Here is a 223,097-nt window from a genome sequence, read left to right on the forward strand (position 1 = left end):
CAGGGCTCGTCGGTGCTGCCACAATCGCTGCAACATGTGCAGAGTTAAATGCCACCGTGTGGGCACATCGCATTTCAGCCAGTGAACTGGCAGGCCCAACGACTTCTGTAGAGATGTAAGTCTTTGAGCTGCGGGATGCGAACGACGCAAGTGAGCACACAGTGACCGTGCCCTCTGCAGAAACCCATCTAGTCTGGGATAGTGGAATAAAAATTGCTGGACAACCAGGTTCAAAATGTGAGCCATACAAGGCACGTGTGTGACATTGCCCCGGCGAAGGGTCACACCCAGGTTTGCAGCATTGTCGCACACGGCCTTCCCTGGCTGCAGGTTCAGTGGAGACAACCATTGATCGAACTCGGTCTCCAGAGCTGACCACAACTCCTCAGCTGTGTGACTCACATTTCCCAGATATTTCAAGGTAAACACCGCCTGATGCCGTTGAGCCCTTGTGACAGCATAGTAAGGAGGTGTGCAGGATTCCTTCTGCACAGTTAGAACATGGGTGGCATTACCAGACAGGCTTTGGGTGCAAGTGGAGGACCGAGAGGAGGTTGAGGAGGCAGAAGCAGTAGAGAAACTTATAGATACAGAGCATCGACGCGCAACTCGTGGGGACAGCAAGACTTGGACAGCAGCCCCTTCTCCTGCTGTCACCATAGTTACCCAGTGCCCAGTTACCGATATGTAACACCCCTGTCCATGTCTACTCGTCCAAGTGTCTGAGGTGAAATGCACCCTGTCACACACAGTGTTTCTCAAGGAAGCGGTGATGTGTGCGACATGCTGGTGTAGCGCAGGCACAGCTTTCTTTGAGAAGTAGTGGCAACTGGGCATCTGGTACTGGTGCACTGCGATGGACATTAGGTCTCGAATATCCTCTGTGTCCACCAGGCGGAAAGGCAGCATTTCTGTAGCCAACAGCTTGCAGATGGTGAAATTCAACCTCTTAGCTTTGTCATGGCTAGGAGGAAATAGTCTTTTGCTTGTCCACATCTGAGGGACAGAGGACTGGCTGCCGTGCTTAGATGGGGTTGAGTAGGGTGTCCCCGGCAAACTGCTGGTCTGTGACGAAGGTGCAGGTAGAGTTATTAATTTGCCTTGATCAAAATGTGGTGGTCTCGATGTTGGAGAGCGTTCAAAACCAGCAGGTGTTTCCACTTGCAAATGTACTGACGACCTGCCAATCACACTGGCTGTTGCGGGTAAAGAAGTGGAAGGTCCATGTGCGACTGCTGTCCCCACAGTCACAGAGGATGAAGAGGCTGCGGATGCACTTGATAGGGCAGACGGTGGTTGGCCCGGCCCACTAGGCCGCATTGTAGCACAGTGAGCTTCCCACTGCAACTTATGCCTCATATCCATGTGACCTTTCAGGCATGACTCAAACTATTCATTTTTTGGCCTCTACTAAGATTTTGGTGAAAAATCTTACAGACAACATGAGTTGGGTCATCCTTTGCGATCTCAAAAAATGCACAGGCCATGCAAGGCTTAGAGCCCATGCGAACTGAAGAGCCACCACGACTTGTGCCCAGAGGCACAGTTGTGGTTGAGGATGCAGTTGTTGACGTGCTTCCAGTACTCCGTCTCTGTCCAGGAAGGCGCAACCTAACCTCATTGTCACTAGCATCCTCCTCCACCTCCTCTGCTGACCTCATGGACTGGCGGACTGTGGGTTGACAGTAAGTGGGGTCTCCAACCTCGTCATCATCACCATGTGTGTTCTTACACCCGTCGTCCTCAGAGCCAACCTCTTCCTGCTCTGACCGAAAAGTCAAGTTTTCGTTCCAATCAGGTATCTCAGTCTCATCATCATCTTCCTCATTGTCTCCACCAACAGGAGTTACAGTTTAGGAACGAGGGTCTACATTATGCTCAGAACCTTCTTCATCTGGGCCTGGATCCGACTCACAAAGATTCTGGGCATCAGTGTAGATCATTTCCTCGTATGGATTCACAGAAGCTCTGGAGCAGACCTCTGATTCCCAGGCTATAGTATGAGTAAACAGCTCTGCAGACTCAACCATCTGTGTTACCCCATACTCAGACGGGCGGCTGGAGACTTGGGAGCTGTGAAGAAGAAAGTGCAATTGGGGTGACACCTCTGAGGACTGGAGTATTTGTGATGTTGAAGTTGAGGTGGAGGAGAGCCCACTTGAAGGAGCACTTGATATCCGTTCAAGCACCTACTCTTTTTGTGCCTCATCAGGAATTTGTAGCGATGCTCGTAGCGATAGTCTTAAGAAAGGGATCATATCAGATTGTCCACGAAAAGAAGTAGACATCTTACTTTGGCTGGAAGATGGTCTTTCTTCTGCAGATGTTACTGTTGCTTTACCACCTACCCCACGGACACAACCTTCCTTCCACCAGCAGCAGGCCTTTTGCCACTCATTTTGGTGCTTAACTAATTGGCAACTCTGTAGTTGTTGGCACAAAAAACGATGGATAGAAACCGAGCAGAGCTGAATGGCAAAACTGTGGTACTAGCCCAAAACGATTAACTGGGCTAGATGCAGTAAAAAATTATTAGACACACAGCTACTCCGCTGACGTGCAGACACTGCTACTAGGCCCAAAACGATTTACTGGGTTAGATGCAGTAAAAAATTATTAGATACACAGGCGGTGTAGCTTGCTTCACAGGCGGGCTACTCCGCTCACTTACAGACACTGCTACTAAGCCCAAAATGAATTACTGGGTTAGATGCAGTAAAAAATTATTAGACACACAGGCGGTGTAGCTAGCTTCACAGGCAAGCTACTCCGCTGACGTGCAGACACTGCTACTAAGCCCAAAAAGATTTACTGGTTTTGATGCAGTAAAAAATTATTAGATACACAGGCGGTGTAGCTTGCTTCACAGGCGGGCTACTCCGCTGACTTACAGACACTGCTACTAAGCCCAAAATGAATTACTGGGTTAGATGCAGTAAAAAATTATTAGACACACAGGCGATGTAACTAGCTTCACAGGCGGGCTACTCAGATGACTACCAGACAATGCTACTAGCCCAAAAGGATTGGCTGAGCTAGATTTTACCAAATGTTGTGACAAACACTTGCACAGCACTGGCACAGACATGCCTGGCAAAAAGTGCTATGAACTGCTGTAACCTGCCCTCAAAAAGGGCTGATATTAGAACTAGTCTCGACTCCCTAAACCTATCTCTCTCTATCTAACTGCAAATTCGCTCGCAATTCACACTCTTATAATGTATAGTGCCCACAGCAGCAGTGGTGCCGTCTAACACTAAGCTGCAGCAGTGAGGAAATGGTGGCGACGGGGAAAATGGCTGGTTCTTATAGGGCAAGGACATGTGACATACACAGCCAATGACACATGCCCTTGCTTGTGTGCATCACATGCACTTTGCTGTGTGCGTGTGCACTGCTGATAGGCTGAGAAACTGCACCGCCCCACTGTAAATGCAAGAAAGAAAAAAAAATGGAGATCGGCATTATTTCAGCACAGATCTATTCCCTGTTTTCCCCCCTGCACACTATATACTGAAACAGTCTATTAACATTGATAAACAGTTTTAATGTGAAAATCAAGTTAGGCTTTTGGTAAACGAATAGTTGTCAAACAGAAACTCGAACAGCAGAATTTTAAGCAAATTGTTCGAGTTCGTCGAACGACTCAAACACCGCCCAAAACAGCTCGAATTTGAAATTGGTGAACAGTTCGACTCGAACACCGCTCATCTCTAGTTGACAGTTTTCTTAGAGAAGTAATGGCAACTGGGCAACTGGTACTGAGGTACTGCGACGGCCTTCAGCTTTCGGAAACTGTCTGTATCCAACAGGCGGAAAGGCAGCATTTCCATGGCGAACAGATTGGAGATGGTAGAGTTCAAGCTCTTAGCTTTGGCATGTGTAGAAGCATTCTTTTACGTGACCACAACTGTGTGACTGAGGGATGGCTGCTGTGCTGATAAAGGGTGTAGTAGGGTGAACATGACAAACTGCTCGATTGTGAGTGCGGTGCAGGCAGAGATGTTATGGTGGATTGAGAAAGATGTGGTGTGCTCAATGAAGCATAAACAGCAGGCATCTCCACTTCCGCATCAGCTGACGGGCTCTCACTCACCCCAACTGTAAGGGGTAAACAAGTGGAGGTTCTGCAGCTGGAGACCTGTGTGAGAACACTTGCCATGGTGACGGAGGAGGAAGCAGCTGCAGATGCAATTGATGGGACTGCTGCTGGCTGGCGGAACTCGCTAGTTCGCATTTTTGCAAGGGGAAATTCCCAGTCAAATTATTGCACTTTTTGCCTCTACAGAGTCATTTTTTTGCAAAGTTGGCAGATAACATAAGTTGTCATCCTTTGTGGTCTCAAAATAGGCCTAGGCTAGGCAACCTTTTCCATCCTTGCAAACTGCAGACTCACGACTGCTGCTGGCCATGGTCAGAGTTGTGGGTGAGGATGCAGTGCTTGTTGTGGTTGCATCACTGTGTGTTTGTGCAGGATGACGCACTGTAACCTCCTCATCTCTCATCTTCCTCCTCTTCCATCTCCTCTGCTGAGCTCATCAGCTGTGTGCTTCTACGTTCACACCAAGTGGGATCTTCAACCTCATCGTCAACCTCTCTGTTCTCCCACTCCTCTCCCTGAGAGTCGCCCTTCTCAGCTTCCTGCCCTGACCGAACAGTACAGTCCGCGTGTGCTTCAGGTATCTGAGTCTCATCAGGATTACGTCTACCCCTGGGGTTAACATCTGGTGATGAGGGTCTGGATTGTGCTCGGACCCTACTTTGTCAGACTGCAGATCCAGCAGGAAAAAATTTGGCCATCTGTGAATTTGAATCCTCCTCTGGATTCTGTGAATGTTTGGAGCAGACCTTTGATTCCTTTGGAATAGAATGTGTGAACATCTCTGCAGACTCACCCATCTGTGGTTCACCACAGTCAGTTGGTCAGTTGGAGACTTGTAATGATATTTGACTTTGACAAAACTTTATTAATACAGTTATATGTGGATTACCTGCGGTTTTAGTGCATTTCTGCAGTGGAATTGCACTGAAAACTTGTTTGAGTTTTTACCCTCATCTTTTCCATGTATAATGCCATTCTATATGCAAAATCTGAGAGTTAGAATGTTTTTGAATGAAAGCACTTCTGTACAGAAAAATAAGATATTTCATCAGTCTTTAAAAAACTGCTATCAAATTTTAGGGTGCTGGCAATATTTGCTGCTTGCAGTCATTTAACCAGAAAAAAAATATATAGCTAAGTTACATTATCACTCATCTTATAAGTCTCACTGGTCACAAGATACCACCACAGCCAGTAATTTGACAACCAACATCATTGCCTGAGTCAGGTAAATAGAGACAGGGAAAAACCAGGGTATCAGCTCAAGACTCAAGTGAAACGGGATATAGGCAATTTCAGCATTCAACCTTTTTTTATTTTAACCATTGCCAATTTTATTAAGGATTTAATGGGACTGGAAAAGCCCTTTAAATGGACTTCAGTTACAACTATGGCTGGCTGATATATTGAAATATTTCAGAAATTCATGCTGACTCAACATCTGAATGGAGTTTGCTTTGGTGACTTGCATTTTGGGAAGTATCATATTGACATCAGACATTGTGCATTAATCTGATTAAATGCATTTGAGTGCATTGCATTGAGCTATTACTAATGGGGATACAGCAGGCAGAGACTGCAGGGAAAATTTGCATTAAACAGAGCACATTTGTGTATAAAGAAAGCACTGCACTCCTTGATTATGTTGAGTCTTCTCTTTATTATAAAGGAGATTTTAAATGGCCGACCCACTCTATATTGTCTAGTAACAGGTTATACAGTATCTAGTGATATTACTATAATTGGTGCAGGAGTTGCAATCATACTTGGGCCTAGAGCCAGGTAGGACTAAAAGGTCCCTTTGGCCCATATTAGAAGACTAAGGCTGCCGTCACACTAGCAGTATTTGGTCAGTATTTTACATCAGGATCTGTAAGCCAAAACCAGGAGTGGAACAATTAGAGGAAAAGTATAATAGAAACATATGCACCACTTCTGCATTTATCACCCACTCCTGGTTTTGGCTTACAAATACTGATGTAAAATACTGACCAAATACTGCTAGTGTGACGGCAGCCTAATACTACCAAAGACTCATGATTTGAATAGGAGGCGTATGTGCAGTACACTGCTGTGGCCACTATCAGAAGATGGAGCAGCTCCGCAATTGAGCAGTATCGGCTGGCTGCCGCTGACGCCGAGACCAGCAGATCGGCGGGATTGCCTGGTTTCGGAACCCTACCGATCAGACATTGCTGACCTATGATAAAATAATAATATACAAATTATCATTTTCTTGATATTACACCTTGTCTTGCTAACCCCGTAAATAGTAAATCAATAGCTTGTTTTAGCACTGAGTCTGCGTTCTCTGTGTGGCTGCATTCTCGCACCTATGGACACTATCAAACAAAGGCCCTATGCCAACATGCACATTGGCCTATCAAGATGTTTTTGGTTGAAAAAGCTTTTGATTTCAATGTGACCTCTTAGTGCTCCAAATTCAACAAATAACCATTTAAAATTCTTTACAACCTCTAAAATGTTTGGAAACTCTGAGGTGCATAATCATTTGGCGCATTTTAAGTTTTAAAAATATTGTTATCATTGGGAGATTTGTGTAAAATAGGATTTATACTCCAAAGGTTGACATTATTCTGACTCATTTGCATCAACCATTTAGGAAAATCACAGAAAAATAGCATTTGCATAATAATTTGGATCATATCCTCCATTTTCTTCAAGACAAATCTGATAAGCGTCTCAAACTAAATACATTAAAGGCTCATTTTCACATGTTAAAGGGAACTTGCCTGTTATGAGAAATTCGAAGGGCTCACTGGTTGAGGTGGATTCACTAAGACCAAGGTACAGGTGGGCACAAGGGCCACAGATGTCGGTGCAGCAGGTTGGTGAGTAAAAGGAATGGAAACCAGGTACGGCCTGGGGCTGAAATTCAGCTCTGGCATTTGAAATCACACAGGCCCATGTTGTCCCCGTCCCCAAGAACTAGATGGGATATATTACTAATATTACCCTGGATGTAGGAAAGCAAGATTTACTACAAGACCAATATTTCTAATGATACCTCCGTCACAACTCTTAACAGTATGCGTATCTTAAGAACACAGATTCTGTTAATAACGTAGCAGACAAAGTGGCCAATCACCAGACAGGCCCTTCTTGCGTTTGCCAGAATTGCCAGATGGCCAGTCCAGCCCTGCTGGAAACTGTAGATGGAAAGGTGAAGTGTAGGAAACCATAGGCAGGCGGAGAACGTCAGTAAACCACAGCCTGGTAGTGCTATGATGGAAACCTCAGGCAGGTAGCAGATAACACTCCAGAGTAATGAGGAAGTCTGCAACCAAAGAAGTCGCACACAGCCAGGAAAACGTCCTGAAAAAACCACAGTCAAATACAGAGACGAGGTCCAGAAGACCAGGGGAGAGATAGCCAACAAAACTCTGGAGTCACTAGATACCACAGACAATTAAGAACAGGCACTAGAAGCTGCTGGTCTACAGGAGATGTCCTGCAGCCCGGCTGCTGTGCACATACAAACTGCAAGTCTAGTCTCAGATTCAATACCAAGGCCGGGTGTGTGTCTTAGAAGCCCTTAAATAGGCCCAGGCAGTTCATCACATGGAAGCACGCCAGGCCACCTGCAAAAGAAAGTGTAACGGACCAGGGCAGATGGAACAGAGCAAAGACCGGGGACGGGTGTGTAACATTGTTAATAGGTTAATAGCGTTTCAAAGCTGCCCAGAAACTGAACTGACGGAGGAAATTAACTTTATACTTCCCGGCAGCCATGATCTTTCAGGCACAGATGTGTGGCCAGCACAGCTAAAGTCACTGTTCAGTACATAATGAGTGGCATGCCCCGGCACTGGCTGACAGCTGATTCTGCATCTTTGGAATGCTATTAACTTGCAGATTAACTCCATATCTACTGGTTCATGGCATTTTGGTACATTATAGATTTCCTTTCATGCTTTATTTGGTAAGTTGGTTGTTATATCATCCATCCTCTAATACATTTATACGCACCTTCTTCAGGGCTGCTAATATCTAACTTGTATCTTCTTGTTATTTATCTCTCATCCTAAGAAGTTATGTCTCCACAGTTTGAACTGGCTGAACAAACGCCCATCACATATTTAAGGCTCAAAACTCGGAGATCTTCAAACGTTATCCTCTAAAGAACCATTATTTGAAAAACTCTTCTGAGCACTTATTTAATAGTTGATGCCTGGTTTCCTGATCAAGGTCAATTTATCCGTCAATGTTAATCAAGATATTTGTTTTCTTGTATTCAGTCCCAATGTGCAGTTTAAAGAGCAAGAAAACTTATATCTGGATGTTAGAAGAATAGTTCAAACCGGTAACTTAGCTACTGTGCGGTCAGGTGGTGTGGTCACCCCAAGCCCCGCACTCATAGAGGTCTACCCAGAGCTACGCTACAGTTAACTGTTAATCTGAACTAATTATCTTTCCTCCATCTCGCATACTCTCCCTACCTAATCTATCTATCACAATAAATAAATTCACACTTTCCCCTGTCCCGGTAATCTGCTGCCTTGGAGTAACCCTTGACTCTGCCCTGTCCTTCAAACTGCACATTCAAGCTGTCGCCACCTCCTGTCACCTCCAGTTCAAAAATATTTCCAGAATCCGTCCTTTCCTCAACCCTCATTCTACCAAAATGCTTGTGCATGCCCTAATGATCTCCCGCCTCGACTATTGCAACATCCTCCTCTGTGGCTTACCTTTTAACACTCTCGCACCTCTCCAGTTCATCCTTAACTCTGCTGCCCGACTAATTTATCTCCTCGCTACGCTCCTGCTTCCCCTCTTTATAAATGCCTTCACTGGCTCCCATTTTCCCAGCGTATCCTGTTTAAACTACTAACACTGACCTACAAAGCCACCCATAACCTTTTTCCTCGGTACATTTCCGAACTAATCTCTTAATACCTTCCTTCACGTAATCTCCGGTCCTCCCAAGATGTCCTCCTCTCCTCCATGCTTATTCGCTCCTCACCCAATCGCCTCCAAGACTTCTCCCAAATATCCCACATCATCTGGAATTCTGTGCCCCAACATGTTCGGTTATCCACCACATTTGGGTCCTTCAAACGGAACCTGAAAAAACATCTCTTCAAAGAAGCTTACAACCTGTAAAGACCACATGGCCACCTCAACACCATTGGAGCTACTGTAGCCCCCAACCTACTGTCTCCTTTCCCATAATCTTGTAGAATGTAAGCCTGCAAAGGCAGGGTCCCCTTCCCTCTGTATCAGTATCCCATTGTTACTTTTGTTTACTGTAAGTGATATTTGTATTTTGATGTAACCCTGTCTAATGTACAGCACCATTGAATTAATGGTGTTATATAAATAAATAATAATATTAATATCAGGGTGTGCAGCATGCCGATACTTTTAAGCTCTGTGGTAGAGTGGGGAGAGACAATCTCCCTGCGCTACTATTCTCAGACACAACAGGATAATACAATGGCTGATGCAGGCACTGGAAGGTCAGATGTCACCACGCTGGGTCAGGACTCTGATGTCCTGTGAGTATGCTGGGGCCTCGGCCATTGTATTATCCTGCTGTGACTAACAGCAGTAGTGTAGGGACATCAATGCGTTGGTCTTCCAGGTGGACTTGTCAGGATTCTGGATTAGGAGAGTGTATGACGTTTTTATTTTGAAACTTTTTGTGTGACTGTGGGTGCATAATACATTAAGGGAGACCCTCATATACTGGGGAGGGGTGGCTTTCATACATTTTAGGGGTTTCTGTGGGGTGCCCCTTCAGTGAACATCGTAGAAAAAAAAATAAAAGACGTGGCAAAAAACTATGGTTTTTCCCCATACCAACAAAATAAAGTGGAATAAAACGCGATCAAAATGGTGAATGTAAATAAAAAGGGCATAGCTAACAACGCCATCTTGTCCTACAAAAAATCAAGCAGCCAACAGCTCCATCAGTGGTGAAATAAAAAGTTATAGTTCTCAGAATATAGCTATGTAAAAACAATTCTTTTTCCTGTAAAATAGTTTTTATTGTGTGAAAACGGCAAAACATAAAAAATTTGATAAACGTGGTATCGCTGTAATCACATTGATTTGAATAGAGCAGCCTTATCACTTTCAAAACATGTGACTGGCATACAAAAAAAAGAAAATTCCTCAATTGCTGTTTTTTTGTTTATTCTGCCTCCCAAAAATCGGAATAAAAAGTGATCAAAAAGATATTATGGGCATTTGCACTAGACAAGACCAAATTTTTCAATACATCTCCTAACACTGATCATATTCTCACAACCTTCATAAATTGTGATACAGAATATGTAGTATATTGCATTAAATGTTTTTCATATGAGGTGGTAAACATCGGTTGCACGATCCGTAAACTAAAACATGTGTCTAACATAAATAGCTTGAACGGCTCCTATTCAGGATCATGTAAGCACTTTGCGAATATTCACAAAGGTGAATTGACACATTTTTCTTTTTTTTTTTACTTGGAAAAGGTCTGTTGCCCTGAACAAGGTGGAAATCGGCATAAACTCCTTACTATCAGAAAAGCATTTTGGATATTGAAATTAGATACAAAACACATTAAGTGGATGAACTTCAGAAATGATTTATTTTGTATTTATTGATTGAGTTTCTAGTCCCATTTATTTTTGCTTGTCTTGTATTCCTTTTTCTGCCCATGTCTACAGGTCTATTTATATGTATTTTTTTTTCCTTTTTCCCTTCCCCCTTTCCCCTTCTTTTTTCCATTTCATTTTCCTTTTTCTTCTATTGTATAATTAATTTGGTTTGTCTGTGTGTTGCACACATGGTGCATGGATAATCTTATCATCACATGTCCTTTTGATTGGACAGCAAATACTAACCTACATGTCCTATCGATATGCCTATGACTAAGGGTGCAATTCTGCAACAGAAATGCGTCAGGTGTTTTTAATCCACTTCCCTGGCTTTACTTGGCACTTCATGCCTGAATAAAGTATATTTTCACTCACTTTGTTGGTGTGCCAGAGAGATCCCTTTTTTCTTCAACTGTTCACGGCTGTGTTCACCAGCAGGATCGGCGCCCACCTGGTCTCATTACTTTCAGCCTCAGTCTACAGCATTCAACGCCACGGTGAAGCTCCGTGACCCCCACAAATGCATGTAATTATTCTATGTTCACCACTCAATGTTAAAAAAATTCTGTGAGGCACATGTGTTGTCAACATACTCACTGCACCCCTAGATTAATTCATTAGGGGTGTAGTTTGCAAAATTGGGTAATTTATAGAGGGGTTCTGCTGTTCTAACACTTCAGGGACTCTGCCATGTGACATGGCACCCTCAAATCCGAACTCCAATATGGCACTCCTTCACTTCTGAGCTTCCCTCAAAAGTAGATTTCAACCATATATGTGGTATTTGTGCACTCAGGACAAATTGTGTAACAAATTGTACAGTTCATTTTCTCCTTTTACCCCTTTTGCAAATTAAAAACTTGGGACCAAAACAACATTTTAGGGAAAACAATTGTAATTTACTCAGCCAAATGTTATACATTTCTGTGATTCACCTGAGGGTGAAAAAATCTTACTACACACCTAAGAGAATTCCTCCAGAGATGTAGTTTCCAAAATGGGGTCACTTGTGGGGGTTTCTGTTGTTTTGGCATGTCAGTGGCTCTTCAAAGTTGACAAGGCATCTGCAATCTATTCCAGCCAAAATTTCTCTTTGCACTCCAGAATTCAACTGGAGCTCCTTCCCTTTGAAGCCCTGCCATGTGCCCAAACAGTAGATTTCTACCACATATGAATGAAATGAACATCAAAAAATCAAAACTTTTGAAAACAAGTATATACAATTAGTTTGCAACAGGAGCAAAGATATCAATCCAAGATATCCTAAAGTTGGATTAATAGTAGGGATTTATAGGGCATTATTTGAGCATATCACAAATGGATAAAGGAGGGCAGGGCAGAATAATACATACAGTTAGGGCCAGAAATATTTGGACAGTGACACAAGTTTTGTTATTTTAGCTGTTTACAAAAACATGTTCAGAAATACAATTATATATATAATATGGGCTGAAAGTGCACACTCCCAGCTGCAATATGATAGTTTCCACATCCAAATCGGAGAAAGGGTTTAGGAATCATAGCTCTGTAATGCATAGCGTCCTCTTTTTCAAGGGACCAAAAGTAATTGGACAATGGACTCTAAGGGCTGCAATTAACTCTGAAGGCGTCTCCATCGTTAACCTGTAATCAATGAAGTAGTTAAAAGGTCAGGGGTGGATTCCAGGTGTGTCGTTTTGCATTTGGAAGCTGTTGCTGTGAGCAGACAACATGCGGTCAAAGGAACTCTCAATTGAGGTGAAGCAGAACATCCTGAGGCTGAAAAAAAAGAAAAAATCCATCAGAGAGATAGCAGACATGCTTGGAGTAGCAAAATCAACAGTTGGGTACATTCTGAGAAAAAAGGAATTGACTGGTGAGCTTGGGAACTCAAAAAGGCCTGGGCGTCCACGGATGACAGCAGTGGTGGATGATCGCCGAATACTTAATTTGGTGAAGAAGAACCCGTTCACAACATCAACTGAAGTCCAGAACACTCTCAGTGAAGTAGGTGTATCTGTCTCTAAGTCAACAGTAAAGAGAAGACTCCATGACAGTAAATACAAAGGGTTCACATCTAGATGCAAACCATTCATCAATACCAAAAATAGACAGGCCAGAGTTAAATTTGCAGAAAAACACCTCAAGAAGCCAGCTCAGTTCTGGAAAAGTATTCTATGGACAGATGAGACAAAGATCAACCTGTACCAGAATGATGGGAAGAAAAAAGTTTGGAGAAGAAAGGGAACGGCACATGATCCAAGGCACACCACATCCTCTGTAAAACATGGTGGAGGCAACGTGATGGCATGGGCATGCATGGCTTTCAATGGCACTGGGTCACTTGTGTTTATTGATGACATAAGAGCAGACAAGAGTAGCCGGATGAATTCTGAAGTGTACCGGGATATACTTTCAGCCCAGATTCAGCCAAATGCTGCAAAGTTGATTGGACGGCGCTTCATAGTACAGATGGACAATGACCCCAAGCATACAGCCAAAGCTACCCAGGAGTTCATGAGTGCCAAAAAGTGGAACATTCTGCAATGGCCAAGTCAATCTCCAGATCTAAACCCAATTGAGCATGCATTTCACTTGCTCAAATCCAGACTTAAGACGGAAAGACCCACAAACAAGCAAGACCTGAAGGCTGCGGCTGTAAAGGCCTGGCAAAGCATTAAGAAGGAGGAAACCCAGCGTTTGGTGATGTCCATGGGTTCCAGACTTAAGGCAGTGATTGCCTCCAAAGGATTTGCAACAAAATATTGAAAATAAAAATATTTTGTTTGGGTTATGTTTATTTGTCCAATTACTTTTGACCTCCTAAAATGTGGAGTGTTTGTAAAGAAATGTGTACAATTCCTACATTTTCTATCAGATATTTTTGTTCAACCCTTCAAATTAAACGTTACAATCTGCACTTGAATTCTGTTGTAGAGGTTTCATTTCAAATCCAATGTGGTGGCATGCAGAGCCCAACTCGCGAAAATTGTGTCACTGTCCAAATATTTCTGGCCCTAACTGTAGTGAGATTATGATTTTCAAAAGTTTTGATGTTCATTTTGTTTTGTTGAAACATTTCTTTGTTCTGTGTGATCACTATGCAGATAGTATTTGAAAAAGGCTATAAAGGAGCAAAACATTGGAGATTTCTGCAATTGAGAAATAAATCATTTTGTTTAAACATTACTGCCGTAAGTGTGCCAAAGATTTTTTATGGCTTTCTTAAACTTGGTCTGAGATACAACTACCCTAGGTGGAAACCTAAATACACACCTAAATACTCAAGTATTCAATTCGTGTGGGTAATGCCTAAATTGAAGAAAATCATTCAAATATTTGAAAAAGGAATACATGAATGAATCAAATTCATGTTGGTATGTAAAATAACATTAATATATATGATTAAAAATATTCAAATAGATGGTATAGAGTTCAGTGAATTCACAAATATAATATTCTTCTTAATTTCAGAATCAGTGAGTTGTTGTAGTTGAGAAAAAGTACAGCCTTTAAATGTATACAATGGGGTAAAAAAGTGATCATACCAAATAGGAAATTGAAGGGGTCAGGCCATTTATCTGGCTCAGATATTTATGATGGTGGTTGTATTACATGGTAAGTATTACCCACAAATGAGACCGGATACAGCAGCATGTTTTATTTTATTGGGGAGTTCCAAGGTCAAGGGCATGCGGGTAAAGAAGATTCCAGTTGATACAAAGACATAATGCATACAAACACTACATATATTAATGCATTTCCTTTGCATTTCATTACTTTTTGATTTGTTGTTTAGATGCTGTCACCAAATAAGTAAACACATGCACATCAGTTCTTCACCTATTACAAAACTTACAACGTAAGTGTCTGTAAACTGATTCATTTGTGGTAAGATCAGGAAGGGATTTTAAAATTAGTTGGAAAGTCTACATATAACAGTCCAGAGCTCTTCAGTCAAGTCAAAACCTTGTAATATTGGATAAATAAATGTTCATTGAACAGGCAGCATGTACACAAATAGCAATTACACAGCATATGCACAATACAGGGATATTTGGAACCTGCCAAACAGACATGGAACCACGACTGAACATCCGACCCTAAGCTATGACAACACTACAGAACGTGTGACTAGTACATTGGCAAAAGCAATGTGTAAAAAAAATGAAAGACTGGAACAGCAAAACATATAAAAATGGAGGGTGATTAAAAAAAGGAGAAATGTAAAGCAGTTACCAGGGATTAAAAAAATAGGGTCTAATATCTTTCCAGAAACAGAGCCGCTCATCGTCACAGTCTTTTGCTGCAACATCGGATGCAAACCATGGGGAAGAGTGCCGCTATTTTTCAAAAGAAAGCAAACCCTATTTTTCTAAATCAAACCCTTGACAACCCCTATACTGATATCAATTTACTAATTCATATTGCCAGATATCTACAATAATTGTATGCAAGAGGACTGATAGAATTATTTGCTGGGTACTATTACTTATATACATACAACTAGTTATAAAATATTTCATTCACCTAAATAATTGAAATTATTTCATTGCCTAACATTTAACATTTCTAATTTCTCTACTAATCCCCCTATATATGTAATGTTTCCCTCTAGTTCTATAATATGGGTTAAGAAACTGCTATCATCAGCACGGTTTTGCATCACAAAACTCAGTCTTTGGTCTACAACGTTTTTGTCCAACTTGACCACATGAAACGGCAAGGCCCTGATTCTCGGCTCCATGCAGCTTTCCTTCTCAGTAATCTCATTCTTCGTCTTCTCGATTTCAATGTGCACGATAAAAAGGAGCCCCATCTTTTCTTTTTCTACAAATCTAATTGACAAAGTCCATACAGTACGGTCCATTTTCACATTATTATTCTTATTAAGAGGTTAGTGTTCTTTGAAAACAAGACAAATCAGAGTAGGTTGGGTTTTCATAATTACAGTTGGCAGAAAAAAAAACCTAAAAAAGTTTGATTTCCACATTTTCCACATATAACAGTGCCAAGTCGAGGTAATGTTGTCTTATTAACAAAATATTCCCAAAGAGTGAAATTTGCTGTCCCAGCAGTTTGTCCTATAAGTGATTTTCCTGTGAACAAGCTTTGCTGGCGAGTATTGTTTGGCATGGCCTATTAAGACAGGATGCAGTGGTCCAATTTCTTCCAGTCAAACATAATTGTAACGATTCTTAAGAAGCAATCAGCAGCAGATCATTCCTTCACTCAGGCTTTAAGTTTAGCATTTTGCTCAGTCTCATTGAATTTCTTGTCCGATAGCACCTGACTTATGGGTGACACCGTGAATCATTCTATCTTTCCATTTCTTTCTCATGTGAAATATCGACATTGTGTAGAGTCAATGTAGCAATAAGTTGTGCATCGTAGTTGTCCATACGATCTATTGAAAAGGGAAAAGAAAAAAAAATCAGATATGGCTCAGTACTGGATATACTATAGTTGTCCTGCCTCTGCTGTGGTTCAGTACACTGACCATACTGCCTTCTGAACTGTGGGTGTCTGATACTGCCTGATACCATAAGCCACAAAGCTTGCCAATGCCTCATAAACAACATTTATCACCTATCGAAATATTGAGCGTGTGTGACTACAATTCATTTACACACCTGCTATTGCTACATTCACACAGGGCATCAGTAGGGGTCTCAGCATCCAGCCCCCCCAGCACTTGTACATTTATCACCTATCCTATACATACGTAAGTGTGACATCCCAGGAATCCGGATGTCACAGTGGTATTGCCTTCCTCACGGGGAGGGTGATGCCATGCCTGGAAGCGAGAAGGCTCCCCTTAACAGGTAACACATACATACAACACTGTTCTGACTCCAGGCCAGAAGGGGGAGCTCTAGACCCGGTTTGAGGGGAGCTTTCTTAGATATTCTGGCTGGAGGAGGAGTTAGCAGTCAGTCTGTAGGAGACATTGAGGGGAGAAGGAGCACAGGAGGAGAGAGAAACTGGAGTGGAGCTGTGACTGGGCTCCCTCCAGGTTCAAGCACAAGAAACCGGAGGCCGGAAGTCTGAGGTTGTGAGGGAACTGTATGCCCCACAGCAGAAAATGGCGGGCAGGAGATTCCAAGTCTCCTGGCCACAATTACACCCAAAGACACAGCAGCAGATTAGAGCCCGGAGTCACCACGAGAAGGGACACCTGTAAAAAGGCTCGAGTTGCCTGCCATGCGGGTAGTGTCCATCTAAGAGGACAGATTGAGAGAGGACCTTGTGTGAAGCCTCAGGCAGCAAGGGAATGAGATTACAGTGCAGTAAGGAAGGCTTCAAACCCACCTGGCTAGGGGGACTCCAAATCGCTTCCAGGCTGCCCGGATTCCAAAGACCACCTGTAATCTGTGTACCTGAATGTCATCAGTAAAAGGTAAAGAGACTGCAACCTTGTGTCCTCCAATTCTTTCCTTCACGACACCATCTATCAACCTTACCAACTGCACCGGGAGCCCTGGGGACTAAGCTCTACCTGTGGGAAGCCATACCACCTCTGCTGCAATACCATCATCCCCAGTGGACCCCTTTAAGCAGCGTCGGCCATCCCTGGCCGAGTACCACAGGTGGCGTCACGAACACTACTACATTAGACTTTAATTCCACTTCTATTCAATCCCTTTAAATGTATTTATATCGCACCATTGATTCCACGAACCGGGTCACTGGTGCCGTGACACATCCTTTTACGAATCGGCCCGGTTCGGAGTACCCCATGGTCCTAGCTGACGCTCCATAAGGCCATACTTACACGTTGCAGAACATTTCCATTGTAGATTTGATCACTAATCCACAAAGTCAACATGTGATACATTGTTGTGGATTTCACCCTACTCCATTACTAACCATGGAATAGGGTGAAATTCGCAAAGAACATTCACATAAGAATCGGCATGTTGCAGATTTGAAATCTGCACCAAACTTTCACTTTCGTGTTCATTTTTTTCCGTTATGGGTGAATAGGATTTTGAAAAACCCATTTACTGGTATTGTATTGTAAATTGCTGCAGTGTCCGCAACGTTTGAACTTGGCCTAAATGTTGTTTCAGATCTGGCCTCTTTAGGTGCCCAATTTTAGCCAATAAACTAGTTTCATTTCTGATTCTAACATTTCGATTTTCATGCCTTAGGTGAAAGCTACAAGGAGACCTCTCTGACCTTCAACCCAACTGGCATTACTGCTAAAGCAGGTCATGCTGATAAAGCAGCAAGAACCTAGTGCTAACTTGAATTCCCTTTTGTTTTTCACTAATACTTATACAGTGGGTGAAATATGTAATGGACATGTCACCAATTTTCTAAGTAAATATGTTTCTAAAGGTGCTATTGAGATGAAATTCTCACCAGATGTACCGTATATACTCGAGTATAAGCCGACCCCCCTAATTTTGCCACAAAAAAACTGGGAAAACTTAATTACTCGAGTATAAGCCTAGGGTGGGAAATGCAGCAGCTACCGGTAAATGTAAAAAGTAAAAATAGATACCAATAAAATTAAAATTAATTGAGACATCAGTGGGTCAAGTGTTTTTGAATATCCATATTGAATCAGGAGCCCCATATAATGCTCCATAAAGTTTATGATGGCCCCATAAGATGCTCAATATTAAAATATGCCCCATATAATCCTGCACAAATGTTGATTATGGCCCCATAAGATGCTCCATAAAGATATTTGCCCCATATAGTGCTGCATAAACGTTATGGCTCCATAAGAAACTCCATACAGACATTTGCCCCATACAATGCTGCACAAACGTTGATTATGGCCCAATAAGATGCTCCATACAGACACTTGCCCCATATAGTACTGCACAAACGTTGATTATGGCTCCATACAGACACTTGCCCCATATACAGTCATGGCCAAAATTTTTGAGAATGACACCAAAATTATATTTTCACATGATCTGCTGCCCTCTGGTTTTTATTAGTGTTTGTCTGATGTTTATATCACATACAGAAATATAACTGCAATCATATTATGAGTACCAATAGGTTATATTGACAGTTAGAATGAGTTAATGCAGCAAGTCAATATTTGCAGTGTTGACCCTTCTTCTTCAAGACCTCTGCAATTCTCCCTGGCATGCTCTCAGTCAACTTCTGGACCAAATCCTGACTGATAGCAGTCCATTCTTGCATAATCAATGCTTGCATTTTGCCAGAATTTGTTGGTTTTTGTTTGTCCACCCGTCTCTTGATGATTAACCACAAGTTCTCAATGGGATTAAGATCTGGGGAGTTTCCAGGCCATGGATCCAAAATCTCTATGTTTTGTTCCATGAGCCATTTAGTCATCACCTTTGCTTTATGGCAAGGTGCTCCATCATGCTGGAAAAGGCATTGTTGGGCGCCAAACTGCTCTTGGACGGTTGGGAGAAGTTGCTCTTGGAGGACATTCTGGTACCATTCTTTATTCATGGCTGTGTTTTTAGGCAAGACTGTGAGTGAGCCGATTCCCTTGGCTGAGAAGCAACCCCACACATGAATGGTTTCAGGATGCTTTACAGTTGGCATGAGACAAGACTGGTGGTAGCGCTCACCTCTTCTTCTCCGAATAAGCTGTTTTCCAGATGTCCCAAACAATCGAAAAGGGGATTCATCAGAGAAAATGACTTTGCCCCAGTCTTCAGCAGTCCACTCCCTGTACCTTTTGCAGAATATCAGTCGGTCCCTGATGTTTTTTCTGGAGAGAAGTGGCTTCTTTGCTGCCCTCCTTGAAACCAGGTCTTTGCTGCCATTCCTGAGCAAGCTCGGCACTGCTGGTAGTCCGATCCCGCAGCCGAAACAGTTTTAAGATACGGTCCTGGCGCTTGCTGGTCTTTCTTGGGCACCCTGGAGCAATTTTGACAACAATGGAAGCTCTCTCCTTGAAGTTCTTGATGATGCGATAGATTGTTGACTGAGGTGCAATCTTTGTAGCTGCGATACTCTTCCCTGTTAGGCCATTTTTGTGCAGTGCAATGATGGCTGCACGTGTTTCTTTAGAGATAACCATGGTTAACTGAAGAGAAACAATGATACCAAGCACCAGCCTCATTTTAAAGTGTCCAGTGATGTCATTCTTACTTATTCATGACTGATTGATCGCCAGCCCTGTCCTCATCAACACCCACGCCTGTGTTAATGGATCAATCACTAAAACGATGTTAGCTGCTCCTTTTAAGGCAGGGCTGCAATGATGTTGAAATGTGTTTTGGGGGTTAATGTTCATTTTCTGGGCAAATATTGACTTTGCAAGTACAGTAATTGCTGTTAAGCTGATCACTCTGACATTCAGGAGCATATGCAAATTGCCATTAGAAAAAATGAAGCAGTAGACTTTGGAAAAATTAATATTTGTCTCATTCTCAAAATTTTTGTCCATGACTGTAGTGCTGCACAAAAGTTGATTATGGCCCCATAAGATGCTCCATACAGACACTTGCCCCGTATAGTGCTGCACAAACATTGATTATGGCCCCATACAGACACTTGCCCCATATAGTGCTGCACAAACGTTATGGCCCCATAAGATGCTCAATACAGACACTTGCCCTATATGCTGTTGCTGCAATAAAAAAAATAAAAAATCACATACCTCTCCGTCGCTCAGGCCCCCGGCACTTTCAACATTCACCTGACTTCGTTTCGGTGCTGCTCCATCTTCAGCATCTTCAGCACTGACTTTCAGGCAGAGGGCACGCACTATCCACGTCATCGCGCCCTCTGATCTGAGCGTCACTGCAGAAGACGCTGAAGACGGCAGGTGAATATCACGCAGCGCTCCCCCTCCTCATTATACTCACCTGCTCCTGGCGCTGTGCAGTCCCTGCTTCCCCGGCGCCGCTGCTTCTTCCTGTACTGAGCGTTCACCGTTACCACTCATTACAGTAATGAATATTCGGCTCCACCCCTATGGGAGGGGGAGTCGCATATTCATTACTGTAATGAGCGGTACCATGTGACCACTCAGTACAGGAAGAAGCTGGGGCACCGGGGAGCCAGGGACCTGCAGGGACTGCGCCAGGAGCAGGTGAGCATAATTAGACAGGCCCCGCTCCCCCTCCCCTCCGACCCCTGGGTATGACTCGAATATAAGCCGGGAGGGGGATTTTCAGCCCAAAAAAATGGGCTGAAAATTTCAGCTTGTACTCGAGTATATACGGTAAGTAAGAACCCATCCAGTCCACACGGCAGAAAAGTCAAATCATAGATGTCCATAAATTAAGTTATATTTAAAAATGAGAAATTGCACAGGGAAAAAGTATTGAACACATGAAGAAAAAGAGGTGCAAAAAGCCATGGAAAGTGCTGGAACTAGCTCAAATCTACCAGTAATTAGAAAGCAATCCTGCCACTTAGTGAAAACGAATAACGTCTGGCTCAACTGATGGCCTATAAAATGGTGGCTCATTACCAAGATGCCACACAAGAATCTGATGATGGGTAAAAGCAGTGAACTGTGTGAAGACCCTTACAACCTTATTATTGTTGCAAAGCATACTGATGAAATTGATTACAGAAGAATTTGTAAACTACTGAAGATTCCAGTGAGCACCGTTTGGGATATAATCCGGAAGTGGAAAGAACATCAGTTTACCATAACCAGCCATAACCAGGTGCTCCCTGCAATATTTCAGACAGAGGAGTTAAAAGATCAGAAGAGTTGTCCAAGAGCCAAAGAGCTACAGAAAAACCTGGAATAAGCAGGTACAATTGTTTCAAAGAAAACTATGAGTAATGCACTCAACCTCCATGGCACGTGCGCACGCTCACCACGCAAGACTCCATTGCTGAACAAAAAGCATTTTCAAGGGTGTTTAAAGTTTGCTCAACAACCTTTAGACAAGCTTGTGAAATACTGGGCGAATATAGTCTCGTCAGACCAAAATTGAACTCTTTGGATGCCATAATACACACCATGTTTGGAAGCTAAAGGGCACTGCATGTCAAACCAAAAATACCATACGAACAGTGATGCTTGGAGGTGGGATCATCATGGTATGGGGCTATTTTCCAGCATACAGCACTGGCAAACTTCATATCATTGAAGGAAGGATGAATGGACAAATGTACTGAGACATTCTTGATATAAAAATCTACTGCCATTGACCAGAATGATGAAGATGAAACGAGGGTGTACATTTCAGCAAGATAATGATCTCAAACACACAGCCAAAGAAACTTTCAATTAGGGTAGTTTCAGAAAAAGAAAATAAAGCTGCTAGAATGGCCCAGCCAATAACCTGACCTGAATCCAATCAAAAATATATGGAAGGAACTAATGCTCAGAGTTCATAGAAGGTGCCCACGGGACTTTCAGGATTTGAAGAGTATTTGTGTGGAAGAATGGGCCAATATTCATACCTGAGCAATGCATGCAACTAATTTGTCCATACAGGAAGTGTCTGGAAGCTATCAGCACCAACAAAGACTTTTGTACAAAGTATTAATTACTGTATTTTCTGGCGTATAAGACTACTTTTTAATCCCTGAAAATCTTCTCAAAAGTCGGGTGTCGTCTTATACGCCAGGTGTCGTCTTATAGGGCAGATGCGGAGTAATCTGCGGTCGCCGCATATTGTGGGGGGAGCGGTCCCAATGACGAGGTGAGGGGGCGCCTCACCGGGAAGGTGTAAGTGAAGCAGAGGCAGAGAAGGAGATACTAGGATACAAGGGCGAGCCAGATGAGTGAAAGAGGAGTGTTTTTCTAGGCACGGCACCGCTCTCTCTCTTTTTTTGCATACCCCTGGCATCCCAGACGCTGACAGTTTGCTTCACTTACACCTTCCTGGTGAGGCGCTCCCTCACCTCGTCATCGGGACCACTCTCCCCCACTATATACGTCGACCGCAGATTGCTTTGCACCCACCCTATAAGACTACACCCGGCATATAAGACAACCCCTGACTTTTGAGAAGATTTTATATTTTAACTGGAAAAGTTGGGGGTCGTCTTATACGCCCAGTCGTCTTATACGCCGGAAAATACGGTATATGTCAGTAAACGTGTTCACTACTTGTTCCCTGTGTAATTTCTCCTCTGTGGATTGGATGGGTTGTTACTGACATCTCATGATAATTTCATGTCAAAAGCACCTTTAGAAAATATATTTAAGCATCTGATGATGGGTAAAATCAGTGTGACGTCTAAAGCATCAATCCAGATTAGCATAACATAGAGATCATAAAGTAGGGACTCTAAGAGGCTTGTCTCAAGTCAAATAGAATTCTTTTGCGATAGACATCAATTCAAATCACATAGGACTGCAACTTGACTGTGATTTGGCAGTTTGTTTTGTTGATTTTTACAGCAAAATCAAAGCTCTGAAACAGACATGTGACAGCAAGCTGTGCAAATCTTTATGGTTGCACAATTTGTGGACACAACATGTGGAAGTTTGGTTCTACATACCCTGGGAGATATGTTCTGCATGCTTGGTAGCCAAAATCTTTACCATCGCATTCCTCCACTCCTTCCTGCCGATAGCCATCCCCGCAGTATGCACGTTTACATTCTAGGAAGAAGAAACACATTATCATCACTACTCGTATTATCAGCAGATTGTTCAAGATCTGTAGTATAAAGTCTCAATTGACAAAAAATCGCTAAAGTTACATCCAGAAGTGCAGCCATATTACTGTTAGTTTCCGAGAAGTTAATTTATGCCATTATGACTGCATTTCTTAAAGTTATTTTTTCAAATATGGTCATCTAACAAAAAAAAGTCCATATTTCTGTAAGAATAATACTGTACAAGTCCAGCAAATTGCTTATTGCTTTAAAAGGAATCTGTCAGTAGGATAAACCCTCCTAATCCATCTATATGGGCATGTAGGTCATAGGAAGATGAATATAAAGATACCTTGATATCTGTGATCCGATGACTTATTTTAGAAAAATCCATGTTTTTCTTACAAGTAAACAATCTGTTAAGAACTATGGGTCGGACACTGATCTGCATGAGAATCTGCCAACAGAGCTCATTTTAAATGAAATGGGAATTTACCAGTGTGATATGCAATGGCCGCTCTTTGCTCTCTGATTTGCTAACATATAGGAAACTTTATTTTTTCATGGAAGTATTCATTAAAATGCACTTTTAGCTTCAAAAGAACAAGATGGATAATGAGCTGCAAGATATCTACAGTACCACTTATCGCCAATCCTAAAATGATCACCATTTACTTATGATTCCCTTGTGTCACTGGTGTCAGATGAGGAACTTCCAGACTTTATAGATAGTTGATTGCTGGATCAAACAAACTTAAATCAATTATCAAAGTCAATGAGGAATTCCTACTGTATGATAAAAATTTGAGAGTGGATGTATAAAGTTCAGAGTACGTTATAAGCCAAGAGTCTCTGCAGTGACACTTACATGTGATTGCAGTAATATATCACGCTGAGGGACAGTGTCGTTTGCAAATGTCATACGTATATAATTTCCTTGGTGACACCGATATCATACAGCTGGTTATTCATGGGTTGGTTATGGCTGATATCATTGCAAAGTTGTTCTAAGAGCTTTATTTTAGCAATAATCACTCCACTCACGCTTTATCTATTAACATTAACTAACGTTCATGACTAAACATGGCTGAGGGTTCTGTCTGTCGGTACCACCATGTCTCATATGGTGGACTTTCTGTAAAGTAGAACATAGAAGGCAAGAATGACTCCAAACCTTAACCCCTTAAGCCCCGAGGGTGGTTTGCACGTTAATGACCGGGCCAATTTTTACAATTCTGACCACTGTCCCTTTATGAGGTTATAACTCTGGAACGCTTCAACGGATCTTGGCGATTCTGACACTGTTTTCTCGTGACATATTGTACTTCATTTTAGTGGTAACATTTATTCGATATAACTTGCGTTTATTTGTGAAAAAAACGGAAATTTGGCGAAAATTTAGAAAATTTCGCAATTTTCCAACTTTAAATTTTTATGCCCTTAAATCACAGAGATATGTCACACAAAATACTTAATAAGTAACATTTCCCACATGTCTACTTTACATCAGCACAATTTTGGAACCAAAATGTTTTTTTGTTAGGGAGTTATAAGGGTTAAAAGTTGACCAGCAATTTCTCATTTTTACAACACCATTTTTTTTTAGGGACCACATCTCATTTGAAGTCATTTTGAGGGGTCTATATGATAGAAAATACCCAAGTGTGACACCATTCTAAAAACTGCACCCCTCAAGGTGCTCAAAACCACATTCAAGAAGTTTATTAACCCTTCAGGGGTTTCACAGGAATTTTTGGAATGTTTAAATAAAAATGAATATTTAACTTTTTTTCACACAAAATTTATTTCAGCTCCAATTTGTTTTATTTTACCAAGGGTAACAGGATAAAATGGATGCCAAACGTTGTTGTACAATCTGTACTGAGTATGCTGATACCCCATATGTGGGGGTAAACCACTGTTTGGGCGCATGGCAGAGCTCGGAAGGAAAGGAGCGCCATTTGACTTTTCAATGCAAAATTGACAGGAATTGAGATGGGACGCCATGTTGCGTTTGGAGAGCCCCTCATGTGCCTAAACATTGAAACCCCCCACAAGTGACACCATTTTGGAAAGTAGACACCCTAAGGAACTTATCTAGATGTGTGGTGACCACTTTGACCCACCAATTGCTTCACAGAAGTTTATAATGCAGAGCCGTAAAAATAAAAAATCATATTTTTTCACAAAAATGATCTTTTCGCCACCAATTTTTTATTTTCCCAAGGGTAAGAGAAGAAATTAGACCTCAAAAATTGTTGTCCAATTTGTCCTGAGTATGCTGATACCCCATATATGGGTGTAAACCATTTATTTGGGCGTATGGCAGAGCTCGGAAGGGAAGGAGCGCCATTTTACTTTTCAATGCAAAATTGACTGGAATTGAGATGGGATGCCATGTTGCGTTTGGAGAGCCCCTGATGTGCCTAAACATTGAAATTCCCACAAGTGACACCATTTTGGAAAGTAGACCCCTTAACGAACTTATCTAGAGGTGTGGTGAGCACTTTGACCCAACAAGTGCTTCACAGAAGTTTATAATGCAGAGCCGTAAAAATAAAAAATCATATTTTTTCACAAAAATGATCTTTTCGCCACCAATTTTTTATTTTCCCAAGGGTAAGAGAAGAAATTAGACCACAAAAGTTGTTGTGCAATTTGTCCTGAGTGCGACGATACCCCATATGTGGGGGTAAACCACTTTTTGGGCACATAGCAGAGCTCGGAAGGGAAGGAGCGCCATTTGACTTTTCAATGCAAAATTGACTGGAATTAAGATGGGACGCCATGTTGGTTTGGAGAGCCCCTGATGTGCCTAAACATTAAAACCCCCCACAAGTGACACGATTTTGGAAACTAGACCCCCTAAGGAACTTACCTAGATGTGTTTTGAGAGCTTTGAACCCCCAAGTGTTTCACTACAGTTTATAACGCAGAGCCGTTAAAATAATTTTTTTTTTTTTGGCAAAAATTATTTTTTAGCCCCCAGTTTTGTATTTTCACAAGGGTAACAGAATAAATTGGACCCCAAAAGTTGTTGTCCAATTTGTCCTGAGTACGCTGATACCCCATATGTGGGGAAGAACCACTGTTTGGGCGCATGGCAGAGCGCGGGAGGGAAGGATCGCCATTTGGAATGCAGACTTAGATGGATTGGTCTGCAGGCATCACGTTGCATTTGCAGAGCCCCTGATGTACCCAAACAGTACAAACCCCCCACAAGTGACCTCATATTGGAAACTAGACCTCCCACGGAACTTATCTAGATGTGTTGTGAAAACTTTGAACCCCCAAGTGTTTCACTACAGTTTACAACGCAGAGCCGTGAAAATAAAAAAATCCTTTTTTTTTCCCCACAAAAATGATTTTTAGCCCCCCAAATTTTTATTTTCCCAAGGATAACAAGAGAACTTGGACCCAAAAAGTTGTTGTCCAATTTGTCTCGAGTACGATGATACCCCATATGTTGGGGTAAACCCCTGTTTGGGCGCACGGGAGAGCTCGGAAGTGAAGGAGCACTGTTTTACTTTTTCAATGCAGAATTGGCTGGAATTGAGATCGGACGCCATGTCGCGTTTGGAGAGCCCCTGATGTGCCTAAACAGGGGAAACCCCCCAATTATAAATGAAACCCTAATCCAAACGCACCCCTAACCCTAATCCCAACTGTAACCCTAACCACACACCTAACCCTGACACACCCCTAATTCTAATCCCAACCCTAATCCCAACCGTAAATGTAATCCAAACCCTAACCCTAGCCCTAACCCTAGCTCTAACCCTAGCCCTAACCCTAACCCTAGCCCTAATGGGAAAATGGAAATAAATACTTTTTTTTTAATTTTATTATTTTTCCCTAAGGCTAGGTTCACATTGCGTTAGGGAAATCCGTTTAGCGCTAGCGGATTGCGCTAACGCAATGTCTTTTTAGGTGTCGTGTTTAGTGGTCGCATTAACGTCCCCGCTCTGGAAGATCGGGGATCAGGCCTCGGGCGCGCCGCGGACGCTGCAAGCAGCGTCCGAGGCGCGCCACAAAAGAACAGCACCTTGCTAGCGCGAGCTGAAAATGGCACGCTCTAGCGATGCACTACACCCAAAAATCACATTGCTGTCAATGGGTGTGCTAACGGACCCGTTGCACGGCGTTAATTGTGACATTTTCGCCGTGCAATGCTGTCCGTTAGCGTTAACCCATTAACGCAATGTGAACCTAGCCTAACTAAGGGGGTGATGAAGGGGGGTTTGATTTACTTTTATAGCGTTTTTATATCGGATTTTTATGATTGGCAGCCGTCACACACTAAAAGACGCTTTTTATAGCAAAAAAGTTTTTGCGTCTCCACATTTTGAGACCTATAATTTTTTCATATTTTGGTCCACAGAGTCATGTGAGGTCTTGTTTTTTGCGGGACGAGTTGACATTTTTATCGGTAACATTTTCGGACACGTGACAGTTTTTGATCGCTTTTTATTCCGATTTTTTGTGAGGCAGAATGACCAAAAACCAGCTATTCATGAATTTCTTTTGGGGTAGGCGTTTATACCGTTCCGCGTTTGGTAAAATTGATGAAGCAGTTTTATTCTTCGGGTCAGTACGATTACAGCGATACCTCATTTATATCATTGTTTTTATGTTTTGGCGCTTTTATACGATAAAAGCTATTTTATAGAAAAAATAATTATTTTGGCATCGCTTTATTCTGAGGACTATAACTTTTTTATTTTTTTGGTTATGATGCTATATGGCGGCTCCTTTTTTGCGGGACAAGATGACGTTTTCAGTAGTACCATGGTTATTTATATCCGTCTTTTTGATCGCGTGTTATTCCACTTTTTGTTCAGCGTTATGATAATAAAGCGTTGTTTTTTGGCTCTTTTTTTTTCTTTTTTTTCTTACGGTGTTCACTGAAGGGGTTAACTAGTGGGCCAGTTTTATAGGTCGGGTTGTTACGGACGCGGCGATACTAAATATGTGTACTTTTATTGTTTTTTGTTTTTTTTTTTAGATAAAGAAATGTATTTATGGGAATAATATTTTTTTTTTTTCTTCTTTATTTAGGAATTTTTTTTTTTATTTTTTTTTACACGTGTGGAAATTTTTTTTTTTTACTTTTTCACTTTGTCCCAGGGGGGGACATCACAGATCACCGATCTGACAGTTTGCACAGCACTCTGTCAGATCGGTAATCTGACATACAGCCGGGCAGGATTAGAGCTGCAGCTGCAGCCTGATCCTGACCCAGAAGTGCTCCCTGCAGGACCCGGATGCAGCCCCGACGCCATTTTGGATCCGGGGACTGCAGGGAGAAGACGCTCGGTACACGGTGAGCACATCACCTTGTACCGATCGTCTCAGGGAAGCCCGCAGGGAGCCCCCTCCTTGCGCGATGCTTCCCTGCACCGCCGGCACACCGCGATTATCTTTGATCGCGGTGTGCCGGGGGTTAATGTGCCGGGAGCAGTCCGTGACCGCTCCTGGTACATAGTGCCGGATATCAGCTGCGATAGACAGCTGACACCCGGCCGCGATCGGCCCCGCTCCCCCCGTGAGCGCGGTCGATCGCATATGATGTACTATCCCGTCACTGGGAATTAAGTCCCAGGTCACCTGGACGGGATAGTACGTCATATGGGATTAAGGGGTTAATATTTTTAATATCCATAAATTCACCAAGCAAACACTTACAAAAACATCTCATTACTATGTAATAGTAGGATCTGAATGTAAGGACAGGCAATCTATAGATTAATGCTATTCTTAGCACTTGCTACAAAAAGCCAATATTAAAGTGGAATTACCAATACATCACCTATAAATACATATAATGCCAAGTAGAAATGGCATTCCTATTGGAGCTGAATTTAACTACCACAATTCAAATGATCACTCAAATTTGGCTGGGAAATTCAGTTTGCATCAAATTTAATTGATTTGAATCAAATAAGCCCAAATGACATAATAATGTTAATTGTGCTCTGAGATCTTCCTATCATGCCAGTTTCACTCGTCCTGATATTTCCGGTACCGGCAAAGACGGTACCGGAGATGTCCGTGTGATATATCAGTGTGGCACACATGTGGCAAATGTGTGCCGCCCGTGTGCCGCATCAGAACCACACGGACGGCCGCCGGGAAGCAGCGCTACAGTAAGCGCTGTTCCCCTGCTTGTGGTGCTGAAGCCGGCTGTTATCCGTTCTCTCCTGTTCGGCGGGCAGCATCGCGAGCAGAGGAGAATGAATGAAAGAAAAACTCGGTGTGGGGTCCCACCTGTATTTTACAACCAACCTGGCAAAACTCACAGGTGCAGGCTGCTATTCTTAGGCTGGTAAGGGGCCATGGATATGGGCCCCCCAGCCTAAAAAAGCAGCCCGCAGCTGCCCACAAAAAGCGCATCTATTAGATGTGCCAATTCTGGACCTTTTCCCAGTTCTATCCACTTGCCCTGTAGTGTTGGCAAGTGGAGTAATAAGGGGTTAATGTTACCTTACTATTGTAAGGTGACATTAAGCCAGCTTAGCAATGGAGAGGTGCCAATAAGACATCTATCCTTTACTAATCCTATAGCTGTTAAAGGGTTAATCAAACACACCACACAGTTAGAAAAAAGTCTTTTAATGAAATAAAACAATATACACATTTTTTCCATCTTTGTTACTGTGCCATTCCAAGCAAAGCAATCGCTCTCCTGGAAAAAAAAGTAAAAAAAAAAAAAGTAAAAAAAAAAAAACAACAATACACCATACCTGTTCGTTGTACAGTCAGTCCCACGCAGTAATCCATATCTAGGGGAAATTACAGTTTACAACCGGCAGCGCTGGTAATGCCACCTTTCCTGGCTGTAAACTACTGGTGAATGAATGAAACGCTGGGAGCTGAGCTTTGGTGAATAGCGGTGACGTCACCGAAGCCATGCTCCCTGCCGGCCTGAACTAAAATGAACTCATCAGCGTGGGAAAAATCAGCTGGCACAGCAGGAGACAATGGATGAAAGCCAGGTTAAGCACTACATGCAGGGGAACAGCGGCTTACAGTAGCGCTGCTTCCCCCGCGGCCATCCGTGCGCACGGAGGATAGTGTACACTGTTCTCCGAGTGCACATGTGCGGGACGTTTGGCAGGAGGTTTGGCAGGCCGTGTGTCCAGGTAAAAATGGACACGCCTGCGTGTTTTGCACACGGACACACGGTATGTCAAAACATGCTGACATCTGCATAGACCCAATCATTTGAATGGGACTACGTGTATCAGTGTCTCTGGTATGTGAGAAAACTGTCACCAAACGTACCGGAGGCACTGATGTGTGAAACCGGCCCCACAAAGTATAATAAGGTAATGGGCCATGAAGGTGCTAAAAAACAATAATTTATCATACACTTCTACCCTTCACCTATCTTTGATTCTGTATCCGATCCTCCGTTGTGGCGCTCGTCTCTTCTTTACTCTTCACTGGTGCCAGCAACGCCCTTTCGATTTTGGCTAGTCCTCGATGCACATTGTAACATCATGATGTGCACCATGCCATGGGACTGTTTCACTGGCAGCGAAGAGGAGACTGGCACTTGAGTACATAGCAAAGCCCTAAGGAAGCTAGAGGAGAGCCGCTGAGAAGCTGTAGTAGCAGGAACAGGTGAGGTGCTCAGTGAGTATGATAATGTACTGTTTATTCACCCTGTTCCAGCTGACATGAATCCAGCAAAATTTGTACAAATCAAATATCCAATTCATTTTGAACCAACTCGATTATTTCAAATTATTATACATAATAGTTTCTCAAAACATTTTTTTTACATGGCCAAAGCAATGTGTTACCTTTGCTTTACCAGCTGTGGTTCAAGTCCAAAAAAACCTAAAAATTTTGTTTAACTTACGTCTCCTTTGTCTCCTGAAAATACTAAAACATTATAAAAGAAGCCCAAACCAGAAATTGGCGAGGTCAAAGATACATCTCATGGTAATTATCATCAAAACTGCCTCCTCAGAGGAACCTCACCAATAACTAAGGGGTTTCACTCTTTAACAGGCACTTATAAACACCATCTAATATAAACTGCTCAACAATGAAAAGTCATGGAATGATATAAATTGCAGGATGGACAGACATGTTAAAGATATGGAAATGATAGAAAAATGGAAACAACATTTTCAAAACCTTTTGATTTATTCAGTTATCAAGTATGAGCACCATGTGCAGAAATACATGCACTTACACACCATCACATAACATTAATCAGGTTATTATTCGCTGTCTGAGACATGTTCCACCACACTAAATGCATTCGGACACGTAAATCATCAAGATCTGCTGATGGCAGCTCCCTTTGCAATTGCCGACCAATGGCAGCCCAGATGAACTTGACAAGACACAAGTCTGAATAAGTTGCAAACCATTGTAGTGCATGTAGGCCATAATGTATACTCACAGTAGCATAAACAACATGGTGACTGATGTTGAGTTCAGAAACAGCTCCTGGGACACTTTTAAGAAGTCGTTGTACCACTAGTTCCACAAATGATCAAATGATCAATTCTATCTTGCACGCGAAATTGGATGTCACATACCTAAGGCATCAAACAATATCTACATCAATTATCAGAAGATGCTTGCATAATATTGGGTTATGAGCCAGATTACCATCTACAGGTGTTCCATTGACCTCATTGACAGCAACTAAGGTGTGTAAGAGTGTATATTTCTATGCATGCCTCAGATGCTGAATACATTGAGATGTTTTGAAAATTTTGTGTCCATTTTTCATCATTTACATATCATTAATGTGTATATCCATCCATTGATTTCCATAACTCCATGACTTTTCCTTCTTGGTCTTGCAATTTCAATGTTGGGTATTTTTTATGTATTTTAGACAGGTTTTTCATCACTTCCTTTTTAACCTATATGTGGCCCATGCATGCAGTAAAAAAAAAAAAGCATATACACACTTATGGATTCTCCGCCACTCCACCATCCTGATGATTTGATTGGTCCCTCTCCGATCTCATCTCTTATTCCAGCATTGTTAGCACATTACCATTTCAGCCAATCAGAGGCTGCAGTGTGCAACCAACATGTCTCCATGTGTCAATTGATTGATTGATTGATTGAGAGATCATGCACCGACATCAGAAGAAAAGTACAAACAAGCTTAGGACTTTGAATCTTTCTGTAGCTCTAGATGATTGGGAGCTGGCCATGTCCTTGACTTATTCTGCCACCATGTCCATGGCTCTTCATGAGTCTTATTTTAAGCTTATCTCTAGGTGGTATTATTCACCGTCTCACTTAGCATTTATTAATCCTTCCAATTCCCCTCTCTGCTGGAGGGCTTATGGACATTATGGTAGCCTTTCTTATTTGTTTTGGTTTTGTCCACATATTAGACCTTTTGGGATGAAATCTCTTCTCTTATTTCTATTATAGTAAAACGTTCGGATTATTCTCTGTCTCCTCAGTTGGCCCTGCTCTCGTTGAATGCAGATCAATTGACTCCACCTTTTAGGAAACTTGTTATACATCTGCTTTTAGTTTCTAAGAATGCTATTGCTTTTATTTGTAAATCTTCTAAAGTACCCTCTTCACAAGAAATTATTGACAAACTGGCTTTGCATAAATCCTATGAACAAAAATTGGTGTTACTGAATGTGTGAACGTGGCCTAAAAGTCATATCGAGTTGTTATACGAGTCCCCCACCTAGGACTTACCCTTGCGATAATTTTCCAGGCGGGGAAATGTACAGCTCTCCAATGTGATCATCATTGAAGCAACATCCTTAAAATAAGTGGTCTTTACTGGGAAATATTTTTATAGATTTGTCTCTGTATCATCGACCTACTGCCTTTTTGTCTGATGACATTTTTGTGGATGTTTGTTATACAAGGTATAATTACAATTAAAAATAGAGCAACCAAATCCATATTCTGTCTTAGCTTACTCAATGCATTTACCTATACAGCTGTCAGTGACGATCCTATTGCCATCATCACATTCCTCTCCTGGCTGGATGGTACCATCCCCACACGTGCCACTGGCATCTGATAGCGTAGACGTTAGCTGAAAATACATTGCAAATACAGGACAATAACCAGAAATTCCTATTACATTACAACCTATTAAGGCTTTACAGCTGTACAGTTCAACAATATACCATAATGAAAATATAAAAACGTTAATTTATTGTAAATAAAAAAATATAACTTCATTTAAGAATTAGTTAGGACTTTTATCTTTTGCTGAGAAGTATAATTTCACTCTAAAGTGAAGTATATGGTTCAGCGGCGCTAGTAGTTAAAAGATTTTTAGATGCAGCAAATCTGGACAATAACCACAGGTTTGTCAAGTGGGTATGTATAGGAAGATTTGAGAAAAAAATATGGAAATCCAGCTCCGGGATGTAAAATATAAAAAAATTCTTTATTCAAACATTTAAAAATTGGAACAAGGGCTTGCAAATGACCAGCAGAATAGTTAGGGAGCATCCATAGATGACTAAACGCGTTTCGAACAACTGTTGTGTCCTTAGTCTTCAGTACAAAAGTGAGAGATCCACGCCTTCTTTAACCCCTTAGTGACAGAGCCAATTTGGTGCTTAATGACCGGGCCAATTTTTACAATTCTGACCACTGTCACTTTATGAGGTTATAACTCTGGAACACTTTAACGGATCCTGCTAATTCTGAGACTGTTTTTTCGTTACATATTGTACTTCATGTTAGTGGTAACATTTCTTCGATATTACTTGCGATTATTTATGAAAAAAACGGAAATATGGCAAAAAAATTTTAAATTTAGCAATTTTCAAACTTTGTATTTTTATGCCCTTAAATCAGAGAGCTATGTCATGAAAAATAGTTAATAAATAACATTTCCCACATGTCTACTTTACATTAGCACAATTTTGGAAACAACATTATTTTGTTAGGGAGTTATAAGAGTTGACCAGCAATTTCTCATTTTTACAACACCATTTTTTTTTAGGGACCACATCACATTTGAAGTCATTTTGAGGGGTGTATATGATAAAAAATAACCAAGTGTGACACCATTCTAAAAACTGCACCCCTCAAGGTGCTCAAAACCACATTCAAGAAGTTTATTAACCCTTTACGTGCTTCACAGGAACTGAAACAATGTGGAAGGAAAAAATGAACATTTAACATTTTTTTGCAAACATTTTACTTCAGAACCATTTTTTTTATTTTCACAAGTGTAAAAGCAGAAATTTAACCATAAATTTTGTTGTGCAATTTCTCCTGAATACGCCGATATGGGGGTAAACCACTGTTTGGGCGCACCGCAGAGCTTGGAAGTGAAGGAGCGCCGTTTGACTTTTTGAATGCAGAATTAGCTGGAATTGAGATCGGACGCCATGTCACGTTTAGAGAGCCCCTAATGTGCCTAAAAAGTGGAAACCCCCCACAAGTGACACCATTTTGGAAACTAGATCCCCCATGGAGCTTATCTAGATGTGTGGTGAGAACTTTGAATGCCCAAGTGCTTCACAGAAGTTTATAATTCAGAGTCGTGAAAATAAAAATAAAAAATTTTACACAAAAAAGATTTTTAGCCCCCAAGTTTTTATTTTCACAAGGGAACAAGAGAAATTGGACCCAAAAAGTTGTTGTCCAATTTGTCCTGAGTATGCTGATACCCCATATGTGGGGGTAAACCACTGTTTGTGTGCACGGCAGAGCTCGGAAGGGAAGAAGAGCCATTTTGGAATGCAGACTTTGATAGAATGGTCTGCGGGCGTTATGTTGCGTTTGCAGAGCCCCTGATGTACCTAAACAGTAGAAACCCCCCACAAGTGACCCCATTTTGGAAACTAGACCCCCCAAGGAACTTATCTAGATGTGTGGTGAGAACTTTGAAAGCCCAAGTGCTTCACAGAAGTTTGTAATGCAGAGTCTTGAAAATAAAAAATATATATATATATATATTTTTTTACGCAAAAAAGATTTTTAGCCCCCAAGTTTTTATTTTAACAAGGGTAACAGGAGAAATTGGACCCCAAAAGTTGTTGTCCAATTTGTCCTGAGTATGTTGGTACCCCATATATGGGGGTAAACCACTGTTTGGGCACACGGCAGAGCTTGGAAGGGAAGGAGCGCCGTTTTGGAATGCAGACTTTGATAGAATGGTCTGCGGGCGTTATGTTGCATTTGCAGAGCCCCTGATGTACCTAACCAGTAGAAACCCCCCACAAGTGACCCCATTTTGGAAACTAGACCCCCCAAGGAACTTATCTAGATGTGTGGTGAGAACTTTGAATGCCCAAGTGCTTCACAGAAGTTTATAATGCAGAGTCGTGAAAATAAAAAATAGAGAAATTGTACCCCAAAAGTTGTTGTCCAATTTATTCCGAGTACGCTGATGCCCCATATGTGAGGGTAAACCACTGTTTGGGCGCATGGCAGAGCTCAGAAGGGAGGGAGCACCATTTGACTTTTTGAGCGCAAAATTGGCTGTCGTGTTTGGAGACCCTATGATGTACCTAAACAGTGGAATCCCCCCAATTCTAACTCCAACCCTAACCTCAACACACTCCTAACCCTAATCCCAACCCGATCCATAATCCTAATCACAACCCTAACGATAATCACATCCCTAACCCCAAAACAACCCTAATCTCAACCCTAACCTCAAACCTAACCCTAATCCCAATACACCCCTAACTCTAATCCCAACCCTAACCTTAAACCTAATCCCAAACCTAACCATAATCCCAAACGTAACCCTAATGCCAACCCTAACCCTAATACCAACCCTAATCCAAACCCTAACCCTAATCCCAACTCTAACCCTAACTTTAACCGCAACCCTAGCCCTAACTTTAGCCCCAACCCTAGTCCTAACTTTAGCCCCAACCCTAACCCTAGCCCTAACCCTAACTTTAGCCCCAACCCTAACCCTAGCCCTAACTTTAGCCCCAACCCTAACCCTAGCTCTAACCCTAATTTTAGCCCCAACCCTAGCCCTAACCCTAACTTTAGCCCTAGCTCTAACCCTAACCCTAAATTTAGCCCCAACCCTACCCCTAAATTTGACCCTAACCCTAGCCCTAACTTTAGCCCCAACCCTAACCCTAAGGCTACTTTCACACTTGCGTCATGTGGTATCCGTCGCAATCCGTCATTTTGGACAAAAAACGGATCCTGCAAATGTGCCCGCAGGATGCCTTTTTTGCCCATAGACTTGTATTGCCGATGGATGGCCACACGTCGCGTCCGTCGTGCACTGGATCGGTTGTGTTTTGGCAGACTGTCGTCACAAAAAAAGAGTTCAATATAACCTTTTTTTGTACGTCGTGTCTGCCATTTCCGACCACGCATGCGTGGCCGTAACTCTGCCCCCTCCTCCCCAGGACATAGACTGGGCAGCGGATGCATTGAAAAACTGCATCCGCTGCCCACGTTGTGCATAATTTTCACAACGTGCATCGGTATGTCGGGCCGACGCATTGCAACGGCCCCTAACCGGCACAAGTGTGAAAGAAGCCTAACCCTAGCCCTAACCCTAAATTTAGCCCCAACCCTAACCCTAAATTTAGCACCAACCCTAACCCTAAATTTAGCCCCAACCCTAACCCTAAATTTAGCCCCAACCCTAACCCTAACCCTAATTTTAGCCCGAACTCCTCTCTCCTGCCGGTCGGCAGATGGTGGGCGCACTACGCATGCGCCCGCCATTTTCTTTCCCGATGAAGAAGTCGGAGGGGGCAGGAGGGGACGCAGGAGGACCCAGGAACACCGATAACTATGATAGGGTCCCCGAATCCCCCTATTTCTCTGTCCTCTGATGTGCAATCACATCAGAGGACAGAGAATGACAGATCGCTCTTTTATTTTTATTTTTTTTGCAACCGCCGGTAAACAGTTAATTACCAGCGATCGCAAAACAGGGGTCGGTAAAAACCGACCCCGATCATGTTCTTTGGGGTCTCGGGTACCCCCGGCAGCCGAGACCCCAAAGATCCTCCGAGTGCCGGCCAGTGGCGCCCGCCATTTTTTGGCTGGAAAAAGATGGCGGCGCCCATCGGGAGCCACGGGGAGCAGCGGGGGAGACAGGTGAGTATCGGGGGCTATCGGGGACCCCATTTATCTGTCCTCTGATGTGCGATCACATCGGAGGACAGAGAAATTAAAAGGGAAATCACGGTTTTGTTTTTTTTGCGAACGCCGGAAAACGGTTATTTACCGGCAATCGCAACCCGGGGGTCAGTAAAAAAAAAACCCCCGAATCATGTTCACTGGGGTCTCGGCTACCCCCCGAGACCCCAGAGAAAATCCGACTCTGTGGGGCGCTATTCACTTTTCCGTCACTTTTTAATTAACGGCGCTGTAGTTTAAGTACCCTTAACTGCCGCCAATAAAAGGCGTATCGGCGGTCGTTAAGGGGTTAAAGCTGTACCCAGCAGGTGGAAGATAATTAGCAGACCACATGTGAAAATTGCTAAAAAACAATTAGTCAAATAAACAAAAAATGTGAAAGAAACAATACAAACACAGATGGAATAAATCTACACATGAAGAAGGAAAATAGAAACAACAATATGATTATAATTAATAATATAACATCATTTCTTTTCTGAGATTCAGTCCCAAAGGTGCCCTGGTATTAAGAGAAATAATCCAAAAGGCTTCTCTGTCGCGCAATTTTCTCTCTCTATCCCCACCTCGTATGTTTTTATAAATTTGTCCTATTGCAAAAACTCTCAAAGATGAGGTTTGTCCATTATGAATTTTTATAAAATGATTAGATGCGTTAGACACATGCCGAATGGTGGGTTGTACAACATCATACAAATGCTAACGGAATCTGTCCTTAAGTTTTCTTATGGTAGAGCCAACATGAAGCAGTTCACAATCTACACATTCAATAATATAAACTACATAATCTGAATTTCAGTTTAAAAAACTTTTTATAAAAGCATTTTTTTGTTTTTTTGGCACAGAAAAAAGTTGCAGTTTTTTTTGTATAGGAACAGGTTTTGCAAGGATATGATCCATGGGTATAACCAAAGGACTGAAAAAAACCCAAAGGGTTTTTTTCAGTCCTTTGGTTATACCTATTAATTATACCATGTACGTATTATTTTTTGGTGATTACAAGGATATGATCCAGATTTTAAAAAAAACTTTTCTAGATAACCAATTTGAAAAACTCTTGGATGCATTGGATTGTAAAAAACTTGGAGAAAGTGAGTTACCCAAAGTGGGCGCTCTCCTAGAAACTATTTTCACACCATTTTCAAGAACTGAATCCATTACCAAGTCGTCTCGCAAAATATTTAGATTGCAGAGAATGATTTCCGATATGGATTTAAAATGAGTGCTGTAAGTACTAAAACATCTTGTTCACAATATGTATTTTTTACAATTTGTCGTGCTTTATTTGTAGTATTATCACAGCTGTGTGAAGTGTCAGATATGCTGCCTATAAGCTCTGATCCTTGTTTGTTACCAGCTATATTAAAGGCTCTTTCGATAGCCCATTTCGGATATCTTATGTTGGTAAGACGTCTGCGGATAATATATTTTTCCTGACTGAAAGCGGATTCTTCACTGCAATTTCTCCTTGCTCTAATTGCCTCACCTACAGGGATAGATTGAATAGTGTGAGGATGATGAAAGCTGTCTGCGTGTAAAATGGTGTTGCCTGCGGTTTGTTTGTGATAAGTGTGAGTTCTAATTGTTTCACATGGAATCCCCGAGAGACTTAAATCTAAAAAATTAATGCATTCATGGTTCCTCGTGTATGTGAATTTTAAATTAAAGGGATTATTGCTGATATAAAAACTAAATGCGTATATGGAGAAAAAATCTCCTTCCCAAACTAACAACAGATCACCTATAAACCTGGAATACCATTTAATATGGTTAAAAAATGGATTACCAACACTAAAAATATAATTTTCTTCCCACCATGACATAACCAAATTAGCTACTGAGGGGAAAATTTTGCCCGCATTGAAACTCCATTTGATTGTAAAAAAAAAACTTGTGATCTTGTGATCAAACAAAAAATTATTGTGAGAAAGTAAAAATGCAAGTACTGAAATAATGTATGATTGGAGATCATGAGAAGAATTGCTGTATTTACATAAGTGGAACTGTACCGCATGTAAGGCTGCTTTATGGGGTATAGACGTATAGAGAGCAATTAGGTCACAGGTGAGCCGTGACCATTGAGGATCCCATGTAACATCATGAAACATTCCAAGAACATCCCGCAAATCCTTGAGATAACCAGGTACTCGTTAGGGTAGTGGCTGTAAAATAGTATCAAGCCACTCCCCCAAATGTTCACTATACGAGCCTATACCAGAAATTATAAGGCGCATTGGAGGAGGAAAGCCTGTTTATGTGTTTTAGCTAAGGCATGCAAAATTGGGATTTTGGGGTTGTCTGTACAAATATATTCTGCCTGTTGTTTGGTGAAAAATCCCCAGCTAACACCATTATTCACAATGCATTTGATAAGTGATGAAAATTCCAAAGTTGGATCAGATTTCAAAAGAGTATATACATCGCTTTCAGATAACATATCATGAATAGCCTTGAAATCATCAGATCTATTTATTACGACCACTGAGCCACCTTTGTCTGACATTCTGATAACAATATCAGGATTATTTCTGATTTTTTCAAGAGATTCACGTTCTGACCTAGACAAATTAAATTTACGGGAACAAACATCTGATTTCAATGTAAGATTACGAATTTCTTTTTCTACAAATTCTTGAAAACGGTCCATGGCTTCAGTCCTAGTATGGACTGGATAGAATAGAGGATTTTTCGTTTTAAATAAAGAAACATTGTAGGTTTGTTCCTTTAAAACTAAGGTAAACTAAGAGCTTGGACTTCCCTATTTTTCTCAAAAAAATGTTTCTTAACAGTTATGTCCTGTACAAATTTGTTGATGTCTTTTAATGTTGAAAAAATGTCAAGTCCAGTATTGGTAGGATCAAAATTGAGACCTTTGGGTTAGAAGTTTTATTTCCACCTCAGAGAATACCACGGAATAAAGATTGACAACATCTAGTGAGGCGTCCTGTTTTTGCTTCTCAGACGATTCTGGGAAATCGAGGGAGTGCTTGTGGTGTTTTCTCCCACTCCTCCTGATGCGTTTTTTTGGAACGTTTTTTGAATAACCATAATTGTTTTGTTTAGTTTTATGATAATACCGCACTTGGGATTTAGAACCAGGTGTCACTTGATGAGTATCGGCATCATAATTAGATGAGCCTAAAGAAGCATCTGAGGATTCAGGATCCGAAGAAGAAAAGGTCACTTGGTTTCGACGTGTGGCAGAAAACGTGCGGTCACGTTTTTGTAAAATTGATCTAGGTGTTGTCGGATATTTCTCCCATCTGCCCCACTCGTAAACCTGGTTGTTTTTGTAATCAAAAACATCCCTATTGAATTTACGTTTCTTGATGGTTATAATAGACTCTTCCAAAGTATGTAATTATTTTTAGTAATTTTCACATGTGGTCTGCTAATTATCTTCCACCTGCTGGGTACAGCTTTAAAGAAGGCGTGGATCTCTGACTTTTGTACTGAAGACTAAGAAACACAACAGTTGTTCGAAATGCGTTTAGTCATCTATGGCTGCTCCTTAACTATTTTGCTGGTCATTTGCAAGCCCTTGATCCAATTTTTAAATGTTTGAATATAGAATTTTTTTATATTTTACATCCTGAAGCTGGATTTCCATATTTTTTTCTCAAATTTTCTACGTCCTGGCAGAGAGATAATTTCCGTGCTTGGATGATACCACCACAGCGATTCAACTTCTAATGGGTGAACTGAAATAACTTTTTCTGCATATGTATAGGAAGATAGTAGATTTGCACAAAAGAAAAAAACAGGAAAAAAAACTGGGGAAAGAATAGGATGTTTACTGCAAGTAGTCTGATGGGGTGCCACAATATCCAGGAGCAGTGGCGTATCTAGGGGGGGGCAGCCGGGGCATTTGCCCCGGGCGCAGCTGGCAGGGGGGCGCAGTCGGGCCACCTAACGTGGCGGTCCGTAGTGTCTCCCCCAGCAGCTGCATTCTGCCGTCCCCCGGACTGGGAGTCAGCTGTTCTCTGTGCCGACTGTCAAGCTGACAGCCGGCACAGAGAAGCTGCAGCGTGCCGGCTCCCAGTATTCAATTGTACTCGTATCTTAGACAAGAGTACAATTGAAGATCTGACTGCAGGGCAGCGTCTAAACTGGAGTTGATTTCTTGAGGGGGAGGAGTCGATTGCAGGAAGCTGCTGGTGGAGAAGAGAATCCGGAAATGAGGAGCTGCAGCATGGAGCCGTGCGAAGAGAGGACCAAGGGGCTGCAGCATGGAGCCATGTGAGGAGAGGAGCTGCATCATGGTGGACCCAGGGTACAAGGGAATGAGGACGCATTTGGAATAGGGGCTGATGAGACGCTGTGTGGGGAATGGGGGCTGATGAGACGCTGTGTGGGGAATGGGGGAATGATGAGGAGCTGTCTGGGGAATGGGGGCTGATGAGACGCTGTGTGGGGAATGGGGAGATGATGAGACGCTGTGTGGGGAATGGGGAGATGATGAGATGCTGTGTGGGGAATGGGGAGATGATGAGACGCTGTGTGGGGAATAGGGGAGATGATGAGACGCTGTGTGGGGAATGGGGAGATGATGAGATGCTGTGTGGGGAATGGGGAGATGATGAGACGCTGTGTGGGGAATGGGGAGATGATGAGACGCTGTGTGGGGAATGGGGAGATGATGAGATGCTGTGTGGGGAATAGGGGGATGATGAGACGCTATGTGGGGAATAGGGGGATGATGAGACGCTGTGTGGGGAATGGGGAGATGATGAGATGCTGTGTGGGGAATAGGGGGATGATGAGACCCTGTGTGGGGAATAGGGGGATGATGAGGAGTTGTCTGGGGAATGGGGGCTGATGAGACGCTGTGTGGGGAATGGGGGCTGATGAGACGCTGTGTGGGGAATAGGGGCTGATGAGACGCTGTGTGGGGAATAGGGGCTGATGAGACGCTGTGTGGGGAATAGGGGCTGATGAGACGCTGTGTGGGGAATAGGGGCTGATGAGATGCTGTGTGGGGAATGGGGGAATGATGAGGAGCTGTCTGGGGAATGGGGGCTGATGAGACGCTGTGTGGGAAATGGGGGCTGATGAGACGCTGTGTGGGGAATGGGGGCTGATGAGACGCTGTGTGGGAAATGGGGGATGATGAGGAGCTGTGTGGGGAATAGGGGGATGATGAGACCCTGTGTGGGGAATGGGGGAATGATGAGGAGCTGTGTGGGGAATGGGGGCTGATGAGACGCTGTGTGGGGAATAGGGGCTGATGAGACGCTGTGTGGGGAATAGGGGCTGATGAGACGCTGTGTGGGGAATAGGGGCTGATGAGACGCTGTGTGGGGAATAGGGGCTGATGAGATGCTGTGTGGGGAATGGGGGAATGATGAGGAGCTGTCTGGGGAATGGGGGCTGATGAGACGCTGTGTGGGAAATGGGGGCTGATGAGACGCTGTGTGGGGAATGGGGGCTGATGAGACGCTGTGTGGGAAATGGGGGATGATGAGGAGCTGTGTGGGGAATGGGGGCTGATGAGACGCTGTGTGGGGAATAGGGGCTGATGAGACCCTGTGTGGGGAATAGGGGCTGATGAGACGCTGTGTGGGGAATGGGGGAATGATGAGGAGCTGTCTGGGGAATGGGGGCTGATGAGACGCTGTGTGGGGAATGGGGAGATGATGAGACGCTATGTGGGGAATAGGGGGATGATGAGACCCTGTGTGGGGAATAGGGGGATGATGAGACGCTGTGTGGGGAATGGGGGCTGATGAGACGCTGTGTGGGGAATAGGGGCTGATGAGACGCTGTGTGGGGAATAGGGGCTGATGAGACGCTGTGTGGGGAATAGGGGCTGATGAGACGCTGTGTGGGGAATGGGAGCTGATGAGACACTGTGTGGGGAATGGGGAGATGATGAGACGCTATGTGGGGAATAGGGGGATGATGAGACCCTGTGTGGGGAATAGGGGGATGATGAGACGCTGTGTGGGGAATGGGGGCTGATGAGACGCTGTGTGTGGGGAATTGGGAGATGATGAGATGCTGTGTGGGGAATGAGGAGATGATGAGACGCTATGTGGGGAATAGGGGAGATGATGAGATGCTGTGTGGGGAATGAGGAGATGATGAGACGCTATGTGGGGAATAGGGGAGATGATGAGATGCTGTGTGGGGAATAGGGGGATGATGAAACCCTGTGTGGGGAATAGGGGGATGATGAGACGCTATGTGGGGAATGGGGAGATGATGAGATGCTGTGTGGGGAATAGGGGGATGATGAGACCCTGTGTGGGGAATAGGGGGATGATGAGGAGTTGTCTGGGGAATAGGGGAATGATGAGGAGCTGTCTGGGGAATAGGGGCTGATGAGACGCTGTGTGGGGAATGGGGGCTGATGAGACGCTGTGTGGGGAATTGGGAGATGATGAGACGCTATGTGGGGAATGGGGAGATGATGAGACGCTATGTGGGGAATGGGGAGATGATGAGACGCTATGTGGGGAATGGGGAGATGATGAGATGCTGTGTGGGGAATGGGGGGAATGATGTGGAGCTGTGTGGGGAATGGGGGACATATATGAGGAAACAGTACAGGGGAATGGGTTGGCATGTATGAGGAAACAGTATTTTAAGGACACAAAATGAAGAGCAAAGGGGGAGATGGGGGGCATATATGAGGAAACAGTACAGGGGAATGGGTTGGCATGTATGAGGAAACAGTATTGGGGAACGAGGGCAGACTTCTGAGTTCTCACAGTGCGCACTGCACACTGTCAGAATTCTCTCATGCTGGCGATTTACATACATGCGGTCACATGCTGACTAGACGTGTGTGGCCTCACTCAATGAAAATTAACTGAGCGAGGTCAGACACGTCTAGTCGGAATGTGGCCAGAAGTATACAAATCACATACTTGTGCTGACATGACTGTCCACAGGCAAGGGAGAATCCTAAAAATGTGCAGCACATTAGTTGTGAGAATTCAGAAGCCTGCGATGTCAGGATTCAGCTCTGCAGGTTCCAGTAGTCATCACATGGACACTTCTCTCATATGCGACTTTCATACTTACGGTCCTGTGACAACGAGCTTCTCTTCTGCTTCTCCGTTTTTCACTGAACATTGAGAGCATTAGGGAGAGGAGCTTGAAGGTACATGACTAAGTGTGAAAATCGCATATGTCCTGGGGGGGGGGGCGCCAAAATGAATTCTTGCCCTGGGTGCCAGAAGCCCTAGATACGCCTCTGTCCAGGAGAAATAAATTGGCACGCAATCTGGGTAATTATATTGCACCAACGGTGAAGAATATAATATGGAATATAATATGATAAGGTTTCTTTCCATGTCCTAAATGTACAATGTGCCTACAGACACGAACCAATAGAAAATCTGTAATTACTAAAGGTGGCACACACTATGCAATTAAACATTTTATTACCTGCTCCTCACAATATATGTTATCAAGTGCCCATGCAATAAACTTTATGTGGGTCGCACCAAACGACCACTTAAAACAAGAATAAGCAAACATATTCACAACATAAAACAAAAGTATATGGGTCACCCAATTTCTAAACACTTTGTGGAATATCACAATAGTGAAATACGCTCCATCGAGTTTCATAACTAACTTCCAACTCTTTTAAAATCAAATCGGTCATCAGGTTTTTGCCATGAAAAAATCCAGCAACCACAAAAGTAATAAAACATCAAATTTATTGATTACATTAACCCCTTTCTGACCTCGAACGGGATAGTACGTCCGAGGTCAGAAGCCCCTCTTTGGTGCGGGCTCCGGCGGTGAGCCCGCATCAAAGCCGGGACATGTCAGCTGTTTTGAACAGCTGACATGTGCCCGTAATAGGCGCGGGCAGAATCGCGATCTGCCCGCGCCTATTAACTAGTTAAATGCCGCTGTCAAACGCAGACAGCGGCATTTAACTACCGCATCCGGCCGGGCGGCCGGAAATGACGGCATCGCCGACCCCCGTCACATGATCGGGGTCGGCGATGCTTGTACATTGTAACCATAGAAGTCCTTGAGACCTCTATGGTTACTGTGGTCGGCGCTCACAGCACACCTGATTTTCTGCTACATAGCAACGAACAGCAGATCGCTGCTATGTAGCAGAGCCGATCGTGCTGTGCCAGCTTATAGCCTCCCATGTAGGCTATTGAAGCATGGCAAAAGTAAAAAAAAAAAAGGTAAAAAAATGTGAAAAAAATAAAAAAAATATAAAAGTTGAAATCACCCCCCTTTCGCCCCAATCAAAATAAATCAATTAAAAAAAATTCAAATCTACACATATTTGGTATCGCCGCGTTCAGAATCGCCCGATCTATCAATTAAAAAAAAGCATTAACCTGATCGCCAAATGGCGTAGCGAGAAAAAAATTTGAAACGCCAGAATTACGTTTTTTTGGTCGCTGCGACATTGCATTAAAATGCAATAATGGGCGATCAAAAGAACGTATCTGCACCAAAATGGTATCATTAAAAACGTCATCTCGGCACGCAAAAAATAAGCCCTCAACCGACCCCAGATCATGAAAAATGGAGATGCTACGAGTATCGGAAAATAGCGCAATTTTTTTTTTTTTTTTTTTTTTTCTTTTTAGCAAAGTTTGGAATTTTTTTTCACCACTTATATAAAAAATAACCTAGTCATGTTAGGTGTCTATGAACTCGTACTGACCTGGAGAATCATAATGTCAAGTCAGTTTTAGCATTTAGTGAACCTAGCAAAAAAGCCAAAAAAAAAACAAGTGTGGGACTGCACTTTTTTTGCAATTTCACCACACTTGGAATTTTTTTCTTGTTTTCTAGTACCTGACATGCTAAAACCAATGATGTCGTTCAAAAGTACAACTCGTCCCGCAAAAAATGAGCCCTCACATGGCCAAATTGACAGAAAAATAAAAAAGTTATGGCTCTGGGAAGGAGGGGAGTGAAAAACGAACACGGAAAAATGAAAAATCCCAAGGTCATGTAGGGGTTAATATCTCAACCCGGTGAGCTGGTGTTTCCTCCATTGTGTTGTTTCTCATCAGGTTTTTGCTACCTCATCTGATAACAGCATAATGTTGGGAAAGAGACCCTGGTTCCAGCCGCTGGGTGCTGCAGTTGTGATACAATCAGTTTTCTCTGCTGTAGATGTAGCAATGCTCAGATAGCTAACCTCACCAACACCAATGATTGGCAGCTTTCTGTGTACATTGTAGATTGACAGGAATGGGGGAATGGCTGGACTAGCACCTGGGCAGCTAGTCCGGTAGTGACAGCTGATAAATCTATGATAGTATTAAAACTACAGATGCAACCTAGAAAGTGATGCATCACTGAAATCAGTGTCTCAGCTCCAACCTCATGCTGCACTCAGATTACATAGCAAAAACCTGTTGACAGATTCCTTTTAACAGAACCCTTCAGCTACTATGCCTCACAGATTCTTAGCCTGCGATTCTAGTAATTACCGCTTCACTCATTAATAACCAGGCAGTTTGAGCCTTAATGATCAAGTAATTTTGTTTGTGCCTTTATAGCCTTTTTACTAGGCATTGCTCCTAATAGCCAGATTCCTACTCCACACTGATGAGGGGCAAAAACCCCGAAACAGCTGTCTGTGGATGGATACCATGCTTGGCATAGGTGGCTTTCCTTCATAGGATGCTGCCCTTCCCGTGGTTGTTCCTTCCCGGGGAAAGGCCTGGCTATTCACTGCTTGCGTCAAGAAACACGTGATGGTGTCTCCGCAGCTTCTTTACATGCATCTGCATATTTCCCATAAGGGATGGGGGCAGTGTTCTGGAATCACTGCGTTGAGAAACACGTGATGGTGTCTCCGCGGTGTTGGATGTTTTGGTCTCCCCGAGGCCAATCATCTGTGCCTTTATAGTATTAAAACTACAGACGCAACCTAGAAAGTGATGCATCACTGAAATCAGTGTCTCAGCTCCAACCTCATGCTGCACTCAGATTACATAGCAAAAACCTGTTGACAGATTCCTTTTAACAGAACCCTTCAGCTACTATGCCTCACAGATTCTTAGCCTGCGATTCTAGTAATTACCGCTTCACTCATTAATAACCAGGCAGTTTGAGCCTTAATGATCAAGTAATTTTGTGTTTTCACTCTTTCATCCTCACATAGACCCATACAATTAGAGAAAATAACGTGGCAATACCAAATATGTACAATATTTGTACAATATTTTTTTACATTTTAGTGCTCTTTTTACCATAGATGTAAAATTGTATTTATTGCTGAAAAATGTAATGGTACCATTTTGGGATACTGTAAGTGCAGAGTTACAAAATAGTTGTTTGTTTTTTTTCAGAAAATCTCCCATTTTATTTTGCAATGTGTCATACGCATATGGATGATAACATATCTTTATTCTGTGATTTGTCATAATCGTGACAGTACCAAACATGTATATTTGTTTACTCCGAATCATTGTTGGGGGGAGGTGACATTTTCTTTAAGAAATTAAGGGAATAGTTGAAGTACACCTCTTATGAGCAGTGCAAAAGTCAAGGGATGTTAACACTACAATAGGAAAGAACTTATCATATATCCAAAATATAATTCGCTTACCTGTATAGGGAAATATCCGTTTGTATCTCTGTAATAAAGGGATCTTCGGTCCTTACGGAAAACTAATGCATTCTCAATGTCGAACCTGTCTAGCTCCTCCTGACCATTGACTAGAAAAATCTATGATACATAAAAATGTAAATACAAAAAAAACCCACATTATTTTCTTACTGAAATTATCTATTTTTTTGGATAAAGGGAAAACATAAGGGGAAAAAATAGTCACACTAGTGTAACTTTAAAGTAACTTTAAACAAGGCAGAAAGGAACAGTGTCACATTCTGAACAGAAACTGTATGACAATGAATGGATCTGGCAATCTTATAACTTCTCCATACCAAAAATTCCTAACTGGTAAACTTATATGTATATAAATATGTGAACATTCTTGATACACTCATTCTATTCTGCTTTTTAGTAGTTTTCCCTAATCTCCAAGTGCGACCAATTATCACTAAAGTTTGGCATATCTATGTACACATACACAACATGCAACCCTGAGCTTCATTATATAAATTATCACATTATTACCTTGGCGTAGTTATAACCATTTAACGATTCATCTATCACAGACTGAGGATGTTTGCAATGACATCTCCCTGGAGGTCCAGGAAGCCCTCGCTCTCCTTTTGGTCCTACAACTAGTTGTCCTGAGAAAGAAAAAACATATATTTGCAAAAATAATAACAAAATATTAATTGTATCTTCTGTCTTAAGATTCAAAAAGACAGGAAAAGCATTTCAGAATGATGGACAGCAAGTTAGGTCAGTGCGGTTAGTGCACAGTATTAGAACTGACATGAGTCGAATAATATTTATGCCGACATTTTTCTTTCTTTTTTTTTTTTACTATGTGTCCATAAATACTTATGTATATTTTTTCCCTTTGTGGCAATATTTTACGTGCTTTCGCTATTATCTGTCTTATTGTCTTGTGGTTAAAGACAATAAAAATAGTAGTGATGATAATAATTATATTATATTCTTTGACCAGGTTGTGCTATTTTATAAGGGATTTATTGCACTGATCTACGTTAAAACAAAATTCTAGTGATCTACTTTTGTTGATCTTACAAAATTGGATGGTGTGAATTCCAAATATGAGTCAGAATTGATCAGATTAGAATTTTTTACAAGTTTGAAATGTTTGTTTACACATTGCTAAGTTTAATATGAAGAATTAACAAAAGTACTGAAGCACAGAATAACATTTTTTTTCATGCAAAACATTAGATTTATTTAGCACAGGGCCTAAAAGGTCCACGTTACTGTATGTAACAGTGTAGATTTGTGGCGTCACACATTCTAGGGTTAACCAAAAGATTCTTCTTAGTTGTGTATATTACTAATTCTTAGCCACAAATTTTCTGCAATCACTTTTATGTTCCATCTGCCTTTATATAGGTGTTCCATGGTCTTAATGTCCTTCTAGAAGCTTTCTCCTTGCTCTTCACTCATAGATCCAAGATTTCAGGGGAAGTAGTTCTAATGGCTTTGAAGCAAATGCAGCTTGACCCGATAGACACCAACAGATTCTTTTTATTCAGCCTTGAACTTAGTAGCTCTACTGAAGACTTTGGTAGATTCAGATCCCACACAAGATCATTTATCTCAGCTTGAGGGAATATCTGGCACTTTTCAGCATCGACTCCTGAGGCCAGAAAATCATTAGCTTCTTCAAACACATTATTATTATTATTTATTTATATAGCACCATTAATTCCATGGTGCTGTACATGAGAAGGGGTTACGTACAGGGTTATAGATATTGTTTACAGTAAACAAATTTACAGTGACAGACTGGTACAGAGGGGATAGGACCCTGTCCTTTATACCAAACACATGGAAGGATTGTCGTTCAAACTTTCTAATGTAGAGAAGGTTGGAATAAGGACTTCATCAAAAGTGAGCAACTGGTCTTAGCGCTGAGGTGAGATTTGGGTACTCAATGGAATGTCTTGTCTTTGTTGTAAAGACAGTGATCTTCATCAGGCAAAAATAGCAGTTATCAACATGGTTTTGATTTTCCGGCCAGATGATAGGAAATCCAAAGCTGAGACATTTTCTCTGACCTATTGTCCACAGTCTAAGATCCCACAACCAGCACACTTTATGTGGTGCCCATTTTGCCCTATAAAGCTGTAAGGGGTGTACCAGGATTGACGTGTACCCAACCCTTCTGTATTAATGTGCAATGTATATAATTGTATATACTGTTTTTACTCACGTGTTGTTGAATGTATACCGTTACTTAGGGGAAGTGCAGTACCTAAATTAGGACACTAGAAGGGGGTAAATTAGTGTACATAGTTTACATAGGAGGGGCCACTGTGGGTAAGCTAGGAACATTTCCTGATTGTGGGCAGTAGAGCCAGGGAGCCCAAACAGTCTGGATGGTCCTTAGAGCCCTGGGACAGCATAGTGACCCCGCAACGTTGTAAAGCTGGGAGCCCAGCCGTCCAGGGTCTATAGTGGCCAGAAGCTACAGGAGAAGGCTATCGCAGAAGTTACAGCAGAATAGAAACACAGGTTGCTCTAAGATGTGGCAGCTTTCTACGTGCACAGATGCCCTTATGTCAGTTGCGAAACGGACAGGGAAATTCCTGAAAGTTAAGCCGTAAAGGGAGGACCCTGTAGTAGTGAGCAAAACGGTACGACCTGGGAGCATACCCAGAGACGTGAAGAGGAGCACAGGGAGAGTGAAGCATGTGTACTGTGTGGAATACCATGTCAATACTGTAACTGATCTGGACGTGCTGTGTATGGAATCAAGTAAAGTTGTTCATTTAAAGTTGGAACTGGACTATCTCTTGATGCCCTAAAGTGAAGGAAGAAGTTTCTCTGTGATTCAGAGAGGACCCTGAGAACCAGGCATGAGAGACAGTGGGACTGTGTTTTTGTGGTGAGGGGTGGCCAGCGCGCGCTAAAGCAGACATCTGTGCGTGCCTGGCTGCCACTCACAAAGCTTTTCTTTTACACATTCAACACAAGCTGAATTGTGCCGTTACTTTAATGGGACACTGTCACCTCAATTTGGGGTGAACAATCTTCAGCCATGGACGCGGGGTTTTTGGGTGTTTGATTCACCCTTTCCTTACCCGCTGGCTGCATGCTGGCTGCAATATTGGATTGAAGTTCATTCTCTGTCCTCCATAGTACACGCCTGCGCAAGGCAAGATTGGCAAGAAAGGGTGAATCAAAAACCCAAAAGCCCCGCCTCCATGGCTGAAGATTGTTCCCTCCAAATTCAGGTGACAGTGTCCCTTTAAATAAGACCAGCAACTTGTGTGAAAACAGGATCTGATTGGAATAAACCGATCTCATGTTTAGATTCAGCGGACTAAAATTTACAAAGATCAGGTGTGATTCCACAGTCACCAAATTTAGAACAGCGATCCATTTTACCTGGTCCTGGTGGCCCAGGTTGACCTGTAGACCCTGGTCTTCCCGGGGGACCCATAAGGCCCATGGCACCAGTCATGCCCTTGTCTCCCTATAAAATAATAAAGAAGACAATATAATTATCTTGAATAATAATAATTTCTATACACAAAAAACACTGCATTTGACAAATGTTTAAAGGGGTTGTACACATCGTTCTGGCACATCCAGAGCTTGCGCGACAGTGGTCAATCAGCGCTGGCTTCACTCTCCTGCAGATGTATTAGACATCTGGAGAAGTGAGAGCTGCGGCTGCTCTCTCATTTTCACCGTATGTCCTGATTTGTCCCAAGGAGAGGAGAGTGAATCCAGCCCTGATTATTTAATTCTTCAAATAAAAGCAGTGATGAATGAATATCTGTCATGTGTTCACTTACAGCAGATTGGTTTCTGATTTGAAAACAGAAGTAATCAATATGGCAAATATGCTGGTGCATGGACATTGGTTGAACAGAGTAGTGGTTAACTACTGAACGTGAGAAATACACATTTTAGAAATCGTTATGTTAGTAAAGATGAATTTTCAGAATACTTAAACGATAGGCGACATTAAGTGGTCACCACAAGCTTGTACGTCTCTATTCTCTGCTGATATCATAGCAACTTGCTCCACTCTGTCCATTACTTATTAGGTAATTAAAGTTTGTCATCACCAAGATTTTGAGCAGGGATGAGCAGGGTAGAGTTTCAGCCTTGGATTAGATCATTGATGTTTTCCATTACAAACACTGAATGGTCTTAAAATACAAATATAAAGTGACTGCACATAAAAAAATGGAGAACTAAAACATCCATGTCATGTACAGTCATGGCCAAAAGTATTGACACCCCTGCAATTCTGTCAGATAATACTCATTTTCTTCCTGAAAATGATTGCAATCACAAATTCTTTGGTATTATTATCTTCATTTAATTTGTCTTAAATGAAAAAACACAAAAGAGAATGAAGCAAAAAGCAAAACATTGATCATTTCACACAAAACTCCAAAAATGGGCCAGACAAAAAGTATTGGCATCCTCAGCCTAATACTTTGTTGCACAACCTTTAGCCAAAATAACTGCGACCAACCGCTTCCGGTAACCATCAATGAGTTTCTTACAATGCTCTGCTGGAATTTTAGACCATTCTTCTTTGGCAAACTGCTCCAGGTCCCTGATATTTGAAGGGTGCCTTCTCCAAACTGCCATTTTTAGATCTCTCCACGGGTGTTCTATGGGATTCAGGTCTGGACTCAAAGCTGGCCACCTTAGAAGTCTCCAGTGCTTTCTCTCAAACCATTTTCTAGTGCTTTTTGAAGTGTGTTTTGGGTCATTGTCCTGCTGGAAGATCCATGACCTCTGAGGGAGACCCAGCTTTCTCACACTGGGCCCTACATTATGCTGCAAAATTTTTTGGTAGTCTTCAGACTTCATAATGCCATGCACATGGTCAAGCAGTCCAGTGCCAGAGGCAGCAAAGCAACCCCAAAACATCAGGGAGCCTCCGCCATGTTTGACTGTAGGGACCGTGTTCTTTTCTTTGAATGCCTCTTTTTTTTCTCCTGTAAACTCTATGTTGATGCCTTTGCCCAAAAAGCTCTACGTTTGTCTTATCTGACCAGAGAACATTCTTCCAAAACGTTTTAGGCTTTTTCAGGTAAGTTTTGGTAAACTCCAGCCTGGCTTTTTTATGTCTCGGTAAGAAGTGGGGTCTTCCTGGGTCTCCTACCATACAATCCCTTTTCATTCAGACGCCGACGGATAGTACGGGTTGACACTGTTGCACCCTCGGACTGCAGGGCAGCTTGAACTTGTTTGGATGTTAGTTGAGGTTCTTTATCCAACATCCGCACAATCTTGCGTTGAAATCTTTTGTCAATTTTTCTTTTTCGTCCACATCTAGGGAGGTTAGCCACAGTGCCATGGGCTTTAAACTTCTTGATGACACTGCGCACAGTAGACACAGGAACATTCAGGTCTTTGGAGATGAACTTGTAGCCTTGAGATTGCTCATGCTTCCTCACAATTTGGTTTCTCAAGTCCTCAGATAGTTCTTTGGTCTTCTTTCTTTTCTCCATGCTCAATGTGGTACACACAAGGACACAGGACAGAGGTTGAGTCAACTTTAATCCATGTCAACTGGCTGCAAGTGTGATTTAGTTATTGCCAACACCTGATAGGTGCCACAGGTAAGTTACAGGTGCTGTTAATTACACAAAGTAGAGAAGCATCACATGATTTTTCAAACAGTGCCAATACTTTTGTCCACCCCCTTTTTTATGTTTGGTGTGGAATTATATCCAATTTGGCTTTAGGACAATACTTTTTGTGTTTTTTAATTTAAGACAAATTAAATGAAGATAATACCACCAAATAATTTGTGTTTGCAATCATTTCAGGAACAAAATGAGTATTATCTGACAGAATTGCAGGGGTGTCAATACTTTTGGCCATGACTGTATGTATGAAAAACAACTGCCTCATGAAACTGAGTAACTGTTTTCATTAACTTTAGTAGAAAAAAAAGTAATGAAAGTGGAAATCAATATTTAACATTATTGTTGACTCCAGTCCTTACTATAAATTCAACCCAACTAGAGAGTGAATAAAAACCCCAATAATTGTATAGCTGTCAGCAGAACAATTGTAGTTCTCCTGACATCCTCATACACATGAACATTTGGCTCGGCAAACATAAATGTGTTTGTTTTCAAAGGAGAGAGCCTAGAAAGCAGCTGTCAAATAGCTCTGTTAGCAGCTTGTCTCTTTACAAAACTGAACATGAGGTTCTTAGTGTAACATTCTGATCATATTGCATGAAGCCCACTGCCACGTCATAGTGAACCTCTCAGTTGGTCCCTAACCTAAAAGGTGCTATGACGTGTGCAAACCACTTTCACAGTGACGGTGCACCAGCAGAGCGGGTGTCCTGGTGCCTCACAGCACCCATGTTACAAGGCTGAGTCCCCATAATTCCAGGCTGCACCACCCATAAGCACAGCAACAATGGCTGCCACACAGCACCAACACCAAGTGAATAAATGTAAAAAAAACATCATCCTCCACATGTTCAGACTGTGGACTGAGAGCAAAAATAGGCAGAACCTCTTTGGCAAGCCCCTTATGGAAGGTGAGATTTTTTTCATCTACAGTATTCACCTGGTGTTCGTGCTGTGTGGCGACCATTATTGTTGTGGTGTTGTGCTTGTGGGGTGGTGTGGCCTGGAGTCATGGGGACTCAGCCATGCAGCATGGGTGCTGTGAGGCACCAGATCGCCAGCTCTGGTGATGCATCGTTGCTGTGACCGTGGTTTGCACATGATACCATACCTTTCCGGCTAGTAACCCACTAAGAGGTTCACCATGATGTGGCAGTGGGCTTTATACAGTCTGACCAGAATGTAAACTAAGAACCTCATGTTCAGTTTTGTAAATTTTTGCCTAGTGGCATTATGCCATTGTATGATTCTTGGATGTGCGGGCTATATTATTTTTCTACAGTTCTGGTAATCTTATAAATGTGCCACAGCTGTGTACAGTACTGTGTCATGCTGTGTCTAACCATACAGGACCATGGTCTGAACGTACCACATCTCATGGGAAGGGGAGGACACAAAAGAGAGGACAACATGGGATCACAGCTGATTACGGATTTAAAAACAGTTTACAAACAGAGAAATTACACAGTTACATTAGACTAACATCGGCTGAAGTTGTTGTTATTGACGGGTTCAGCCAAAAGTCTAATGTGTCGGGGAAGATAAGGATCCAGCTTGTTCAATTTTGGATTGCCAACACTTTTGTTTTTTAAGAGATAAACCTCTTCCAGAGATGTCTGGGTCACTCATAGAGAACACATTAGAACTAGACTAAGCAAGCGCTCCTGAGTATGGGCAATAGCTACCAGCTGAATGATCAACCAAATTATTGTTCTGCCGACAGCTATCTAAAGTGCATGAGGGCTTAACTTACTAGAAACATATCACGATGCAGAAAATTAAAGTGGGTTCTCCGAGCTCATCATAAAAGTTTGCAGTAACTCTGTGACTGCAGACTTGTGAATCCTTGCAATCACACGCACTGCATGCTGTAAGGATTCTCCGATACCAGGATGGAGTGGTCATGTGATTGCAAGTATGCAATTTGCATAGTTCTAACCACATTCCGACTAGACATGCACAGCCTAGCTCAATACTAGTAAATTGAGCGAGACCATGCATGTGCAGTCGGAATGTGGCTGGGAGCAAGCATATTGAATACTTGTGGTCACATGACTGTTCGGGCTCGCACAATGTAAGGATTTACAGCATGAAAGCAGATTTTCATGATAATCCCAGGCAACACCTTTAACTCTTACAACTAAACACAACAAAATCCACTGAGTTTGTATAGTTACATGTCAAGTTACATTTTCTGCATCGAGATAACTTTTTACATCATGAAATCTGTGTAATTTTACTAAGGATTTAATCAGTAACACAAATTCACCATGTCACAACACTGACTTCAAGGACAAGCATTGGAATAAAAAAGAAGTATGATAGTTTAGAATAAGTTAATAAAAGAAATGACGGAATGATACATTGATTAGGATGTCACTCATCATTTAGTAAAAGAAAGTGTAGGGATGGTGGCATCTTAAGACGGCTCTTAAAATGGATGGGGAAGTAACACTTCTTATTTTAGATGAGTTTTCAGAAGGGATATTTATATAGAGATGTATGCTGGACATGCACACTGAAAACTAATGTGTACACTAGAAGAGGGCAAGCTCACCAGATGTCCCATCAACACGCTCATTAATCTTCAGCTGTAATGGACACTACATGCACGGTTACATTTTGTGCATTTACAGATTGACATTTCTATAAAGTGTTGCACATTGCATTCATATAAAAGTAGCCCTCTGCATGTGAATCTGGTCTCTCATGGCTCTGAACATTAGGACAAGAAGAGTTAATTTGATCTTTTGATTTGCATTCTACAGGGTCTATAACAATTCTGTTCCTCTGTGCTGGGCCACCGGTAATATTTTTGGGGCAACTGACAAAATAAAATGCCCCCTCCAACCCTTCTCCATCCAGGAGAAATTAATAAGTCTGGAAATTTGATCCAGCAAACCAGAAGTGTTATATAGGGAAGAGAAGATGTCCAGCGGATAGTGACCTACAGCAAATATTTCAGGTTTACTGTGCCATGAGAATCCATTGATGACACTTTAAAACTACTTATTGTTTATTGCTTAATATTTTGGGAGGTTAAGTGTGAGCTCTCAGTAAATGAAAAATGTCCCTTGCCATCTAGGGTGCTTGATTGATTAACCCTGTAAAAGCCATCCTTTTTGCAAGAAAGTGTGTATGGATCTTGGCATTCACCATACATGGTGAATATCAGCTGTATTATACAGCTGATACCCACTTGTAACTGCCACTTTAGAGACAGCTCCAGATATAGTGCATCACTAACATCCTTGGAGATTTGCGTGCTCAGATAACCTTGACCAAGGTTTTAGACCTTAATTAGCCAGTTAGGGTTATGACTTGTTCACTATCATCATTAGGAAAGGCCAGGTGATGCAAAATTCCCAGCTTTATAAAAACCCACCCTCCTCTAACCTTGTGCCAAAAAACAGCAGCCATGGGTGGTTCAAAGCAGCTGCCTAGCACTCTGAAAATGAAAATGGTGGAGGCCCACAAAGCAGGAGAAGACTATAAGAAGATAGAAAAATGGTTTCAAGTTGCTCTTTTCTCCGTTCGAAATGTAATTGTGGCAGTTAACAGGAACAGTGGAGGTCAAGATAAGTTCTGGAAGACCAAGCAAAATTTCAGTGAGAGCTGCTCATTGGATTGTTAGAGAGGCAAATCAAAACCCACACTTGACTGCAAAAGACCGTCAGAAACATTTAGCAGACTCCAGCACATTGTTATACTCTTCCAAGACACCTGCACAAATATGACCTTCATTTAAGAGTCATCAGAAGAAAACCTTTCCTGAGCGCTCACCATGAAATTCAGCGTCAGAAGTATGTAAATGAAGATCTAAACAAGCCTGATGCATCTTGGAAACAAGTCATGTGGACCTATGATGTTAAAATAGAATGCTTTGGCACCAATGATCAAAGGTATATGTGGAGAAAAAAAGGCACAGAATTTCAGGAAAAGAACATCTCACCAATTATTAAGCATGGGGGTGGATCATGCATGCTTTGGGGTTGTCTTGTAGCCAATGTCACGGGAAAATTTCATGGGTAGAGGGAAGAATAGATTCAATGAAATTTCAACAAATTCTTGATGGAAACATAACACCATCTGAAAAAAAGCTGAAATTGAAAAGAGGATGGCTTCTACAAATGGATGATAATCCTAAACACAAGTCAAAATCCACAGTAGACTACCTCAAAAAGAGCAAGCTGTAGGTTTTACAATGGCCCTCACAATCTTCTGATCTGAACATTATTGAAAATCAGTGATTACACCTTAAAATAGCAGTGCATGCAAGATGACCAAGAAATCTCACAAGACTGGAAAAATTTTCCAAGGAAGAACATTTTTCAAACAAGAATTGAAAGACTCTTGGCTGCAAAAAGCGTTTACAAGCTGTGATACTTTCAAAAGTGGGTGCTACTAGATACTAACCATTCAGGATGCCCAAACTTGCCACTCAACAACAATAACTACTGTTAAAAGGCCAAAAGGTTATGGAGGGTCTGAATCATATGCAGAAAGGTATTCTTTTTTTGAGTATGAAATATTTTTGCACTTAACTTTGGGCTGAAGTTCTAACATAAATCAATTGGTTGCTGCTACAATCACATTAATAATAGGGTGATAAATTCTACTTTTTGCTTTCTATGGCTGTTGTCACATTTGGATCCTTTAGCAAGTGGCATTGTAGGGTTCGTCCCAAGCCATCAGTGTGAATATGTTGAATTTCAGGCCCATATGCAGAGTCATGTTATAGCCCCATCATATGAAATATGTTTGTGAGTTTATTTTAAGGATTACAAAGTCACACTGCACCCCTTTTCTAGTACTATAGTGGTATGAATAATGCTGTCTCCTATGTGTATGCCTTTTAAGCACCACTCCAACGTTTTTTTTATATATTTTAGTGCTGGAGTGGTGCTACTAAACTAAGTTCTCTGCCCCTAGTATTATACTTACGAGCTTTTGTGATGGCAACTCCTGACTGACCAGAAAACAGAGGTAATGATCACAAGATATCCATGTAAGTGTATGAGAAACTCATTCTTGCCTCATTCTGGTCCTGTTCTGGCTCTCATAGACTTACATTCAGGTGTGACCTCCGGCTCGCCAAGAAAACACTGGAGCGATCTGGTCACAACCTGCAGAACATGACAGAGCAGCGTCGATAACAGAAGAAGACGGCAGCTGGTAAGTAGATTACTTAGGGCAAGAAACTTAGATTAGTGACACCACTGCAGCGGTAAAATAAAAAAAAAATGCTGGAGTGGTGCTTTAAGCCAGCAAACAATATCAGCATGGCGTGCAACAACAAGTGATTGGTGCACCTCATATAGACTGCGGTTGTAGTATAGAGTGCCAGAACTTAATGTCTTCAGGTCTAACTACATATAATTTAGTTTAATTGCTGTGCCTTTATATTGCTGCAAAAAAGCATGCATTATATTGTTTGTGTGATTCTTTATGTGATGTTAAAAAAGTTGTCCACTACTTGGATAACTTCTCATACTCCTCCCTTGAACCCCATAAAATAATAAAGCTTTACTCATCTTCCATGCCGGCACTGTTCCCGCAGTGTTGTCAGTCACTCTTACCGGGGCTCTCGAGCGGTGCTGTGACACATGACACCGGTGCCCAATCAGCGCTGGCATCACTCTCCCCGCCTTTGCAAAAATCGAACATGAAGCGGAAGTCTGGGATCAGCTGCAGTCCGGACTTCTCTTCATGTTCGATTTGTCCAAAGGCGGGGACAGTGATGCCAGTGCTAATTGGGTGCCAGGCTCATGTGTCACAACGCCGCACAACAACCCAGGGAGAGCGACTGCTGACACCGCGGGTACAGCACCGGTATGGGAAGCGAGTATAGGCTTTACTATTTTATGGCTGCCAAACATTTTGATCAAAAAGGGGTTGTCCTAGTAGTGGACAAACTAATGAATTAGTGATTACCTTATTTTGTATATAACTTATTGTGATATACCATGCGGGACACTGTGCCAGCGTAAGGTGGACTCATTTAGATGTTGTAGACCCATTTTCACACAGGGGAGGAGTCACAAGTCTGGCTAACTGGAAGCTGAGGAGTGGCTCACCCTCTACAGTATTGCAAGCTAAGCTACTCATAGATGGGCAACTGTCCCCCTCTCTGAAGTAAATGAAGAAATACTTGCTTGCTCATAGAAAGAGTGCTGGCACAGTGTTCTTATATTTAACACTGTATATACCATACTTCTACCTTGAAGCTGAAAATCAAGGTGTCCATATTTTGTAACCAATAATAGTATACTGTATGTCTGTAACCACCAAGTGTAACGCCTCTATGTAAAAAAAAAAAAGTTGTGTTATGGCAATTCATATTGGCTGTCTGTCATTTCCCTACTGTGCCCGTCCTCTGAGGAGTGGGCTATCACTAGATCTCTTACTTGCTACCCCAGACTCAAACTATCTTAGGGAATGTTCACACAGCTTTTTGAGGAGTTTTTGGAGCAGAAACTCAGTGTGTACATGCCCTTGCTGCAGCAAATCTGTCCGCAGACAACATGCTGTGATGTACTGCAATATAGCCTGGTAATGTCCTCCAGAGTACATCTTGCCTTAAAAACAGAAAAACAAGCACAGGGAATCAGTTCTATAAGACCTAAATAAAATATTTAAGAAAGTTTCTCACAATTAGAGATACAATATAAGCGCTTTAAAAGGATATTTTTTCAAACAGGTAACACAATACGAGGTCATTACTATTAATAAAAAATAAAATTCAAAAGCTATATATAACTGACAGCATGATGTCATGTGTCTTGTGCTGAACCAACAATAGCCAAAAATGAGTTAATCATTCAATTGATATAAGAAAGAACGCTTATAATATCTTATTACTAGAATCATTGGAAAAGAAGATTTAAAATTCATGCATTTTTTTTAATGGATCTGATAATTACACTCCAGGGAGTCATTCACTGCCAAACATTGACTTAGTAACATAATATGTCAGCCTTTCAGTATGTTACTCCACAGCAGTAACTAAAAAATAACTACAATAAGAATTTTTTTAGGAACTAGAAGAAATTGCAAAAATTATATATTGTTGGCATATTATTTTTTAAGTACACTGCATTTCAACTAATTTATAAATATTACTGTGCAAAAGTTTTAGGCAGGTGTAGAAAAATTCTGCAAAGTAGGAATGCGTTTGAAAATAGAAGTAATAGTTTATTTTTATCAATTAACAAAATACAAAGTGAATGAACAAAGATAAAGCTAAATCAAATCAATATGTGACACTGACCACCCTTTTCCTTCAAAACGGCATTAATTCTTCTAAGTACATTTTCACACTTTTTTTTAAGGAACTCGGCAGGGAAGTTGTTGCAAACATGTTGGAGAACTAAGGACACATCTTCTGTGAATGAAGGTTTGTGCAAATCCTTCTGTCTATTGATATAATTCTAGATAAACTTGATGCTGTGAACATAAGAGCTCTGTGGAGCCATATCATTATTTCCAGTACCTTGTTCTTTTTTCATGTCACGGAGCGTGCACCATGGCAAGGTTGAGCACAGCAATAAGACATAATGTACTGCATCGGCAAGTTCTCTCCTAGGCAAAGATCCCAAAGCAGCAATTTCAAGATGTGCTGTTCAAGTTCTTTTGAAAAAGCACCAAGAATTGGGCAACATTGAGGAACATAGACTTGGTGGTCAGCCAAGGAACATGCTTCCCTTCCTTTGAAATCGGAAGATTTCAGCTGGGCCATAAGCTAAGAACTGACAGCAACTAGTGGGATCCAGCTACACCAAATTCTTGCATGAAGTGGTGTTCATGGAAGAAATGTGGTAAAAAAAAATCATGCCTTTGACGTGGCAACAAGGCCAAGTGACATAACCAAGCACAAAAATATAGGAAACCAAGTGTAGAAAAATGACAGCAGATGCTTTGGAGTGATGTGTCAAAATGTGATATTTGGTTGTAACAGACAGAAGGGTTGGAGAGTGGTGTCAAAGTGGTAAGGAAAATGTCTGCAGGCAGCAGTGAAACATGGTGGAGGTTCCTTGCAATTTTGGGGCTGAATTTCAGCAAATGAAGTTGGGGATTTGGTCAGGATTAATGGTGTTTGTAATGCTGAGAAATACAGGCGGAAACTTATCCATTATGTAATATCATCAGAAAAGCATCTGATTGGCTCCAAATGTATTATACAGCAGAAAAACGACCCCAAATACAGCCAATGAAAATAGTCTCCTGGACATCACACATCTCCCTCTCATCCATTCTTCCTTCCTAAACTTCTAACCATAAATCCTTTTTCTTAACCCCTTAATGACAGCCAATACGTCTTTTAACTGACTTGACATATAAGAGAATAGCCTCCCCATACAGTTAACAATCTAGCATCTGTCGGTTGTGCACTATAGCTGACAACTTGCTGTATCAGCCACGATCAGTGTTTGCACCGTCCAAATCTGTTTAACCCCTTAGATGCTGCTGTAAATAGTGACTACATCATTATATATGGTTAACAGAGTGTGGGGGCTCCCTCTTTATCCCAATTGGTGCCCTCAGATCATGATTTTGTGGTCCTGATGTTTGCCGTGGCAATTCATGACCAAATAGTGGCCTTAGCGTCTGACGGCTGTAGTAATCTGTTCAGAAGTTAGAGGCATTTAGGTAATAAAAATACACATTTTCATTTCTGTCATACCACTTTGCATTAATTCCTGTAAAGCACCTGAAGGGTTAATAAACTATCGCACAGCAGTTTTCGATATGTCAGGGGGTGCTCTTTTTAAAATGGTATCACGTTTGGGAGTTTCCCAATATATGAGACTGGTTTGCTGTGGTATGACCATCTGGATTAAAGGGATAATCATTCAAATTTTGAAAATTGCAAATTTTTTAACATTTTTCTCAAATTTTTTATATTTTTTTTTATAAATAAACACAAAACATATTGACCTAAATTTACCATTATCATAAAGTATAATGTGTCATGAAAAAACAGTCTCAAAATCACTGGGATTTGTTGAAGCGTTGCAGAGTTATTACCACATAAAGTGACACTGGTCAGATTTCAAAAATTTGGCTCCGTCACTAAGGGGCTAAACTAATATACTGATATTTATTTTATGTAGACGTTACAGATATTTAAGGTGATATGTTAAGGTACCGTTACACTAAACCATTTACGACCTAGCCGTGATCGTTGGTAAGTCGTTGTGTGGTCGCTGGAGAGCTGTCACACATAACGATTTCGTTAACGATATCATTGCTACGTCACAAAAAGCAACGATATCGTTAAAGAAATCGTTATGTGTGACGGTACCTTTAGACCTCATTACAGTAATAGGATACTGGCATTGTCCAGTCTACTATGTGACGTTCACAATATAGAATAATAAACCCTGAAACACATTTACTTTTCCAAAACAGAAGAATACATAACGTTCTACAGTATTATCTGGTATAAAAGGAACGTGGATTAGGAGTATAATGTGTAATCTAAAAAGGGTTTCACAATGAACCTCCTCCAAGGACAAACGGTCTTAATCAGATACTTCTTTTACCTAAGTTCATTCACTAAAAATACCTTCTTACTGCCAATAAGGATCCAAAACTTCCACTTCTAATGTTGCTTACAGCTAAAAATAAAATCACAGAATGAAATCTTGTAGTCCTCTTGGTGCGCTAGTTTGTGCGTCAGGTTACCCTGCACATCTCTGTAAGGCTTGCTGCCGGAAGACTGACATTTTCGCTTAAAATAAAATCTTTACAGTGTGGGATTAGGGTTGAAGCCAAACGTCATTAATCCACCAAGGTAATTTGAGTGCAACAATGTATTCCATAAGAGAAAATAGTTCCATGAATAAGAAGAAGTTATTTAGAGTCAGTCAATACCTGTTTGCCCCGCTTTCCAGGTCTACCAGTGGGTCCTCTGTTTCCTGGAACTCCAGGTTCTCCTTTTGGGCCCATCTCTCCCTTTAGTTACAGAAAATGAATCAATGATTAGTTGAGTATAGCATGCAAATCCTGATCAGCAAATATTATAATATTCCTACAGTATCCTTGAGTAAACACTTTTGTATAAAATACTTTATTTACTAGTCAAGAAAAACCATTGCTGTACAAAACATAGTTGAAATAGAAAGTGAATCCAAAAATGTGAAAATGTAAATTAACCCTCAGAAAGTAAGACAGGCCTCACATATCCAATTTACACAGTCCTTGCATGGACAATGATTTCCAGACCAGCCGTGGGTCTCTTTACATGAAATCACCAGCCTCATAACCATAAATGAGGTTTTGTTTTAGGGCCAGGAGACTCGCTGCTGGTCTGTAGATCTCGGTCCGTACACTGGTTGTGAGTCTTGGATGTGTGAAGTTGGCCTGATTACAGATAGCACTGGTCACAGATATTTATTTAAGCAGCGGTCCCCAAACTGTGCCTCGTGGGCCCATAATGTCTGGCTTGAGGCTATTTGTCAGCTTGATGCATTAGCACCAGGTCTAGCAAACAGCTGTGAAATGAAGGTCTCTAGTTGGTGACTTTTTTGAGTAACTCTACACATATAGGATGATGAAATTATAGATTTCAAGGCAAAACTATGTGTGAGTAAATATCTGCAGGTTGGCCATGGAGATGCTCTGAATGCAGTGCCAGTGCACCTACTGTATGTTATTCCTCCAATGAATACATTGATAGCTTAGGCTGCTTTCACACTAGCGTCGGCACGGGGCCGTCGCTATGCGTCGGCTCGACGTGCCGACGCGCGTTGTGAAAATAATGCCCGACGTGGGCAGCAGAAGCAGTCTTACGATACTTCCACTGGCCCATTGTAAGGTCCAGGGAGGAGGGGGCGGAGTTTCGGCCGTGCACGCGCGGTCGAAAATTGCAGATACGACGCGCAAAAAAAATTACATGTAACTTTTTTTGTGCCGACGGTGCACCAAAACATGACGCAACCGTCGCACGACGGTTGCGACGTGTGGCCATACGTCGCAATGCGTCGGTAATGTTAGTCTATGGGGAAAAAACGCATCCTGCAGACAACTTTGCAAGATGCGTTTTTTCTCCTAAACGACGCATTGCAACGTGCAGCCAACAACGCTAGTGTGTAAGTAGCCTTAGTGTTACCATTCCTCAACAGTGATTGTGTCAGACTGCACAGAATAAACCTTTTCACTTCAGTAACACAGATCTAATGATAGAAGCCTATAGGCCATATTCACATGACATATTTTGGTCAGTATTTATAAGCCAATATTAGGAGCGGTTGTGAAATACACAAGCGATGTGACTCCTTAGTTTTTCTCTCTGTAGATTCCACTCCTGATTTTGGCTTTCAAGTACTGATGTGAAATACTGACCAAAATACTGACATGTGAATAAGACCCAGTCTGCAACATGTAAGACTGCAAGAAAAACAGATAAAAAGGAAAATAGCAGAATAATATCACCAGGGGATTTTGCATTTTACTACAGCAGGAGTCAGTGTGACAGGAGATAGGCTACTTTCACACTAGCATCGGAATTCGGCCCGTTGCATTGCGTCGGGCCGAGATTCCGACGCTAGCGTTGTTAGCACCGCACAACGGGTGCAGCGGATGCATTCTCCGGCACATCCGCTGCCCCATTGTGAGGTGCGGGGAGGTGGGGGCGGAGTTCCGGCCGCGCATGCGCGGTCGGAAAAAGCGGTCCGTCTGGAGCAAAAAACGTTACATTTAACATTTTTTGCTCCCAACGGTCTGCCACAACACGGCGCAACCGTCGCACGACGGTTGCGACGTGTGTCAATACGTCGCAATGCGTCGGTAATGTTACGCTATGGGGCAAAAACGCATCCTGCAAACAACTTTGCAGGATGCGTTTTTTTCCCTAAACGACGCATTGCGACGTATTAAAAAAAACGCCAGTGTGAAAGTACCCATACCTATGTTTTATTTCAGGATGTGTATGCAATAAATGAACACAATGTATCAGCTTTCAGCACATGCATCTATTTCTGTTCATCTCGCTGCCTGGGGAAGTTGAAGTTAATACACCTTAACATAAATTACCTTCTCCATTCTGTTTTCCAAAGACAACATGCACACAATTTAATTTCTACTTCTAGACTCAATTATGTTCATTATATCATTTTCTCTTGTTGGGTTCATCTTCAAGTTAGAGAAACAAAACACATTTCCTTAGCATGATCCTTATTTAGAAATTATATGATTACCACTGATAATCAGAGTTGCTGCCAGTAAGTAACGCTATATTTAGCTGGTTATTAAGAACGGTAATGTGGGTAATGCAATGCATTGCAGCTTCCTCACTGTCAAAGGTGCATGGAAAACAGACTGCGAGGTGACATAAGTCCATAAAGCAAAGGGTAAATGATTGTAACATGAGACGGTAAATGAAGTATGGAATCCCTCAAGAGCCACCAAGCATACTTACTTACTTACATCTCTTCCTGCAGTCAGCTGTGGTTATAATTTATTTAGGATAAACCACAACGGCATATCACTGATCATATAAAGCTCATATAAATGTTAGTGGTTACATTGCTCTGGTTATAGCATACCTAGCATGGGACAAGGTTAAATAGCATGTACCCATGAAAAATATATTACAGTTTATATATAGAATCTCTGTTCAGAAAAGGTAACATTTTTTAATTACATTTCTTTATTTGTTGAGTACAAATCCTAAATTATATACTGTATTATATTCCAAGGCTGCATCCACTATTCTGCAGGCTTTCAAAATTAAGAGGGATTCCTGGGACTTTGCTTAATTCTCTCTACGGGGCAAAGAACATACATACACAGCATACACTCAAGTTATGTGGACTCTTTGTTGTCAAAATTGTTCTGTCTGTCCGCACACCGTACACTTAGCAGCTTTGCCGGGTATTGCAGCGTTGGTTATTTAAGCACTTACTTTTTGCCCAAGCATTCCTGGAAGACCCATGAAGCCCTAGAAAGAAACACAGATATAAAGATAGATATATGAAGCATGTTCTTAATCCCTCAGCTATTTCAGCTCTCCTTGGCTATATTACATGTAGTCCAATTGTTGAACTGTGACACAGGCAGTAATCTGCCTTCATATTAATTTACACAATGCTGGATATCAAGTTTTGGGATTCAGAGATAATAATCACATGTTCAAGAAACGGTTCATTATCTTCCTAATTGTCAGAAATTGCTATGATCATCGTCTCGTTTGTCAGGAGAAGGTGACTAAAGATTTGTATGTGCCATCCAATATCATTAAGAACATCTACACCTATTCAATGAAGTATCCTACCTGTTCACCTTTGGGACCCATTTCTCCCATGTCTCCTTTCATACCCTGGATGTAAAGATATTATAAAATATATTCAATTTTATTGCAGTTCTATAGTATACATCAACCTGTAAACATGAAGCAATTATAGTCAGTAAAGTTACTTAGCTATTATACCAAAGGTATTATTCAGCTGAATCAGAATATTCTGATTGTGAAAGGTTCAATGCGATATAAACATGTAAAAAAGTGTATATGGTAATGAAAGATATATGTTTATTGTTCTGAAAATATGTAATTATGTAAAGGTATGTTTATACCATACAATATGTTCATGTCTTTTTTTTGCATCTTCCCAGTTGAATACAATTTCATTTTGGGTGCCTGGGCCTTGTAATCTCTGGTTTCTCCAGTGTGGACAGGAGGTCAGTCTCTGACTTCCTGACAACCACAGGATGACATCATCACTTATCAAGTTCCTCTTTGCAGCTTCTGACCCCTTCATACCAAGCTCAGCCCTCAGCTTTATATGTTTAGAGTGAAGTTGAAGATATCATTTCAGCCTTATTGATGAGAGCAGTGATTTCGTTAGTATGTTAAATATCTAGCTGCACAGTTATAAAACTCAGCTGACTCATACTGCTTGCCTATAGCTATAATTGATGTGTGAAGATTGTCTTGTGTATCATTTGAGATGCTGCGTCACTTTGTAAAATTTGCCTCCTCCTTGCGACATCTGACAGAGAGAAACCTATCACAAGCAGGAAGCAGGGGACACAATCTGAAGAACCATCCAATACAATGAGACTCTGCTGTGTTAGACAGGACAAAGCAGTTCTATATGTCACTGATATATCACTTGCTGCTCTTTAGATTTAACTCAAAGCAAAGTAAGTGCAACAATATGAGACTATAACTCCACTGAAAGGCAGAAGAGAAATGTAGCCTACAGTGAGAAAACCATATCAGAGAGGAAATAGAAATCAACAAGGCAACTAACCCAGAAATGGCATAAAAAGTAAAGCAGGTATACACAAGAGATAACATTATTTATTAATAGCATATTCTGCAATATCTAAACAAACAAAAAAAAGTTTAATAGCAAATCCAGCCTTCTTTTCTGTCTCTGCATCAACTATGCAGAAATGGGCTGGTGTCACGGGTTTAAAGAGACAGAGAGGAGCCAGAAGACTGCAGTGTCTGATTTTACGTACTACTGCACTAATTACAAGTACCTCTACTTCATATTAAATGGTGCAGCTTTCTGTTAGCAGTTCAGGGGTTAAACTGTTCAGCTTAGATCCGCTGAAGCTTTCCTGCTTAGATGATCTTAGCGTTTCAGTATTGACCACTCCCCTATCCTATATTTACTCCCCCTTCTGGCAATCTGGATTGCCAGTGTTAGTCTTGTACTGCCTGGTGTGGAGTGGAGGAGTCAGTTGTTGGTAGAGGCGTTTGGAGTGTTGATCTGCGATTGTTGCTTGGTGTTTCGGCTGTGTGCAATTCCTCATTCTTTCCTATTAGTTTACCTCCCTTTTATCTCCGGTGTTCCTTTCTGTTGTTTGTGAGTGCATATTTGCATGTTTGGTAATTTTATTTCTCCCTGTATGTTCATATGTCCTCCCTTGTTAGTCTGGTTTGTGTATATACATACACTATAATTCCACACTTCGCTGGTGGGTTAGGGGGGGCATATATAGGGTTAATTCAGGAACTCAGCAAGGTACATGGCTTCAGCATCTTCACCATCAGAAGTAATCTGGGGAGCATGGATAGCTAGGGCAACCCTAGCACTAGGGATAGGGAAAGAGGCCCTGGCCCGGGTATTCTGACAACAGAATTATTACAGCTGGCTTAGCTACTAAACTGAATGAGACAGACAGTCCCATACAAATGAGTCACTAGTCATGCCAACAGAGGAGAGGAGAACAAATTAATTACTAAATCAATAAACAGTCATACTATTCTATAGCTGTGTTAGATTGTCAAATTGTTATATTTATTACTGAATTCCAAATATCTCCTCATTAAAGTTCCAAAGAACGTATTGTGAGATTTCAAACACAGGAAGAAGAATTAATGTCAATAATTAGTGATGGCATAAACTATTGACATTATAAGGGTTGTAAGGAATAAAATTGAATCCCCAAAGTGTCAATGGTATATAAAACAATAAACTAAGAAGTTTCTTTCTCCAGGTCCAATGGTGCTTCTATGTTTCTATCATTATTGATTGGCTGCAGCACCAAAGCATCCAAGCTGAGTGTTTGGCTGCAGCAATCACATGCACTGTTGTCAATAAAAACCGAGTCAGTGATGAACAGATATTGTTGCAGCTGGGGAGGGTGAGTAACAGGTCAATTTATTATTTCATACATCTGCAAGCCTCTGGGAAAGTAAAATTTTATACCGCAAAACCATTTTCATGTTATTTTTTTTACTGATAATGTAGATAACAATTTATGACAGGAATGGAAAAACTTAATGGCAAATCAGTTATACTTGCGGTGTGAATGACACAGTGACTATACTGCATACAGGTTTGCATAATCACATCTTTCAACCAACAAAAATTGATAGAACTACGGAAAAATCACATTTTTACAAGGTTTTCTTTTAACTAAGTACCAACAAAAATGAATAAAGGGCCAACTTAGTCTCATAAAATATACAATTTATTGAAAATGTTAAAACAATACACAGTAAATAAAGATATGGAGTAAAGCAGAGTACCAAAAATGGGAGGTTAGGGGGGAATCACTATACAGAAATACATATGGGTGTTAATAAGAATATACCGAGTACACAGACAACAGTGTGTCAGCCTGAAGCTCTCGGCTATGACAAATAGAATGGTATGTACTGAAAACAGAGAGGTATTTAAGGAGCAGGCATAGTCCTTACATCAAACGATGCACCTTAGTCAGGTGGTTGTATAGTGTTGAACCCCCAGCCCCAACGCGCGCTTCACCCAAGCTTCGTCAGGGGGCATGTCTAGCTAAGGGCAAGGAGTGGGTATTTCTAGGGAAAGCAGTAAAGAGATGATCTATGGCAGGGCTGAATAAAAATATACTCACAGCCAGTAGAGGATGTGTATGTGTGTTGTGACATCTGAACCAATGGTATAAAATGTTACAAGAATCAAAAATATTTAGTGGAGCCTTTCAAAGGCTTTAAAGGCAGATCATGTGTCCGCAAAATGGAAGGGCCTTACATACTATGTGGCTGTATCAACAAGGAAACAAGTGAAAGCCATAGTCCATTGGGAGAACAGAGAGTATTGCCCACAGCAGAGACCACGTGGGAGGCGTATGCGTGGCAAAGATCAACGTGGGGAGCTTCTGCTCACCGGAACCATGGACTGACGCACGAATCACAGACAGGGAAACTATTTCCCTGGTGACAAACACACGCATCGCCGCAGGACGCTCAACCGGGCCAAAGCTCCAAGCAGGAGAAATCGACCAAGCGCACATGGTCAAAGCAGAGGGAAAAATAGGTTAAGGTTTTCTTTTAGAGGATGACAGTTATTTTGTTTTGCCATAAAACTATACTGAAACATTTGTAAATAATCTTAAAGTGAAAATAAACCAATGAATGAAAACTAAAGACATAAAACCATGCAGCTTGGAAATCATAATTATAGAATCAATTCCTACATCTGTATTACACAGAGCGACCCAGGGCACTAAACGACCACTGATAGGTTGCTTTATTGGTAGTTTAGTAGCCTGTTTCCAGAGGTGAAGCCCACTTCAAATGCGCACTGATTATCTGCAATAGATCATTAAGCTGCCATTATTCTCAGCAGCACAAGTCCTATGTGCACAGGACAATGAGCTGCCGAGAATGGCGATGTTTTGTGTAGCTCAAAGGTACATTCCATCCAACAAACAAGTATTTTGCTTGTGCCTGGGGTGACTGGCAACCTGTTTCGACAGCAAGATTATTGAGAAACAGTGTTTCTCGAAATCTACATTCACAATAATCTTGCAGTGTACATGGACCCTAACAAATCCGAGCTAAGCCAAGTTATCAGCTCCTAAATATTATTTTGTTCCAGGGGTTGTCCCACATAGGTTTTCAATATCAGATTGGTGGGGTCCAACATCCAGCACTTCAGCAGTTCAAGAGATGAAAGTATAGAAGATACTGTAACTCAGCTTCCAATTCCTTCAGTTGGAGCTGAGCAGTACATTGCAAACCAGTAATGACTTAGTACTAGAGTCTAAGAATTGGTATTCTTGTGTGTTTTATTTATTTGCAAAATATATATTCTGCATGGATTTAGTTGACTTGTAAGTCAAAGAAACTAGGAAGGAGTAGTTGTAGTAGTCAAACAAATACTAGTTGTATACAAATGTTTATTTTTACAATACTTCCCTCTATGCTTTTTTAGCATAGTTACAGTATTATTATTATTATTATTTATTTAGTATTTATTTAGTATCTTATGATATTATTTTCAATTTCATTTTTACAAGTGTCTTTTTTATGCAGTATCATCTATAAATTAATTTCCATTTTCCTTTAGGATTATTGCTTTATTTGCTAAGGCGTTGGATTGTTGCATGTTCCAGAAAGGAGTTGAAAAATATTAAAATATGGCAGTAACCATGATCTTTAAATTTAGTCAGTTTTAACAAACCTTGGGGCCAATTGGTCCTCTTGATCCTGCTCCCGCTATTGATGCAGAATCCCCTTTTTCACCCTGGAAACACAATTAATTAAACTTTCATGTCCAGTTGTAAGATGCTTCTTCATAGAGGAAGTGGACTTGAATTCTAGTGCCACCTATTGGAAGTACAGTAGCAAAGCTAAAAGGCAATATCGACCCTTTAACAAGCCTTGCCATACAATTTCTCTCCACAAAGAGAAACGATACCCCAGAAGGTCAGAGGCCTCTCAAACAGCCAAATCAGATCTCATGCTTTGCACTGATGAGAGCCAACACCTAGAAACACTGTGTCTGTAAATTGAGATTCTGGTTTGACTTTTATCCTAAGTCATATGGAAAGGCATGTTAAGGGGTCGATATCGACTTTTAGAAATGCAGCTTCAAATAGGTGGCAATTAAGTATTTCTCTCAGAAAATTATTACAATTACACAAAAAAACTGGAAAAATTGGACATAATTTCACACAAACTCCAGAAATAGGCCAGACAAAATGTTGGCACCCTCAACTTAATATTTGGTTGCACACCCTTTGGAATAAATAACTGCAATCAATCACTTCCCATAACCATCAACAAGCTCCTAAAACCTCTCAACTGTTTGGACCATTCTTAATTTGAAAACTGCTCGAGACCTCTCATACTTGAAGGGAGCCTTCTCACAACAGCAATTTTAAGATCTCTCAACAGGTGTTCAATGGGATTTAGATCCTGACTCATTGCTGGCTACTTCAGAACTCTCCAGCACTTTGTTTCTATCCATTTCTGGGTGCTTCTTGAGGCATGTTAGAGGTAATTGTCCTGCTGGAAGACCCATGACCCATGAACGCAAAAAATGCTTTCTGACACTGGGCACTCCATGGCAACCCAAAATCCTTTGGTAATCTTAAGATTTCATGATGCCTTGTTCACAGTGAAGGCTCCCAGTGCCAGAGGCAGCAAAACGGTCCCAAAACATCTTTGAGCCTCCACCATATTTGACTGTAGGTACTGTGTTCTTCTCTTTGTACGCCTCATTCCATTTTCGGTAAACAGTAGAATGATGTGCTTTACCAAACAGCTCTATCTTGGTCTCATCTGTCCACAAGTTACTTTTTCAGGATTTTGGCTTACTCATGTACATTTTGTCAAACTGCAGTCTAGCTTCTTTATGTCTCCTGTGTCTCCTGCCATAGCATTTCATTTCATTCAAATGTGGACAGATAGTTCGTGCTGACACTGATTCACCCTGAGCCTGCAGGACAGATTGAATTTCTTTGGAACTTGATTGGGGCTGCTTATTCATCATCCGGACTATCCTGCATTGTAACCTTTCATCAATTTCTCTGTATCCTGGTATATTAGCTACAGTGCCTTGGGTTGTAAACGCCTTGATTACCTTGAGCACAATGGACAAAGGAATATCAAGATCTCTGGGGATGGACTTATAACCTTGAGATTGCTGATTTTTGTTTACAAATTTGGTTCTCAAGTCCCTTTTCTGTATTCCATGCTTAGTGTGTCACACACAGACATACAATGCAAAGACTAAGTCAACTCCTACCCTTTTTACTTGCCACAGATGAATTTGAATGAGCATCACATATTTGTAACAAAGTTGTTTACCTACAATTTTTTGAAAGATGCCAACAATTTTGTCAGAACCATGTTTCCTATTTTGTGTGAAATGATGTTCAATTTTCCCGTTTTTTTTTTTGCTTTGTGTTCTTCTAAGACACACAAAGGCAATAAACATATAACAAAATGTGCAATTGCAATAATTTTCTGTGAGAAATACTTCACCATGACTGCAGTGTAGAGTATATTTTAGAATTTACACACTCAATTTTTGTCTTATATAATGAATTGTGAATAATAAATTAGAAATTAATACAGAGCAGAAATAATAAGATTTTTAAGCACAAAAAGACATGTGCATTGAAAAATAATTATTTTGCTACAATAAGTTTTATTAGTAATTATAGTTGATTTTGTGGTACAAACTTTTCACAAAATTATTTCTCTAGCAACACAGAACTAAATGATTACATATTATATTTGTAAAACACAAACCTTTTGTCCTAATGATCCTTGTGGTCCTATAGGGCCTGGCATACCTGGGATACCAGGAGGGCCAGTCCTGCCCTAGAAATTAAAAATCGCACATGTAAAAAATACCATTTGAACCAAGCACTCTACAAGTTAACATGTTGTTCTCCAGGATTTGACATGTCTGTTTTGTTGTTGTTGTTGTATTAAGACAAACATATATCACTAGTTTCAGTATTACATTTGCCCTGATATGTTCCCTTTAAAGACACTTTAAAATTGTTGGCCACTACTTTTTATTGATGGTCTATTCTTAGGATCGGCCAACAATATTTGATTGCTAGAATTACGAAACCCATCTCTCCCGCTGTTGCCAGCATCAGCAGTAAATTCTGAGATGCTGCTGGAACACAGTGATTCCATTATTTTCAAAGTGACTGCGGCTGGGTACTGCAATCCACTCCCCATTGAAATGAATATGGGGGTGAATCTGCAGTATCCTGTTACGGCCACTATTGTTTTGACGCAGCCGCTTAGTTCTGGAGTCAAGCTTGAGCTGCAGGTAGCAGCCAGGTACCACTCCTTGTCTGTTCCCGGTACTGCAGCTGTTGACCGCAGGGGCTATGTGCGCAGACACGGATACAGTCTCGGGTTCCGTTCAGACTACTAGGCTCTGGATCCTCTGCAAAATTGTTACTGACACTGAGTCTCAGACAGGGCTGATTCTGAGACTGGTTTTAGCAATCCTGATACACGGAATACTTGGATAGGCAAACGCTCAAGCCTCGGATACTGATTCAGTTACTGGGCGCAAACAGACCAGGGGACAGGGTTCAGGCACTGGCCACACACGAACCAGGAGATGAGGTTGAGGCACTAGCTACACTAACATAAGGGACTACTAGTTCAGGTCTTTGCCACGCAAGGACCAGGGACTATGAGTTCAGGACTGGCCATACAAGAACCAGGGACTCAGGTTCAGGACATGGCCACACCAGGACCAGGGGAACTAACAACTCACCAACTGCACCACTAACACACTAACGAAACTCGTTGCTTAGGCACCTCCCTATTGGGGAGAGTGCCTTTTAAACAAGATGCCTTCCAGCTATTGGCAGAGGGCATCTTAGCAGGTGCGCTAACTGCCCCTTTTAACAACAGGGCAATGTGCACTAGGCATGTTGCGGGCACACAGAGAAACACGCCGTCCTGTGAGGAGTGGAGTATGTCGGCGTCCCTACCATGCAGGAGCACTGGCATTAATGTTAAAAGCTTTTATTACTTTTCTTCTTTGAATCCAGATCTCTTATTTACTAAGATCTACATCTCTTTACACAGGTCAGATAAATATTTTTCTTCTGGCTCTTAATTGTGTTTTTTTATGCAACAATAACAAAGTTAGCCATACTTTTCCCTGCTGCTCCAGCGACGGCTCCCTGCTGCTGCCCCGCCTTTTGATGATATGACTGCAGCAGTGACATCAAAACTTCAGCGAATCACTGGGCTCTACACTGATGCCACATGAGACCACTGAGCTCAATGATTGGCCACAGCAGTCGCATCCTGTAGTCATGTGATGACCGCCACAGCTGTTGTGAATTCCGCTCTTGGGCTCCCTCCGGTGGTTGTAAGTGGCACTTTTGTGAGTTCTGCTCTTGGGCTCCCTCCGGTGGTTTTAAGTGGAATGGCTGCTCCTTGGATTTAGCAGTCTGCAGCTGCTTCCACTGATTGTCTTTCTGCTCGGCTATTTATGCCTGGCTCTTTCCTTCAGCCAGTGCCATTTGTCAATGGTTCCTGGTTGGATTCACATCTCTGCTTGGATTTCCCTGATATCCTGACCAGTTCAGCAAAGATAAGTCCTTGCTTTGCTCTTTTCTGTCCACATGTTGTGGACTTAATTGTTCTGTACTTTCTATGTTTTTTGTCCAGCTTGTCAGTATGGATTTATTCAGTTAAGCTGGAAGCTCTGGGAAGCAGATTTACCCTCCACACCTTTAGTCAGGTGTGGAGATTTTTGTCAACTCTGTGTGGATTTTTCTAGTTTTTTTAATACTGACCGCACAGTATTCTGTCCTGTTCTATCTATCTAGCTAGACTGGCCTCCTTTGCTACATCCTGGTTTCATTCTACGTATGTAATTTCCCTCTCCACTCACAGTCATTATTTGTGGGGGGCTGTCTATCCTTTGGGGATTTTCTCTGAGGCAAGATAGCTTTCCTGTTTCTATCTTTAGGGGTAGTTAGTTCTCCGGCTGTGACGAGGTGTCTAGGGAGTGACAGGAACATCCCACGGCTACTGCTAGTGTTGTGTTAAGCTTAGGAACTGCGGTCAGTACAGGTACCACCTCCTTCAGAGCTCGTTCCATGTTGCTCCTAAACCACCAGTTCATAACACACAGCTATATCAGCAAGCATTGGGGCAGCAGCAGAGAGCCAGTGCTGGAGTGGAAAGGGATAGGAATGAATTTAGTATTTTTACGAACAACAAGTCTCCATAATAAAAAAATAAAACCAGAAAAAACCCTTTAATTATATACCAATGATATTTGTGTTATTTTCCCCTTTCTGAAGATCAGCAGAGATCACATAGTGTTGTCCTATTCAGTGAAAGTAGTTACAGTCCAGTTTATAAATAACGCTTTCTTACTTCTGCTTCTAAATCTGAGCACTTCCGACAGAGAGAGGATGTATATGAAGTTGCAGACCATGTGAGGACCTAAGATATTTGTAGCTTGCTAGCATGGTATCTACTATGTGAGCATCCCAACTCCAGACTTGTATAGCCTGTACAAAGTATTTTTATGATGCACTCATCTGACTGCCAGCACATCCCACACTAAGTGTACTTAATAGAAATGGGGTAAATGATAGAATAAGAATAGCAGAGAGCTGATTTATTGTAAGAGACAAATAACAATTTTACTTCAAAAGCGCAGAAGATTTCCTGGAGATAAATATATCAACTCTATTTAAGAAAAAAGTGTATTATTTAAAATTAAATTTTTACACAGAATCTGGCTGCAGCGGTGACGTCATGAGCATCCTCAAGTGCCTTTCCTGTTACCCGCTGCACTATAATCTATCTAAAACTTCAATGCACAACAAATATGTATTATGAATCTGGAGAGAGGAGGCCGATGGGGCAATGTATGTGAAGGGAAGTCTGAACACAACTTAAAGGGAACCTGTCAAGTTTAAAATGATATCTGATCTGCAGGCAGGATGTTAAAGAGCATGATGAACTGATCAGATTCATATACATTTTGTATGGAAAATCTTTCAGTAAACCTTTAATTTTATTCACTAAAATCTCTTGTGACTACATGTATATAAGTCCAGTGGGCGGGCCTAATTAATGATTGACAGTTTTTCCTGTCTGACTTTACACACAGAGATAGAACTGGAATTCTATGCTTACAAACACCAGGGATTTCAAGGAATAAAATACAAGATATACAATGTGACACACTCACTCTAAGACTCGTGCAGATGATTATATTATTGGTCAGAGTGCACTCCGACAAAACATCAGATCGCTCTCAAATCAATGTTATGTTATGGGGCCGTGCACATGTCCAATTTTTTCATCGGGCAGAGTCAGTCCGAGGAAAAGAATTCGTTGGACGACCGAGTTTGTTCTGATATTCTGATCGCACTTGGCCATGCAAGTTAAGGAGCGGGTGGAAACCTTCGGACTGTACTCAGATGACATCGGAGTTTAGTCCAATTTCTACAGACTGAGAGAAAGGAGAAGACGGAAAAATATTTTTCTCCATCTTTTTCGCATCCAAGAGAAAGCATCACACTATGATCATACTCTGATCAAACTCTGATAAGAGTGTCATTAGCATAATTGATCCAATTTTCTTGGATGACAAAAAATATGCTTGTCTGCACCTGGCCACAGTATGAGCCATACCCTCCACTTCCAATCTAAACTTCAAAAATAGAAGCTAACTTTACCTTTCTTCCTGGCCTACCAATTTCACCCTGTAAAACGGAAAAGGCTTAGGATTAGTGACAATACATTATTATTATTATTATTATTATTATTATTTATTATTATAGCGCCATTTATTCCATGGCGCTTTACATGTGAGGAGGGGTATACATAATAAAACAAGTACAATAATCTTGAAAAATACAAGTCACAACTGGTACAGGAGGAGAGAGGACCCTGCCCGCGAGGGCTCACAATCTACAAGGGATGGGTGAGGATACAGTAGGTGAGGGTAGAGCTGGCCGTGCAGCGGTTTGGTCAATCGGTGGTTACTGCAGGTTGTAGGCTTGTCGGAAGAGGTGGGTCTTCAGGTTCTTTTTGAAGGTTCTTTTTGAATACATAAAAATGCTTTCAGATGCACATACTGTGGAAAATAAAAACCATACATCTTTGGGGGTTACACATCCCACTTCACCAGCACCTTGAACTACCCAACTGAGCGCACACCAATCTCTTCCCTGAAAAACTCATTTATACTGTAGATCTCGCCTTCATCCTACTTTACTAACAGGAGGTTATCATTGTCAGTCACATTACAGATATTGTGGAGCCCCAGTCCAACTACGTCGACCCAGGAGGAGCCTGACCTCTGTGCTACAACAGAGATAGGAGAGGAAGATCTTATAAAAGAGTAGTTTGGCCCCAAAAGAAAGAGAAATATGACAAATCAAGACACTTCTTTCACAATGTCATGATTTGAGATGAGTTGGACTACCGAATGAAAGCAAAGCAGCCAGGAAGTTCTCAGCACCTCAGGGAATTTCTTCACTACCATTGGGAAGACAGTGATGAAGCTACTTAAAATAATGCCAAGGAGGTGTTAAGCTGTCTTCAGAATAAAAGAGGTGCAAATTGAGTAATCGAAGGTTTAACACATATACTGGTTTATCTCACACGTGTTTCCTTTCTCCTTGTTTCCATATGTGTGACTCTGTGGTTTTGATGTCTTCACTTGGAATCTACAATGTGTACATTCCAAAAAGAACACGATAAACAATTACATGAACAGGTGTGTCCAAACTTTTGACTGTTACTGTGCCTATTTTGTACATCACCACCTCTAGAGTTTTTTGCACTCCCTCTGCCTCCAGTTCAAGGAGCTTGCAACCTTGAAAATGAACACAATACACATAGTTCCTAACAAAAATGTGCCCCAACGTTTCCGTTTCTATGTGCAAAGCCACACAGAATTTTAAAAGAGAAGAAATGTATTAAATATACTACCCCAAGTCACAAGTATACAACCACAACTTACACAAAAGACTTGCCTTAGTGCCAGTGATATAGATTTGATCCTAATGCTAAGGCTATGTTACATCCTTGGACACAATAGTATTAATATTTACCACCATAAGGGCTCCCAAGACACTGTTTATGGAGCACTGACCAAACGTATTACAGTTTTTTACCAGTTAGTACACTACCGATATGGAGATCATCTTAATATTGCTGGTGGAGTAAAGGAAGAGCCTACATTACATAAACACAAGTGAATTTCACCGCCACAGACTGTAGACTGGCACTGATACTTGGATTAAAGAGGTCGCACAGCATCAATAAATAAAAGAGCTGAATAATTCAGTACAGCAGCACATAGCTGACAGAAGAAAAGGCATGCAGCAACATACTTTTTCTCCTTTTGGTCCAGTCGTCCCTGGAGAACCTGGAAGCCCCTGTTAAAGAGAATAAGCATAAGTGTTATACGTATCCTCATATATCATATGTAGAAGATAATAAAGTCTGTTTTGAAGTTATGCCACAGTATAATTTAAAGTTGTTACCTTATGCACAGTTAATGACATTGGGGAGATCATAGAACTTAAAAGGACATACAATTTACAAAAAATAACACCTATCCCCTGCGTAATTGTTGATTGGTGTGGGTTCCACTGCTGGAGACCTGATTGACTATCCTCATCACTGACATAGAATTCACTTACTGAAGTGATCTCCTCCTGGCTTTCATCTCACCCCTATCTGTCCAAGGAGGGATTGGAGCTAGAAGTCTCCCTGCTCCGTGATCAATGGAGATCCCGGCAGTGGGACCCATACTCATCTAAGAATTCTTCCCTGCCCAATAAATAAGCAATACATTTTGGAGACTGGAATATCTGTTAATGTTTACATATTTATTTCATTAGTGACTATATGACCATTTCATCTGTTACTCCCTCCAGTTAAATGCCCAAATAGATACTCATAAGTACTCATAAATTAAGCAGCCCTGTAGGTACATCAGGTGTCTGCCACTCCTAGCACGGTGGCTCAGTGTTGCTTTGCAGCGTTGGGGTCCTGGGTTCAAATCCCACCAAGGACAACATCTGCAAGGAGTTTGTATGTTCTCCCTGTGTTTGCGTGGGTTTCCTCAGAGTTCTCTGGTTTCCTCCCACACTCCATAGACATACTGATAGGGAATTTAGAATGTGAGCCCCAATGGGGATGATGATGTCTGTAAAGTGCTGCAGAATATGATGGCACTGTATAAGCAAAGCATAATAAATAAATATGATGAAAGTTTAATTACAGCAGCAACTGTTTAGATGTCGCCCTTCTCTACAACACCGAATGTCAGACTTGTTATTTTATGGGAAGGTGAGCGCCATTCATTGAAATTTGGTCTACCCTTTACCATGGAGAATTGTAAAAGAACACTTTAATTTATTTTATTTATATTTTATTTTATTTATTTTACATTAGTTTATTTTAATTTAGTTTAAGAAATTCAGCACCATGGACAAGTCAGCTTAACTGTGAGAACAATGAAGATGTAACAAATGATAAGTAGGATAATATGCCTAATAATATAAACATTATGCATAAAACAAGCCTTTGCTATGAAAAACATCTAAAAGTCAATGTGTCACACCAAGAGAAGTCTCTCTCGCGGTACTTTGATTTCTACATTAAATATCCACACAAAAATAAAAAACAATAATAATGACATCATTAAAAATGTTCATATGAATTGGCAGATTTGTAAACAATGCTAATCATTTTGTTGGTAAGTGTCTTAGCTGTTACTAAGGAGATAACTAAAAAAAATCATTTGCATTTCAAATCCTGAAATATATATACCTGAGGTCCTGGAGGCCCTTCTGGCCCAGGTGGGCCTGGTACACATAAAGGTATTGTGGGATTTAATTCCAGAGGGGAGTTTGTGTAGTCCAGGTCATACATCTTGAAAAAAAACCATAAAATCATATATCTTAAACTGATTTTTTGTTAAATTTTACATTCAAAACAGATCATTTAATGTTTGGTCAAACAGTCAACACATCATATCTTCAAGGTGATACTCTCTACTTGTTTACTAAGATCCTCCTTATAATGCACAAATTCCCATGTCTTGAATTTCTGATGATCATACATAATCCCGATGACACCACCTGATTGCTCTCTTAGGGCAAGTTCCCACGCTCAGTCGGTCAGTAAAGGCTGCAGGTTGGACGCTGCGTACATCCACAGCGTCCAACCCGTGGCCAGATGTTACAACATAGTGGATGGGATTTCGAGAAATCCCATCTCCAATATGCGTTCTAAGACCCCGTGGATCGCCCGTGGAGATGGACATGTGGCGCGTCTTTCCAGACCTCAGCATGTTTGTTTATCTTGCGGAGACAAGAGTTTCCGCAAGATAACTCTCACCCATACAATGTATTGGGTGCGGTGATTGCGCATGGTTCAATGAACACATGCGGAGTCACCTGCGCTCAAAAGCCGGTAGCGCTTTGGATACAGCGGACATGTGCTGCGTTCAAGGAGCTGCCGATTACTGACTGCGGGGACATAGCCTTAGAGGCCCTTTACACGGACTGACCGGTGGCACGACACGACCAACAGACCAAAGTAAACAGTGTGCACTAAGCGATCTCTACTGATAACTCAGTGTGCACAGGCTGCCATGGTTCTCGGCTGTGCGATGTTTACACAGGACGATGCATCGCCAAGAACAATTACTTTTTGAACAGCGCAAAAGATCATTTCACAAGATACACAAGAATTTTGCTTATTCATCAGATATCAGCAGCCTGTGTACTACACCAAGATTGTTATGAAATGAGCATTTTTAACAGCTCTAATCATGATCATATCTCTAATCAAGATCTTATCTTGCAGTGTAAATGCAGCTTAAGCCCTTCTTTACAACACAACCATTACCTTATCTTGCACTGCTGATAACTAAAAAGTCAGGAACAGTTGTGTGTGAAGGGAATGGCTCTATAATGTTGTGGCATATCTGCTATAATTCTAACTAGCCATGAGCAATGATGTCAATGTCTATCTACCAGGGACAATGTCTTCTGAATACCGTGCTTTATTTGTTTCAAGAATCAAGGATTAACATTACTTTTGTAGAAACAAAAATTCTAGCAATAGGAGCCCAGGACTCTGCTATGGACTGTGAGAAATATATTCCCACTTTAATTCTATATTGTACATACAGTTTAAAATATTTTCTATAATCCATGTCCAAATCTGCATTAATAAAAGCCTGTTGATATTTTTTTTTTTAAAACGCCGTTTTTATTTTAGTTGCTAAACATAGAATTTTTTTTTAACTTTCCAATTTAAACCACTTGTTGAATTACATACATGTAACGACACATCATAATAGATCAAACCTGAGCACAGTGTGCACAGCATCCTATGACTAATGACACATGGATGATGAATGTTTTGTCAGGTTAATGATTACACAGGCTCATATACTGTTCTGGTGAACAGTGAAGCATAAAGTAACAGCCCAATGAGCCCTGGGGAGAGGTTGCATTTTACTGGAACGTCCTTCTGCAAGAGTAGCCTATACAGTAATCAGTAAAGGCTGCACACACAGCTAATGAAATTCACTAGGTTCTATTAGCTAGATTGGATGAAGCTTTCAGTGGCAGGTTTCACATGAGTAATTGTTTTCAAGGACAGAATAGAAAACCTACCAGATGAAGAATCACAGATTCCTGTAATCATAAATCGAAATAGGGAAATTTTTTTTTTTTCTTCACTGATATCTAATATATGAAGCTGAATGTGTGTGTATGTACAGGACATTGGTATTGTCGACCACCGTGTAATAAGTGCCTTCCCATGGGTCTCCGACCCTTCCCCCCAACCCAATATAACGACATGACTCCCAAATTGGATATAATTGGCCACAGCGGCCTTTATTATAAACAAACAAAACATATAACAGTAAAATAAGCTGGGAAGGGGTCCTTGAAGCTAAAAATCTGGTGTTAACCATAGGATAAACTAGTGGACAGAAAACCAATCATAGTTTACTCTCAGCCGTTACCCCATTGGCTCGAGAGCACCAAAAATACCCCGAAGGGTTACCATTGTCCACTTCCAACTTAGGAATCTGGCCCACCGTTGCCAAGATTCCCCCAAATCACCAGACCCGCAACAAAAACTTATACCAACTGAAGAATCCATATCCCGACGGATCCCCAGGCCAATTTAGCACCAACTCCAAGGACCCCTCCCACCGCCTACAGCCACTATGACCCAAAAGCATTGCACAAACCCGACTTTCCTAACAACAACAAAAAGAGGGCGGGTGGGCGGTACTGCTCAAATGCCTTCTGAGCGGGAAGTGACAGGCTCCACCCCCCCACCAATGCTATAGCCCCCTTTCTCCACAAATTCCCTCCCCTTATAGATATAACCCCCGCCTCCCCTATTCCTGGCTCCAAACCTCCTGTCATGACGGCTTCCACGTACGCCGCCCGAGGGAGGGGATGGGGCGGCTCGCTCCAGCCTGTTCTGTACAGACCAAAGTTTGGACACACCTTCTCATTTAAAGATTTTTCTGTATTTTCATGACTATGAAAATTGTAAATGCACACTGAAGGCATCAAAACTATGAATTAACACAGCGGCATGCTATTCCATCCGGTTTGCGTTTAGTTGGACCATCATTTATTTTTCAACAGGACAATGACCCCAAACACACCTCCAGGCTGTGTAAGGGCTATTTCACCAAGAAGGAGAGTGATGGGGTGCTACGTCAGATGACCTGGCCTCCACAGTCACCAGACCTGAACCCAATCGAGATGGTTTGGGGTGAGCTGGACCGCAGAGTGAAGGCAAAAGGGCCAACAAGTGCTAAGCATCGCTGGGAACTCCTTCAAAATTGTTGGAAGACCATTCCCGGTGACTACCTCTTGAAGCTCATCAAGAGAATGCCAAGAGTGTGCAAAGCAGTCATCAAAGCAAAAGGTAGGTACTTTGAAGAACCTAGAATATAAGACATAATTTCAGTTGTTTCACACTTTTTTGTTAAGTATATAATTCCACATGTGTTAATTCATAGTTTTGATGCCTTCAGTGTGAATTTACAATTTTCATAGTCATGAAAATACAGTAAAATCTTTAAATGAGAAGGTGTGTCCAAACTTTTGGTCTGTACTGTGTGTGTGTATGTCCGGGATTGGTATCTGCACCGTCTCAGCTACAGCCACAAAATTTTGCACAGTCACACGTCTGGACCCTGAGAGCATCATAGGCTATGTTGTGAGGCAAAATTTTAACCTCGCGCTTTCCAATTCACCAAACAATTTTGCCCCTATCTACATAATGGGGAAAAAGTGAAAGGAAAAGTGTTGGAGGCAAATTGACAGCTGCCAGATGTGAACAAGGGGGACTTAAAGAATGAAAGCGATGGCGCCAAAGAGTATATACCGTACAGTTGCTAAGGTGGGGCCCCGACATGGGATACTCAGCACACATGGGGATATGAACACACACACAAAATGCGCCACACACTACCACGTGCTTGAACACATATACCACCCTCAACACACATTTCACCACACATACACCAACCTCGCCACATAAAAGTCAAAACACAAAAGTCACCGCTCAAAATTCGCCACGCGCAAAATTCGTCACATGCAAAACTAGCCACACATGCAAAACTCACCTCATGGAAAACTCACCACATGCAAAACTTGCACACGTGGAAAAATTGCCACATGCACAAAAGTTGCCTCACACAAAACTTGCACATACTCAAAATGCACCACACATAAAACTCGCCACGTGCAAAACTCGCCATGCGCAAAACTTGCTGCACACAACTTGCTACACTAACCTGTCACATACAACTCGACACACAAAAAGTTTCTACACACATGTCACCACGCAAAACTCATCTCACAAAAGTCGCTACATGCATGTCACCACACGCAACTCAACACACACAACTTGACATATGAAACTCGTCCTAAAACACACACACAAGTCTGGTATTATCCTTCAAAAATAAAAATCTGATTAATAAGCAGACAAACTACAAGAGCAACAAATGTACCATATAGGAAATACGGTAGCTGTTAGTCACATGACCTGTCTATTATGTGTATTTGTGAGCTAATATATACTGCCAGGGGGAGGGCTTCATCAGACTGCCAATTTAGCTTACAAATACTGAGGTAAAAATACTGACCAAATAACATGTGAATGAGGTCTAATACAGGAGGAGATGACATACCAGTACATACTATATACAGGGGAGATGACACGCAGGTATATACTATATACAGGAGCAGATGACACACAGGTATATACTATATACAGGAGGAGATGACTTACAGGTATATACTATATACAGGGGGAGATGACATACAGGTATATACTATATACAGAAGGAGATGACTTACAGGTATATACTATATACAGGAGATGACATACAGGTATATACTATATACAGGAGGAGATGACATACAGGTATATAGTATATATAGGAGGAGATGACATACAGGTATATACTATATACAGGAGGAGATGACACACATATACTATATACAGGAGGAAATTACATACAGGTATTTACTATATATAGGAGGAGATGATATACAGGTATACACTATATACAGGAGATGACACATGTATATACTATATACAGGAGATGACATACAGGTATATACTATATAAAAGAGGAGATGACACATAGGTATATAGAGGAGGAGATGACATACAGCAGGTAAATACTATATACAAGGGAGATGACATACAGGTATATACTATAAACAGGAGATGACACAGGTATATACTATATAGTATACTATATAGGAGGAGATGACATACAGGTATATACTATATACAGAAGAGATGACATACAGGTATATACTATAAACAGGAGGAGATGACGCATAGGTATATACAATATACAGGAGGAGATGACATACAGCAGGTATATACTATTTACAGGGGATATGACATACAGGTATATACTATATACAGGGGAGATGACATACAGGTATATACTATATACAGGAGATGATACAGGTGTATACTAGATATAAGGGAGATGACAAACATTTATATACTGAGGGGAAAATGAGAGGTGTGAGGTGAAAATGAGAGGTGTGAGGTGAAAATGAGAGGTGTGAGGGAAAATAGTGGAGTGATCGGAAAATGACAGATGTGAGGTCGAAATGACAAGTGTTAGGGGGGAATGAGAGGAGTGTGGGGGAAATAAGAGGAGTGAGGGGGAAAATGAGAGGTGTGAGGGAGAAAATGAGAGATGTGAGGGGGAAAATGAAAGGCGTGAGGAGGAAAATGAGAGGCATGATAGAAAAATAAGAGAAGTGAGGTGCTATAACTAACCACAGATATTTACTATGCCCAGGCAACGCCGGGCTCTTCAGCTAGTAATATAATATAACCCTTTCCTCGGTAGTTCTATAACTGGTTGTCTTAAACCTATTGTACGTGTATTGAATAATTGCTATTTTTCTTGCATAGTACAGAGTCGAAGAGTATTAACAATTCACTACGTTCACGCTGTGTAAGACTGTTTTTTTTAAACTCATCACAGAAAATTATACTGATCCTCCATCCATACACAACATGTGCACATCAAGTGTAAAATGCTCCTTAGACATTGATGCTGAGATTGCATACACAGGACATGTTATCAGTAAGATCTCTTATGCCATTTGTGAAGCAACCCTTCATAAATAGACCCTCTTAGGCTGGGTTCACACTTGCGTATGGGGGCTTTGCGGATGGCTGCGTACTTCCTCCGTGAAGCTCCGCCCACTTCCACACTTCTGCCGTTTAAGTCCGCCTCCTTCTGCATGCATCCTGCATACCTATCTTTAACAATGGGTACACAGAACATGTGGATGTATGCGGATGCACCCGCATGCGGAGATTTCAGGTGTGCGGCGACCGCACGGAAACGCACAATTTTGCGTTTCCGTGCGGTCGTTGCACACCTCAAATCGCCGCATGCGGATGCATCCGCATACAACGTATGTCCCTGCATACCCAATGTTAAAGATAGATACACAGGACGCATGCAGAATAGGCAGAGCGTAGGCGGGGTTTCAAGGAGGAAGAAGGGTGGAAATACGCTGCCATTCGTAGCACTCGCAAATGCAAATTCTAGCCTTAGAAGGTGATTCACTCCAAATTCAGGTCCGATAGGTTTACCTTCAGTGTGTTGTTACCTGAAGGCCAGGCTTACTAAAAAAAAATTTGAAGCCCTAGTTGACCACCCCAACACTACCAAATGGGATTGCAAATTATACCTTTTTTAGTGTTTTTCTAAATTGCTTCTGTTGTTATATATTCAGTTCTGGCCATTAAATGAAGTCAAAGATTGCTTTTGTTTCCCATTACTATGTGCTGAGCTGACCTCCACTTATCTAGGTACTTACTGTGCTTCTGCGATCTCTGAAGAATGGTGGTGGTGGGAATATTGGGGGTGGTGGAGGCGTTAAGAGGCAACATTCTCCATTATTAGTTCGCTTCTTCTGATCTAAAGAAGGAAAAGCTGGAAAAAAGGAGTATTTAAAATGTATCACATGACAAACTTTTTACATTTTGTAAAGATAAGAATACAAATAAACTAGTTAACCCCGTCCAAATTTAAGACTCTTTTCACATAAATATGGAGCCTTTCATCAGAAGTATATGTCAAATTGATATCCCAATGATATACCACACTGTATAGGCACGGAGTGGCTTATGTCACCTACAGGCTTCCATGTTAGAATATGATATACCATGCATCATATGGTTTATTTTGCAGGATGCTGCTTCAGAGAGAAGTGTAGTTGCAAATGCTTTTGTATACATTTTTGTTAATTTATGTCCTTTTATTGTGTTTCATTTTTAGACACAGTTAAAAAAAAGTATAAAAATCTATAGATGCCTGAAAATTGGATACCTTTAGGCCTTGCATGAATAATGAGGCCCTGTGAATATGTTTGTATGAGTTAAAACCTTTCCCAAACGTAGAGTATAAATGCAACATAAACATAACCTAAGCTGTAAACATTATCAATTTCAATATCTCCGCATGGTTTATACAAATTTTAAATAAAAAAAAAAATTACTTTCAAACTATTTAAATTCTTTCCTTTTTTTTACAATGTCTCATTTTATTGGTACATTTGATTTCCCAGTTTTGACCTATGTGTTTATTATACTGTAACCTACTTTCTTATTTCATGCCTAAATTAATAAAAATAATCATGAAAAAAAGAAAATGTTCTAATCCACACGGACTAAATTACAGCATCTAGCAATCATGAAGCATGAAATAAAAGCAAGTGCAATGCTCAGTATCTCAGCTATATAGATATTACGTTAAGATATTGTGGGCAAAACTGTATCAGGATTCAGAATACACAATAATATGAAATTAAGGTAAGCTCTGTCCATCTCCCCTGTTTGGCCACATTCACACGTTCAGTGTTGGATCAGTATATTACCTCAGCATTTGTAAGGCTGGTTTCACATTTGCGATTTTGTCCGCAGCGTTTGTGCTGCAATTTTCCGCATGCTTCGTGTATTTCTATCTTTAACATTAGTGACGCAGGTGTCTGCGATTGGTTGCATTTTGCCGCATTTGACGACGCATGCGTCGTTTCGTTGTCTGCGGCTTATAGCAATTTTAGAGGCGTCAATTTGCCGCCTAGAAACGTATGCGGTTGTTAGCGGAAGGAATGCGGCAAGAAAAAACCCGAATTAATTACGGTCTATGTGAACGCATGCGTTCGCAAGCACATGCGTTTGCTTGCGTTGGTGAATGCATGCGTTGCACCACAGGAAAACATGTCTAGACACCGATTAGCCACCCCCATATACAACGTTGATAAAAGGAGGAAATGGGCATTTGCAGTCCACAACTCAGCAGACTGGGAACAAGACAAGACAGACACAGGAACATGGGAGGAATCAACACTCTGAACAATGTGAGAATCATAGCCAATGTCTTTATTTTCTATTTTCTGTCTCTATATGTCCTAATTTCTGCCATTTTTTTCTTTCTGCATGCATCAGAATGTCATCTTCTGAGGAGGAGGAGCAACGGCTTGGGCCTGCACAAGGGGAAAATGTCAGTGAAGTGAGTACTCACCTCTTCAGATTGGTAAGTATTCACTGTCACGTCTATACATGTGACAATTTTTTTTCCCTTTTTTTAGAGCAGTTCTTCCACTGTGGCAGAGGCTGAGCAGGAGCAGCGGGGACACGGTCAGGTGGCAAGGCGGCAGCGTGTACGTATACCTGGCTGACTGTTTATTGTATCCTGACTTTAAAATTCTTGAATGTTCATTTCTTTACTTTCCTCTTTCTTTACCTTTTTCTTCTTGACTCCTTATTTTTTCTTGACTTTCAATATTCATGCCAGTTTTCAGTCTCTGTTTTCTTTCTTTTCCTTATGTTAATGTCTCCAACATTAATGTCTTTATTTTTTAGGTTCCAGAACGGGATGAGGACCTCATTGAAAATGACCTCGTAATCTCCCTGGTCCATGAGCGAATCCAGTTGTGGGACACCCGGGTTCCGCAGCACTCGGACAACGTGACGATGCGGCAGCTATGGAATGAGGTGGCTAAAGCGATGTGGGATGGCTGGGACAATGCCCCGACTCAGGTCCGAAATGCATTTTGTAACTGTTGCAATGCGGTGTGCTGCAGCAGTGACCTTGGCCAGGATCACACAACTGTGTGTGATGAGAGAAACTCTCAGGAGTTTCTCTCATCACACACAGTTGTGTGATCACAGTCAAAAGTGCATTGTCTAACCATTATTTATATTTTTCAACAGTGCTCAAAGTCAAAACACGTTGGCATTCGATGAATGATCGCTTCAACAAGGACCTTCGTCAAGAGAGCCTGGTTCCTAGTGGTTCTGGAGCAAGGATCCGCAAATACAAATATCACCGCATCCTTGCATTTTTGAGACCGGTCCTTGCCCAGAGAACATAAGTATTTTTTGTGGTATAATTGGTTGTGTTGGATTGCCTAATCTGTATTTTTCTATTCCACAGGAGTTGGCACTTTACTATTGTAAATATTTTGTATTAATGTATTTTTTCTTCTTTTTTTCACAGCACATGGAGCAGCACCCTTGACCCTGGTTCTGGAGAGATCCTTCATTAAACAGCCACAGACCCGTCCCAGCTTTTCAGCAGCCTGCAGCAAGCGGGCCTGCCACACAGACTGGAGACCAGGAAGCTGGTCCATCAGGTGTTTCCCTGTCCCAGTCCTCTGCCTCTTTTTTGGGGGGCTCTTCCCGGCAGTGTCAGAGGGCCTTGGACAGGTCACTCATGCCCGAATATTTGCAATTGAGCTTGGTCTTTCATGATGGGCTCAAGGTAATGGGTGACCGACTGGATAGTGCCATATACCATATGAATACACTTATCCAGGAGGTCACCAAAAGCCTTGACCAAGTGAAAGCCGACCTCCAGAGGCCAGCACATCATTTTTTCAATCAAATAGAGAAGGGCATGTCAGAACACCTCACTCCTGATCTCCAGCTTAGTGTCATGGAGGCCTGCAATGCTGCTTACGTGCAGGCTATGCAGCACAGTCGGTATTTTCAGCAGACAGTGGCAGCATATCCACCTGTGCCTACACTGTCACGCTTGACGTCAATGCCGAGCTCTGCTGCATACCACTGCATGGCCACCTCCATTCCAAGCACTGCCGGACACCACTACAGCACCACCACCATGCCAAGTGCTGTTGGCCAGCCCACTGCCACCACCATGACAACTGCTGCTCCTGCTTGGACATCCTCCACTGCCACCGGCATGCAGCAACAGCACCCGGACCCTGGAATAGCTCTCCGCGCCACCACCATGCAGCAGCAGCCGGACCCTGGCATGGCCTTCCCCACCACCACCATGCAGTAGCAGCAGCAGCCAGCCCTGGCATGGCCTTCTCCACCACCACCATGCAGCAGCAGCCGGACCCTGGCATGGCCTTCCCCACCACCACCATGCAGCAGCAGCCGGCCCTGGCATGGCCTTCCCCACTACCACAAGCATACAGCAGCAGCGGCACATGGACCCTGACAGGTCGGCCACCATGACCAGGCCGCAAGAAATTAGCCCACCGAGGCTCCCCAGACTGCAGCGTCGATCCCAAAAAGGGAAAATAAAAAGCAGTGGACTATCTCGATTCCTCCCCCCTCACCTCCCAATGTGTCTGTAATGTCAGGTTTGTCTCAGCCTTCCAGTGTGTCTCTGGCCTCTCATGCGTCAAGCACCATCCCTGAACTGCCAGACCCCAGTACTTTAATTTCCCCTTCTCCTGCCACCCCTGCGTCGTCCACAGTTAGCCAGGCCTCACAGCTACACCCCCCCCTTTCCGGCACTCTACCACAAGAAAATTTGTTTGTTGTTCAAAATTAAATAATAATGTTTTTTTGCCCCCAATAATGTTTGGTTAATTGTGTATTTCGCTGCCGGCAACACACACCGTGTGCTTAATAAAACAATACGCCGCACACTATTTTTTTTGCCAACTGTGATGCAGTGACCCCTGTGACAGCTAGGGGGCGCTGTGAGTGCTCTTTGGGATGTGCATGGAGGCATATCTATTGTGATAATCGTGGTGAAACAGTGACTGGCTATGTTGTGAATGGCCGAGATGTGTCGCAGAGGGAGTCTGCGTAGTAAGTCTGATGCAATGTTGTTGTTCTGGGACCTGTAGTCCCTCAAGTGTGTATATGTATGGTGTAGCTGTAAGGGAGACTTACTAGGCTAGTTGTGTGAGATGGGTGGGACAAACTAGCCACACATCCACACTCCCATCCAGGGGAGTGGTTAAGGGTATATAATGTGACCAGGGTGTGGGTCACATGGGTCCCGTGTGGTTCCAGTGGAAGGTCCCGGAGAGCCTGTGTGTTGGGAGGTCCTGGGAGTAGGACCGGATCCCTGAATAGCACACTGAACCACCTGTGTTGGATTTCCTGGGAGTAGGAGTCCTGAATAGCACATGGTGGGGCTTTGGACCTGGTGAGCCTGGTGTGTTGGATTTTCCTGGGAGTAGGAGTCCTGAATAGCACACTGAACAACCTGTGTTGGATTTCCTGGGAGTAGGAGTTCTGAAGACCACATGGTGGGGCTTTGGACTTGCGGGTGGCCTGGGGTGTTGGACGAGGTCCTGAATAGCACCTGGACAGGTCACATGTGCAGTTCATGTGGGGAAGCTACCATCCTTCGGTGGGTCTGGACTGACTAAGATATGCCGCCCAGGCAAGTTGGTGATCCCTGTGAGGCAGCTTTCCCGGAGGAGTGGACTGACAAGGAGTCAGCAGGTGGAGCAGGAGCTCCCGTCAGGTACCTTTACAGACTGTTGGTGCTTGTGATGTTCTATGAACTGTGTGGTCTCCCACGGTGACTGAACGAAGTGAGGTTCGGCGTGTTTAGAGACCGTGACCCAGTGTCATATGCGCTGTATATGACTTGGGACATTGGTGAAGTGTACAGCGTACGGACACCCATGGGAACTGGACGAAGTGAGAGGTCCAGCATGTTAGTGTCCGTGAGTTAAAGCCGTAAATGAATTGTTAAGACAAAGCTGCAAGTTAATATCACCAGTTGGTGCCTATTGTGTTCTATGGAATGTAAATATGAACTGTGCATAACCCGGTTTATGACACTTTAATAAACCGCATGGACTGTTTTGTGTTCAAAAATCGTGCCTGACTACGTTAATCCCGTGCCAAGCGAGTGTCCCCCAATACACTTAGTGAGAGCAATCTTACACAACTCATAACTCCAGTAGTTATTAAGTAGAACACTGCACCTTTGTGTGTTTAATATAGAGCTATGAGGTGGCAAAAAAAATATATTGTATTTTCTCCATATCTCTTTAGTATGATTAATCTGTGTCGCACACAGAAGAGAAAATGGCGGTAATACAAAGCAGAACTATACTGAACAGGTCATGTTTAAAAATAATGAATTCATGAGGCTGTTATTTGTGCATTGTGAATTCGTTATTTATGACACCTGACTTGATGAGTATAGATTTGTTTTATATTAAACCCCATCGTCTCTTCAGTCTGCGTCCAATAGATACTGCAGAACAGAATCAGGACGCAATGACATCAACTACCTTATCACTAGCAACCTAAGTGGTTTTTAGAGGAAATGCATAGGAGACACGGTCAAGATATCAAAACACGTAGTTTATTAACAACAAATATTAGTAACATTTAAAACATAACTGGTACAGACGCAAACCCAACATGAAATTTTACACAATACAGTCTTGCCATGCCACACGTCCAATATCAGAATCAAAAAAGGCAGCAAATAGGTCCCACATGTGGCCAACTTCAACAGTTGATCGCAGCGGGTGATGCTGGTAATCTGGCAATGGGTTTGCAACTGGTTCAATGTTGGGTCGCTCCTTAGCCATTATGTAATTGTGGAGAACCACACAGGCTTTGACCAACTCATCGACTGTCTCCATTTTTAGATTAATGGCTGTTGCAAGAATGCGCCATTTTGAGACTAGAATCACAAAGGTACACTCCACTGTTCTTCTGGCCCTGGTCAGTCAGTAGTTATAGATCCTTTTAGTGTGGTTCAAGTCCTGCCTGGAATATGGCTTCAGTAGGTTTTCACACATCTGAAAGGCCTCATCCCCAACCATAACAAATGGCATCGGTGGGCCTTGAGTGTTGGGGAGAGGTCGTCACAGTGGAAAATTAAAATTTTTGCCATACACACGTCGGCCCATATCAGAGTTCTTGAAAGTCTGGGAGTCGTTGCCACGGCCAAAAGCTCCAATGTCCACGGCGATGAAGCGACAGTCCGCATCTGCTATTGCCATGAGCACAACAGAAAAATATTTCTTGTAATTAAAGTACTCCGATCCTGTTCTGGCGGGTTTGATAATGCGAATGTGCTTTCCATCCACCGCATCCAAACAGTTGGGGAAATCACACACACTCCAGAATTTCTCTGCAATTTCCATCCACATTTCCTCGGTGGCTATGGGTATAAATTCATCCCGGAGAAAATTCCACAAAGCCCGGCAGGTGTCCACAACTATTCTAGACAGGGTGGTAATTCCAAGCCGGGACTGAAAGTGGAGGGATGATAAGCTCTCTCCGGTTTCCAGAAATCTGAAATAAAAAAATAAAATGCAATCAATTCCATTTATGGTGGTGTTTTTCTAAAGACATAAAGGAAAATACAAATAATACATGGCAGACCAACAATAATTATAACTGGCATTTGTTTAGAATTATTACGTACTTTAGTGTGACCAAGAGATGTTCCTCTGCAGGAATCACTCAACGGAGCTGGGTGTCCTGTCTCCTGATGGCTCCTTAGACACGACCAAGCAAATCCCGGAAAGAGTCTTGAGACATCTTGGTAAATTCCGGGAATTTGTCTGGGTTGGCATTAAGCTTGCCATATAGCGTGTGATAGTCTCCACGGCTCTCGGTGAGTTCAATAATGGGGTGTCTCCAAAAACGTGTAAGCCGTGTCCTTCTCTGTCGTTCTCTATTTCTTTGTTGCTCCCAAGCAAACGCACAGGCAAGAAACACCTTGATGCTTAAATCCAGGTTGAAATAAAAGCTCTCCATGTGAAGATCCATCATGACGCAGGATACAGTAGCAAACTGTTAAGATATCAGCAGTCCTAGGGTCTATATATAGATACCCCGTAATACACGCCCACTGTAGCCCCATTGTCGGTGTCTGTTTATCTAGATTTTTCTCCAGTTAAATTTTCCACCATGCGCACAGAAAATGAAAACACATGCAAAACGCATAAAAAATGTGTAAACGCCACGTTTTTTTTAACCGCATGCGTTACCTTATGCGTCTAAAAAATGCTGCATTTGTACTTGTTTGCATGCGATTTTTCGTGCGTTTGAGGTTGCGGATTAAACCCTGCGGATTGTAACACAAATGTGAAACTAGCCTAAGCCAAAACCAGGAGTGGAAAAAGAAAAAGTATAATAGAAACACGTCACCACTTCTGTATTTATCACCCACTCCTGGTTTTGGCTTACAAATACTGAGGTAAAATACTGACCAAATACTGAACGTGTGAACGTTGCCTTAGAAGATGTCTTGCTAACTACACCCTCCCTGGCAAAATTCACAATACTCAATTAGACCACAATTTTGGTTGTTCTTCGCATTTGCCTAGATACTCTTTAAGACCGCCATCTAGTGGACACGGTTTAGTGCTTTTCTTGGAAGGAGAATCATGCGGTGTATAGTCAGAGAAGTTCAAATGTCTTCCAGTCATCAATAACTGAACTCTGTCACAAGAGTCAGTACTATATTTTTAAGCATCACATTTTAGCTGCTATGCAGAGAATTTTTCTAACATAGTTTCCTTGACTGTTTCAGCTTACAGTCAATTCTAGTGTCTAGACATGGGACAGACATGAGGTGCTCAGTCAATAATGCTGCTCACAGCAGGAGAACAAAACCTCTTTTCTGTGGCATTCACTGCTTAACTTTATTTCTTCTTAGGTTATTAGAGGACTGGGGGGTCTGCAATACCAAGATAGGTTATTACACTTGGGGCTATTTAGTTTGGAAAAGCGAAGGCTAAGGGGTGATCTTATTATAATGTATAAATATATGAAGGGACAGTACAAAAACCTTTCTGATGATCTTTTTAATCATAGACCTGAGACAGGGACAAGGGGGCATCCGATACGTCTGGAGGAAAGAAGGTTTAAGCATAACAACAGACGCAGATTCTTTACTGTAAGAGCAGTGAGACTATGGAACTCTCTGCCGTATGATGTTGTAATGAGTGATTCACTACTAAAATTTAACCCCTTAGTGACGGAGCCAAATTTTTGAAATCTGACCAGTGTCACTTTATGTGGTAATAACTCTGCAACGCTTCAACAAATCCCAGTGATTTTGAGATTGTTTTTTCGTGACACATTATACTTTATGATAATGGTAAATTTAGGTCAATATATTTTGTGTTTATTTTTAAAAAATATCAAAAATTTGAGAAAAATGTTAAAAAATTAGCAATTTTCAAACTTTGAATGATTATCCCTTTAATCCAGATAGTCATACCACAGCAAACCATTAATAAATAACATTTCCCACATGTCTGCTTTACATCAGCACCATTTGTAAAATGTTATTTTATTTTGTTGCATTTTAGGAGGATTAAAAATGTAGCAGCAATTTTTCTTTTTTTTCAAGGAAATTTACAAAATTTATTTTTTTAGGGACTTATCCATGTTTGAAGTGACTTTAGAGGTCTCATATATTGGGAAACCCCCAAACATGATACCATTTTAAAAACAGCACCCCCTGACATATTGAAAACTGCAGTCATGTAGTTTATTAACTCTTTAAGTGCTTTACAGGAATTAATGCAAAGTGGCATGATAGGAATGAAAATGTGCATTTCTACCACCTAAATGTCTCTAACTTCTGAACAGATTACTATAGCCGTCAGACTCTAAGGCCGTAATTTGGTCATGAATTGCCATGGCAAACATCAGGACCACAAAATCAAGATCTGAGGGCACCAATTTGGTTAAATAGGAAGCCCCCACACTCTGTTAACCATTTATAATGATGTAGTCACTATTGGCAGCAGCATCTAAGGGGTTAAACAGAGTTGGATGGTGCAAACACTGATCATGGCTGATGCAGCAAGTTGTCAGCTATAGTGGACAGCCGACAGCTTCTGGATTGTTACCTGTATGGGGAGGCTATTCTCTTATATCTCAGGTCAGTTAAAAGGCGTATTGGCGGTCATTAAGGGGTTAAGAGGGGTCTGGATGCCTTTCTTGAAAAGTATAATGTTACAGGGTATATATACTAGATTCCTTGTTAGGGTGTTGATCCAGGGAACTAGTCTGATTGCCGTATGTGGAGTCAGGAAGGAATTTTTTTCCCCAGTGTGGAGCTTACTCTTTGCCACATGGGTTTTTTTTTGCCTTCCTCTGGATCAACATGTTAGGGCATGTTAGGTAAGGCTAGGTTCACACTTGCGTTGTGCAGTCCGTTCAACAAATCCGTTAAACGGACTGCACTAACGCAAGTGCCAACTTTGGCACTGCGCTAGCGCAGATGGAGCATCTGCTAGCTCCATCTGCGCTAGCAGTGCGCTACTAGTGATGGACCCGGAAACGCTGCAGCCTGCGACTTGGGTCCGTCACTCAATGACGGCGCATCGCTAGCGCATGCCCATTGTGGGCGTGCGCAAGCGATGCATTTGCCATTGCCAGTAAAGGCGGCGTTAATGGACTACGTTACACTGCATTATGCCGCGGTGTAGCGTAGTCCATTAAACGGGTTCACACAACGCAGTGTGAACCCAGCCTTAGGCTATGGGTTGAACTAGATGGACTTAAAGGGACACTGTCACCTGAATTTGGAGGGAACAATCTTCAGCCATGGAGGCGGGGTTTTTGGGTTTTTGATTCACCCTTTCCTTACCCGCTGGCTGCATGCTGGCTGCAATATTGGATTGAAGTTCATTCTCTGTCCTCTGTAGTACACGCCTGCACAGTGCAATCTTGCCTTGCGCAGGCGTGTACTATGGAGGACAGAGAATGAACTTCAATCCCATATTGCAGCCAGCATGCAGCCAGCGGGTAAGGAAAGGGTGAATCAAACACCCGAAAACTCCGCCTATATGACCCAAAACCAGTCCCGCCAAATTCAAGTGACAGGTTCCCTTTAAAATGGCTGCTGTCCTGTTACACTGATATAAACCTGTTCTAGAATTTTAGGACAGGTGCCCATGAGCATGTGCAGTAGGAAGCTCCGTCCCTCTCCCTTCATGGGTAGGAAGATGTGCTCTACTAAAGAGAGAGATACCAGAGATCTGAGGTAAGAAGAGGCAGCTCGAACCTCTCAGCACCCTGCCTTTCTGAATGACTGTACAGTATACGGCTTAACTCCAGGTCCCAGCGGCGGAGCTCCCCCTGCACCTGCTCACAGGCTCCTGTCCTGGCATTCTAAGACAGACTTCACTCAGTGTAACAAGATGTATAGTAATTACCTCACTAGGCAAAACCTTACAATAACCTCTCCTTTTGTTTAGTTTTTTTCTATTCCTGGGGTACCCTTTTAAAGAGAATTCACTACTTAGTCATTTTAGACACAATGCTGGATTAATTGTTCTCCTCTTTGTTTATAGTAAGGGCCTGATACTTTTCACAGACATTCTCATTAAACACTTGCACATTCATGTGCCCTGCTCCAGCTGTCCTGAAGGCTTGTCTTCAATTCAAGTGACTCATTGGCTTCTATGAACATTGATTGACAGCCTAAACCGTTCCGAGGAGCGCTGCTGACATAACATCACAGGTGTCTTTCCTACTTGGGAGCAGATCAAAACTAATAATAAACAAGCTGGGTGATACACATTACGTACTTAATACTGACACGACTCTAGTGCCTCCATTCATTATTTTCCCACACTTCCTTGGACATCCTGCTTGTATTAATTTCCCTACGTGCTTACTGGAGAGAGTGACTTAGAATTCCAGATATAAAACAGTTGAGCAGGGCAGAGCTGCATGAAAACAAAGCTTCTATTTGGGCTATGTTCACACATTGCTTTTTTGCTGCTTTTTCTTCTGCAGCCAAAACCTTATCCATTGGCAGTAAAAAGCTGCAGACAAAAAGCAGGTTTGGCTGGATTTTTTGCTGCTTTTCGCTGCATTTTTGCTTCTCTTTTTTTTTTTTTGCTGTGTTTTCAGGATCCCAAAGTTCAGCTTTGCTTCCACGATACAAGCATGAACAATGCAATATGTAAGGCCATCAACACAAGACATGTGTGAACCCATAAAACATTTGTGGAAGAAAGGGCAAATTTATCAAATTATTTAGTGGAAAAAGATTTTTATGTCTGAAGAAATAGTGACTATTCTGAACAAAAATGTTCTTGAAAAATACATGATTACAAATGTAACAACAACTGGAGGGAGTTGAATTGGTCTGGAATAGCTTACCTTAGACATTGGCAGAGCATTGTGAGACTTTTTACTTTTAGGCTATGTGCACACTTTGCAGATTTGGGTGCAGAATTTTCTGCACAAAATCTGTATCTCCTGGCAGAAAATGCAGGTGCAGATTTGATGCGCTTTTCTTGCAGATTTTGTGCGTTTTTGTTGTGGATTTGCTGCGGATCTTGTGCGGATTTCATGCGTTTTTTACCCCTGCGGATTTCTATAATGGAAGGGTGTAGAAACGCTGCAGATCCGCACAAAAGAAGTGACACGCTCCTTCTTTCAATCCACTGCGTTTTCCATGTGGAATTTTCCGCACCATTAGCACAGCATTTTTTTTTCCTATTGATTTACTTGTACTGTAAATCACTTTGCGTTTCTGCACGGAAAAAAACGCTGTGGATCCGCAGTAAATCCGCATGGTATGCACATAGCCTTACACATTGGTCAGGGCCATTGAGTTGGTCAAGCATTGTTCAATTTCACACATTAGTCAAGCTTGTTTAGTTTTACATATTGGTTGGCCATTGAATTGCTTGGGTAATTGTTTACTTTAACACATCACTAATTTAAAGGGAACCTGTCACCTGAATTTGGCGGGACCGGTTTTCGGTCATATGGGCGGAGTTTTCGGGTGTTTTATTCACCCTTTCCTTACCCGCTGGCTGCATGCTGGCCGCAATATTGGATTGAAGTTCATTATATGTCCTCCGTAGTACACGCCTGGCAGGTCAAGTCGAAAATAAGAAAGGGTCGAATTCTAGAAATCTTTTTGAGGTGCAGATAACAAGAGCGAGTCAGTGATTAGATGTGGGGGGTGAATGAAAGCTCTGAATCGAGTATGACCCCAAGACAGCGGGCATGTTGCTGGGGAGTAATGGTGGAACCACACGCGGAATGACAATGTCGGGCATAGGTAGGTTAGTAAAGGGAGGAAACACAACAAGTTCAATTTTTGACAGGCTCAGTTTCAGATAGAGGGAGGACATGATGTTGGAGACAGCGGTAAGACGATCACTAGTGTACTCTAAAAAAGCAGGCGTAATGTTAGGAGAGGAGGTGTATAATTGGGTGTCATCAGCATAGAGATGGTATTGGAAACCAAATCTACTTATTGCTTGTCCAATAGGGGCAGTTTACAAAGAGGAGGGGGCCTAGGACTGATTCTTGAGGAACCCCAACAGTAAGGGGAAGGTGAGAGGAGGAGGAACCAGCAAAAGATACAGTGAAGGAGCAGTCAGAGAGATAGGAGAATTAGGAGAGAACAGTGTCCTTGAGGCCAATGTAGTGGAGCATAGTGAGGAGGAGCTGATGACCACAGTGTCGAATGCTGCAGAGAGATCCAGGAGAATTAGCATGGAGTAGTGACCATTAGATTTAGCTGTTAGTAGATCATTAGAGACTTTAGTGAGGGAAGTTTCAGTAGAGTGTAAAGAGCGGAAACAGGATTGAAGAGGGTTGAGAAGAGAGTTATCTGAGAGATAGCGGATAAGATGGGAGTGGACAAGGCGTTCGAGGAGTTTAGAGATGAAGGGAAGATTAAAGACAGGTCTATAGTTATCTGCACAGTTTTGGTCGAGGAATTTTTTTTACATAATGTATGATGGCATGCCTAAATGAGGAGTGAAAGATACCAGAAGAGAGAGAGGTTGAATATTTTTGTAAGGTGAGTGGTGACAGCAGGGGAAAGGGACTGGAGATGTGATGGAATAGGGTCACTGGTGCAAGTAGTGGGACAAGAAGATGCAAGGAGCCTGATCACTTCTTCTTCTGTGACTGGTTCAAAATCAGAGACTTGAGCTAGATGCAGTGGGGGAGGGAGGACAGTGCATGGTATGAGGGGATTGGGAGAAAATTTCCTGTCGGATATGGTCAATTTTTTTCTTTGAAATAATTGGCCAGATTGTCAGTACGGAGATCCGTGGTTGGGGCTTGCACTGTTGGGTTGAATAGGGAATGAGAAGTGTCAAAGAGACGTTTAGTGTTATTGGATAGTAAAGTGATGAGGGTGTTGAAATACAGTGGGGCAAAAAAGTATTTAGTCAGTCAGCAATAGTGCAAGTTCCACCACTTAAAAAGATGAGAGGCGTCTGTAATTTACATCATAGTTAGACCTCAACTATGGGAGACAAACTGAGAAAAAAAAATCTAGAACATCACATTGTCTGTTTTTTTATCATTTTTTTTGCATATTATGGTGGAAAATAAGTATTTGGTCAGAAACAATCAAGATTTCTGGCTCTCACAGACCTGTAACTTCTTCTTTAAGAGTCTCCTCTTTCCTCCACTCATTACCTGTAGTAATGGCACCTGTTTAAACTTGTTATCAGTATAAAAAGACACCTGTGCACACCCTCAAACAGTCTGACTCCAAACTCCGCTATGGTGAAGACCAAAGAGCTGTCAAAGGACACCAGAAACAAAATTGTAGCCCTGCACCAGGCTGGGAAGATTGAATCTGCAATAGCCAACCAGCTTGGAGTGAAGAAATCAACAGTGGGAGCAATAATTAGAAAATGGAAGACATACAAGACCAATGATAATCTCCCTCGATCTGGGGCTCCACGCAAAATCCCACCCCGTGGGGTCAGAATGATCACAAGAACGGTGAGCAAAAATCCCAGAACCACGCGGGGGGACCTAGTGAATGAACTGCAGAGAGCTGGGACCAATGTAACAAGGCCTACCATAAGTAACACACTACACCACCATGGACTCAGATCCTGCAGTGCCAGACGTGTCCCACTGCTTAAGCCAGTACATGTCCGGGCCCGTCTGAAGTTTGCTAGACAGCATTTGGATGATCCAGAGGAGTTTTGGGAGAATGTCCTATGGTCTGATGAAACCAAACTGGAACTGTTTGGTAGAAACACAATTTGTCGTGTTTGGAGGAAAAAGAATACTGAGTTGCATCCATCAAACACCATACCTACTGTAAAGCATGGTGGTGGAAACATCATGATTGGGGCTGTTTCTCTGCAAAGGGGCCAGGACGACTGATCCGGGTACATGAAAGAATGAATGGGGCCATGTATCGTGAGATTTTGAGTGCAAACCTCCTTCCATCAGCAAGGGCATTGAAGATGAAATGTGGCTGGGTCTTTCAACATGACAATGATCCAAAGCACACCGCCAGGGCAACGAAGGAGTGGCTTCGTAAGAAGCATTTCAAGGTCCTGGAGTGGCCTAGCCAGTCTCCAGATCTCAACCCTATAGAAAACCTTTGGAGGGAGTTGAAAGTCCGTGTTGCCAAGCGAAAAGCCAAAAACATCACTGCTCTAGAGGAGATCTGCATGGAGGAATGGGCCAACATACCAACAACAGTGTGTGGCAACCTTGTGAAGACTTACAGAAAACGTTTGACCTCTGTCATTGCCAACAAAGGATATATTACAAAGTATTGAGATGAAATTTTGTTTCTGACCAAATACTTATTTTCCACCATAGTATGCAAATAAAATGTTAAAAAAAACAGACAATGTGATTTTCTGGATTTTTTTTTCTCAGTTTGTCTCCCATAGTTGAGGTCTACCTATGATGTAAATTACAGACGCCTCTCATCTTTTTAAGTGGTGGAATTTGCACTATTGCTGACTGACTAAATACTTTTTTGCCCCACTGTAGATTTGTTTGGAGAGTAGAAGGGCCGTGTTTTATGTTTTAAGCATAAACTTATAATGGATGAAAACTTCGGGTAGATTGGATTTTCTCCACAGACGTTTGGCGTACTTGGAGCACCGCTGTAGGAAACGTGTTTGCAGTGTGTGCCAGGGTTGTCGCCGTCTGTGCCAAGTTGTTTTATGTATAGGAGGTGCGGTTTCATCCAGGGCACTTTACAGTGTTTCATTGTAATGCTTCAGTGCAGAATCAGGACATGAGTGGGAGGAGATAGGGGCCAATGATGACTGCAAGTTCTTCATAAATTTCTGGGAGTGAATGGCCTGTCCAAAGTTTCTTTTGTTCCCCCTTACAAGAGGCATGACTTCAACAAAAAGGACTCTATGTAAAGTCTTGTCTAAAGTCCACTTTAAGGGAGGATATTAGCGAAGGGAATGAGGATGTCGAGTCCATATGGGTCGAAATTCATGGAGGGAAAAATGGTAACAAAATTCTCATTGGGGTCTGTTACAAACCCCCAAATATAACAGAAATCATGGAAAGTCTACTTTTAAAGCAGATAGATGAAGCTGCAACCCATAATGAGGTCCTGGTTATGGGGGACTTTAACTACCCGGATATTAACTGGGAAACAGAAACCTGTGAAACCCATAAAGGCAACAGGTTTCTGCTAATAACCAAGAAAAATTATCTTTCACAACTGGTGCAGAATCCAACCAGAGGAGCAGCACTTTTAGACCTAATACTATCTAATAGACCTGACAGAATAACAAATCTGCAGGTGGTCGGGCATCTAGGAAATAGCGACCACAACATTGTACAGTTTCACCTGTCTTTCACTAGGGGGACTTGTCAGGGAGTCACAAAAACACTGAACTTTAGGAAGGCAAAGTTTGACCAGCTTAGAGATGCCCTTAATCTGGTAGACTGGGACAATATCCTCAGAAATAAGAATACAGATAATAAATGGAAAATGTTTAAGAACATCCTAAATAGGCACTGTAAGCGGTTTATACCTTGTGGGAATAAAAGGACTAGAAATAGGAAAAACCCAATGTGGCTAAACAAAGACGTAAGACAGGCAATTAACAGTAAAAAGAAAGCATTTGCACTACTAAAGCAGGATGGCACCATTGAAGCGCTAAAAAACTATAGGGAGAAAAATACTTTATCTAAAAAACTAATTAAAGCTGCCAAAAAGGAAACAGAGAAGCACATTGCTAAGGAGAGTAAAACTAATCCCAAACTGTTCTTCAACTATATCAATAGTAAAAGAATAAAAACTGAAAATGTAGGCCCCTTAAAAAATAGTGAGGAAAGAATGGTTGTAGATGATGAGGAAAAAGCTAACATATTAAACACCTTCTTCTCCACGGTATTCACGGTGGAAAATGAAATGCTAGGTGAAATCCCAAGAAACAATGAAAACCCTATATTAAGGGTCACCAATCTAACCCAAGAAGAGGTGCGAAACCGGCTAAATAAGATTAAAATAGATAAATCTCCGGGTCCGGATGGCATACACCCACGAGTACTAAGAGAACTAAGTAATGTAATAGATAAACCATTATTTCTTATTTTTAGGGACTCTATAGCGATGGGGTCTGTTCCGCAGGACTGGCGCATAGCAAATATTCAAAAAGGGCTCTAAAAGTGAACCTGAAAATTATAGGCCAGTAAGTCTAACCTCTATTGTTGGTAAAATATTTGAAGGGTTTCTGAGGGATGTTATTCTGGATTATCTCAATGAGAATAACTGTTTAACTCCATATCAGCATGGGTTTATGAGAAATCGCTCCTGTCAAACCAATCTAATCAGTTTTTATGAAGAGGTAAGCTATAGGCTGGACCACGGTGAGTCATTGGACGTGGTATATCTCGATTTTTCCAAAGCGTTTGATACCGTGCCGCACAAGAGGTTCGTACACAAAATGAGAATGCTTGGTCTGGGGGAAAATGTGTGTAAATGGGTTAGCAACTGGCTTAGTGATAGAAAGCAGAGGGTGGTTATAAATGGTATAGTCTCTAACTGGGTCGCTGTGACCAGTGGGGTACCGCAGGGGTCGGTATTGGGACCTGTTCTCTTCAACATATTCATTAATGATCTGGTAGAAGGTTTACACAGTAAAATATCGATATTTGCAGATGATACAAAACTATGTAAAGCAGTTAATACAAGAGAAGATAGTATTCTGCTACAGATGGATCTGGATAAGTTGGAAACTTGGGCTGAAAGGTGGCAGATGAGGTTTAACAATGATAAATGTAAGGTTATACACATGGGAAGAAGGAATCAATATCACCATTACACACTGAACGGGAAACCACTGGGTAAATCTGACAGGGAGAAGGACTTGGGGATCCTAGTTAATGATAAACTTACCTGGAGCAGCCAGTGCCAGGCAGCAGCTGCCAAGGCAAACAGGATCATGGGGTGCATTAAAAGAGGTCTGGATACACATGATGAGAGCATTATACTGCCTCTGTACAAATCCCTAGTTAGACCGCACATGGAGTACTGTGTCCAGTTTTGGGCACCGGTGCTCAGGAAGGATATAATGGAACTAGAGAGAGTACAAAGGAGGGCAACAAAATTAATAAAGGGGATGGGAGATCTACAATACCCAGATAGATTAGCGAAATTAGGATTATTTAGTCTAGAAAAAAGATGACTGAGGGGCGATCTAATAACCATGTATAAGTATATAAGGGGACAATACAAATATCTCGCTGAGGATCTGTTTATACCAAGGAAGGTGACGGGCACAAGGGGGCATTCTTTGCGTCTGGAGGAGAGAAGGTTTTTCCACCAACATAGAAGAGGATTCTTCACTGTTAGGGCAGTGAGAATCTGGAATTGCTTGCCTGAGGAGTTGGTTATGGCGAACTCAGTCGAGGGGTTCAAGAGAGGCCTGGATGTCTTCCTGGAGCAGAACAATATTGTATCATACAATTATTAGGTTCTGTAGAAGGACGTAGATCTGGGGATTTATTATGATGGAATATAGACTGAACTGGATGGACAAATGTCTTTTTTCGGCCTTACTAACTATGTTACTATGTTACTATGTTACTATGACTGACTTAATATGTTTCACCATTTACCGAAAATGACAAAAATATTTTGGTGAACATTTATGTCAAATAAGTCAATAGATGGGGTAAGCTCAGAGTAGGCAGTCTAAGGCCGGTTTCACACGTCAGTGTCTCCGGTATGTGAGGTGACAGGCCGGTTTAACACGTCAGTGTCTCCGGTATGTGAGGTGACAGTTTCCAATCTTGCCTTGCGCAGGCCTGTACTATGGAGGACAGAGAATGAACTTCAATCCAATATTGCAGCCAGCATGCAGCCAGCGGGTAAGAAAAGGGTAAATCAAACACCCGAAAACCCCGCCCCTATGGCTGAAGATTGTTCCCTCCAAATTCAGGTGACAGAGTCCCTTAAATGACCGGGCCAATTTTTACAATTCTGACCACTGTCCCTTTATGAGGTTAGAACTCTGGAACGCTTCAACGGATCCTGATGATTCTGACACTGTTTTCTCATGACATATTGTACTTCATAATAGTGGTAAAAATTATTTGCTATTACCTGCGTTTATTTGTGAAAAAAATGGAAATTTGGCGAAAATTTAGATAATTTCGCAATTTTCCAACTTTGAATTTTTATGCCCTTAAATCACAGAGATGTCACACAAAATACTTACTAAGTAACATTTCCCACATGTCTACTTTACAGCAGCACAATTTTGGAACCAAAACTTTTTTGTTAGGGAGTTATAAGGGTTAAAAGTTGACCAGCAATTTTTTTTAGGGACCACATCACATTTGAAGTCATTTAGAGGGGTCTATATGATAGAAAATTACCAAGTGTGACACCATTCTAAAAACTGCACCCCTAAAGGTGCTCAAAACCACATTGAAGAAGTTTATTAACCCTTCAGGTGTTTCACAGGAATTTTTGGAATGTTTAAAAAAAAACCGAATATTTAACTTTTTTTGCAAAAAATTTACTTCAGCTCCAATTTGTTCTATTTTACCAAGGGTAACAGAAGAAAATGGACCCCAAAAGTTGTTGTGCAATTTGTCCTGAGTACGCTGATACCACATATGTGGGGGTAAACCATTGTTTGGGTGCATGGCAGAGCTCGGAAGGGAAGGCGCGCCGTTTGACTTTTCAATGCAAAATTGACTGGAATTGAGATGGGACGCCATGTTGCGTTTGGAGAGCCCCTGATGTCCCTAAACATTGAAACCCCCACAAGTGACACCATTTTGGAAAGTAGACCCCCTAAGGAACTTATCTGGATGTGTTGCGAGAGCTTTGAACCCCCAAGTGTTTCACTACAGTTTATAACGCAGAGCCGTGAAAATAAAAATTATTTTTTTTCCCAAAAATTATTTTGTAGCCCCCAGTTTTGTATTTTTCCAAGGGTAACAGGAGAAATTGGACCTCAAAACTTGTTGTGCAATTTGTCCCGAGTACGCTGATACCCTATATGTGGGTGGGAACCACCATTTGGGCGCATGGCAGAGCTCGGAAGGGAAGGAGCACCGTTTGGAATGCCGACTTGGATGGAATGGTCTGCAGGCGTCACATTGCGTTTGCAGAGCCCCTAATGTACCTAAACAGTAGAAACTCCCCACAAGTGACCCCATATTGGAAACTAGACACCCAAGGAGCTTATCTAGATGTGTTGTGAGAACTTTGAACCAAGTGTTTCACTACAGTTTATAACGCAGAGCCGTGAAAATAAAAAATCATTTTTTTCCCCACAAAATAGTTTTTTTTAGCCCCCCCAATTTTTATTTTCCCAAGGGTAACAAGAGAAATTGGACCCCAAAAGTTGTTGTCCAATTTGTCCTCAGTACGCTGTGTTAGGGTAAACCCCTGTTTGGGTGCACGGGAGAGCTCGGAAGTGAAGGAGCACTGTTTTACTTGTTCAATGCAGAATTGGCTGGAATTGAGTTCGGACGCCATGTCGCGTTTGGAGAGCCCTTGATATGCTTAAACAATGGAAGCCCCCAATTCTAACTGAAACCCTAACCCAAACACACCCCTAACCCTGATCCCAACTCTACCCATAACCCTAACCACACCCCTAACCCGAACATGCACCTAACACTAATCCCAACCCTAACCACACCCATAACTCCAACACACCCCTACCCCTAATCCCAACCATAACCCTAAGCACACCCCTAACCCTGACACACCCCTAACCCTAATCCCAACCGTAAATGTAATCCAAAGCCTAACTTTAGCCCCAACCCTAACCCTAACTTTAGCCCTAACCCTAACCCTAACTTTAGCCCCAACCCTAACTGTAGCCCTAACCCCAACCCTAACCCTAGCCACAACCCTAACCCTTGCCCCAACCCTGACCCTAGCTCTAAACCTAGCCCCAACCCTAACCCTAGCCCCAACCCTAACCCTAATGGGAAAATGGAAATAAATACTTTTTTTATTTTATCATTTTTCCCTAACTAAGGGGGGTCATGAAGGGGGGTTTGATTTACTATTTATAGCAGGTTTTTTAGCGGATTTTTGTGATTGGCAGCTGTCACACACTAAAAGACCCTTTTTATTGCAAAAAATAGTTTTTGCTTCTCCACATTTTGAGAGCTATAATTTTTCAATATTTTGGTCCACAGAGTCATGTGAGGTCTTGTTTTTTGCGGGACGAGTTGACGTTTTTATTGGTACCATTTTCGGGCATGTCACATTTTTTGATCGCTTTTTATTCCGATTTTTACCAAAAACCAGCTATTCATGAATTTCTTTTGGGGGGGCTTTTACACTGTTCCACGTTTGGCAAAATTGATAAAGCAGTTTTATTCTTCAGGATAGTACGATTACAGCAATGCCTCATTTATATCTTTTTTTGTGTTTTGGTGCTTTTATAAACTATTTTATAGAAAAAATTATTGTTTTTGCATCGCTTTATTCTGACGACTATATGTTTTTTCTTTTTTTTGCTGATACAGTATGGTAGGTCGTTTTTTGCGGAACAAGATGACGTTTTCAGTGGTACCATGGTTATTTATATCCGTATTTTTGATTGCGTGTTATTCCACTTTTTGTTCTGCGGTATGATAATAAAGCGTTGTTTTTTGCCTCTGTTTTTTTTTTTTTTACGGTGATCACTGAAGGGGTTAACTTGAGGGACAGTTTTATAGGTCAGGTCTTTACGGACGCGGCGATACAAAATATGTGTACTTTTATTGTTTTTTTTAAAGAAATGTATTTATGGGAACAATATATATATATATATATATATATATATATATATATATATATATATATATATATATATATATATATATACATATATATAATTTTTTTTTTTTTTTTTTTTTTCTACATATGTGAATATTTTTTTTTTTTACTTTATAACATTGCCCCAGGGGAGGCATCATGTTATGGGGTCAGATCAGTGATCTAACACTGCAGAGCACTGTGTCAGATCAGCGATCTGACGGGCACTGCAGGGACGCTTGCAAGCACTTGCTCTGAGCAGGTGCTTGCAAGCCACCTCCCTGCAGGACCCAAAGCAGCCCCGCGGCCATATTGGATCCAGGGCCTGCAGGGAGGAGGAGGTAGGAGACCCTCGGAGCAACGCGATCACATCGCGTTGCTCCGAGGATCTCATAGAAGCACGCAGGGAGCCCCCTCCCTGCGCGATGCTTCCCTATGCCGCCGGAACACTGCGGTCATGTTTGATAGTGCCGGTAGTCAGCTGACACCCAGCCGCGATCGGCCGCGCTCCCCCCATGAGCGTGGCCGATCGCATAGGACGTACTATCCCATCACTGGGAATTAAGTCCCAGGTCACCTCGACAGGATAGTACGTCATATGGGATTAAGCGGTTTAGCGCAAGTGCTCCTTACTTGAGTTTGCCTAGGGTGCTCGGGTATGCACCGAGTATTGCGGGTGCTTGAGTGATATGTTCAAGTCCCTGCGCCCACATCATATTTTGTGGCTAAGACGCGGGCACTTAAACATGTCTCCCGAGCACTCAGGATACTCGGTGTATACCTGAGCACCATATGTAAACTCGAGTAACGGGCACTTGCACTCATAACTAGGGAATACAAGTGTTTATAGCACACCAGTCATCATAAAGAAATAACATACAGGTGCTTCTCACAAAATTAGAATATCATTAAAAAGTTAGTTTATTTCAGTTCTTCAATACAAAAAGTGAAACTCATATTATATAGAGCCATTACAAACACAGTGATCTATTTCAAGTGTTTATTTCTCAACCGAACCACCCTGGCGCTGCACGTATATAGGTTCAGAAGGAGGAAGGAAAATAAGGGAAAGCAGCTGATATATAGACAGAGGTTGTGCCGACCTCTGACGATTGAATAGACATAGTTACATACATAGTTACATAGTTATTAAGGTTGAATGAAGACTATATGTCCATCTAGTTCAACCCATAGCCTAACCTAACATGCCCTAACATGTTGATCCAGAGGAAGGCAAAAAAAAACCCATGTGGCAAAGAGTAAGCTCCACATTGGGGAAAAAAATTCCTTCCCGACTCCACATACGGCAATCAGACTAGTTTCCTGGATCAACGCCCTATCAAGGAATCTAGTGTATATACCCTGTAACATTATACTTTTCCAGAAAGGTATCCAGTCCCCTCTTAAATTTAAGTAATGAATCACTCATTACAACATCATACGGCAGAGAGTTCCATAGTCTCACTGCTCTTACAGTAAAGAATCCGCGTCTGTTATTATGCTTAAACCTTTTTTCCTCCAAACGCAGAGGATGCCCCCTTGTCCCCGTTTCAGGTCTATGATTAAAAAGATCACCAGAAAGGTCTTTGTACTGTCCCCTCATATATTTATACATTAAAATAGGATCACCCCTTAGTCTTCGTTTTTCCAAACTAAATAGCCCCAAGTGTAATAACCTATCTTGGTATTGCAGACCCCCCAGTCCTCTAATAACCTTGGTCGCTCTTCTCTGCACCCGCTCCAGTTCAGCTATGTCTTTCTTAAACACCGGAGACCAGAACTGTGCACAGTATTCTAAGTGTGGTCGAACTAGTGACTTGTATAGAGGTAAAATTATATTCTCCTCATGAGCATCTATGCCTCTTTTAATGCATCCCATTATTTTATTTGCCTTTGTAGCAGCTGCCTGACACTGGCCCCTGAATATGAGTTTGTCATCCACCCATACACCCAGGTCTTTTTCATTGACGATTTTGCCCAGAGTTTTAGAATTAAGCACATAATTATACATCTTATTACTTCTACCCAAGTGCATGACCTTACATTTATCCCCATTAAAGCTCATTTGCCAGTTATTAGCCCAAGCTTCTAGTTTACATAAATCATCCTGTAATATAAAATTGCCCTCCTCTGTATTGATTACCCTGCAGAGTTTAGTGTCATCTGCAAATATTGAAATTCTACTCTGAATACCCCCTACAAGGTCATTAATAAATATGTTAAAAAGAAGAGGACCCAATACTGACCCCTGTGGTACCCCACTGCTAACCGCTACCCAGTCCGAGTGTGCTCCATTAATAACCACCCTTTGTTTCCTATCCCTGAGCCAGCTCTCAACCCACTTGCACATATTTTCCCCGATCCCCATTATTCTCATTTTATGTATCAACCTTTTGTGTGGTACCGTATCAAAAGCTTTTGAAAAGTCCATATACACTACATCCACTGGGTTCCCTTGGTCCAATCTGGAACTTACCTCTTCATAGAAACTGATCAAATTAGTCTGACATGAACGGTCCCTAGTAAACCCGTGCTGATACTGGGTCATGAGGTTATTCCTCTTCAGATACTCCAGTATAGCATCCCTTAGAATGCCCTCCAGGATTTTACCCACAGTAGAGGTTAAGCTTACTGGCCTATAATTTCCGAGTTCAGTTTTTGTTCCCTTTTTGAATATTGGCACCACATTTGCTATACGCCAGTCCTGTGGCATAGACCCTGTTATTATGGAGTCTTTAAAGATTAAAAATAATGGTCTATCAATGACTGTACTTAATTCCTGCAGTACTCGAGGGTGTATCCCATCCGGGCCCGGAGATTTGTAAATTTTAGTGATTTTTAGACGCCGACGCACTTCCTGCTGGGTTAAGCAGGTGACATTTAATTGGGAATTTTTATCACTAGACATTTTGTCTGCCATGGGATTTTCTTGTGTAAATACTGATGAAAAAAAGTCATTTAGCATATTGGCTTTTTCCTCATCCTCATCCACCATCTCACCCATACTATTTTTAAGGGGGCCAACACTATCATTTTTTAGATTCTTACTATTTATGTAGTTAAAGAATATTTTAGGATTATTTTTACTCTCTCTGGCAATGAGTCTCTCTGTCTCAATCTTTGCTGCCTTGATTTGCTTTTTACAGAATTTAAACAATAAGAAGCAAAAAATATACCGCGCTATAGAAAAGCCACACTACGGAGGCTACCACTATATAAGAACACCCTATTGGCGCGTATAGAAATCAGCAGGCTGAGGGTCAAAGATGGAGATCTGAAGCGGGCCCACAACAAGGAACTAATAGTCACAGATAGACAGTCCAATACAAATATAGTGTCTCTCGCCTACCTTGTTTGGGAGTGGAGGAGTGTACCCTTGGCCGCAGAGTGGATGTTACTGGTATGCGGGATTCCCGTGCCACTCTAACGTCAGGGTGGGTGGGGCGGAGGAGATGTAGATGGTGCAGAGCCAGAGGCGCCCCGGCTGGTAGCGTCCCTGGATGCACGCGGATGCTGGTCGGCCACTCGTCCTGACAGTGACGTCATTAGTTCTACAGGAGCACAGGAGGGTCAGAATTAACAAACGCGTTTCGAGGTGGGACGCACCTCTTCGTCAGGGTTACGGACCCCTCCATGTGAAGCCACTTATATAGCCATCGGCTTGGCTGACTACCTCCGCCTCTTCACATACACCCTTCGCGTGCCGGATTGCCCTGTCAGTCCAATATGGGCCATACCTGATAAGTGCTTAACCCCTATTGCCATGGGCATTAGCCAGATTATGGTTTATACTTGGTATATAAAAAACTATACTTTTATTTACATAAATTTAAAATTGGGATTAAACGAAAATACGAAAAAAACTTTATGTGGGCCGCACGAAACGGCATCTCAGTATTCGGTTGAAGGAGCATTGTAAGAATATTTTAAAAGGCTTTATAGGACACCCCCTTTCACGCCACTTTAAAGAAAAGCATAAACAGTCTCCAAAAGACATGCGTTTCTGTGGCATTCAGATAGTTCATCAAAGCTGGAGGGGGGGTGATTTTATTAAACATATGTCCAGGAGGGAGTCCGAATGGATCTTTATGTTGGAAAGTTTGGCCCCTAACGGCCTCAACCACGAGTTAGAGCTATATGCCTTTTAATTGCATCTAATAGTGGAAATCTGATACCTCTGCTGTGAACATCGGATAATATATATAATTGTGGATGTGGACATAGCAACATGCATTGAGTTACGGGGGTCATTTCTTCCACTTTTTTTAACTTAATTATACTCTACCAACATCATAGTATGCTGGATGTTGGCTTTTAATTGAATAACTGTCAAATTGAGCATAAATTCATGCGAGTGCATTTTTAACATAATTTATTGTAATTGTTATTTATTTTCGTTTAATCCCAATTTTAAATTTATGCAAATAAAAGTATAGTTTTTTATATACCAAGTATAAACCATAATCTGGCTAATGCCCATGGCAATAGGGGTTAAGCACTTATCAGGTATGGCCCATATTGGACTGACAGGGCAATCCGGCACGCGAAGGGTGTATGTGAAGAGGCGGAGGTAGTCAGCCAAGCCGATGGCTATATAAGTGGCTTCACATGGAGGGGTCCGTAACCCTGATGAAGAGGTGCGTCCCACCTCGAAACGCGTTTGTTAATTCTGACCCTCCTGTGCTCCTGTAGAACTAATGACGTCACTGTCAGGACGAGTGGCCGACCAGCATCGGCCATCTTCCTGTTCTTCGCGTGCATCCAGGGACGCTACCGGCCGGGGTGCCTCTGGCTCTGCACCATCTACATCTCCTCCGCCCCACCCGCCCTGACGTTAGAGCGGCACGGGAATCCCGCATACCGGTAACATCCACTCTGCGGCCAAGGGGACACTCCTCCACTCCCAAACAAGGTAGGCGAGAGACACTATATTTGTATTGGACTGTCTATCTGTGACTATTAGTTCCTTGTTGTGGGCGCGCTTCAGATCTCCATCTTTGACCCTCAGCCTGCTGATTTCTATACGCGCCAATAGGGTGTTCATACATAGTGGTAGCCTCCGTAGCGTGACTTTTCTATAGCGCGGTATATTTTTTGCTTCTTAAGTGTTTATTTCTGTTAATGTTGATGATTATGACTTACAGCCTATGAAAATCCAAAAGTCATTATATCAGTAAATTAGAATACTTTATAACATCCGCTTGAAAAATTATTTTAAAATCTGAAATGTTGGCCTACTGAAATGTATATTCAGTAATGCTCTCAATACTTGGTCGGGGCTCTTTTCCCATCAATTACGGCATCAACGCGGCATGGTATGGAGGTGATCAGCCTGTGGCACTGCTGAGGTGTTATGAAAGCCCAGGTTGCTTTGGTAGCATCCTTCAGCTCGTCTGCATTGTTGGTTCTGGTGTCTCTCATCTTCTTCTTGACAATACCCCATAGGTTCTCTATAGGGTTAAGGTCAAGCGAGTTTGCTGGCCAATCAGGCACAGTGATACTGTGGTTTTTAAACCAGGTATTGGTACTTTTGCCAGTGTGGACAGGTGCTACTGCCAAGTCCTACTGGAGAATGAAATTTCCATCTCCAAAAAGCTTATCGGCAGAAGTAACCATGAAGTGCTCTAAAATTTCCTGGTTGACAGCTGCGCTGACTTTGGTCTTGATAAAAAACAGATGACCTACACCAGCAGATGACATGGCTCACCAAACTATCACTGATTGTGGAAACTTGACGCTAGACCTCAAGCAGCTTGGATTGTGTGCCTCTCCACTCTTCCTCCAGAGTCTGGGACCTTGATTTCTAAATTAAATGAAAAATTTGCTTTCATCTGAAGCAACTGTCCAGTTCTTTTTCTCCTTGGCCCAGGTAAGACGCTTCTGGCGCTGTCTATTGGTAATGAGTGGCTTGACACAAGGAATGCGACACTTGTAGCCCATGTCCTGGCTGTGTCTGTGTGTGGTGGCTCTTGAAGCAATGACTCCAGCAGCAGTCCACTCCTTGTGAATCACCCCAAAATTTTTGAATGGCCTTTTCTTAACAATACTTTCAAGTCTATGGCTATCCTGGTTGCTTGTGCACCTTTTTCTACCACACTTTTTCCTTCCACTCAACCTTCCATTAATATGCTTTGATATAGCTTCTTTAGCAGTGGCCTTTTGTGGCTTACTCTCCCTGGGAAGTGTATCAATGACTGCCTTCTGGACATCTGTCAAGTCAGTAGTCTTCCCCATGATTGTATAGCCTACTGAAACAGACGAAGGAACCTTCTTAAACGCTTATGAAGCCTTTGCAGGTGTTTTTTGTTAATTATTCTAATTTACTGAGATAATGACTTTTGGGTTTTCATTGGCTGTAAGCCATAATCATCAACATTAGCAGAAATAAACACTTGAAATAGATCACTCTGTTTGTAATGACTCTTTATAATATATGAGTTTCACTTTTGTATTGAAGAACTGAAATTAAGTAACTTTTTGATGATATTCTAAATTTGTGAGCAGCACCTGTACTTAAAAGGAACATATGAGAGAAAATGTTGATTTTCAGTATCTACTATATAATTGTCTAAGGGTCACTTCCGTCTTTCTGTCTGTCCATCTGTCTGTAACGGAAATCCCAAGTCGCTGATTAGTCGCGGCAAAAAGGCCACGACCAATCAGCAACGGGTACAGTCCGGTGGCAAAATGGCCGCTCCTTACTCCCCGCAGTCAGTGCCCGCAGCCCATACTCCCCTCCAGTCAGCGCTCACAGAGGGTTAATGGCAGTGTTAACGGACTGCGGAATGCTGCGGTGTAACGCAGTCCGTTAACACTGCTATTAACCCTGTGTGACCAACTTTTTACTATTGATGCTGCCTATGCGGCATCAATAGTAAAAAGATCTAATGTTAAAATTAATTAAAAAAAAAAATTATTATATACTCACCTTCCGGAGCCCCCGGATCCAGCCGAGGCCTTTCCTGCTCCTCGCGACGTTCCAGTGACCGGTCCATGAATTGCTGTCTCGCGAGATGATGACGTAGCGGTCTCGCGAGACCGCTACGTCATCATCTCGCGAGACCACAATGCACTCTTGGGACCTGAGCGTCGCGAGGAGCATCGGTAAACGCCTCAGCTGGATCCGGGGGCTCCGGAAGTTGAGTATATAACTATTTTTTATTTAAATTTTTTTTTTTACAGGGATATGGTACCCATATTGCTATATACTACGTGGGCTCTGTTAGATACTGCATGGGCTGTGTTACATACTGCGTGGGCTGTGTTATATACTACATCTCTGTGCTATATACTCTATGGGCTGTGCTATATACTACGTGGCTGTGGTATATATTACGTGGCTGGCCAATATACTACATCGCTGTGCTCTATACTACGTGACCTGGGTTATATACTGCATGGGCTGTGCTATATACTACGTCTCTGTGCTATATACTACGTGGCTGTGCTATATACGTGGCTGTGCAATATACTACATGGCTGGGCAATATTCTACGTGGCTGTGCTATATACTATGTGGCTGTAAACTACATACATATTCTAGAATACCCGATGCGTTAGAATCGAGCCACCATCTAGTATTGTATAAAAAGGCAAGTTACTTGAAAGGAACTTGTCACATGGAATAGCAGTACGAGTCTGATCTGCTAACATCTTGTTAAAGAGTGGGAAAAGTTCAGCAAATTTATATTACCGTATATACTCGAGTATAAGCCGACCCGAGTATAAGCCGATGCCCCTAATTTTGCCACAAAAAACTGGGAAAACTTAATGACTCGAGTATAAGCCGAGGGTGGGAAATGCAGCAGCTACCGGTAAATGTCAAAAGTAAAAATAGATACCAATAAAAGTAAAATTAATTGAGACATCAGTAGGTTAAGTGTTTTTGAATATCCATATTGAATCAGGAGCCCCATATAATGCTCCATAAAGTTTATGATGGCCCCATAAAATGCTCCATATTAAAATATGCCCCATATACTCCTGCATAAAGGTTAATAATGGCCCAATAAGATGCTCCATAGACACATTTGCCCAATATAATGCTGCACAAATGTTGATTATGGCCCCATAAGATGATCCATAAAGATATTTGGCCCATATAGTGCTGCACAAACCTTGATTATGGCCCCATAAGATGCTAAATACAGACACTTGCCCCATATACCATAATGCTCCACAAACGTTAATTATGGCCCCATAAAATGCTCCATAAAGATATTTGCCCCATATAGTGCTGCACAATCGTTATGGCCCCATACAGACACTTGCCCCATATAGTGCTGCACAAACGTTATGGCCCCATAGATGCTCCATACAGACACTTGCCCCATATAGTGCTGCACAAATGTTATGGCCCCATACAGACACTTGCCCCATATAATGCTGCACATGGCCCCATAGATGCTCCATACAGACACTTGCCCCATTTGCTGTTGCCGCGATAAAAAAAAAAATCACATACTCGCCTCTCCGTCGCTCAGGCCCCAAACACTTTCAATATTCACCTTTCCTCGTTCCGGGCACAGCTCTATCTTCATCGTTTTCTGCACTGACGTTCAGGCAGAGGGCGCGCACTAACCACGTCACCGCACCCTCTGACCTGAGCGTCACTGCAGAAAATGCTGAAGACGGAGCGGCGCCGGAACGAAGAGCAGATTGCACTGTGCAGGCATATACTACGGAGGACAGAGAATGAACTTCAATCCAATATTGCAGCCAGCATGCAGCCAGCGGGTAAGGAAAGGGTGAATCAAAAACCCCAAAACCCCGCCTCCATGGCTGAAGATGGTTCCCTCCAAATTCAGGTGACAGTGTCCCTTTAATCTAGAATAAGCCCAGAGATCTAAATGTATACTGAATCTTTTCCCACAAACCTATATATCAATCTGCTCATCTTTTCCTACTGTATAATATGTTCCAAAATATTGGATAGCATTTTCATTATGACATGTTCCCTTTAAAACTCAAACCATAACTAGAAATAATTATGGCAATATTACACAATATTCTATAACAAATGGAATGCCATCTAAAAATTAAATAGCATCTGTTAGCAGCTGCCATGTGCAACAAAGTACAAAATGGCACATTATCTCAATTACCTAGCATAGAGAATTACATGGGATACAAAATGCCCTCATTATTTATACACTGAAAAAATGAATTATTACAAATCACTTAATGCGGGGTATGAGCTAATTTTCCAAAAAGTGTGTTTTATGACAGTGTATAAAATTACCGATTTCAACTACTGCTTAATTCGACAATCCTGCATTTTCTGATTTTACACTGAATATCCTAACAAAACAGTTTTTCATGATGAAACCGTAAATTTTCAGTCTTCAACCAAGTGATCATTTTGAAGAAAATATTATAGTATGATGTAAAAAGGCTGATGGTATATATTTCAATACCATTAAATATTTGGATTAGTATGGGGGTTTTTTTCATTTGTCTTTTCTAAAATAGTTTTTCTTTTATATAGCAATTAAAAAATGTCAGGGAAAATACGTATAAAATTGCGCAAACAAATCCAACATACTAAAAAATACCATAAGAAAGGTTAGTACATAAAAATACCAATATTTTGTAATTTGTTAAATGCACTTTTTAAACACAAAAACAGATTGTGATGGAAGCCAGAAGAAAAAAAGAAGCATACAGTGGGGCAAAAAAGTATTTAGTCAGTCAGCAATAGTGCAAGTTCCACCACTTAAAAAGATGAGAGGCGTCTGTAATTTACATCATAGGTAGACCTCAACTATGGGAGACAAACTGAGAAAAAAAAATCCAGAAAATCACATTGTCTGTTTTTTTAACATTTTATTTGCATATTATGTTGGAAAATAAGTATTTGGTGGTCAGAAACAAAATTTCATCTCAATACTTTGTAATATATCCTTTTTTGGCAATGACAGAGGTCAAACGTTTTCTGTAAGTCTTCACAAGGTTGCCACACACTGTTGTTGGTATGTTGGCCCATTCCTCCATGCAGATCTCCTCTAAAGCAGTGATGTTTTTGGCTTTTCGCTTGGCAACACGGACTTTCAACTCCCTCCAAAGGTTTTCTATAGGGTTGAGATCTGGAGACTGGCTAGGCCACTCCAGGACCTTGAAATGCTTCTTACGAAGCCACTCCTTCGTTGCCCTGGCGGTGTGCTTTGGATCATTGTCATGTTGAAAGACCCAGCCACGTTTCATCTTCAATGCCCTTGCTGATGGAAGGAGGTTTGCACTCAAAATCTCACGATACATGGCCCCATTCATTCTTTCATGTACCCGGATCAGTCGTCCTGGCCCCTTTGCAGAGAAACAGCCCCAAAGCATGATGTTTCCACCACCATGCTTTACAGTAGGTATGGTGTTTGATGGATGCAACTCAGTTTTCTTTTTCCTCCAAACACGACAAGTTGTGTTTCTACCAAACAGCTCCAGTTTGGTTTCATCAGACTATAGGACATTCTCCCAAAACTCCTCTGGATCATCCAAATGCTCTCTAGCAAACTTCAGACGGGCCCAGACATGTACTGGCTTAAGCATTGGGACACGTCTGGCACTGCAGGATCTGAGTCCATGGTGGCGTATTGTGTTACTTATGGTAGGCCTTGTTACATTGGTCCCAGCTCTCTGCAGTTCATTCACTAGGTCCCCCCGCGTGGTTCTGGGATTTTTGCTCACCGTTCTTGTGATCATTCTGACCCCACGGGGTGGAATTTTGCGTGGAGCCCCAGATCGAGGGAGATTATCAGTGGTCTTGTATGTCTTCCATTTTCTAATTATTGCTCCCACTGTTGATTTCTTCACTCCAAGCTGGTTGGCTATTGCAGATTCAGTCTTCCCAGCCTGGTGCAGGGCTACAATTTTGTTTCTGGTGTCCTTTGACAGCTCTTTGGTCTTCACCATAGTGGAGTTTGGAGTGTGACTGTTTGAGGGTGTGCACAGGTGTCTTTTTATACTGATAAGTTTAAACAGGTGCCATTACTACAGGTAATGAGTGGAGGAAAGAGGAGACTCTTAAAGAAGACGTTACAGGTCTGTGAGAGCCAGAAATCTTGATTGTTTGTTTCTGACCAAATACTTATTTTCCACCATAATATGCAAATAAATTGTTAAAAAAAAAACAGACAATGTGATTTTCTGGATTTTTATTTCTCAGTTTGTCTCCCATAGTTGAGGTCTACCTATGATGTAAATTACAGACGCCTCTCATCTTTTTAAGTGGTGGAACTTGCACTATTGCTGACTGACTAAATACTTTTTTGCCCCACTGTATTTATCTATTTTACTTCCATCAGCTCTATATTAGATTTTATCTCTGTTCCACTTGTTCCAATTTGCTAATTATAATAGAAAAAAATTAACGTAAACACACATACACATTTAATATTTATATTATATATTAATATTTATGTACATCTATAGTATTACATAATATAAGTAGGTCAAACTAAATTCAGCAGACTCAATTTTAATTAGGACTTTAAACATGCACAAATGTACAGGACCAGTTTGGGTGTGTTCACACGTGGCATTTTTCCAGTGTTTTTTTGCTGTGTTTTTGAAGCAGAGCATGTGTCATTTTTCTATAGTACATGTTAATAAAGTTAGTTTTATTCATAAAAAATGCAGCAAAAAATGCTGCAAAAACACAGCACACACGATTTGTTGCTTTTTCTGCAGTTTTTTTTTCCACTTTCACATTGAGTGAAAAAAAAACTGCAAAAATACTGAAAAAATTGACATGCTGCAGATTTAAAAAAAACGCTGCAGTGCTCAAATTCAGTCATGAAAAACAATCTGTGTGCATGAGATTTCTGAAATCTCACAGCATGTGCTGGTATTTTAAAAAGCATGTTTTTTCTACAGAAGAAAACGCAGCAAGAAAGCATTACAAAAATGCCATGTGTGAACATAGCCTAAGGATTAAGTGAGATATTTATACTCTTATACCCTCAATGGTAGTTTTATAAAACTTCATGTCCCTAATTTTTATATATACTCGTATATATATATATATATATATATATATATATATATATATATATATATATATATATATATATATATATATATATATATATAGACTTATTTTTTCTTTCCTTTTCCTTGGCTGTATTACAAAAACAGAATCACAATGTCATAAATGGTCATAAAAATGTAGATATAATGTTCCTTTCCATTTCATTTTACTTTCTTTAAGATGTGCACATTGGAAAATATAAATTACGGTATTCCAAATTTTCAAGTCAAAGCTCAAATTTACAAACTGACAAAAACAAACAACATGCAGTAAGTAACTTCAGAGTGCTGAAAAAAACAGTATTAAGGCAAAGTCCATTAGCAAAAAGAAAAATCAGTTGGATGACCAAAAGATTTTGTTGGCATACATTTTAGTGCAATTACAATGTGTTATATAACCACATGGAGTTCCAATAATTTGTATAAAAATGTAAATTTTAAATATTTAAATAAAGTAGTAAAACAAGGGAACACAATGTCGTAGTATTTAGAATCTGTATAGTACCATTAACTGAACAATATAAAAATGTTATTATACTTATCACTATTTTACCACTAATCATAATTATGGCTATAAATATTAATATAACTTTATAAAAAAAAAACATACAATTCAGCATTGAAGAATAAAATATATTTCAATCTACAAATGAATAATTTATTCACTTTCATTTATTCACTAATTTACATCTTTTTCTAATCTTTCAGGTCACATCGGCGGCTTATCTACAGCATTACAGAATGCTTTAGATAAGCCCCTGATGATGGTGAGCTTACCACACCATCGATTTTGGGGGTGACAGGTTCCCTTTAACTGCTGCAAAAAGAAACAGTGGGGCCAAACACTGATCGAAAACATTGATGACAACGGTACCATTATTTTGCGCATGTGAAAGACACTGACGTCTGAATGAGGCCTAACGCTGCTTTGAACTAAGCTTTTATTCTTCAATTTCACCTTCATTATAAATAAGTAAATTTAATTATCATTAACCCCTTCATGACCCAGCCTATTTTGACCTTAATGACCTGGCCGTTTTTTGCAATTCTGACCAGTGTCCCTTTATGAGGTAATAACTCAGGAACGCTTCAAAGGATCCTAGCGGTTCTGAGATTGTTTTTTCGTGACATATTGGGCTTCATGTTAGTAGTAAATTTAGGTCAATAAATTCTGCGTTTATTTGTGATAAAAACGGAAATTTGGCGAAAATTTTGAAAATTTCGCAATTTTCACATTTTGAATTTTTATTCTGTTAAACCAGAGAGTTATGTGACACAAAATAGTTAATAAATAACATTTCCCACATGTCTACTTTACACCAGCACAATTTTGGAAACAAAATTATTTTTTGCTAGGAAGTTATAAGAGTTAAAATTTGACCAGCGATTTCTCATTTTTACAACGAAATTTACAAAACCATTTTTTTTAGGGACCACCTCACATTTGAAGTCAGTTTGAGGGGTCTATATGGCTGAAAATACCCAAAAGTGACACCATTCTAAAAAATGCACCCCTCAAGGTGCTCAAAACCACATTCAAGAAGTTTTTTAACCCTTCAGGTGCTTCACAGCAGCAGAAGCAACATGGAAGGAAAAAATGAACATTTAACTTTTTAGTCACAAAAATTATCTTTTAGCAACATTTTTTTTATTTTCCCAATGGTACAAGGAGAAACTGAACCACGAAAGTTGTTGTCCAATTTGTCCTGAGTACGCTGATACCTCATATGTGGGGGTAAACCACTGTTTGGGCGCACGGCAGGGCTTGGAAGGGAAGGAGCGCCATTTGACTTTTTGAATGAAAAATTGGCTCCACTCTTTAGCGGACACCATGTCACGTTTGGAGAGCCCCCGTGTGCCTAAAAATTGGAGCTCCCCCACACGTGACCCCATTTTGGAAACTAGACGCCCCAAGGAACTTATCTAGATGCATAGTGAGAACTTTGAACCCCCGGGGGCTTCACAAATTGATCCGTAAAAATGAAAAAGTACTTTTTTTTCACAAAAAAATTCTTTTAGCCTCAATTTTTTTCATTTTCACATGGGCAACAGGATAAAATGGATCCTAAAATTTGTTGGGCAATTTCTCATGAGTACACCGATACCTCACATGTGGGGGTAAACCACTGTTTGGGCACATGGTAAGGTTCGGAAGGGAAGGAGCGCCATTTGACTTTTTGAATGAAAAATTATCTCCATCGTTAGCGGACACCATGTCGTGTTTGGAGAGCCCCCGTGTGCCTAAACATTGGAGCTCCCCCACAAATGACCCCATTTTGGAAACTAGACCCCCCAAGGAACTTATCTAGATGCATATTGAGCACTTTAAACCCTCAGGTGCTTCACAAATTGATCTGTAAAAATGAAAAAGTACTTTTTTTTTCACAAAAAAATTATTTTCGCCTCAGTTTTTCATTTTCACATGGGCAATAGGATAAAATGAATCCTAAAATTTGTTGGGCAATTTCTCCCGAGTACGCCGATACCTCATATGTGGGGGTAAACCACTGTTTGGGCACACGGCAGGGCTCGGAAGGGAAGGCGCGCCATTTGACTTTTTGAATGGAAAATTAGCTCCAATTGTTAGCGGACACCATGTCGCGTTTGGAGAGCCCCTGTGTGCCTATGCATTGGAGCTCCCCCACAAGTGACCCCATTTTGGAAACTAGACCCCCCAAGGAACTTATCTAGATGCATATTGAGCACTTTAAACCCCCAGGTGCTTCACAGAAGTTTATAATGCAGAGCCATGAAAATAAAAAATAATTTTTCTTTCCTCAAAAATGATTTTTAGCCTGGAATTTCCTATTTTGCCAAGGGTAATAGGAGAAATTGGACCGCAAATGTTGTTGTCCAGTTTGTCCTGAGTACGCTGATACCCCATATGTGGGGGTAAACCACTGTTTGGGCGCACGGCAGGGCTCGGAAGGGAAGGCACGCCAATTGGCTTTTTAAATGGAAAATTAGCTCCAATCATTAGCGGACACCATGTCACGTTTGGAGAGTCCCTGTGTGCCTAAACATTGGAGATCCCCCACATATGACCCCATTTTGGAAACTAGACCCCCAAAGGAACTAATCTAGATGTGTGGTGAGGACTTTGAACTTCCAAGTGCTTCACAGAAGTTTATAACGCAGAGCCATGAAAATAAAATAAAAATTTTATTTTCTCTAAAATGATTTTTTAGCCTGCAATTTATTATTTTCCCAAGGGTAACAGGAGAAATTTGACCCCAAAAGTTGTTGTACAGTTTCTCCTGAGTACGCTGATACCCCATATGTGGGGGTAAACCACAGTTTGGGCACATGTCGGGGCTCAGAAGGGAAGTAGTGACTTTTGAAATGCAGACTTTGATGGAATGGTCTGCGGGCGTCACGTTGCGTTTGCAGAGCCCCTGGTGTGCCTAAACAGTAGAAACCCCCCACAAGTGACCCCATTTTGGAAACTAGACCCCGAAAGGAACTTATCTAGATGTGAGGTGAGCACTTTGAACCCCCAAGTGCTTCACAGAAGTTTATAACACAGAGCAGTGAAAATAATAAATACGTTTTCTTTCCTCAAAAATAATTTTTTAGCCCAGAATTTTTTATTTTCCCAAGGGTTACAGGAGAAATTGGACCCCAGTAATTGTTGCCCAGTTTGTCCTGAGTACGCTGATACCCCATATGTGGGGGTAAACCACTGTTTGGGCACACGTCGGGGCTCAGAAGGGAAGTAGTGACTTTTGAAATGCAGACTTTGATGGAATGGTCTGCGGGCGTCACGTTGCGTTTGCAGAGCCCCTGGTGTGCCTAAACAGTAGAAACCCCCCACAAGTGACCCCATTTTGGAAACTAGACCCCCCCAAGGAACTTATCTAGATATGTGGTGAGCACTTTGAACCCCCAAGTGCTTCACAGACGTTTACAACGCAGAGCCGTGAAAATAAAAAATCATTTTTCTTTCCTCAAAAATGATGTTTTAGCAAGCAATTTTTTATTTTCTCAAGGGTAACAGGAGAAATTGGACCCCAGTAATTGTTGCCCAGTTTGTCCTGAGTACGCTGATACCCCATATGTGGGGGTAAACCACTGTTTGGGCACATGTCGGGGCTCGGAAGTCAAGTAGTGACGTTTTGAAATGCAGACTTTGATGGAATGGTCTGCGGGCGTCACGTTGCGTTTGCAGAGCCCCTGGTGTGCCTAAACAGTAGAAACCCCCCACAAGTGACCCCATTTTGGAAACTAGACCCCCCAAGGAACTTATCTAGATATGTGGTGAGCACTTTGAACCCCCAAGTGCTTCACAGACGTTTACAACGCAGAGCCGTGAAAATAAAAAATCATTTTTCTTTCCTCAAAAATGATGTTTTAGCAAGCAATTTTTTGTTTTCTCAAGGGTAACAGGAGAAATTGGCCCCCGTAATTGTTGCCCAGTTTGTCCTGAGTACGCTGATACCCCATGTCTGGGGGTAAACCACTGTTTGGGCACATGTCGGGGCTCGGAAGTCAAGTAGTGACGTTTTGAAATGCAGACTTTGATGGAATGGTCTGCGGGCGTCACGTTGCGTTTGCAGAGCCCCTGGTGTGCCTAAACAGTAGAAACCCCCCACAAGTGACCCCATTTTGGAAACTAGACCCCCCAAGGAACTTATCTAGATATGTGGTGAGCACTTTGAACCCCCAAGTGCTTCACAGACGTTTACAACGCAGAGCCGTGAAAATAAAAAATCATTTTTCTTTCCTCAAAAATGATGTTTTAGCAAGCAATTTTTTATTTTCTCAAGGGTAACAGGAGAAATTGGACCCCAGTAATTGTTGCCCAGTTTGTCCTGAGTACACTGATACCCCATATGTGGGGGTAAACCACTGTTTGGGCACACGTCGGGGCTCGGAAGGGAAGGAGCACCATTTGACTTTTTGAATAAAAGATTGGCTGGAATCAATGGTGGCGCCATGTTGCGTTTGGAGACCCCCTGATGTGCCTAAACAGTGGAAACCCCTCAATTCTAACGCCAACACACCCCTAACCCTTATCCCAACTGTAGCCGTAACCCTAACCACAACCCTAACCCCAACACACCCCTAACCCCAACACACCCCTAACCCTAACCACAACCCTAATTCCAACCCAACCCTAACCCTAAGGCTATGTACCCACGTTGCGGATTCGTGTGAGATTTTTCCGCACCATTTTTGAAAAATCCGCGGGTAAAAGGCACTGCGTTTTACCTGCGGATTTACTGCGGATTTCACCTGCGGATTCCTATTGAGGAATAGGTGTAAAACGCTGCGGAATCCGCACAAAGAATTGACATGCTGCGGAAAATACAACGCAGCGTTTTCGTGCGGTATTTTCCGCACCATGGGCACAGCGGATTTGGTTTTCCATAGGTTTACATGGTACTGTAAACCTGATGGAACACTGCTGCGGATCCGCAGCGGCCAATCCGCTGCGGATCCGCAGCCAAATCCGCACCGTGTGCACATAGCCTAATTCTAAAGGTATGTGCACACGCTGCGGAAAACGCTGCGGATCCGCAGCAGTTTCCCATGAGTTTACAGTTCAATGTGAACCTACGGGAAACAAAAATCGCTGTACACATGCTGCGGAAAAACTGCACGGAAACGCAGCGGTTTACATTCCGCAGCATGTCACTTCTTTCTGCGGATTCCACAGCGGTTTTACAACTGCTCCAATAGAAAATCGCAGTTGTAAAACCGCAGTGAAATGCGCAGAAAAACCGCGGTAAATCTGCCATAAATCCGCAGCGGTTTAGCACTGCGGATTTATCAAATCCGCTGCGGAAAAATCCGCAGAGGACCAGAATACGTGTGCACATATCGAAACCCTAACCCTACCCCTACCCCTAACCCTACCCCTAACCCTACCCCTAACCCTACCCCTAACCCTAACCCTACCCCTAACCCTACCCCTACCCCTACCCCTAACCCTACCCCTACCCCTAACCCTACCTATACCCCTAACCCTACCCCTACCCCTAACCCTACCCCTAACCCTAACCCTAGTTCTAACTCCAACCTTAGTGGAAAAAAAAAAAAATTCTTTATTTTATTATTGTCCCTATCTATGGGGGACAAATGGGGGGGGTCATTTACTGTTTTTTTTATTTTGACCACTGTGATAGATTATATCACAGTGATCAAAATTCACATTGGAACGAATCTGCCGGCCGGCAGATTCGGCGGGCGCACTGCGCATGCGCCCGCCATTTTGGAACATTGCTCGGGGAAGAAGACGGACGGACCCCGCCAGGATCGGTAAGTATAAGGGGGGGAGATCAGGGCACAGGGGGGGGAGATCAGGGCACGGGGGGGCGTCGGAGCACGGGGGGGGAGGGATCGGAGCATGGGGGAGAGTGATCGGTGTGCGGGCGGGTGGATCGGTGTGCAGGGGGGGTGGATCGGTGTGCAGGGGGGGTGGATCGGAGCACGGGGGGGGATCGGAGCGCGGGGGGGTTTGATTGGAGCACGGGGGGTGTGATTGGAGCACGGGGGGAGCGGACAGGAGGACGGGGGAGCGGAGCACAGGACGGAGGGGAGCGGGCCACAGATCGGGGGGCTGGGGGGGCGATCGGAGGGGTGGGGTGGGGGCACATTAGTATTTCCAGCCATGGCCGATGACATTGCAGCATCGGCCATGGCTGGATTGTAATATTTCACCATTTTTTTAGGTGAAATATTACAAATCGCTCTGATTGGCAGTTTCACTTTCAACAGCCAATCAGAGCGATCGTAGCCACGAGGGGGTGAAGCCACCCCCCCTGGGCTAAACTACCACTCCCCCTGTCCCTGCAGATCGGGTGAAATGGGAGTTAACCCTTTCACCCGATCTGCAGGGACGCGATCTTTCTGTGACACAGCATATGCGTCACAGGTCGGATTGGCACCGACTTTCATGACGCATACGCTGTGTCACAGGTCGGGAAGGGGTTAAAATGAAAAAAGTTATGTATGGCATAACTGGTCAATGTATTCACTACAACTTGTCGATTCTAGAGATTCTTAGCTAAAATGTAACTTTTATGACTTTTGTTAAAAATGGGGACACTTTGTTGTCAGTACATCATGTATTAAAAAATGTATTTAAGTAGCCGAAAAACAAACAAATATCATTTTAAACTGTTACTCTCAGTAACAATGTAGTTTTGTCTGCACAGAAATCGTCCAAGCTAAGATGTTGTGCCAATAAGAAACATAGTTGTAATTTTTAGTGTTTATTTCTATGTAATTATCCTTTTATTGGGAAAGTCCTGTATTGACTGAACAAGGGTTATATATGAAGAACACCCTTTTAACCAGCAATTTAAAGAAAAACCATGTCCAGCATTTTCCTAATATATTATCTGTGCTGTCCTTTAATTGTAACAATTGCAAACATTGATTTCTACTTGCAACAACTAATGTCCTTAGTAAACAACAACTCTCTGCATTTGTTTATTGACTGGTAAAGTCACCGTACTGTTCAAATATTTTTGAAAGTTGGTTGAAAAGACATTGATGAGTGAAACATATGCTGAATCTCCGGAAGCGTTGGTGAACTCCTGCCCGTCATTCTGTGCAGTCACATGCAGTGAAATATTTGGAATACATGAGAGTATTTCCCCCTGAGATGTTTATCTGTAGTTCCTGGTTACTGTCTTGTGACCCTGTAACACCTATACAATATTTGTTTACATCTGTTGCCATGGAAAGACATGTGATGACATAAATAAAAGGTGTTCTAAGGCCACTGATTTTCAAGCATAATTGGAAATAATCCAAATGTATTTTTGTAACACATGGAAAAACAAGTCATCACTCAAGAATGGACTCACTATTAGATGTGATTAACCTAATGCTTTACAAGATTGCTGTATTTTCCTTTCACAAATGTGTTACTTGTTTTATAGAGGGACAGCTGGTGGAAAGGAAATGCATTGACAAGCGGGTTCAAATGTAAGAACAAGCATACAGTAGCCTAAAGGTTATAGGAAAGCTAACCATCTATCGCTGTACAAATAGGGCACATACACAGTGATCTGGATCACAGAGGTACACTTAATGACAAAAACGGGACAGGAAAACTTTTTCTAAAGTTTCCAATCCGATCCTTTCCTTGTACTAGATATACAATTTATACACAGGTTTCTGATATGGCCATTGGGGAAATGTCACAAATGCTTCAAGGCATCATGCAAAATTGTAATCTCAGTTATTTTTGTACCTTTTATCTCCAGGATAAAGTAGAGTTGGCTGCTAATTGAAAAAAGCAAACTTTTCAGACATGCAAGACACCAAGACTTCATGGATGGTATTCTTACATCTATATCTTCCTCCAATGGATATAACACACTCTATGAGTAATTCTACATATGCCAAGGGCGATGGCAGTATTCTGCACTGCTGAATAAATTACAAACCTCAATGGGATGAAGGAATGCTGGTTTAATGTCAATGCGTTTCAGAGTCACTCCAACTCCCTCTTCAGGACAACTACAGATGAACTTCATCCCTTCTTGGCTTGTCATTTATTCAGCAGCGCAGAATACTTCCATCGCCCTTTTTTTTCTGCAGCAGCTGGAATCTATGCATTTCTAGTGGTTGTGTCTTACACAACCCCATGAGCTGAGAGCATGCTTACCCTTTGATTTCTCTTTACTACTTGGATAAGACCCTATTGCACTTTTGCATTTTCTATCCAGCTATGAGTAATTCTGTTGCAGTTGATTTTAGCTAGCACCAATGATTCTATTCAAGTTACAAACCAGTTGAAGAAAGCACAAAACATGTAGAAAATGCATAAAGTTCTGATGTATCCCATGTACTTAATTGTTTATTTTTCAGCAATTTGTGCCAAAATTCAGACACAGTTTACCTAATAAATACCCCACAATGGGAAGTTAGTCACTGCAAGACACAGCAGGGTTAGGTTCCTGCAATATCTGATAGTACCTCCCTATAGCAAGGTGGAGACAGCAGGGATATGCAGTAGAGCGGGAAGAGCTGCATGATGACTTAGCACAGTGGCTTGACATGGGAAGGAGCAGAGCAGCGAATGCAGTGAGCAGCATGGTGCTGGGAATCCCCTGTGATAACATCTACGAAGGGCATGGAGTGATGGTAATATCTTCTCTTTCAATATAGAGCAGCACATCTATGAATTCATGAAATGTAGTTCCCTGACACCAGCAGTACTTAGGCAGCCCCACATAAGGACCCTGCCACCACCATGTTTAACTATTGGCACCATGCATTTTTCTTTGTCCTTTGCGACACCATACAGCTTTGAAGCTGTCAACTCCAAAAACATTTATCTTGGTCTCATCAATCCAAACTATAGATTCCCAGTAGTCTACATATTTTTTGCTCTGGCAATTTGCAGTTAAGCTATTTTTGTGCTTGAACTTTAGAAAAAGCTTCCTACCTGGAAGACACCCATAAATGCCTTTCCTCTGTAGCGTACGCCATATTGTGTCATGGGAATAACTCACCCTGGTTTTGTTTTCTATTCCATTAGCTATCTGTGTGATGCAGCGGTAGCACTGTACGCAGTGAAATGGCAGTGACCCAAGCAAGCTCAAACCAAGTGTTCCTTTAATGTGTTACCTCACACAGTCCATTAGAAATAAACAGTCAACGGCTTTAGTTTGCAGTCCCTAAATAGGCCAGACTCCCTTTGTCTAGTTTTCCTGAGAGACCGTACGCCGGTACCAAGTCCTTTTACTCCCGCCGTGCACCGCACGCTAGATCCTCTGGATTGCAGCCAGGTAAACATAAGACAGCCAGTGACCCAGGGTGTCAGTCTCTTTGGTTCCTCCTGCCCCTGTGTTGCTTCACACAGGGAGTGCTCTGCAAACAACAGATCTGTTTCCAAGAACAATACCGACACATCTCCCCCTCTACTACAGGGCTTTGTAATGAGTCACTGCTTCACCAATCTAATCATAGTTACACCTGTGACTGCAATACACCCTCATGGCTTCACTACGCCTCCGTTCGCATTCTGGAGAGCACAAACAGTGTCCCCTAGCTGTAACAGGGGCCACTGCCTCACATATCCTCCCCTCCCTGTTCATACCTGTGGGGTTGAACATTTGTAACCCCGTATGGGTGAAAGACTACATTAAGAAACCAAAGTAGGGACTGGAATCATCGATCAGCGCATGCATCCCTCCCTTTGCGCTTCTCCTCCATATTTAATTACGTGACCACCCACCCAGTTCTCCATTGCAGAAGCAAAGCCCTCTTTTCTGATTAACCACAGATTTGGACCAGTTTTGGGTGGTCTTGACCTTGTTTATTTTGGGTTCACTAACCCCACGGGTCATCCTGTCACCTAAGTATCTGCTTTCGGGCCCCTGGTACGGTTTCCTCTGTACCCTTACCCGTGCCTCAGTGACTATATCATGCTGAAACGGCACGGACCGCGCCGGTAACTCTGAGCATGTCTGTATTATGTCGCACCGGAACCTGAGCCTCCAGACACTGCTGCCTAATTTACCCTGACCCCCAGCCACATCCTTGACCGATGCCAGAGGGTTCCTCGTCCGCACATCCCCAGTTGCCTCCACGACCATACACTCCCAGCTCTTCTCATACCTGCATCTTTTATACCTGCGTTTCTGTGTGGGACACTGGATCTGAGCTGTCCTGACCTTACCAGGGAACACCTCCAGCTTGGGGTTCAATGGGGTCCCCACGACCTCTACTGCCACAACCTCTACAGGGAGCCTATCAGGGTTACACTCTAACCCTAAATTGGTGACCCCTGTGGCAGACCTCTTAGGATCTTCGGGTTCTACGCTCGAAACAACATCTTCAATTTCTCCTGCCACTACCTCTAGTGGGAGCCTATTGGGATTACACTCTGTCCCTAGGTTGGCAACCCCTATGGCAGGTATCTCAATATAATTGGGTTCTGCACCCGGTACCACCTTTTCCGTGAGAGGGTTGACCCCGGTTTCCCACAGGGACCAAAAGGGGGCAAATCTCTCCCCAACACAGCCCCATATGGAAGGGTCTTTGCCACTCCCACCACATGCTTAATGTCCCCACATGGTGTGGAAAAATTAACCTCTGCGGTCGGGTACTCCCGGATTTCCCCATAGATACCCATCACCTCAACTTTCAGTCCTTTGGGGACATGGCAACAAGGGACTGATAGACCAGTCACTTTACTCCCCATGTCCAGGAGAGCCTCTATTTGGCACCCATTCACCAGTACCTGGCACAATTCTGGTTCGCTGCCAGCTGTGCCCATAGTGGTGATACAGACTGGCTGAGCACACAGACTCCTGACCAGTGTTCCTGCAGTCCATGGGCTTAGATGTCAAGGAACAGTTACTGGCCCCATGCCCGGGCTCTGGTGCAACGTCCTGAGTGGGTTTATACAGCTCAATCAACTCTATCAGCAGTTCCAGGGTACCTAGGTCCCTCAGCCCGACCCAACACTGCATGGCGCCCAGCAAAGCCCTTACCATCTGGTCAGCCACGATTCTCTCCATCATCTCATATGGGGAACAGAACTCAGGCTGGAGCTCTCTCTCCTCCACCAATTGCAATAAGTCATTTGCTTGAGACCTGGCAGGCCAAGTCTCTACATAGGACAACTGGCACACCCAATGATCGCCCCTTACCTTTGGGGTCTCTTCAGGACTCTGCCGTTCACCCCTCACATTAGGGGTCTCCTCTTTACATCACTGAAGCTCTGCTAGCTTCCTCTGCAGCGCCTCCTGCTGCTGCCACTGCAGCTCCTGCTGCTGCCACTGCAGCTCTTGCTGCTGCAGAACCTCTTGCTGCGACCGCTGAAACTGCAGCATCTCTTGCTGAAGCTTTTCCTGATTGAGCACAACCTGCTCCAAAAGTTCCTCCATTTCTCCAGCAAACTTGCACAACGATCTGCAGCACTCTCTGGGGTATGCCTTAGTTCACATGGCCTGCATTCTTTCCACCATATGTGATGCAGCGGTAGCACCATACACAGTGAAACGGCAGTGACCCAAGCAAATTCAAACAAAACGTTCCTTTAATGTGTTACTTCACACAGTCCATTAGAAATACACAGTAAACGGCTTTAGTTTGCAGTTCCTAAACAGGCCAGACTTCCCTTTGTCCAGTTTCCCTGGGCAACCGCACACTGGTTCCAAGTCTCTTTACTCATGCCGTGCTCTGCATGCTAGATCCTCCGGATTGCAGCCAGGTAAACATAAGACAGCCAGAGATGCAGGGTGTCAGTCTCTTTTGTTCCTCTTGTCCCTGTGTTGCTTCACACAGGGAGTGCTCTGCAGACAACTGCTCTGTCTGCTTCCAAGAACAACACTGACACACCTCCCCATCTACTACAGGGCTTTTTAATCAGTCACTGCTTCACCATTCTAATCATAGTTACACCTGTGACTGCAATACACCCTCATGGCCTCACTACGCCTCCGTGCGCATTCTGGAGAGCACAAACATCGCCCCCTAGCTGTAACAGGGGTCACTGCCTCACACCTGCTATATACTTGCATATCAATTTTCTGCAACCCTTCTCATCATAAGATGTTCCTGTTTAGTTGTTAAATTCCCTGGTTGGTTTGGATGTCTCTGAGATGGTTGAAGTTCTTTTTTTTACATTTTTGTATCACTTTTCCAACAGTATTCTGACTGATAAGTAAAGGTTTGCAGAACTTCTTGTAGCTTTCCCTGTTCTTATGTAAATAAATTATTTTCTTTCTAAGGTCTTGTAACATTTCTCTTCGATGTAGTGCCATTTCTGACAGCATAAAATGGGAAGGGGTTTTCTTTTAGTACCACCCTTTTATAGTCAACAGCCTGACACCCAGTTAATGAATAATTAAACTTACCTTTGGTTGAATTTCTGTTAATTATAATTTTGTTTTCTAAAGTTTAGCTTTGCTCCTAAGACTTTCACTGGAGTGTACTCATTTTTGCAACATGGTCTTGAATTAATTTTTTAGAAAAATTACTTTTTTTGGGTGTGCAAAATAACAAATCTTGTTTGCAATCAACGCCGCACATTTGTGGGAGTCATTTCTAGTATGGTAGCCCATAGAAAATGTTGATTATGATAGGAAAGTAAACGTTTATGGAAAATCTGTTGGGGTGTACTCATTTATTCTGACCACTGTATTTTCTCTGAACCATTTTAAACAGTACACAGCAAACAAGTGATTATAAAATATAATGTAACTTTTCACCTGATGTTCAGACCATTTGACTGAATCTTTTTTCAGGAGCTATTAGAAGAAGATCCAGTTTACTGGAAAATGCAGTTAACGGGTTATTCCCATCTCATTATTTTATGACTGAGACAGGAATAACATTATCCATGCTCTGACCACAGGAGGTGAAGCAGCAGGACTACGAGCCTTCTGAGACTCCAGAGAGCAGAAGTCACCTCTCCTGACATGTCTGCTTTAGTAAATATACGTATTCCCTATTAAATATCAGGAACCTCTTTTCTTATAACTCTGCATTAATATTTATCATTTCCTCTATTAAAGTGGTTTGTCCCTACACAATCTCTCTTTGTTGTTTACCACGTACAGCCGAGTACATATGGTAGAGCCTGTGTCCGGCACTGTAGCTTAGGCTTTGTTCACACACAAACAAAACTCTCCATTGAACACTACGTCATGATGCCTGTCGTAATCTCTGAAAAACAAGTTTCCTACGGTAACCCCAACAGTGCTCCAATGGAGCCACTGATGATTATCAATATGTTTGTGCCGATCTGAAAAAAAGACAAATCCTGCAGGGCAGAAGCCTGAGAGTGTCCAAAGTGAGTTTGTCGGCTTCAGTGAAGCGTATGGCTCTGTCAGGGTTTCAGTCTGAATCCTGATTCTCGAGGATTATAACAAAAACCCCATGTACTGCTCAATGGAAAGCCCTGTATGTGTCTGTGTGTAGACTTAGTTCATAGAATATTAGAGTTGGAAGGGACCTACAGGATCATCGTGTCCAACTCCCTGCTCAATGCAAAATTCACTAAACCATCTCAGACAGATGTCTGTCCAGCCTTTGTTTGAAGACTTCAATTAAGGGAGAACTCACTTTCAAAAACTTTTTTCTCATATCTAATCTATATCTTCTCCTTTTCAGTTTAATTCCATTGCTTCTCGTGTTTTCATGTGCAAATGAGAATAAGAATGATCCCTCTACACTGATATCACTTCAAATATTTGGAGACAGCTATTAAGTCACAACTTAGCTTTCTTTTATTAAACATTCCCAGATCCTATAATCGTTCCTCGTAGGACATAGTTTGCAGTCCGCTCACCATCCTAGCAGCTTTTCTCTAAACTTACTCTAGTTTTTCAATGTCTTTTAAAATGTGGTGCCCAGAACTGGACACAGTATTCCAGATCAGGTCTGACCAAGGAGAAGTAGAGGGTGATAATTACTTCACATGTTCTAGACTCTATGCTTCTCTTAATACATAGATAAATAGCAAAACATGAAACCAGACTAAGGCTGAGAAAAATTAACCCCTGATATGATCAGACCGGGAAAAAGGAAAACAGGACTCAAAACCGGTCTGGATCATGACAGTACCCTCCTCTCAAGGGGGGCCACCGGACCCCCAGGTTTCCCAGGAGAATGTATATGAAATGCCCAAACCAATCGATCCGCATGGACAGATCGTGCCTGGACCCAAGATTGATCCTCGGGACCGTAATCCCTACAACGGACCAAATACTGAAGTGAATTGCGGACCATGCAAAATGTTTATGTTTGCCCTGAGCCTCCCCAATGTTCTTCTGGACCTCCCTCCACACCACCCCCAACCGTTGAACTGTCGTATCAGCCCCTGGACATCCTGAATCCAGCCTGGAAAATTCACCAAAATGGGGGTGAAAGCCGTAATTACAAAAGAACAGAGAGATGCCAGTGGACTGGTTAATCCGATTGTTAAATGCAAACTCAGCCACTGACATCGAAGAACACCAATCATCCTGCTGAGACATAGCAAGACACCGTAAAATCTGTTCAAGTGACTGACTGGTCCTCTCCGTCTGACCCAATTTTTTACAAAATGCCCTCCAAAATTTGGACACAAATTGTACCCCTCTATCAGAAACCACACTCAAAGGCATGCCATGCAACCGCACAATGTGCTCAACAATCAACTTAGATAGAGTTTCAGCATTAGGCAATCCTGCCAGAGGTACAAAATGTGTCTGTAAACTGAATCTGTCAACAACTACCCAGATAACAGTTTTGCCATTGGAAGGAGGGAGATCAGTGATAAAATCCACGGACAAATGAGTCCAAGGTCTATCCGGCATTGGCAATTGCACCAATTCCCCGGCCGGTTATGGGAGCTCTTAGCACGGGCACAGGTATCACAAGCAGACACAAACACAGCGACATCAGAGGTCATGGAGGACAACCAAAACAGCCTAGCAATGGCTTTTCGGGTGGCTGAGATCCCCGGGTGCCCACTGAGAGCAGAATTGTGGAACTCCTGGAGAACACTCAACGGGTACAGAACCGGGACAAAGAGCTTATTATCAGGGAAAGATGGAGGAGCAAGAGACTGAGCCTCCCGAATTTCACACTCCAATTCAGAGAAAGCAATAGCTTTCAATTCTCCTTGAACATACGGAACCTCTCCTTTTCTCTTGAGAAGGTATCTGGGAGCCTGACCGTAGGTTCAGGAGAGTGCAATGAGACATCAACAGTGTCAGAGTGCTTACAGCCAGACTGGGAAGAAGATCCCTGCAAAGATCTTACCGTGTCAGAAAGCTCTCTTTGCAGGTGGTTATGAGATGTGGCCAAGGCCCTATGTTCCACAGACAGATCCTGCATCATTTGTGTCAAACTAGCCATTTAATCTGCCAAGGTACGTAGCGGATCCATAGAAAGCAGAGTGGAGAAAAAAAAAAACTGTCTGTTTCTGGTCAGTTATAATGTCATGCTTCTGCAATGCAGGTACGTGCTGGCTTCACTAGATGGCAGTAGGGAGGAAGCAGCTGCACCTAAACAGAGCTGACCTGCAGTGCAGCAGTGAGGCTACCACAGGTGGCAGAAGAATAGTCAAACAAGTTCTATATAGTCAGTAGCGCAGTACCAAAGGAAAAGACAAAACACAGAGTCAGAGACAAGCCAAGAGGTCAGTAACAGTCAGGAGCAGATAAGCCAAAGAGAGAAGATGAAAACAGGTCAGAATACAAGTCAACTAAAAATCAGGGGGGTCTGCTCACTAAAGGGAAAGACAGGAACGGGGAAAACAGACACACGGGTTCAGGCAGCTAAAGCAGCAGGACAAATCAGGACATACCAGAGTCAGCTACACACGAAGAGATAAATAGCAAAACCTGAAACCAGACTGAGGCTGAGAAAGTTAACCCCTGACATGATCCGACCGGGAAATCAGGACTCAAAACCCGGTCTGGATCATGACAGCTGACCTATGTATAGTCTGTGATATATTAGCAAAACCAAGCCTTTTTCACATATACTGTTTCTTAGTTCTATTCTTCCCATTCTGTAAATATCAATTTTTCCCCAGATGTAGGACTTAGGCTGGGTTCACACTGCGTTGTGTGAGCCCGTTTAACGGACTACGTTACACCGCGGCATAACGCGGTGTAACGTAGTCCGTTAACGCCGCCATTACTTGCAATGGCGAACGCATCGCTAGCGCACGCCCACAATGGGCGTGCGCTAGTGATGTGCCGTCATTTGAGTGACGGACCCGAGACGCGGGCTGCAGCATTTCCGGGTCCGTCACTGCTAGCGCAGATGGAGCTAGCAGAAGCTCCATCTGCGCTAGCGCTGTGCAAGCGCCGGCACTTGCGTTAGTGCAGTCCGTTTAACGGATATGTTGAACGGACTGCACCAACACAGTGTGAACCTAGCCTTAGCATTTCTCCCTGTTAACTACTATTCTATTAGTAACTGCCCATTGTTTAAGCTTATCTAGATCCTTCTGAATCTTTTCTCTGTCTTCTCTAGTGTTATCTATCCCTCCTAGCTTTGTATAATATGCAAATTTGATTAGTATACCTTCAGTTCCCTTATCTAGATCATTTTAAAAAAAATTAAACAATACAGACAGATCCTTGTGGTACCCCACTTGAAACACTCTTCCAATTGCATGTGCAACTATTTACTACCACTCTTTGAGTACGATCACTAAGCCAGTTATGAATCCTCCTAACTGTGGCCTTGTCACTCCCATACTTGGTCATTTTTTCAATAAGGATAGTATGAGATACTTTTTCAAATGCTTTGCTTAAGTCAACATACAGTTGTGCTCAAAAGTTTACATACCCCGGCAGAATTTTTGCTTTCTTAGTCTTTTCTGAGAATATGAATGATAACACCAAAACTTTTTGTCCACTCATGGTTAGTGGTTGGGTGAAGCCATTTATTGTCAAACTACTGTGTTTTCTCTTTTTAAATCATAATAACAACCCAAAACATCCAAATGACCCTGATCAAAAGTTCACATACCCTGGTAATTTTGGCCTGATAACGTGCACAGAAGTTGATACAAATGGGTTTGAATGACTACTAAAGGTAACATCTGCACCTGTTACCTTGTAATCAAAGTGTGTGCATAAAGCTGAGTGAGTTTCTGGGATCCAGACAAACCCTTGCATCTTTCATCCAGTCACTGACGTGTCTGGATTGTAAGTCATGGGGAAAGCAAAAGAATTGTCAACGGATCTACGGGAAAAGGTAATTGAAGTGCATAAAACAAGAATGGTATTCAAAAAGATATCCAAGGAATTGATAATGCCAGTCAGCAGTGTACAAACTGATTAACAAATGGAAAATCAGGGGCTCTGTAAGAACAAAATCACGGTCAGGTAAACCAACAAATATGTCATCCACAACTGCCAGGAAAATTGTTCGGGATGCAAAGAAAAATTCACAAATAACATCAGTTGATATACAGGACTATCTGAAAACTAGCGGTGTGGCTGTTTCAAGATGCACAATAAGGAGGCACTTTAAGAAAAATGGTTTGCAAGGTCGAGTCGCCAGAAGAAAGCCTTTACTGTGCAAATGCCACAAAGTATCTCACCTACAATACACAAAACAGCACAGAGACAAACCTCAAAACTTCTAGAGTGGAGTGATGAAACCAAAATTGAACTTTTTGGCCACAACCATAAACGTTACATTTGGAGATAGAACACCATTCCTCCTGTAAAGCATGGAGGTGGATTGCTGATGTTTTGGTGATGTGTGAGCTACAAAGCCACAGGAAACTTAGACAAAGTTGAAGAAAAGATGAACGCAGTACGTTATCAGCAACTACTGGAGGCAAATTTGCACTCATTAGCCCGGACGCTGCGCATGGGAGGTACTTGGACGTTCCAACATGACAATGATCCAAAACACAAGGCCAAGTCGACCTGTCATTGGCTACAGCAGAACAAAGTGAAGGTTCTGGAGTGGCCATCTCTTGACCTCAATATCATTGAGCCACTCTGGAGAGATCTCAAGAGCGCAGTTAATGCTAGACAGCCAAAGAATTTACAGGAACTGGAGGCTTTTTGCCAAGAAGAGTGGGCAGCTTTACCATCTGAGAAAATAAAGAACCTCATCCACAACTACCACAAAAGACTTCAAGCTGTCATTGACATTAGAAGGGGCAACACACGGTATTAAGAAATGGGGTATGTGAACTTTTGATCAGGATCATTTGGATGCAGTGGCGTAGGAAGGGGGGTGCGGGGGGGGGCGGGCCGCCCCGGGCGGCACAATGTGGGGGCGGCTATCAGCACGGCTGCGCGCACTCATTCTCTGCTCCTTCCTCCCAGCATTATGAGGACTGGAGCAGAGCGCTGGCAGTGCGCGCGGCCGGGCAGAGTTGCTGGCTGCAGTGTAGCAGGGGCACACAGTCACACACGCTGTGACTCACCCCCGCACCTGCAGTCAGCAGCAGAAGCTCCGATCCCACCCCTCCAGCAGCGTCACAGCTCTCACAATGTGAAGAGCCATGGAGGGGCAGGGCTAAATGTCGGGGGCGGAGCCACGGACAAGCAGGAAGAAGAGGCAGAAGGAAATATGAAAATCAGAGCGGGAGACAGAAAAGATGTGAGAACAGAGACAGAAAACAACAGAGAGGCAAGACACAGGTGAGAAGTATATATGTATATATATATATATATATATATATATATTACATCATTGTCTAAGGGTCACACTTCCGTCTTTCTGTCTGTCCTTCTGTCTTTCTTTCTTTCACGGATATTCATTGGTCGCGGCCTCTGTCTGTCGTCGCTGATTGGTCTCGGCAGCTGCCTGTCATGGCTGCCGCGACCAATCAGCGACGGGCACAGTCCGATTAGTCCCTCCGCTGCAGTCAGTGCCCGGCGCCTGCTCTATACTCCCCACAATCAGCGCCCGCTCCATAATCCCCTCCAGTCACCACTCACACAGGGTTAATAGCAGCGGTAACGGGCCGCGGTGTAACGCACTCCGTTACCGCTGCTATTAACCCTGTGTGTCCCTAACTATTTACTATTGATGCTGCCTATGCAGCATCAATAGTAAAAATATGTCATGTTAAAAATAAAAAAATGAAAAAACCTGCTATACTCACCCTCCATCGCCTTTCCCGCTCCTCGCAACGCTCCAGTGCCCGCTCCATGCAAGCGGCAGCTTCCGGTGCCAAGGATGGTATGTGAGAAGGACCTGCCATGACGTCACGGTCATGTGACCGCAACGTCATCACAGGTCCTGCGCTCATACCAACCCTGGGACTGGAAGCTGCCTCGTGCGATACAGGGCCAGAATTCATCGGAGGGTGAGTATATGTTTATTTTTTATTTTAAGTCTGTATACTACGTGGCTCTGTGCTGTATACTCCATCACTGGGCAATATACTACGTGGCTGGGCAATATACTACGTGACTGGGCAATATACTACGTGGCTGGGCAATATACTACGTGGCTGGGCAATATACTACATGGCTGGGCAATATGCTACGTGGGCTGTGCAATATACTACATGGCTGTGTTATATACTACGTGGCTGGGCAATATGCTACGTGGGCTGTGCAATATACTACATGGCTGTGTTATATACTACGTGGCTGTGCTATACGCTATGTGGGCTGTGCTATATACTGCGTGGGCTGTGTTATAAACTACGTGGCTGTGCTATATGCTACGTGGGCTGTGTTATATGCTATGTGGCTATGCTATATTTCTCTGCTGTATCTGCATCATGAATCATGCTATGTGTTAAAGGGGGGGCCCACTGAGACTCTTTCGCCCGGGGCCCTCTAAAACCGCGGCCGGCGCTGCAGCTGTTTAACGCTATAGACGTGCGGGCCCGCGCCCGTACGTCAATAGTTAACAACAGCCACCAGCCATTTGGAGGCTGGCAGCTGAAGTCGGCCGCAGCGCACACGTCGACGGCTTCTGACGTCATTGTCAGTCGCCGGCGAGTGCACGCTTCAGCTGCGTGGAGAGAGCAGGAGCGCGGTCAGGTAAGCAGAACTTGTTTTTTTTTTTTGCAGACCCTATCATGTGTGTTGCCCTATTTTTGGTAACCTTTGTGTGTATTGAGCCGAGGGGGGGGGGGGGGGGCGCCAAGCTCGGGAGCAGCCCCGGGCGGCAAAAGCTCTAGCTACGCCCCTGTTTGGATGTTTTGAGTTGTCATTATGATTTAAAAAGAGTAAAGACAGTAGTTTCACAATAAATGGCTTCACCCAACCACTAACCATGAGTGGAGAGAAAGATTTGGTGATATCATTCATATTCTCTGAAAAAGGCCAAGAAAGCAAACATTCTGCAGGGGTATGTAAACTTTTGAGCACAACTGTATATTATATCTACTGTATTTCCCTGATCCACTAAGTCAGTAATTCCATCATAGAAGGAAATTAGACTAGTCTGGCATGACTTGTTTGCTACAAACCCATTCTGGCTCTAGATAATTACTGCATTATTGTCCAAGTACTTACATACAGGCAGGGTTGGACTAGCCTGGCAGAGTACCGGTTAAATACTCGGTGGGCCTGTCACCTGAGATAGAATAAGAAAAAGGGTGTCCACTCGCCGTCGGGGACACCAGTATGCTGTGGGTGAGTGAGTTGGGGAGCCTCCCTCAAATACTTACCTCTCCAATTCCCAGAAGCTACAGTGTCTTCAGCAAATTCAGACTCTTTGACAGCTCAGGGCTTAGGGCTCGATGGTGTCACTAGAGTGCGCCCTCTGTGCTGAGCACTGTAGAGTCAGGAGACTGGACCTGCAGCCAGCAAGGAATGATGAGAGGTGAGTATTTGATTTTTTTATGTATGCAGCAATATATGGGGCCCATAATACTGTATAGAGCACTATATGGGGCCATTATATACCATATTGAGCATTATATGGGACCCATTACACTGTATACTGTATAAAGCAATATATGGGACCATTAAATACTGCATGGAGCAATATATGCGGCCCATTAACTACTGTATGGAGCAATATATAGGGACCATTCTACTGTATGGAGCAATATGTGGGGCCCATTATACTGTATGGAGCAATATATTGGGCCTATTAAACTGTATGGAGCAATATATTGTGCCCTTTATACTATATGGAGTAATATATGGGGCCCATAATTCTGTATGGAGGACAATGTGGTGCCAATAATACTGTATGGAGGACTATGTGGTGCACATAATACTGTATGAAGGACTATACTGTCCGGTTTAAAATGGTAAGTCTGCAGTCCCTCTGCCTGCTGTGTGCTGCGAGGATTTGCCATTGTAGAATTTGCAATAGATATCACTCATGTAATGAACTAAGTGAAATCTTTGGCATTGTACTATACCTATATTTCTTATCTGTGCATCATGAATCGTGGTATGTGTTAAAGGGACCCACTGAGACTCTTTCGCCTGGGGCCCATGAGAACCTGGGCACCATGGTCTGTGACAGGCCGCGTGCCCACGTCACATAGCAGTGATATTAAACAGCCGCCGGCCTATCAGAGGCCATACCCTGATGCCTGCAGCCTTTCATGGGTTAGTGGCCTTTCAATGTTACTGCTATGTGACGTCAGCCCACGGCTTGTGACCGAGCAGACTTCCTTTCCACAGCTGCAGTTTGTAGCCATTGTAATGAGCACCCTGAATATGAAGCTGCAAGACGATGCCTGGGGAGCGCAGAAAGGTGAGAAGAATCTTTTTCCCCCCCTCTGGGATTGGATAGGGTATTGGACATAGGGGCTAACATAGGGGCCCAGGATCAGGACATTATTAAATTAGACATGGGGCCCAGCACGGGGCAACATAGGGGCTTAGGATAGGGATATTATTACCAGAAGCTATAGATAACTGTTTTATTTTCTACAGAGACGAGCCCTGGCTGGAAGAAGTGATGGCGATCTGCACTGGATGAAGAAGAAAAGCGAAGATGAAGGACTTCAACTACAGACATCACTGGTGAGTCAGTGTTTTATCTGTACACTGACACTTTACACTGTATACTATGTACAGAGCTCCTGTATATAATGTCACCGGTGGTCAATGTACTACCTGTACACTATACACAGAGCTCAAGTGTATAATGTAACAGGTGGCCACTGTATATCTTGTACACTACCATATATATACACAGGAGCTCTGTATATACTGTAATGTAACTGGTCATCACTGTATTACCTGTACACTGACACTATACACAGAACTTCTATGTATAATGTCACCAGTGGTAATATTAGTGTTATTAGTATTGTGGTTTTTATCAATGATCAGTATTGTAGTATTCGGTCACTATGTGGTGGTAACATGATCTGGTCATGGTGTGGTACCATTTCTCTCTTGTATATGGTATTATTCGGCCACTATGTGATGGTAATATGTGGTCTGGTCATGGTGTGTTGGTATTTATCCCCTGTATATGGTATTATTTGGCCCTTATGTGGTGGTAACATGTGGTCTGGCCATGGTGCGACTGTATTTGTTCCTTGTATGTAGTATTATTTGGTCACTATATGGTGGTAATATGTGATCTGGTCATGTTATGAAGGTATTTATCCCCTGTATGTGGTATTATTCTGTCACTATGTATAGGTAATATGTGGTCTGGTCATGGTGTGACAATATTTATCCCCTGTATGTGGTATTATTTGGTCATTGTGTGGTGATATGTAGTCTGTTCACTGTGTGGCGGTATTATTGATCTTGGTGTAGTGGATTGTGTTGTGTATAGAGGTCACTTGTTGTCTCTGATAGCAATAAGGGGAAGATTCTTTATTTTCAATACAGATCAAATACTTGGACCTGTCCTGTGACTATTACACAGTAGCAAATATGCACTTACATGTGTTCTACAGTGAAAACAAGTAATCACTAGTGATGAGCGAATGTACTCGTTGCTTGGGTTTTCCCGAGCAGGCTCGGGTGATCTCCGAGTATTTGTAACTGCTCGGAGACTAAGTTTTCATCGTTGCAGCTGAATGATTTACAGCTACTACCCAGCCAGAGTACATATGGGGTTGCAAGGTTGCTAAGGAATCCCCACATGTGTTCAAGCTGTCTAGTAGCCGCAAATCATGCTGCTGAGGCAATGAAAACTTAATCTCCGAGCAGTTACAAATACTCAGAGACCACCAGAGCGTGCTCTGGAAAACCCGAGCAACGAGTACACTCGCTCATCACTAGTAATCACCTATCCTAAGGCCATGTTCACACATCCAGTATTTGGTCAGTATTTTGCCTCAGTATTTGTAAGCCAAAACCAGTAGTGGGTGATAAATTCAGAAGTGATTATGTGTTTTTATTATACTTTTCCTCTGATTATTCCACTCCTGGTTTTGGCTTACAAATACTGATGTAAAATACTGACCAAATAACGATTGTGTGAACGTGGCCAAAGGATATGTGATTGATTGGTGGGGGTCCAACTTCTGGAACCTGCACCGATCTGCAGAATGTGTAACTTTTATCCCTGTTAGAAGACCACTGATCCATTCATTCCCTAAGTGGCTGCACTTGGCTTTCTCTGGAAGCCTCAACAGATGATGAATGGAGCTGCGGTCAGACATCCCATCTGCAGCTCCATTTTAAAATGGGGATAAAAGTTCCCCATTCTTCCAATCGGTGCAATTTCCAAAGGTGGGATTCCACTGATCAATAATTTATCATTTACCTAACCTGTAGTTATAACTTGTTTTCATCAAAGAACACCTTTAATGCAAACTATTGTAATTGTACATCCCAGTTATGGTGGCGCACTGTAGATGTGCAGAAGCTGCCTGTGTTTTACAGTCGATGCTCCACTTTAACAGGGATAATGACTAACAGGTATTTGCATATAGCAAATGGGCTCCTAGAGTTCATTGCCCTGTGAGCCCAAGACACCCCAGTTTGACCCTACTGTTTAATAATTTGTTCAAAGACCTTTCCTGCTATAGAAGTAAGGCTCACTGGCCAGTAATTTCCTATGTCCATCTTTTTTCCTTTTTTTTAAGATAAAGACATTTGCCCTTCTCCAATCTTCTGGGACCTCTCCTGTTCTCTAGGAATTTTAAAAGACTCTGTGTAGTGCTTCTACAATTTCCTCTGCTATCTCTTTCAATACCCTAGGATGTAATTCATCTGGACCCAGGAGATTTAAATTCATTTAAATTAGCTATGTGTTCCCTCACCATCTTTCTGTTTATACATAGCATGAATTCTTTTATTCCTTCGATAGCAGTGAAGATCAGTTGATGTTACATTTGCCTTCTTAGAGAACACAGATGCAAAATAGGAATTTAATAGTTCGTCTTTCTCAAAATCATTTTTGACCACTTCAACCTTTTCATCGTGTAAAAGCACTATAGCATCTTTGAATTTTCTTCTGCTTTTGACATACCCCCAAAATACTTTTTTATTGCTTTTTGTCCCCCTTGCAAGCCTCACTTCATTCCGTACTTTAGAATTTTTGGAACTTTCTACCTTCTTTGAGTCCATTGAAATCTGCCTTTCTGAAGTCGAACCTTAAAGTCTGAGTGCTCGCAGGTCTTCCTCCTTTTGTAATCCAAAATTCGAGGATAGCATGGTCGCTGCCTTCTAAATTCCAAGCCACCTTTACTTCCTCAACCCTTTCCTCCCTGTTGGTAAGAATTATGTCCAAGATGGCAGATCCTCTTGTTCTCTCTTCTACCTTTTGAAAGATAAAGTTGTCAGAGAGAAGATAAGAATTTTCTGGATCTATTTCTTTTGCCTGAGAGAGATTCCCAGCAAATATCTGGATAGTTAAAATCTCCCATGATCACTATGTCGTACTTTTTTTTAAGAACAAAGACATTTGATGTAAGTTCATCCATATCTTCGGTCTGTCCAGGTGGCCTATAGTAAACACCTACAATAGTGTCCTTTCAGTTCTTCTCTCCTTATATTCCGACTCAAAACTGTTTCTACAGAGCTACAATTCTCTGAACCTTGGATCTCTGTGGTGATATACACTTTCCTGACATACAATGCAATACCTCCTCCCCTCTTGTGAAGCCTGTTTATTATAAATAAGTTGTAGCCTTCAAGGTTTGTACTCTAATAATCTGTATCATTCCACCAAGTTTCAGTGATGACTATGACACATCTCTCTTCCTGTGTTAGTAGCTCCAATTCTCCTTGTTTGCTTCCCATGCTCTGTGCATTTGTATAGACACATTTTAGTTGGTAGTCTTTTTTGGCTCTCTATTTTCGTTAAAAATTTGTTGTCTTTGTTCTTTATTTTCCCTTCTAATAGCAGAGTTCAAAAGAATTCATTAGATGCATACTTTTTCCTGGTTGTATATTTTCCATCCCATATTGTTCTAGTTTAAAACTCTACTGATGAGTGTAGCAAGGCGCTTTTTCCAAATATGTGCTTTCTTGTTTTTGTAAGGTGCAACCCATCTCTAGCAAGGTGTCCATCATACAAATTATTCACCCCATGGTCAAGAAACCAAAAATGTTGCTGATGGCACCATCGAAGTAGCCAGTTGTACACCTGTAGAATCCTGTTTAATTTCCTTGTACCATGTCAATCCACTGGGAAGATGGATGAGAAGATGACCTGCGATCCCAATTCCTTCACTTACTGGCAAAGGTCTTCAAAGTCTTTGCGTATGGCAGATCCTTTTTGCTGTGTCATTTGTTCCTATGTGAATTAGTGGACATGGGTGATCATCTGTAGCACTGAAGAGTCTTGATACACTATCAGACAAATCTTTGATTTGGGCACCTGGAAGACAACACACTTCACATGTGGTGATGTCCGGTCGGCAGATAGCAGCTTCTGTTCCTCTTAGTAGGGAATCCCCCATGAACACCACTCTCCTGTTTTTCTTCACCACAGCACTTATTTTTCTCCCTTCAAGTGGCTTCTAATTGCTTACTGCAGTGTTCTTTGTGGGAAAAGCACTTTTTTGACGTACATCTTTGTAGTTGTAGTGCGTGAGAGCCTGGTAGCGGTTCTTCAGCAGTATGGTTGCTGACTGCCTCCTCATCCTCCTTATAGAAAATATACCATACTTCTTGAAAACAATAAAGAGAAATTGAAGGTTCTCTCCATCAGGAAAGGTGTCAACAAGCTGTTTTACTTCATGCTGTGAACTCCTATCTCACATATCTCGAACAGCATCTGAGAATGTCCAGCACAGCACACAATTTTGGTAGTGTGTTTTCAGAAAATAGTAGTCTCCTAACTGGCAGCACGATATGGCAAAATGTCACATCACTTAAAATATGATGGAGTGGATGTAATACTTATAGCAAGCAAACCCTGGCAGTCTGCAGCCCATGGGCCAAATCAAGCCCATTGGCTGTTCCTGTCTGATCCGCTGCCGGGAACAGCCCAAGTATTGGAAACAGTGGTGTACTATTAATAGCGGCAGACCATGTGGCTGCTATGGGGCCCGTGAGTCGGTGAAGCCTGGTGCTCAATAGCACAGTGACTGCACATCCTGATGTCTCAGTTTCAATGGTATCTGCATCCTCATAATCTACAGTAGATCCAGTGTAATATAATGGTGGAACATGGAGCTATCGGCTCCCTCTTCTATAATTCAGCTTGTGCATTTAAGTCTCAGCACAGCAGACGCGATGACGGCACTGGATCAGGCCTACTGTGTGGAGACTCAGTCCACATGCCGCAGAGACTAAATAAGCATATCAGAAGCGGAATAGGCCAAGTGAGTATTTTTTTCAGTCAGTTCTTGTGAGGAGAAACAAAGTGTGTGAAGAGGAGAAGTGGGAAAATACGTGGAGTCTATCATATTGTGTGTAGGGGAGCTGTGGGTGAATCATATCGTGTTGGCTGGATGTGATAGCAACATACGGTGTGTCATGGGCTATTGAAGTATCATAATGTGTGAGGGGATGTGGGGGCTTCATGCTGTGGGGGAATTATACCTTGTAAGGAGCTGTGCGGGTATCATACTGTGGGGTGGGTCATTGTGTGAGCCTCATAATGTGAGTGGGGGAATTGTAGGGACATCACAATGTAAGAGGGCTGTGACGACATCATACTGTGTTGGGGCACTGTGAGACCATCATACTGTGATAGGGGCATTATGGTAGCACAGAATGAGCATATTACATGGGGAAATCACTGTGGGAGTAACATACTATGTGAGGGACATTATGGTGGGTACCATACTCTGTATCAGGAACACGAAAGGGTATTGTAATGGGTATGAAATCAACATTTTAATTTTTACTATATGACTACTTCTGCTATTTATCTGCCCCTTGTTAGTTCAAAAAATAGATTACTCCAACAACAGCCAGTCTTTTATATAATGAGTCTCTAAGATCCATTTGGGAAACAGTTATATTTCTTATGCATATTGTTATCTGTTTCTCTCATTATTTTATATAGTTTTTTTTTTATCTACAGTAGTTTGTTTCTATCAAATGTATTGTTCAGCACTTTCAAAATAGCAGCTATAGCTAAGTATTTTAATATACTTTAAGAGATTTTTGAGCTTTGACCACTAAATCCAGAATGAACACAGTGCCACCTTATGGAGTGTCCAGCTCCTTTGGATTTTAGTAGCTTCATAGAGGTGAAGATGAACTTTGGACTTAAACTGAATCTGTCAGTAGAATCAACCTTTTTAAGTCATCTATATAGGCATGTGCATCATAGAAAGCTGAATAAAATGATACCTTGAAGTGTGCAATCCACTGTCTTATTCCAGAGAAATCCACATTTTTATTAATATAGAAATTAGTTCTATGGGCCGGACATGGATCTCCCTGAGAATCTGCCTCAAAAGCTTAATTTAAATGAAAGGGGGTATTACCAGTGTGAGACATGTAATCACAGACATTGTTCTCTCCTGATCTACCTGTCTCGGACTGGCAACACCCCTTTTCAGTTAAAATAAGTTCTGGAGGCAGATTCTCAGGGATCTTAACAGCTCATTTATATACTAAGAAAAACAACGATTTCTCTGGGATAAGACTTCTGATCTCAGATATCAAGGTTTTATTTTATTCAGCTTTCTATTATCTGCATGTCCACATAGACGGTTGATCCTACTGATAGATTTCCTTTAAATGCAAGTCCACGGACTATTTTCACCTCTCTTGAGGCTTGCTAGAATTGAAAGGGCTATAATAACATTAAATATACAATTTAGCTGTTTTTATCAAATATTGAGCTTCCTTTTACATTTATGGCAACATTTAGGGACATTTTGGTAACTTAAAGAGGTTTTACCATACCGTATATACTCGAGTATAAGCCGACCCGAGTATAAGCCGACCCCCCTAATTTTGCCACAAAAAACTGGGAAAACTTATTGACTCGAGCATAAGCCTAGGGTAGGAAATGCAGCAGCTACTGGTAAATTTCAAAAATAAAAATAGATGCTCCATATCGTTCATTATTGCCCCATAAGATGCTCCATATAAAGCTGTGCCATATATAATGCTCCATACTGTTCATTATTGCCTCATAGATGTGCCATAGAAAGCTCTGCCATATAGTGCTCTGCACCGTTCATTATTGCCCCATAGCTGCCATATAGTGCTGTGTGCCGTTCAGTACTGCCCCATAGCTGCCATATAGTGCTGTGTGCCGTTCAGTACTGCCCCATAGCTGCCATATAGTGCTGTGTGCCGTTCAGTACTGCCCCATAGCTGCCATATAGTGCTGTGTGCCGTTCAGTACTGCCCCATAGCTGCCATATAGTGCTGTGTGCCGTTCAGTACTGCCCCATAGCTGCCATATAGTGCTGTGTGCCGTTCAGTACTGCCCCATAGCTGCCATATAGTGCCGTGTGCCGTTCAGTACTGCCCCATAGCTGCCATATAGTGCCGTGTGCCGTTCAGTACTGCCCCATAGCTGCCATATAGTGCTGTGTGCCGTTCAGTACTGCCCCATAGCTGCCATATACTGCTGTGTGCCGTTCAGTACTGCCCCATAGCTGCCATATACTGCTGTGTGCCATTCAGTACTGCCCCATAGCTGTGCCATAGAAAGCTCTGCCATTGCTGCTGCTGCTGCAATAAAAAAAAAAAAAAAGCCATACTCACCTCTCTTGCTTGCAGCTCCCAGCGTCCGGTCCCGGCGTCTCTGCGCACTGACTGATCAGGCAGAGGGCGCCGCGCACACTATATGCGTCATCGCGCCCTCTGACCTGAACAGTCAGAGCGGAGCGACGCCGGGAAGATGGAGCGACGCCCGGCGGCTGGAAGTATGTAATATTCACCTAGTCCCAGCGATCCTGACACTCCCTCTGCCTGTCACAGCTGTCTTCGGTGCCGCAGCCTCTTTCTCTATCAGCGGTCACCGGCACCGCTGATTAGAGAAATGAATACGCGGCTCCACCCCTATGGGAGGTGGAGCCGCCTATTCATTTTTCTAATGAGCGGTCCCACGTGACCGCTGAAGAGGGGAAGAAGCTGCAGCACAGAAGACCGTGGGACGGCAGGGGGAGCGTCAGGATCGCTGGGACTAGGTAAGTATACCTCAGCGCCTTCTCCCCCTCACCTGCCGACCCCACCGCTACCGTGACTCGAGTATAAGCCGAGAGGGGCACTTTCAGCCCAAAATTTTGGGCTGAAAATCTCGGCTTATACTCGAGTATATACGGTAATTTATTTTCAGGAGTGCACTGCTCCCCAGCCTCCCGTCTTCCTGTTAGCTCAGGATCAGTGTGCTCCTGAATGACTGGCAGTTCAGTCTAGCAGTATTGTTTAACCACTGGCCTGAATTGGGAACTCTCTAATGCAACTATTTGAGGTAGTCTTGCCTCTGCATCATTGGAGGAGCTCAGTAACACTGAAGTTGGCCATAATCAGGAACTAACAGTATGCTCCAGCAGTACAGGCCAGCTTCGATGCAAGGCTTAAGGTACCGTTACACTAAGCGACACTGCAGCGATATAGACAATGAGCTGATCGCTGCAGTGTCGCTGTTTTGGTCGCTAGGAGTCGTCAAACACGGCAACACCAGAACGATGCAGGAGCGATCCAGTGACGTACTTATCGTTCTCGCTGGTTGTTCGCTCCATGTTAAAACATTGCTGGCATCGTTGCTTTTGCTGTCAAACATGACCAATCACGCCGACCTGACGACCAAATAAAGTTCTGGACTTCTAGCTCCGACCAGCGATATCACAGCGGGATCCTGATCGCTGCTGCGTGTCAAACACAACGAGATCGCTATCCAGGACGCTGCAACGTCACGGATCGTTGTCGTTCTCGTTGTAAACTTGCTCAGTGTGAAGGTACCTTTAGAAACTCAAGACTAAACAAAAAATAGGACAAATAGCACAGTGCATACACAGTAGCATCTATTGGGAAGCGATGCTCTCAATCTGCGCAAGCACCACCTCCCATCATTTTAATCAGTGTAAGGCTGCCGTCACACTAGCAGTATTTGGTTAGTATTTTACATCAGTATTTGTAAGCCAAAACCAGGGGTGGAACAATTAGAGGAAAAGTATAATAGAAACATATGCATCACTTCTGCATTTATCACCCACTCCTGGTTTTGGCTTACAACTACTGATGTAAAATACTGACCAAATACTGCTAGTGTGACGGCAGCCTAACAGTGCCAACCTGACAGTGTCTGTAGTTTACTTAACAAAATCCTGATGACAGGCTCTCTTTAATGGTGTTGGAGCCTCTGTGGCCTTTCAGAAAAGGTATGTACCGTATTTTTCGGACTATAAGACGCACCGTACCATAAGATGCACCCCAAATTTGGGGTGAAAATTGCAGAAAAAAATATTTTTTTATAAGATGGGGGTCCGTCTTATTGTCCGAATTTAAGATCTCTTACCTGAGGGCAGGCAGTGGCAGAGCAGGGTCACAGGAGGCATGGTGGTGGCAGAGGTGAGGTGATGCTAAGGTGCGGTGGGCGGAACGGTGTGCACCTGAGCAGGGTCCCATCCTGCTTAGGTGGGCGACGTCATGGCCTGGTGTCCATGGGGAGGTTGCGGCAGTGCTGTGGCGGCGGCAGATGTGCGGTCACATCCTCAGGTGGTGGCAGCCAGGGTCCCTTCCACATTTGAGGTGACGCCACGGCAGTATTGAAGGAGAGCAGCAGAGCTGGGTGAGTCACGGTTTTCCCGGTGGCGGCGGGCATACCGGCATTGTGGCGGCGACAGAGGTGCAGGGATGATGTGGCGTGGTGACCAGTATGGCGTGAGCAGGGTCCCGTCCACATTTGAGGTGAATCCGCGGCCCGGTATTGAAGGAGAGCAGCAGAGCTGGGTGAGTTACGGTTTTCCCGGTGGCGGCGGCCATCTTTCTGAGGCCGCGCGTGCGCAGATTCAGTACTCTGCTTCCCAGGGCTTCAGGAAAATGGCCGTGGGAGGCCGCGCGTGCGCAGATGGAGATCACGGCGGCCATTTTCCTGAAGCCGAGATCTCAATCTGCGAACTCTGCTTCAGGAAAATGGCCGCTGCGATCTCTATCTGCGCACGCGCGGCCTCCCGCGGCCATTTTCCTGAAGTGCGAGGAAGCAGAAAACTCAATCTGCGCACGCGCGGCCTCAGGAAGATGGCCGCCACCAGCGGGAAAACCGTAACTCACCCAGCTCTGCTTCTCTCCTTCAATACCGGGCCACGGATTCACCTCATATGTGGACAGGACCCTGCTCACGCCATACCGGTCACCGCGCCACATCATCCCCGCACCTCTGTCGCCGCCACAATGCCGGTAAGCCTACGTTCCAACTATAAGACGCACCCCCCATTTTCCTCACAATTTTTTTGGGGAAAAAGTGCGTCTTATAGTCGGAAAAATACGGTATATACTGACAGACCATGTGACCCTTAGATTGCATACAAGCAAAAGGAAATAATGCAAAAAAAAGGACTTATGCGGTTCTTCGAGCATAGGAAAAAGATGTGCATGGTGTACTTTTTCTTTTGTTCTAAAAACAGACACATTGCGGAACTTGGACGGGTCAAATATTAAGGGGTCCCTTGCATCACATCTATTTTTAACATTGATTCAGTTTGCCTATTCTTAATAACAGAACAGTCAAACGGAATATCAAATAGCAAGTGTGAACATGTCCTAAAATAAGCAGTCTCCAAGGGAAAAAATGTATATACTGTATATATTTTTAAAATGCTTCTGATAAACCTTTATCTGCAGGACTTCTGCTATCCACCACTGAGGAATGCTTATGCACACCCAAAACACTACATTAATATATAAAGAAAGATATATTACATCTTACACTTATATATTTGCCTACATTATTAGTCAACAGCAAATGGTAAAAAGAATTAAAAAAAGAAATAGGAAAAGTAAATTTCATTAATTGTTAGCTTTTGGTTACCACTGCAGCCTTGCAGCGCTGGAGTCCTGGGTTCAAACCTCACCAAGGACAACATCTGCAAAGAGTTTGTATGTTCTCTCGGTGTTTGCGTGGGTTTCCTCCAGGTTCTCCGGTTTCCTCCCACATTCCAAAGACATACTGATAGGGAATTTAGATTGTGAGCCCCAATGGGACAGCGATGATAATGTATGCAAACTGTAAAGCGCTACGGAATATGTTAGCGCTATATAAAAATAAAGATTATTATTATTATTATTATTATTATTATTATTAAAGCTGAAGGCTGATAGACAAACCTCCTGCAGTTTGGCAGTGGACACCAATTCAGTATCACTGCTGTCTTCTATTCTTTAGTATTTCTGGTGGCATTTAATCAGCATGCGACATATTGTACGTAATGTAAAATACCTATTGCACATCAGAATTTGTAATAATTTAGTCAATACCTTCAATGCATACAAGATCGTTAAAGAAAAACACTAAATATTAACATTTTCTATACAAGATAAAACCAGAAGCGCTTAAATTCTCCTTAATAAAAGTCTTAAATCAATGTGCTCTGAAGTTCGTTTTTGCTGAAAGTGATTAAAGCCTAGTAAAACCATAAAGCATATAAATAATGCTATTGTTTTGGCATGTACTAAATACATTTTTACTTTCTAGGAATATAGCTCTCAATACAAGCTGCAGAACAAGACATCCAAGTCTAGGATTTTTTATGAAACTCATAATCCATGTTTGACTTCAAAAAAGATGAAATCAAAAAGCTGCTGGTGCTTAGTAACAATGTTAATTGGATAGATAATTGGAGATAAACGTTATTAGCTACAGGATCAAGGATGACATTATGGGACGGAGATGAAATATATTAAAGGGAACCTGTCACCTGAATTTGGCGGGACTGGTTTTGGGTCATATGGGCGGAGTTTTCGGGTGTTTGATTCACCCTTTCCTTACCTGCTGGCTGCATGCTGGCCGAAATATTGGATTGAAGTTCATTTTCTGTCTTCCATAGTACACGCCTGCGCAAGGTAAGATTACTTTGCGCAGGCGTGGACTACGGAGGACAGAGAATGAACTTCAATCCAATGTTTCGGCCAGCATGCAGCCAGCAGGTGAGGAAAGGGTGAATCAAACACCCGAAAACTCCGCCCATATGACCCAAAACCAGTCCCGCCAAATTCAGGTGACAGGTTCCCTTTAAGGGTATGTGCACACGTTGCGGATTTGGCTGCGGATCCGCAGCGGATTTGATGCTGCGGATCTGCAGCTGTTTTCCATGCGTTTTACAGTAGCATGTAAAGCTGCGGAAAACCAAATCCGCTGTGCACATGCTGCGGAAAATTACGCGCAGAATTGCTGCGGTTTATTTTCTGCAGCATATCAAGTCTTTGTGGAAATTCCGCAGCGTTTTACACCTATTCCTTAATAGGAATCTGCAGGTGTTAAAATGCAGTTGAAATCCACACAAAAACCGCGGTAAATCAGCGGGTATTCAACAGGTAAAACGGAGGGCGGTTTACCTGCGGATTTTTCTGAATCTGCACAGAAAAATCCGCACACGAATCCGCAACGTGTGCACATACCCTAAAAGAACAATTCTCTACATTTATTTTAAAAAGATCTAAAAAGGTCAAATTGTGTTTTCAGGTGTAAAAGGTGGATGGGTTGCCCACTTTTCTCCTTGAAGACATGTATTTTTTTGCAATTGCAAAAGAAGAAAGGAAATGTTCCAGCTCCGTAAAATGTTGATACTTTATTTTTTCCATTAAAATCTTGATACAAATATATCCTTGCATAAATGCAAATGCTAAGGCTGCCGTCACACTAGCAGTATTTGGTCAGTATTTTACATCAGTATTTGTAGCCAAAACCAGGAGTGGGTGATAAATACAGAAGTGGTGCATATGTTTCTATTAGGCCGGGGACACACACAACGTATAAAAAAACGGTCCGTTTTTGACGGACGAGAATCGCACAAATGTTACCAAAACAGTGATCCGTGTGCAGTGCGAGGATGCGATTTTCTCACATCAAATGATCCGTGTGACATCCGTGTGACATCCGTATGGCATCCGTATGGTGAGATTTTCTCACACACTTGCAAAATCAGCAAATAATGGCTGAGCCTTTCCTGTCACCTGCCCAATGCCTGAGAATTTCTCGCAAGTCACACTGATGGTCCGTGTGCTATGCTATTTTTTCTCACCCCCATAGACTTTCATTGGCGATTCTCAGCCGAGAAACGCTGACAATCGCAGCATGCTGCGATTTCACTCGGATCCTGAATACGGCCGAGAAAATATCGGATGATGGGAGCTGCCCCATAGATTAACATTGGGATGAGTGCTATGCGATTTTTTTATCGCATTGCACTCGTCCGTATTACGGTCTAGTGTGACCCCGGCCTTATACTTTTCCTCTGTTTGTTCCACTCCTGGTTTTGGCTTACAAATACTGATGTAAAATACTGACCAAATACTGTTAGTGAGACGGCAGCCTAAGATGTCACAATGAGAGCTCTCATTGTGACATCTTAGCATTCGCATTTATGCAAGGATATATTTGTATCAAGATTTTAATGGAAAAATTAAGTATCGACATTTTACGGAGCTGGAACACTTCCTTCCTTCTGTTGCAATTACTACTCGTCTTGGTCCCAGATGAAGTTCCGAGCACCTGCATGGATCGGTGAGCTGGCTGCGGTCTAATCTATTAGCCGCATCATTCTATTTTTGTTATTTTTATTTTTTTGTAATGCATTATGATGTTTGAATGCTTGATCTGTGAAAGGTTGTGTTCTGCCCAGCACTAGGTAGCCTACAGGGTTAATAGTTGAGACTAGCCCAGAGTAGAGGACCTAAAGTGAAGGGACAGTGATGAGGTTCCTGTCAGGAGATAGCTAGATTCCAGCTTTCAACTAGAGCAGACCTCTGGTCTGACTAATCAGCAGAGCTGCATGAAGTGAGTCTCCTCGAAGTGAGTGGAGATCGAGGCAATGGCTAGCGTGATCCAGAGTAGAGACAAGGAAAAGTGTTAAGGTACCGTCACACTGAACGATATCGCTAGCGATCCGTGACGTTGCAGCGTCCTGGATAGCGATATCGTTCAGTTTGACAGGCAGCAGCGATCAGGATCCTGCTGTGCCATCGTTGGTCGGAGCAGAAAGTCCAGCACTTTATTTCGTCGCTGGCTCTCCCGCAGACATCGCTGAATCGGCGTGTGCGACGCCGATTCAGCGAAGTCTTCACTGGTAACCAGGGTAAACATCGGGTTACTAAGCGCAGGGCCACGCTTAGTAACCCGATGTTTACCCTGGTTACCAGCGTAAACGTAAAAAAAAAAAAAACACTACATACTTACATTCCGGTGTCTGTCCTCCGGCGTTCTGCTTTCCTGCACTGGCTGTGAGCGCCGGCCAGCCGTAAAGCACAGCGGTGACGTCACCGCTCTGCTTTACGGCTGGCCGGCGCTGACAGTGCAGGAAAGCACAGCGCCAGAGGACAGACACCGGAATGTAAGTATGTAGTGTTTTTTTTTTTTCTATGTTTACGCTGGTAACCAGGGTAAGCATCGGGTTACTAAGCGCGGCCCTGCGCTTAGTAACCCGATGTTTGCCCTGGTTACCAGGGGACCGGCATCGTTGGTCGCTGGAGAGCTGTCTGTGTGACAGCTCTCCAGCGACCACACAGCGACGCTGCAGCGATCGGGATCGTTGTCTAGAGTGAGTGATTCTCAGGAAATGAGGTCTGGGCAGGAAACCTAGCAAGATGGTACAGAGTTATCTGACATTTAAGTTACAAAGAAGTACTGGGAAGGAAAGTGGGACAAAGAGAGAGTGCCTCATGCAGTAGTTCCAAGGTGTCGGCAAGCATAGAAGGTAAGGACTAGCCATGGTGGCATAAATAGCTCCCCTAAGGGGAAAACGGACATGAAATCATGGGTTGAGAAATAGGAATCTTGCTTAGTGGTGCTGTTGTTGGGGACTAGGGAAGCTCCCAAAGTCCTGGGTGGTGGTGAAGCTAGAGAGAAAGAGGCTAACGGGCTGAGAGTGGAGCGAGCTCAGGAAGTAACAAGAATGGGTATGACGATGTCATATGTTCTAAGAGAAACTTCCACAAAGTTTTGCACCTGCTATCTACTGTACATACTTCCCCATAAGTGATTATTTAGTAAAAGACAGTTTATTTTTGAGTGGTGGTTTCCCTCATTGAACCCTATAGCATCTGGTCCTGGCCATCTGAAGTCACTGGCATCATGCGGTCTGCAAAGGCATAGCGCCCCGACAGCTAAAGTCCACACACCCAGGACCTCCATTTTCCTGAAGGGTGCCGGCGCTTGGAAGATGAGTACCTCGTCCACAGCTACCGCCCAGTGCCACGGGTTTGTAATTTCACAGAAGCAACTGAATCTACAGTATATAATTTATAAAATTGCATTTATGGTTAAAAATATTTGATTCCCCATTCCCAAAACCATTAGGACAAAGCTGGGCGAATTTTTTTTTTTTAATACGGTCATTCAGTGTATAGCTTACATTGAATTCTAAATGTGCTTTGCAAGGCATTTTAGACACAATTTTCTTTCTTCTACCATTTAGATGCTGCTGCTCTTATACAATAGGGCATACGTCTTCATTAAATGTAGTGCTTTTATTAATTATTTGAAAAATGCACAGGTCTAAAAAACATAATTAATCTGAAACACTCCGTGCACTCCATCATTTCTGCAGCCTGTATCAGAATATTGCTTAGTAAATCTCCCTGTGTGATACTACATGTTCACCATTATAATTTTCATCCCAATCAAATTGAAGTGCTGAATATTTATTATTAGGATGCTGATCTGCACTGTGCACAAAGGAAAGGCAAATCACAGTCCATTATTAAAATGGAAAGCTGCTATGGGGTCATCATAGTGTAAGGTCATGTTCACACGTATGCATTTTTGTGCTTTTTTCCCTGCTTTTTTAATGCTAATTTTAGTTGCATTTTGCAGTACCAGCTATGTCTATGAGATTTCAGAAATCTCTTGCACACAGCTTGTTTTGTTCTTTTTGTCTTCAGTATTTTGTGCAAAACCTAGGGTGTTGCAGAATGAAGAATGTCACTTCTGTCATCGTTTTTTCAGCGTTGGTGGTATCAGGTTTTGCTGCGTTTTTTTTTGTGCCAAAACCTGATGAAGTAGAATCGGATTTTTTTTTTGGCACTAAACTTTATCAGCATTCACAAGAGACAAAAACGGAGCAAAAACACAGGGGAAAAAATGCAACAAAAACCAAGCAAAACCTGCTTTTTTGCAGCAAGTTTCTTACTGCCAAGAGAGCAGGTTTTGCTGCAGAAAAAAAAAGCAGCAAAACATGTGAACATAGCCTTATGCTTCAAACATAATAATGGTGATTGCTACAAATATTTATCAGCAGGTCAGTCCCAATTCCCAAAAGTCACTATGATAAATAAATACACCCTAAGTACATCCAACTAAAAAATATAAGGTGCTGTTCCTATGTTTGTTGCAAGAAATGTGGATGATGGTCCATGAAACTAAAATACATTTGAGAAAATTCATGGCACTTGCTGCAGAAAAACATTTCTGATGGATGGCAAGGATTTTTCTTTTTAAATTGCGGATGAATCTGCCGGGTGTGAATATATCGTAAGACATAATGAACTTCCACTGCAGAGAACCAGTGTGTGCATTGCACTGTAATATCATACAGGGTCTACATTGCCCAATGAACTTTAATCTTTAAGCATAAATATATAAGATTATTTTTTTTGTATTTTACTTCTTTTTTTTTTTTTGCCGCAAATCAAAAAGTGCATTAAATTAGTTAGGGGTTAAATAAAGCTATAGGTTGGATGAATCGCCTGTGGGGCTTTATCTGCCTTACATAATCATCCCAATATGATAATCACTGCAGTATAGTATACCAATACAAAATACCAGATATAGGGCAGCTCATACTGCAAAGAATACACTGCATATTGCATTATAAGCATGCTCCCAAGCATGGCTTATAATCAATGATTTTCCTATAATAAGCCTTATCTGAATTCACCCAGTCAATACTTCGCACCGAGTCTTGTAATAGGTTTATTAATAGGGATAATTGTCCTTCCTGGTTCAAATCTCTGGCTACCCCAGACAAAAATAGAAGGAAACATGCAGACGGCTCTCCTGGCCAGACCATGGGGTCCCAGTGATAATGCAGCCCTATGATAACATTCAGGGGGGCTGCACATGCATAAGAACAGAAAACTGCTCATTACCTGCAGGAATTGGGAAGACACTGTCAATGAAGGAAGTCTGTGAGAGGATGAAACAGAAAAAGAGCTGGATGTAAAATCCCACTGCCATAAGTCTGAGCACAAGCATGTTGGCAGGAAGAGCCCCTGAGCAAAGGCTGAGGGGGTTGTGTGTGCAGGAGTGACTGTGCCAGTGTGTCTGTGTGCACCCTGCTGCCTCCACCCAGAGAGTGGGTGTGTGTCTGAGTGCAGCCTGCTGGCTCTGCCACCTTGAGTGTGTGTCACTTGCTGACTATAAGGGGGTCTTTATTATGTGCCCAGGCTTTGCTCCAGTTCTTCAGGCTCCCCTGTGCTGTCAGTGGAGAACATGTCAGTGTGACCCTCCTGTGTGTGTGTCTGTCCGCAGTGAGGACATTCTCAATGGCAATCCCTCAGGAGGCAGCCTGCTGATATATTTAACTCACACAGCTCGGCTGTCTATTGAATTATGGCTCAGAAAGGGGACCCCTCCGACGAGCAAATGCAGAAACGTATTTTTACCTCAGGTCTAGGTAATACAAAATAGGAAGCAGCAGCCATCAATCACTGTGCTGCTGACTGAGGAGTCTGCGTCACCTGCAAAATCCTGTCAGAAAAAAACAAGTCCCTCCTCAAAAGCGGCTACATAGTAATAACATGACAGGAAGGTGACCCCTATTTACTCCACTGTGGTCCTTGTAAAAAAAATAATAACGTTCTGCCTATATAGGGGTGTGCAAAGACAGTAGAAGGCCCATGTGCAAGAATTATATATGGGTCCTTCTTATCCCATAGTTCAGCATAAAGCACCTAATCATTTCTAACAATCCACCGGAAATTGTGAGTTATGAAATTTATTGGTTCAAACCCTGACATGAATATAATAATTGATAGTTTTGGGTCATAGTGGGCACCCTAACCTATTGAGAGGTTTCCGTCCTTTTTTTTTTCTGTCATAAAAAAACATTTCGGCTAAATATTTGCTGTAAGTTAATAGGGACAAAGCCATTTGCCCTTTTCCTCACTTTTTCAAGGGACTTTGTTTTTTTTGGAGGGACAAGTTCTAGTTTTGAAAATCACCATACATTTTACCATACAACATACTGAAAAATAGAAAAAAAAATCCAAGTGCTGTGAAAAAAATAAACAAAAAAATGTAATTCCAAGATTGTTTTTTGAGTTTTGTTTTTACAGCATTTATTGTGCGGTAAAAAGGACCTAATGATATGATTCTCTTATTTGCTCCAATTTAATCATTTGTACTTTTTTAAAGTACGGTAACTGCTCTTGGCAAATTCTTCAAACTGGTAGACGTGATTCATGAACTTTGCACAATATCAAACATGGTTTCAGAGAACAATTCATTATTACATTAGTGCCTGTTTATTTTGCATATTTTTTCTTCTATTTTTCATTTAAGTCTATTTCATATGTTTTGTTCACCTCTTGTCTCTTTGTCAGACATGCAGTTTTTTACGTTGAATACATGCAAAATAGGTTATAGACAGATGCAAAGAACATTTTTTACTTGGTACAAATTTTATGATTATGTGCAACCTTTTGAAGAATTTGCTACAAAAAAATGGAAACTGACTTAAAAAAAGATGAATTGGCTTTATTTTTGTGACTTTTTAGCACAAATACTGCTACATTTTGCAAAAAGTTTATGCAAAAGAAAGTGTAATTTCTTACCATAAAGTCAAAGCAGCAGCACCAATAGAGATTGTATCCTCCTGAAACAAAGGACTGGTGATAGCAATTAGTTTAAATTGTCTTCAGTCTATATACACACTTACTAGTTCCACTCCTTACCTTGTGTAGTTATTAGTGTTGAGCCACCCCCCTAGTGTTCGAGTTCGGTTCGGTTTGTCGAACTGGGGTGTGTTTGACGAATGTTCGTCGAACCCCATTGAAACCAATGGCAGGCAAACACAAACACATAGAAAACACCTTAAAAGATGTCCAAAAGCTGACAAACTGCTCAGAAGACACAACAAACACATGGAAAAGTCACAACTACATATAGTCATGCGAAAAGAAAAGAGGTGGAGGAGTAAAAAGAGGAGGAGACACAGATATAGGCATGTCATGCCCTTCTAAAATCAAGAAATGCTGGAGTAAAAATCTAAAATCAGTCTACCAACACCCAGACGTCGTGACAAAAAAAATAAATATCTTTAGGTAGATTGGCGGCGGGTCCATTCAGAACACTTTTCTTAGAAGACGTAGTGGTACCCCCGATGGGAGTTGTGCCAAAAAAGGAATACATTCAGACTAACCCACCATTTGTCATATCCAAGGGGCAGGTCAGTAAACAACAACATTGACGGGGAACCAAGTACAGTACTCTGTACTGTACTTCCTTTGATGAAGCAATCAGGCGGGTCAAGAAGTTGGGAAGGGGCACCCTAATGGCCAAAATAGACATTGAGGGGGCATTCCGGTTACTACCTGTGCCTCCGAATAGTGTCCTTCCATTGGGCTGCTTCTGTGAAGGTGCATACTACATAGATTGCTGTTTGCCTATGGGGTGCTCCATATCCTGCTCACTATTTGAGGCGTTTAGTTGCTTCCTCGAATGGGTCATCATGGACGTTTCTAAGGGGGCACATATTATCCATTACCTAGATGACTTCTTATGCCTGGGCCCAAAAGATTCGCCACAGTGTGAAAACACGCGGTAGTCCACATGTGAGAAGGAGAGAGCTGGAGGAAGAGTGGACACCCCAGAGCTGAGGGGTTAGATTGAGAAAGGAAGAAGGCGGTGCAGCTAGATGCATTTAAAAAATAGTGCTTAGGTAAACAGGCGGTGTAGCTTGCTTCATGGGTGGGGTACTCGGCTGAGTAGCAGAAATTGCTACTAGGTCCAAAAGGATTTCCTGGGCAGGATGCAGTTAAAAATTAGTAATTAGATAAACAGGCGGTGTAGCTTGGTTCATGGGTGGGGTACTCTGCTGAGTAGCACAAATTGCTACTAGGCCCAAAAGGATTTCCTGGGCTAGATGCCGTTAAAAAATAGTACTTAGATAAACAGGCAGTGTAGCTTGCTTCATGGGTGGGGTACTCTGCTGAGTAGCACAAAATGCTACTAGGCCCAAAAGGATTTCCTGGGCTAGATGCAGTTAAAAATTATTACTTAGATAAACAGGCGGTGGGTGGGTGGGCTACTCTGCTGACTAGCAGACACTGAAGCTTTGGAGCAGACCTGTTGTGAATTCTGCTCTTGGGTTCCCTCCAGTGGTTGTTGGTGGGAATGCAGTTGTCTCTGACTCGCAGTCCTGGCCAGGTATATCGGATAATTACAATTCTGACAGGGATATTTAGGTGTGCAGGATCCTTTAGCCCTTGCCAGTTGTCAATGTTTCTTTGGAAGTGTTGGATCTCTGCCTGGCCTCTCCTGCTTATCTGCCAGTTCAGCAAAGATAAGTGTCTGTTTCTGTTCCTGTGGCACACATGCAGTGTGCTTATTTTCAGTACTGTTCGTTTGTTTTTCTTTTGTCCAGATTAGACTGTGTCTGTGTTTTCTCAGTCTGGTTGGTTTCACTGGAGTTGCAGATATACGCTCCTACATCTTTAGTTAGATGTAGGAAGTTTTTTGTATATTCTGCTGTGGATTTTTTGAAGGGTTTTGACACTGACCACACAGAACTCTGTCCTATTCTGTCCTATCTAGCTAGAGTGGCCTCCTGTGCTAAATCCTGTTTTTTCTGCCTGTGTATGTTTTTTCCTCTCCGACTCACCGCCAATATTTGTGGGGGGCTGTCTATCCTTTGGGGATTTTCTCTGAGGCAAGATAGTATTCCGATTTCCATCTTTAGGGGCATTTAGTCCTCCGGCTGTGACGAGGTGTCTAGGTGTGTTAGGTACACTCCACGGCTACTTCTAGTTGCGGTGTTAAGTTCAGGGTTGCGATCAGTATAGTGGCCACTTTCTCCAGTGAAAGTTCTCATGCAGCTCCAAGGTCACCGGATCATAACACAGACCTCTGAATCCCAGGCCATAGTATGAGTAAACAACTCTGCAGACGACCCCACATACCTGGAATTGACGATGGCAACGTCATGTAAAACACAGCAAGGGGACTCAATAAAGAGTCTCCATTTTTTCCAAAAATTCGGCCACAGACACCACTTAATTGGCATCAATTTTGAGTTTTTTAAAACGGTTGGAGAGGTGATTTTCAAAAATCATCAAGCTTTTAGTCTCCCAAGGATGACACAGGGGTAGAAAAGTCCTTGCGGATCCAGGATTTGTTCATCTTGATGAATGTTAGTCTGTCTACATTGTCACTGGAAAGCCACGTGTGCTTATCTGTCAGCACACCACCAGCAGCGCTGAATACATGTTCAGAGAGAACGCTGGCTGCAGGGCACAACAAGATCTCCAAGGTGTGAGTGGCGAGCTCAGGCCATTTTTCAAGATTGGAAGCCCAAAATGAGCAAGGGTCCAGTTCCACAGTCATTGCATCGATGTTAACTTGGAGATATCCTTGCACCAACCACTCTAGGCGTTGGCTGTGCATCAGACTTCTTGTCTTCTGTGGCCTTGCAAAGGATGGTCTAAAAAAATCTTGAAACAATTGGAAAAAATGGCTGTTACCACCAGATACGATGTTACAGTTACGGTTTGAGTGATGACTCAATAGTCCCACAGTTGGCAAGTTAGACCTCAGAGATTCACTACGTGCACCGCTGGTGTTTTGTGGAAAAGCAGATGTAAGATTCTGTAACAGTCTCTGCTGATACTCCTGCATGCGTGAATCCCTTTCTATGGCAGGAATTATTTTGCCAAATTTACTTTTGTACCGGGGTTCTAAGAGCGTGGCAACCCAGTAGTCTGCATTACTTCGGATTCTGACAATCCGAGCGTCATGTTGCAGGTAGTGCAGCAAGAAGGCACTCATGTGTCTTGCGCATCCAGGAGGACCAAGTCCTTGTTGTCTTGGTGGCGGCGAGGTGAGAATCATGCTTCCTTCCTCTGCCCTCTCCCCCCAACCTCGCACAACAGAAATTTGATCAAGGTTGCCCTCATCTGATGAGTCTTCCATGCCCAGCGCCAGTTCGTCCTCCACTTCTTTCTCGCCTCCTGCACCTTCCTCAACAGTTTGGCTGCTACCATGTGCCCTCGGTAATCCCTCTCCCCCAGCCTCCAATGTCTGCCGCCTTGGTGCTGCTGACCGTCTGGACCTTGGAGATATTATCTCTTCCGCATACGATTCCTCCTGTTCCTCCTCCTCCACTTGTTCCACCACCTGACTCCGAATACTATTTAAGCATGTAAATGACCAGAATAGTCATGCTGATAATGGCATCTTCAGCACTAAACATCTTTGTCGCTATTTCAAAACTGTGCAGCAGGGTGCATAGGTCCTTGATCTGAGACCACTCCTGCAGCACGATTTGCCCCACCTCTGGATCTTGTTGGCCCAGGCTGTACGTCATAACGTATTGCACCAGGGCTCGTCGGTGCTGCCACAGTCACTGCAACATGTGCAGAGTTGAATTCCACCGTGTGGGCACATCGCATTTCAGCCGGTGAACTGGCAGGCCCAACGACGTCTATATAGATGTAAGTCGTTGAGCTGCGGGATGCGAACGGCGGAAGTGAGCACACAGCAACCGTGCCCTCTGCAGAAGCCCATCTAGTCCAGGATTGTTGGATAAAATTGCTGGACAACCAGGTTCAAAACGTGAGCCATACAAGACACGTGTGTGACATTGCCCTGGCGAAGGGCCGCACCCAGGTTTGCAGCATTGTCGCACACGGCCTTCCCTTGCTGCAGGTTGAGTGGAGACAACCATTGATGGAACTCGGTCTCCAGAGCTGACCACAACTCCTCAGCTGTGTGACTCACATTTCCCAGACATTTCAATGTAAACACCGCCTGATGCCGTTGAGCCCTGGTGACAGCATAGTAAGGAGGTGTGCAGGATTCCTTCTGCGCAGTTAGAACGTGGGTGGCATTACCAGACAGGCTTTGGTTGCAGGTGGAGGACCGAGAGGAGGTTGAGGGGCAAAAGTAGTGGAGGAACTTCTAGATACAGAGGATCGATGCGCAACTCGTGGGGATGGCAAGACTTGGACAGCAGCCCCTTCTCCTGATGTCACCATAGTCACCCAGTGCCCAGTCACCGACATGTAACGCACCTGTCCATGTCTACTCGTCCAAGTGTCTGTGGTGAAATGCACCCTGTCACACACACAGTATCTCAAGGAAGCGGTGATGTTGTGTGCGACATGCTGGTGTAGCGCAGGCACAGTTTTCTTTGAGAAGTAGTGGCGACTGGGCATCTGGTACTGGGGCACTGCGACGAACATAAGGTCTCGAAAATCCTCTGTGTCCACCAGGCGGAAAGGCAGCATTTCTGTAGCCAACAGCTTCCAGATGATGAAATTCAACCTCTTAGCTTTGTCATGGCTAGGAGAAAATGGTCTTTAACTTGTCCACATCTGAGGGACTGAGGGCTGGCTGCCGTGCTTAGACGGAGTAAAGTAGGGTGTCCCCGGTAATCTGCTGGTCTGTGAGGAAGGTGCAGGCAGAGATGTTATGTTGCCTTGATCAAAATTTGGTCTCGAAGTCAGAGAGCGCTCAACACCAGCAGCTGTTTCCACTTGCAAATGTCCTGACAACCTGCCAATCACACTGGCTGTTGCGGGTAAAGAGGTGGAAGGTCTGCGTCCAAAACCATGTGAGACTGCTGTCCCCACAGTCACAGAGGATGAAGAAGACACGGATGCACTTGATAGGGGCAGATGAGGTTGACCCGGCCCACTAGGCCGCATTGTAGCACAGTGAGCTTCCCACTGCAACTTATGCCTCATATCCATGTGACGGTTCATGCTTGAAGTACTCAAGCTAGTCATTTTTTGGCCTCTACTGAGATTTTGGTGACAAATCTTACAGACAACATGAGTTGGGTCATCCTTTGCGATGTCAAAAAATGCACAGGCTATGCAAGGCTTAGAGCCTGTGCGACCTGAAGAGCCACCACGACTTCTGCTCAGAGGCACAGTTGGGGTTGAGGATGCAGTTGTTGATGTGCCTCCAGTACTCCGTCTCTCTCCAGGAAGGCGCAACCTAACCTCATCTTCAGACTTGTCACTAGCATCCTCCTCCAGCTGCTCTGCTGACCTCATGGACTGGCGGACTGTGGGTTGACAGTAAGTGGGGTCTCCAACCTTGTCATCATCATCCTGTGTGTTCTCACACCCGTCATCCTCAGAGCCAACCTCTTCCTGACCTGACCGAAAAGTCAAGTTTTCATTCCAATCAGGTATCTCAGTCTCATCATCATCTTCCTCATTGTCTCCATCAACAGGAGTTACAGTTTGGGAACGAGGGTCTATATTATGCTCAGAACCTTCTTTATCTGGGTCTGGATTCGACTCACAGAGATTCTGGGCATCAGTGCAGATCATTTCCTCGTCTGGATTCACAGAAGCTCTGGAGAAGACCTCTGATTCCCAGGCTATAGTATAAGTAAACAGCTCTGCAGACTCAACCATCTGTGTTACCCCATACTCAGACGGGCGGCTGGAGACTTGGGAGCTGTGAGGAAGCAATTGTGATTGGGGTGACAACTCTGAGGACTGGAGTATTTGTGATGTTGAAGTTGACATGGAGGAGAGCCCACTTGAACGAGCACTTGATATCCGTTCAAGCACCTGCTGTTTTTGTGCCTCATCTGGAATTTTTGGTGATGCTCATAGCGATGGTCGTAAGAAAGGTATCATATCAGATTGTCCACGAAAAGAAGTAGACATCTTACTTTGGCTGGAAGATGGTCTCTCTTCTGCAGATGTTACTGTTGCTTTACAACCTACCCGACGGACACAACCTTTTTTTCCCTTTCCAACATGCCTATTCCCCTTTCCACCAGCAGCAGGCCTTTTGCCACTCATTTTGGTGCTTAACTAATTGGCAACTCTGTATCTGTAGTTGTTGGCACAAAAACCAATGGATGAAAACCAAGCAGAACTGAGTGGCCAAACTGTGGTACTATTAAAGCATGCAAAAGTTAAAAAAAGTTTAAAAAAATATTTTAAAAAAATATATAAAAGTTCAAATCACCCTCCTTTTGCCCCATTCAAAATTAAAAAAAAATCAAACATACACATATTTGGTATTGTCGAGTTCAGAATCGCCCGATCTATCAAAATAAAAAAAGAATTAACCAGATCGCTAAACAGCATAACAAGAAAAAAATTAAGAACGCCAGACTTTTTTGTTCACAGCAACATTATATTAAAATGCAATAAAAGATCGTATCTGCACAAAAATGGTATCATTAAAAATATCAGCTCTGCATGCAAAAAATAAGCCATCACCCAACCCCCCAACCCGAGATCATGAAAAATGGAGCCCTTCCCCTCGCTTTTCTTTTTTTCTCCCTTCCCCTGGTTGGGAATGTCCTCATTTGTATACCTCTTTTTGATTCAATAAAAATTTGATTGGTTAAAAAAGAAGAATGCATTGCGGCAATGACCCCAGATGACGTAGCGGTCTCACGAGACCGCTACATCCTCACCGGTTATTGCCGCAAGGCATTACTGGGAACGGAGCATCGCAAGGAGCATTGCTAAATGCCTGGGCTGGATCCGGGGGCCGCCGGAAGGTGAGTATATAACTACCGTATATACTCGAGTATAAGCCGACCCGAGTATAAGCCGACCCCCCTAATTTTGCCACAAAAAACTGGGAAAACTTATTGACTCGAGTATAAGCCTAGGGTGGAAATGCAGCATTTACCGGTGAATTTCAAAAATAAAAATAGATCATTATTTCCCCATAGCTGTGCCATATAGTGCTCTGCACCGTTCATTATTTCCCCATAGCTGTGCCCCATATAGTGCTCTGCACCGTTCATTGTGCCCCATTGCTGTGCCCATATACGGTGCTCTGCACCGTTCATTGTGCCCCATTGCTGTGCCCATATACGGTGCTCTGCACCGTTCATTGTGCCCCATTGCTGTGCCATATACGGTGCTCTGCACCGTTCATTGTGCCCCATTGCTGTGCCATATACGGTGCTCTGCACCGTTCATTGTGCCCCATTGCTGTGCCATATACGGTGCTCTGCACCGTTCATTGTGCCCCATTGCTGTGCCATATACGGTGCCATATGCTCCCTGCATGTCCCACATATATACACAGCTCTGCCGCCTGCATGTCTCACATATATACACAGCTCTGCCGCCTGCATGTCCCTCATATATACACAGCTCTGCTCCCTGCATGTCCCACATATATACACAGCTCTGCTCCCTGCATGTCCCACATATATACACAGCTCTGCCGCCTGCATGTCCCACATATATACACAGCTCTGCTCCCTGCATGTCCCACATATATACACAGCTCTGCTCCCTGCATGTCCCACATATATACACAGCTCTGCTCCCTGCATGTCCCACATATATACACAGCTCTGCTCCCTGCACCGTTCATTGTGCCCCATAGAAATCTCTGCCGCCGCCGCCGCTGCTGCAATAAAAAAAAAAACACATACTCACCTCCCTTGAGTGCAGCTCCCGGCGTCTCGTTCCGGCGCCTCCATCTTCCCGGCGTCTCTGCTCTGACTGATCAGGCAGAGGGCGCCGCGCACACTATATGCGTCATCGCGCCCTCTGCCTGAACAGTCAGAGCGCAGACGCCGGGAAGATGGAGGCGCCGGCCGGGAAGATGGAGCGACGCCCGGCGGCTGGAACGAGGACAGGTGAATATGACATACTCACCTAGTCCTGGCGATCCTCGCGCTGTCCCTCTGCCTGGTCTTCGGTGCCGCAGCTCTTCCTGTCAGCGGTCACCGGCACCGCCGATTAGAGGAATGAATAGGCGGCTCCGCCCCTATGGGAGGTGGAGCCGCTTATTCATATCTCTAATGAGCGGTCCCATGTGACTGCTGAAGAGGGGAAGAAGCTGCAGCACAGAAGACGGGGAGGAAGGCAGGGACAGCGCGAGGATCGCTGGGACTAGGTAAGTATACCTCAGCGCCCTCACCCCCCTCACCCGCCGACCCTGCCACCCACATTGACTCGAGTATAAGCCGAGAGGGGCACTTTCAGCCCAAAAATTTGGGCTGAAAATCTCGGCTTATACTCGAGTATATACGGTATTTTTTATTTTAATTATTTTTTTAACAGGGATATGGCGCCCACATTGCTATATACTACATGGGCTGTGTTATATACTACATGGACTGTGTGAGATACTGCGTGGGCTGTGTTATATACTGCATGGGCTATGTTATATACTGCGTGGGCTGTGTTATATACTACGTTGCTGTGCTATTTACTATGTGGGCTGTGCTATATAGTACGTGGCTGTGCAATATACTACGTGGCTGTGCAATATACTACGTGGCTGTGTTATATACTGCGTGGGCTGTGTTATATACTGCATGTGCTGTGCTATATACTACGTGGGCTGTGCTATATACTACGTGGGCTGTGTTATATACTGTGTGGACTGTGTTATATACTGCGTGGGCTGTGTTATATACTGTTGTGAATTCCGTTCTTGGTTGTAAGTAGTATTTTTGTGAGTTCTGCTCTTGGGCTCCTCCTGTGGTCTTTAGTGGTATGGCTGCTTCTTGGATTTAGCTTCTCAGCTGTTTCCTTTGATTGTCTTTTGGGCTCGGCTATATTAGTCTGGCCTTAGCCCTCAATCAATGCCAGTTGTCAATTGTCTCTGCCTGGAGTCAGTGCTCTTTGGATTTTCCTGACACTCTGACAAAGTTCTGCAAAGCTAAGTCCTTCCATGTCCTTTTCAGTTCACTTATTGTGGACTTGTTGTTTTGTACTGTCTTGTTTTTTGCTCATTTGTCCAGTTTATCAGTATGGTTCTTTTTAGCTAAACTGGAAGCTCTGGGCAGCAGAGTTTGCCCTCCACACCTTTAGTTAGGTGTGGAGATTTTTGCATTTCTCTGCGGTGGACTTTTTCTAGTTTTTTCTACTGACCGCACAGAGCTCTTTCCTGTACTTTCCTTTTTAGCTAGAAGTGGCCTCCTGTGCTCAATCTTGTTTCATACTACGTATGTCATTTCCTTCTCCTCTCACAGTCATTATATGTGGGGGGCTGTCTTTCCTTTGGGGATTTTCTGAGGCAAGATAGTTTCTATCTTTAGGGCTAGTTAGCTCTTAGGCTGTGACGAGTTGCCTAGGGAGCGTTAAGAGCAATCCACGGCTGCTTCTAGTTGTGTGTTGAGCTTAGGGTCTGCGGTCAGTATAGATACCACCTGCTCAGAGCTAGTCTCATGTCGCTCCATAATCACCAGACCATAACAGTACAACTGGCCAAAATTGAACTGAATGCCTCTCAAAGGAAGGAAAAGAAAAGGAGTTTTGAGTCATTTTTTTTTTCTTTGGTTTGTGTTGTCTTTTTTTTTTTTCCTCTTGATCTCTGGGTGATTCTGGATTTGGATGCAGGCATGGATGTTCAAGGGTTATTTTCTCGTGTGGATCAGCTTGCTGCAAGAGTACAGAATATTCAAGATTTTGTTGTTCAGACTCCGGCCTTAGAGCCTAGAATTCCTACTCCGGATTTGTTTTACGGGGATAGATCTAAGTTTCTGAACTTTAAAAATAATTGCAAATAGTTTTTTGCTCTGAAACCCCATTCCTCTGGTGATCCCATTCAGCAAGTAAAGATTGTTATTTCTCTGCTACGTGGCGATCCTCAGGACTGGGCATTCTCTCTTGAGTCAGGGAATCCGGCATTGCTTAATATAGATGCATTTTTTCAATCGCTCGGATTATTGTATGACGAACCTAACTCAGTAGAGCATGCTGAGAAAACACTGTTGGCCCTGTGTCAGGGTCAGGAAGCAGCAGAGTTATACTGTCAGAAATTTAGAAAATGGTCTGTGTTCACTGGATGGAATGAGGACGCTCTGGCAGCCATTTTCAGGAAGGGTCTTTCTGAAGCCCTTAAAGATGTTATGGTGGGGTTTCCCACGCCTATTGGTTTTAGCAAATCTATGTCTCTAGCCATTCAGATGGATCGGCGCCTGCGTGAACGCAGGGCACCATATGGCAGTGTCCTCTGGGCAGAGTCCTGAATCCATGCAATGTGATAGGATTTTGATTAGAGCGGAACAGAGGGAATACAGACGTCAGAATGGGTTGTGTTTTTACTGTGGTGATTCGGCCCATGCTATTTCTGATTGCCCTAAGCGTATTAAGAGAGTCGCCAGATCTGTTACCATTAGTGCTGTGCACCCTAATTTTCTCCTGTCTGTGACCCTGATTTGCTCATTGTCATCTTTTTCTGTCATGGCATTTGTGGATTCAGGCGCTGCTCTGAACTTAATGGACTTAGAATTCGCTAGGCGCTGTGGTTTTTCTTTGCAGCCTTTGCAGAGTCCCATACCCTTGAGGGGTATTGATGCTACACCATTGGCCAAGAATAAACCCCAGTATTGGACTCAGCTGACTATGTGCATGGCTCCTGCACATCAGGAAGATTGCCGTTTTCTGGTGTTGCATAATTTACATGTTGTTGTACTGGGTTTTCCATGGTTACAAGTACACAATCCAGTGCTGGATTGGAAATCAATGTCTGTGACTAGTTGGGGTTGTCAAGGGGTACATAGTGACGTTCCTCTGAAGTCAATTTCCTCTTCCCCCTCTTCTGATGTTCCTGAATTTTTGTCAGATTTCCAGGATGTATTTGATGAGCCCAAGTCCAGTTTCCTTCCTTCACATAGGGACTGTGATTGTGCTATTGACTTGATTCCTGGTTGTAAGTTCCCTAAGGGCCGACTTTTCAATCTGTCGGTGCCAGAGCATGCCGCCATGCGGAGCTATGTTAAGGAGTCTTTAGAGAAGGGGCATATTCGGCCGTCTTCGTCACCTTTGGGAGCGGGATTTTTTTTTGTTGCCAAGAAGGATGGCTTCTTAAGACCCTGTATTGATTATCGCCTTCTTAATAAAATCACGGTCAAATTCCAATATCCTTTACCTTTGCTCTCTGATTTATTTGCTAGGATTAAAGGGGCTACTTGGTTTACCAAGATTGACCTTCGAGGGGCATATAATCTTGTTCGTATTAAAAAGGGTGACGAATGGAAAACTGCATTTAATACGCCCGAAGGCCATTTTGAATACCTAGTGATGCCTTTCGGGCTTTCTAATGCTCCTTCTGTGTTTCAGTCCTTTATGCATGATATTTTCCGCAATTATCTTGACAAATTCTTGATTGTGTATTTGGATGATATTTTGATTTTTTCTAATGATTGGGAGTCTCATGTGAAGCAGGTCAGGATGGTATTCCAGATCCTTCGTGATAATGCTCTGTTTGTGAAGGGGTCTAAGTGCCTATTTGGAGTACAGAAGGTTTCCTTTTTGGGGTTTATTTTTTCCCCTTCGTCTATAGAAATGGATCCTGTTAAGGTCCAAGCCATTCATGACTGGATTCAACCCACATCTGTGAAGAGCCTTCAGAAATTTTTGGGCTTTGCTAATTTTTATCGCCGTTTCATTGCTAACTTCTCTAGTGTGGTTAAACCCCTGACCGATTTGACTAAGAAAGGCGCTGATGTGACTAACTGGTCCTCTGAGGCTGTCGAGGCTTTTCAGGAACTTAAACGCCGATTTACTTCTGCCCCTGTCTTGCGTCAGCCGGATGTTTCTCTTCCTTTTCAGGTTGAGGTTGACGCTTCTGATATTGGGGCAGGGGCCGTTTTGTCACAGAGGAATTCTGATGGTTCCTTGATGAAGCCATGTGCCTTCTTTTCTCGGAAGTTTTCGCCTGCGGAACGCAATTATGATGTCGGCAATCGGGAGTTGTTGGCTATGAAGTGGGCATTTGAGGAGTGGCGTCATTGGCTTGAGGGAGCCAAGCACCGCATTGTGGTTTTTACCGATCATAAGAATCTGATTTACCTTGAGTCGGCCAAGAGGCTGAACCCTAGACAGGCTCGGTGGTCCCTGTTTTTCTCCCGCTTTGATTTTTTGGTCTCGTATCTTCCGGGATCTAAGAATGTTAAGGCGGATGCCCTCTCTAGGAGTTTTTTGCCTGATTCCCCTGGAGTCCTTGAGCCGGTTGGCATTCTTAGGGAAGGGGTGATTTTATCTGCCATCTCCCCTGATTTACGGCGAGCGCTTCAGGAGTATCAGGCTGATAAGCCTGACCGCTGTCCAGTGGGGAAGCTGTTTGTTTCTGATAGATGGACAAGTAAGGTAATTTCTGAGGTCCATTGTTCTGTGTTGGCCGGTCACCCTGGAATTTTTGGTACCAGAGATTTGGTTGCTAGGTCCTTTTGGTGGCCTTCCTTGTCGCGTGATGTGCGTGCTTTTGTGCAGTCTTGTGGGACCTGTGCCCGGGCTAAACCTTGCTGTTCCCGTGCTAGTGGGTTGCTTACACCTTTGCCCATTCTGGAGAGGCCTTGGACGCATATTTCCATGGATTTTATTTCAGATCTTCCTGTGTCCCAGAGGATGTCTGTTATCTGGGTGGTTTGCTACCGGTTCTCTAAAATGGTCCATTTGGTACCTTTGCCTAAATTGCCTTCCTCCTCTGATTTGGTTCCATTGTTTTTTCAACATGTGGTTCGTTTGCATGGCATTCCGGAGAATATTGTGTCTGATAGAGGTTCCCAGTTTGTTTCCAGGTTTTGGCGGGCCTTTTGTGCTAGGATGGGTATTGATTTGTCTTTTTCTTCGGCGTTCCATCCTCAGACAAATTGCCAAACTGAGCGAACTAACCAAACCTTGGAAACCTATTTGAGATGCTTTGTGTCTGCTGATCAGGATGATTGGGCGACTTTTTTGCCGTTGGCCGAGTTTGCCCTTAATAATCGGGCCCGTTCGGCTACTTTGGTTTCGCCTTTCTTTTGTAATTTTGGTTTCCATCCTTGTTTTTCTCCAGGACAGGTTGAGCCTTCTGATTGTCCTGGTGTGGATTCTGTGGTGGACAGGTTGCAGTGGATTTGGGCTCATGTGGTGGACAATTTGACGTTGTCCCAGGAAAGGGCTCAGCATTTTGCTAACCGCCGTCGGTGTGTTGGTCCCCGTCTTCGTGTGGGGGATTTGGTCTGGTTATCCTCTCGTCATGTCCCTATGAAGGTTTCTTCTCCTAAGTTCAAGCCTCGGTTTATTGGTCCTTATAAGATTTCTGAGATTATCAATCCTGTGTCTTTTCGTTTGGCCCTTCCTGCTTCTTTTTCCATCCACAATGTTTTCCATAGATCTTTGTTGCAGAGATATGTGAAGCCCGTTGTTCCATCTGTTGATCCTCCTGCCCCGGTGTTGGTTGAGGGGGAGTTGGAATATGTGGTTGAGAAAATTTTGGATTCTCGTTTTTCAAGGCGGAAGCTTCAGTATCTTGTTAAGTGGAAGGGTTATCGCCAGGAGGATAATTCTTGGGTTGTTGCCTCCGATGTTCTTGCCGCCGAGTTGGTTCGGGCTTTTCATTTGGCTCGTCCTGATCGGCCTGGGGGCTCTGGTGAGGGTTCGGTGACCCCTCCTCAAGGGGGGGGGGTACTGTTGTGAATTCCGTTCTTGGTTGTAAGTAGTATTTTTGTGAGTTCTGCTCTTGGGCTCCTCCTGTGGTCTTTAGTGGTATGGCTGCTTCTTGGATTTAGCTTCTCAGCTGTTTCCTTTGATTGTCTTTTGGGCTCGGCTATATTAGTCTGGCCTTAGCCCTCAATCAATGCCAGTTGTCAATTGTCTCTGCCTGGAGTCAGTGCTCTTTGGATTTTCCTGACACTCTAACCAAGTTCTGCAAAGCTAAGTCCTTCCATGTCCTTTTCAGTTCACTTATTGTGGACTTGTTGTTTTGTACTGTCTTGTTTTTTGCTCATTTGTCCAGTTTATCAGTATGGATCTTTTTAGCTAAACTGGAAGCTCTGGGCAGCAGAGTTTGCCCTCCACACCTTTAGTTAGGTGTGGAGATTTTTGCATTTCTCTGCGGTGGACTTTTTCTAGTTTTTTCTACTGACTGCACAGAGCTCTTTCCTGTACTTTCCTTTTTAGCTAGAAGTGGCCTCCTGTGCTCAATCTTGTTTCATACTACGTATGTCATTTCCTTCTCCTCTCACAGTCATTACATGTGGGGGGCTGTCTTTCCTTTGGGGATTTTCTCTGAGGCAAGATAGTTTTCCTGCTTCTATCTTTAGGGCTAGTTAGCTCTTAGGCTGTGACGAGTTGCCTAGGGAGCGTTAAGAGCAATCCACGGCTGCTTCTAGTTGTGTGTTGAGCTTAGGGTCTGCGGTCAGTATAGATACCACCTGCTCAGAGCTAGTCTCATGTCGCTCCATAATCACCAGACCATAACAATATGCTATGTGGGCTGTGCCATATACTGCGTGGGTTGTGTTATATACTGCGTGGGCTGTGCTATATACTATGTGGCTGTGCAATATACTACATGGCTGTGCAATATACTACATGGGCTGTGCTATATACTATGTGGCTGTGCTATATACTGCGTGGCTGTGCAATATACTACGTGGCTGTGCTATATACTACATGGCTGTGCTACATGCTACGTGGCTGTGCTATATACTACGTGGGCTGTGTTATATGCTATGTGCGCTGTGAGACTCTTTTACCTGGGGCCCTCAAAAACCTGGAGCCGGCCCCGGCGTCACTGATTGTTCACGGCCGGCCGGGCTCAACCAATCAGCGACAGACCCTGTCCGGCCGCGAATTGGCATGAGATTTGAACCACGCTTCGCTAATTGGTAGCACCTGGCCGCCCGAATCCTGTGTATTCTATGCATTATTCTGAAATCTTCATAAATAAACTACATACATATTCTACAATACCCAATGCGTTAGAATCGGGCCACCATCTAGTATCATATAAATGGTTAACAGAGTGTGGGGGGCTTCCTCTTTATCTCAGTTGGTGCCCTCAGATCATAATTGTGTGTTCCTGATGTTTGTGATGGCAATTCACGGCCAAACAGTGTCCTGTTATGGACCTGGTGGTTAGGAGCACCCGGCACGACCTGATAGTTAAACTCACACAGGACAAGCTCTGGGATGTGGGAGCTCTGCTGACCGCTGGCCCTAATCCTATCACAACAACTAGAAATAGCCGTGGAGCGTTCCTGACACTCCCTAGATGCCTCTTCACAGCCTAAGAGCTAGCTAGCCCTAGAGATAGAAAATAAAGCCTACCTTGCCTCAGAGAAATTCCCCAAAGGAAAAGGCAGCCCCCCACATATATTGACTGTGAGTAAAGATGAAAGTCACAGACGCAGAAATGAAACAGGTTTCAGCAAAGGGAGGCCAGACTTACTAAACAGACAGAGGATAGGAAAGGTATCTTTGCGGTCAGCACAAAAAACTACAAAAGACCATGCAGAGTGTGCAAAAAGACCTCCGCACCGACTAACGGTTTGGAGATGCCACTCTGCATCCCAGAGCTTCCAGCTAGCAAGACAAAATCATGATAACCAGCTGGACAAGGAAACAATTAACAAATAATAACTATCAGGAACTTAGCTTCTGCTGGAGAAGACAGGTCACCAGAAAGATCCAAGAGCGAACTGAACCAATGCAGGAACATTGACAGCTGGCATGGAGTAACGATCTGAGTGGAGTTAAATAGAGCAGCCAACCAAAGGATAAACCACGTCACCTGTGTAAGGAACCTCAGAAGCAGCAGCTTCACTCACAGCCACCAGAGGGAGTCCATGGACAGAACTCGCCGAAGTACCATTCACGACCGCAGGAGGGAGTTCGACAACAGAATTCACAACAGTGTCCTTAGAGTCTGACGGCTGTTGTAACCTGTTCACAAGTTAGCGGCATTTAGGTGGTAAAAGTACACATTTTCATTTCTGTCATGCCACTTTGCATTAATTCCTGAAAATCACCTGAAGGGTTAATAAACTACCTGACTGCAGTTTTCAATATGTCAAGGGGTGCCGTTTTTAAAATGGTATAACTTTTGGGAGTTTCCCAATTTATGGGACCACTAAAGTCACTTCAAACATGGACAGATCCCTAAAAAAATAAATTTTGTAAATTTCCTTGAGAAAATGAAAAATTACTGCTACATTTTAAACCTCCTAAAATGCTAACAAAATAAAAGAACATTTTACAAATGGTGCTGATGTAAAGCAGACATGAGACAAATGTTATTTATTAATGCTTTGCTGTGGTATGACTATCTGGATTAAAGGGATAATCATTCAACGTTTGAAACTTGCTAATTTTTTAAACATTTTTCTCAAATTTCTGATATTTTTTATAAATAAACACAAAACATATTGACCTAAATTTACCATTATCATAAAGTATAATGTGCCACAAAAAAACAATCTCAAAATCACTGGAATTTGTTGAAGCGTTCCAGAGTTAATACCACATAAAGTGACACCAGTCAGATTTAAAAAATTTGGGGTTAAAAAACCAGAATCTGTCACTGGATTCCATAATTTTACCTCATATTGCATTTGTTTTTCGCCGGATATGAACATATAGAAATGCAAAATAATCTACTCTTTTTATTAAAAGAAAATATAATGTTACTATAGTTAGTGAGAGGGGTTTATTTAAAATATCAATTTTTAGATTATCAATTTTTAAAAAGTGACTTTTATATTGAAAATTATGTTATCAGAGCATAGCATCACGCATAAGATCATATAGCAGCAACATCCATTTTTTACCAGCCACATTGCAGTTTATTCATATAGAATTCATTTCCATTATGTCAATATAATATAGTGTAGGTAAATACATTGTAATAAAAACTGTAATATAAGTTGCAATAGAATAAAATCCTGTTTCAAAATTATGCTTTTCCTAACATTTATGCAGTAGGTAAAGATCATACGTAATATAGAGGTTATGTAATGTTATGTGGTGGAAATGGTAGAAGTTGGAATTCCTATTAGATATTGAATATTGCATGTTAACTGATATATCATATAGAGCCAAGACATGCGCTATCAGGATAATTTAGAACTGTGGGAGTTGCTGAAAGTGTAATGACAGACAGACGTTCCTTGGAATTTGTCAGGACCACACTCCTTATCTGATCACATAGTAAATGTTCATTACCCTGCAGATGTCATATGACATGTTCTATGTGTAGTGTACCAGTATCACACATATGCAGTGATGAGACAGTGACCCAGCAAAGTTCCAAACAAAAGTCTCTTTAATGCGTTCACTTCACAGCATTAATGTCCAACTCATATAAACACCGCACACGATATTCTCCAGATCGCAGCCAGGCACATTTCCTCTGGATTAGTCACTAAACACGCCAGTCCACCTCCTGAGACCTGTTGCCGCGGGCGACTGCACTGCCATGTTAATGTCTACTCACAGCATTACACAGTATACAATATCCACCGGATCACAGCTGGGAACCATATCCTCTGGATTACAATCACTAAACATGCCAGTCTACATCTGACCAGTCACCGTGAGGAACTGCAGCACTGTTCACGCAGTGCGTGACAGGCGTCTCAGCTCCCCTGGCTGCTTAGCTCCATTTGCCTGTGGTGCCTAAAGCAGGAGCTCTGCAGAGCCGACTGCTCTGCCCTCTAGCATACACCAGACTGATACTGACTCAGACCCTGACACACCCAAACCCTTTACTGCAGGGATTTTAACTGGGATCTGCAGCCTTCAGCTACATGGAGAACCCAGGCCTGGAATGAAACGGACTGCACGTCTACCATCCTGCAGTCTGTTTCAAAATACGCTGCCCTGGACACTAACCCACCCAAGACTAACCCAAGACTAACACTTAATTTTAGTCTGCATTGCAATCACAGCTATGACTGTGACTGCAATGAACTCTCATGGCCTCCATACGCCTCCGTCCACATCCTGGAGAAAACACACAGCGACCCCTATCTGCGACATCGGTCACTGCCTCACAATTGCAATCACATCTATGCCTGTGATTGCAATGCACCCCCATGGCTTCAATACACCTCCATGCGCATCCAGGGGAGAACACACAGCGACCCCTATCTGTGACACCGGTCACTGCCTCACATAAGCTTAAGCTGAAATTGCTTGGAGAATTTAGGCAAATAGATCTCCTGGATTATATGTGGTAGTTGAGTACTAAAACATTTTGGAAACTACGGAACAAACTAGGAGAACAAATAGAGCTATAATAGGGTTTTAACTGATAAACACAACAATAATGCAGAAAGGAATTTGCTCACCTGGCGAGGTTGCACCATGCAACATGTTTAGCATGTATCAGCCGCTGCAAAACACAGATCCAAAAAGACAGACAGGTACAGAATCAGCATGTCAATGAATGCGCAGCTGATGAATGTAGTCTGATATAATCAATATATTTTACAAAGGCTTTATTGGTCAGGTTTTAAAGTCAATGTGTTTCAAAGTCATATACAGGATTTCTTCATCAAGACAAAACCTATAACAGCTGTCAGAGTTGGTTTGCTTATATGCAGTCTTTTAAAAAAACAAAACGCCAAATAGGGCACATGATAGTGTCAACGTTCATCACACAACAGGAATTGAACAACATGAAAAGACCAAGATTACCCTGTATTTAGCTTCATCTACAGTGCCTACAAGTAGTATTCAACCCCCTGCAGATTTAGCAGGTTTACACATTTGGAATTAACTTGGCATTGTGACATTTGGACTGTAGATCAGCCTGGAAGTGTGAAATGCACTGCAGCAAAAAAGAATGTTATTTCTTTGTTTATTTTTTTTTTTAAATTGTGAAAAGTCTTTTCAGAGGGTCATTTATTATTCAACCCCTCAACCCACCAGAATTCTGTTTGGTTCCCCTAAAGTATTAAGAAGTAGTTCAGGCACAAAGAACAATGAGCTTCACATGTTTGGATTAATTATCTCTTTTTCCAGCCTTTTCTGACTATTTAAGACCCTCCCCAAACTTGTGAACAGCACTCATACATGGTCAACATGGGAAAGACAAAGGAGCATTCCAAGGCCATCAGAGACAAGATCGTGGAGGGTCACAAGGCTGGCAAGGGGTACAAAACCCTTTCCAAGGAGTTGGGCCTACCTGTCTCCACTGTTCGGAGCATCAGCCGGAAGTGGAAGGCTTATGGAACTACTGTTAGCCTTCCACGGCCTGGACAGCCTTTGAAAGTTTCCTCCCGTACCGAGGCCAGGCTTGTCCGAAGAGTCAAGGCTAACCCAAGGACAACAAGGAAGGAGCTCCCGGAAGATCTCATGGCAGTGGGGACATTGGTTTCAGTCAATACCATAAGTAACGTACTCCACCGCAATGGTCTCCATTCCAGACAAGCCCGTAAGGTACCTTTACTTTCAAAGCGTCATGTCAAGGCTCGTCTACAGTTTGCTCATGATCACTTGGAGGACTCTGAGACTGACTGGTTCAAGGTTCTCTGGTCTGATGAGACCAAGATCGAGATCTTTGGTGCCAACCACACACGTGACGTTTGGAGACTGGATGGCACTGCATACGACCCCAAGAATACCATCCCTACAGTCAAGCATGGTGGTGGCAGCATCATGCTGTGGGGCTGTTTCTCAGCCAAGGGGCCTGGCCATCTGGTCCGCATCCATGGGAAGATGGATAGCACGGCCTACCTGGAGATTTTGGCCAAGAACCTCCACTCCTCCATCAAGGATCTTAAGATGGGTCGTCATTTCATCTTCCAACAAGACAACGACCCAAAGCACACAGCCAAGAAAACCAAGGCCTGGTTCAAGAGGCAAAAAATCAAGGTGTTGCAGTGGCCTAGTCAGTCTCCTGACCTTAACCCAATTGAAAACTTGTGGAAGGAGCTCAAGATTAAAGTCCACATGAGACACCCAAAGAACCTAGATAACTTGGAGAAGATCTGCATGGAGGAGTGGGCCAAGATAACTCCAGAGACCTGTGCCGGACTGATCAGGTCTTATAAAAGACGATTATTAGCTGTAATTGCAAGCAAAGGTTATTCCACAAAATATTAAACCTAGGGGTTGAATAATAATTGACCCACACTTTTATGTTTAAAATTTATAAAAATTTAACTGAGCAACAAAACTTTTTGGTTTGTAAGATTTATGCATCTGTTAATAAATCCTGCTCTTGTTTGAAGTTTGAAGGCTCTAACTTATTTGCATCTTATTAAACCTGCTAAATCTGCAGGGGGTTGAATACTACTTGTAGGCACTGTATCTTCTCATAAAGTAGTGTCTAGGTATATTTATTTACTTATTTTGCACTCTATTGTTGCAATTTTTAGGCACTCTGCACTTTATTTACTTCTATAGATGACTATTGCATACTGCTGCTTTATAAGTGCACCTTGTAATTAAAATTCATTATGCAGGTAGTTGCAGATTGCTTATAATTATGGATGCAATATATTTTTTGAGCAAAGTGTTTTGCTGGTTTTTTTTCTGTATGGTCTGTACACAACTCCAAAACACTTTCTTTTAACATTTTTAAGTGTATGTTTCAATAAAATTTATTTTGTATGCACCACTATGTTTGGAGGACTTTTTTTTTTGCTCTACATAAGTGTTTGATGTTATCACGGTCCTCCGTGCTTATGAATTAGGGTATTTTTGTTCTTTCTCATAAACTCTGATTAGATTCCTTGTCTTTGCTGAAGAAAAGCATCTGTAACACCCCAGGTAATCGGTTGTTACAGTGATGTTGCCTTCCTTTCGGGGAGGATCATGTCATCCCTGAAGGCAAGGAGGATTCCCTTTAACAGGTATAACAGGTAATACATCTACATGCAACACAATCTGAATCCAGGCCAGACGGGGGAGCTCTGAAGCCGGATTCAGGGGAGCTTCCCCAGATATAGATATTTTGGTCTGGAGGAGGAGTTAGTTGGAGAGAGACAGTAGAGGAGTATGAAGGGAGTGGGGCCATGCAGCCAAGTGTGAAGCTCCAAGACAGAAAAGAACCAGAAGGGTTGCAGTGATAGAAAGTCAAGCAGTTCAGAGGGAAACTGTGACCGGGCACCCTTTGAGCTGAAGCGCAGGAACCGGGCACTGGGAGCCCGAGGCTGTGTCATACTTCAGGTCTCACAGCAGAACCGGAAGGACAGAAGATTGTAAGTCGTCAGTCTGCACCCACACCCGAAGGTGCAGTAAACAGAGAGCCCGGGTCATGATAAAGACCGTGTAAAAAGGCTCGCATTGCCCACCATACGGTACTGTCCCAGGACAGGAGAGAGAGGACCTTGTAAGGGAGCTGCAGGCAGCAAGGGCCTCGCAAAAAAGCCCTAGAAGTAAGGCTTACAAACCTCACCTGGGAGAGAGATCCACCATTGCCTCCAGGTTGACCGGACCACATCACCACCTGTTGCTGGTTCCCTGGACTGTGGCTTACTACAACCAGTAAACCAAGTAAAGAAAATGTAACCCTTGTGTCCTCCGTTTATTTTCGGAATCACACCATTCTTGCCACACACATAGGGAGCCCTGGGGATCCCGGTTCACCTGTGGGAAGAGACAACATCTTTGCTGCAGCACCATCACTCTCAGAGGACCCCTTTTAACAGCATTGATCACCCTTGATCAAGTACCACTGGTGGCGTCACAAACTTTTATTATTTTTACAACCCCTTTAAAGACTGTCCCTTTTACTTGAGCGCCCAGGGCCACGGACCGGGTCACCGCCACCGTGACCTTCCCTTTAACAATGACCAGACCCCGTACAGAGTACCCCACCGCCCTGGCGGGCGTTCCACATCCCCACAGCATGATTCTGCGATGTTTGATGGTGGGGATGGTGTTTTCAAAGTGATGTTTAGTGCTAATTTTCCACCACACACAGAATTTTGCATTTAACCCAAACCTTCTACTTGGTCTCATCTGACCACATCACCTTCTTCCACATGCTAACTGTGGCCGCTACATGGCTTTTTGCAAACTGTAAACGGGTCTTCCAATGGTTTACTTTCAAAAATGCTTTCTTTGTAACACGGTTCCATAAAATACACTTACTGAGTACACGATTAATAGATGTCTTGTGACCAGATTCTCCCACCTGAGCTGTGGTCCTCTGCAGCTCCTCCAGAGTGACAATGATCCTCTTAGCTGCTTTTCTAATTAGTTCTCTCTTTGCTTGGCATGTCAGTTAAGGTGCATGCCATATCTTAGTATTTGAATTACAACTTCAAGGGAAATTAATGATAACAACAAAAAATATTGTAATGTTAAAATGTACAGTCCACTATAAGTTTCTATGATCTTTTTAGGGAACACAATCTGTTAAAAAAAATAAACACATCTGAAGCATCACATTGGTGACCCATTTTTGATGGGACATCAATTGTGGTGCAAGGCATTTAGAGATGCCGTGTGTCACCCAAGTTCTTTAATGGATTGGGGAACAGTGTTTACCACAGTCAATGGGTCAAGGAAGGAGATGGAAAAGTTTGATCCCATAATCCTCTAACTTCTGTCTTTCTATTTATGACTATACAATACCACACTGTCCTAAATTAATTTATTTCTTATTGATCCTGGTGCCTATAGTCCTATTATTATAGACACGCTGTTGTCTTGTTGTCTATAGTGAAATGATTATGATTCAGTAAAGGTCTATTTTTATGTAATTGTAAATACCACTGCCTAAGAATTAAGGCCTGGGAAGTTAAACATAAACTAGATGACACTACACTACATTATTGTAAAATACAAAAATACACTACTTGCCTGTTGACTTTCCGAAAACTCAGCGACTGAAAATAGTGGAATACTTTTTCTGAGTCTATATTAAGTGGACGTATTTAGAACAAACTGCTTGTATCATCAGTAATTTGTGGTTCCTTTGTTCAGTATTTGTAGATACTGACCTTATTGCAAAAAATAAGAAAATACATCTTCTTACAGAATCATATATTTCAAGTGACCATCCAGTCTAAAATACAAATTAGACTATACTTTTCAAATGTTTTGCTAATATCCTTCGTCTGCTCCCTAGGAACAAAAGTGCCAATATTATTATTATTCATTTTCATTCCATGACGCTTTACATGTGAAAATTGCGTGTTACAGCTGTCAGAGGCCACAGACTCAAAGAGGCTGCCTTGCACTGACTTGGTTCAAGCCACTCTGTCTGGCAGACTCCAGAGAAACCTTGACTCTTTAAGCCATGCATACAGATCTGTTCTTACAACAGAGTCCAGTGGATTGCTTCCACGGAAAGGTTTCTGTCCGGAAGTGTGAACCAGAAGAAAAGAAGGTTCGCCAAGCAAAGTCAAAGATGAGAAGTCATGTCGAGGACAAGATCAGGAGATAAGCAGTCAAAATTCAAGCCAGAATCAGAACACTGGAAATACAACACAAACCATAGGAGCCAAAAAACAGCTAGCCATACACACTAATAACGGTCATCTAGAGACTTCTGGGGTTTATATAGAAGGCTGCTCCACCAAAGGCTGACATCAGAGTGCTAATTACCTACTAGCTCACTGCAGGAAACACAAGTGAAAAAAAGGCAAAACTAGTCTCTGCAATCTGAAATCTAAACACCCTCATACTGTTAGTGTGGCACCAAATAGAGACTGGGGCAGGGTTACAGCAGCAGGTTCTGACATGGATGTGACATTGCGGAGTTCTGGTCCCCTGTCTGATCTTCAAAGAAAGGTCCCCTTGCGGTGATTCATGGGCATGCATAATTTGGCCAATTTATGTGCTAAGCACATTGTTTTCTAAGATGCCTATATTTTAGCACTTACAAAGTACTGCTGTATTCTCTTGTTTGTATATTTAGCAGTCATGGAAGCTTGCACCTGTTCACAGTTGCTATATTCTGTTCTGAGGTGCTCGTTAGTTTTTCTTTTGTTTTTTTTTTTAGAGGACTTGTGCTGCCTAAATCTCAGGCATCATGAATCACAGTCTAGTTGCATTACTACAGCCAGATAATTGGTCTCTGAAATGCTTCAGTGTTTTAGGGAAGTTATACTTTAAAGATCTGGCAGGCAATCATGGCCGGGGACTAGGCTTGTCCAGCCCTGCCTCTGCCCGGCTGTTCCCAGCTCTGCTGGAGGTGACTGACAAGTCTCTCCCTATGTACTCACTAGAGAGAGGGAGCTGTCAATCACCAGAAGCTTCATTGGAAAAAGCCGGCAAGGGGCAGAGCTGGGCAAGTCTGCTTGACTTGGTCATTCCAAAACTTTATTCATCTTTAAAATAGATATAGAATCACTGCACTCAATGGAAAAGTATGCTTTCAAGTGAATAAATTTTATTTACGGTGGTAGGTGAAGCGACAGTTTTTTTTGACGTTTCGGCCGGACTCCGGCCTTTATCACATAGTCGCCTTTAAGGTCACCGAAAGGTTATTGGCACCGTTTATTGGAATATCTCAAATTGGTGATGTACATCCAGTTTAATGGATGGTCCAGGGGGGAGTTTGCGGCAAGCCCAGAGAACGCTGTCCTGATTGTGACAACTGAGAAAAATTGGTGGCGCAGTAGTCCTGCGGGAGCAACGGCGTGCTAGTGCAGTATATGTGAACTGCACGGGAAGAGGAACAGGAGCAGCAAGCCAGGGGAGCGCTGTCCTGACCGTGGCAACTGAGAAGGATTGGTGGTGCAGTGGTCCTGCGGGAACAGCGGCGTGCAGCGGCGGCATCTTTAGTAATTAATTTTGAGAACAATTTATGTGTTTTGAGTCGTCTTACTGCATGACCGACATTTTTTTAACATTCATCTCATGGACACATATCCTGACATTTCCTTTAGATGATATTGGTATAATTCAGAATTAATTGTTCTATTCATTATGACAAGCCGTCCTTGTCCAGATACTGTAAATCAGGCCCAGTCCTTGCTACTACCACGACCGTGTTTCACAGATGGTATGAGATGTTTATGCTGTAATGCAGTGTTTTTATTTCTCCAAACATAACACCTTTCATTTAAAACAAAAAGTTCTATTTTAGTCTCATCTGTCCACAAAACATTGTTCCAATACCATTGTGGCTTATCAAATGATATTTAGCAAATTTTAGATGGGTAGCAATGTTCTTGTTTTGGAGAATGGTGTCTTTCTCCTTGCAATTCTGCAATGCACACCGTTTTTATTCACTGTTCTTGCGATGGTGCACTTATTCACATTAATATTAGCTAATATGCCTTTTTATTGTTTAGAGGTTACATTAGTTTCTTTGTGAGCTGGTAGGCTTGCTATTGGAGTGATCTTTGTTGGTTGATCACTCCTGGATAGGGTAAAAATGGTCTTAAATTCTCACCATTTGTACATAATCTGTGTATTGGTAGAGTCCTAAAGCACAAAAATGACAAAGTCTAATATTTTTTGTTCATTTGTTTAATTTTTCTCATTATACACAGGTGCTTCTCAAAAAATTAGAATATCATCAAAAAGTTAATTTATTTCAGTTCTTAAATCAAAAAGTTATCTATTTCAAGTGTTTATTTATGTTAATGTTCATGATTATGGCTTACAGCCAATGAAAACCCAAAAGTCATTATCTAAGTAAATTAAAATAACTAACAAAAACACTTGCAAAGGCTTCCTAAGCGTTTAAAAAGGTCCCTTAGTCTGTTTCAGTAGGCTCCACAATCATAGGGAAGACTGCTGACTTGACAGATGTCCAGAAGGCAGTCAATTACACACTCCACAAGGAGGGTAAGTCACAAAAGGTCATTGCTAAAGAAACTGGCTGTTCACAGAGTGCTGTATCCAAGCATATTAATGGAAAGTTGAGTAGAAGGAAAATGTGTGGTAGAAAAAGGTGCACAAGCAACTGGGATAATCACAGCCTTGAATGGATTGTTAAGAAAAGGCCATTCAATAATTTGGGGGAGATTCACAAGAAGTGGACTGCTGCTGGATTCATTGCTTCAAGAGCCACCACACACAAACATATCCAGGACATGGACTACAAGTGTAGCATTCCTTGCATCAAGCCACTCTTGACCAATAAACAATGCCAGAAGCATCTTACCTTGGTCATGGAGAAAATTAACTGGACTGTTGCTTAGTTGTCCAAGGTGTTGATTTCAGATTAAAGTAAATGTTGCATTTCAATTGGAAATCAGGGTCCCAGAGTCTGGAGGAAGAGTGGAGAGGCACAAAATCCAAGCTGCATGAGGTCTAGTGTGAAGTTTCCACAATCAGTGATGGTTTGGGGAGCCATGTCATCTGCTGGTGTAGATCCACCGTGTTTTATCAAGACCAAAGTCAGAGCAGCTGTCTACCAGGAAATTTTAGAGCACTTCATGCTTCCCTCTGCCAACAAGCTTTTTGGAGATGCAAATTTTATTCTCCAGCAGGACTTGTCCACACTGTCAAAAATACCAATACTTGTTTTAAAGACAACAGTATCACTGTGCTTGATTGGCTAGTAAACTCGCCTGATGTTAACCCCATAGAAAATCTATGAGGTATTGTCAAGAGGAAGATGCAGACGAGCTGAAGGCTGCTATCAAAGCAACCTGGGCTTCCATAACACCTCAGCAGTACCCCAGGCTGTTCGCCTCCATGCTATGCCGCATTGATGCAGTAAGTGATGCAAAAGGAGCCCCAACCAAGTATTGACTGCATTTACCGAACATACACTTCAATAGGCCAACATTTCGGATTTTAAAATCAGTTTTCAAGCTGGTGTTGTAAAGTATTCTAATTTACTGAGATAATGGCTTTTGGGTTGTCATTGGCTGTAAGCCATAATCATCAACATTAACAGAAATAAACACTTGAAATAAATCACTCTGTTTGTAATGACTCTATATAATATACAGTATGAGTTTCACTTTTTGTATTGAAGAACTGAAATAAATTAACTTTTTGATGATATTCTAATTTTGCGAGAAGCACATGTAGTATTAGGGCTTGTGTGAAAATCTGATATAGTTTTAGGTAAAATGTTTGCAGAAATATGGAAAATTCTAAAGGATTAAACTGTAAACCACCACTGTAGGATTTATGAGTTATAATAATTACCATAGCCTCTTCGGTCTTGACTTTGCAAAAATTGTGCAGGACTGCATTTTATGGAAAGGAATTATCTGTTCTAAAAATTTAATTAAGACCGCTATGTGTTTCAATTCACTCATCCTCCTACTAGCATATATTTTATACATTTACATTTAAAGTGACAGAACCACAAAATTAATTTTGTCATGTCTTGCAAGTGACATAAAAAACCTATTACTAATACTGAACAAAGGTTTTAGGCAAGTGTGGGAAAAAAATGCTGCAAAATAAGAATGACATGTTAATAGTTATTTTTATCAATTAAGAAAATTTAAAATGAATAAACAAAATAGAAATATACAGTGTTTTTCAAAAGTATTCAACCCCTTGGCTTTTAACATATTTTGTTAAATTACAACCTGTGTTTAAATATTTTTGTAATCCGATTTGTGTGTGATTCATCAGCACTAAATAGTCTAAGTTGGTGAAGCGAAGTGAGAACAATATAGGCATAAATTAACCCCTTCACGACATGCGCCACACATGTTTGGTGCATGTCATGTCTCCCCCTTTGATGTGGCCTCTGGCGCTGAGCCTCTTGTGCCTCTAACAGCCGTGAGATACACCAGCAGCCGTTAACCTGTTAAATGCCACTGTCGATCTCTGACAGCGGCATTTATCTTGCGCTTACCGGAAGAGCACCGAAAATCCCGCCCATCGGTGACCGCGTCACTTGATTACGGGTCACCGATGGGTTGGCATGACAACCAGAGGTCTCCAAGAGACCTTTAGGCTGTGTACACGTTCAGGATTTTTTGCTATAAAAACGCGATAAAACCACGAAAAAACAGCATTCTTTAAGCATCCTATTAGAATGCAATGCGCAATTTTTGTGCACATGTTGCGTTTTTTTTTCCATGGCGGAATCGCATTCCGGAAAAAAATGCAGCATGTTAATTCTTTGTGCGGAATCGAGGGGATTTCGCACACATAGGAATGCACTGATCTGCTTACTTTCCGCATGTGGCTATGACCACCATGCAGGAAGTAAGCGGATCATGTACAGTTGGTACCCAGGGTGGAGGAGAAGAGACTCTCCTCCATGCCCTGGGAACCATATAGCTGTAAAAAAAAGAATTAAAATAAAAAATCGTGATATTCTCACTTTCCGCGGCCCCGGCAGCCTCCCCGCTCCCCGCGATGCTTCCGTTCCCAGGGATCATTGTCGCAAGTCATTATTCGGAATGGGAGCATCGCAAGGAGCGTGAAGGCTGCTTAGGCCGCTGGAAGATGACAATATCATGATTTTTTTAAAATTATTATTATTTTTAACATTAGATAGGCAGCATCAATAGTAAAAAGTTGGTCACACTTGTCAAACACAATGTTTGACAAGTGTGACCAACCTGTCAATCAGTTTTCCAAGCGATGCTGCAGATCGCTTGGAAAATGCTAGCATTCTGCAAGCTAATTACGCTAGTGTTTAGCAGGAAAACGCATGCCACTTCCGCATGCATTTTACCCGTGGCACATTTGCCGAATTGCTAAGGAAATTTCTGTAGCAATTATAGTTGTCATAGCTAGATTGCTATAAGCGCCGCCTGGTGGTCAACGCTCATAGCAAGTGAGCATTTCTGCCACACACAGGTGATCAGATCATTGCCTGTGTGTAGCATAGGCGATTGGACAACTGCAGCTTTTAGTCTCCCATGGACACTAGAAGCATGCAAAACGTAAAAAAAAAGTTTACACAGCACAAACTACAATTAAAAACACTAAAATACAAACAGATACCTATACAAGAAACCATACCCTAGTATAGGGGAAATGATGACTAACACCCAGGGTCCCTCTCCCCCTCCCCTTTTTTTTTTACTCAGAAAACAATATGCAAATGATGTGCAAAAAATGCAAATGTGCAAAATATGTGGAAAATACAAAGACTGGCTCCTAAGTAATGTACCATACATATCTCAATATGCATATATCCAGAGACAGTGTGCGGATGGAAAACCTATATGCCTAGACCAATGTCACAGTACCATATGGGTGCAGAAAGATGTTAAATAACATCCTTGTAAGGAAAATGCAAAGAACAATGAACGATAGGAAAGCAGATGGAGACGGCAGAAATAAAGCACGCCAAAATCGAATGATAACTAAACCCAGATACCCAGAGTCCAGATATTGGAGACGGAGCCAGCATGAGCAAAGGGGGGGAAAAAGAACAGGTGCAGGATAGGATCCCACGCATATCGCCGCAAAACAGGCGGCTTCCTCAGGGAGAAATGCTATGTCTCCCTGAGGAAGCCGCCTGTTTTGCGGCGATACGCGTGGGATCCTATCCCGCACCTGTTCTTCCCCCCATTGCTCATGCTGTGACGCTAGGTTACGAGCTTACATATTTTGGTCAGAATATAAACTAATACCTCAAATATTTTTTTAGTTATGTGTTTTTTGCATTTTTTCGGGGTGCAGTTGGGCCCATTCTGTCTTGTAAACTATGGTGTCTGTTCACATGGGATGCATCTTAATAGCGCTGGGCAGCCCGCCTGAGCTAATAGAAGGGTGTCACTAATAGGCTGTTAACCTGGATGCTGTGCATTCACATTGTGTGAACAGAGCCACATACAAGTCTCTAACGTGCAGTCATATGCCAAGCAGCCACCCCCTCCATTAATTTGGTAGGTTGTGAGTGGCTGCCTCATAGGTATTTCTGCACCTGTGTTGCCATCTTAATCATATGGGTCCACTGCATCCTGATAGTGCATTTGTTTGGAGGCCTAGGCAGGTAAGCATCTCCTGCCCTTTTTGCTATTTTTCTGAATTTTTGGAGGATCTTTGAATCCTGTTTTTGTGGTAGCATTGAATAATGAGATGAGACATCCATGCAAGCACTGTGTTACGCACGTTACTCATGTCTGGAATAATGGCCTGAAAAAAGGAAATGAACCTTGACTTCAATATCATCATAAAAAGTTTTGAATCGGTTTGCAAAAACGTATGAAAAGTGGACAGTAGATGACTGGAAATGGGATGATTCGGAGCGATGAGACTAGACTCTGATGGGTGCAAATGGGTCTGAAAGAAAGAAGGGAAAAAAGGAGCTAACGGATTGAGAAATTTAAGGAACTGTTAAGTTCGGTGGAGGAAGCCTGATGATATGGGGTTATTTCACAGCCAAAATCATAGACTATTTGACCAGGATCAATGGTAATCTCAATGCTGAGCTATATGTGAGTGTTCTGCAAGAGAGGTACTTCCTACACTTTAGTATTATGATTATGAAAAGATGACAGAGTGTTCCAGCAGGACAATGGCCAAATCATATGTCAAGATTAGCAAAATAAATGGTTCAATGACAGTGAAGTAGAGGTGCTGGATTGGCCTTCACAGTCCCCAGACCTCAACCCAATCGAACACTTGTAATAGAGTTGAAGAAAAAACTATATACATACCCAAGTGAGTCGACCAATATGCACCAACTTTGGGAACGTGTCGAAGAGACCTGGGATCATATTTCGGTCAAGACATGCTTGAATCTGATCGATAGCATGCCCAGAAAGATTCAGGCAGTGTTTACAAAATACTAAATAATAAAAATTTTGATTTTTAGGAGCAAAATAGTAACAATGCAGTGACATGACAAGAACCTGCATAACTAATCATATGCTAAATAGTTGCTAGTCAAATTGAGATAACTAAGATAATTGTCTACAAAATTATGGTAGTCTCATGTTTGTACCAGTAGTGGATGGTGAGATATGCAGTCTGAAAGTAAAAACATAAAACATTGTTACCCTTTTACTCATATAAGCGTCCCATCTTCTGTCAGTATATTCACACCTTTTCTGAAAGGCCACAGAGACTGCAATACCATTAAGCTAGAGGATCCACTAACCAAACTACACCATGAAAACCAAGGTGATCTCCAAACAAATCAGGGACAAAGTTGTTGAGAAATACAAGTCAGGGTTGGGTTATAAAAAAAATCTCCCAATCTCTGATGATCTCCAGGAGCACTATGAAATCTATTACCATCAAATGGAAAGAACATGGTAGCACAACAAACCTGCCAAGAGAAGGCAGCACACCAAATCTCTCAGCATAGGCAAGGAGGGCATTAATCAGAGAGGAAGCAGAGAGATCAAAGGTAACCCTGATGGAGCTGTAGAGTTCCCAATCAGAGATTGGAATATCTGTCCAGACGACCACAATAAGCTGTACACTTTATCTTTATGGAAAAGTGGGCAGAAAAAAAAGCCTTTACCTAGACACAAAAATTGTAAGGCTCGTTTTAAGTTTGCCAAAAACTGGGAGACTATTTAAATGTATGGAGGAAGGTCCTGTGGTCAGATGAAACCAAAATTGAACTTTTTGGCCACCAAGGTAAATGCTATGTCTGGAGCCAAACCAAGACATCTCATCACCCCAAGAACACCATCCCTACAGTGAAACAGGGTGGTGGCAGCATCATCCTATGGGGATGTTTTTCGGCAGCAGGGACAGGGAAAGTGGTCTGAGTCGAAGGGAAGATGGATGGTGCAAAAAACAGAGATTTTCTTGAGTAAAATCTGTTTCAGTCTGTCAGTAATATGAGACTGGGATGGAGGTTCAGCTTCCAATAAGACAATGACCCAAAGCATACTGTTAAAGCAACACTCAAGTGTTGGGGAAAGTTGAAACGTGTTTTGGAGTGGCCTAGTCAAAGCCAAGACCTTAATCCAACTGAGAATCTGAGGTCAGACTTGAAGATTGCTTTTCACCAGAGAAAACCATCTAACTTGAAGGAGCTGGAGCAGTTTTGCCTTAAGTTATTGGCAAAAATCTCAGTGGAGAGCTCATAGAGACTTATCCAAAGTGACTTGCAGCTGTAATTGCCTCAAAAGGAGGCTTTACAAAGTGCTGACTTTAGGAGGGTGAATAGTCATGCACATTGACCATTTTCAGTTATTTTGTCTTATATTTGTTTGCTTAACAATAAAAAAGAAAACCAAATGGTCACAGTTGTAGGCATGTTCTTTACATGAACTTATGCAAACGCTAAAAAACAAACAATGAAATTCCAGGTGTGAGGTAATAAAACACGAAAAATGCCAAGGGAGTCTATATTATCGCAAAGCACTGTAAATCAAATTAATATTTGGTATGGCCACCCTTTGTTTACGAAGGAGCATCAAACCATCAATTTTTTTAGGTACACTTGAATGCAGACTTTAAAAAGGAGTCAGCAGGGATGTTGTTCCAAACAGCTTGCATAACTAACAACAAATTTTCTGCCAACATTTCTCTGAATTGTAGATACCACTAATCGTGACCAAATCCCCAACTCCTTTTGCTGTAATGCTGCCCCAATCTTCCAAGGAACCTCCCCCGTGCTTCACAGTTGCCTGCAGACATTCATTTTCATACCACCTGTCCAGTCCTTTGGAGAATATACAGCTTACTGTTACAGGCAAATATTTAAAATCTTAGCTCATTAGTCCAAAGGTCCAAAGCACTTGGTGATACTTAGTTTTCAATACCATCATTTAGCTCCAAATTTTTTCTGGGGCAGGACAATGACCCAAACATACAGCTGATGTCATTAAGAGCTATCTTCAGTAAAGAAGAATAAGGAGTCCTGGAAGTGATTATATGACCCCACAGAGCCCTGATCCCAACATCATCAAGTCTATCTGGAATAACATGAAGAGACAGACTAAATCCACAGAAGATATGTGGTTAGTTTTTGAACAACCATCCTTCCAATTTACTTCAAAAACTGTGTACAAGTGTTCTTAAAAGAACTGTTTAAATAAAGGCCAACAAAAATCTGAGTGACCTTATAAATCTCATATATAATCAATAGTTAGTCATACAGCCACTGCCAATGGGACAAATAAATGGCCAATCATCAAATATAGAACAAAACCCAAAAGAACAAAAGGATGATCAAAAAGGCCAAAACTTTGTTATAAAAATATTCAACTTTATTAAAGAACATCTTTTATGTAAAACCAGAGTGAAACAGTGGATAAGACCACAGTGCCCCCTGACGAAGGCTCCGCCGAAACGCGCGTCGGGGTGATGTGGTGACCGCCGGCTCCCTCCTGTACCCCTCCTACAGTTACTATTGGTGATCGGGTTCATTCTGACTTAGGTATGCGTTATTTTTGTATCATTGGTATACAGATACTATTACCCGAGCCCTAGTTTCTGATAGGCACATTTCCTCCATCGCTATTATCCATAGGGGTTACAGAGCATAATGATTTACTTGGATTATACAATGTATGCCATGACCTGTAAGTAATACATGTATTATATTATTCTTTTGGCCGCTGGTCACCCATCCCGTTTTTGTTGTTTATATGCACTGTGGTCTTATCCACTGTTTCACTCTGGTTTTACATAAAAGATGTTCTTTAATAAAGTTGAATATTTTTATAACAAAGTTTTGGCCTTTTTGATCATCCTTTTGTTCTTTTGGGTTTTGTTAAAAGAACTGTTGCATTGATGGATTTTGAAGTTAAAGGGCATTCAAAGGAAATATTCAATTCAGATTTCTCTTTTCTTCATTCACTTTGCATTTTTTAGACTGACAAAAAAATAAATTATTAACACTTCTATTTGTTAAAGTATTATTACTTTGCAGCACTTTTCTATATCTGGCTAAAACTTCTGCACAATAATATATAAGAATGTATTGACTTTTTCCACCTGGACTTAGAAGACTATTAATGTAAAGCATGCTATTATAAATAACAATATAATGTGCCTTCCTTTTCCGCAGAGCTCTGGAAAATGCCAAAATGAAGCTGGATTAGCTTCAGCTGTTATCCTCTACTTAGAAGAGGAACTTGACATACCAAAGTGATTAGTCAACTGGAGGAACTTCAACTTATAATATCTCAAACAATAGGAGGAGGCAAGGAGACTACACAAATGCTGTAATATGATATTATACAGGTAGATGAATTCAGAAGGATTGTTGTAAATTATTTATGATTCCTGTTAAAATACTGGACTATAAAATTTTGGTTAGCATTTATGATAAAGCTTTTTTCTGTTCTTTATCTAAAATACTTGTAATTTTTGAATATTCACCCTACACTTATCCAGCTCCGGATCCCACAAAAAAAGCACAATTCACATTATAAGTTTTGCTTATTTGTAAGTTAATGTAGTATTGGTTATTAACATCGCTGGACAGTAATATCATCAACATATGTACGAAATATAAAAAGTTAGGTTTTCTGTTATTTGTTTATATATATATATATATGTACATATATATATATAAACACACAGCTCTGGCAAAAATTTAGAGACTACTGCAAAAAATTGTTTCTAACATTTTTATTTTTTTAGCTTTATTTTTGAGTAAAATGTAAATTGTTCTCTTCTTCTATAAACTACTGACAACATGTCTCCGAAGTTCCAAGCAATACATTTTGTATTTATTTTCTTAAAATGAGAAATGGTCAAAATAACAAAAAAAATGCATTGCTTGCCGACCTCAAATAATGCAAAAAAAAAACAAGTTCATAATCATTTATTAGCAACAATACTAATGTTTTAACTCAGGAAGAGTTCAGAAATCAATATTTTGTGGAATAACCATGATTTTTAATCACAGCTTTCATGCATCTTGGCATGCTTTCCATCAGTCTTTCACATTGCTCCTGGCACAAAGATGTAAGCAGTTATTTCTTTGATGGCTTGTGACTATCCATCTTCCTCTTTATTACATTCCAGAGGTTTTAAATACGGTTCAGTACTGGAGATTGGGCTGCCCATAACAGGGATTTGATGTGGTGATCCTTCATCCACACCTTGATTGACCTAACTGTGTGATATGGCGCATTGTCCTGCTGGAAAAAACAGTCCTCAGAGTTAAGGAACATTGCCTGAGCAGAAGGAATCAACTGTTTTTACAGGATAACCTTGTATGCGGCTGGATTCATACGTCCTTTGCAAAGATTAACCTGCCCAATTCCAGCCTTGCTGAAGCATCCCCAGATCAACACCTGGTCATCTAATGGTTAGACGGAGACCTGGAGAGGTCTTTTACCCACTGTGAAATTTGGTGGAGGATTGGTGATTATCCTAGGATTGCAAAAATCCTGTAATTGGAATAGTGCTAGCGGTTTCTAAAATATTATCCCCTTGGTGCCAGTGACTGGTGTGGCTACTGTTCCACTTCAACAGGGAGTTAGCGTAGATCCTGCTTTACCATTTACAAAAATCCAACTTACTAATCAGAACATTTAGCAACAGTAGGAATACTAACTTACCTCTGATGCAAATCTCAAACCAATAATGGTTACATTTAGGCTCCTGACAGATCCCCAACGTTTGTCTTCTCCTCATCCATGTGATGAAAATATTGTCAATGTGCACTCAGTTACACAGTTTCAATGCTTGGAATACCATAATCACCATAGGTTTAGTTCTTCCAGCCTAGGAGCAAATTTACATTTATTGGGGCACAAATGCTCCCCATAACATTGCCTCTGAGTTGATTGTTACCATTGAAAATTAAGAAATTGAGAAAATTTGAGAAATCTGATGAGGGGTGCAATATGGCTACAATATTAACAGTCTTAGGTGCTGTATATAACTCAAAAGACCCATGTTGTGTAGTATTGACACATAAAATGGTATCTCCTACATACGATGCTAAAGAAGTAACACAAGTCTCCATACAGCATATACCAACATTTTTAATTAAACTGACTACACCTTAAATCAACTTGCCTGATAAGTGGGAGCAAATTCTTATGCACTTTGGGTACTGGGCATTAAAAATTAGCTATGAGAGGTAATAAATAGTCAAACTCAGAATCATCAAGTAAGTTGTCACAACATTGCCCTTCTTATCAACTAAGCACCTGGAAATCAAAACTAGTGAGAAAGGACTGTAGGTAACACCGCTAATTCAATGGTACCATTTTTTTTAAGATGAAAGGTTGATTACTTGGGTCTAAAGCTAGAATTGGTGCTTGTCATAGCGTTTTATCAGAAAGTAAATAAAAAATGTGAATTGGGCTCTAATTGCTGTATATCTCCAATATTTCATGCTTTGCCGCTGATTCTATAATTATCTTGTTAGCCTTGAACCTATAGTATAGTATTGTTAAGTTCCAGCAGGATAAGGTGGAGAACATGAGTGAACTACTTAGACTGGGGGTCACAAGGCCGTTGATTCATATCGATTATGCAAATGACACTCGGCTCAAACTCTGTCAGAGTTTGAGACAAGTGTCATCTAAGGCTACGTTCACGGAGACGCAACGCACGACGCAAACAAAAACGCAACAAAATGCACGCTAAAACGCAGCGTTTTGCGACGCATGCGTCCTTTTTTGCCGAATTTTGGACGCAAAAAAAATGCAACTTGCTGCGTCCTCGGCGCCCTACGCTTGCGGCAAAAAAACCCGCATGCATCGCAAAACACAGCACAATGCATGTCCATGCACCCCCCATGTTAAATATAGGGGCGCATGACACATGCATCGCCGCGGCTGCGCCCGACGCAACCCCGCAAAACGCTAATGTGAACATAGCCTTACTGAGCTACAATTCTCTCGCAAGAGAAGATTGAGAACTTAATTTCTCCATCTTCTCCATTGTTTTAGTCCATGGATGTCGGACTGCACTTGGATGACAATCACCCATAAACTTGTATGAGTGCACATGGTCCAATCTATTATCGGATGCACTCGCAGCATGCCATGCCGAATGCTAACCGATAAAACATCAGCTAGCACTCGGCCATGTTATATGCTCGTGTAAGCAAGCCCTTGGGATTATGCACTTTCAGATGATATTGATATCTCTCGAGAATATTTTGTGGCTGGTTTTCTCTTGAGGCAAATTTAGATTGTGCTTCAAATTTCTTAGTGATTTCAATTAGCTCCTTTACTATTATTTAGATTTTTAGGATTCAATTTTTCTTCATCCATAACCAATTGCATTAAAGTAAGGAATAACTAATCACCTCTTTTCCCATTTACTAATAAGGCCATGTGCAGGAGTGTTAATGTGAATCTCAATCCCATTTGCACAAATCAGTTTTTAATTCCTTAAAGGTCGTATAGAAAGAGATGTGATTTTTTTGCAAAATAAAAAAGCTGTTTGACACCAATTCATTAACTTTCGGTCAGCACGCCAATGTTAATTAATGGGACAGATAGAGTAAAATGGGTGCATGCTACTTAATGAATTAGGCGCATTTTACAAGTGCCGTGCACCTCCAACAAAAAAAAAAACCCTGTCATGGACTGGAGTACATTTCTGGAGTAAGTTGAACAACAAATGTGGTGTATATTTTTAGGATTTTGATGGGCAAGCATTGCCTTGCCCTGTCCCACCCATGCTCTGCCCATATTGGCATGGCTCGCCAGGACTGGGGTGAAAATGCCAAGTTTTTCGACACAAAAATATTGTAACTGTTCAAGTATTTTTATACTAGAAATCTGACATAATTACCTTCATAAAAGCAGCCTCTGTGACTTTACTGAGCCACCAAGGTCCACCAAGAGAAAATCTGCCGTTCCTGGAAAAAGATAATAAAATAAACTACAGTGCCTACAAGTAGTATTCAACCCCCTGCAGATTTAGCAGGTTTACACATTTGGAATTAACTTGGCATTGTGACATTTGGACTGTAGATCAGCCTGGAAGTGTGAAATGCACTGCAGCAAAAAATAATGTTATTTCTTTGTTTATTTTTTTTTTAAATTGTGAAAAGTCTTTTCAGAGGGTCATTTATTATTCAACCCCTCAACCCACCAGAATTCTGTTTGGTTCCCCTAAAGTATTAAGAAGTAGTTCAGGCACAAAGAACAATGAGCTTCACATGTTTGGATTAATTATCTCTTTTTCCAGCCTTTTCTGACTATTTAAGACCCTCCCCAAACTTGTGAACAGCACTCATACATGGTCAACATGAGAAAGACAAAGGAGCATTCCAAGGCCATCAGAGACAAGATCGTGGAGGGTCACAAGGCTGGCAAGGGGTACAAAACCCTTTCCAAGGAGTTGGGTCTACCTGTCTCCACTGTTGGGAGCATCATCTGGAAGTGGAAGGCTTATGGAACTACTGTTAGCCTTCCACGGCCTGGACAGCCTTTGAAAGTTTCCTCCCGTGCCGAGGCCAGGCTTGTCCGAAGAGTCAAGGCTAACCCAAGGACAACAAGGAAGGAGCTCCGGGAAGATCTCATGGCAGTGGGGACATTGGTTTGAGTCAATACCATAAGTAACGTACTCCACCGCAATGGTCTCCGTTCCAGACGAGCCCATAAGGTACCTTTACTTTCAAAGCGTCATGTCAAGGCTCGTCCACAGTTTGCTCATGATCACTTGGAGGACTCTGAGACTGACTAATTCAAGGTTCTCTGGTCTGATGAGACCAAGATCGAGATCTTTGGTGCCAACCATACACGTGATGTTTGGAGACTGGATGGCACTGCATACGACCCCAAGAATACCATCCCTACAGTCAAGCATGGTGGTGGCAGCATCATGCTGTGGGGCTGTTTCTCAGCCAAGGGGCCTGGCCATCTGGTCCGCATCCATGGGAAGATGGATAACACGGCCTACCTGGAGATTTTGGCCAAGAACCTCCGCTCCTCCATCAAGGATCTTAATATGGGTCGTCATTTCATCTTCCAACAAGACAACGACCCAAAGCACACAGCCAAGAAAACCAAGACCTGGTTCAAGAGGCAAAAAATCAAGGTGTTGCAGTGGCCTAGTCAGTCTCTTGACCTTAACCCAATTGAAAACTTGTGGAAGGAGCTCAAGATTAAAGTCCACATGAGACACCCAAAGAACCTAGATAACTTGGAGAAGATCTGCATGGAGGAGTGGGCCAAGATAACTCCAGAGACCTGTGCCGGCCTGATCAGGTCTTATAAAAGACGATTATTAGCTGTAATTGCAAACAAAGGTTATTCCACAAAATATTAAACCTAGGGGTTGAATAATAATTGACCCACACTTTTATGTTTAAAATTTATAAAAATTTAACTGAGCAACAAAACTTTTTGGTTTGTAAGATTTATGCATCTGTTAATAAATCCTGCTCTTGTTTGAAGTTTGAAGGCTCTAACTTATTTGCATCTTATTAAACCTGCGAAATCTGCAGGGGGTTGAATACTACTTGTAGGCACTGTATGTGTGTTGCAGACATTCCCTGCCACTTCCAATCAAATTTGTGACATTGAAAAACAATTGATACCATTATCTGAGAGATAATTTGGCCGGCATCCAAACCAAGCAGTCATATGTTCATGACTTTTGGAGGTTACCCTGATTCACCTCGGATTTTTAATTCCTGGATATTTGCCTCAACAGTACTGATGCTCTTAGGACTTCAAAATCACTTGCATCAATAAACATCACGCTCTTTCTTTTTTGTCTTTACTTAGCCAGCAACAACATTATTCTGTCATTACCTTGACTAAGAGTTGGTTATTTGCGTCCTATAAATTCATATATGCAATTGTAGAATCATCCATGTGGTTCTACCACTGTTGTTCTGCAATATCAAGCGATTGCTTTCCAAGCAATTAAAAAATTGCTACGTTGTAGCCTCCTCATGGCTGATCTTGGCCTTGTTATCTGGACCTACTCTAAGGATACTTGCACAAAGTGTATACTGAGGTAGCAGATGAACACACCACTAGAGATGAGCGGTGTTCGAGTCGAACTGTTCGCTAATTTCAAATTCGAGCTGTTTTGGGCAGTGTTCGAGTCGTTCGACGAACTCGAACAATTTGCTTAAATTTCGGCTGTTCGAGTTTCTGTTCGATAATTATTCGTTCACCAAAAGCCTAACTTGATTTTCACATTAAAACTGTTTATCAATGTTAATAGACTGTTTCAGTGTATAGTGTGCAGGGAGGGGAGGAGGGGGAACGGGGGATAGATCTGTGCTGAAATAATGCCGATCTCCATTTTATTTTTCTTTCCCGCATTTACAGTGGGACGGTGCAGTCTCTCAGCCTATCAGCAGTGCACACACACAGCAAAGTGCATGTGATGCACACAAGCAAGGGCATATGTTATTAGCTGTGTATGTCACATGTCCTTGCCCTATAAGAACCAGCCATTTTCCCCGTCACCACCATTTCCTCACTGCTGCGGCTTAGTGTTAGACAGCACCGCTGCTGCTGTGGGCGCTATACAGTATAAGAGTGTAAATTGCGAGCGAATTTGCAGTTAGAGATAGGTTTAGGGAGTCGGGACTAGTTGTAATATCAGCCCTTTTCAGGGTAGGTTACAGCAGTTCCTAGCACTTTTTGCCAGTCAGGTCTGTGCCAGTGCTGTGCAAGTGTTTGTCACAGCATTTGGTGTAATCTAGCTCAGCCAATCCTTTTGGGCTAGTAGCATTGTCTGATAGTCATCTGAGTAGCCCGCCTGTGAAGCTAGCTACACCGCCTGTGTATCTAATAATTGTTTACTCCCTCTAACCCAGTAAATACTCTTGGGCTTAGTAGCAGTGTCTGCACGTCAGCGGAGTAGCCCGCCTGTGAGCAAGCTACACCGCCTGTGTATCTGAATTTTTACTGCATCTAACCCAGTAAATCATTTTGGGCTTAGTAGCAGTGTCTGCACGTCAGTGGAGTAGCCCACCTGTGAAGCTAGCTACACTGCCTGTGTATCCAATAATTTTTTACTGCATCTAACCCAGTAAATTGTTTTGGGCCTAGTAGCAGTGTCTGCGCGTCAGCGGAGTAGCCCGCCTGTGAAGCTAGCTACACCGCTTGTGTATCTAATAATTTTTTACTGCATCTAACCCAGTAAATCGTTTTGGGCTAGTACCACAGTTTGTCCACTCTGCTAGGTTTCCATCCATCGTTTTTTGTGCCAACAACTACAGAGTTGCCAATTAGTTAAGCACCAAATTGAGTGGCAAAAGGCCTGCTGCTTGTGGAAAGGGGAAAAAAAGGTTGTGTCCATGGGGTAGGTGGTAAAGCAACAGTAACATCTACAGAAGAAAGACCATCTTCCAGCCAAAGTAAGATGTCTACTTCTTTTCGTGGACAATCTGATATGATCCCTTTCTTACGACCATCGCTACGAGCATCGCTACAAATTCCAGATGAGGCACAAAACAGCAGGTGCTTGAACAGATATCAAGTGCTCGTTCAAGTGGCCTCTCCTCCACCTCAACTTCAACTTCACAAATACTCCAGTCCTCAGAGGTGTCACCCCAATCGCACTTGCTTCCTCACAGCTCCCAAGTCTCCAGCCGCCCGTCTGAGTATGGGGTAACACAAATGGTTGTGTCTGCAGAGCTGTTAACTCATACTATAGCTTGGGAATCGGAGGTCTGCTCCAGAGCTTCTGTGAATCCAGACAAGGAAATGATCTGCACTGATGCCCAGAATCTTTGTGAGTCAGATCCAGGCCCAGATGAAGAAGGTTCTGAGCATAATGTAGACCCTTGTTCCCAAACTGTAACTCCTGTTGGTGGAGACAATGAGGAAGATGATGATGAGACTGAGATACCTGATTGGAACGAAAACTTGACTTTTCGGTCAAGGCAGGAAGAGGTTGGCTCTGAGGATGACGGGTGTGAGAATACACAGGGTGATGATGACGAGGTTGGAGACCCCACTTACTTTCAATCCACAATCCGCCATTCCATGAGGTCAGCAGAGGAGGTGGAGGAGGATGCTAGTGACGACGAGGTTAGGTTGCGCCTTCGTGGACAGAGACGGAGTACTGGAAGCACGTCAACAACTGCATCCTCAACCCCAACTGTGCCTCTGAGCACAAGTCATGGTGGCTCTTCAGGTCGCATGGACTCTAAGCCTTGCATGGCCTGGGCATTTTTTGAGATTGCAAAGGATGACCCAACTCATGTTTTCCGTAAGATTTGTCACCAAAATCTCAGTAGAGGCCAAAAAATGAATAGTTTGAGTACTTCATGCATGAACCGTCACATGGATATGAGGCATAAGTTGCAATAGGAAGCTCACTGTGCTACAATGCGGCCTAGTGGGCCCGGGCCAACCACCGTCTGCCCCATCAAGTGCATCCGCGGCCTCTTCATCCTTTGTGACTGTGGGGACAGCAGTCGCACATGGTTTTGGACGCAGACCTTCCACTTCTTTACCTGCAACAGCCAGTGTGATTGGCAGGTTGTCAGTACATTTGCAAGTGGAAACACCTGCTGGTGTTGAGCGCTCTCCGACATCGAGACCACCACATTTTGATCAAGGCAACATGATATCTCTGCCTGCACCTTCCTCACAGACCAGCAGTTTGTCGGGGACACCCTACTTGACCCCGTCTAAGCACGGCAGCCAGCCCTCGGTCTCTCAGATGTGGACAAATTAAAGACCATTTCCTCCTAGCCATGACAAAGCTAAGAGGTTGAATTTCACCATCTGAAAGCTGTTGGCTACGGAAATACTGCCTTTCCGCCTGGTGGACACAGAGGATTTTCGAGACCTTATGTCCGTTGCAGTGCCCAAGTACCAGATGCCGAGTCGCCACTACTTCTCAAAGAAAGCTGTGCCTGCGCTACACCAGCATATCGCACGCACACAACATCCCCGCTTCCTTGAGAAACTCTGCGTGTGACAGGGTGCATTTCACCACAGACACTTGGCCGGGTAGACATGGACAGGGGCGTTACATGTCGGTGACTGGGCACTGGGTAACTATGGTGACAGCAGGAGAAGTGGCTGCTGTCCAAGTCTTGCTGTCCCCATGACTTGGCCATCGATCCTCTGTATCTATAAGTTCTTCCACTGCTTCTGCCTCCTCAACCTCCTCTCGGTCCTCCACCTGCACCCAAAGCCTTTCTGGTAGTGCCACCCTCGTTCTAATTGCGCAAAAGGAATCCTGCACACCTCCTTACTATGCTGTCACCAGGGCTCTACGGCATCAGGCTGTGTTTACCTTGAAATGTCTGGGAAATGTGAGTCACACAGCTGAGGAGTTGTGGTCAGCTCTGGAGACCGAGTTCCTTCAATGGTTGTCTCCACTCAACCTGCAGCCAGGGAAGGCCATGTGCGACAATGATGCAAACCTGGGTGCGGCCCTTCGCCGGGGCAATGTCACACACGTGCCTTTTATGGCTCACGTTTTGAACATGGTTGTCCAGCAAATTTTATCCAACTATCCCCGACCAGATGGGCTTCTGCAGAGGGCACGGTCGCTGTGTGCTCACTTCCGCCGTTTGCATCCCGCAGCTCAACGACTTACATCTCTATAGAAGTCGTTGGACCTGCCAGTTCACCGGCTGAAATGCGATGTGCCCACATGGTGGAATTCAACTCTGCACATGTTGCAGCAACTGTGGCAGCACCGACGAGCCTTGGTGCAATACGTTATGATGTATACCCTGGGCCAACGAGATCCAGAGGTGGGGCAAATCACGCTGCAGGAGTGGTCTCAGATCAGGGACCTATGCACACTTCTGCACAGTTTTGAAATAGCGACGAAGATATTTAGTGCTGACGATGCCATTATCAGCATGACTATTAAGGTCATTTACATGCTGGAGCACACCTTAAACAGTATTCGAAGTCAGGTGGTGGGACAAGAGGAGGAGGAGGAGGAACAGGAGGAGTCGTATGCGGAAGGGATAATATCTCCAAGGTCCAGACGGTCAGCAGCACCAAAGCAGCTGGCACTGGAGGGTGGGGAGAGGGATTACCGAGGGTGCATGGTAGCAGCCAAACTGTTGAGGAAGGTGCAGGAGCCGAGGAAGAAGTGGAGGACGAACTGGCGCTGGGCATGGAAGACTCATCAGATGAGGGAGATATTGATCAAATTTCTGTTGTAAGAGGTTGGGGGGAGAGGGCAGAGGAAGGAAGCATGATTATCACCTCGCCGCCACCAAGACAACAAGGACTTGGTCCTCCTGGATGCGCAAGACACGAGTGCCTTCTTGCTGCACTACCTGCAATATGACCCTCGGATTGTCAGAATCCGAAGTAATGCTGACTATTGGGTTGCCACACTCTTAGTTCCCTGGTACAAAAGTAAATTTGGTGAAATAATTCCTGCCATAGAAAGGGATTCACGCATGCAGGAGTATCAGCAGAGACAGTTACAGAATCTTACATCTGCTTTTCCACAAAACACCAGTGGTGTATGTAGTGAATCTCTGAGTTCTAACTTGCCAACCATGGGACTGTCGAGTCATCACTCAAACCGTAACAGTAACATTGTATCTGGTGGTAACAGCAATTTTTTTCAATCGTTTCAAGAATTTTTTAGACCATCCTTTGCAAGGCCACAGGAGAAAAGTAGTCTGATGCATAGCCAACGCCTAGAGAGGATGGTACAGGAGTATCTCCAAGTTCTCCAAGTATCTCCAACATCGATGCCATGACTGTGGAACTGGACCCTTTCTCATTTTGGGCTTCCAATCCGGAAAAATGGCCTGAGCTCGCCACTCACGCCTTGGAGATCTTGTTGTGCCCCACAGCCAGGGTTCTCTCTGAACGTGTGTTCAGCGCTGCTGGTGGTGTGCTGACAGATAAGCGCACGTGGCTATCCAGTGAGAATGTAGACAGACTAATGCAGCGCCTCAGAGACCTGGTCGTTGCAGTATGACGCTCTGCCACTAAGGGGAGTGATGGTACGTCTGATGGCACTAAAAGAGTTCTCCTGACCAGGTATCACCAGAACACATTACACTTCACATTCCGGCCACTAGGGGGAGCAAAAGGCTTTATTTATTGGGCCACTCCTTACACTGGTAAAACTAGGGGTTGGGGAGGAAGTTAGTCAGAAGCTGACTGGGTTGGATTCAGGCAACATCCCGTGGCAGGGGGTGTTGCGGGGAGAAGACACAGGGGGGTCCCTGCCAGGCGTGGGAACCTGGCAGGTGCCTAGTGAACAGAGCAGAACGTAACAGAACCGCGCCTGCACACCCCGCGGCGGTATCCAAGAGAGAGACACGAAGGGAAGGATATTGTGGAACAGTGTAAACGAGATCAAGCACAAAGGAGTACCAGTAGGAGTTGTGCCGTGAGACCGAGGCAACATCCTACTGAGGCGCGTAGCCGGTGGCCGGAACACCGCAGGAGTAACTGACTCTAGGCCTTACTTCGAACTCCGCAGGACAGTTAATTATAGGTTGGCTGTCTCCCCTAAACACCTACGAAGACATAGGGGGCAACTGTGGGAGAGGGGCGTCTCTAGGGTCCCGGAAGAACTCCAGGCCTTCCCATCATACGGGTGCGTCCTAGCCATAACCTACCTGGGGGACGTTGAACTAGTAACATCTGGAACTAAAGAGAGAGAGAGCTGTAGAGAACGAACGAACGAGAACAGCAGTTGTGAGGACTATTCCGAATGCTCAGCAGGGTAGGACTACAACACACAGGCGCTATTGGTAGGCAACGATTTCCATCTGTGAAGGAAACTCTGGATGTGCCCATCGGATTAAACGTGCTCTGGATTGAGGATCCTGAAGTCTTCAGTAAAGAGACTGCAACCTTGTATCCTCGTTATTGACTGCACCTCACACCATTACCATCTACCTTACTGGGAAGCCCTGGGGACATACTTCACCTGTGGGAAGGTATACCATCCAGCTGCCATTCCATCACCCCAGCGGACCCCACAGCAGCGTCGGTCACCCTAACCGAACACCACAGGTGGCGTCACGAACCCCTGACAGACTGCACCACCTTTATTGGACGCCCCTTAGCAGGGTCGCGGACCGGGTCTAGCCACCGTGACAGCCTCAGAACCGAACCAGAGAGGCCCGGTACCGAGAACACGTGGCCCTGTGTCTGGGGGTGCTCCAATTTGGCGTCGCGAACAGGATCGTACTTAAGCCTGAGAAGCAGGTCATGTGTGCCTTGGAACTGTGATTGAAACGTGTTGGACTGTGATTTATTGCAAGGACTGTGTATTGCTATCTGCCGCAAGATTCCCGCCAAAACTTCCGCCATTATAGCGCCACGAGGAGCGCAAGAGAAGAAGAAGGGCATGGAAGTGGGCGTGAGTAAGCTGGAGAGCACGAAAGATAATGGCCGCCCAGTCTAAATATTTCTGTACCTTAGGACGTGTCCGTCAGCAGCTGAGATCCGCCTCCTGATCCTCAATGGGGGGCGGAGGAACAAGAAACGAAACTGCCCACGAAGAAGAGATCGGGAAAGAGACCAGGGAGTGACCCACGTGGAGGACGCCATGGCCGGCCGCTCAGACCCAGACTGCGGGGTTGAAGCAGAGGGCTCCCCCAGCTACCCGGACGGGCACAGCAGCCAGAGCTTCACATCTGGGACTGGTCTCCTGCAGGGTGAGATGGAGGACCTTGTGGAGCAGCTTCTCCAGTGGCGGCTGGAGACCAAGGCCTTGTGCCAGGAGGCACCAGCGGAGGAACTCCCGACCCCGGATCCTTCACCATCCTTGGAGTCGGCTGCAGCGGAGGAAGTTGCGTCGGTCGGTGAGTCCGCTGACCCCGTCCTGCCAGTGGAGGATCTGCTGATAGGCCCCGTTGTGGCGCCCCCTTCCCCCGGGCTCCATGCTCGCAAGCCTCTTCCACATTGGGACCGAGCCACCAGCATGGTGCATTTCTACAAGGCCCCGATCTCGCCGACCGTCCTGCCAGGCGAGGTCTACGCTGAGCGCACCATCTGTCGATGGGTGAACCCAGGGTCGAATATTATGGGGTTCCCGGGGGTGAAGACGAGAGAAGGGGAGATGGTGGAGGCCTTTAGCTGGGAAGAGTACCAGTCCCAGCTGGATAGGCAGTGGGAGGAGCAGGAGAAACAGCACCAGGCCCAGCGAGAAGCCCACTACCGGCGGGGCCTCGAGGTGAAGGATTGGGCCGCAAGGACCGCACCACCCACCAGGCCTCGCGCAGGCAGGGCACCGTTGTGGACTTCAAGCTCCGTGGGGGATGGGGCTTCATTAAGGAGCCGGACCTGTATTCTGAGGTTTTCGTAAACCGGAGGGATGTGGAGTCCCATCTGAAGGAAGGCCACCCGGACCGGGATCTATACAAGGGGGACGAAGTCACCTACACCCGGCATTTCGGGGAGAGGGGGTGGTTCGCCCTGAATGTGCGCAAGCGGCCAGTCCCCATGACATCACCAATCAAAGCAGCGGAGAAGCCGTACCCCATAGCGAGGGTGCCCCCTTGTGACCAGACCACGACCGTCACCAAGACCACGGTGGTGACCCCTACATGCACCATTGTGAAAACCACCACTTGCACCGTGGACACTGCTACTACGGTGGTGGCGGAGAGCTCGACCTCAGGAGTTGTTGGCACCTCGGTTGCTGCGAGGTCCAGGACAATTGCCACACAGACCCCTGACTGGAGCCCGGGATCTCCTATGACCACACCGAGTGCCCGCGAGTACCCAGCGGGGTGGCCCCGCCCACTGCTGCCGGTGGAGTTGTCACGACCACTAACGCCGAGGAAATAAACCTCGGAGGCCCGCAATTGTACATAGTTAACTGTTTCTTGCTGCTGCTTAAAAATCATCCAGGGTTATTCCTAAAAGGGGTCCCTTTGTTTACCCGGGATCCCTATTGTTTATAGTTCTTTTTCTATGTTTGCACAAGTTCATCATTGTTTAAAAGACTGCCGGATCATGAATAGTGAATGATTCCAAAACTGTTTTGTATATAGTTTGCACCTTCTTAAAGGTGCTCCCTACTGGTTTTACAAGCGAAAGAAGACTTTGCGAAGATAATGCTTCTGGACATGACGCAGAAGGTCTTGCTTTCAGTGGACTTGCAGACAGAGAGAATCTGCACTACTTTCTAGACACTTGGTTCCCTCTTAAAGGGAATGTTGACATGTTGCTTTGGAAAAGATCGAAACGTTAATAATGTTGAAAGTTAGTAAAGATTGAGGACAGGAAAGCTTGAAGTGAACCCGTAGGGGTTAGAGAGAGAGTCCTCCTGAGAACCGTAGAATGATGGTCGGTACAATGACAGTAGGCCCAGCCAAGGAGCTAGGCGGTCCTGCATTGGTGAAGCTAGAACGGAAAGAAAAGTTGAGTTATATATATAGTATTTCATAGTAAGCCTTTAGATGGTTCAGCTTATACGCCCTTAAAGGAAAGGTTAAATTATTGTTCAGAGTTTGCACTTGGTAGAATACCTGGCTGGGTACTGAGAGTTATTTATAGTCAAAATGTTATTTAAAAAAAAAAAAAATATTTAGCCTTGTTTTGTTTGTAACGTTCAAGTGTCCTCACCTCCCATAAAGGGAAGCATTGTTCTATTTACTTGTTTTAAGCATTCCAAAATGTTGTATGTCTTTTGCTGCAATGTATTGTTGTTCTTCTTCCCAGTCCAGGAGTACTGGATTTAACCGGGGGGGGGGGGGGGGGGGGGGGGAGTGCAGCGCCCCAGAGACCTGGTCGTTGCAGTATGACGCTCTGCCACTAAGGGGAGTGATGGTACGTCTGATGGCACTAAAAGAGTTCTCCTGACCAGGTATCACCAGAAAACATTACACTTCACACTCCGGCCACTAGGGGGAGCAAAAGGCTTTATTTATTGGGCCACTCCTCACACTGGTAAAACTAGGGGTTGGGGAGGAAGTTAGTCAGAAGCTGACTGGGTTGGATTCAGACAAAATCCCGTGGCAGGGGGTGTTGCGGGGAGAAGACACAGGGGGTCCCTGTCAGGCGTGGGAACCTGGCAGGTGCCTAGCGAACAGAGCAGAACGTAACGGAAACACGCCTGCACACCCCCCGGCGGTATCCAAGAGAGAGACACGAAGGGAAGGATATTGTGGAACAGTGTAAACGAGATCAAGCACAAAGGAGTACCAGTAGGAGTCATGCCGTGAGACCGAGGCAACATCCTACTGAGGCGCGTAGCCGGTGGCTGGAACACCGCAGGAGTAACTGACTCTAGGCCTTCCTCGAACTCCGCAGGACAGTTAATTATAGGTTGGCTGTCTCACCTAAACACCTACGAAGACATAGGGGGCAACTGTGGGAGAGGGGCGTCTCTAGGGTCCCGGAAGAACTCCCGGCCTTCCCGTCATACGGGTGCGTCCTAGCCATAACATACCTGGGGGACGTTGAACTAGTAACATCTGGAACTAAAGAGAGAAAGAGCTGTATGGAACAAACGAACGAGAACAGCAGTTGTGAGGACTATTCCGAATGCTCAGCAGGGTAGGACTACAACACTCAGGCGCTATTGGTAGGCAACGATTTCCATCTGCGAAGGAAACTCTGGATGTGCCCATCGGACCGGCCGGTCTCAGATAGCCCTGTTAAACGTGCTCTGGATTGAGGATCCTGAAGTCTTCAGTAAAGAGGTAAAGAGACTGCAACCTTGTGTCCTCGTTATTGACTGCACCTCACACCATTACCATCTACCTTACTGGGAAGCCCTGGGGACATACTTCACCTGTGGGAAGGTATACCATCCAGCTGCCATTCCATCACCCCAGCGGACCCCACAGCAGCGTCGGTCACCCTGACCGAACACCACAGGTGGCGTCACGAACCCCTGACAGACTGCACCACCTTTATTGGACGCCCCTTAGCAGGGTCGCGGACCGGGTCTAGCCACCGTGACAGCCTCAGAACCGAACCAGAGAGGTCCGGTACCGAGAACGCGTGGCCCTGTGTCTGGGGGCGCTCTGTTATGGACCTGGTGGTTAGGAGCACCCGGAATGACCTGATGGTTAAACTAACACAGGACAAGCTCTGGGAAGTGGGAGCTCTGCTGACCGCAACCCCTAATCCTATCACACACACTAGAAATAGCCGTGGAGCATACCTAACTCTGCCTAGACGCCTCTTCACAGCCTAAGAGCTAACTAGCCCTAGAGATAGAAAATAAAGCCTACCTTGCCTCAGAGAAATTCCCCAAAGGAAAAGGCAGCCCCCCACATATATTGACTGTGAGTTAAGATGAAAGTCACAAACACAGAAATGAAACAGGTTTCAGCAAAGGAGGCCAGACTAACTAAACAGACTGAGGATAGGAAAGGTATCTTTGCGGTCAGCACAAAAAACTACAAAAAGACCACGCAGAGTGTGCAAAAAGACCTCCGCAGCGACTCACGGTGCGGAGGTGCCACTCTGCATCCCAGAGCTTCCAGCTAGCAAGGCAAAATCATGATGGCAAGCTGGACAAGAAAACAATGAACAAATAATTAACTAGCAGGGACTTAGCTTCTGCTGGAGTAGACAGGTCACCAGAAAGATCCAAGAGCGAACTGAACCAGTACAAGAACATTGACAGCTGGCATGGAGTAACGATCTGAGTGGAGTTAAATAGAGCAGCCAGCCAAAGAATAAACTAAGTCACCTGTGGAAAGAACCTCAGAAGCAGCAGCTCCACTCACAGCCACCAGAGGGAGTCCATGGACAGAACTCGCCGAAGTACCATTCATGACCACAGGAGGGAGTTCGATAACAGAATTCACAACAGCGCTCCACTAACGTTCATCAAGATGAACAAATCCTGGTTCCGCAAGGACTTTTCTACCCCTGTGTCATCCTGGGGAGACTAAAAGCTTGATGATTTTTGAAAATCACCTCACCAATCATTTTAAGAAATTCTGGGGAAATTGATGCCACTTAAGTGGTGTCTGTGACCCAATTTTTGGGAAAAATGGAGACTGTTCTTGGAGTCCCCTTGCTGTGTTTTACATGACGTTGGCATCGTCAATTCCAGGTGGGTGGGGTCGCTCCCCTCCACCTTTAAATATTTAGAAACTACATACACTATGGCTTGGAGTAACACAGATGATTGAGTCTGCAGAGCTGTTTACTCATACTATGGCCTGGGATTTAGAGGTGTGCTCCAAAGCTTCTGTGTCTGCTAGTCAGCAGATTAGCCCACCCATGAAGCAAGCTGCACCGCCTGTTTATCTAATTACTATTTTTAACTGCATCTAGCCCAGGCAATACTTTGGGCCTAGTAGCAGTGTCTGCTACTCAGCAGAGTTCCCCACCCATGAAGCAAGCTACACCTCCTTCCTTTCTCAATCTAACACCTCGGCTCTGGGGTGTCCGCTCTCCCTCCAGCTCTCTCCTTCTCACAGGTGGAATACTGCGTGTATTCACACTGTGGCAAATCTTTTGGGCCCAGGCATAAGAAGTCGTCGAGGTAATGGATAATATGTGCCCCCTTAGAAACGTCCATGATGACCCATTCGAGGAAGCAACCAAACGCCTCAAATAGTGAGCAGGATATGGAGCACCCCATGGGCAAACAGCGATCTATGTAGTACGCTCCTTCACAGAAGCAGCCCAATAGGCGGACACTATTCGGAGGCACAGGTAGTAACCGGAACGCCCCCTCAATGTCTGTTTTGGCCATTAGGGTGCCCCTTCCCAACATCTTGACCCGCCTGATTGCCTCGTCAAAATAGGTACAGTATATAGTACTGTACTTGGTTCCACGTCAATGTCGTTTACTGACCTGCCCCTTGGATATGACAAATGGTGGATTAGTCTGAATGTATTGGGTTCATTTTTTGGCACAACTCCCAATGGGGGTACCACTACGTCTTCTAAGGAAAGTGTTCTGAATGGACCCACCATTCTACCTAAAGATATTTCTTTTTTAAATTTTTTTGTCACGACGTCTGGGTGTTGGTAGAGTGATTTTAGATTTTTACTCCAGCCTTTCTTGATTTTAGAAGGGCATGACATGCCTATATCTGTGTCTCCTCCTCCTTTTACTCCTCCACCTCTTTTCATTTCGCATGACTATATGTACTTGTGACTAATCCATGGTTTATTGTGTCTTCTGATCACTTTGTCAGCTTTTTGACATCTTTTAAGGTGTTTTCTATGTGTTTGTATGTGTTTGTAACATAGTAACATAGTAACATAGTTAGTAAGGCCGAAAAAAGACATTTGTCCATCCAGTTCAGCCTATATTCCATCATAATAAATCCCCAGATCTACGTCCTTCTACAGAACCTAATAATTGTATGATACAATATTGTTCTGCTCCAGGAAGACATCCAGGCCTCTCTTGAACCCCTCGACTGAGTTCGCCATCACCACCTCCTCAGGCAAGCAATTCCAGATTCTCACTGCCCTAACAGTAAAGAATCCTCTTCTATGTTGGTGGAAAAACCTTCTCTCCTCCAGACGCAAAGAATGCCCCTTGTGCCCGTCACCTTCCTTGGTATAAACAGATCCTCAGCGAGATATTTGTATTGTCCCCTTATATACTTATACATGGTTATTAGATCGCCCCTCAGTCGTCTTTTTTCTAGACTAAATAATCCTAATTTCGCTAATCTATCTGGGTATTGTAGTTCTCCCATCCCCTTTATTAATTTTGTTGCCCTCCTTTGTACTCTCTCTAGTTCCATTATATCCTTCCTGAGCACCGGTGCCCAAAACTGGACACAGTACTCCATGTGCGGTCTAACTAGGGATTTGTACAGAGGCAGTATAATGCTCTCATCATGTGTATCCAGACCTCTTTTAATGCACCCCATGATCCTGTTTGCCTTGGCAGCTGCTGCCTGGCACTGGCTGCTCCAGGTAAGTTTATCATTAACTAGGATCCCCAAGTCCTTCTCCCTGAAGATTTACCCAGTGGTTTCCCATTCAGTGTGTAATGGTGATATTGATTCCTTCTTCCCATGTGTATAACCTTACATTTATCATTGTTAAACCTCATCTGCCACCTTTCAGCCCAAGTTTCCAACTTATCCAGATCCATCTGTAGCAGAATACTATCTTCTCTTGTATTAACTGCTTTACATAGTTTTGTATCATCTGCAAATATCGATATTTTACTGTGTAAACCTTCTACCAGATCATTAATGAATATGTTGAAGAGAACAGGTCCCAATACTGACCCCTGCGGTACCCCACTGGTCACAGCGACCCAGTTAGAGACTATACCATTTATAACCACCCTCTGCTTTCTATCACTAAGCCAGTTACTAACCCATTTACACACATTTTCCCCCAGACCAAGCATTCTCATTTTGTGTACCAACCTCTTGTGTGGCACGGTATCAAACGCTTTGGAAAAATCGAGATATACCACGTCCAATGACTCACCGTGGTCCAGCCTATAGCTTACCTCTTCATAAAAACTGATTAGATTGGTTTGACAGGAGCGATTTCTCATAAACCCATGCTGATATGGAGTTAAACAGTTATTCTCATTGAGATAATCCAGAATAACATCCCTCAGAAACCCTTGAAATATTTTACCAACAATAGAGGTTATACTTACTGGCCTATAATTTCCAGGTTCACTTTTAGAGCCCTTTTTGAATATTGGCACCACATTTGCTATGCGTCAGTCCTGCGGAACAGACCTTGTCGCTATAGAGTCCCTAAAAATAAGAAATAATGGTTTATCTATTACATTACTTAGTTCTCTTAGTACTCGTGGGTGTATGCCATCCGGACCCGGAGATTTATCTATTTTAATCTTATTTAGCCGGTTTCGCACCTCTTCTTGGGTTAGATTGGTGACCCTTAATATAGGGTTTTCATTGTTTCTTGGGATTTCACCTAGCATTTCATTTTCCACCGTGAATACCGTGGAGAAGAAGGTGTTTAATATGTTAGCTTTTTCCTCGTCATCTACAACCATTCTTTCCTCACTATTTTTTAAGGGGCCTACATTTTCAGTTTTTATTCTTTTACTATTGATATAGTTGAAGAACAGTTTGGGATTAGTTTTACTCTCCTTAGCAATGTGCTTCTCTGTTTCCTTTTTGGCAGCTTTAATTAGTTTTTTAGATAAAGTATTTTTCTCCCTATAGTTTTTTAGAGCTTCAATGGTGCCATCCTGCTTTAGTAGTGCAAATGCTTTCTTTTTACTGTTAATTGCCTGTCTTACTTCTTTGTTTAGCCACATTGGGTTTTTCCTATTTCTAGTCCTTTTATTCCCACAAGGTATAAACCGCTTACACTGCCTATTTAGGATGTTCTTAAACATTTCCCATTTATTATCTGTATTCTTATTTCTGAGGATATTGTCCCAGTCTACCAGATTAAGGGCATCTCTAAGCTGGTCAAACTTTGCCTTCCTAAAGTTCAGTGTTTTTGTGACTCCCTGACAAGTCCCCCTAGTGAAAGACAGGTGAAACTGTACAATATTGTGGTCGCTATTTCCGAGATGCCCAACCACCTGCAGATTTGTTATTCTGTCAGGTCTATTAGATAGTATTAGGTCTAAAAGTGCTGCTCCTCTGGTTGGATTCTGCACCAATTGTGAAAGATAATTTTTCTTGGTTATTAGCAGAAACCTGTTGCCTTTATGGGTTTCACAGGTTTCTGTTTCCCAGTTAATATCCGGGTAGTTAAAGTCCCCCATAACCAGGACCTCATTATGGGTTGCAGCTTCATCTATCTGCTTTAGAAGTAGACTTTCCATGGTTTCTGTTATATTTGGGGGTTTGTAACAGACCCCAATGAGAATTTTGTTACCATTTTTCCCTCCATGAATTTCGACCCATATGGACTCGACATCCTCATTTCCTTCGCTAATATCCTCCCTTAAAGTGGACTTTAGACAAGACTTTACATAGAGACAAGCCCCTCCTCCTCTCCGATTTTTACGATCCTTTCTAAACAGACTGTAACCCTGTAAGTTAACTGCCCAGTCATAGCTTTCATCTAACCATGTCTCGGTTATTCCCACTATGTCAAAGTTACCTGTAGATATTTCTGCTTCTAGTTCTTCCATCTTGTTTGTCAGGCTTCTGGCGTTTGCAAGCATGCAGTTTAGAGGATTTTGTTTTGTTCCAATCTCCTCGCTGTGGATTGTTTTAGAAAAGTTCTTACCTCCCTTCTGAGTATGTTTTCCTGGGTCTTCTTTGTTCAAGTTTAATGTTTTTCTTCCCGTCCCCTTTTCTTCTAGTTTAACGCCCTCCTGATGAGTGAGTTTGTGTTTGCTTGCCATTGGTTTCAATGGCGTTCGACGGTGTTCGTCAAACACGCCCGAATTCGACGAACCGAACCGAACACTAGTGGGGTGGCTCAACACTACACACCACTTCTTCAACTAAAAACTACATGTAAACATCTGATGTGATTTTTTCACTTTTTTTTTTAACCAAAAGGCTGTATTTTTTTAGATGAAAAACAGTGAACCCTAAAAACAGGGCAGTTTTGCAATTGCACTGCCTGTCTGTGATTTTATAATATCTCACTTACTACAAAGTAACATCTAGCAGCAAACTTACTGTTGCCACAGTGCCCAAAATGTTGTGGATCCACAGTGTGTAAAAGCAACTTCATCATCTAGGATATTTAGTTCAATTGCATTAAAGGGAATCTGTGCCAGCTGTAATCTGAGAGCAGCATCATACAGGGCCTGGAATCCTGACCCAAATGATGTGTCACTTACTGGTCTGCATGCTGTCATTTTTATACAATCACAATTTTTTCTCCTGCAGATCTAGCAGTCCTGTGAATGCTGAGCCTTGTATAACCCCACCCACACCACTGATTGGCAGATTTCTGTGTACACTGTGCATAGGCAGAAAGATGCTAATCAGTGGTGGGGGCAGGGTTATACAGAGCAGTTGACTAGTATGCATGAGACGCCTAGTCCTGTAGTGATCACTGATAATATCCTGCTCATAAAACATTGATTTTACTGAAGCAGCAACACACAGCCTAGTAAGTGACACATACCTGGAATAAGTATCTCTTCCCCTACATCATACTGATCTCAGATTACATAGCAACAAGCTGTTGTCAGATTCCCCTTACGGGATATATATTTCTATGCCAAGGCTATGTTCACTGGTCCAGTTGTCATCCATTTGAAATAGATCCAGTGATAAAAAAAGACAAATGAAGTAAAAACAGATGCAAAATGAAAACCAAAAATTTCCTTTTTTAATTGATCCGACTTTGAAACAAAATGGATCCATTTAAAAAGCCAGTTTTCTTTCTATTTTTCATCCATTTTTACTAAGAGTTTCTTTGAATGCCTATAATGCAAGGGGCCTGCGCAGTACTAATCCCCCCACACACATTTTTAATGAATGATATAACAGGTGACTATCCATTAGGATACATTTCCCATAGGCTCTAGTGTTTAAAAAACATAACCAGTTCCTATTCATTAATTTTCTAGACAAAAAAATTGTAAAGTCTTGTTTTGATTCAGCTAAAAAATGAATTGCAACCTGCAAATTCCTAATATATGCTGGATACAATATAGCCTTGGCATATGTAATTCTTATACACAAATGTACAGTATGTTTAATAAGATTACTATTGTCAATTACTGCCAGGTAATGGATGGGGAGACAGTTGCAGGGACTTAGAAGAAACCAGTTTTGCACGCAATGTTGCTCACCAATCAAAGACACTGTTTGTTATGCCTGTAGAATCTGAGTATTGGTTAAATGAATCCATAAAATTAATATGTAATAGTGATACTGCAGATACATTGTTTAGAACGAGAATATGGGATGCCAGTAAAGAGGACATGCTGTGTTTTGCTGCGTTTGCATACCTCTGCACCTGGATGATACAATGTTTAATGTGTGCTGTTCCATGTATCTTGTTATATTTTACTCTGCATTTTGCTCTGCTGCCACCCAATGGCCTTTTTCCATATGGCAGCTTGTTATTCATTTATTCTTGTGGGCATGTCTTTACTTCCGGTTCAGGGGTCAAGTTTTTTCTTCCTTTGGCAGCCATTTCATTTTCAATTTACTTTCTGTTGTGAGAGAACACGCTTTAACCGGGCTTAGGAAGGCATCAGTCTTTCGACCTCTTTTGTTGCTCACACTTGCAGTCATACTTGGTGCTACATCTTACTGTACCTGGTCTACACCTGCATTTCTGGAGAAAGTACTGTATTACCAGTTATCGGCTATATGTCCAGATTTCCAAATAAACAAGTCTGGATTGCACAATCCCTGGTGTGCATCATCTCTTCGGATGCTGAGCAGCATTGGTCCTGTCTGCCCTATAGCGAGGAAAATACTGAAGGTACAATTCTCTTTCTCACAATGTTTATTAATCAATCACACTTCCATTCGCCTCATGTGGGGATAGAACATAATGAGCTCACATTCATATTATGTCACTCCCAGCAGAGAGCCGAGTTTGTTGGGGAAGCCCTAGTCAATTAACTGTATGCATCAAATACCCTGTTTGTTAGGCCATCCCTGCATGTGTTGCACTTGTCAAACAGCCGCAAGACATGTATCCGCAATAGCTCGCACATAGTGTTATAGCACGCCGAAGATACTCTATTAGCACTCAAGCATGCTCAGGTAACACCTTAACTGAGCACATTCACTCATCAATACTTATAAAATAAAACCCACATGAATGTACGGGCAACCTGTCATGCGAAAAAATGCTTTTAACCTGCAGACACGGGGATAATAGCGCTCTGTAGCTACCCGGCGCCCGCACTGAGAGCCCCACTGCTGGAAGAAATAAATTTACATAAATTTATGATTTACATCTGTTAGCCAGCACAAGTACATGTGGGGGTTGCCTGGTTGCTAGGGTATCCCCACATGTACTGATGCTGGCTAACAGATGTAAAACATTCAGCTGCGGCAATAAAAACTAAATCTTCGAGCACTAAAAAATACTTGGACGACACCCGAGCGTGCTCGGGAAATCTCAAGTAACGAGTATATTCGCTCATCACTAATTATTACAAGATAGGGACCGGCGTGGGGCACATTACTACAAGATAGGGACCGGTGTGGGGCACATTACTACAAGATAGAGACCGGCGTGGGGCACATTACTACAAGATAGGGAAAGATAGGCAAATAATGCGGCCCCCGAAATTAAATGTTTTTCTGTCTGCGGCCCATATACCCAGCCGAGTTTGAGACCCCTGCACTAGATCATCCACAGCTGAAAAATAATGATAGGGCCTGCAGAGGAAAAAACTACATGGAACAATTTATGAAATGGCCACAATAATGTTATTCCTCATGTACAAAGGCAGCTTGTCCTTCTGAAATGACAGGTGCGTTTTAAGGATGGCAGTCTGGCAAGACCATTACGTTCATCGACACTGCAACACAATAATCTCTGCAAAGAGAAAAAGGAGACATTGCTTTTTGCTGATGATTACAGTATTTCAGTGCTAGGAAAGGATGCAGCATCTAGAAACAACCAAGGTGTTTTTTTTTATTGCAGTGCTGGAGTGGTGCAACTAATCTAACTTCCCTTCCACCTAGTATTATATTAGCCTCAGTCTTCACTTTTTATTGGCGCTGCGCTGGACGGGCTACTGCAGGTTGTGACCTACCCGATCCCTCCAGTGTTTTCTGAGTAATCCGGTAGTCACAACTAAAAGTAACTCTATGAGAGCCAGAACGAGACTTACATTGAGAGCTTGTGACCATTACCTCTGACTTCCAGGCAGTCAGACGTTGTAGTTACAAGATAGCAACGCAAGATCGAAGCTGGAAAAAGCTGAAGACAGTGGATGGCACGAATAATGCTATGGGCAGGAAACTTTGGTTAGTTTCACCACTCCAGCACTGATATAAAAAAAAATGTTGGAGTGGTGCTTTAAAAAAAAAAGCTCTGAGAGAAGATCTTAGCAGTTAATTTACAAACATCTATCAAGGTATCATTTTAATCAACTTTCAAAGACCTATACGACCATATAGGTCATCCCCCAGCACCTCCTCCCTCCCCACTCATCTCAGTTGAAGACTTTGCCTCATTTTTCAAGCAGAAGATTGAGAACATCAGGGACAGTTTTAGTCGACATCCCCCAGAGCCCTTCCTCCCAACTTCTCCACCATTACAGAAGATCGACTCTCCACTCTACTCTCAAGATCGCATCTCACCACCTGTGCCCTTGACCCGATCCCTTCCCACTTCATCCCAAACCTCGCCACAGTCTTCATCCTAACTCTATTTCATCTCTTCAACCTATCACTAACAACTGGTGTTTTCCCCTCAGGCTTTAAACATGCCTCAATCACACCTATCCTCAAAAAGCCCTCTCCTGATCCATCCTCTGTATCTAGCTATCGCCCTATATCAATTCTCCCCTATGCCTCAAAACTACTGGAACAACACGTCCATCTTGAACTGTCCTCCCATCTATCTTCCTGCTCCCTTATCGACCGCTTACAATCAGGCTTCCGGTCACACCACTCCACTGAACCTGGCCTAACTAAGGTCACCAATGACCTATTAACCGCCAAGAGCAAGTGACACTTCTCTATCCTCCTCTTCCTGGACCTGTCCTCTGCCTTTGACACAGTGGACCATTCCCTATTACTACAGACTCCCTCATCCCTTTGCATCACAGGCTTGGCCTTATCCTGGATCTCGTCATACCTAACTGACCGAACATTCAGCATCTCTCACTCACACACCACCTCCTCACCTCGCCCCCTATCTGTCGGAGTTCTGCAAGGTTCAGTTCTAGGGCCCCTGCTCTTCTCCATTTACACTTTTGGACTGGGACAACTCATAGAATCTCATGGTTTTCAGTATCATCTCTATGCTCATGACACACAGATCTACATCTCTGGACCAGATATCACCACCCTACTAACCAGAATCCCTCAATGTCTATCCGCTATTTCATCCTTCTTCTCCGCTAGATTTCTAAAACTTAACATGGACAAAACAGAATTCATTGTCTATACACCATCTCACGCGACCGCCCCCCCCCCCCCAAACGAACCTATCCATTACAGTAAACGGCTGCCCACTCTCCCCAGTCCCACAAGCTCGCTGTCTCGGGGTAATCCTTGACACTGATCTCTGCTTCAAGCCGCATATCCAAGCCCTTTCCACTTCCTGCCACCTTCAACTCAAAAATATTTCACGGATCCGTAAATTCCTAAACCAAGAATCTGCAAAAACCCTAGTCCATGCCCTCGTCATCTCCCGCCTCGACTACTGTAACCTCCTGCTCTGTGGCCTTCCCTCTAACACTCTCGCACCCCTCCAATCTATTCTAAACTCTGATGCCCGACTAATCCACCTGTCCACCGCTATTCCCCTGCCTCTCCCCTCTGTCAATCCCTTCACTGGCTCCCCATTACCCAGAGACTCCAGTAGAAAAGCCTAACCATGACATACAAAGCCATCCACAACCTGTCTCCTCCAAACATCTGTGACCACGTCTCCCGGTACTTTCCTGCACGCAACCTCCAATCTTCACAAGATCTCCTTCTCTACTCCCCTCTTATCTCCTCTTCCTACAATCGCATACAAGATTTCTCTCGCTCATCACCCCTACTCTGGAACTCTCTACCGCAACATATCAGACTCTCACCTACCATAGAAACCTTCAAAAAGAACCTGAAGACCCACCTCTTCCGGCAAGCCTACAACCTGCAGTAACCACCGATCGACCAAACCACTGCACAACCAGCTCTATCCTCACCTACTGTATCCTCACCCATCCCTTGAAGATTGTGAGCCCTAGTGGGCAGGATCCTCTCTCCTCCTGTACCAGTTGTGACTTGTATTGTTCAAGATTATTGTACCTGTTTTTATTATGTATACCCCTCCTCACATGTAAAGCGCCATGGAATAAATGGTGCTATAATAATAAATAATAATGATAATAATATAGACGACTTAGGGTATGTTCCCACGGTCAGTAAACGCTGTGGGTTGGACGCTGCATACATCCGTAGTGGTCAACCTGCAGTGGCCAGATGTTTCCGCATAGTGGATGGTATTTCAAGAAATCCCATCTCCACTATGCGTGCATCGACACCGTCAGCTTATCTGCGGAGATGGACATGCGGTGCATCTTTCCGGACTGCAGCATGTCTGTTTAATTTGCGGAGAAGCTCAGTCTCCATAAAATAAATATCATCTGTCCAATGTATTGGACGCGGTGATTCTGCACGGTTCATTGAATACATGCGGAATTGTAACGCTCGCGCCGAGACTGGTTGGCGCGGGCACCTGGGGGTGTGGCCCCACTGGACCACAGACCGAACTTCCCTGGAAGGGGCGTAACTAAGTAGCTTCCTAGGTGTTCGCTGGAGCCTCTGATGGTGAGGTCAGACTTGTGCAATAGGAAGCTACCAGGTACCACTCCAGGGTGGAGTCGGACTGTGGATGCTGATCCCACCGGGGACAAGACACGGGCAGGCAGGCACGGCTGTGACACTGGCTGACAGACGGGTATGGCAGAGGCCCTGACGGGCGGACTGGCTTGACGGAGATACAGGCAGGCAGACGGGCGCGGCTGGCACTCAGGCGGGCACGGCTGGCACTGGCAGACAGGACTGATACTCTGGTAGGAACTGGTATTCAGATGGATGTGTGGAAACAGGTAAGAACCTGTTCAGACTGGAGAATATAAAGGAACAGGTAGAGACCTGTAGGGAAAGTTGCAGAATAAAGAGAGCAAGAGTGGAAGAAAAGCTGAATCGCAGGAGGCGGAGTACGAGTAGAAGGTGGAGCTATGAGCAGAGAAGGAGAAGGCAGAGCAGAGAGTAGAGAAGGAGAAGGCAGAGCCAAGGACGGAGCCGCAGGAGGCGGAGCCAAGAGCGGAGATGCTGGAGGCGGAGCCAAGAGCTAAAGACGTAGAACCGCAAGGAGCGGTGCCAGGTGGAACCGCAAGGAGCGGAGCCGTAGAGCAAAGCCACAGAGAGCGGAGCAAGGTCAGAGAGCAGAGCTGAGAGAAAAGCTGAGAGACACAGAGCCACAGGTTGTGGTAGAACTGAGCAGAGAGAAGCAGAGCCACAGACAGTGGCGAACAGAGCAGAAAGATAAGGCAGAGGTACACACAGCTG

At 42.9% G+C, this 223,097-nt stretch overlaps 1 protein-coding gene across 1 annotated transcript; it reads right to left on the reverse strand.

Moving 5' to 3' along the window:
• Positions 1–14,335: 14,335 nt before the first annotated feature.
• On the reverse strand, positions 14,336–159,996 carry COLQ (collagen like tail subunit of asymmetric acetylcholinesterase). The gene is made up of 16 exons (XM_069729942.1): positions 159,590–159,996; positions 87,130–87,245; positions 80,540–80,641; positions 79,093–79,137; positions 77,428–77,454; positions 73,490–73,561; positions 71,412–71,474; positions 66,785–66,829; positions 66,416–66,451; positions 63,385–63,465; positions 51,275–51,362; positions 48,401–48,519; positions 47,870–47,989; positions 33,154–33,259; positions 23,113–23,215; positions 14,336–16,096 (listed from the first exon to the last, which is right to left on the reverse strand). Exons 1-16 carry the CDS (start codon positions 159,693–159,695, stop codon positions 16,027–16,029), a joined length of 1,299 nt encoding a protein of 432 aa, XP_069586043.1. The 5' UTR covers positions 159,696–159,996; the 3' UTR covers positions 14,336–16,026.
• Positions 159,997–223,097: the final 63,101 nt, after the last annotated feature.

This window comes from Ranitomeya imitator, chromosome 6 (genome assembly GCF_032444005.1).
Source record: "Ranitomeya imitator isolate aRanImi1 chromosome 6, aRanImi1.pri, whole genome shotgun sequence".
NCBI classification, from domain to species: Eukaryota; Metazoa; Chordata; class Amphibia; order Anura; family Dendrobatidae; genus Ranitomeya; species Ranitomeya imitator.

What these genes read in the sequence shown, in the direction of transcription:
- COLQ (XM_069729942.1), bottom strand. Translation starts at nt 159,695, where the DNA reads ATGCTTGTGCTCAGACTTATGGCAGTGGGATTTTACATCCAGCTCTTT. An exon ending in ACCTGGGCCACCAGGACCAG is followed by an intron (nt 48,520 to 51,274) that starts GTAAAATGGATC and finishes TTTCTTTCTCAG; the next exon opens with GACAACTAGTTGTAGGACCA. An exon ending in CGTCACTGACAGCTGTATAG is followed by an intron (nt 23,216 to 33,153) that starts GTAAATGCATTG and finishes TCTTCTTCCTAG; the next exon opens with AATGTAAACGTGCATACTGC.